The sequence below is a fragment of the Nerophis lumbriciformis genome, linkage group LG26 (genome assembly GCF_033978685.3).
Source record: "Nerophis lumbriciformis linkage group LG26, RoL_Nlum_v2.1, whole genome shotgun sequence".
Classification (NCBI taxonomy): domain Eukaryota; kingdom Metazoa; phylum Chordata; class Actinopteri; order Syngnathiformes; family Syngnathidae; genus Nerophis; species Nerophis lumbriciformis.
In genome coordinates this window covers 36,922,674-37,211,031 of record NC_084573.2, presented here as the reverse complement: position 1 = coordinate 37,211,031, position 288,358 = coordinate 36,922,674, and the positions used below count along the sequence as shown (strand labels likewise).

Sequence of the window (288,358 nt, the reverse complement as noted above, 5' to 3'; positions counted from 1 at the left end):
CATATTGCTGGGTATTGTGGCCAAACAGCTCCATTTGTCTTTCATCTGACCACAGAACTTTCCTCTAGAAGGTCTTATCCTTGTCCATGTGATGTCAGATGAAACAAAAATGGAGCTGTTTGGCTACAATACCCAGCAATATGTTTGGAGGAGAAAAGGTGAGGCCTTTAATCCCAGGAACACCATTCCTACCGTCAAGCATGGTGGTGGTAGTATTATGCTCTGGGCCTGTTTTGCTGCCAATGGAACTGCTGCTTTACAGAGAGTAAATGGGACAATGAAAAAGGAGGATTATCAAGGTTCAAGGTTCAACTTTATTGTCCCCGCGGGGAAATTTGTCTTGGGCACAGTGCATCATTGCTTTCTTAACATACCCAAAAACAACAGAACAAAAACACAAGCCCAGACACAACCACAACCATACAACTAACATTTAAACATCAGAACATGGAGCTTGATAGACATAGGTGGCACTTTGATGTAGGAACAAAATCTACAGTATGGAGACAAAGATAAAGTACCAATGTGCATTGCACTAGAGCTCATGGATAAAGTGCTGTGTGCTAAAGTGCTAAAAAAAAGTGCTAACCTATGTATTAAAATTCTATTGCACATTGTTGGTCAGCTTAATGGAGGCTGGAACAAATGATAATTTAAGGCGGTTAGATTTGCATAGTGGGACCCGGAGTCTTCTCCCTGATGGCAGGGTTCCATATTCAGGAAAGAGTGGGTGTTGTTATCTCCAAATTCTTCATGACAAGCTAAAATCCCAGGAGCACCATGCCTACCGCCAAGTATTATAGTTTTACTTTTATCTTTTTGAGCAAAAGACAGCTACCATGACCACCCCCGAACTGTGAACCATCACTGTAGACACTTTTCACCTTTGATCACTAAAGACACTTTAACTGCTGCTGTGACCAAATGTCACCTCCAATCAGAATGTGCAATAATGTTATGTTACTTACTGTGCCTTGTATATACATTTTTATTTTTATTTTTATTTCAGCTAAGTACCGTGTGACTTGTTGAAGGGTGGACTAGCAAAGTAAGATTTTCATTGTACGGCAAACTGTCTGTTTAACTGTGCATATGACAATAAACAATCTTGAATCTTGAATTATGCTCTGGGCCTGTTTTGCTGCCAATGGAACTGGTGCTTTAAATGGGACAAGGAAAAAGGAGGATGACCTCCAAATTCTTCAGGACAAGCGAAAATCATCAGTTGGGCGCAGTTGGGTGTTCCAACAGGACAATGATCCCAAACACACCTCAAAAGTGGTAAAGGAATCAGGCTAGAATGAAGGTTTTAGAATGGCCTTCCAAAAGTCCTGACTTAAAGGTGTGGACAATGCTGAAGAAACAAGTCCATGTCAGAAAAGCAACACATTTAGCTGAACTGCACCAATTTTGTGGTCAAGTGGTCAAGCAGAAGCTTGTGGATGGCTACCAAAAGCGCCTTATTGCAGGTAAACTTGCCAAGGGACATGTAAGCAAATATTAAACTTATACTTTTGACCCTCACATTTTCAGTAGACACCATAATAAATTCATAAAAGAAGCAAACTTCATGACTTTCATCACAAAAAAATAAGAGTTGTAGAAATGATTGGACGGTCAAGACATGATGTTCTTTACAAGTGTATGTACTTTTGATCGGGACTGTATATTACTGGAAAAAAACTGACTTTTTTTTTTTTACTTGTTCCCCCGCCTAGATTTTAGAGCCACGGATGTAACCAACTACCTGGCCTCTGCAGCTTCGATGCCAAGGGTGGATAAATGCGTGGCCATACTGACCCACAGGAGGAAGAGGACCAACTTCACTCAGCAGCAAATTGAAGTGCTGGAGAAAGTTTACTCTGACACTAAATATCCTGACATCTACTTGAGAGAGAGGCTGGAGGCTCTCACCGGACTACCCGAGTCTAGAATTCAGGTAAATTCTACATACGTAAAACATACTTGCCAACCTTGAGACCTCAGAATTAGGGAGATATTCAAAAGGCCCGCTGGGGGATATATATATATATATATATGGGCGTGGTTAAGAGGGGAGGAGTATATTTACAGCTAGAATTCACCAAGTCAAGTATTTCATATACAGGTAAAAGCCAGTAAATTAGAATATTTTGAAAAACTTGATTTATTTCAGTAATTGCATTCAAAAGGTGTAACTTGTACATTATATTTATTCATTGCACACAGACTGATGCATTCAAATGTTTATTTCATTTAATTTTGATGATTTGAAGTGGCAACAAATGAAAATCCAAAATTCCGTGTGTCACAAAATTAGAATATTACTTAAGGCTAATACAAAAAAGGGATTTTTAGAAATGTTGGCCAACTGAAAAGTATGAAAATGAAAAATATGAGCATGTACAATACTCAATACTTGGTTGGAGCTCCTTTTGCCTCAATTACTGCGTTAATGCGGCGTGGCATGGAGTCGACGAGTTTCTGGCACTGCTCAGGTGTTATGAGAGCCCAGGTTGCTCTGATAGTGGCCTTCAACTCTTCTGCGTTTTTGGGTCTGGCATTCTGCATCTTCCTTTTCACAATACCCCACAGATTTTCTATGGGGCTAAGGTCAGGGGAGTTGGCGGGCCAATTTAGAACAGAAATACCATGGTCCGTAAACCAGGCACGGGTAGATTTTGCGCTGTGTGCAGGCGCCAAGTCCTGTTGGAACTTGAAATCTCCATCTCCATAGAGCAGGTCAGCAGCAGGAAGCATGAAGTGCTCTAAAACTTGCTGGTAGACGGCTGCGTTGACCCTGGATCTCAGGAAACAGAGTGGACCGACACCAGCTGGACTGCTGCTGAGTGGTCCAAAGTCATGTTTTCTGACGAAAGCAAATTTTGCATTTCCTTTGGAAATCGAGGTCCCAGAGTCTGGAGAAAGACAGGAGAGGCACAGGATCCACGTTGCCTGAAGTCTAGTGTAAAGTTTCCACCATCAGTGATGGTTTGGGGTGCCATGTCATCTGCTGGTGTCGGTCCACTCTGTTTCCTGAGATCCAGGGTCAACGCAGCCGTCTACCAGCAAGTTTTAGAGCACTTCATGCTTCCTGCTGCTGACCTGCTCTATGGAGATGGAGATTTCAAGTTCCAACAGGACTTGGCGCCTGCACACAGCGCAAAATCTACCCGTGCCTGGTTCACGGACCATGGTATTTCTGTTCTAAATTGGCCCGCCAACTCCCCTGACCTTAGCCCCATAGAAAATCTGTGGGGTATTGTGAAAAGGAAGATGCAGAATGCCAGAGCCAAAAACGCAGAAGAGTTGAAGGCCACTATCAGAGCAACCTGGGCTCTCATAACACCTGAGCAGTGCCAGAAACTCATCGACTCCATGCCACGCCGCATTAACGCAGTAATTGAGGCAAAAGGAGCTCCAACCAAGTATTGAGTATTGTACATGCTCATATTTTTCATTTTCATACTTTTCAGTTGGCCAACATTTCTAAAAATCCCTTTTTTGTATTAGCCTTAAGTTATATTCTAATTTTGTGACACACGGAATTTTGGATTTTCATTTGTTGCCACTTCAAATCATCAAAATGAAATGAAATAAACATTTGAATGCATCAGTCTGTGTGCAATGAATAAATATAATGTACAAGTTACACCTTTTGAATGCAATTACTGAAATAAATCAAGTTTTTCAAAATATTCTAATTTACTGGCTTTTACCTGTGTATATATATATGGGCGTGGTTAAGAGGGGAGGAGTATATTTACAGCTAGAATTCACCAAGTCAAGTATTTCATATATATATATATATATATATATATATATATATATATATACTTGAATTTCAGTGTTCATTTATTTACACATATACACACACATAACACTCATCTACTCATTGTTGAGTTAAGGGTTGAATTGTCCATCCTTGTTCTATTCTCTGTCACTATCTTTCTAACCATGCTGAACACCCTCTCTGCTGATGCATTGATGTGTGGCACGCACAAAAGTGCTTTCATCAAATGCACTAGATGGCAGTATTGTCCTGTTTAAGAGTGTCACAACATTGCTGTTTACGGCAGACGGACTGCTTTACTGTAGACGTTCTTTATATTGTGGGAAAGCGGACTCAGGTCTGAATTTCGGGAGAAAATTTGTCCCGGGAGTTTTTCGGGAGAGGCGCTGAATTTCGGGAGTCTCCCGGAAAATCCGGGAGGGTTGGCAAGTATGACATAAAACCACAGCAATACTCTGTACCGTGAGATATTGTTTGGTGTGCTGTGGGAGATGATCAAATTTCACCTAATTGGGTTATAAATATTTTTTGCAAACCAGTAATTATAATCCGCAAATGTGTCGTTGTTGAGTGTCTGTGCTGTCTAGAGCTCGGCAGATTAACCGTGTAATACTCTTCCATATCAGTAGGTGGCAGCAGGTAAAAAGGTGTCTAATGCTTAAACCAAAAATAAACGGCATTGAAGCTTAGGGATGGCTATGCAAAACGAAGCTAAAACTGAACTGGCTGCAAAGTAAACAAAAACAGAATGCTGGACGACAGCAAAGACTTACAGCGTGTGGAGCAGACGGGCGTCCACAAAGTACATCCGTACATGCCATGACAATGAACAACAAAAATAGGAACGCAAGACAAGAAGTAAAACACTATACACAGGAAAACAGCAAAAAAGTCCAAATAAGTCAGGGTGTGATGTGACAGGTGGTGACAGTACACCTACTTTGAGACAAGAGCTATAGTGATGCATGCTTGGTTATGCTTTAAAGTCATATCCAACAATTGCGATATCGGCTGCAGAGTTTAGTTTTTTTAATGTTTTCTCCGAGTGGTGTGCCCATACTTGCCAACCCTCCCGGATTTTCCGGGAGACTCCCGTAATTCAGCGCCTCTCCCGAAAACCTCCCGGGACAAATTTTCTCCCGAAATTCAGGCGGAGCTGGAGGCCACGCCCCCTCCAGCTCCATGCGGACCCGGAGGCCACGCCCCCTCCAGCTCCATGCGGACCTGAGTGACGTGTTTTCCTCTACCGTAAAGCAGTTCGTCTGCCGTAAACAGCAATGTTGTGACACTCTTAAACAGGACAATACTGCCATCTAGTGCATTTCACACAGCAACGCATCATCAGAGAGGGTGTTCAGCATGGTTAGAAAAATAGTGACAAAGAATAGAACAAGGATGGACAATTCAACCCTTAACTCAACAATGAGTAGATGAGTGTTATGTGTGTGTATATGTGTAAAAAAATGAACACTGAAATTCAAGTATTTCTCTTATTTTTATATATATATATATATATATATATATATATATATATATATATATATATAATAAAATAAATATATATTTATAGCTAGAATTCACTGAAAGTCAAGTATTTCTTATATATATATATATATATATATAAAATAATTGACTTGGTGAATTCTAGCTGTAAATATACTCCTCCCCTCTTAACCACGCCCCCATCTCCTGAAATCGGAGGTCTCAAGGTTGGCAAGTATGGGTGTGCCTCGGGATTTTTTCAAGGAAAAAAATATGCCTTGGCTCAGAAAAGGTTGAAAAACTCTGGACTAGGGTTATTAAATAGATGTTTTGGGGGGGCTAGGATGGCGAATTTACAGAAAGCTAAGAACTAGGGGAGGCAGACGTCTCTCTTCACCGTTATTCATATTTTGTATGTCCCAGAAAACCAGCGTCCTCTACAGTAGATATTCGATTTTGGTGTATTCAATTAGTCAGAGATTGAAAAGACCTCCTCCAAAAAAAGCTAGTTAAATAGAATACAGGCCAAAAGTTTGGACACACCTTCTCATTCACTGCGTTTTCTTTATTTTCATAACTATTTACATTGTAGATCGTCCCATCAAAATTATGAATGAACACATGTGGAGTTATGTACTTCACAAAAAAAAGGTGAAATAACATGTTTTATATTCTAGTTTCTTCAAAAATAGCCACTTTTTGCTCTGATTGTTTTGCACACTCTTGGCATTCTCTCCATGAGCTTAAAGCACACCTGTGAAGCGAAAACCATTTGAACCTCATCGAGAGCATTCTAGTGTTTTTGAATTGAACTTGCAGGCCCCCGGTCCAAATGATGAAAAAAAGAGAGGACCTAAAACGGAACCTTGAGGAACACCACTAGTGTAAATAAAGAAGTTGAACAAATGACTACTGACTGCATCTGAAGTAAACACGCTACACTTTAGTTCCAAAAATCCCATAATGGAAATTAATATATATTTTCCAAACAGGAAAGGACTTAAAGGGGTGCCTTGAGGAACGCCCCAGTTGTAAATCACAAGTTTGGACCATGGTGTGTTTGCTAGTTCTGCCAAAGTGTTTACAATGGTCCATGTTCCTCTATAAAACAGGAGCACTCTATTGTTTTTAGGGATTTGCTATACAATAAGTTGTTCCTCAAGTTTTTAATTGAACGCGGGGGCCAGAATGGTGTCGATCACGGGCAGGATTTTGTCCCCACACTGCAAAAAGTCAGTGTTCAAAAACAAGAAAAAAACAAACAAAAATGAGGGGTATTTTATTTGAACTAAGCAAAATTATCTGCCAATAGAACAAGAAAATTCGGCTTGTCAAGACTTTCCAAAACAAGTAAAATTAGCTAACCTCAATGAACCCAAAAATAGCTTAAAATAAGTATATTCTCACTAATAACAAGTGCACTTTTCTTGGTAGAAAAAAAAGAGACCTTTTTGCTCAATATTTAGAAAAATATTCTTAAATTAAGTAATTTATCTTGACATAATGATATGCGCTCGGCATTACATTTCTTGAAACCAGCAAATTTATACTAAAAACTAATTTATTGTTCTTAATGGAATGTTACTCTCGGGGTCTCCTAGCCGCTCAAGCAAATCATATTGTCTAAAAATGCTTTTTTCCATGGATAACATGACATCATCACGCCAAGTGCGTGCTTTTTCAGTCAATTAGTGCACATATATACAGCCTGGCCCCCGGCCAAATTTTTATTGTAATTTTGAAGAATTTACCTGAATGTGCATGAACTATTTCTGTTCAAAATTGTTAGAAATGTCACATGTTAAATGTTTAAATATTAACTGTCGTATTTTCTATTGTTTCACTGAAAATAAAACAGCATTTGGCTGTCATCTGTTTTAATTATGACACACAATTGTGTCAAAGTCATGATTTTTTTTTTCATGCTTGAAATAAGAAATGATGACTTTAAAAAAGTAGTTTTATACTTGTGAGTGTTGATGACACAGCTTTGCAACACTTGATATTCTAGTTTCAAGCATGTTTTACTCAATATAGGTCATCAACTCTGAAAAAAGCTGTAATATCTTACTGAGATCATTTAGGACCAAAACACTTAAAACAAGTAAAACACTCTAACATAAAATCTGCTTAGTGAGAAGAATGATCTTATCAGACAGAAAATAAGCAAATATCACCCTTATTTGACATATTTCATCTTACTTAGATTGCAGTTTTTGCAGTGTGTTTCTTACTTTATCCCTTCAACTTCATTGCAAAAAGTCAGTGTTCAAAAACAAGGAGAAAAAAATACAAAAATGAGGGGTATTTTACTTGAACTAAGCAAGATTATCTGCCAATAGAACAAGAAAATTCGGCTTGTCAAGACTTTCCAAAATAAGTAAAAATTAGCTAACCTCAATGAACCCAAAAATACCTTAAAATAAGTATATTCTCACTAATAACAAGTGCACTTTTCTTGGTAGAAAAAAAAGAGACCTATTTGCTCAATATTTTGAAAAATATTCTTAAATTAAGTAATTTATCTTGACATAATGATATGCGCTCGGCATTACATTTCTTGAAACCAGCAAATTTATACTAAAAACTAATTTATTGTTCTTAATGGAATGTTACTCTCGGGGTCTCCTAGCCGCTCAGGCAAATCATATTGTCTAAAAATGCATTTTTCCATGGATAACATGACATCATCACGTCAAGTGCGTGCTCTTTCAGTCAATTAGTGCGCATATATACAGCCTGGCTCCCGGCCAAATTTTTTTTTATTGTAATTTTGAAGAATTTATCTGAATGTGCATGAACTATTTCTGTTCAAAATTGTTAGAAATGACACATATTAAATGTTTAAATATTGACTGTCGTATTTTCTATTGTTTCACTGAAAATAAAACAGCATTTGGCTGTCATCTGTTTTAATTATGAGACACAATTGTGTCAAAGTCATGATTTTTTTTCATGCTTGAAATAAGAAATGATGACTTTAAAAAAAGTAGTTTTATACTTGTGAGTGTTGATGACACAGCTTTGCAACACTTGATATTCTAGTTTCAAGCATGTTTTACTCAATATAGGTCATCAAATCTCAGCAACAAGCTGTAATATCTTACTGACATCATTTAGGAGCAAAACACTTAAAACAAGTAAAACACTCTAACATAAAATCTGCTTAGTGAGAAGAATTGTCTCATCAGACAGAAAATAAGCAAATATCACCCTTATTTGACATATTTCATCTTACTTAAATTGCAGTTTTTGCAGTGTGCTTCTTACTTTATCCCTTTAACTTCATTGCAAAAAGTCAGTGATCAAAAACAAGGGAAAAAAAATACAAAAATGAGGGGTATTTTACTTGAACTAAGCAAGATTATCTGCCAATAGAACAAGAAAATTCGGCTTGTCAAGACTTTCCAAAACAAGTAAAATTAAAGCTGCAAGCAGCGTTGTTCGGGCCCGCGTATTTGGCAGGTGCTAGTCCTAAGTGTCCCAATACTTTTGTCTACTTTTAGTCTGAAGTGTCCCAAGACTTTTGTCTAGTGTACCTACCTTGTCTGCATTGTGTGGGCACGTTGGTGCTGCCTGCTTTTGAGCAGCAATCTTAAAAAAAACAGCACCGCAGGAGCATCAGTGCAGCGGGTCTTTGAAGGGTCATAAAATCAAAACCGGAGCAGGTATCACAACTCTTTCACCAACTTTTAATCAGAAGGGTTCAATCTCTCTCCTGTGTTAGTTTGAAGCCGAAACAACAAACGCGCTCAGAGGAGATAATGTTTGAAGAAAGGTGACGGGTTTTTACAAAAATGTTGTGTTGAAGGGGGAATAGCAAACTTCCTGTATCTTTTTGCTGGGGGTTGTCAATTTATGAAATGTAGGTCTAAGTGAGACCTACGGAGAGGTTTTTGTTTCATGTCTCTCCGACCTTCCCAGTGGGAGTTACAGGCAGTTTTGTCAGATTTTTCATCCGAGGAGCAGTTTTTTGTGCGTTTTATTAAAAAATTGCTGTAGAGCACAATTTTTAGATTTGGGGTTAGGTTTTTTCATTAGATCACAGTTTTAGCCATTCCTGATGTGTGTGTTAAGTTCGGTGAGTTTTGAAGCATGTTAAGGGGGTCAAATTACAGCTCAAAGAGGCAAAAGTGACTGTTTTTAGTACTTTTTTGTCTTGAAGGGGGAATTGCCAACTTCCTGTTGATTTTAGCCCGAAGATGTACAATTATAAAATGTAGGTCTGACTTAGACCTACATAGAAGTTTTTTTTTCATGTCTCTCCGACCTTCGTAGTGGGAGTTACAGGCAGCGTAGTTTTATCTTCTTTCTAGGGGGCGCTAGAGTGCAATTTTGAGTTTTGGGGTTCGGTTTTTTTATTAAAAGGCAATTTTCGCAGGTCCTGATGTGTGGGTCAAATATGGTGAGTTTTGAAGCATGTTAAGTGGGTCAAATTAGTGCTCAAAGAGGCGGCGGAAGAAGAAAGAAAGAATAATAATAAAACATTAGAAAAACAATAGGTCCTTATGTCCCATTGCATAAGGACTCCCTTCGGGAGTCCTTTTGCAATGGGCCATTGCGGGCCCTAATTAGCTAACCTCAATGAACCCAAAATACCTTAAAATAAGTATATTCTCACTAATAACAAGTGCACTTTTCTTGGTAGAAAAAAAAGAGACCTATTTGCTCAATATTTTGAAAAATATTCTTAAATTAAGTAATTTATCTTGACATAATGATATGCGCTCGGCATTACATTTCTTGAAACCAGCAAATTTATACTAAAAACTAATTTATTGTTCTTAATGGAATGTTACTCTCGGGGTCTCCTAGCCGCTCAGGCAAATCATATTGTCTAAAAATGCATTTTTCCATGGATAACATGACATCATCACGCCAAGTGCGTGCTCTTTCAGTCAATTAGTGCGCATATATACAGCCCGGCCCCCCGGCCAAATTTTTTTTTATTGTAATTTTGAAGAATTTACCTGAATGTGCATGAACTATTTCTGTTCAAAATTGTTAGAAATGACACATATTAAATGTTTAAATATTAACTGTCGTATTTTCTATTGTTTCACTGAAAATAAAACAGCATTTGGCTGTCATCTGTTTTAATTATGAGACACAATTGTGTCAAAGTCATGATTTTTTTTCATGCTTGAAATAAGAAATGATGACTTTAAAAAAGTAGTTTTATACTTGTGAGTGTTGATGACACAGCTTTGCAACACTTGATATTCTAGTTTCAAGCATGTTTTACTCAATATAGGTCATCAAATCTCAGCAACAAGCTGGAATATCTTACTGAGATCATTTAGGACCAAAACACTTAAAACAAGTAAAACACTCTAACATAAAATCTGCTTAGTGAGAAGAATTGTCTCATCAGACAGAAAATAAGCAAATATCACCCTTATTTGACATATTTCATCTTACTTAGATTGCAGTTTTTGCAGTGTGCTTCTTACTTTATCCCTTTAACTTCATTGCAAAAAGTCAGTGATCAAAAACAAGGGGAAAAAAATACAAAAATGAGGGGTATTTTATTTGAACTAAGCAAAATTATCTGCCAATAGAACAAGAAAATTTGTCTGGTCAAGACTTTCCAAAACAAGTCAAATTAGCTAACCTCAATGAACCCAAAAATACCTTAAAATAAGTATATTCTCACTAATAACAAGTGCACTTTTCTTGGTAGAAAAAAAAGAGACCTTTTTGCTCAATATTTTGAAAAATATTCTTAAATTAAGTAATTTATCTTGACATAATGATATGCGCTCGCCATTACATTTCTTGAAACCAGCAAATTTATACTAAAAAGTAATTTATTGTTCTTAATGGAATGTTACTCTCGGGGTCTCCTAGCCGCTCAGGCAAATCATATTGTCTAAAAATGCATTTTTCCATGGATAACATGACATCATCACGCCAAGTGCGTGCTCTTTCAGTCAATTAGTGCGCATATATACAGCCTGGCCCCCGGCCAAATTTTTATTGTAATTTTGAAGAATTTATCTGAATGTGCATGAACTATTTCTGTTCAAAATTGTTAGAAATGACACATATTAAATGTTTAAATATTAACTGTCGTATTTTCTAGTGTTTCACTGAAAATAAAACAGCATTTGGCTGTCATCTGTTTTAATTATGAGAAACAATTGTGTCAAAGTCATGATTTTTTTTCAGGCTTGAAATAAGAAATGATGACTTTAAAAAAAGTAGTTTTATACTTGTGAGTGTTGATGACACAGCTTTGCAACACTTGATATTCTAGTTTCAAGCATGTTTTACTCAATATAGGTCATCAAATCTCAGCAACAAGCTGTAATATCTTACTGACATCATTTAGGACCAAAACACTTAAAACAAGTAAAACACTAACATAAAATCTTATCTTATCAGACAGAAAATAAGCAAATATCACCCTTATTTGACATATTTCATCTTACTCAAATTGCAGTTTTTGCAGTGTGCTTCTTACTTTATCCCTTTAACTTCATTGCAAAAAGTCAGTGATCAAAAACAAGGGGAAAAAAAATACAAAAATGAGGGGTATTTTACTTGAACTAAGCAAGATTATCTGCCAATAGAACAAGAAAATTCGGCTTGTCAAGACTTTCCAAAACAAGTAAAAATTAGCTAACCTCAATGAACCCAAAATACCATAAAATAAGTATATTCTCACTACTAACAAGTGCACTTTTCTTGGTAGAAAAAAAATAGACCTTTTTGCTCAATATTTTGAAAAATATTCTTAAATTAAGTAATTTATCTTGACATAATGATATGCGCTCGGCGTTACATTTCTTGAAACCAGCAAATTTATACTAAAAACTAATTTATTGTTCTTAATGGAATGTTACTCTCGGGGTCTCCTAGCCGCTCAGGCAAATCATATTGTCTAAAAATGCATTTTTCCATGGATAACATGACATCATCACGCCAAGTGCGTGCTCTTTCAGTCAATTAGTGCGCATATATACAGCCCGGCCCCCGGCCAAATTTTTTTTTATCGTAATTTTGAAGAATTTATCTGAATGTGCATGAACTATTTCTGTTCAAAATTGTTAGAAATGACACATATTAAATGTTTAAATATTGACTGTGGTATTTTCTATTGTTTCACTGACAATAAAACAGCATTTGGCTGTTATCTGTTTTAATTATGAGAAACAATTGTGTCAAAGTCATGATTTTTTTTCATGCTTGAAATAAGAAATGATGACTTTAAAAAAGTAGTTTTATACTTGTGAGTGTTGATGACACAGCTTTGCAACACTTGATATTCTAGTTTCAAGCATGTTTTACTCAATATAGGTCATCAAATCTCAGCAACAAGCTGTAATATCTTACTGACATCATTTAGGACCAAAACACTTAAAACGAGTAAAACACTCTAACATAAAATCTGCTTAGTGAGAAGAATTGTCTCATCAGACAGAAAATAAGCAAATATCACCCTTATTTGACATATTTCATCTTACTTAGATTGCAGTTTTTGCAGTGTGTTTCTTACTTTATCCCTTTAACTTCATTGCAAAAAGTCAGTGATCAAAAACAAGGGAAAAAAAATACAAAAATGAGGGGTATTTTACTTGAACTAAGCAAGATTATCTGCCAATAGAACAAGAAAATTCGGCTTGTCAAGACTTTCCAAAACAAGTAAAATTAAAGCTGCAAGCAGCGTTGTTCGGGCCCGCGTATTTGGCAGGTGCTAGTCCTAAGTGTCCCAATACTTTTGTCTACTTTTAGTCCGAAGTGTCCCAAGACTTTTGTTTAGTGTACCTACCTTGTCTGCATTGTGTGGGCACGTTGGCGCTTCCTGCTTTTGAGCAGCCATCTTAAAAAAAACCCGCACCGCAGGAGCATCAGTGCAGCGGGTCTTTGAAGGGTCATAAAATCAAAACCGGAGCAGGTATCAAAACTCTTTCACCAACTTTTAATCAGAAGGGTTCAATCTCTCTCCTGTGTTAGTTTGAAGCCGAAACAACAAACGCGCTCAGAGGAGATAATGTTTGAAGAAAGGTGACGTGTTTTTACAAAAATGTTGTGTTGAAGGGGTAATAGCAAACTTCCTGTATATTTTTGCTGGGGGTTGTCAATTTATGAAATGTAGGTCTAAGTGAGACCTACATAGAGGTTTTCGTTTCATGTCTCTCCGACCTTCCCAGTGGGAGTTACAGGCAGTTTTTTGTGTGTTTTATTCAAAAATTGCTCAAGAGCACAATTTTGAGATTTGGGGTTAGGTTTTTTTATGAGATCACAATTTTAGCCAGTCCTGATGTGTGCGTTCAGTTTGGTGAGTTTTGAAGCATGTTAAGAGGGTCAAATTACAGCTCAAAGAGGCAAAAGTGACTGTTTTTAGTACTTTTTTGTCTTGAAGGGGGAATTGCCAACTTCCTGTTGATTTTAGCCCGAGGATATACAATTATGAAATGTAGATCTAAGTCAGACCTACATAAAGGTTTTTGTTTCATGTCTCTCCGACCTTCCTAGTGGGAGTTACAGGCAGCGTAGTTATTTATTCTTCCTAGGGGGCGCTAGAGCGCAATTTTGAGTTTTGGGGTTCGGTTTTTTTATTAAAAGGCAATTTTCGCAGGTCCTGATGTGTGGGTCAAATATGGTGAGTTTTGAAGCATGTTAAGTGGGTCAAATTAGTGCTCAAAGAGGCGGCGGAAGAAGAAAGAAAGAATAATAATAAAACCTTAGAAAAACAATAGGTCCTTATGTCCCATTGCATAAGGACTCCCTTCGGGAGTCCTTTTGCAATGGGCCATTGCGGGCCCTAATTAGCTAACCTCAATGAACCCAAAATACCATAAAATAAGTATATTCTCACTAATAACAAGTGCACTTTTCTTGGTAGAAAAAAATAGACCTTTTTGCTCAATATTTTGAAAAATATTCTTAAATTAAGTAATTTATCTTGACATAATGATATGCGCTCGGCATTACGTTTCTTGAAACCAGCAAATTTATACTAAAAACTAATTTATTGTTCTTAATGGAATGTTACTCTCGGGGTCTCCTAGCCGCTCAGGCAAATCATATTGTCTAAAAATGCATTTTTCCATGGATAACATGACATCATCGCGCCAAGTGCGTGCTTTTTCAGTCAATTAGTGCGCATATATACAGCCTGGCCCCCGGCCAAATTTTTTTTTATCGTAATTTTGAAGAATTTATCTGAATGTGCATGAACTATTTCGGTTCAAAATTGTTAGAAATTACACATATTAAATGTTTAAATATTGACTGTGGTATTTTCTATTGTTTCACTGAAAATAAAACAGCATTTGGCTGTCATCTGTTTTAATTATGAGACACAATTGTGTCAAAGTCATGATTTTTTTTCATGCTTGAAATAAGAAATGATTACTTTAAAAAAGTAGTTTTATACTTGTGAGTGTTGATGACACAGCTTTGCAACACTTGATATTCTAGTTTCAAGCATGTTTTACTCAATATAGGTCATCAAATCTCAGCAACAAGCTGTAATATCTTACTGACATCATTTAGGAGCAAAACACTTAAAACAAGTAAAACACTCCAACATAAAATCTGCTTAGTGAGAAGAATTGTCTCATCAGACAGAAAATAAGCAAATATCATCCTTATTTGACATATTTCATCTTACTTAAATTGCAGTTTTTGCAGTGTGTTTCTTACTTTATCCCTTTAACTTCATTGCAAAAAGTCAGTGATCAAAAACAAGGGAAAAAAAATACAAAAATGAGGGGTATTTTACTTGAACTAAGCAAGATTATCTGCCAATAGAACAAGAAAATTCGGCTTGTCAAGACTTTCCAAAACAAGTAAAATTAAAGCTGCAAGCAGCGTTGTTCGGGCCCGCGTATTTGGCAGGTGCTAGTCCTAAGTGTCCCAATACTTTTGTCTACTTTTAGTCTGAAGTGTCCCAAGACTTTTGTCTAGTGTACCTACCTTGTCTGCATTGTGTGGGCACGTTGGTGCTTCCTGCTTTTAAGCAGCCATCTTAAAAAAAAACCGCACCGCAGGAGCATCAGTGCAGCGGGTCTTTGAAGGGTCATAAAATCAAAACCGGAGCAGGTATCAAAACTCTTTCACCAACTTTTAATCAGAAGGGTTCAATCTCTCTCCTGTGTTAGTTTGAAGCCGAAACAACAAACGCGCTCAGAGGAGATAATGTTTGAAGAAAGGTGACGTGTTTTTACAAAAATGTTGTGTTGAAGGGGGAATAGCAAACTTCCTGTATATTTTTGCTGGGGGTTGTCAATTTATGAAATGTAGGTCTAAGTGAGACCTACGGAGAGGTTTTCGTTTCATGTCTCTCCGACCTTCCCAGTGGGAGTTACAGGCAGTTTTGTCAGATTTTTCATCCGAGGAGCAGTTTTTTGTGCGTTATATTAAAAAATTGCTGTAGAGCACAATTTTTAGATTTGGGGTTAGGTTTTTTCATTAGATCACAGTTTTAGCCAGTCCTGATGTGTGTGTTAAGTTCGGTGAGTTTTGAAGCATGTTAAGGGGGTCAAATTACAGCTCAAAGAGGCAAAAGTGACTGTTTTTAGTACTTTTTTGTCTTGAAGGGGGAATTGCCAACTTCCTGTTGATTTTTGCCCGAAGATGTACAATTATAAAATGTAGGTCTGACTTAGACCTACATAGAAGTTTTTTTTTCATGTCTCTCCGACCTTCCCAGTGGGAGTTACAGGCAGTTTTGTCAGTTTTTTCATCTGAGGAGCAGTTTTTTGTGTGTTTTATTCAAAAATTGCTCAAGAGCACAATTTTGAGATTTGGGGTTAGGTTTTTTTATGAGATCACAATTTTTGCCAGTCCTGATGTGTGCGTTCAGTTTGGTTAGTTTTGAAGCATGTTAAGAGGGTCAAATTACAGCTCAAAGAGGCAAAAGTGACTGTTTTTAGTACTTTTTTGTCTTGAAGGGGGAATTGCCAACTTCCTGTTGATTTTAGCCCGAGGATATACAATTATGAAATGTAGATCTAAGTCAGACCTACATAAAGGTTTTTGTTTCATGTCTCTCCGACCTTCCTAGTGGGAGTTACAGGCAGCGTAGTTATTTATTCTTCCTAGGGGGCGCTAGAGCGCAATTTTGAGTTTTGGGGTTCGTTTTTTTTATTAAAAGGCAATTTTCGCAGGTCCTGATGTGTGGGTCAAATATGGTGAGTTTTGAAGCATGTTAAGTGGGTCAAATTAGTGCTCAAAGAGGCGGCGGAAGAAGAAAGAAAGAATAATAATAAAACCTTAGAAAAACAATAGGTCCTTATGTCCCATTGCGGGCCCTAATTAGCTAACCTCAATGAACCCAAAATACCATAAAATAAGTATATTCTCACTAATAACAAGTGCACTTTTCTTGGTAGAAAAAAAAGAGACCTTTTTGTTCAATATTTTGAAAAATATTCTTAAATTAAGTAATTTATCTTGACATAATGATATGCGCTCGGCATTACATTTCTTGAAACCAGCAAATTTATACTAAAAACTAATTTATTGTTCTTAATGGAATGTTACTCTTGGGGTCTCCTAGCCGCTCAAGCAAATCATATTGTCTAAAAATGCATTTTTCCATGGATAACATGACATCATCACGCCAAGTGCGTGCTCTTTCAGTCAATTAGTGCACATATATACAGCCCGGCCCCCGGCCAAATTTTTTTTTATTGTAATTTTGAAGAATTTATCTGAATGTGCATGAACTATTTCTGTTCAAAATTGTTAGAAATGACACATATTAAATGTTTAAATATTGACTGTCGTATTTTCTATTGTTTCATTGAAAATAAAACAGCATTTGGCTGTCATCTGTTTTAATTATGAGAAACAATTGTGTCAAAGTCATGATTTTTTTTTTTTCATGCTTGAAATAAGAAATGATGACTTTAAAAAAAGTAGTTTTATACTTGTGAGTGTTGATGACACAGCTTTGCAACACTTGATATTCTAGTTTCAAGCATGTTTTACTCAATATAGGTCATCAAATCTCAGCAACAAGCTGTAATATCTTACTGACATCATTTAGGACCAAAAGACTTAAAACAAGTAAAACACTCTAACATAAAATCTGCTTAGTGAGAAGAATTGTCTCATCAGACAGAAAATAAGCAAATATCACCCTTATTTGAGATAATCAATATTACTAAGATTGCAGTTTTTGCAGTGTAGATTTATACCATTGAGACCATGTATACAGGCTCTCACTAAAACACAACATATTGTACATATACACTAACGATAAGCAACACACTCGTTTGTGCTTTTTTTTCATCTCTGTGCACTTTTTTTCCAATTTCAGGTGTGGTTCCAGAACAGGAGAGCCAAATCCCGTCGCCAGGTCGGGTCCTCGGCGGCTGCCAAGGCCCCCAACCCGGCTGTATCTTTCAGCCAGTTCCAAAACATGATGGCCGCAGAAAAAGGTGATTGACAGCCGTGGTTTTGATTCAGTTATAACAGGCCTGGGCAATTATTTTGAAAAAAAAAAAAAAAAAAATGTCTGGGGCCCGGTATATCTATTTTTAGGAACACTAATACAAAACCTCACAATGTCTGATTGAATGCTAAAAACGTTGACAGACCGCCTTAAAAATTGAATTTTTTATTTGTTTTACTGAATTAGACACCCAGAATGTACAGTACATGAAATTAAAGAATGTGGGATTTACAATATTAACTATGAACGATAAAACACTGAATATTGACAACTAGAGATGTCCGATAATGGCTTTTTTTGCCGATATTGTCCAACTCTTAATTCCGATATCAACCGATACCGATATATACAGTCGTGGAATTAACACATTATTATGCCTAATTTTGTTGTGATGCCCCGCTGGATGCATTAAACAATGTAACAAGGTTCTCCAAAATAAATCAACTCAAGTTATGGAAAAAAAAAATGCCAACATGGCACTGCCATATTTATTATTGAAGTCACAAAGTGCATTATTTTTTTTTAACATGCTTCAAAACAGCAGCTTGGAATTTGGGACATGCTCTGGAGGTTGAGGTTGGGGGGCGGGGCGAAGAGTTAGTGCTGCAAGGGATTCTGGGTATTTGTTCTGTTGTGTTACGGTGCGGATGTTCTCCCGAAATGTGTTTTGTCATTCTTGTTTGGTGTGGGTTCACAGTGTGGCGCATATTTGTAACAGTGTTAAAGTTGTTTATACGGCCACCCTCAGTGTGACCTGTATGGCTGTTGACCAAGTAGGCGTTGCATTCACTTGTGTGTGTGAAAAGCCGTAGATATTATGTGACTGGGCCGGCACGCAAAGGCCATACTTGCCAACCTCGAGACCTCCGATTTTGGGAGGGGGGTGGGGGTGGCTAAAAGGGGAGGAGTATATTTACAGCTAGAATTCACCAAGTCAAGTATTTCATATATATATATATATATATATATATATGTATATATATATAAAATAAATACTTGAATTTCAGTGTTCATTTATTTACACATATACACACACATAACACTCATCTACTCATTGTTGAGTTAAGGATTGAATTGTCCATCCTTGTTCTATTCTCTGTCACTATTTTTCTAACCATGCTGAACACCCTCTCTGATGATGCATTGCTGTGTGGCACGCACAAAAGTGCTTTCATTAAATGCACTAGATGGCAGTATTGTCCTGTTTAAGAGTGTCACAACATTGCTGTTTACGGCAGACGAACTGCTTTACGGTATACAAAAACGTGACTGCTGTTGTTGTGTGTTGTTACCGCGCTGGGAGGACGTTAATGAAACTGCCTAACAATAAACCCACATAAGAAACCAAGAACTCGCCCTCCATCATTCTACAGTTATAACGTGATTGGGCAGGTATGCTGTTTATATTGTGGGTTAGCGGACTCAGGACCTGAGTCCGCCTGAATTTCGGGAGATTTTCGGGAGAAAATTTGTCCCGGGAGGTTTTCGGGAGAGGTGCTGAATTTCGTGAGTCTCCCGGAAAATCCGGGAGGGTTGGCAAGTATGGCAAAGGCAGTGCCTTTAAGGTTTATTGGCGCTCTGTACTTCTCCCTACGTCCGTGTACACAGCGGCCTTTTAAAAAGACATACATTTTACTTTTTGAAACAGATACCGATAATTTTGAAACAGACACCGATGATTTCCGATATTACATTTTAAAGCATTTATCGGCCGATAATATAGTCAGTCCGATATTATCGGACATCCCTATTGACAACATATGAACGTCACACCCCCTCTCCATCCACATATTTTACAATCAAATGAAAAATGCAACAAACACAGCGAAATATGAACGCGATGGGTAAAAAAAACAAAAAAAAACACCTACAATCTGATATATCACTAAGCTTTAGAACTTTGTTGTAAAAAAACTCCTTCCGCGTCTGTCCCTGACACCCATGTTTCTGTGGAAACGCTCCCCACCCACACTGCTTGGTGCCTCGTCTGCTCTGCTGTGACTTTTCAGATTACCATAGTACCGTATTTTTCGGAGTATAAGTCGCACCGGCCGAAAATGCATAATAAAGAAGGAAAAAAACATATATAAGTCGCACTGGAGTATAAGTCGCATTATTTGGGGAAGTTTATTTGATAAAAGCCAACAGCAAGAATAGACATTTGAAAGGCAATTTAAAATAAATCAAGAATAGTGAACAACAGGCTGAATAAGTGTACGTTATATGAGGCATAAATAACCAACTGGTATGTTAACGTAACATATTATGGTAAGAGTCATTCAAATAACTATAACATATAGAACATGCTGTATGTTTACCAAACAATCTGTCACTCCTAATCGCTAAATCCCATGAAATCTTATACGTCTAGTCCAGGGGTCGGCAACCCGCGGCTCCGGAGCCGCATGCGGCTCTTTGATCACTCTGATGCGGCTCAGCAGCTTACTTGCTGAACCCCCCAATTGTCCCGTGAGACTTCCGGATTTCAGTGCCTCTCGCAGAAAACTCCCGGGATTAATATTCACCCATTTTCACCCTTAAAGCTTTATTAAGGGCGTGCCATGATGGTACAACATTTGGCGCCCTCTACAATCTGTATTGACAGCGTGCCAGCCCGACACTTGTTATACAATATACATCTTCTGCTTGCACACGTACGTGACAGCAAGGCATACTTGGTCAACAGCCACACAGGTTACACTGACGGGGATCATATAAAACAACTTTAACACTCTTGCTAATAATGCGCCACACTTTGAACCAAAACCAAACAAGAATGACAAACACATTTCGGGAGAACATCTGCACCTTAACACAACATAAACACAACAGAACAAACACCCAGAATCCCATGCAGCCCTGACTCTTCCGGGCTACATTACACACCCCTGCTACCACCAAACCCCTCCCCCACCCCAAGCCTGCTCCCTCACACATCAACCCCCCCTGTGCGTCGGTTGAGGTGGGCGGGGTTTGGTTGCGGGGGTGTATAATGTATCCCGGAAGAGTTAGGGCTGCATGGGATTCTGGGTATTTGTCCTGTTGTGTTTATGTTGTGTTACGGTGCAGATGTTCTCCCGAAATGTGTTTGTCATTCTTGTTTGGTGTGGGTTCACAGTGTGGCGCATTATTAGTAAGAGTGTTAAAGTTTTTTTTATACCGCCACCGTCAGTGTAACCTGTGTGGTTGTTGACCAAGTATGCCTTGCTGTCACCTACGTGAGCAAGCGGAAACACCATACAACGTGTGGCTGATCAGGCACGCTGGTTGTAGTGGGCGCTATAAGCTGTACCATCACGGCACGCATGACGCTGACAAGCGCTATTCATTCAAAACCCGCGTGCCGCACCAGCTTAAATATTCCATATAAAGGTGTGGGCAACGTGTCTGAGACCCCTAGTTTATACATAGCACAAAGCAAAAAACATTTTTTATATACATTATTTCAATTAAAATTTCAAAATTTTTTGCGGCTCCCATTGTTTTCTATAATTTGTGAAACTGGTCAAAATGGCTCTTTGACTGGTAAAGGTTGCCGACCCCTGGTCTAGTCTCTTACGTGAATGAGCTAAATAATATTATTTGATATTTTACGGTAATGTGTTCATAATTTCACACATAAGTCGCTCCTGAGTATAAGCCGCACCCCCGGCCAAACTATGAAAAAAACTGCCACTTATAGTCAGAAAAATACGGTACACTGAATATTAACATATGAACGTCACACCCACTCTCCATCCACATATTTTACAATCAAACGGAAAATGCAACAAACACAGCGAAATATGAACGCAAAGGGTAGGAAAAAAACCCCACCTACAATCTGATATATCACTAGTTTTACCATGAATTGACTAAATGTAGACCCCGACTTAAACAAGTGTGAAAAACTTATTGGGGTGTTACCATTTAGTGGTCAATTGTACGGAATATGTACTGTACTGTGCAATCTACTAATAAACGTTTCAATCAAACTAACCTTTAGAACTTTGTTGTAAAAAGCTGCTGTGATTTTTTTAGATTACCTTAGTAACTACCGTATTTTCCGCACTATAAGGCGCACTTAAAAACCTCAAATTTTCTCAAAAGCTGACAGTGCGCCTTATAATCCGGTGCGCCTTATATATAGACCAATATTGAGCCACAACAGGTCTCGCAACTACGGGATGCATAACGTAACCCCGGCCTCTACTGTAGCGTCTATTCTATGCGCCTTATAATCCGGTGCGCCTTATAGTGCGGAAAATACGGTAATTAGATTACCATAGTAACTAATTAGATGACCATAGTAACTAGTACAGGGGTCGGCAACCCGCGGCTCTAGAGCCGCATGCGGCTCTTTAGCGCCGCCCTAGTGGCTCTCTGGAGCTTTTTCAAAAATGTATGAAAAATGGAAAAAGATGAGGGGGAAAAAAATATATTTTTTGTTTTAATATGGTTTCTGTAGGAGGACAAACATGACACAAACCTCCCTAATTACATACAGATAGTGTGTCATGAGATATACATTGAATTAAGAGGACTTAAAGGAAACTAAATGAGCTCAAATATAGCTACAAATGAGGCATAATGATGCAATATGTACATATAGCTAGCCTAAATAGCATGTTAGCATCGATTAGCTTGCAGTCATGCAGTGACCAAATATGTCTGATTAGCACTCCACACAAGTCAATAACATCAACAAAACTCACCTTTGTGCATTCATGCACAAAGTTAAAAGTTTGGTGGACAAAATGAGACAGAAAAAGGATCAAACACGTCGTAGGAAGTCGGAGAAAGTTATACATGTAAACAAACTAAGGTGAGTTCAAGGACCGCCAAAATTAGTAGGACAAAACGGCGCTCGCCAAATACTCGAATCAGTGAAGCATGTTTAATATAAACAGTGTGATTTATAACAATTTGGGAGGTTTGTGTCATGTTTGTCCTCCTACAGAAAACATACTAAAACAAAAAATATTTTTTTCCCCCTCATCTTTTTCCATTTTTCATACATTTTTGAAAAAGCTCCAGAGAACCACTAGGGCGGCGCTAAAGAGCCGCATGCGGCTCTAGAGCCGCGGGTTGCTGACCCCCGGTCTAGTCTATGAACGATAAAACACTGAATATTAACATATGAACGTCACACCCACTCTCCATCCACATATTTTACAATCAAACGGAAAATGCAACAAACACAGCGAAATATGAACGCAAAGGGTAGGAAAAAAACACACCTACAATCTGATATATCACTAGTTTTACCATGAATTGACTAACGTAGACCCCAAGTTGAAAAACTTATTGGGGTGTTACCATTTAGTGGTCAATTGTACGGAATATGTACTTCACTGTGCAATCTACTAATAAAAGTTTCAATCAAACTAACCTTTAGAACTTTGTTGTAAAAAGCTGCTGTGATTTTTTTTAGATTACCTTAGTAACTACCGTATTTTCCGCACTATAAGGCGCACTTAAAAACCTCAAATTTTCTCAAAAGCTGACAGTGCGCCTTATAATCCGGTGCGCCTTATATATAGACCAATATTGAGCCACAACAGGTCTCGCAACTACGGGATGCATAACGTAACCCCGGCCTCTACTGTAGCGTCTATTCTATGCGCCTTATAATGCGGTGCGCCTTATATATGAACAAAGTTTTAAAATAGGCCATTCATTGAAGGTGCGCCTTATAATCCGGTGCGCCTTATAGTGCGGAAAATACGGTAATTAGATTACCATAGTAACTAATTAGATGACCATAGTAACTAGTACAGGGGTCGGCAACCCGCGGCTCTAGAGCCGCATGCGGCTCTTTAGCGCCGCCCTAGTGGCTCTCTGGAGCTTTTTCAAAAATGTATGAAAAATGGAAAAAGATGAGGGGGAAAAAAATATATTTTTTGTTTTAATATAGTTTCTGTAGGAGGACAAACATGACACAAACCTCCCTAATTGTTATAAAGCACACTGTTTGTATTAAACATGCTTCACTGATTCGAGTATTTGGCGAGCGCCGTTTTGTCCTACTAATTATGGCGGTCCTTGAACTCACCGTAGTTTGTTTACATGTATAACTTTCTAGGATGTGTTTTATGCCACTTCTTTTCCTGTCTCATTTTGTCTACCAAACTTTTAAGGTTGTGTATGAAAGGTGAGTTTTGTTGATGTTATTGACTTGTGTGGAGTGCTAATCAGACATATTTGGTCACTGCATGACTGCAAGCTACTCGATGCTAACAGGCTATTTAGGCTAGCTATATGTACCTATTGCATCATTATGCCTCATTTGTAGCTATATTTGAGCTCATTTAGTTTCCTATAAGCAGAGGTGGGTAGTAACGCGCTACATTTACTCCGTTACATCTACTTGAGTAACTTTTGGGATAAATTGTACTTCTAAGAGTAGTTTTAATGCAACATACTTTTACTTTTACTTGAGTATATTTATAGAGAAGAAACGCTACTTTTACTCCGCTACTTTTATCTACATTCAGCTCGCTACTCGCTACTAATTTTTATCGATCTGTTAATGCACGCTTTGTTTGTTTTGGTCTGTCATAGTGCCTGCGTTTCAACAAATACAGTCACTGGTGACGTTCACTCCGTTCCACCAATCAGATGCAGTCACTGGTGACGTTGGACCAATCAAACAGAGCCAGGCGGTCACATGACCTGACTTAAACAAGTTGAAAAACTTATTGGGGTGTTACCATTTAGTGGTCAATTGTACGGAATATATACTGTACTGTGCAATCTACTAATAAAAGTTTCAATCAATCAATCAAAAGTGTGAAGGAAAAAAAGACCCTTTTTTTATTTCAACCGTACATCCCGTCAAAAGCCTAAAGATTGACTGCACAGTTCCTGTCTTCACAATAAAAGTGCCGCTCCATCGCGCATGCGCTTTCAAAACAAGAGTCTCCGAAAGCCAGCGCAAACAAGCTAGCAAGCTACGGAGTTTGCCGCCAATGTATTTCTTGTAAAGTGTATAAAAACGAATATGGAAGCTGGACAAATAGGATGCCAAAAACCAACCACTTTCATGTGGTATTAGACAGAAAGGAGGAACTTTTTTTCTCCTCCATTTGAAAACGTGGACGCTATCATCACTACTGTCTGATTACAATCAATGCAAGTCATCAGAATCAGGTAATACACCAACTTATATTCTTGTCTTCATGAAAGAAAGGAATCTATATGTGTTAAACATGCATGTATATTCATTAAAACACCTTTAACATGTAAACAAAAACGGCAAAATAAATAAATATAAATTATATACTGTGTGTATATATATAAATGTGTGTATATATATATATATATGATATGTGTGTGTGTGTATGTTACTCATCAGTTACTCAGTACTTGAGTAGTTTTTTCACAACATACTTTTTACTTTTACTCAAGTGAATATTTGGGTGACTACTCCTTACTTTTACTTGAGTAATAAATCTCTAAAGTAACCGTACTCTTACTTGAGTACAATTTCTGGCTACTCTACCCACCTCTGCCTATAAGTCCTCTTAATTCAATTTATATCTCATGAATGTGAATATGGCTTTTAATTTTTTGCGGCTCCAGACAGACTTGTTTTTGTATTTTTCGGTCCAGTATGGCTCTTTCAACATTTTGGGTTGCCGACCCCTGAACTAGTATATCATGCAAAAGCGCAGATTCCGAGCATTGAAATATTTTGTATAGTTGAAGAATTACGGTCATTAGCAGGCCCGGCCCTAACCAATCTGGCGCCCTAGGCAAGATTTTAGGTGGCGCCCCCCCACATCGGCAGTGAAGTGTATATACTCACAAGAAACCGAATAGCTTTGTCTTTGACCTTTGTTTTTTACTTACAACTATACCTAATATATAAAGGGGTGGAAAAGTGACTATTACCTGCAGGGCAAACATTGGCTAACCAGAAGGCAATAACAATGTAAACAAAAAACACCTGCTTAAAAGATCTAATACAAATGTCCCTGAGGAATGTAAGGTAGGAGTACTGTAATTACCTAACGTTACATTATTATTTTCCATAACAATTTAGCCCCCTCCACAATATTAACCCGACGTTAAAACAGAACTAGCTATTTATTGATTAGCAATTGCCGAATCATGTAACATTAGCTTAATGCTAAAAAGCCAGGTTACTATCACATTCTGTAACAGACAAATAATTTCATGTAGGCTAACGTTACCTACCTGCTACCTCTGTCTTTTCTCGTTTCTCCTCTTCTTTTCTCTTTTTTCTTCCCTGGGCACCTGACAGTTTTGGCCGTTTTGACATCTTGTGTTGATTTTTTGATGTGGTGACGTCCAAAAAGAGTCATGATACGGGAAGGGAGGGGGCGCACCGTGCGGGGGGAGGAGGGGGGCGTAATGTTGTAACAAATATTTCTATTAAATAGGCTTTACTTTGCATTTTAATTAACTTGAGATTATTTTTTTGTATTTAGAAATAATAGTAACAACTTTTTTTTTCTCCAACATTTGTGGCTCTGGCATGGCGCCCCCTGATGGACGGCGCCCTTAGCATTTGCCTATACGGCCTATGCCACGGGCCGGCCCTGGTCATTAGAAAACATGACTGCACATCATAATGGCAGCTACACTTTCCATCTTAAAGATCTCAAAAAAATTATTTGGGTATGTCCGGCGGGCCAGATTGAAAAGCTTAACGGGCCTTAATTTGCCCAAGTCTGAGTTATAAGAACAAACTTTGTACTGATTTCCTCCTCTTTTTCCCAGCAGTGTATGATAGCCACAGCGCAGAGGTTCACGGACAAGGTACATCGGCTTTTGGACTGGAGGACAGTTACAGACCCCCGGTGCACTCAAATGTAGAAGACTCGCACAGGGCCGGTGTGTCAGGCAGACTGAGCGGCCATTTGTCCTGCATCTATGACAAAAACGGCAGTTGGGTGAAGCTGGAACAGATGCAGTGCCACGAACTGAGCGTCGACGTCCCCTCCAGCAACGTCCTCCTGTACCCAAAGTCCGAGCAACAGCTTAAAGTCCAAACGGGCAACCCCGCTCCCAAGGCTCTGGTGGAATATGACAACTTTCCACCCAACAAGACCATCGGACCCGAGATGAAAGTAGTGATCCCGCCCATCCCCACGCAGAATACCTTCAGCAGGTCGTCGCCCAAAGACGGCGGGGGCCAAATGCAGTACCCTCAAGTGACCGCCGCAGGGGACGGTTTTAGAAACTTCTCCCCGATCCCCGGAGCGGAGACGCCGGAATTTTCCGATTCGGACTCTGATTGGGAGAGTGAGGCCATGGTTGGGTTTGGTGGTTTTATGTAGTGTTCGGAGGAGATGATATACAGTTTTATTTATTGTAAAATAGTAATACATTTTTTTGGATTTCATCTTAAATGTAATGTTTTTATTGTTTATTGGCTGTCTAAATTAAAAATAAATCTAAATATGTGGTTGGATATTTTGATATTTCTCTAATCCAATGTCTCCGCCCGAGATGGTCTCCTGCTGGCCTCACTATGGACTGGACTCTCACTATTATGTTAGATCCACTATGGACTGGACTCTCACACTATTATGTTAGATCCACTATGGACTGGACTTTCAAACTATTATGTTAGATCCACTATGGACTGGACTCTCACACTATTATGTTAGATCCACTATGGACTGGACTCTCACTATTATGTTAGATCCTCTATGGACTAGACTCTCACTATTATGTTAGATCCACTATGGACTGGACTCTCACTATTATGTTAGATCCACTATGGACTGGACACTCACTATTATGTTAGATCCACTATGGACTGGACACTCACTATTATGTTAGATCCACTATGGACTGGACTCACACTATTATGTTAGATCCACTATGGACTGGACTCTCACTATTATGTTAGATCCTCTATGGACTAGACTCTCACTATTATGTTAGATCCACTATGGACTGGACTCTCACTATTATGTTAGATCCACTATGGACTGGACACTCACTATTATGTTAGATCCACTATGGACTGGACACTCACTATTATTTTAGATCCACTATGGACTGGACTCTCCCACTATTATGTTAGATCCACTATGGACTGGACTCTCACTATTATGTTAGATCTACTATGGACTGGACTTTCACACTATTATGTTAGATCCACTATGGACTGGACTTTCTCACTATTATGTTAGATCCACTATGGACTGGACTTTCACAATATTATGTTAGATCCACTATGGACTGGACTCTCACACTATTATGTTAGATCCACTATGGACTGGACACTCACTATTATGTTAGATCCACTATGGACTGGACTCTCACACTATTATGTTAGATCCACTATGGACTGGACTCTCACTATTATGTTAGATCCTCTATGGACTAGACTCTCACTATTATGTTAGATCCACTATGGACTGGACTCTCACTATTATGTTAGATCCACTATGGACTGGACACTCACTATTATGTTAGATCCACTATGGACTGGACACTCACTATTATGTTAGATCCACTATGGACTGGACTCTTACTATTATGTTAGATCCACTATGGACTGGACTCTCACTATTATGTTAGATCCACTATGGACTGGACTCTCACACTATTATGTTAGATCCACTATGGACTGGACTCTCACACTATTATGTTAGATCCACTATGGACTGGACTCTTACTATTATGTTAGATCCCCTATGGACTGGACTCTCACTATTATGTTAGATCCACTATGGACTGGACTCTCACACTATTATGTTAGATCCACTATGGACTGGACTCTCACTATTATGTTAGATCTACTATGGACTGGACTCCCACTATTATGTTAGATCTACTATGGACTGGACTTTCACACTATTATGTTAGATCCACTATGGACTGGACACTCACTATTATGTTAGATCCACTATGGACTGGACTCTCACACTATTATGTTAGATCCACTATGGACTGGACTCTCACTATTATGTTAGATCTACTATGGACTGGACTTTCACACTATTATGTTAGATCCACTATGGACTGGACTTTCACACTATTATGTTAGATCCACTATGGACTGGACTTTCTCACTATTATGTTAGATCCACTATGGACTGGACTTTCACAATATTATGTTAGATCCACTATGGACTGGACTCTCACACTATTATGTTAGATCCACTATGGACTGGACACTCACTATTATGTTAGATCCACTATGGACTGGACTCTCACACTATTATGTTAGATCCACTATGGACTGGACTCTCACTATTATGTTAGATCCTCTATGGACTAGACTCTCACTATTATGTTAGATCCACTATGGACTGGACTCTCACTATTATGTTAGATCCACTATGGACTGGACACTCACTATTATGTTAGATCCACTATGGACTGGACTCTTACTATTATGTTAGATCCACTATGGACTGGACACTCACTATTATGTTAGATCCACTATGGACTGGACTCTTACTATTATGTTAGATCCACTATGGACTGGACTCTCACTATTATGTTAGATCCACTATGGACTGGACTTTCACACTATTATGTTAGATCCACTATGGACCGGACTCTCACACTATTATGTTAGATCCACTATGGACCGGACTCTCACTATTATGTTAGATCCACTATGGACTGGACTTTCACACTATTATGTTAGATCCACTATGGACTGGACTCTCACACTATTATGTTAGATCCACTATGGACTGGACTCTCACACTATTATGTTAGATCCACTATGGACTGGACTCTCACTATTATGTTAGATCTACTATGGACTGGACTCTCACACTATTATGTTAGATCCACTATGGACTGGACTCTCACTATTATGTTAGATCCTCTATGGACTAGACTCTCACTATTGTTAGATCCTCTATGGACTAGACTCTCACTATTGTTAGATCCACTATGGACTGGACTCTCACACTATTATGTTAGATCCACTATGGACTGGACTCTCACACTATTATGTTAGATCCACTATGGACTGGACTCTCACACTATTATGTTAGATCCACTATGTACTGGACTCTCACTATTATGTTAGATCTACTATGGACTGGACTTTCACACTATTATGTTAGATCTACTATGGACTGGACTCTCACACTATTATGTTAGATCCACTATGGACTGGACTCTCACTATTATGTTAGATCCACTATGGACTGGACTCTCACTATTATGTTAGATCCACTATGGACTGGACTCTCACTATTATGTTAGATCCACTATGGACTGGACTCTCACACTATTATGTTAGATCCACTATGGACTGGACTTTCACAATATTACGTTAGATCCACTATGGACTGGACTCTCACACTATTATGTTAGATCCACTATGGACTGGACTCTCACACTATTATGTTAGATCCACTATGGACTGGACTTTCACAATATTACGTTAGATCCACTATAGACTGGACTCTCACACTATTATGTTAGATCCACTATGGACTGGACTCTCACACTATTATGTTAGATCCACTATGGACTGGACTTTCACAATATTACGTTAGATCCACTATGGACTGGACTCTCACACTATTATGTTAGATCCACTATGGACTGGACTCTCACACTATTATGTTAGATCCACTATGGACTGGACTTTCACAATATTACGTTAGATCCACTATAGACTGGACTCACACTATTATGTTAGATCCACTATGGACTGGACTCTCACTATTATGTTAGATCCACTATGGACTGGACTCTTACACTATTATGTTAGATCCACTATGGACTGGACTCTCACTATTATGTTAGATCCTCTATGGACTAGACTCTCACTATTATGTTAGATCCACTATGGACTGGACTCTCACTATTATGTTAGATCCACTATGGACTGGACACTCACTATTATGTTAGATCCACTATGGACCCACATATGCGGTCCTCTCCAAGGTTTCTCATAGTCATTTACATTGACGGTCCCATTGGGGTTGTGAGTTTTTCCTTGCCCTTATGTGGGCTCTGTACCGAGGATGTGGTTGTGGCTTGTGCAGCCCTTTGAGACACTTGTGATTTAGGGCTATATAAATAAACATTGATTGATTGATATATGCTAATAAGTTGGATAAAAAAAAACTACTTTTGATTATAGTTGACGAAACGTATTTTCACAATACAACAAGTGCAATAGTAACGTATGCCAGCTGGTGTGGCTGAACCATGAGTTCATTGGCTCATTGGCTAGTGCTGCACAATCACTGGGGATTTGTGGTCACGGATATCACAGTAAAAGTGTAAGGAGTACAATAGTTTAACTTTTCACTGTTCTGGGTTAAATCTGGTTAAGTTTTTGTTACGAATTTCAACAGAATCTGTCCTTGAGTGCCCAGAAAGGCGCCTTTATAAGTAAAATTCAAAATTACAAAACTGCCTGTAACTCCCACTGGGAAGGTCGGAGAGACATGAAACAAAAACCTCTATGTAGGTCTCACTTAGACCTACATTTCATAAATTGACAACCCCCAGCAAAAATCAACAGGAAGTTTGTTATTCCCCCTTCAAAACTAAATTTTTGTAAAAACCGGTCACCTTCCTTCAAAAATTATCTCCTCTGAGCGCGTTTGTCGTTTCGGCTTCAAACTAACACAGGAGAGAGATTGAACCCTTGTGTATAAAAGTATAGAACAGCATTTTTATAACTGCTCCGGTTTTGATTTTATGACCCTTCAAAGAGCCGCTGCGCTGATGCTGCTGTTTTTTTCAAGAAGGCTGCTTAAAAGCAGGAAGCACCAGCGTGCCCACACAATGCAGACAAGATAGGTACACTAAACAAAAGTATTGGGACAATTCGGACTAAAACTTGACAAAAGTATTGGTAGTCTGGACAAAAGTATTGGGACACTTAGGACTACAACTTGACAAAAGTATTGGGACACTTAGGACTACAACTGCACAAAAGTATTGGGACACTTAGGACAGAACTTGACAAAAGTATTGGCCCACTTGGGACTAAAACTTGACAAAAGTATTGGTAGTCTGGACAAAAGTATTGGGACACTTAGGACTACAACTTGACGAAAGTATTGGGACACTTAGGACTACAACTGCACAAAAGTATTGGCCCACTTGGGACTAAAACTTGACAAAAGTATTGGTAGTCTGGACAAAAGTATTGGGACACTTAGGACTACAACTTGACAAAAGTATTGGGCCACTTGGGACTAAAACTTGACAAAAGTATTGGTAGTCTGGACAAAAGTATTGGGACACTTAGGACTACAACTTGACGAAAGTATTGGGACACTTAGGACTACAACTTGACAAAAGTATTGGGACACTTAGGACTAAAACTTGACAAAAGTATTGGGACACCTACACTGGACAAATGTATTGGGACACTTAGGACTACAACTTGACAAAAGTATTGGGACACTTAGGACTAGCACCTGCCAAATACGCGGGCCCGACCAACGCTGCTTGCAGCTTTAATTATTATTATATTTTAATAAGCATGTTATTTTTTTTTTTACAAATGAGGGTTAAGAGTTCAGTACTGAAAAAAAGAATGTGGCTTAAGTACAGTTTTTTAATTGAGCTGCTGCATTTTTTTGGTTGGGTTGTTTATTTATTTTGAGTAACTTCTATACATTTCTAAAAGGGGATTAATGTAATAGAGTGATCTATGTTTGTCTGTTGCCATCTCCTGGTGAATGTTGGCTATAGCGTACTGGGGTTACTTTTTGGTTGGCCAACGATTTACGTGGTGTTGCGCACCTGACGTCACTCAGGTCCGCATGGAGCTGGAGGGGGCGTGGCTTCCAGCTCCGCCTGAATTTCGGGAGATTTTCGGGAGAAAATTTGTCCCGGGAGGTTTTCGGGAGAGGCGCTGAATTTCGGGAGTCTCCCGGAAAATCCGAGAGGGTTGGCAAGTATGATATATATATATATATATATATATATATATATATATATATATAAATAAAATAAATACTTGAATTTCAGTGTTCATTTATTTACACATATATACACACACATAACACTCATCTACTCATTGTTGAGTTAAGGGTTGAATTGTCCATCCTTGTTCTATTCTCTGTCACTATTTTTCTAACTATGCTGAACACCCATTCGCAGGTACCCAGAAAGGTTTCGAGTACCACCAAAAAAACTGAATCTCTGAAGACAGTATAAAAATCTGTGTTAAAGGTGTACAAATATTGTTTGTATAATAAGCATGTTATTTTTTTTTTTTTTTACAAATGAGGGTTAAGAGTTCAGTACTAAAAAAAAGAAAAAAAGAATGTGGCTTAAGTAAAGTTTTTTAATTGAGCTTAATTGAGTATTGGGACACTTAGGACTACAACTGCACAAAAGTGTTGGGACACTTAGGACAGAACTTGACAAAAGTATTGGGCCACTTGGGACTAAAACTTGACAAAAGTATTGGTAGTCTGGACAAAAGTATTGGGACACTTAGGACTACAACTTGACGAAAGTATTGGGACACTTAGGACTACAACTTGACAAAAGTATTGGGACACTTAGGACTAAAACTTGACAAAAGTATTGGGACACCTACACTGGACAAATGTATTGGGACACTTAGGACTACAACTTGACAAAAGTATTGGGACACTTAGGACTAGCACCTGCCAAATACGCGGGCCCGACCAACGCTGCTTGCAGCTTTAATTATTATTATATTTTAATAAGCATGTTATTTTTTTTTTTTACAAATGAGGGTTAAGAGTTCAGTACTAAAAAAAAGAAAAAAAGAATGTGGCTTAAGTACAGTTTTTTAATTGAGCTGCTGCATTTTTTTGGTTGGGTTGTTTATTTATTTTGAGTAACTTCTATACATTTCTAAAAGGGGATTAATGTAATAGAGTTATCTATGTTTGTCTGTTGCCATCTCCTGGTGAATGTTGGCTATAGCGTACTGGGGTTACTTTTTGGTTGGCCAACGATTTACGTGGTGTTGCGCACCTGACGTCACTCAGGTTCGCATGGAGCTGGAGGGGGCGTGGCTTCCAGCTCCGCCTGAATTTCGGGAGATTTTCGGGAGAAAATTTGTCCCGGGAGGTTTTCGGGAGAGGCGCTGAATTTCGGGAGTCTCCCGGAAAATCCGAGAGGGTTGGCAAGTATGATATATATATATATATATATATATATATATATATATATATATATATATATATATAAATAAAATAAATACTTGAATTTCAGTGTTCATTTATTTACACATATATACACACACATAACACTCATCTACTCATTGTTGAGTTAAGGGTTGAATTGTCCATCCTTGTTCTATTCTCTGTCACTATTTTTCTAACTATGCTGAACACCCTTTCGCAGGTACCCAGAAAGGTTTCGAGTACCACCAAAAAAACTGAATCTCTGAAGACAGTATAAAAATCTGTGTTAAAGGTGTACAAATATTGTTTGTATAATAAGCATGTTATTATTTTTTTTTTTTTACAAATGAGGGTTAAGAGTTCAGTACTAAAAAAAAGAAAAAAAGAATGTGGCTTAAGTAAAGTTTTTTAATTGAGCTTAATTGAGTATTGGGACACTTAGGACTACAACTGCACAAAAGTATTGGGACACTTAGGACAGAACTTGACAAAAGTATTGGGCCACTTGGGACTAAAACTTGACAAAAGTATTGGTAGTCTGGACAAAAGTATTGGGACACTTAGGACTACAACTTGACGAAAGTATTGGGACACTTAGGACTAAAACTTGACAAAAGTATTGGGACACCTACACTGGACAAATGTATTGGGACACTTAGGACTACAACTTGACAAAAGTATTGGGACACTTAGGACTAGCACCTGCCAAATACGCGGGCCCGACCAACGCTGCTTGCAGCTTTAATTATTATTATATTTTAACTTATTTTTTCCCCATTTTTGCTGCTGCTTTTGTACTTTTCTTGTTTAACATATTTCGATTGTGCCACAGGCTAACAAAAAAAAACCCCGGTTCATAGAGCTTCGGTGACTCGCTGCTTTGCAATATTAGGTTTAATAGAAAAAGACAAACATGTATGTACAATTGCCTGCTCTTAATATATAACTTTACAAAACTGAGACAAAAAAAAGGAGATTCCCTATGAAATATTTTTCAGATGCTAAGTGTGGTGGTCGCAGAAATGCGAAATGCTAAGATCATGTTGAAGAGTAAAAGAGATTAAAAAAGCCAGGAATTGTCCTTTATAAAAATACCAACGTCTCTTCTTTTTTTTTTTTTTTTGAGTGCACACAAAAATGTACAAAATCCATTTCTGAATATACACCAAAAATGTTGACCACAACACCATTGAATGACAGATATTGTACAATTATCTACAATAAACACTCTTATAAAACATTCTTTTAGCTTGTACTGTGCTTTCCTGTCAGTGGAACACCAAAAGAAGAGCAAAGAACCTACCGTACTTGCATAACCATTACACACAAAGCATTGAAATAAATAAATAGCAACTATAAGACTCAAATGTTTGGCACGTGGGAAGCAACAAATTATTGGAGATGTGAGTTTGGTGGCAAAAAGCATTTTCAAACAATTTCAAAGGCTAAAACTGGAAGGTGAAACGTTTCAGGAAGTCCTTCCACTGAGCTATTTCATTGGATGGAAGCGTCCAAACAAGGATGGTGTACACTTGTGTTGTCAGTGTGTTTGCGTGCACCTGGGGCGTGGAGACGACACACTCACACCGCGTTGGTGTTGTTGGCCGCAAACGCATGCAGATTGCCCAGCTGACTCAAGCCGCTCTGGATGTGGGCCACGTGGATCTCCACGTTGTTCTGGAAGCAGCTAGAAGCACCGTATCAGACAGAGGGAGTGAGCACTTTTTAAAAAAAAGCATGAAATAAACACAGAGAGCATCAATCACTACGTTGACAGGCACTAAATTAGTCTGATTTCTCAAGTACCGTATTTTCCGGACCATAGGGCACACTGGATTATAAGGTGCACTGCAGATGAATGGTCTATTTTTTAAAATCTTATTTCATATAAAAGGTGCACCAGATTATAGGGCGCATTAAAGGAGTCATATTATTTATTTATTTTTCTAAATATAAAAGACTTCCTTGTGGTCTACATAACATGTACCGTATTTTCCGCACTATAAGGCGCACCTAAAAACCACACATTTTCTCAAAAGCTGACAGTGCGCCTTATAACCCGGTGCGCTTTATATATGGATAAATATTAAGATTCATTTTCATAAAGTTTCGGTCTCGCAACTTCGGTAAACAGCCGCCATCTTTTTTCCCGGTAGAACAGGAAGCGCTTCTTCTTCTACGCAAGCAACCGCCAAGGTAAGCACCCGCCCCCATAGAACAGGAAGCGCTTCTTCTTCTACTGTAAGCAACCACCCGCCCGCGTAGAAGAAGAAAAAGCGCGCGGATATCACCGTACGTTTCATTTCCTTTGTGTGTTTACATCTGTAAAGACCACAAAATGGCTCCTACTAAGCGACAGGTATCCGGTTCATGAAAAGACGCAATCTCTCCATCCGCACACGGATTACTATTTCACAGCAACTAATATTCCTGTGAACCGCACTGTGGATACAACGGGAGCACGTACGGTGAATATTCGCACCACAGGGAATGAGAAGTCATCCTTCACTGTGGTTCTAGCTTGCCATGCTAATGGCCAGAAACTTCCACCCATGGTGATATTCAAAAGGAAGACCTTGCCAAAAGAGACCTTTCCAGCCGGCGTCATCATAAAAGCTAACTCGAAGGGATGGATGAAGAAAAGATGAGCGAGTGGTTAAGGTAAGTTTACGCGAAGAGGCCGGGTGGCTTTTTTCACGCAGCTCTGTCCATGTTGATATACGTATGTTTGTGATTGCACATTTGCGTACATTTTGAGAGTGAACAGAGTTGTTAGAACGCTGGTTTTTAATATATTATTAAAGTTTGACTGACCTATCTGACTGTTTTTTTGACATTCCTTTAGCGCAGTTAGATGCGGCTTACAACACGGGGCGGCTTATAGGTGGACAAAGTTTTGAAATATACCGTTCATTGAAGGCGCGGCTTATAACCCAGGGCGCCTTATGGTGCGGAAAATACGGTAATGGTGTTTTTTTGGTCAAAATGTTGCATAGATGATGTTTTACACATCTTCAAGTCACTTTCTGACTGTCTCTTCAGGATGCGCCGTTTTGTGGGCAGTCTTATTTACGTGGCTCACCTTCGACAGCGTCTTCTTTGTTGTAGCGGTGTAGCGTGCAAGGACGGGAGTGGAAGAAGTGTCAAAAGATGGAGCTAACTGTTTTAATGACATTCGCACTTTCATCATCATCAGCCGTGATACCTGCCAACTACTCCGGTTTTCCCGTAATTAGTACGGTTTTCATCAACCTATTCCGGGTTACGGTTGCAGTGATAAAAAATAAGGTTTTTCATTCATTAAAAAAAAAATATTTTTTTTAAGTTTTATTCACGAAATCGCGTAACAACAATGACAATCGACACTGCTTCCCGTAACTTCCTATCGAGCCATTCCGAATGCCATGCGCGAGGCTATTTGTAGCACCGCTGCCAAGCACGAGGCACCAGTTGCCATTGTTTCCAAACGAGCGAACGATCATGGAATCAGCCGGAGAAAAATCGCAAACGAGTCTTAAACCGAAAAGAAAACTGCAGTCATTCCGTGAAGAATATTCAAAAGCCTATCCGGGAATAATTATCCGTTCCAAAAAGGGTGAAAACTACGCGGATTGCACCTTGTGCAGACAAGATTTTTTCGATCGGACACGGAGGAATTAGCGATGTAAAAGACCACGTTGGGACAAAAAAACACAAGTCTAATGCCGTTGCTAGCGATACAAGTGGAAAACTTTCAACGTTTTTCGTCGCCCAAACAGATTCTTTGGATGTGATAAATGCCGAAGTTTTATTTACGGAGGCAATAATTGAGCATGGACTTCCAATCACATGGGACAGTTATTTCGGAAAATGTTTCCCGACTCGAAAATCGCCAAAAAATATGGATGTGGTCGAACCGAAACATCAAACATTATTCAGTGTCTTGGAACAGAATCCTCAAAAAGTATCGCCGATGTCATGAAGACGGAACCATTTAGCAGGTCGACTGACGGCAGCACCGATTATGACGATGTAAAACTGTACCCCATTTGTGTTCGAAAGTCACTGTGACTGATAGAAAAATGATGGTTTTAGCAACATTTTAACCTGTCTGAATGCTAATAATCATTTTGCGTCGGGTTCGCCCCCCTGAACCCCCCACCAGGACTTTGTCCTGGACCTACCGGGGCCTGCGGCCCCTGGACCCTGGCTACTAGGTTTTTATGATTTCAAAAGTTGGCAGGTATGAGCTGTTGTCAGTCCACTGCTGGACGAAAGCCTCAGCATGTTTCTGCCATAGTGAACGATCTCTAGCTGCTCCCTGCCACTGCTCCCCAATATTTGTCTATTTCATCTCGCCATCTCACTCTCTGTCTTCCTCTATTTCTGCTCCCATCCATGGGTCTCCATGATGTCATTAGGGAAGTCCATCTATTAACTGTTCTCCTACTGACATGTCCAGCCCACTTCCACTTACTTCATTTGATAGTTCTCATAATGTCTTGGACTTGCGTTTGTTTTCTCACCCATTCATTTGTTTTTCTGTCTTTATATGTGATTCCGAGCATATTTCTTTCCATGTTGTGTTGTGCTGCTGCTATTTTCTTTTCCATTTTATTTGACAATGTCATACCTGCCAACTTTTGAAATCAGAAAAACCTAGTAGCCAGGGTCCAGGGGCCGCAGGCCCCAGTAGGTCCAGGACAAAGTCGTGGTTGGGGGTTCAGGCCAACGCAAAATGATTATTAGCATTCAGACAGGTTAAAATGTTGCTAAAACCATCACTTTTCTGTCAGTCACAGTGACTTTCGAACACAAATGGGGTACAGTTTTACATCGTCATAATCGGTGCTGCCGTCAGTCGACATGCTAAATGGTTCCGTCTTCATGACATCGGCCATACTTTTTGAGGATTCTGTTCCAAGACACTGAATAATGTTTGATGTTTTGGTTCGACCACATCCATATTTTTGTGGCGATTTTCGAGTCGGGGAAACATTTTCCGAAATAACTGTCCCATGTGATTGGAAGTCCATGCTCAATTATTGCCTCCGTAAATAAAACTTCGGCATTTATCACATCCAAAGAATCTGTTTGGGCGACGAAAAACGTTGAAAGTTTTCCACTTGTATCGCTAGCAACGGCATTAGACTTGTGTTTTTTTGTCCCAACGTGGTCTTTTACATCGCTAATTCCTCCGTGTCCGATCGGAAAATCTTGTCTGCACAAGGTGCAATTCGCGTAGTTTTCACCCTTTTTGGAACGGATAATTATTCCCGGATAGGCTTTTGAATATTCTTCACGGAATGACTGCAGTTTTCTTTTCGGTTTAAGACTCGTTTGCGATTTTTCTCCGGCTGATTCCATGATCGTTCGCTCGTTTGGAAACAATGGCAACAGGTGCCTCGTGCTTGGCAGCGGTGCTATAAATAGCCTCGCGCATGGCATTCGGAATGGCTTGATAGGAAGTCATACCTGCCAACTTTTGAAATCAGAAAAACCTAGTAGCCAGGGTCCAGGGGCCGCAGGCCCCGGTAGGTCCAGGACAAAGTCCTGGTGGGCGGTTCCTTCGCCCCCCGACGCAAAATGATTGATTGCATTCAGACAGGTTAAAATGTTGCTAAAAGCATCACTTTTCTATCAGTCACAGTGACTTTTCAAAACAAAAATATTACAGCAAAAATCATATGGGTTGATTGACATGTTTATTCTGTAAGCTAACTTCAATAGTTTGAAATTATTTTGACAGTTAATGCCAGTTATCCTGTCAACCTTTCACAAGACTTCAATTTGTTCATTGAAAGTATAAACAGTATAAACACTTTTTACAGTAAACAAATGGTAAAACAGTACTAAACAATTCCATAAAAAAAAAAAATTGGTGTCATTATCAACTTTCTGTCCGAGCTTGTATAATCTACTGCCTTGTTCAATTGTAAAAAATATTCTGTGCCTAAAATTCACATTTCTATCACAATTATCATACTGTAAACATGGTAAGCTAACTTCATTAAAATTAATAGTCCTGTCAATAGCATGGAATTACAATTCAAATGTAGTTTTTTTGTAAGCCTTTCAAAAGAATTCAAAATATGAAAAATTAATGAAAATTAATTTAAGCCATCAGACACTTGAAAAGTGGCACATCACATCTCTAATGTAATCATTTTAACTTTTCAACAGAAATAGCACTGCAAAAATATTAAGGACATACTTCTGTATTTTGGTAGTTATGCTGTCAACATTTAACAAGATTTCTTCAACTTGGACTTGAAAGCATAAATAGTATAAACACTTTTAACAGTATGTCGTGCTGTGAAATACAGCCGACAGGATTGCGCACCAAACACGAAGCAAGGCCAAAGCGCATGATGCAGGAGAACAAAGGACTTCTTTCATTTAAGGTTTGTGATAAACCATCAAACTCAATCGTTAAGAGGACTCTATAGTAATATAAAGCGAATTTTTCTGGACATTATCATGCAAGAAAAGTTTATTTTTGGGACCGCGATCACCGCGCAATGATTTTTAAAGGTTGCATTACAAACATTTAACTGTCCCATGTGATCAGCCAGTGCGATTGGAAATCCATGCTCAATTATTGCCTCCGTAAATAAAACTTCGGCATTTATCACATCCAAAGAATCTGTTTGGGCGACGAAAAACGTTGAAAGTTTTCCACTTGTATCGCTAGCAACGGCATTAGACTTGTGTTTTTTTGTCCCAACGTGGTCTTTTACATCGCTAATTCCTCCGTGTCCGATCGAAAAATCTTGTCTGCACAAGGTGCAATTCGCGTAGTTTTCACCCTTTTTTTTTTTTAAATTAATGAAAAACCGTATTTTTTATCACTGCAACCGTAACCCGGAATAGGTTGATGAAAACCGTACGAATTACGGGAAAACCGGAGTAGTTGGCAGGTATGCAATGCCCAGGTTTCAGCTCCATATGTCATAGTTGGTAACACGCATTGATTAAAGACCTTTCTTTTTAGGCTTAACGGTATTTCTCCTCTCATGATGTTGCTCAGTTTTCCATATTGGGACCAGCCCAATCTGATTCTTCTCCCTATCTCCTCTTCTTGACTCTTTTCTTTCAGGCTAAATCTCTGCCCCAGATAGATATATTCATTAACTTCATCAATTTAATTTCCATTAACAGTCACAGGTCCATGAGGTACCATGGAATTTGCCATAGCTTTTGTTTTCTTCATATTCATTTTCAATGCACAACATTTGCAAGGTCTTTAAGCATATCTTCCACTTCACTGATTTGCTCTCCCAAGACAACAATGTCATCTGCAAACCTCAGATGATTAAATTTGTCTCCGTTGATATCAACTCCTTTATCCTCCCACTCCAGAGAGCGAAATATGCCTTCCAAACAAGCTGTAAACAGTTTAGGCGAAATTGTCGGACACCCTTCTTTATGTGGATTTTCTCGCTTGGTTTGTGCATCGTAACTGTGGTAGTGCAGTTACGATCACGATTCACACTTTACTTCAATCAATAACAGAGCAGCATCTCCTCATCCGGAAACAACAACACCGGAAATGTGTCCCGTGAAAAAGCGTCCCTCTCTAATAACTAAAATTCCTTGGGTGAATAACGTTAACTCACTACACCGGTATGTTTTAGCACTTTCACGGCAAGTTTACTGACAGATATAAGTAAGAACTTTACACTACTTTATATTTGAAATGGCGCGGACTACAAAGGCGGACGTGTGCAATTTTCCAGCATTTATGCAGACCCCAAATACAGATCAGCACGTACCAGAAGGTAATAAAAGTTGATTTTGCATAATATTGCGAAACAAAACGTCAGATAATATGTCTTACCTTATACACACACCATAATAATACTCGTGTGTCGAAGCACATCAAGCGGTGCAGCTTCATAGCTTACCAAAGTCGCACTAAAACATTTTGATAGATTTTTGAGCGCCGTGTGTAACGTTCTATATTTTCAATGGAACATATAAAATGTTGGTGTTGTTTACTTGAGTCTAATTGCAGTCTACACTTATCTCTTATGTGTGACTGCCATCTACTGGTCATACTTATCACACCATGTGCCAATATAAAATAGCTTTGAGGTGGGTAAGCTCAACCAAACGTATTCCTTACATTAGGCGCACCGGGTTATAAGGAGCACCTTATAGTCCGGAAAATACAGTAGTCAATTTTTTTGTATTTTCAAACCTACATGTGAAGTCCAAGTGTCCATGCACACACTCTAAATGCGATTGTGTCTCCCGTACACTAGGGGGCGCTTATTTCCTTTTAGCGCGAATTAACATATTGCTTTTCCAGTTGACCTTTGACGTCACACTAGCCTCCTTACAAGTTACCAGCCTAGCTCTGTTGTATGCGATGTCAGCTGTAATATTGGCACAAATTACAAATATTACGTCTCTAATGTTTGAGTTTATTTGGAACATGCATGCATACAACATCACAATTTCCAGTTTCTCTTTTCAATATGTTCAAAAAGGAGTAGGAAGAAGCGGAGCTTATTTAATCCTACCCATTTTCTTTTACATGACAGTTGCTAAAACCTTTGTTCACTTCCTGTTCTCAATTTATTCACAATATATTCCATAAGTAATCACAATAAAAATAAATAAGTAATACTTGGTGAAGTAAGTTACATTTCATAGGGTGAGATGAGTAAGATTATTTTGAAAAAAAAGAGTGGATGGATGAAATAAATTCATAATGTTTATTATGGTTCTTCTTCTTTGTACTTTGTAAACACTTTGAAGAGTTTCTTGAAGTGGATCATATTAGTACATTGTTTGATTGCTTTGCTTAATCCATTCCATCATTTAATTCCACATACTGATATACTGAAGGTCTTAAGTGTTGTACGTGCGTATAAATGTTTTAAACTACATTTTTCTCTAAGATTATATTTCTCCTCTTTTTTTGAGAAGAATTGTATATTCTTGGCTAGCAGGTTATAGTTTGCTTTGTGTATCATTTTAGCTGTTTGCAAATTCACTATGTCGTGGAATTTCAGTATTTTTGATTCAATAAATAAAGTGTTATCTATATCCAACATTGTGTATTATTCTAACTGATCTTTTTTGTAACACAGTTAGTGAATGAAGTGTACATTTGTAGTTATTTCCCCATATTTCTACACAATAACTCAGATATGTAACACTAGTGAGCAGTAGAGAATATGAAGTGAGTTTTGGTCTAGAACATGTTTTGCTTTATTCATTATTGACGTGTTTCTTGCTACTTTATGTTGTATATTTTTTTACATGAGATTTCCACTTCAATTTATCATCAATCATTATACCTAGACATTTGGTTTCATTTACTCTTTCAATTTCTATTACCGTATTTTCCGCACTATAAGGCGCACCTAAAAACCACAAATTTTCTCAAAAGCTGACAGTGCGCCTTATAACCCGGTGCGCTTTATATATGGATACATATTAAGATTCATTTTCATAAAGTTTCGGTCTCGCAACTTCGGTAAACAGCCGCCATCTTTTTTCCCGGTAGAACAGGAAGCGCTTCTTCTTCTACGCAAGCAACCGCCAAGGTAAGCACACGCCCCCATAGAACAGGAAGCGCTTCTTCTTCTACTGTAAGCAACCACCCGCCCGCGTAGAAGAAGAAAAAGCGCGCGGATATCACCGTACGTTTCATTTCCTTTGTGTGTTTACATCTGTAAAGACCACAAAATGGCTCCTACTAAGCGACCGGGATCCGGTTCATGAAAAGACGCAATCTCTCCATCCGCACACGGATTACTATTTCACAGCAACTGATATTCCTGTGAACCGCACTGTGGATACAACGGGAGCACGTACGGTGAATATTCGCACCACAGGGAATGAGAAGTCATCCTTCACTGTGGTTCTAGCTTGCCATGCTAAAGGCCAGAAACTTCCACCCATGGTGATATTCAAAAGGAAGACCTTGCCAAAAGAGACCTTTCCAGCCGGCGTCATCATAAAAGCTAACTCGAAGGGATGGATGAAGAAAAGATGAGCGAGTGGTTAAGGTAAGTTTAAGTTTACGCGAAGAGGCCGGGTGGCTTTTTTCACGCAGCTCTGTCCATGTTGATATACGTATGTTTGTGATTGCACATTTGCGTACATTTTGGGAGTGAACAGAGTTGTTAGAACGCTGGTTTTTAATATATTATTAAAGTTTGACTGACCTATCTGACTGTTTTTTTGACATTCCTTTAGCGCAGTCAGATGCGGCTTACAACACCGGGCGGCTTATAGGTGGACAACGTTTTGAAATATGCCGTTCATTGAAGGCGCGGCTTATAACCCAGGGCGCCTTATGGTGCGGAAAATACGGTACATCTATTTGTATTTGTGTTTGACTTTCTCTTCTACTGTCACCAAATAGCATTATTTTAGAGATTCAAAGATAGTCTGTTTTTGTCAAACCATCTTTTTAATTTGTTCATTTCTTCTGTTATTATTTGTATTATCTTCTGTGGGTTCTCTCCTGAACAAAACGCAGTTGTATCATCCACAAATAATACTAACTTTAAATCTTTTGTACGTCAAATAGTAGACAGCACCAACAAAATATCTTTATAATTGCGCTACGAACATGACGCTACCAAAAAATGTATCGGAGCGGATGCAGGTCCGAAGCAAAGAAAGACCGGCGAGAGAGTTGTTTCGAAGGAATGTTCGGAGGGAGAATCCTGAAAACAAAATATTTGAATGTCTCGGGAGTACATTCATAATGCTCTGTAGATTGATGAAGGGAGCTTTAAATCCAAAGGAAAAGACTGTTGTTCAAAATGAAGGTTGCTATTGTTCTGGACTACCTTGAAAGTAGTGTGGAATACAGAGTTATTGTTAATCAGTTGGGAGTGTACAAATGCAGCGAGTAGAGGTTTGTATACACTTTAGTATTTGCCTTGTAATATACAGTACAGGTAAAAGCCAGTAAATTAGAATATTTTGAAAAACTTGATTTATTTCAGTAATTGCATTCAAAAGGTGTAACTTGTACATTATATTTATTCATTGCACACAGACTGATGCATTCAAATGTTTATTTCATTTAATTTTGATGATTTGAAGTGGCAACAAATGAAAATCCAAAATTCCGTGTGTCACAAAATTAGAATATTACTTAAGGCTAATACAAAAAAGGGATTTTTAGAAATGTTGGCCAACTGAAAAGTATGAAAATGAAAAATATGAGCATGTACAATACTCAATACTTGGTTGGAGCTCCTTTTGCCTCAATTACTGCGTTAATGCGGCGTGGCATGGAGTCGATGAGTTTCTGGCACTGCTCAGGTGTTATGAGAGCCCAGGTTGCTCTGATAGTGGCCTTCAACTCTTCTGCGATTTTGGGTCTGGCATTCTGCATCTTCCTTTTCACAATACCCCACAGATTTTCTATGGGGCTAAGGTCAGGGGAGTTGGCGGGCCAATTTAGAACAGAAATACCATGGTCCGTAAACCAGGCACGGGTAGATTTTGCGCTGTGTGCAGGCGCCAAGTCCTGTTGGAACTTGAAATCTCCATCTCCATAGAGCAGGTCAGCAGCAGGAAGCATGAAGTGCTCTAAAACTTGCTGGTAGACGGCTGCGTTGACCCTGGATCTCAGGAAACAGAGTGGACCGACACCAGCAGATGACATGGCACCCCAAACCATCACTGATGGTGGAAACTTTACACTAGACTTCAGGCAACGTGGATCCTGTGCCTCTCCTGTCTTCCTCCAGACTCTGGGACCTCGATTTCCAAAGGAAATGCAAAATTTGCATGGTTGGGTGATGGTTTGGGGTGCCATGTCATCTGCTGGTGTCGGTCCACTCTGTTTCCTGAGATCCAGGGTCAATGCAGCCGTCTACCAGCAAGTTTTAGAGCACTTCATGCTTCCTGCTGCTGACCTGCTCTATGGAGATGGAGATTTCAAGTTCCAACAGGACTTGGCGCCTGCACACAGCGCAAAATCTACCCGTGCCTGGTTTACGGACCATGGTATTTCTGTTCTAAATTGGCCCGCCAACTCCCCTGACCTTAGCCCCATAGAAAATCTGTGGGGTATTGTGAAAAGGAAGATGCAGAATGCCAGACCCAAAAACGCAGAAGAGTTGAAGGCCACTATCAGAGCAACCTGGGCTCTCATAACACCTGAGCAGTGCCAGAAACTCATCGACTCCATGCCACGCCGCATTAACGCAGTAATTGAGGCAAAAGGAGCTCCAACCAAGTATTGAGTATTGTACATGCTCATATTTTTCATTTTCATACTTTTCAGTTGGCCAACATTTCTAAAAATCCCTTTTTTGTATTAGCCTTAAGTAATATTCTAATTTTGTGACACACGGAATTTTGGATTTTCATTTGTTGCCACTTCAAATCATCAAAATTAAATGAAATAAACATTTGAATGCATCAGTCTGTGTGCAATGAATAAATATAATGTACAAGTTACACCTTTTGAATGCAATTATTGAAATAAATCAAGTTTTTCAAAATATTCTAATTTACTGGCTTTTACCTGTATATACCTGCTTTATTCTCTTCTATCTCACTCGTACTTTGTCTGGGAGTCTGAATTAAAAGCCGGCATTCTACATTTCCTTAGCTACCTTTTTCAATAGATCTCCATTTTTTTTTTCTACCATCGATGCACTTGAAAATGTTCTGTTCTTTTAATTTGTGAAGCCAATAAACAGTCTACTTCATTATAATTGTTGCCTACCTTTTTAATAAATGGTATCTGCTTCCGGGTTAATTCCCGCGCGTCGAGACTTGGGGCATGCGCGATACAAAGGGTCTCCTCTCGCAAACTCCAGGTGTGTTAGTCAGACTTCTTAAAAAACCGAACATGATCGGATTAAGGTATTTACATGGGTCGTAGGATGTTTATTTAGAGCCGGACTATTTGAGAAATCGGACTAATTTAATGAAAGGACACGTATTGATTGTAAGAGCTACCTGAGGTTGGATGGATCAATGGATTTTTTGATGTCATTGAGGGAGTCCGTGAGAGATTTGAACTCAAATGAATTCAGGTCTCCTCCGTCTGCCAGACACTGGAAATCAAGACAAGGAAAGGTATTGGATGGAGTGCTGGGAGTGTGTACAGGTACATTAGATTGAAAGTATAACTAATATGGCGAGTTCAGTTATTTTTGTAGAGTAGGATAGGGTGACAGTTCACCACTAAATGCAGCAGAGGGCATTGTTTCCCCTTCTTAAAAAAAAAAAAAAAAAAAGGTATACTATCTAATTACAAAGTTGTGATTTAATGACAAAATTGAAGTGTACGCCATTGTGAGGCAGAAACAGGCCTGGCCCAATAACACATTTTGCTGGACAATATATTGTCACATAAGTTACTGCAGATAAACAATATTATATATATACTGTATATATTATATATAACTTAAAATAATAATAATTCACCCCTATACAATATCCTACTCTAATACCCTACTGTGCAACATTACCCTTCGAGTGCAATATGTCCGACACTGATTGTTATTTATTACTCCGGTACTCTTGTCTTGTTCTGTATATTGTACAGTATTTTGTATTTCTATAGTGTTTTGTATATTGTACAGGATTGCTTATTATTTTTATTGGATAGTAGTCTGTTTTAGGGATGTTCCAGATCCAGTTTAAAAAAAACTCCGGTCCGTGTTTTCCAACGCACAGATTTAAATAATACGTTCCACTTTTCTGCTGCTCCCTATTTCCGTTCCGCATTTTCCAGCACACCTTCAACACATCCACAGATTCTCACGCAGTTGCTTGTAGCTGCTGGCATTACACGACAGGCTCTTCTCACTCTTTCCTGTGTCTCCCTCTCACAGACAGCAAGCGCAACTTCTTACACACGTCACATACTGTCACGTCATACGTCACATACGGTCACGTCATACGTCACATACGTATACGTCCTCTCCCAGCAGAGAGGTAGCAGCATGGCTAATGTTAGCTGTGATGCTAGCGCAGCCGCTAAGGTGCGCGCCTGCTCAAACGTCCTCTGCGCACGGCAAATCTATGCCACGCACAAAATCAAATAAAAAAAATAAGCGCATAACAATTTTCGACACACGGACACGACAGAGAAAACAGTTTTCGTCATCATTGCTCAAATATTGTAACGTATGTCGAGACGCTTATCTCCGTTCGGTGCCACACGTCCACACCATCAAAATGGCGAAGCAAACATTTCCACATCAACACCGTATGAAAGAATTAGTGATTTTTTTAGTTGTGATTTCCTTCTCTGCATGAAAGTTTAAAAGTAGCATATATTAATGCAGTATGAAGAAGAATGTTTTAATGTAGACATGCAAGCCTTGAAAGAACATTTTGAAAATCAAGACTACATTTCCTGCAAATGGGTGCATTTCTACCCTATGTTTTAACTTTAGATTTATTCTCATATCAAACTCTTTTGGCTGTCTTTTTGACACTTACATCAGCGCCCCCCTCCACACCCTGGAATATAAATAATGTAAATAATTCAAAGTGATGATCTTGTGTGATGACTGTATTATGATGATAGTATATATCTGATTGTATATATCTGTATCATGAATCAATTTAAGTGGACCCCGACTTAAACAAGTTGAAAAACTTATTGGGGTGTTACCATTTAGTGGTTAATTGTACGGAATATGTACTTCACTGTGCAACCTACTAATAAAAATCTCAATGTATCAAAACACATAGAATCATCATACTGCTGTGATTATATGCATCAAGTGTTCATTCAAGGCTAAGGCAAAATATCCAGATATATATCGTGTATCGCAATATGGCCTTAAAATATCGCAATATTAAAAAAAGGCCATATCGCCCAGCCCTAGTTCAATGATGCCATTTCTGTTTGTCATGTATAATTTTGTCTATTTTGTGTTTATCCTTGAATAAACAGGTCAGTTTCTTGTTACCAACCATTGTGTATTATTCAAACTCCCCTAATTCAGCTGGCTAGTTGTTATCAAGAGTACTAAAACCCTTTTCAACATGATTCTGACAACTAAGTAGGCTAAAAAACTTTAAACTTTAATACATGCTCGGATAGGCCAGTATCGGTCAGTATCGGAAGTGCAAAAACAATATCGGTATCGGATCGGAAGTGCAAAAACCTGGATCGGGACATCCCTAGTCTGTTTATTTCAATTGTTAGTTTTTTCTTTGTTACCTGTTGTGTAATTTGTTTTTACCCCATATTTGTTCCTACTACCGCACCTTAAATTGGAGTCCTTAATCTCGTTATATGCAAATATAATGACGAAGTCCATTCTATTCTATTCTTATTGTCAGCATTATTTTGAGACCAAATTAAGCATAAATGTAATTATCTGACATCATATAACAATAATAATGCAAGTAACCCTTTCAAAAGCAATATACTTATTTTAGTCATTTTTTTTAAGCATTGTAATTGAAATGTCAAGAACTTTTATTCATCCTAAACAAGTATCATTAAAATACTCTCAATCTCTGTTAGCAAATCTTGTACTTCAATAGACTATTAAACATCTTGAAGTAGTTTTGTCCCCTCAGTTTGACCAACTAGGTCAGGGTGTCTGTTTTGGCTTTTTTGTTTGTATGACTTTCCAACAAACTCGGCATTCTTGCGAGTTAGTCCAGGTTGATGGGCTTGTGTTGCTCAAATATTTTCACACAGGTACTTTTTCTTCCTAAATGTTGTTACTTAGCGGTGCTCTCACTAGCGCAGGGGTCGGCAACCCGCGGCTCCGGAGCCGCATGCGGCTCTTTGACCACTCTGATGCGGCTCAGCAGCTTACTTGCTGAACCCCCCAATTTTCCCGTGAGACTTCCGGATTTCAGTGCCTCTCGCAGAAAACTCCCGGGATTAATATTCACCGATTTTCACCCTTACAGCTATACTAAGGGCGTGCCATGATGGTACAACATTTGGCGCTCTCTACAATCTGTATTAACAGCGTGCCAGCCCAACACTTGTTATACAATATACATCGTCTGCTGGCACACGTAGGTGACAGCAAGGCATACTTTGTCAACAGCCACACAGGTTACACTGACGGTGGCCATATAAAACAACTTTAACACTCTTACTAATAATGCGCCACACTTTGAACCAAAACCAAACAAGAATGACAAACACATTTCGGGAGAACATCTGCACCTTAACACAACATAAACACAACAGAACAAACACCCAGAATCCCATGCAGCCCTGACTCTTCCGGGCTACATTATACACCCCTGCACCCACCCAAACCCCGCTCCCTCACACATCAACTCCCCCAACCCCCTTTGTGCGTCGGTTGAGGTGGGCGGGGTTTGGTAGCGGGGGTGTATAATGTATCCCGGAAGAGTTAGGGCTGCATGGGATTCTGGGTATATGTCCTGTTGTGTTTATGTTGTGTTACTGTGCAGATGTTCTCCCGAAATGTGTTTGTCATTCTTGTTTGGTGTGGGTTCACAGTGTGGCGCATTATTAGTAAGAGTGTTATAGTTTTTTTTTATACCGCCACCGTCAGTGTAACCTGTGTGGTTGTTGACCAAGTATGCCTTGCTGTCACCTACGTGAGCAAGCGGAAACACCATACAACGTGTGGCTGATCAGGCACGCCGGTTGTAGTGGGTGCTATATGCTGTACCGTCACGGCACGCATAACGCTGACAAGCGCCATTCATTTAAAACCCGCGTGCCGAACCAGCTTTCAAATGCCATATGAAGGTGAGGGCAGCGTGTCTGAGACCCCTGGTTTATACATAGCACAAAGCAAAAATAAAACATTGTATGCAGTGTTATTTCATTTAAAATTTCAAAAAAATTTTGCGGCTCCCATTGTTTTCTATAATTTGTGAAACTGGTCAAAATGGCTCTTTGACTGGTAAAGGTTGCCGACCCCTACACTAGCGAATCAGGACTAGCAAGGCTATGTTCATGCATATTTATAAATGGTTGATTTATATAGGCTAGTAAGGTAAAGTTTTGTACGTGACACCTCTGATGAAGGCTGCAGAAGCAAGGTAGCTGAAACTTGTAAGGTACAAAACTTTACCTTACTAGCCTATATAAATCAACCATTGATAAATACACATCAGTAGGATAAATGAACCTCTTCAACATATGTTCATGCATACTGTGTGTGTAAGCTAGTGTTGCCGCCACCGCCCACCAAGCCAAATATTGTGTATGACTAGGAATACGTTCATTTAATTCTACTACTGAATAAACGCACTCAGGGGCTAAGAGTTAATGATCTCGAGACGTTTGTTAGTGGATACTTTCTAATACTCTTTTGCCTCATATAATACATCCTACTATGTTTACCTTTTGTACAAAACCCAAAACCACAGTTTCCAAAAACAATTTGAAATGTGGACTCGTCCTACCACAGAACACGTTTCCACTTTGCATCAGTCCATCTTAGATGAGCTCGGGCCCAGCAAAGCCGGCGGCGTTTCTGGGTGTTGTTGATAAATGGCTTTCGCTTTGCATAGTAGAGTTTTAACTCGCACTTACAGATGTAGCGACCAACTGTAGTTACTGACAGTGGTTTTCTGAAGTGTTCCTGAGCCCATGTGGTGATATCCTTTACACACGGATGTTGCTTTTTCATGCAGTAACGCCTGAGGGCATACTTGCCAACCCTCCCGAATTTTCCGGGAGACTCCCGAAATTCAGCGCTTCTCCCGAAAACCTCCCGGGACAAATATTCTCCCGAAAATCTTCCGATTTTCAGCCGGAGCTGGAAGCCACGCCCCCTCCAGCTCCCTGCGAACCTGGGTGAGGGCAGCCTTTTTTCACAACGGGAGGACAACAGGGTGACAAGAACTAAATCATCCTGACTAGAGATAAATTGTATTATTATGTTTATCTTACCTAAAAATAAATATATTTATTAATAATTTAAAAAAAATACTAAATACATTTTTACTATATTTTGCTAAAAACATCAAAATTAATTGTATTTTATTGTATTTTTTCTGACTCCATATTACAACCAGGCATTAGAATTATACATTAAAATAAATTTGAAATAATTAATTTTAAATTATCATAATTCATTTAAAATGACCATATTTAATTATTAAAATAATTGCTTGTTTATCAACAACTTTAGCATTTTATTCATTACATTTTGAAGCTCTCAGAAGCCAAGTTATGTTATAATCCTTAATATTTATTTATGCAAATTTGAAGTATCAATTATCTAAACAGTTTTGTTTGCATATTTTCAGGATGTAGATATATATATATATATATATATATATATATATATATATATATATATATATATATATATATATATATATATATATATATATATATATGTATGAAATATTTTCAAGACCCTTCTTAAAACCCATTTTTATTCACTGGCTTTTAACCCAGCATGAGACTTTGAACTGTTTTTAGCTTTTAACTTTTTGAACTGTTTTTAACTTTTAAACTGTTTTTATCTAACAAACTGTTCTTAGGGTAATTTATATTTGCTTTTTAATTGTGTATTTTTATTTCTGTTTTAAATGTTATTTTTTAGTCTGTCCTTTGCCTCTATTTCCTTGTGGTGTACAGCCCTTTGTTTTTCAACTGTGCTTGTTTTTAAAGGGTTTTATAAATAAAGTTGGTATGGTATGGTATGGTAAATACTTGACTTGGTGAATTCTAGCTGGCAATATACTCCTCCCCTCTTAACCACACCCTCAACCACGCCCTGCCCCACCCCCGACCACGCCTCCACCCCCCACCTCCCGAAATCGGGAGGTCTCAAGGTTGGCAAGTATGCCTGAGGGATCCAAGGTCACGGGCATTCAATGTTGGTTTTCAGCCTTGCTAGTGATTTCTCCAGATTCTCTGAACCTTTTGATGATATTACAGACCGCAGATGGTGAAATCCCTAAATTCCTTGCAATAGCTGCTTGAGAAATGTTGTTCTTAAACAATTTGCATAGGCATTTGTTGACAAAGTGTTTGTGAATGACTGAGCATTTCATGGAAGCTGCTTTTATACCCAATCATGGCACCCACCTGTTCCCAATTAGCCCGTTCACCTGTGGGATGTTCAAAATAAGTGTTTGATGAGCATTCCTCAACTTTCTCAGTCTTTTTTGCCATTTGTGCCAGCTTTTTTGAAACATGTTGCAGGCATAAAATTCCAAATGAGCTAATATTTGCAAAAAATAAAGCTTTCCAGTTCGAACGTTAAGTATCTTGTCTTTGCAGTCTATTTAATTGAATATAGGTTGAAAAGGATTTGCAAATCATTGTATTCTGTTTTTATTTACCATTTACAAAACTTGCCAACTTCACTGGTTTTGGGTTTTGTATAATAATGTCCAATATCCGATCGGGACACCCCTAGTTTGCGGGCCATGGTGGCACTAACCTTGATTTGTAGCAGCAGCGCTGTGAGACGGGAAACAAGGTGTGTGAGACCGGAATTGGGCACGCTCTGCGGCGCGTCCTTGAAGGAGTCGCTAAGCTGCAGCATCTGCTGGGCTTCATCCTCACAGTGCCGCCGCAGGTCAGGCGGATGGTCAGCGGGAAGCACGCCCTGATCTGGAGAGAGCTGAAAAGACAAAATGATGGTTCATCAACAGCGCGTGCGTGTTCTAAGCAGTTACTTACCTCACAACAGAACTTCTGAACTTCATGGAGGACTTTATTAAGATCTTTATTGAGCTGCTCCAGTTCAAGAACTGTGGTAGCGTAGCGCTTCTGGAAGTCACGGTCAATAGGCATAGAGTACGATTTCTAAAACAAACACACACACACAGTCAGAGATAGGCTCGATTGTCAAGGTATAATACTTTCAAGATCTGCACTGTACCAGCTTCTCTGCTTCTGAGTTCATTTCTTTTAAGTGCTTTATATGCTCTTTCTTGACCATCAAGATTTTGGACAACCTTGTCTGGTAAAAGTGCAAAAAGATAGTATGTAAGGGTTAGGATTAGAGATGTCCGATAATATCGGACTGCCGATATTATCGGCCGATAAATGCTTTAAAATGTAATATCGGAAATTATCGGTATCGGTTTCAAAATTATCGGTATCGGTTTCAAAAAGTAAAATATAGGACTTTTTAAAACACCGCTGTGTACACGGACGTAGGGAGAAGTACAGAGCGCCAATAAACCTTAAAAGGCACTGCCTTTGCGTGCCGGCCCAGTCACATAATATCCACGGCTTTTCACATACACAAGTGAATGCCATGCATACTTGGTCAACAGCCATACAGGTCACACTGAGGGTGGCCGTATAAACAACTTTAACACTGTCACAAATATGCGCCACACTGTGAACCCACACCAAACAAGAATGACAAACACATTTCGGGAGAACATCCGCACCGTAACACAACATAAACACAACAGAACAAATACCCAGAACCCCTTGCAGCACTCTTCCGGGACGCTACAATATAAACCCCCCGCTAGCCTCTACCCCCCCACCCTCCACCTCAACCCCGCCCACCTCAACCTTCTCATGCTCTCTCAGGGAGAGCATGTCCCAAATTCCAAACTGCTGTTTTGAGGCATGTTAAAAAAAATAATGCACTTTGTGACTTCAGTAATAAATATGGCAGTGCCATGTTGGCATTTTTTTCCATAACTTGAGGTGATTTATTTTGGAAAACCTTGTTACATGCGGGGCATCACAACAAAATGAGGCATAATAATGTGTTAATTCCACCACTGTATATATCGGTATCGGTTTATATCGGAATCGGTAATTAAGAGTTGGACAATATCGGCAAAAAAGCCATTATCGGACATCTCTAGTTAGGATGCTGGTGCTGAGACAGAAGCTATGTCAGAATGCCATTTGCAAAATAGCCATTTACCACTTGGACCAAGAACTTGACAGGAAATCCACCCAGGGTGTCTCCGTCTGCACCCGGCAGCTTGCTCCTACACGTAGATTGGTTGATAAGAGGGTCGTGGTCCTGTTGAAGAAAAGGTGTGGTTATAAATCATCCTCATGTGCAACCCTAAGAATGTGACTTACAGTCGTAGCACTGTCCTAAAAGTACTGTACCATAAGGACGGGGGTGGTAGCGGACGGGTAGGCCCCTCTGGGTGGAGTCATGAGATTCTGTATGTAGCGTGTTGCCCGGTGCTTCTGGGCAAAGGCGGAAATAGGCATTGTCTCATTGGGCTCATTGCTCTGGAAAGGAAAAAAAATGTGCACAATTGGAATCATGTCTAATAATGTGAACTTATACTGTATGCACAGCACTAAACTACAGTGTTCCCTCGCCACTTCATGGTTCACTTGTTACAGTCTCAGGCCATCACAAATTTTACCATTCTAACAAGTACCTTTGATTACACTGAGATTTGAGTGCCAATTTCCGTTAATATGTTGAAATTACCGGTAAGCTCCTCTTGGCTGCCTACGTATGACATACAGTACAAGCCAAAGGTTTGGACACACCTTTTCTTTATTTCCATGACTATTTACATTGTAGCATACTTGCCAACCTTGAGACCTCCGATTTCGGGAGGTGGGGGCGTGGTTAAGATATATATATATAAGAAATACTTGACTTTCAGTGAATTCTAGCCATATATATATATATATATATATATATATATATATATATATATATAAATAAATAAAAGAAATACTTGAATTTCAGTGTTCATTTATTTACACATATACACACACATAACACTCATCTACTCATTGTTGAGTTAAGGGTTGAATTGTCCATCCTTGTTCTATTCTCTGTCACTATTTCAGAACACACAAATATACATTATGAAATCAATAAGAAAACGGGAGCTCTAATTTGGGAGTCTGAATTAGGATCAGAAGTTCCTATATAAACATTGCGTACTCACGTCGCCTTTTTGTATTGATTACTGCAGCTGTGCACTGGATTCATTCACAAATACAAACGACAACTCACAAACACTTTAGAGTTAGGCTCCACCATCAGAATGTGTACTTAAACTTATAAAGATCACATGGATATTATTCAGTGAGTTGATTCACCAAAACTAACCTGTTATACAGGAGGAAAAAGCACGCAGGACGTTTCAATTGTTCACAGACTGGTCGCGCTCATCAGAATGACAAGACACTTCCGGTCTGCAGGTGAAAGCATTCAATTGGGAAGAAACGCCCTACTGCCTCCTACTGACCAATGTGAATACTGATAAATGTGTAATGACAGCTCCAAAAACGAATTCAAACCACAAAATAAAATAAATAAATCAACACAAAAATGTGACACATTATGGGTGGGTCACATATGCATGTACAGTAGATGGCAGTAGTATTGTCCTGTTTAAAAGTGTCACAACATTGCTGTTTACGGCAGACGAACTGCTTTACGGTAGACGAAAACTTGACTGCTGTTGTGTGTTGTTACCGCGCTGGGAGGACGTTAATGAAACTCCATCCATCTTCTTCCGCTTATCCGAGGTCGGGTCGCGGGGGCAGCAGCCTAAGCAGGGAAGCCCAGACTTCCCTCTCCCCAGCCACTTCGTCCAGTTCCTCCCGGGGGATACCGAGGCGTTCCCAGGCCAGCCGGGAGACATAGTCTTCCCAACGTGTCCTGGGTCTTCCTCGTGGCCTCCTACCGGTCGGACATGCCCTAAACACCTCCTTAGGGAGGCGCTCGGGTGGCATCCTGACCAGATGCCCGAACCACCTCATCTGGCTCCTCTCGATGTGGAGGAGCAGCGGCTTTACTTTGAGCTCCCCCCGGATGACAGAGCTTCTCACCCTATCTCTAAGGGAGAGCCCCGCCACCCGGCGGAGGAAACTCATTTCGGCCGCTTGTACCCGTGATCTTGTCCTTTCGGTCATAACCCAAAGCTCATGACCATAGGTGAGGATGGGAACGTAGATCGACCGGTAAATTGAGAGCTTTGCCTTCCGGCTCAGCTCCTTCTTCACCACAACGGATCGATACAGCGTCCGCATTACTGAAGACGCTGCACCGATCCGCCTGTCGATCTCACCATCCACTCTTCCCTCACTCGTGAACAAGACTCCAAGGTACTTGAACTCCTCCACTTGGGGCAAGATCTCCTCCCCAACCCGGAGATGGCACTCCACCCTTTTCCGGGCGAGAACCATGGACTAAATGAAACTGCCTAACAATAAACCCACATAAGAAACCAAGAACTCGCCCTCGATCATTAGCTGTTTATATTGTGGGAAAGCGGACGTGTGAACAGGCTGTCAACACGTCACTCAGGTCCGCATGGAGCTGGAGGGGGCGTAGCCTCCAGCTCCGCCTGAATTTCGGGAGATTTTCGGGAGAAAATTTGTCCCGGGAGGTTTTCGGGAGAGGCGCTGAATTTCGGGAGTATCCCGGAAAATTGGGGAGGGTTGGCAAGTATGACTTGTAGATTGTCACTGAAGGCATCAAAACTATGAATGAACACATGTGGAGTTATGTACTTCACAAAAAAAGGTGAAATAACTGAAAACATGTTTTATATTCTAGTTTCTTCAAAATAGCCACCCTTTGCTCTGATTACTGCTTTGCACACTCTTGGCATTCTCCTGATGAGCTTCAAGAGGTAGTCACCTGAAATGGTTTTCACTTCACAGGTGTCATAGTTTTGATGCATTCAGTGACAACCCTTACTCACCATTGTGTGTTATACTCAATGGTTAACTGGACGCCTCAATCATTGGTATGTGTTCATCTACAAAACCATTCTGGGTATCACTCCATCTTATCTGTCGTGTCTTTTAACAAAGAAACAAGGAAGTCACAATCTTCGTTCAATGAATGTTCTGCAATTTGTCGTCCCCCAAAGTAAGAACTGAACTGGGCAAGAAAGCATTTAGGTTTTCAGCACCGAAGGCTTGGAATAACCTACAATCCAATCTTCAACTTCAAACCCTTGTTACATTAAATGAGTTTAAAGCTTCTGTGAAAGGACTGCAGTCTACCTTGTCTGTATGCACATGTGCTGTGTGAGCAAGTTTTAATGTTGTAAATTTGATGTTTTATGTGTTGTTTACTGTTTTTGATGTAACCTTGCTGCTGCCCTCTTGGCCAGGTCTCCCTTGGAAAATAGATCTTTGATCTCAATGGGATTTTACCTGGTTAAATGAAGGCTAAATAAAAAAATAAATTAAAAAAATCTACAATGTAAATAGTCATGAAAATAAAGAGAATTCATTGAAATGAGAAGGTGTGTCCAAACTTTTGGCCTATTCTGTACAGCGCAGGGAGTAAGCAGGGAGATATCTTAAAACAGTATTCCAAAAAAAACAACAACAAAAAACATTTGTTCTTGAATTTATTTGTTGACAATGATCAATCAGGTAAATAAGAATCGGGATTTGGATGTGAATCGATTTCTTTGAGCAACCCTAATAGTAAGTGTTTATAGGTGTTTGTGAAAGCTGTGTGGAGGGCTTATAAAGACCTTAAATATATACAGTACAGGCCAAAGGTTTGGACACACCTTTGCATTTCAATGCGTTTTCTTTATTTTCATGACTGAAGGCATCAAAACTGACACCTGAGAAGTGAAAACCCCTTTCAGGTGACTACCTCTTGAAGCTCATGGAGAGAATGCCAAGAGTGTGCAAAACAGTACGTAATCAGAGCAAAGGGTGGCTTTTTTGAAGAAACTAGAATATAAAACATGTTTTCAGTTATTTCACCTTTTTTTGTTAAGTACATAACTCCACATGTGTTCATTCATAGTTTTGATGCCTTCAGTGACAATCTACAATGTAAATAGTCACGGAAATAAAGAAAACGCATTGAAGGTGTCCAAACGTTTAGCCTGCACTGCAGGGGTGCTCATTACGTCGATCTCGAGCTACCGGTCGATCTCGGAGGGTGTGTCAGTCGATCGCCAGCCAGGCATTAAAAAAATAGTCCTACAAATGAGCGATCATAAATCTTCACTATGACGTCACTTGATTGACATTCACGGCACCCGAGGGTCTTCTGAGATGACTTCTGAGATAAAATTACCGACTGGAAGGCGAGAAACACTTTATTTCAACAGACTCTGGCGCCGTACCTGTCGTCAAAACTCCAAAGACCGACTGCACAGTTGCACAATAAAAGCTCTGCTTCATCCTGCCTGCGCTAACAAAATAAGAGTCTCAGAAATCTGGCGTGCACAAGCTAGCAAGCTACGGAGTTTGACGACAATGTATTTCTTGTAAAGTGTATACAAAGGAGTACGGAAGCTGGACAAATAAGATGCCAAAAACCAACCACTTTCATGTGGTATTGGATAGAAAGGAAAACTTTTTTTTTCCTCCATTCGAAAATGCGGACGTTATCAGCACCACTGTCCAATCAATGAGAGTCATCAGAATCAGGTAACACACCAACTTATATTCTTGTCTTCATGAAAGAAAGGAATCTATATGTGTTAAACATGCTTGTATTATCTTTAAACACCTTTAACTTATTAACAATATTAACTATATGTGATAAACATGCTTGTATTATCTTTAAACACCTTTAACTTGTTAACAAAATTAACTATATGTGTTAAACATGCTTGTATTATCTTTAAACACCTTTAACTTGTTAATAATATTAACTATATGTGTTAAACATGCTTGTATTATCTTTAAACACCTTTAAGTTGTTAACAATATTAACTATATGTGTTAAACATGCTTGTATTATCTTTAACCACCTTTAAGTTGTTAACAATATTAACTATATGTGTTAAACATGCTTGTATTATCTTTAAACACCTTTAACTTGTTAACAATATTAACTATATGTATTAAACATTCTTGTATTATCATTAAACACCTTTAATTTATTAACAATATTAACTATGTGTTAAACATGCTTGTATTATCATTAAACACCTTTAACTTGTTAACAATATTAACTATATGTGTTAAACATGCTTGTATTATCTTTAAACACCTTTAACTTGTTAACAATATTAACTATATGTATTAAACATTCTTGTATTATCATTAAACACCTTTAATTTATTAACAATATTAACTATGTGTTAAACATGCTTGTATTATCATTAAACACCTTTAACTTGTTAACAATATTAACTATATGTTAAACATGCTTGCATTATCTTTAAACACCTTTAACTTATTAACAATATTAACTATGTGTTAAACATGCTTGCATTATCTTTAAACACCTTTAAGTTGTTAACAATATTAACTATATGTGTTAAACATGCTTGTATTATCATTAAACACCTTTAACTTGTTAACAATATTAACTATATGTATTAAACATACTTGTATTATCATTAAACACCTTTAATTTTTTAACAATGCTTGTATTATCTTTAAACACCTTTAACTTGTTAATAATATTAACTATATGTGTTAAACATGCTTGTATTATCTTTAAACACCTTTAAGTTGTTAACAATATTAACTATATGTGTTAAACATGCTTGTATTATCTTTAACCACCTTTAAGTTGTTAACAATATTAACTATATGTGTTAAACATGCTTGTATTATCTTTAAACACCTTTAACTTGTTAACAATATTAACTATATGTATTAAACATTCTTGTATTATCATTAAACACCTTTAATTTATTAACAATATTAACTATGTGTTAAACATGCTTGTATTATCATTAAACACCTTTAACTTGTTAACAATATTAACTATATGTGTTAAACATGCTTGTATTATCTTTAAACACCTTTAACTTGTTAACAATATTAACTATATGTATTAAACATTCTTGTATTATCATTAAACACCTTTAATTTATTAACAATATTAACTATGTGTTAAACATGCTTGTATTATCATTAAACACCTTTAACTTGTTAACAATATTAACTATATGTTAAACATGCTTGCATTATCTTTAAACACCTTTAACTTATTAACAATATTAACTATGTGTTAAACATGCTTGCATTATCTTTAAACACCTTTAAGTTGTTAACAATATTAACTATATGTGTTAAACATGCTTGTATTATCATTAAACACCTTTAACTTGTTAACAATATTAACTATATGTATTAAACATACTTGTATTATCATTAAACACCTTTAATTTTTTAACAATATTAACTATATGTGTTAAACATGCTTGCATTATCATTAAACACCTTTAACTTATTAACAAAAACATATATTTCATAAATAAGTAAATATAAATTATATATATGAATGAGGTAGATCCCCATGACTTGATCAATTGAAAAGTAGCTCGCCTGCAGTAAAAGTGTGAGCACCCCTGCTGTACTGTATATCAAAGCTTAACATTTATGGAATTTCATGTATTACATTTTTTTCCTGTCAAAATGGAAACAATGAAAACATTTAGTAAGAAAAATGAAGTATCCACATTATTCCCAGGCTTTCGCGAGCCACATTAAATGACGTGTCTGCTCCCCCAGCCCTGGAGTTTGACACGTGTGCTCTAAAACTACGTGGATCTACTAGAATACCTCGTTTGTACTTAAAAACTATACACACATATAGTCCTATGATGATGAACTGAAAACATTACAGTAATAGGTCATAATCCCACCGCATGTTTACACAAACATTGCAATTTTACCAGAATAAAGTCGAATAAATACAAAAATAAAATGGGTATAGATGTATCTATTTTTATAACCCAGCTCAACCTAATTACGTATTTGCATAAGTACATGACAAAAAATGTGATCGTATTAATAGTTGACTTAAACTAAAGATCATTTCAAGAAGGCCAATATTAAATTGGCTTACTCAATTATCTAATTTATATGGATTTGTGCTTAACAAAAAAAGGTGAAATAACTGAAAACATGTTTTATATTCTAGTTTCTTCAAAATAGCCACCCTTTGCTCTGATTACTGCTTTGCACACTCTTGCTAACACAGACCCGCAGACGTGAGCACATCACCCCTATTTTAGCGTCCCTTCACTGGCTCCCTGTGCGTTATCGAATCAATTTTAAACTCCTTTTATTTGTTTTTAAATGTCTAAACAACCTCGCGCCAACCTATCTCTCCGACCTCCTTCGGCATTACTGCCCCACCCGATCCTTAAGATCAGCCGATCAGCTGCTGTTGACGGTCCCTGACACAAGGCTGAAGCTTAGAGGTGACGGAGCTTTCGCCGTTGCTGCTCCCAAGCTCTGGAACGACCTAAATCTCTCTTAAAAACATACTTTTATTCCATGGCTTTTAACACTGAGTGATATCCATCCTGCAATGGCGCCCCATAATACACCTGCTGTGAACCTGTTTTTATGTTTCTATTTATTCTATTTTATTTATTTATTTTTTATCGTGTTCTGTTGTGTTTGCTCGGTACTCGTTTTATCTTTTAACCTGTCCATTGTACAGCACTTTGGCTACCCCTGTGGTAAATTTTAAATGTGCTTTATAAATAAAGTTGATTTGATTTGGCATTCTCTCCATGAGCTTCAACCACACCTGTGAAGTGAAAACCATTTCAGGTGACTACCTCTTCAAGCTCATCAAGAGAATGCCAAGAGTGTGCGAAACAGTAATCGGAGCAAAGGGTGGCTATTTTGAAGGAACTAGAATATAAAACATGTTTTCAGTTATTTCACCTTTTTTGTTAAGTACATAACTCCACATGTGTTCATTCATAGTTTTGATGTGACAATCTACAATGTTAATAGTCATGAAAATAAATAAACCCCATTGAATGTGTCCAAACTTTTGGCCTGCATTGTATATAACATTCATAAAAATCTAAGTAAGTAATGCCTCTACTTCGCGGGAATTCACCTAACATGAGGGTGTCCGGAACATAACCCCTGTGATAATCGAGGTAATACTGTGGAGTAAAAATAGAAATTATAACAGTTGAGTTGTTTGAAAGACAGACCAGAACTTCATAGTCAGGCACAGTGTGTGTTCCTAGGCCACTGCGGTCAAAGGTCACGCGGTAGGTGGCGGCACTCGTGTCGACTGCATCGATCTGGCCAGTGAACAACCCGTCGTGGACCCCTCGAAGTCGAGCTGTAGAGACAGTGCCATTAGAAATCAAAGAAAGGCAAACAAGTAGGACAGTGGTTCCCAAACTTTTCACAGTCCCTTGCCTAATATTTATATATTTTTTTGGGAAAAATAATTTGACTTGTCCAGCTGGACAATGCGTTAAAATCACTGACTCATACGTTGGAGTAGCCTATTCAAAACATCAACTGCCGTGTCATTGATGCACAGAAAAACTGTTCGATAAAAAGCATGAGTTAGAGATGTCCGATATGCTTTAAAATGTAATATCGGAAATTATCGGTATCGGTTTCAACCTCCCGATTTTCCCGGGACACTCCCGAATTTCAGTGCCCCTCCCGAAAATCTCCCGGGGCAACCATTCTCCCGATTTCCACACAGACAACATTATTGGGGGCGTGCCTTAAAGGCACTGCCTTTAGCGTCCTCTACAACCGGTCGTCACGCCCGCTTTTCCTCCATACAAACAGCGTGCCGGCCCAGTCACATACTATATGCGGCTTTTACACACACATAAGTGAATGCAAGGCATACTTGGTCAACAGCCATACAGGTCACACTGAGGGTGGCCGTATAAACAACTTTAACACTGTTACAAATATGCGCCACACTGTGAACCCACACCAAACAAGAATGACAAACACAGAACAAATACCCAGAACCCCTTGCAGCACTAACTCTTCCGGGACGCTACAATATACACCCCCTGGTACCACCAACCCCCCCCCCCCCCCCCCCAGCATATGCGGTGCATTCATTTCCAAAACTCATCAGAATGTTTTCTCTTTTTTTTTTTAACATCACTGATTATTACTTACTGCTGACTTCATGAGAGCCAACAAACATAATAAAACATCACTTACTGTACAATATCTGCTGTCATTAGGATGCCGACTGCTAGGATGTTCATATATTCCCCATTTTTGTGTCGTTCTCGCCATTCTTTTTTTTTTAGATTAGACTTATTGGTCCCCTTGGGGAAATTCATTGTCACTGCCGTACATTTAAACACTAGACATTACACATCACACACATCACACATCTCTGGTCTAAATTGGCTATCAAAGTGTACCAACTTGTCAGAATACGGCATTATTTATAATCTCGAATAGGGATGTCCCGATCCGATATTTGGATCGGATCGGCCGCCGATATTTGCCAAAAAATGCGTATCGGCAAGGCATGGGAAAATGCCGATCCAGATCCAGTTTTTAAAAAGAACTCCGGTCCGTGTTTTCCAACGCACCTATCTAAATAATACATTCCACTTTTCTGCTGCTCCCTAATCTCCGTTCCGCATTTTCCAGCACACCTTCAACACATCCACAGGTCTGTGGATTCTCACGCAGTTGCTTTTAGCTGCTGGCATTACACGACAGGCTCTTCTCACTCTTTCCTGTGTCTCCCTCTCACAGACAGCAAGCGCACCTTCTTACACACGTCACATACTGTCACGACATACGTCACATACTGTCACGTCATACGTCACATACTGTCACGACATACGTCACGTACGTATACGCCCTCCCCGAGCAGAGAGGTAGCATGGCTAACGTTAGCTGTGATGCAAATCTATGCCACGCACAAAATCAAATAAAAAAATAAGCGCATAACAATTTTCGACACACGGACACGACAGAGAAAACAGTTTTCGTCATCATTGTTCAAATATTGTGACGTCTGTCGAGACGCTTATCTCCATTCGGTGCCACACGTCCACACCATCAAAATGCCGAGGCAAACATTTCCAGATCAACACCGTATGAAAAAATTAGTGATTTTTTTAGTTGTGATTTCCTTCTCTGCATGAAAGTTTAAAAGTAGCATATATTAATGCAGTAAGAAGAAGAATGTTTTAATGTAGACACATAGAATCATCATACTGCTGTGATTATATGCATCAAGTGTTCATTCAAGGCTAAGGCAAAATATCCACATATATATGGTGTATCGTGACATGGCCTTAAAATATCGCAATATTAAAAAAAGACCATATCGCCCAGCCCTAGTTCAATGATGCCATTTCTGTTTGTCATGTATAATTTTGTCTATTTTGTGTTTATCCTTGAATAAACAGGTCAGTTTCTTGTTACCAACCATTGTGTATTATTCAAACTCCCCTAATTCAGCTGGCTAGTTGTTATCAAGGGTACTAAAACCCTTTTCAACATGATTCTGACAACTAAGTAGGCTAAATAACTTTAAACTTTAATACATGCACGGATAGGCCAGTATCGGTATCGGATCGGAAGTGCAAAAACAATATCGGTATCGGATCGGAAGTGCAAAAACCTGGATCGGGACATCGCTAATCTAGAATGTCAGTTTGACGAGCAAGGAAACGGGGAGGCAGCAGTTCAGTCGATCATGTCAACATTGGCACACAAGCTTGTGATCACGGCGCCGCTAGAGTTGGTCTGCTTTCGAGTAAACTTAATACTTGGTTATTAGTCAAATCACAAAATGTCAACGAAGTATTATTGCTGTTTTCGGATGTTTATTTATTGGGGTTTATGGGCGGAATAGATGACCTCCCCTGGCTCAGCTGTAAGCAGGCTTTTATTTACGTTTATTTAGTTAAAATGCTGTTCGTAGCCGAGTGTGAAGCGACTGGGGTGAGAATCAGCACCTCCAAGTCCGAGTCCATGGTTCTCGCCCGGAAAAGGGTGGAGTGCCATCTCCGGGTTGGGGAGGAGACCCTGCCCCAAGTGGAGGAGTTCAAGTACCTCGGAGTCTTGTTCACGAGTGAGGGGAGAGTGGATGGTGAGATCGACAGGCGGATCGGTGCGGCGTCTTCAGTAATGCGGACGCTGTATCGATCCGTTGTGGTGAAGAAGGAGCTGAGCCGGAAGGCAAAGCTCTCAATTTACCAGTCGATCTACGTTCCCATCCTCACCTATGGTCATGAGCGTTGGGTTATGACCGAAAAGACAAGATCACGGGTACAAGTTTCCTCCGCCGGGTGGCGGGTCTCTCCCTTAGAGATAGGGTGAGAAGCTCTGCCATCAGGGAGGAGCTCAAAGTAAAGCCGCTGCTCCTCCACATGGAGAGAAGCCAGATGAGGAGGTTCGGGCATCTGGTCGGGATGCCACCAGAACGGCACAACCGACCGGTAGGAGGCCACGGGGAAGACTCAGGACACGTTGGGAAGACTATGTCTCCCGGCTGGCCTGGGAATGCCTCGGGATCTCCCGGTAAGACCTGAACGAAGTGGCTGGGGAGAGGGAAGTCTGGGCTTCCCTGCTTAGGCTGCTGCCCCCGCGACCTGACCTCGGATAAGCAGAAGATGGATGGATAGTTAAAATGCATTCAAAAAGAAAAATACATCTATCGTCATGTCTTTCATAATGATTGTGAACGATAGGCAAAATTCCCAAAAAAGTGTGGTTCCCCTTGTGCTAAACACCAATTAAATTGATGTATTCATTTGAATGGGAAACATTTATTTTAGATACAAAAGATTTGAGTTCAGAACTCCTTCACATAATCAATTAAACTCGTAAGTTGAAGTACTACTGTATTTATCCAACACGCCGGATTGTAGTCAGCTGGAGGCGTGTCTTAATGAAATTAAACAATGGATGTCCGCTAACTTCTTGCAACTCAACGCCAAGAAAACGGAAATGCTGATTTTCGGTCCTGCGAAACACCGACATTTATTTAATAATACCACCTTAACATTTGACAACCAAACAATTACACAAGGCGAATCAGTAAAGAATCTGGGTATTATCTTCGACCCAACTCTCTCCTTTGAGTCACACATTAAGAGTGTTTCTAAAACGGCCTTCTTTCATCTCCGTAATATCGCTAAAATTCGTTCTATTTTATCCACTAGCGACGCTGAGATCATTATTCATGCGTTCGTTACATCTCCTCTCGACTACTGTTAAGTATTATTTTCGGGTCTCCCTATGTCTAGCATTAAAAGATTACAATTGGTACAAAATGCGGCTGCTAGACTTTTGACAAGAACAAGAAAGTTTGATCATATTACGCCTATACTGTATATACCTTTATATACATAAATATATATACCTATACTGGCTCACCTGCACTGGCTTCCTGTGCACTTAAGATGTGACTTTAAGGTTTTACTACTTACGTATAAAATACTACACGGTCTAGCTCCGTCCTATCTTGTCGATTGTATTGTACCATATGTCCCGGCAAGACATCTGCGTTCAAAGAACTCCGGCTTATTAGTGATTCCCAGAGCCCAAAAAAAAAAGTCTGCGGGCTATAGAGCGTTTTCTATTCGGGCTCCAATACTATGGAATGCCCTCCCGGTAACAATTAAGAGATGCTACCTCAGTAGAAGCATTTAAGTCCCATCTTAAAACTCATTTGTATACTCTAGCCTTTAAATAGACCCCCCTTTTAGACCAGTTGATCTGCCGTTTCTTTTCTTTTCTCCTCTGCTCCCCTCTTCCTTGTGGAGGGGGGGCACAGGTCCGGTGGCCATGGATGAAGTGCTGGCTGTCCAGAGTCGGGACCCGGGGTGGACCGCTCGCCTGTGCATCGGCTGGGAACATCTCTGCGCTGCTGACCCGTCTCCGCTCGGGATGGTGTCCTGCTGGCCCCACTATGGACTGGACTCTTACTATTACCGTGTTTTCCGCACTATTAGCCGCACCTAAAAACCACAAATTTACTCAAAAGCTGACAGTGCGGCTTATAACCCGGTGCGCTTTATATATGGATTAATATTAAGATTCATTTTCATAAAGTTTCGGTCTCGCAACTACGGTAAACAGTCGCCATCTTTTTTCCCCGCAGAAGAGGAAGCGCTTCTTCTTCTACGCAAGCAACCGCCAAGGTAAGCACCCGCCCCCATAGAACAGGAAGCGCTTCTTCTTCTACTGTAAGCAACCACCCGCCCGCGTAGAAGAAGAAGAAGCGCGCGGATATTACGTTTCATTTCCTTTGTGTGTTTACATCTGTAAAGACCACAAAATGGCTCCTACTAAGCGACAGGTTTCCGGTTCATGAAAAGACGCAATCTCTCCATCCGCACACGGACTACTATTTCACAGCAACTGCCTAAAGACTTTCAAGAAAAGCTGGCTACTTTCCGTGCATATTGTAAAAACAAGATAGCTGAAAAAAAGATCCGGCCAGAGAACATTATCAACATGGACGAGGTTCCACTGACTTTTGATATTCCTGTGAACCGCACTGTGGATACAACGGGAGCACGTACGTTGAATATTCGCACCACAGGGATTGAGAAGTCATCCTTCACTGTGGTTCTAGCTTGCCATGCTAATGGCCAGAAACTTCCACCCATGGTGATATTCAAAAGGAAGACCTTGCCAAAAGAGACCTTTCCAGCCGGCGTCATCATAAAAGCTAACTCGAAGGGATGGATGGATGAAGAAAAGATGAGCGAGTGGTTAAGGTAAGTTTACGCGAAGAGGCCGGGTGGCTTTTTTCACGCAGCTCCGTCCATGTTGATATACGACTCCATGCGCGCCCACATCACGCTGGTTTTTAATATATTATTAAAGTTTGACTGACCTATCTGACTGTTTTTTTGACATTCCTTTAGCGCAGTTAGATGCGGCTTATAACACGGGGCGGCTTATAGGTGGACAAAGTTTTGAAATATGCCGTTCATTGAAGGCGCGGCTTATAACCCAGGGCGCCTTATGGTGCGGAAAATACGGTATTTATAATATGAAATGTTCAGGCACACTGCGTAACTCAGGCTTTCAGACACCGATGTAAACATGCTGTTTTTCATTTCTATTCTCATTCCCCAGGTGTGCAGTGAGAAAAGTTTGCATTACCAGTGACTTTGGTGCCTATGATGAGTGGGAGTGGGATCTCATCAGGAAGGTCTTTGCAGGTGGATACGTCAGACAATTTCCTTTGCTGCAGCAGGCGCATCTTCTGTCGCTTTTGTCTTAGTGCCGTCCGCTCCTCGGAAAAGAATGCAGATGAACACCTAGATGAAAAAAAAACAACGACATGGTCGACAACAATAACCTACACGTGTGAGTGCTCGGTGTTATATGTACCGTCTGGGTTTCCCCATCAGTCTCCGGATTGTGCCCCACTCGACTCGAGTCAACTTCCTTGTCTTTAAGGTGGGAAAAGTCTCCTTCAGACACAGACAGAATTCATTGTCGCCCTCAAAAAGAGGCCTGGAAAAATAAAGGGTAGAGCGAGGACTTCAATAAAGGAAAATGCCGTTTCTTACAACTTTGAAGAACCTTTCCTGGAGACAACATAACTAATCTGCTGTTGCATTCATAAAAAAGTAACATTCTGCCATGTTTTACTGTCATATAAGTGCAAAAAGGAGTTCACTGCTGCGAGAATAAAAACGTATTTGCGCATTGCGGACATTTTTTTTGGCACATTTTACGACTGCAAACCCTCGTGCCCAGGCTGGATATGTTGCATAATCAATACGATTGTACCTACGGACAGTTATTCACGACTACAGCCACCTTGCATATTAGAAACAAACCACAGCAACTACAAATAATCCACACAGTCAAAGCCTTCTCATGTACAACATGGATGCCTTATATCAGAGGTGTCAAAGTCGTTTTCACTGAGGGCCACATCGCAGTTATGTTTGGCCCCAGAGGGCCGCTTCTAACAGTGAATACTATTAATACGCAAGTTTTTTTATGCATTTTATTCGTAGATTTTTTTTAAACTAAAATGTAAAACAAATATGGTAATATTGCAATAATTTCACCTCAAAATGGAATGTATATTACTGTAAATGGAAAAACAGTACTGCTGTTTATAATGGTAAAAAAGGCAGCTCAGTTGCCAGAATTTTATTGTAAAATTTGCATTTGGTTTTTTTTTCTGTAAATAAAAACTGCAATTTTACAGTAAAACCTTAGCTGCCAGTTTTTTTTTGGTTTTTTTTTTTTTTTTTTTTTACAAATCAACAACTGTAGATTTGTTGGCGTTAAGGCTGCAGCTAACAATTATTTTTCTATCGATTAATCTATAGATTATTTTTTTCGATTAATCGGTTAATCTATAGATTAATTTTCGATTAATCTATAGATTATTTTTCCTTTTACCGATTTTTTATTTTATTTAAAATGAAGATGAAAAAATAAATGTAGGCCAGTTTTTTCAAAAGGCATGGCTTTTTACAACAACAAAAAAAGTATGGCCACTCAGTCAACATTGACAACAACATGACAAAATATTCTGTAACAATGTAAACATTTAAAACTTTTAACATTTAACAAAATTAAAAGTAGCTTATTTGCTTTTTAATGTGCAAATATAAAAGTAAACATCCAGTGCAAATCTTAATATTCTGCAATAGTATAAGCATTTCAAAAGTAAAAGTATTGCTTATTTTGCTTTAAAATGTGCAAAAATAAAGATAAACATCCAAAACAAAAAAGTGCAAAACGAAAATAATCTGTAACAGTGTAAAAATGTCAACAAAAGTAAAAGTATTGCTTATTTGCTAAAATGTGCAAAAATAAAGATAAATATCCAATACAAAAAAGTGCAAAACGAAATATTCTGTAACAGTGTAAACATTTCAACAAAAGTAAAAGTATTGCTTATTTTGCTTAATAACACAACAATGATAGTATGATTAAAGTGAAAGTTAATTGTTCGTTTGTACATAGTTAATGTTGTAAAAGGTATTTGCACAACTAATTAACGTTTGTGACACGTCTTGTGCCGTGGGGTTCTTTCAGGACCGACAGACTGAACGCCAGACGGCTTTGCCGGGTTTACAATCTTTTAATTTTACACAAAGTCTTTTCTCTTCCAACTCTTTTCTCTTTCTTTCCTCGCTTTTCAGCTCCTCTTCCTCGCTCGCTCGTCGTCCTCTGTCTCTGTCTCTCCTCCTCTCTCGCTCCACGTCAGCTTCACTCTGGCTCCTTCCAGTCTCTCTTCCCTCTCTCTCTGCTGCTCCCCTTTTCTTCAGCGAGAGGAGATTGGATGATCGTGCCCAGGTGCGCGGATCGCGCACCTGGGCACGATTGCGGCGTCGCTCCCGGCGCGCCCCGCCTCGCCGCTCGCCGGCCCCGCCTCTCCACAGCGTAAAAGAGGAGCGCGTCTTTGTAAACACTGAACAGGCACGCCAAACGCGCCTCTCAGAGCGAAACGGTGCTTTAGTTTATGAATTTACAACGCAGATACAAATGACACATTCATGTTTTTGTGTAATGATGACAACGTATACTCACGCGGACGATTGACTAGTTGATGGTGATGGCAAGAACGCTGTCGGTTTTCTTTTCAAATGTTCGTTCATAGCCGTTGTGCTGCTATGATAGGCCATTTCCGCTCGACACAGTGTGCATACAACAACATTATTAGTCCGTTTATTGAAATACTCCCACACTTTTGACAACTTTTGGCGTGCTTTTTTCCCCTCGCTCGCACCGCTTGCACCGTCTGCTTTGCGCTCCGCCATGACAGTAGTGTGACGTAAATATGCGACGCGTCGACGCACAAAAACGGCGTCGACGTATTTACGTAACCGATGACGTTGACTATGTTGACGCGTCGTTTCAGCCTTAGTTGGCGTATTACTGTAAATACCAAAACGGCATCAGTTTATTAGTGTAAAAAAAGTTACGTTTTTTTCATTTAGAGAAAAATGCTGTAAAAACCACAGTTAAGTTCACAATTTTATCATGAATTCTATTGCTGCTTTTACATTGCACAATATGATAGATAACTTGCTTTGAAATCATTATTATTAGTATTTATTTATATTTAAAAAATGGTTTGAATGTTTGATAATATATTTTTGCATAATTAGACAATATTTAAGTTAGCATAATTTGCGATTACATGGAGTACATATATTTTTTTCTCCCAAAATAGAAAAAGAATACATTTAGTGAGAAAAGTTACAGTACTTTATAGATACATATTATTTCCAGGCTTTCGAGGGCCAAATAAAATGAAGTGCGAGCCACTTCTGGCCCTCGAGCCTTGAGTTTGACACCTGTGCCTTATATAATCAACGTTATCCAATTGTATCATTAATTCTATTGCTGCTTTTACATTGCACAATTTGATGGATAACTTGCTTTGAAATCATTATTAATAGTATTTATTTATATTTAAAAAATGGTTTGAATGTTTGATAATATATTTTTGCATAATTAGACAATATTTAAGTTAGCATAATTTGCGATTACATGGAGTACATATATTTTTTTCTCCAAAAATAGAAAAAGAATACATTTAGTGAGAAAAGTTACAGTACTTTATAGATACATATTTTCAGGCTTTCGAGGGCCAAATAAAATGAAGTGCGAGCCACTTCTGGCCCTCGGGCCTTGAGTTTGACACCTGTGCCTTATATAATCAACGTTATCCTTCCTCCCACCAGCTATAAATTAAAACAGACCTTCCACGATAGAAATAAACAATGACTGAAATCACAATGCAGATAATACTGTGATGCAGCTTCTCCCCCAGGGCCATAACCATCCTGAACGGACTGCCCCATTGTCCCTCATAACTGCCTTCTCTTCGGTGCAATAACCCATTCCACCAACCACCCTGTTTTTGTTTTTGTTTTTTTCATGTATATATTCATTTCACACCATATTCATTGCACTTCTACATTTTTTATATTTTTATATATTTGCACATTGTTTTTCTAGCATGCACACATCGCACTGTATGGAATGGCCTCAATCTCGTTACCTTGCGTAATGACAATAAAGCTGATTCTGATTCTGATTCTGATGCGTTTAAGATACAACTCCTCATCACCGTGGCGGAAAAATAAACTAAGTTTCCTCCATGTACCATTATCACTGGAGGACTAGAGGAAAAATAATGGCTAAGCATGCTACACACACAGGAAAACACAAGGAGCATAGCTTCAATTTAAAGTAGAGGTGATCGATTTAGATGCCGATACTATTGGGAGCCATTACCTCCCTGCTTGGGACTCAGCATCAAGGGTTGGAATTGGGGGTTAAATCACCTAAAATGATTCCCGGGCGCGGCCACCGCTGTTGCCCACTGCTCCCCTCACCTCCCAGGGGGTGATCAAGGGTGATGGGTCAAATACAGAGAATAATTTCACCACACCTAGTGTGTGTGTGTGACAATCATTGGTACTTTTAACTTTTTAACTTTATTGATATCTAGTATGGTATCACAGCGAAACAAAAATTAGATTGATATTTTATTGTTTACAAACTCAGGGAATAAGTCTCTGGATACAGAAATGCTTTGAAGGCAAAACCCAAATAATACCAATAGTATTTTATTTAGTTATTGTGCACTAGCCACTTTATTTTGTCAAAAAAATGTAAACATTTAAAAAAAGAAGTATGTAGTAGGGTTCCCGATACCATTATTATGGTGTACTTTTCCAAATAAAGGGGACCACACAAAAAAACTAATTGTTTGCTTTATTTTAACAGAAAATCTAATGATATATTAAACATATGTTTCTTATTGCGATCAAAGAACAATTTTGGCACTCAATAACAGTGAACATACTTGACAACTACTCTCTTAATAATAAGTACGCAAAACTGGCTGCAAAGGCCCCTAATTTGGGAGTAACACATTTTGTCATTTTTGTTTGTCTTATTTTGTCAAAATTATGAGGGACAAGCGGTAGAAAATGGATGGATTATTAATCTATTTAATTTTATCCATTAATATGTCACTCAATCTCCTCATGCTCTCTCAGGGAGAGCATGTCCCAAATTCCAAGCTGCTGTTTTGAGGCATGTTAAAAAAAATAATGCACTTTGTGACTTCAATAATAAATATGGCAGTGCCATGTTGGCATTTTGTTCCCCATAACTTGAGTTGCTTTATTTTTGGAAAACCTTGTTACATTGTTTAATGCAGGGGTGCTCATTACGTCGATCTCGAGCTACCGGTCGATCTCGGAGGGTGTGTCAGTCGATCACCAGCCAGGCATTAAAAAAATAGTCCTAAAAATGAGCGATCATAAATCTTCACTATGACGTCACTTTCGTCACTTGATTGACATTCACGGCACCCGAGGGTCTTCTGAGATGACGCTGGCTGCTGCCAGCTCATTAAAATTACCGACTGGAAGGCGAGAAACACTTTATTTCAACAGACTCTGGCGCCGTACCTGTCGTCAAAACTACAAAGACCGACTGCACAGTTGCACAATAAAAGCTCTGCTTCATCCTGCCTGCGCTAACAAAATAAGAGTCTCAGAAAGCTGGCGTGCACAAGCTAGCAAGCTACGAAGTTTACCGACAATGTATTTCTTGTAAAGTGTATACAAAGGAGTACGGAAGCTGGACAAGTAAGATGCCAAAAACCAACCACTTTCATGTGGTATTGGACAGAAAGGAGGACTTTTTTTCTCCTCCATTCGAAAATGCGGACGTTATCAGCACCACTGTCCAATCAATGCAAGTCATCAGAATCAGGTAATACACTAACTTATATTCTTGTCTTCATGAAAGAAAGGAATCTAAATGTGTTAAACATGCTTGTATTATCTTTAAACACCTTTAACTTAACAATATTAACTATATGTGTTAGACATGCTTGTATTATCTTTAAACACCTTTAATTTATTACCGTATTTTCCGCACTATAAGGCGCACCTAAAAACCACAAATTTTCTCAAAAGCTGACAGTGCGCCTTATAACTCGGTGCGCTTTATATATGGATTAATATTAAGATTAATTTTCATAAAGTTTCGGTCTCGTAACTACGGTAAACAGCCGCCATCTTTTTTCCCCGTAGAAGAGGAAGTGCTTCTTCTTCTACGCAAGCAACCGCCAAGGTAAGCACCCGCCCCCATAGAACAGGAAGCGCTTCTTCTTCTACTGTAAGCAACCACCCGCCCGCGTAGAAGAAGAAGAAGAGCGCGGATATTACCGTACGTTTCATTTCCTTTGTGTGTTTACATCTGTAAAGACCACAAAATGGCTCCTACTAAGCGACAGGGATCCGGTTCATGAAAAGACGCAATCTCTCCATCCGCACACGGATTACTATTTCACAGCAACTGCCTAAAGACTTTCAAGAAAAGCTGGCTACTTTCCGTGCATATTGTAAAAACAAGATAGCTGAAAAAAAGATCCGGCCAGAGAACATTATCAACATGGACGAGGTTCCACTGACTTTTGATATTCCTGTGAACCGCACTGTGGATACAACGGGAGCACGTACGGTGAATATTCGCACCACAGGGAATGAGAAGTCATCCTTCACTGTGGTTCTAGCTTGCCATGCTAATGGCCAGAAACTTCCACCCATGGTGATATTCAAAAGGAAGACCTTGCCAAAAGAGACCTTTCCAGCCGGCGTCATCATAAAAGCTAACTCGAAGGGATGGATGAAGAAAAGATGAGCGAGTGGTTAAGGTAAGTTTACGCGAAGAGGCCAGGTGGCTTTTTTCACGCAGCTCCGTCCATGTTGATATACGACTCCGTGCGCGCCCACATCACGCTGGTTTTTAATATATTATTAAAGTTTGACTGACCTATCTGACTGTTTTTTTGACATTCCTTTAGCGCAGTTAGATGCGGCTTATAACACGGGGCGGCTTATAGGTGGACAAAGTTTTGAAATATGCCGTTCATTGAAGGCGCGGCTTATAACCCAGGGCGCCTTATGGTGCGGAAAATACGGTAATATTAACTATGTGTTAAACATGCTTGTATTATCATTAAACACCTTTAACTTGTTAACAATATTAACTATATGTGTTAAACATGCTTGCATTATCTTTAAACACCTTTAACTTGTTAACAATATTAACTATATGTATTAAACATGCTTGTATTATCATTAAACACCTTTAATGTATTAACAATATTAACTATATGTGTTAAACATGCTTGCATTATCATTAAACACCTTTAACTTGTTAACAAAAACATATATTTCATAAATAAGTAAATATAAAATTATATATATGAATGAGGTAGATCCCCACGACTTGATCAATTGAAAAGTAGCTCGCCTGCAGAAAAAGTGTGAGCACCCCTGGTTTAATGCATCTAGCGGGGCATCACAACAAAATTAGGCATAATAATGTGTTGATTCCACAACTGTATATATCGGTATCGGTTGATATCGGAATCGGTAATTAAGAGTTGGACAATATCGGAATATCGGATATCGGCAAAAAAGCCATTATCGGACATCTCTAGTTAGTACGCGAGAAAAAGAGTTACTCAGTGTTCGCCCTTACAATAACAATGTCGCTACAGTTTACAGAACGTATTGTTGACGGGTTTTGAATGCATTTTAAAGTGATTTAGTGGTAGAATTGATTGCTCCCATTAGCTGCATTGCTAGCCACCAAGAACGAGACGATTTTTATGTTAGAAAGCGAAAACAAAAACTTTTGTCTTCTTGTCTCTCATAATGATTGTGAATAATAGGCAAAATACAAAAAAAAAGTGCAGTTCCCCCTTTATTAAGATAAGCTTTATTAATTTTTTTTTATTGCTATAAAACATTTTCATACCTGCCAACTTTTGAAATCAGAAAAACCTAGTAGCCAGGGTCCAGGGGCCGCAGGCCCCGGTAGGTCCAGGACAAAGTCCTGGTGGGGGGTTCAGGCTTCGCCCCCCGACGCAAAATGATTATTAGCATTCAGACAGGTTAAAATGTTGCTAAAACCATCACTTTTCTATCAGTCACAGTGACTTTTCAAAACAAAAATATTACAGCAAAAATCATATGGGTTGATTGACATGTTTATTCTGTAAGCTAACTTCAATAGTTTGAAATTATTTTGACAGTTAATGCCAGTTATCCTGTCAACCTTTCACAAGACTTCAATTTGTTCATTGAAACACTTTTTACAGTAAACAAATGGTAAAACAGTACTAAACAATTCCATAAAAAAAAAAATTGGTGTCATTATTAACTTTCTGTCCAAGCTTGTATAATCTACTGCCTTGTTCAATTGTAAAAAATATTCTGGGCCTAAAATTCACATTTCTATCACAATTATCATACTGTAAACATGGTAAGCTAACTTCATTAAAATTAATAGTCCTGTCAATAGCATGGAATTACAATTCAAATGTAGTTTTTTTGCAAGCCTTTCAAAAGAATTCAAAATATGAAAAATTAATGAAAATTAATTTAAGCCATCAGACACTTGAAAAGTGGCACATCACATCTCTAATGTAATCATTTGAACTTTTCAACAGAAATAGCACTGCAAAAATATTAAGGACATACTTCTGTATTTTGGTAGTTATGCTGTCAACATTTAACAAGATTTCTTCAACTTGGACTTGAAAGCATAAATAGTACAAACACTTTTAACAGTATAACAGTACTAAACAATTCCAATAGATAACATTAGTGTCATTACCTTTTTGTGGCTAAAATCCGAAAAACGTTGAAAGTTTTCCACTTGTATCGCTAGCAACGGCATTAAACTTGTGTTTTTGTGTCCCAACGTGGTCTTTTACATCGCTATTTCCTCCGTGTCCGATCGAAAAATCTTGTCTGCACAAGGTGCAATTCGCGTAGTTTTCACCCTTTTTGGAACGGATAATTATTCCCGGATAGGCTTTTGAATATTCTTCACGGAATGACTGCAGTTTTCTTTTCGGTTTAAGACTCGTTTGCGATTTTTCTCCGGCTGATTCCATGATCGTTCGCTCGTTTGGAAACAATGCCTCGTGCTTGGCAGCGGTGCTATAAATAGCCTCGCGCTTTTTAAAAAAAAATTTTTTTTTAATTAATGAAAAAACGAATTTTTTATCACTGCAACCGTAACCCGGAATAGGTTGATGAAAACCGTACTAATTACGGGAAAACCGGAGTAGTTGGCAGGTATGCATTTTCAGTTCTATAATCTATCGTCAAAGTATCTGATCAGAACTCGAAATCGGATCGAATCTGACGCCAAGAAAATGGGATCGGAGGCCAAACATGTTAATTGAGACGTCCCTAGCTTTTAATGAATTGTATTTATGTTCATGAACAGCAATTTACAAACAAGATATGCAGTGTTGTTCCGGATACAGGCTCAAATAGGGCTGATCTTGCCAATAGTTTGAATACCTTTTTTGCTTCTATTGGGGAAAACCTATCCAGTAAAATAGGTCAACCTCCAGGGTATTCCTTTATTCCTTTAAAGAATTTTTAACAGGCAGCTACCCGAGCTCCTTTTTCATGCAGCCAACCGACATCAATGAGCTTTATACGATCATTATGGACCTAAAGTCATCACATACAGCTGGAGTGGACGGGATATGTAGCAAAATCTTGAAAGCCATAGCAAATGTGATCATAAATCCTCTTTGTCACTGTATAAACCTGTCACTTAGTGCTGGCATTGTACCCAAAATGTCCAAAGTGGCAAAAATAATCCCAATTTTTAAATCAGGTGATAAAAATAATATGAACAATTATAGGCCAATTTCAATTTTACCAACATTTTCAAAAATATTTGAGAAAGTGGTCTATAACCGACTGAATGGCTTTCTGGAAAAACTAAATATCCTTGTCCCCTCCCAATATGGTTTTCGTAAAAAAAAGCACCACCTGTACGGCTATACTCGACCTCTTGGAAAAGGTCAATAAACTGTATTGAAGAAGGAAAATGCGGTATTGGCATTTTTTTTTATCTATCCAAGGCCTTTGACACAATAGACTTTGAGATCTTATCGTATAAGCTATATCACTATGGTGTCAGAGGGGTACCTCTCGATTGGTTCCGCTCTTACCTATACGGAAGGCAGCAATGTGTATGCGTCAATGATCACAATTCACCCTGTATGACCATAAATTATGGGGTTCCCCAGGGATCCATCTTGGGGCCTCTCCTTTTTATCCTATACATAAATGATTTTGTAACCTTTTCATAAAATAATTTTTGCTGACGATACAAATTTGTTTACCTCACACAGGAGCCTACACGATCCACAAGTAACTGTCAACTCAGAGCTTGTGAAAGTGGATTCCTGGTTCAAATGCAATAAGCTCTCACTTAACGTAAATAAAACAAATTTTATTCTATTTCGTTCTAATAAAAACCGGACAAATACTGAGCACTGCCATATCAACATCAATGGGCAGGAAATACAGAGAGTGTACTCCACAAAATTCCTGGGGGTCATCATTGACGAATACCTCAATTTCAAATATCACATTAGCCATCTGTTAAACAAATTATCCAAATATGTTGGCCTGTTCTTTCACCTTCGTCATTATTTTCCTCTTTATGCTCTACTCACACTATATAAAACTCTCTTTGAACCACATCTAAACTACTGTAATGTCATCTGGTGTAACACCTTCCCTACCTACCTTCACAAATTAAAATCCATGCAAAAGAAAATCATACAGGCCCTGTCATGGTCCAGGTTTAATGCCCCCACTCGACATCTATTCCATAATTATCATCTCTTAAGACTGACAGAGTTCAATATTTATCAAAATGCTTGTTTAACCTATCAAGTCATTTACAGGCTGAATCTTAGGCTCTGTAGCTTGGTTCCTATCTACCGTCCCCAGCATGCCCACAACACTCGTAACTTAGATCTGATATCAGGGAAACATCGTTTACTGGATTGTACCGCTCGAAGTGTTGTATGCAGGGGACCAAAGATTTGGAACCGGCTTAATGAGAGCCTCAAGATGCTGTATCCATTCTCCAACTTCAAAAAGAAACTGAAAACTTATCTATTAACCACCTATATTTAATGCCTCATGTGGGGTAGACTACTGTTGGGTTTTGCATGGTTGAATGAATGTATGTATGTATGTGTATGCTTGCTTTAGTACTATTATCTTGTGTTAATCATATAGCGTTGTTTTTTTGTTTTTTGTTGTTGTGCTTGCTACCATGTTTCATGATTCCATGTACAGGTAAAAGCCAGTAAATTAGAATATTTTGAAAAACTTGATTTATTTCAGTAATTGCATTCAAAAGGTGTAACTTGTACATTATATTTATTCATTGCACACAGACTGATGCATTCAAATGTTTATTTCATTTAATTTTGATGATTTGAAGTGGCAACAAATGAAAATCCAAAATTCCGTGTGTCACAAAATTAGAATATTACTTAAGGCTAATACAAAAAAGGGATTTTTAGAAATGTTGGCCAACTGAAAAGTATGAAAATGAAAAATATGAGCATGTACAATACTCAATACTTGGTTGGAGCTCCTTTTGCCTCAATTACTGCGTTAATGCGGCGTGGCATGGAGTCGATGAGTTTCTGGCACTGCTCAGGTGTTATGAGAGCCCAGGTTGCTCTGATAGTGGCCTTCAACTCTTCTGCGTTTTTGGGTCTGGCATTCTGCATCTTCCTTTTCACAATACCCCACAGATTTTCTATGGGGCTAAGGTCAGGGGAGTTGGCGGGCCAATTTAGAACAGAAATACCATGGTCCGTAAACCAGGCACGGGTAGATTTTGCGCTGTGTGCAGGCGCCAAGTCCTGTTGGAACTTGAAATCTCCATCTCCATAGAGCAGGTCAGCAGCAGGAAGCATGAAGTGCTCTAAAACTTGCTGGTAGACGGCTGCGTTGACCCTGGATTTCAGGAAACAGAGTGGACCGACACCAGCAGATGACATGGCACCCCAAACCATCACCCAACCATGCAAATTTTGCATTTCCTTTGGAAATCGAGGTCCCAGAGTCTGGAGGAAGACAGGAGAGGCACAGGATCCACGTTGCCTGAAGTCTAGTGTAAAGTTTCCACCATCAGTGATGGTTTGGGGTGCCATGTCATCTGCTGGTGTCGGTCCACTCTGTTTCCTGAGTTCCAGGGTCAACACAGCCGTCTACCAGCAAGTTTTAGAGCACTTCATGCTTCCTGCTGCTGACCTGCTCTATGGAGATGGAGATTTCAAGTTCCAACAGGACTTGGCGCCTCCGCACAGCGCAAAATCTACCCGTGCCTGGTTTACAGACCATGGTATTTCTGTTCTAAATTGGCCCGCCAACTCCCCTGACCTTAGCCCCATAGAAAATCTGTGGGGTATTGTGAAAAGGAAGATGCAGAATGCCAGACCCAAAAACGCAGAAGAGTTGAAGGCCACTATCAGAGCAACCTGGGCTCTCATAACACCTGAGCAGTGCCAGAAACTCATCGACTCCATGCCACGCCGCATTAACGCAGTAATTGAGGCAAAAGGAGCTCCAACCAAGTATTGAGTATTGTACATGCTCATATTTTTCATTTTCATACTTTTCAGTTGGCCAACATTTCTAAAAATCCCTTTTTTGTATTCGCCTTAAGTAATATTCTAATTTTGTGACACACGGAATTTTGGATTTTCATTTGTTGCCACTTCAAATCATCAAAATTAAATGAAATAAACATTTGAATGCATCAGTCTGTGTGCAATGAATAAATATAATGTACAAGTTACACCTTTTGAATGCAATTACTGAAATAAATCAAGTTTTTCAAAATATTCTAATTTACTGGCTTTTACCTGTATATACTGTCCTCTGGACCCCCTGTCAAAAGCTTCTTCTAGCTTATTTGGGGGACCCTTTCACGTACCAACATCTTTAAATGATGATATTTCACTACTATTGTAATTGTTATATGGTATTGTGAATAAACTTGAAACTTGAAAGTGAAAAGGCCAGTTTACCTGTCAATGTTGGAATAGAACCATTCATAGATGCACCATTTGTGAGCTTTGGGCAGCTTTAGGAGGTTCCTTAACCTCAGCCCTATTCTCTGGGATGACTTTTTATCTGGAGTCACCAAATTAGTGAATTTCTGCAAAGAAAACACAACATTGACACATTCAATACTCACACAATGTATTTTAAGTCATGTACTACAGAATTCATAGTGCCAAGTTCTTTTCACCTGTGGTGTGGTGTTGACCCTCTGACTTCTTCTGGGGGATCTGGAAGGAAGACGCTGCTGTGGCTGATCCTCCTCATACCGACTTCTCTTCGAGCCTCGGGTGGGCTGTCAGGTCCAGTATGGAGTTGAACCAAATGTAATTGTGCAGGGGGACAGGGGGGGCTATGGATGTTTTGTGTCTCTTACCGTGTCTATTATGAAGGAGGACTGACGTCCCCTGGTGTTGTGAGCTCTTGGGAAGATGTTCTTTTCATTCAGAGAGTTGGACAAACTACCCTCTGTGGAAAGTCAAAGTTAGAACATGGACAAGCAATTTGAAATTATAATGGAGCACCATTGCACTCTATTCTACGTATCACCAAGATTTTGGAAAAAAGTTTTTTTAAAGGGTTGGTCAGCGCTCGGAAATGGATTGTTTTGGACCACATTGTTGACCATTTTTGTCAGCGTAATCATTGAAGCGAGTTTTTAACTAGCTACCTAATAACATAACATAGTCAAAGAAAAAACGTCCTTAGTACAGACCTCATTATCAGTAACATAGAAAATAGGTGTGAACCAGTGACGTGCAGTCACTAGAGGCAGGTGAGGCAGGGCCTCACCTGCCATCATGGAAAGAAAAAAAATGTAAAAAGAAAAAAAAAAAATTAAATTGTTATATGTATCCAGTGATTATACTATAAAGTTATTTTCCATTTACCTTCACCAGTTTTAGATTATTTTTATTCAAAATCGCTGAATTTTCACATTTGCCGTTCAAATACTGAGAAGAGACGGTGCGGTGATCAGCAGCCAGTTGAGGCACGTCACTCAGTGCCTCAACATGGATTCCGGACTCGGCTAACTGCTGGCCTGCTGTGCAGTGAGACCGTATTGCTATATGAATTATATTATACATTTCCATAGTTTAGTTAGCTGAGGTATATAATGTACAGTGTATTTTGTCAACAACTGTATGTGTGTAAAGTATTTCTTGTGCTGAGCGATCATAAAACGGCTGCAAAAGACGCACTGGCTGAGGCTCCAGTAATCCCGCCTCCTGCACCCCCGCCGTAGAATTGTTATATCAACTAAAGCCCACACTTAAACTTTCCACGTGCAAGATTGAATCTATTTAAAAAAGTTATTTCATAAGAAGCCAAAAAGTGCAAAAACAATAATGTTCGTGTTGGAGGAGTTGTGAATGAATGCAGGGACACAACATTAGGTACACCTGCAGACTGCAGGTGTATCTAATTCACAACTCCTCCAACACGAACATTATTGTTTTTGCACTTTTTGGCTTCTTATTAAATAACTTTTGTAACCTATTTTTATGGGCTTTCCTCTTTGTGATGTTAAGTTCCTGTTATGCGCTGTTATACAGTATATGCCTTGAGCTCTTATTTTGAAGGCGCTAAGAGCGGAAGTGATGACACGTTGGAGTGGAGCGGAAGTTTTTGAAAGAAGGTAAATAAAGTGGTCCTCGTGTAAACTGGAGCCTCCGTGTTTGTTATTTTGTAGTTTCATACAGTATAGGCGACATTTATAAACCCTCGGTTACACTTTTTTAAATAGATTCAATCTTGCATGTGGAAAGTTGAAGTGAGGGCTTTAGTTGATATAACACTCCCGTCAGCGGTTGCATTAATCCAGCACAACAGCGGCGAATGGACTTCATTTATAAGTAAAGGTAAGACCATAATAACGTTTTTTTTAATTAAATGTGCTTTTTTGTGTGCTACAGTTTGTATGTGTAAAGTTAAAGTTAAGTTAAAGTACCAATGATTGTCACACACACTAGGTGTGGTGAAATGTGTCCTCTGCATTTGACCCATCCCCTTGATCACCCCCTGGGAGGTGAGGGGAGCAGTGGGCAGCAGCGGCGCCGCGCCCGAGAATTATTTTTGGTGATTTAACCCCCAATTCCAACCCTTGATGCTGAGTGCCAAGCAGGGAAGAATGCTGGTATGAGCTTTTAAACATAACCCGTTAACTGCTGCCAATCAAATGGTGAATAAGATACTCTTTAGGGTTCATATGTTTGTAAATCTGACTGTGATGAAGTCAGTGCCTCACCAGCCATCAACCTCACCGCACGTCACTGGTGTGAACACAGACAAGTGATGTTGGAAGCCAAAATTAATGAACAGATCATTTGCCAATAGTGGCAATTCCTCCTTGTCACACCCTCTCAAGCAGGGGTGCCCAAACTTGAAATGATAATGTGAAAATGTGCCAATTGGCAACGGACCAAACAGTGATTTGAAGCGTGAAATACAAAGAGCCTAAACATACAGTACAGGCTTTGCACACTCTTGGCATTCTCTTGTTGAGCTTCAAGAGGTAGCCACCTGAAATGGTGACTACCTCATCGAGAGAATGCCAAGAGTGTGCAAGGCAGTAATCAGAGCAAAGGGTGGCTATTTTGAAGAAACTAGAATACAAAACATGCTTATAGTTATTTCACCTTTTTTTGTTAAATACATAACTCCACATGTGTTCATTCATAGTTTTGATGTGACAATCTACAATGTAAATAGTCATGAACATAAAGAAAACGCATTGAATGAGAAGGTGTGTCTGAACGTTTGGTCTGTGCTGTATATATGAAAAAGTTCCTACAATTAGTGCCAATAATAATAATAATAATAGATGACAACTTTTTATCTTCAGGTACGATCCCGATATTGATTGGATAGGATGTGAGCAGGAATCATACATACTTGTATTATTTTGCAGAGTGGAAATTTAGAAAGGGTTTGATCAAGTGAAATTATCGGTAGTCACACAGAGAACAATGGTGGGTGTGAATGGTTGCTGTCCCTTCTCATTAAACTCTGCTAAGTCCTATACTGTGCAGGACTGTCCCAGCAGGGGACATATCAGGTGCTGCGCCATGGTCTGTGGTCCGCTGCCACAGTCACACATCAACAGCATCAGTAATATGCAAATATAATGATTTGATAAATGTTTATATTGACAAATGTGTTTTAGACTGCAATATCGTTCAATTAAGGACACGTACTGTATGTCTAGCTTGTGTGCTATCGTGTGCTGAGCTGTTGTGTAGCTGCAAACTTCTAGGAGCCTGTAACCTACCGTATTTTCCGCACTATTAGCCGCACCTAAAAACCACAAATTTACTCAAAAGCTGACAGTGCGGCTTATAACCCGGTGCGCTTTATATATGGATTAATATTAAGATTCATTTTCATAAAGTTTCGGTCTCGCAACTACGGTAAACAGCCGCCATCTTTTTTCCCCGTAGAAGAGGAAGTGCTTCTTCTTCTACGCAAGCAACCGCCAAGGTAAGCACCCGCCCCCATAGAACAGGAAGCGCTTCTTCTTCTACTGTAAGCAACCACCCGCCCGCGTAGAAGAAGAAGAAGAAGCTTTTGAAGTCATCCTTCACTGTGGTTCTAGCTTGCCATGCTAATGGCCAGAAACTTCCACCCATGGTGATATTCAAAAGGAAGACCTTGCCAAAAGAGACCTTTCCAGCCGGCGTCATCATAAAAGCTAACTCGAAGGGATGAATGGATGAAGAAAAGATGAGCGAGTGGTTAAGGTAAGTTTACGCGAAGAGGCCGGGTGGCTTTTTTCACGCAGCTCCGTCCATGTTGATATACGACTCCATGCGCGCCCACATCACGCTGGTTTTTAATATATTATTAAAGTTTGACTGACCTATCTGACTGTTTTTTTGACATTCCTTTAGCGCAGTTAGATGCGGCTTATAACACGGGGCGGGGCGGCTTATAGGTGGACAAAGTTTTGAAATATGCCGTTCATTGAAGGCGCGGCTTATAACCCAGGGCGCCTTATGGTGCGGAAAATACGGTACTTTGATTTCCTTTTGTAAATGACTTCCCTAAAATACAAGAAAAGACCAACCTTGTGTGCTTACTGGGACATTTAGCTGTTCGCTGGCTGTCCCGCTTTGCACAAGTTAATGCAGTATTGGAGCTAAAATCAAAAGGTTTAGATGCAAGCCCATTTCATCTGATACTTGTTTTTCAGACTCATATCTTATCTCAATAACTGTCCAGAACACAAACATTGAGCTTAAAAGAAAGTCATCATTAATATGTATTACAAACCCCAAAAGCAGTGAAGCTGACACGTTGTGTAAATGGTAAATAAAAAGAGAATACAACAAATCCTGTTCAACTTATATTCAATTGAATAGACTGCAAAGACAATAAACTTAACGTTCGAACTGGAAAACTGTTATTTTTTGCAAATATTAGCTCATTTGGAATTTGATGCCTGCAACATGTTTCAAAAAAGCTGGCACAAGTGGCAAAAAAAAAGTGAGTATTTGGAACATCCCACAGGTGAACAGGCTAATTGGGAACAGGTGGGTGCCATGATTGGGTATAAAAGCAGCTTCCATGAAACGCTCAGTCATTCACAAACAAGGACGGGGCGAGGGTCACCACTTTGTCAACAAATGCCTGAGCAAATAGTTTAAGAACAACATTTCTCAACCAGCTTTTGCAAGGAATTTAGGGATTTCACCATCTACGCTCCGTAATATCATCAAAAGGTTCAGAGAATCTGGAGAAATCACTGCACCTTGGATCCCTCAGGCGGTACTGCGTCAGAAACCGACATCAGTGTGTAAAGGATATCACCACATGGGCTCAGGAATATTTCTCAGTAACTACAGTTCGTCGCTACATCTGTAAGTGCAAGTTAAAACTCTACTATGCAAAGCCAAAGCCATTTATCAACAACACCCAGAAACACCACCATGGAAAAGTGTTATGTGGTCTGACGAGTCCACATTTCAAATTGTTTTTGGAAACTGTGGACGTCGTGTCCTCCGGACCAAAGATGAAAAGAACCATCCGGACTGTTATAGGCGCAAAGTTGAAAAGCCAGCATCTGTAATGGTATGGGGGTGTATTAGTGCCCAAGGCATGGGTAACATACACATCTGTGAAGGCACCATTAATGCTGAAAGGTACATACAGGTTTTGGAACAACATATGTTGCCATCCAAGCAACATTCTTTTTCATGGACACCCCTGCTTATTTCAGCAAGACAACAGCATTGCTTTGTAGTAAAAGAGTGCGGGTACTAGACTGGCCTGCCTGTAGTCCAGACGTGGCCAAACGTGTGGCGCATTATGAAGCCTAAAATACCACGACGGAGACCCCCGGACTGTTGAACAACTTAAGCTGTACATCAAGCAAAAATGGGAAAGAATTCCACCTGAAAAGCTTCAAAAATGTGTCTCCTCAGTTCCCAAATGTTTACAGAGTGTTGTTAAAAGGAAAGGCCATGTAACACAGTGGTGAACATGCCCATGTGACAACTTTTTTTGCAATGTGTTGCTGCCATTAAATTCTAAAAGGTAAAGATTATTTGCAAAAAAAAATTTAAGTTTCACAGTTCGAATATTAAATATCTTGTCTTTGACATGGAGAGGAGCCAGATGAGGTGGTTCGGGCATCTGGTCAGGACGCCACCCGAATGCCTCCCTAGGGAGGTGTTTAGGGCACATCCGACACGTTGGGAGACCACGGGGAAGACCCAGGACACGTTAGGAAGACTATGTCTCCCGGCTGGCCTGGGAAAGCCTCTGGGTCCCCCCTGGGAGGAGCTGGACGAAGTGGCTGGGGAGAGGGAAGTCTGGGCTTCTCTGCTTAGGCTGCTGCCCCCGCGACCCGACCTCAGATAAGCGGAGGAAAATGGATGGCTTGTTGGAGGATTTGCAAATCATTGTATTGTGTTTTTATTTACCATTTACACAACGCACCAACTTTACTGCTTTTGGGTTTTGTACATCTAAGGAGCTACTCTTAGGCGGGCGAAACCAAATGACTCAACATGCCAAACTTAACCCCTGGGCCACACTTTTGGCATCCCTCCTCTAAGGGCAGTTTAGAAAATTACATAAAAACTATCTCATTAGTTTCTTATTCATGTCTCTCACCGAAGCAGTGGCATCACAGCCAAAGTTGTGGAATGACTTAATCTTACATACAACCAAGAAACAGAGGAATATTTTGACACGTGGTTAAAAAGACTGGAAGAATAATAACAAGAAACAACTGATGCAGCCATCTTCAGAATGACAAGAATTCTAACGTGAAAAATATTTTCTGACCAACGTACCTTTTAGACTGACGAGCGCCTCTGCCGAAGAGCCTGTGGGAAGACCATATGAAATGATTTGTTTACAGAACAACTCGAAATGTGAAAAATGTGGAAGTTGTGGAACTTTGAAGAATGTCCCATTGATTTCAATGGGAATTTCAGAATAAATTGGGAATTTCGGGAAAAGTGGGATTTTTTGGGGAAAATGGCAAAAAAAACAAACTTGAATGGTCTGAATGAGTTGAAACAGTCGGTGTTGACATTTTTCAAATCGGTGGAGAAATGTTGAAGTAATAACATGTTGAAATGAGAAATGCTATTAAGGAATTCCTGGAATTGTTCCAACTTCGTGTTTTAAGAGGAACGTTTTGACGGTGGAACGGTTGAAAAATGTGGAAGGACTAGTACAGTGTTTTTCAACCTTTTTTGAGCCATTTGTTTCATTAAAAAATACAGAGGCACACCACCAGCAGAAAAGGTTAAAAAATTAAACTCCACCAGGTTGTTGTGCCTTATTTTGAGTTGGTTGTTGTTTCCTGTGTGTAGTGCTTTAGTTCCTGTCTTGCGCTGTTATTTTGGTGACCTTTCCTGTTTCGTTGGTGTTCTCCTGATTTTTTTTGGATTTTTTTTTATGGTCTTAAAAAAATACAATCATGTGTGCTTACGGACTGTATCCCTGCAGACTGTATTGATCTATATTGAAATATAATGTAGGAACCAGAAATATTAATAACAGAAAGAAACAACCCTTTTGTGCGAATGAGTGTGAATGGGGGAGGGAGGTTTTTTGGGTTGGTGCACTAATTGTAAGTGTATCTTGTGTTTTTTATGTTGATTTAATTTTTTTTTTTTTTTAAATAAAAAAATATATACCGGTATATTTTTTTTTAATTCTTGTGAGGCCCGGTACCAATCGATCCACGGACCGGTACCGGGCCACGGCCCGGTGGTTGGGGACATCATGCACAAAAGTGCACTAATAGCTTGTTTTAAAATGTCTCTGACAATCTTGCACTTTCTGTTTTGGAAATGACATGAATGTTTGTGCCACTGCTTAATAAATAGTCTATTTCTTCCGCGAGTATTTTGTAAAGGTTTTCGCCTGTGGAAGCCGTATTGCATTCCCTCGCTAATTCCTCCGTGTCCGATCGAAAAATCTTGTCTGCACAAGGTGCAATTCGCGTAGTTTTCACCCTTTTTGGAACGGATAATTATTCCCGGATAGGCTTTTGAATATTCTTCACGGAATGACTGCAGTTTTCTTTTTGGTTCAAGACTCGTTTGCGATTTTTCTCCAGCTGATTCCATGATCGTTCGCTCGTTTGGAAACAATGGGCAACAGGTGCCTCGTGCTTGGCAGCGGTGCTATAAATAGCCTCGCGCAAGGCATTCGGAATGGCTCGATAGGAAGTTACGGGAAGCAGTGTCGATTGTCATTGTTGTTACGCGATTTCGTGAATAAAACTTTAAAAAAAAAAAATTTTTTTAATTAATGAAAAAACGTATTTTTTATCACTGCAACCGTAACCCGGAATAGGTTGATGAAAACCGTACTAATTACGGGAAAACCGGAGTAGTTGGCAGGTATGCGAATGTCTGTGCTGCATTGGATCAGTCTCCTTTCTTTAACAGGCAAAAGCTTTATAACCTCACTAATGCCTTGCATCGTCTATATTAGATATATAACAACGGGCGGGTGCGGGCGGATGGCGGGCGGATGCGGTTCTGATCAAATGTTAGATCGGGTGGATTGCGGATGGTTGACGACTTTCTGATGCGGTTGCGGATGAAATAATTGCCTATCCGCGCATCTCTACTAGCCAGTATGCTGTTTTTTTTTTCCAATAAAATACTGGAAAGGATACAAATGTTGTTTGTCTCTTTTATCCGATTATTAATCGAAGTAATAATCGACAGATTAATCGATTATCAAATCAATCGTTAGTTGGAAGCCCTAGTTTGAATAGGTTGAAACATTTTGGAAATGGCCGATTCATTTTGGAATGGGAACTATGATATATATTGTGTATCGCATTATGGCCTTAAAATATGGCAATATTAAAAAAAGGCCATATCGCCCAGCCCTAGTTTCAATGATGCCATTTCTGTTTGTCATGTATAATTTTGTCTATTTTGTCTTTATCCTTGAATAAACAGGTCAGTTTCTTGTTACCAACCATTGTGTATTATTCAAACTCCCCTAATTCAGCTGGCTAGTTGTTATCAAGAGTACTAAAACCCTTTTCAACATGATTCTGACAACTAAGTAGGCTAAATAACTTTAAACTTTAATACATGCTCGGATAGGCCATTATCGGTATGGGGCGAGGGCGGACCTACGTCACTTCCGCCCTCCAATCCCCTAGCAACGCGGTCGCCATATTGAATTCGTTGAAAACAAACCAGCTCACAGCAAACACAGCATTGACAGAAAAGGCATTTAATGAGGTTTCACTGCATTTTAAACTGTTCTAAATGGCGTATGATTATGTAAATAGTCTTTCCAGTGAGGCTAGGTTAAGATACGAGTTAAAATGTTTTGTAGTTGGATTAAACGACTGCCCTTACCGCCTTCCAGCAGATGCGTGGACTGATAATCCTACACAATGGACATGGAATTTGGAAATCTTTATGTCTACCTCACAAGCGCACCAGGTCGGTTGTTAGCTTCGGTTGTTATATAACGAATAAATCACATAAAAATTGTTAAATCACCCAAGGTATGTTGATAAATGATAATAAGGATGACACGGTGGCTACCAATATCTGTATATTTATTATATCTGTAGAGAGCTCATTCAAATTCAGTTCAGTATTATGATTTATTATTTGCTGAATTACTGGAAATAGCCTTTATACCGTATGTTATTGTTGTGCAACAACAACAACTTCAGCTGTCGAACGTTATTCAGTAAAAATTCAACGGGTTCAACATTAGCATGGACGGTATAGCCAAGTTGTGGTTAAGAAGGTGGATTTTTGTTCCTTATATTTACCAGAAACGAAGTAATCCGAACACCACGACCCGGGATTTTGGGGGACTCCAGTGAGAACCGTCCTCGTTTTCCCGGTGTAAAGCTGCGAGCCATTTGTCTCGTCTCTGTGGGCTTTTAGCACGCTTTGGCAGAACAAAATACGACCTTTGTTTTCCCTGTTTCCAGTTGTGGTTTGCACAACCAAAAACAACACCGTTTTTTTGGCATTTTGGAGGCAGAATGACGGGTTTAATCAGCGCAGGTCGACCGGTTAAAGAGTAATGGCGACGGTTTGTTTTCAACGCCAGTCAGGTTGCTATGGCTCGAAGAACCCGTATGTAGCTCAGTTGCCCGGATGTCGGCCCTGCCCCATCGGTCAGTATCGGTATCGGATGTGCAAAAACAATATCGGTATCGGATCGGAAGTGCAAAAACCTGGATCGGGACATCCCTAGCCAGTATGCTGTTTTTTTTTCAATAAAATACTGGAAAGGATAGAAATGTTGTCTCTTTTATCCGATTATTAATCGAAGTAATAATCGACAGGTTAATCGATTATCAAATCAATCGTTAGTTGCAGCCCTAGTTTGAATAGGTTGAAACATTTTGGAAATGGCCGATTCATTTTTGAATGGGAACTATGAATCGGAGCCTTCACACATTGTTTGTTTACAGATGAACTCCAAGCTAGGTGACCGAAGGCGGAGGCCTACGCCCCGGCGGCGAGAGCTGTCAAGCGCGGGGAACATTATGACGACAGCTCGGTGAATTGTGGTAAATGAAACCCCCCAAAAAGGGACAAGCGGTATAAAATGGATGTAAACATTAGCACCATAACGTTCAGTGACGTTTTGCAGCAATACCTGCTTTGTAATACACGATAAAATAATAGTCATTTCCAATGAAAACCCCACACTAGTACGACACGTCGTCGGCGCGGTGGGTTTAAGCAAGTAAAAGGAAGATATGGAGATTGTTTTGTTAGCGGGCGGCTAAGCTAACGGTGTTTGTTTAAAGAAACTTGCTGAACTCTGTTAGCCTTCGTTAGCTCCCGAAGCTAACTAGTTAGCATCCACGGCCAGACCGGTGTTTACTACGTGGGGGGGGGAAATAAAAAAAGACTTTACAAACTTAAGTGAAAAACGGCCGGGGGGGTATGACAGAGAGCGGTTTATCCACCACCGCGTGTTAACAACACCAGGGACGAGGTTATAGTGCCGATACGAGGAGGAAAAAGCGTGTTAATGTGTGCGATGTTACTCACTCTCGTCCAACAGCTGCTCCATCTCCGCCATCTTGAATCAGCCGCGCCGCTTTTTCAAAGAGATCGTCAAAATGCATTCTGGGTCGGGACGAGTCGGCGGACACAAACCGCCTAAACCGGCATTGTTCAAATAACATTATGTACGGTTATATTACTTGAATGAGTCAGTCCAATATGGACTACGGAGCTCCTGGGTGTGGACCCCGGAACCACAAATGGCATGTGTTTACATTTTGCTCTTGTCCATCCATCCATTTTTTTTTTTACCGCTTGTCCCTTCTCAGAAAACACTTGCCTTGTCCAAGTACCGCCATAATGACCAACGTTGAAACACAGTAGCGTAATAGGCCTAAGTATTCATCATTTTAAGAAGTATATGTAATATACAGAGGTGGGACCAAGTCATTGTTTTGCAAGTCACAAGTAAGTCTCAAGTCTTTGCCCTCAAGTCCGAGTCAAGTCCCGAGTCAAGACAGGCAAGCCCCGAGTCAAGTCCAAAGTCAAGACTGGAAAGTCTCAAGTCAAGTCCTAAGTCCTGCATTTTGAGTTTCGAGTCCTTTCAAGTCCTTTTAACCACAGGCTAATATATTAACACAGATTGTGTATGCTTTTCAAACGCTGTATTTATTTATTAAAACAAGTGCATTTTAAATTGCAGGAAAGAAAATTGTGCTGACATTGCACTTCATAATAGTCATTTTAAACATTAACTCATTCCTTTACAGAACAAACACATTGAAAAATAAAGTGCAAATGTACTTATTTGTACAAAAGTGTTAACATTGAAAAAAACATGACATATACGTGAACATAACAAAAAAAGTTGTACTTTTTATATGTCAGGGCCCTATGCTGCATTGCATTTGCAAAAGACCAAATTAGCCAAGAGTCTTGTCAGTCATTTGTGCACGATGGGGGCGTAGTATGATGCCACCATGGCTGAAAACTCGCTCCACTGGAGCACCGGAGGCAGGCACTGCCAAGACTCTCATGGCCACTCGGAACAGTGAAGGAAGAGTCTTCATGTTCAATGCCCAGAACAAAAGGGGGGAGAGAGTTGTTTTGGGTTGGTGCGCTACTTGTAAGTGTATCTTGTGTTTTTTATGTTGATTTAATTAAAAAAAAGAAAAGAAAAAAAAATTATTTCTTGTGCGGCCCGATACCAATCGATCCACGGACCAGTACCGGGCCGCGGCCCGGTGGTTGGGGACCGCTGAGGTAAACAACCAACAGTATGTCAGAAAGCTAGCTAAAACGGTACACATATTCACAATATAGTATACATTTTAACTGACCTTTATTTGACTATTTTTGTCTTTTTTTAGGTGGCTAAAATACGCGGTGCTGCTGACCGCCGTCTAACGTTACGTGTGATATATTGACTAACGTAACCCTGCTTAAAAAAAATCACTGAACAAAAAGTATGAATAAGGTAGTGAACTGCAACAGATTCCCGTGTTTGCAATAACGTTATAACGTTAGCAGTGAGCTAGTTTACAGCCTCACTGATTTAACTACACAGCAAATAAAAGTCACGTTACTTAGCCAATAAACGTTATCTTACATTCAAAACTTACCGTTCTTTGTGCAACTTCAAATGCCGGACGAAGTTGGAAGTTGTTGCCTCTCCATCAGTAATTTTCGAACCGCATGTGTTGCATACTGCAAACCGTTTTGTGTTGACCACCTCGTAATTTTTATACCCAAACAAAATTATTTTAGGTATCATTTTTTGTTCACTGGCGTGTGGTTTGGACATGTCTTCTTCCTTGGTTGTCCTGCAATTTGATTGGATGAATGCTGTGTGATGAAAACAAAGTAGATCTAATTTGATTGGCTGTTGTACTGAGAGCACACCAGCTGACACACGCAACGCTGATAGACAAGTACACAATGAAAAATACGGAGCGCTCCCGAATAACTTTTTCATCTTAGGGTTTTGGGGAAAGTAGCAAGTCATGTCAAGTCATGTCAATTCAAAAGGCTCAAGTCCAAGTGAAGTCACAAGTCATTGATGTTAAAGTCTAAGTCGAGTTGCAAGTCTTTTTACATTTTGTCAAGTCGAGTCTAAAGTCATCAAATTCATGACTCGAGTCTGACTCGAGTCCAAGTCATGTGACTCGAGTCCACACCTCTGGTAATATATCAGGGCCGGCCCGTGGCATAGGCCGTATAGGCAAATGCTAAGGGCGCCGTCCATCAGGGGGCGCCACGCCAGTGCCACAAATGTCGGAGAAAAAAAAAAAAAAAGTTGGTACTATTATTTCTAAATACAAAAAATAATCCCACGTTAATTAAAATGCAAAGTAAAGCCTATATAATAGAAATATTATTTGTTACACCACCAAGTACCAACATTGAAACAGTAGCGAAATAGGCCTAAGTATTCATCAAAAACCAAGCAGAGGTTTTATTTTAAGAAGTACATGTAATATATTACACAGTTTGAACAGTAACACTATGTTTAAGTTATTTGGCGTACCACAAGTTGGAGAACCACTGCTGTAATCGCAGTTTCTCAAACTTTTTTCTAACAAGTACCAACATAATGACCAACATTGAAACACAGTAGCGTAATAGGCCTAAGTATTCATCAAAAACAAGGCAGAGGTTTTATTTTAAAAAGTATATGTACTATATTACACACAGTTTGAACAGTAACACTGTGTTTAAATGTTTAATTATTTGGCGTACCACTGCTGTAATCACAGTTTCTCTAACTTTTTTCCACCAAGTACCAACATTGAAACACAGCAGCGTAATAGGCCTAAGTATTCATCAAAAATAAGGCAGAGGTTTTATGTTAAGTATATGTAATATATTACACAGTTTGAACAGTAACACTATGTTTAAGTGATTATTTGGCGTACCACAAGTTGGAGAACCACTGCTGTAATCGCAGTTTCTCAAACTTTTTTCCAACAAGTACCAACATAATGACCAACATTGAAACACAGTAGCGTAATAGGCCCAAGTATTCATCAAAAACAAGGCAGAGGTTTTATGTTAAGTATATGTAATATATTACACACAGTTTGAACAGTAACACTGTGTTTAAATGTTTAATTATTTGGTGTACCACAAGTTGGAGAACCACTGCTGTAATGCAGTTTCTCCAACTTTTTTCCAACAAGTACCAACATAATGACCAACATTGAAACACAGTAGCGTAATAGGCCTAAGTATTCATCAAAAACAAGGCAGAGGTTTTATTTTAAGAAGTATATGTACTATATTACCCACAGTTTGAACAGTAACACTGTGTTTAAATGTTTAATTATTTGGTGTACCACGAGTTGGAGAACCACTGCTGTAATGCAGTTTGTTAAACTTTTTTCCACCAAGTACCAACATTGAAACACAGTAGCGTAACAGACCTATGTATTCATCAAAAACAAGGCAGAGGTTTTATTTTAAGAAATATATTAAACACAGTTTGAACAGTAACACTGTGTTTAAATGTTTAATTATTTAGCGTACCACAAGTTGGAGAACCACTGCTGTAATCGCAGTTTCTCTAACTTTTTTCCACCAAGTACCAACATAACGACCAACATTGAAACACAGCAGCGTAATAGGCCTAAGTATTTATAAAAAACAAAGCAGATATTTTATTTCAAGAAGTATATGTCATATATTACACAGTTTGAACAGTAACACTGTGTTTAAATGTTTAATTGATTCTTTGGTGTACCACGAGTTGGAGAACCACTGCTATAATGCAGTTTTTCTAACTTTTTTCCACCAAGTACCAACATAATGACCAACGTTGAAACACAGCAGCGTAATAGGCCTAAGTATTCATCAATAATCGTCAGTGATACCTTTGTTATTGCTGACTGCAGTCTGATAAAACACAAGGTTGCATCTACAAGCACAGTTGCTTTAATGCACAGGCTTACCTGGGCGGAATCCAAAGGGACCCCGATTTTGACGGGGGAATGCAGTGATTGTTGTTCGTAAGATGTCAACCACAGGTGAATCGCGTAGATGTGCCCGTCGTCAAGAATTATTCTTTTTTTTAAATGGACGGTAGTTTTGCGTTGTTGCTGCTCCGTTGAGTAAAATCAAGATTTTTTCCCCCAACTGTTTTGAGGGTGGGGGGGGCGGGGGGTTGTTGGAGCCCTAAAGCCCTCTGTTTACAAGACCTTAACAAACAAAAAAAAATACTCTTTTTAGAAATATGTTTTAATTTGTGTGAAGGGAAGACAGCTGAGGAGACAAACACTGCAAATATGTACATGTCAAATGTTAACACTATTCCAATTGGGGGGGAAATTCGACACGTTTTTCAAACTAAAACTACAAACTTTGTAGTCTGGAAAGTATTGAGAGTAAATGTGGCTAGCTGGAAAAATAGGACACCAAGTAAGAAAAATAAAGTGACAATGAGCACCGAGCTAGTCTTGCGGCAGGGAATGGAACTCGAGTGGTGCTTTCACCACAGGGAAGTTTTGTAATTAAAGTTGATCTTCAGGAGATACTTCAGGTTGACTTGGGCTACGTCATACACAATGTATCTGTGAGGACTGTTAGGGAAAAGTAGAAATGTCGTGAACAAGCACGTTTACAAAGCAACGATTGTCAGACCTGCCAACATTGAAGACATTACATGTTTTTTAGTGTCATTTCATGTTCACTATGTACTTTGGGCCAAGGGAAAAAAAACAAAAAAAACAGGCCGCGCTTTAAGACATCTCAGCTTTCATTTTGTAGGAGATGAGCGCGTTACAACGTCAAACTCATTGATCAATCACAAATGTCCCGTGAAGTGTAAACAATACCTACCTGTACGCTCTCTGAAGGAGTCGCATACACAGGAAATAATGTCAATATAATATAATAATGTCAATACTTCTATGTTTACATACCGTATTTTCCGCACTATTAGCCGCACCTAAAAACCACAAATTTACTCAAAAGCTGACAGTGCGCCTTATAACCCGGTGCGCTTTATATATGGATTAATATTACGATTCATTTTCATAAAGTTTCGATCTCGCAACTTCGGTAAACAGCCGCCATCTTTTTTCCCGGTAGAACAGGAAGCGCTTCTTCTTCTACGCAAGCAACCGCCAAGGTAAGCACCCGCCCCCATAGAACAGGAAGCGCTTCTTCTTCTACTGTAAGCAACCACCCGCCCGCGTAGAAGAAGAAAAAGCGCGCGGATATCACCGTACGTTTCATTTCCTTTGTGTGTTTACATCTGTAAAGACCACAAAATGGCTCCTACAAAGCGACAGGTATCCGGTTCATGAAAAGACGCAATCTCTCCATCCGCACACGGATTACTATTTCACAGCAACTGATATTCCTGTGAACCGCACTGTGGATACAACGGGAGCACGTACGGTGAATATTCGCACCACAGGGAATGAGAAGTCATCCTTCACTGTGGTTCTAGCTTGCCATGCTAATGGCCAGAAACTTCCACCCATGGTGATATTCAAAAGGAAGACCTTGCCAAAAGAGACCTTTCCAGCCGGCGTCATCATAAAAGCGAACTCGAAGGGATGGATGAAGAAAAGATGAGCGAGTGGTTAAGGTAAGTGTAAGTTTACGCGAAGAGGCCGGGTGGCTTTTTTCACGCAGCTTCGTCCATGTTGATATACGACTCCATGCGCGCCCACATCACGCTGGTTTTTAATATATTATTAAAGTTTGACTGACCTATCTGACTGTTTTTTTGACATTCCTTTAGCGCAGTTAGATGCGGCTTACAACACGGGGCGGCTTATAGGTGGACAAAGTTTTGAAATATGCCGTTCATTGAAGGCGCGGCTTATAACCCAGGGCGCCTTATGGTGCGGAAAATACGGTAATACGACCCCTTTAATGCACCCTATAATCCGGTGCGCCTTTTGTATAAAAATAGACCTGACTAGACCCGCTCGTCGGCAGTGCGCCTTATAATCCGGTGCGCCCTATGGTCCGGAAAATACGGTAAATGTTTTTTTTGTTTTGTTTTTCAGGCAGGTCTGAGTTGTGTGCAAAAGTAGACAGCAAGTGAGCGTAAAAAAGGATACTCGTTGTACAGTAGGCTTGTGTCATCGATGTTGGTGTTGGTTCCTTTTCCCAGAGGCACATGTACGCCGTCCAAAGTGGTAGTAGCGCTCGATTCAGGAGCAGTTCTACCCACACCTGCAAGAAAAGAAAATCAGAGTCAACGTCCATCCATCCATCCATCTTCTTCCGCTTATCCGAGGTCGGGTCGCGGGGGCAGCAGCCTAAGCAGGGAAGCCCAGACTTCCCTCTCCCCAGCCACTTCGTCCAGCTCTTCCTGTGGGACCCCGAGGCGTTCCCAGGCCAGCCGGGAGACATAGTCTTCCCAACGTGTCCTGGGTCTTCCCCGCGGCCTCCTACCAGTCGGACGTGCCCTAAACACCTCCCTAGGGAGGCGTTCGGGTGGCATCCTGACCAGATGCCCGAACCACCTCATCTGGCTCCTCTCCATGTGGAGGAGCAGCGGCTTTACTTTGAGCTCCCCCCGGATGGCAGAGCTTCTCACCCTATCTCTAAGGGAGAGCCCCGCCACCCGGCGGAGGAAACTCATTTCGGCCGCTTGTACCCGTGATCTTGTCCTTTCGGTCATAACCCAAAGCTCATGACCATAGGTGAGGATGGGAACGTAGATCGACCGGTAAATTGAGAGCTTTGCCTTCCGGCTCAGCTCCTTCTTCACCACAACAGATCGATACAGCGTCCGCATTACTGAAGACGCCGCACCGATCCGCCTGTCAATCTCACCATCCACTCTTCCCTCACTCGTGAACAAGACTCCGAGGTACTTGAACTCCTCCACTTGGGGCAAGATCTCTTCCCCAACCCGGAGATGGCACTCCACCCTTTTCCGGGCGAGAACCATGGACTCGGACTTGGAGGTGCTGATTCTCATCCCAGTCGCTTCACACTCAGCTGCGAACCGATCCAGTGAGAGCTGAAGATCCTGGCCAGATGAAGCCATCAGGACCACATCATCTGCAAAAAGCAGAGACCTAATCCTGCAGCCACCAAACCAGATCCCCTCAACGCCTTGACTGCGCCTACAAATTCTGTCCATAAAAGTTATGAACAGAATCGGTGACAAAGGGCAGCCTTGGCGGAGTCCAACCCTCACTGGAAACGTGTCCGACTTACTACCGGCAATGCGGACCAAGCTCTGGCACTGATCATACAGGGAGCGGACCGCCACAATCAGACAGTCCGATACCCCATACTCTCTGAGCACTCCCCACAGGACTTCCCGAGGGACACGGTCGAATGCCTTCTCCAAGTCCACAAAACACATGTAGACTGGTTGGGCAAACTCCCATGCACCCTCAAGGACCCTGCCGAGAGTATAGAGCTGGTCCACAGTTCCACGACCAGGACGAAAACCACACTGTTCCTCCTGAATCCGAGGTTCGACTATCCGGCGTAGCCTCCTCTCCAGTACACCTGAATAGACCTTACCGGGAAGGCTGAGGAGTGTGATCCCACGATAGTTAGAACAGAGTCAACGTGAAGCATGAATTACTGGGAGACAACATGCTCATTTCATACCTTTAACACTATGCTTGCCCTTTGGTAATTTAGTGATATGAGAGGCCTTTTTCAGCTCATGCCTGAAATTGAAAAGGGGAAAAAAAGCACCATCAGCATCAATTAGGACGGACAGAGTTTATTCCGGAATATGTCACTTACATGTTGCCGAGAGCAACTTCAGCCAACAGTAGAAGCCCCACTGGGTTGGACTGTGATGTGTGACAGTAGTTTGCACTCTTGGACACCATGTCGGCAAAGTACAAACCTTTGCCGAACATGTAACCAGTCTATAACAACACAAATAGAGTAATGATACCTCCTGTATTGAATGACATATCTCAGATGATGGAGCAACGGGTACTCACCACAGGCGCTTCTGGAGGGGCAATGCGGAGACCCTGAGACAAGATGCCAGCGTAGTTGGTGGTACGCGAGCCGTGCCACAGCAGCTGGCGATTGTGCAGCTCCTCGAAGGGGCGGAACCGCTGACGCTCTCCCTCGCGACTGATTTTGAAAATCTTGAATGACAGGTTATGCAAAGTATTAGGGCTGCACCGAAAACAAAAAGGAAGTTGGAATTATAGCACAGAAATGTAACATATTATGGGCGGTATCTTGATTAAAAAACAGAGTTTTTAAGTTTTTTTGTACAATCACAAAGGAAAATTAGTTTATCATCATTTTTGGACTTTTTATAATTGGCAATATTGTGAGTTTATTCTCATAATATTATAATTTGCTCTTTAATGTTGTAAAATTTGGACTTTTCCTTGTATACAGTCATCCCTCGTTTATCACTGTTACATACCTGCCAACTTTTGAAATCAGAAAAACCTAGTAGCCAGGGTCCAGGGGCCGCAGGCCCCGGTAGGTCCAGGACAAAGTCCTGGTGGGGGGTTCAGGCTTCGCCCCCCGACGCAAAATGATTATTAGCATTCAGACAGGTTAAAATGTTGCTAAAACCATCACTTTTCTATCAGTCTCAGTGACTTTTCAAAACAAAAATATTATGATTGATTGACATGTTTATTCTGTAAGCTAACTTCAATAGTTTGAAATTATTTTGACAGTTAATGCCAGTTATCCTGTCAACCTTTCACAAGACTTCAATTTGTTCATTGAAAGTATAAACAGTATAAACACTTTTTACAGTAAACAAATGGTAAAACAGTACTAAACAATTCCATTAAAAAAAAAAATTGGTGTCATTATTAACTTTCTGTCCAAGCTTGTATAATCTACTGCCTTGTTCAATTGTAAAAAATATTCTGTGCCTCAAATTCACATTTCTATCACAATTATCATACTGTAAACATGGTAAGCTAACTTCATTAAAATTAATAGTCCTGTCAATAGCATGGAATTACAATTCAAATGTAGTTTTTTTTTGTAAGCCTTTCAAAAGAATTCAAAATATGAAAAATTAATGAAAATGAATTGAAGCCATCAGACACTTGAAAAGTGGCACATCACATCTCTAATGTAATCATTTTAACTTTTCAACAGAAATAGCACTGCAAAAATATTAAGGACATACTTCTGTATTTTGGTAGTTATGCTGTCAACATTTAACAAGATTTCTTCAACTTGGACTTGAAAGCATAAATAGTATAAACACTTTTAACAGTATAACAGTACTAAACAATTCCAATAAATAACATTGGTGTCATTACCTTTTTGTTTGCTCAATTATTGCCTCCGTAAATAAAACTTCGGCATTCATCACATCCAAAGAATCTGTTTGGGCGACGAAAAACGTTGAAAGTTTTCCACTTGTATCGCTAGCAACGGCATTAGACTTGTGTTTTTTTGTCCCAACGTGGTCTTTTACATCGCTAATTCCTCCGTGTCCGATCGAAAAATCTTGTCTGCACAAGGTGCAATTCGCGTAGTTTTCACCCTTTTTGGAACGGATAATTATTCCCGGATAGGCTTTTGAATATTCTTCACGGAATGACTGCAGTTTTCTTTTCGGTTTAAGACTCGTTTGCGATTTTTCTCCGGCTGATTCCATGATCGTTCGCTCGTTTGGAAACAATGGCAACTGGTGCCTCGTGCTTGGCAGCGGTGCTATAAATAGCCTCGCGCATGGCATTCGGAATGGCTCGATAGGAAATTACGGGAAGCAGTGTCGATTGTCATTGTTGTTACGCGATTTCGTGAATAAAACTTAAAAAAAAAATATATTTTTTAAATTAATGAAAAACCGTATTTCTTATCACTGCAACCGTAACCCGGAATAGGGTGATGAAAACCGTACTAATTACGGGAAAACCGGAGTAGTTGGCAGGTATGCTGTTAATTGGTTCCGGACAAAATGATTTCCACGAAATAGGAGATATTAATTATGAATCAAATATTTTCATAGTTCGAGCTTAAAAAACAGTTTACGACCTTCTAAATTCCCTTTTTTTTTTTAACATCATGAGATCTCTGACATGAAATAACATCCTTTAGTCACCTTTACACTCTTTTAATCAAATATATTAATGCTTCCTGATGCTGAGGCTGAGCCAATCAGTGGCCACGATACTGAAAAGCGTGATCGGAATTAGAGATGTCCGATAATATCGGCCGATAAATGCTTTAAAATGTAATATCGGAAATATCGGTACCGTTTTTATTTTTTTAATTAAATCAACATAAAAAACACAAGATACACTTACAATTAGTGCACCAACCCAAAAAACCTCCCTCCCCCATTCACACTCATTCACACAAAAGGGTTGTTTCATTCTGTTATTAATATTGTGGTTCCTACATTATATATCAATATATATCAATACAGTCTGCAAGGGATACAGTCCGTAAGCACACATGATTGTGCGTGCTGCTGCTCCACTAATAGTACTAACCTTTAACACTTAACTTTACTCATTTTCATTCATTACTAGTTTCTATGTGACTGTTTTTATATTGTTTTACTTTCTTTTCTATTCAAGAAAATGTTTTTAATGTATTTATCTTATTTTCCATCCATCCATTTTCTACCGCTTATTCCCTTCGGAGTCGCGGGGGGTGCTGGAGCCTATCTCAGCTACAATCGGGCGGAAGGCGGGGTACACCCTGGACAAGTCGCTACCTCATCACAGGGCCAACACAGATAGACAGACAACATTCACACTCACATTCACACACTAGGGCCAATTTAGTGTTGCCAATCATATTTTATTAATTTTAAAAAAAAGGACCTTACCATCACCATACCTGGTTGTCCAAATTAGGCATAATAATGTGTTAATTCCACGACTGTATATATCGGTATCGGTTGATATCGGTATCGGAAATTAAGAGTTAGACAATATCGGAATATCGTATATCGGCAAAAAAGCCATTATCGGACATCTCTAATCGGAATAGTTTGGTCTCATCTAGTGGCGAATATTACTGCAGTATTGATGTTTTTGAGTTCATGTATCCATTTGAATGCTTAATGCTTGCTAAATATATTTTTTTCCACATACAATAAGTTTATTTCCTTACAATTACCATTTTCTCCTATAATTTTCTGACTTTATTCTAATAAAATTTTTTTGTAAACTTGTCTTCTTTTTTGTGCAATTCATAGTTTCTTGTATTATATAATTTACAAGTTTTTCCTCATACAATTATGTTATTTTTAGTAACTTGTATCTTTTCTACTACAAACCCCGTTTCCATACGAGTTGGGAAATTGTGTTAGATGTAAATATAAACGGAAAACGCAAATCATTTTCAACCCATATTCAGTTGAATATGCTACAAAGACAACATATTTGATGTTCAAACTGATAAACATTTTTTTTTTTTGCAAATAATCATTAACTTTAGAATTTGATGCCAGCAACACGTGACAAAGAAGTTGGGAAAGGTGGCAATAAATACTGATAAAGTTGAGGAATGCTCATCAAACACTTATTTGGAACATCCCACAGGTGTGCAGGCTAATTGGGAACAGGTGGGTGCCATGATTGGGTATAAAAGTAGATTCCATGAAATGCTCAGTCATTCACAAACAAGGATGGGGCGAGGGTCACCACTTTGTCAACAAATGCGTGAGCAAATTGTTGAACAGTTTAAGAAAAACCTTTCTCAAGCAGCTATTGCAAGGAATTGAGGGATTTCACCATCTACGCTCCGTAATGTCATCAAAGGGTTCAGAGAATCTGGAGAAATCACTCCACGTAAGCAGCTAAGCCCGTGACCTTCGATCCCTCAGGCTGTACTGCATCAACAAGCGACATCAGTGTGTAAAGGATATCACCACATGGGCTCAGGAACACTTCAGAAACCCACTGTCAGTAACTACAGTTGGTCGCTACATCTGTAAGTGCAAGTTAAAACTCTCCTATGCAAGGTGAAAACCGTTTGTCAACAACACCCAGAAACGCCGTCGGCTTCGCTGGGCCTGAGCTCATCTAAGATGGACTGATACAAAGTGGAAAAGTGTTCTGTGGTCTGACGAGTCCACATTTCAAATTGTTTTTGGAAACTGTGGACGTCGTGTCCTCCGGACCAAAGAGGAAAAGAACCATCCGGATTGTTATAGGCGCAAAGTGTAAAAGGCAGCATGTGTGATGGTATGGGGGTGCATTAGTGCCCAAGACATGGGTAACTTACACATCTGTGAAGGCGCCATTAATGCTGAAAGGTACATACAGGTTTTGGAGCAACATATGTTGCCATCCAAGCAACGTTACCATGGACGCCCCTGCTTATTTCAGCAAGACAATGCCAAGCCACGTGTTACATCAACGTGGCTTCATAGGAAAAGAGTGCGGCCTGCATGTAGTCCAGACCTGTCTCCCATTGACAATGTGTGGCGCATTATGAAGCCTAAAATAGCACAACGGAGACCCCCGGACTGTTGAACAACTTAAGCTGTATATCAAGCAAGAATGGGAAAGAATTCCACCTGAGAAGCTTCAAAAATGTGTCTCCTCAGTTCCCAAACGTTTAGTTAAAGTTAAAGTTAAAGTACCAATGATTGTCACACACACACTAGGTGTGGCGAAATTATTCTCTGCATTTGACCCATCACCCTTGATCACCCCCTGGGAGGTGAGGGGAGCAGTGGGCAGCAGCGGTGGCTGCGCCCGGGAATCATTTTTTGGTGATTTAACCCCCAATTCCAACCCTTGATGCTGAGTGCCAAGCAGGGAGGTAATGGGTCCCATTTTTATAGTCTTTGGTATGACTCGGCCGGGATTTGAACTCCCAACCTACCGATCTCAGGACGGACACTCTAACCACTAGGCCACTGAGTAGGTTACTGAGTGTTGTTAAAAGGAAAGGCCACGTAACACAGTGGTGAACATGCCCTTTCCCAACTACTTTGGCACTTGTTGCAGCCATGAAATTCTAAGTTAATTATTATTTACAAAAAATAAATAAAGTTTCTGAGTTTGAACATCAAATATGTTGTCTTTGTAGTGCATTCAATTGAATATGGGTTGAAAAGGATTTGCAAATCATTGTATTCCGTTTATATTTACATCTAACACAATTTCCCAACTCATATGGAAACGGGGTTTGTATAATTTTCTGACTTTATTCTAATAAAATTTTTTGTAAACTTGTCTTCTTTTTTGTGAAATTCATAGTTTCTTGTATTATATAACTTACAGCTTTTTCCTCATACAATTATGTTCTTTTTAGTAACTTGTATCTTTTCTACTAAAATCACAACTTTTTTCCTCAGTTTGATTCAAGTTAAGACTTTATTTTAATAAAATGACTAGTTTTCTTGAAGTATTGTAACTTTTTTCTTGTAACTAAGACTACATTTCATACCAAGGCTATATTAACATAACATTACTTTGCGCTAAAGTAAGGTGACGAGGTCTGATTGAACCATTTTCACCAAAGGGAAACTTACATCTTCTATTTCCAGTGTATAGGTGTTGTGCGTGGCAGCGTGGGTATTCTTCACATATTGCATAATGATCTCCGCCTCCTCTGTGGACTTGTCCACAACCTGGTACATACAAAAGTTTATTAACACACAACATCTGAAAATGAAGCCAAAGTGATGGCGTGGTCCTGACCTCCATCTTAGTTTTGAGTTTCTCATAATTGATGTCGATTGGATCGCTCTCATCGTCCTGCGCGCCTCCTCTTAGCAGACTGTAGGCCACTTCAATGTCCAACAGGTTGTCCAGCATCTGAACTTTAGCCTGGACAGAGATGAATGTTAATATTTATCATCCACATGTACCTTTAAATCCTGCACGGGGTTCATAAATCAAAACATGAAGACACTGGACAATCCTGTGTCCATACTTGAATGAATTCCAGGTTGTTGAGCAGTGGGGGTTTCTTCATGCCAAAGTCGTGAGGTATCAGGGTGTAGAAGCGATTGGAGAGATCCAAGATCTGGGCTTCGGATGCATGATCTGATACAGCCTAACAAAGAAAGTGGATTATTATCTTAAACAGCTTGAGAGTTGGTTTTAACATAAGAAATCATACAATTTCGAGGTCAACTGACCTGCTGAACGTCAGTGAGGAGAGCATAGGCGCTCTGAATTTGCCTTTTACTCAGTTTTCCCAGAGGCATCTTCTGGAGGTCAATCTGGACGCGGGACACAGAATAGAGCTTCACAAATGCGCACAAAGAAGCAGTAAGAGCTACCGTATTTTCCGCACTATTAGCCGCACCTAAAAACCACAAATTTACTCAAAAGCTGACAGTGCGGCTTATAACCCGGTGCGCTTTATATATGGATTAATATTAAGATTCATTTTCATAAAGTTTCGGTCTCGCAACTACGGTAAACAGCCGCCATCTTTTTTCCCCGTAGAAGAGGAAGTGCTTCTTCTTCTACGCAAGCAACCGCCAAGGTAAGCACCCGCCCCCATAGAACAGGAAGCGCTTCTTCTTCTACTGTAAGCAACCACCCGCCCGCATAGAAGAAGAAGAAGCGCGCGGATATTACGTTTCATTTCCTTTGTGTGTTTACATCTGTAAAGACCACAAAATGGCTCCTACTAAGCGACAGGTTTCCGGTTCATGAAAAGACGCAATCTCTCCATCCGCACACGGACTACTATTTCACAGCAACTGCCTAAAGACTTTCAAGAAAAGCTGGCTACTTTCCGTGCATATTGTAAAAACAAGATAGCTGAAAAAAAGATCCGGCCAGAGAACATTATCAACATGGACGAGGTTCCACTGACTTTTGATATTCCTGTGAACCGCACTGTGGATACAACGGGAGCACGTACGGTGAATATTCGCACCGCAGGGAATGAGAAGTCATCCTTCACTGTGGTTCTAGCTTGCCATGCTAATGGCCAGAAACTTCCACCCATGGTGATATTCAAAAGGAAGACCTTGCCAAAAGAGACCTTTCCAGCCGGCGTCATCATAAAAGCTAACTCGAAGGGATGGATGAAGAAAAGATGAGCGAGTGGTTAAGGTAAGTTTACGCGAAGAGGCCGGGTGGCTTTTTTCACGCAGCTCCGTCCATGTTGATATACGACTCCATGCGCGCCCACATCACGCTGGTTTTTAATATATTATTAAAGTTTGACTGACCTATCTGACTGTTTTTTTGACATTCCTTTAGCGCAGTTAGATGCGGCTTATAACACGGGGCGGCTTATAGGTGGACAAAGTTTTGAAATATGCCGTTCATTGAAGGCGCGGCTTATAACCCAGGGCGGCTTATGGTGCGGAAAATACGGTAAATTGTTATGAGACTGTAGGGTTGTCATGATACCAGGATGTTAGTAGTCGATACTGATACCAGTGAATTTCAAAGATTTTCAATGCCTATCCCAGGGGTCGGCAACCCGCGGCTCCGGAGCCGCATGCGGCTCTTTGATCACTCTGATGCGGCTCAGCTGCATACTTGCCAACCCTCCCGATTTTTCCGGGAGTAACCCGGATTTCAGTGCCCCTCCCGAAAATCTCCCGGGGCAACCATTCTCCGTCTCAAGTCTCAAGTTGTATGTGACTTCTGCATACACACGTAACTGACTGCAAGGCATACTTGGCCAACAGCCATGCAGGTTACGCTGAGGGTGGTGATATAAACAACTTTAACACTGTTACAAATATGCGCCACACAGTGAACCCACACCAAACACGAACGACAAACACATTTCGGGAGAACATCCGCACCGTGACAAAACATAAACACAACAGAACAAATACCCAGAATCCCTTGTAGCCCAAACTCTTCCGGGCTACAATACACCCCCCTCCCCGCTACCACCAAACCCCGCCCCTCACAACCCCGCCCACCAACATCGCACACGCCTCACAGATGAGAGTTTACAATCCTGTGTGAAGATAAAGGTGACATCATACAGGAGACGGTGTGCGCTGCGGTTCCAGAGCAGAAATCACATTGACCAAGTACCGTATTTTCCGCACTATAAGGCGCACCTAAAAACCACAAATTTTCTCAAAAGCTGACAGTGCGCCTTATAACCCGGTGCGCTTTATATATGGATAAATATTAAGATAAATTTTCATAAAGTTTCGGTCTCGCAACTTCGGTAAACAGCCGCCATCTTTTTTCCCGGTAGAACAGGAAGCGCTTCTTCTTCTACGCAAGCAACCGCCAAGGTAAGCACCCGCCCCCATAGAACAGGAAGCGCTTCTTCTTCTACTGTAAGCAACCACCCGCCCGCGTAGAAGAAGAAAAAGCGCGCGGATATCACCGTACGTTTCATTTCCTTTGTGTGTTTACATCTGTAAAGACCACAAAATGGCTCCTACTAAGCGACAGGTATCCGGTTCATGAAAAGACGCAATCTCTCCATCCGCACACGGATTACTATTTCACAGCAACTGATATTCCTGTGAACCGCACTGTGGATACAACGGGAGCACGTACGGTGAATATTCGCACCACAGGGAATGAGAAGTCATCCTTCACTGTGGTTCTAGCTTGCCATGCAAATGGCCATAAACTTCCACCCATGGTGATATTCAAAAGGAAGACCTTGCCAAAAGAGACCTTTCCAGCCGGCGTCATCATAAAAGCTAACTCGAAGGGATGGATGAAGAAAAGATGAGCGAGTGGTTAAGGTAAGTTTAAGTTTACGCGAAGAGGCCGGGTGGCTTTTTTCACGCAGCTCTGTCCATGTTGATATACGTATGTTTGTGATTGCACATTTGCGTACATTTTGGGAGTGAACAGAGTTGTTAGAACGCTGGTTTTTAATATATTATTAAAGTTTGACTGACCTATCTGACTGTTTTTTTGACATTCCTTTAGCGCAGTTAGATGCGGCTTACAACACGGGGCGGCTTATAGGTGGACAAAGTTTTGAAATATGCCGTTCATTGAAGGCGCGGCTTATAACCCAGGGCGCCTTATGGTGCGGAAAATACGGTATGATAAATATTTAAATATCCTATAATTTTGCATATATTCAAATTTTTTAATTGTTCAGTGAAATAGACATTTTATTATTCAGTGGATAATTTAAGTTTGGCGTTTTGTTTTTTCATTACGACAAGGAGGACTTAAATAGACATTAAGTATTTTACTAAACCTTCAACCCGACGTCTTTTTCGAAGTTAAAAACGTTTTGTTGCATGCAGAAATTTTATTTCATTTTCTCTGCAGTCGTTCATTGATTTCATAAATGTAACCCATAATAGTTTGTTTATACATAGCACAAAGCCAAAAAAAACTTTACATGCAGTTAAATTTCAAAAGAGTTTTGTGGCCCCCATTGTTTTCTTTAATTTGTGAAACGGGTCAAAATGGCTCTTTGAGTGGTAAAGGTTGCCGACCCCTGGCCTATGCAATACCACAATAAATATAACTAACAGAACCCATGCACTTTTAAATTCATTAATTTGAACTGTCAAGTATTTAAAATCACTGTGCTTCAACATCTTTTTGTACAAAATTCTAATTGCAGTAGCAGCTGCCAAGGGTTATCTGTACTTAAACTTATGACTTTTCAAATCTTTTACATTTAGTAATACACCACATTTTACTTCAAATGTGCTTTCTGTATGTATTTTTAAACTGCATTTGTTTGGTTTCCTTTGCTATTTTTTTCATAATCGCTATTTTATACACTCATATTACCGTATTTTTCGGACTATAAGTCGCAGTTTTTTTCAGTTTGGCCGGGGGTGCGACTTATACTAAGGAGCGACTTATGTGTGAAATTATTAACACATTACCGTAAAATATCAAATAATATTATTTATCTCATTCATGTAAGAGACTAGACGTATAAGATTTCATGGGATTTAGCGATTAGGAGTGACAGATTGTTTGGTAAACGTATAGCATGTTCTATATGTTATAGTTATTTGAATGACCCTTACCATAATATGTTACGTTAACATACCAGTTGCTTATTTATGCCTCATATAACGTACACTTATTCAGCCTGTTGTTCACTATTCTTTATTTATTTTAAATTGCCTTTCAAATGTCTATTCTTGCTGTTGGCTTTTATCAAATACATTCCCCCAAAAATGTGACTTACCGTATTTTCCGCACTATAAGGCGCACCTAAAAACCACAAATTTTCTCAAAAGCTGACAGTGCGCCTTATAACCCGGTGCGCTTTATATATGGATTAATATTACGATTCATTTTCATAAAGTTTCGATCTCGCAACTACGGTAAACAGCCGCCATCTTTTTTCCCGGTAGAACAGGAAGCGCTTCTTCTTCTACGCAAGCAACCGCCAAGGTAAGCACCCGCCCCCATAGAACAGGAAGCGCTTCTTCTTCTACTGTAAGCAACCACCCGCCCGCGTAGAAGAAGAAAAAGCGCGCGGATATTACCGTACGTTTCATTTCCTTTGTGTGTTTACATCTGTAAAGACCACAAAATGGCTCCTACTAAGCGACAAGGATCCGGTTCATGAAAAGACGCAATCTCTCCATCCGCACACAGATTACTATTTCACAGCAACTGATATTCCTGTGAACCGCACTGTGGATACAACGGGAGCACGTACGGTGAATATTCGCACCACAGGGAATGAGAAGTCATCCTTCACTGTGGTTCTAGCTTGCCATGCTAATGGCCAGAAACTTCCACCCATGGTGATATTCAAAAGGAAGACCTTGCCAAAAGAGACCTTTCCAGCCGGCGTCATCATAAAAGCTAACTCGAAGGGATGGATGAAGAAAAGATGAGCGAGTGGTTAAGGTAAGTTTAAGTTTACGCGAAGAGGCCGGGTGGCTTTCTTCAAGCAGCTCCGTCCATGTTGATATACGATTCCATGCGCGCCCACATCACGCTGGTTTTAATATATTATTAAAGTTTGACTGACCTATTTGACTGTTTTTTTGACATTCCTTTAGCGCAGTTAGATGCGGCTTACAACACGGGGCGGCTTATAGGTGGACAAAGTTTTGAAATATGCCGTTCATTGAAGGCGCGGCTTATAACCCAGGGCGGCTTATGGTGCGGAAAATACGGTAATGAAAAACCGTATTTTTTATCACTGCAACCGTAACCCGGAATAGGTTGATGAAAACCGTACTAATTACGGGAAAACCGGAGTAGTTGGCAGGTATGCAAAAATAGTTGCCAATATGTAAGAAAAGTTAGTTTGGCTTTTTGACTTTACATGTTATTGACTTGGTATCGAAGTATCAATACTTTTGACAACCCTATAAGACTGCAGTCCATAAAGTGAAGCCCTAAATGTGCAAGTACCTCAAACTCAACCATGGCCTTCTTCATGCTCTCCACATCAAAGATCATTTTGATGAGATCCTGGAGAGGTTTGTCCAGTTTGGACTTGGTGCCAGCGGTGGCCGTCAGCCTCTTCACAGCTTCTTCGTCCTGCTCAGAAAGAGCGAGTCCAGTCACACCATGCAAAGATATCAGCTTCCAATGTGTCCATACCTGTCCATAGTCAATCTCCAGCGGGTAGAACTTATTAGGGCATTTGGTGAAGTCAGTGCAGCCCCATTCGTTGCCGGTCTTTTCTCTGTATACGGACTGGAAGTTGCTCTGGGCAGAGTGCTTGTCTGCAAATTTATCCAGCTTGTTGCCGCCGATGGTGGTGCCCACTCTGCCCCAGGAGCGGAACACCCAGTACCTGCACATCCATGATAAATGTGGAAGCCATTCGTTGCATTGACTACGCCATGGCTTGCAAGGAAACCAACGCACCTGTTCTGTACGTCGTCTTCAAGCAGCTGCAGTTTGTAGTAAGAGTTGGTTCCCCGGACGATGTCCACGAGACCCAGTGTGGCGCTGTACATTTTCCCATTCTGTTCCAGCACGTGAGCGCTGTTCTCCAGACCTAACCAATCCATGTGCTCAATAAGTCAAGTTCAGCGAGGAGATAAATCACTGTGCTATTTCAGCTAACCGCTCAATGTGAATACCTGAGTCTGGATCCACAGCAGCACCACCTTTGACTGTCAGTTTCAGCTTCTTGGCTTTGCTACCACCTGCAAGAGTGACCATGCATTTTAATACAACACTACAGACCACTACAATGTATCACACCAGGCATCCTTCAATACTTAGTGCTACTGTATATTAGAGATGCGCGGTTTGCGGACACAACCGCGGAGTCCGCGGATCATCCGCGGGTCGGGCGGTTGAAATAAAAAAAATTAGATTTTATCCGCGGGTCGGGTCGGGCGGTTGAAATTTAAAAAAATTAGATTTTAAATAGATTCAGGCGGGTGGCAGTTAAACCAATTCGGAAATATATACCGTATTTTCCGCACTATTAGCCGCACCTAAAAACCACAAATTTACTCAAAAGCTGACAGTGCGGCTTATAACCCGGTGCGCTTTATATATGGATTAATATTAAGATTCATTTTCATAAAGTTTCGGTCTCGCAACTACGGTAAACAGCCGCCATCTTTTTTCCCCGTAGGAGAGGAAGTGCTTCTTCTTCTACGCAAGCAACCGCCAAGGTAAGCACCCGCCCCCATAGAACAGGAAGCGCTTCTTCTTCTACTGTAAGCAACCACCCGCCCCCATAGAAGAAGAAAAGAAGCGCGCGGATATTACGTTTCATTTCCTTTGTGTGTTTACATCTGTAAAGACCACAAAATGGCTCCTACTAAGCGACAGGTTTCCGGTTCATGAAAAGACGCAATCTCTCCATCCGCACACGGACTACTATTTCACAGCAACTGCCTAAAGACTTTCAAGAAAAGCTGGCTACTTTCCGTGCATATTGTAAAAACAAGATAGCTGAAAAAAAGATCCGGCCAGAGAACATTATCAACATGGACGAGGTTCCACTGACTTTTGATATTCCTGTGAACCGCACTGTGGATACAACGGGAGCACGTACGGTGAATATTCGCACCACAGGGAATGAGAAGTCATCCTTCACTGTGGTTCTAGCTTGCCATGCTAATGGCCAGAAACTTCCACCCATGGTGATATTCAAAAGGAAGACCTTGCCAAAAGAGACCTTTCCAGCCGGCGTCATCATAAAAGCTAACTCGAAGGGATGGATGGATGAAGAAAAGATGAGCGAGTGGTTAAGGTAAGTTTACGCGAAGAGGCCGGGTGGCTTTTTTCACGCAGCTCCGTCCATGTTGATATACGACTCCATGCGCGCCCACATCACGCTGGTTTTTAATATATTATTAAAGTTTGACTGACCTATCTGACTGTTTTTTTGACATTCCTTTAGCGCAGTTAGATGCGGCTTATAACCCGGGGCGGCTTATGGTGCGGAAAATACGGTATATTCAATTTAATGGACTGCAAAGAAAAGATACTTAACTTTCCAACTGGGAAATTTTAAATTTTTTGCAAATATTAGCTCATTTGGAATTTAATGCCTGCAACATGTTTCAAAAAAGCTGGCACAAGTGGCAAAAAAGACTGAAAAAGTTGAGGAATGCTCATGAAACACTTATTTGGAACATCCCACAGATGAACAGGCTAATTGGGAACAGGTGGGTGCCATGATTGGGTATGAAAGCAGCTTCCATGAAATGCTCAGTCATTCACAAACAAGGATGGGGCGAGGGTCACTACTGTTTTTAAGAACAACATTTCTCAACGAGCTATTGCAAGGAATTTAGGGATTTCACCATCTACGGTCCGTAATATCATCAAAAAGTTCAGAGAATCTGTCGAAATCACTGCTCGTAAGCGATGATATTACGGACCTACGATCCCTCAGGCGGTACTGCATCAAAAAGCGACATCAGTGTGTAAAGGATATCACCACATGGGCTCAGGAACACATCAGAAAACCACTGTCAGTAACTAGTTTGTTGCTACATCTGTAAGTGCAAGGTAAAACTATTCTATACAAAGCAAAAGCCATTTATCAACAACACCCAGAAACGCTGCTGGCTTTGCTGGGCTCAAGCTCATCTAAGATGGACTGATGCAAAGTGGAAAAGTGTTCGACGAGTCCACATTTCAAATTGTTTTTGGAAACTGTGGGCGTCGTGTCCTCCAGATCAAAGAGGAAAAAAAACCTCAGGATTGTTATAGGCGCAAAGTTGAAAAAAACAGCATGTGTGTTGGTATGGGGGTGTATTAGTGCCCAAGACATGGGTAACTTACACATCTGTGAAGGCACCATTAATGCTGAAAGGTACATACAGGTTTTGGAACAACATATGTTGCCATCCAAGCAACATATGCTTATTTCAGCAAGACAATGCCAAGTCACGTGTTACAACAGTGTGGCTTCATAGTAAAAGAGTGCGGGTACCAGACTGGCCTGCCTGTAGTCCAGACCTGTCTCCCATTGAAAATGTGTGGCGCATTATGAAGCCTAAAATACCACAACGGAGACCTCGGACTGTTGAACAACTTAAGCTGTACATCAAGCAAGAATGGGAAAGAATTCCACTTCGAAAATTGGTCTCCTCAGTTCCCAGAGCGTTGTTAAAAGGAAAGGCCATGTAACACAGTGGTAAAAATGCCCATGTGCTAACTTTTTTGCAATGTGTTGCTGCCATTAAATTCTAAGTTAAGGATTATTTGCAAAAAAAAAAATAAAGTTTCTCAGTTCGAACATTAAATTAAGGCTGAAACGACGCATACTGTATTTCCTTAAATAGCCGCCAGGGCGCTAATTAATTAATTTAAAACCTCTTCTCACTCCTGCGCTTACCAAAAGGCGTGGGGTAAATTTAGGCCTGCGCTTATAAATTTGAGTGATGTAAGGATACCATCATGAAAAGCACATTTAATTAAAAAAAAAACGTTATTATGGTCTTACCTTTACTTATGAGTCCATGCGCAGCTGCTTCTGATCAAAAGCATCGATAACTTGTTTGTAGAAGTCTTCCTTATCTTTCTTCAGTTTTAAAAGTCTCTCTGTCTCGATGGAGATATTCCTTTAAGTATTACCTCCTGCTTCCATTGAAAGTCCAGTTTAGAAAAGTGTTTTATTTTAGATATGTAATCCTCCATGTTAAAAGTGCTCACTCTTGTTGCTTGCTGTCTTCTTCTGCAGCACCGGTCTTCTGCAGTACCGGTAGTCGCAAGACGGATCACTAGCGCCCTCTACCACCAGGAGGCGGGAGTCATTTAATGACTCATATTTGACACACGCAGCTACGGTATATTAATAAAAAATAGCTGCTTACTGTTCTTTTTAGCATATTCAATAGCTTGGACCTTAAATCCTACTGAATAGCTCTTAATCTTCTTCCCTTTATGCGATTTCAAATTATTGAAATCAGCCTCCTCCATTTTGAAAATGATGACAGGTGAAGTGTCACTCGTGACGTGACGAGTTTGACCCGGCGAAAATTCCAGACATGCGCTAATAAAATTAATATTTTGCGAAACGAGTTTGATCCGGCGTTAATCCTGAGCTGGCGGTAAAGCCAAGCATGCGCTAATTATTTTGCGAAACGAGTTTGACCCGGCAGTTATTCGAGGCATGCGAATACTACCGTATTTTCCGCACTATTAGCCGCACCTAAAAACCACAAATTTACTCAAAAGCTGACAGTGCGGCTTTTAACCCGGTGCGCTTTATATATGGATAAATATTAAGATTCATTTTCATAAAGTTTCGGTCTCGCAACTTCGGTAAACAGCCGCCATCTTTTTTCCCGGTAGAACAGGAAGCGCTTCTTCTTCTACGCAAGCAACCGCCAAGGTAAGCACCCGCCCCCATAGAACAGGAAGCGCTTCTTCTTCTACTGTAAGCAACCACCCGCCCGCGTAGAAGAAGAAAAAGCGCGCGGATATTATCATTTCCTTTGTGTGTTTACATCTGTAAAGACCACAAAATGGCTCCTACTAAACGACAGGGATCCGGTTCATGAAAAGACGCAATCTCTCCATCCGCACACGGATTACTATTTCACAGCAACTGATATTCCTGTGAACCGCACTGTGGATACAACAGGAGCACGTACGGTGAATATTCGCACCACAGGGAATGAGAAGTCATCCTTCACTGTGGTTCTAGCTTGCCAAGCTAATGGCCAGAAACTTCCACCCATGGTGATATTCAAAAGGAAGACCTTGCCAAAAGAGACCTTTCCAGCCGGCGTCATCATAAAAGCTAACTCGAAGGGATGGATGAAGAAAAGATGAGCGAGTGGTTAAGGTAAGTTTAAGTTTACGCGAAGAGGCCGGGTGGCTTTTTTCACGCAGCTCTGTCCATGTTGATATACGTATGTTTGTGATTGCACATTTGCGTACATTTTGGGAGTGAACAGAGTTGTTAGAACGCTGGTTTTTAATATATTATTAAAGTTTGACTGACCTATCTGACTGTTTTTTTGACATTCCTTTAGCGCAGTTAGATGCGGCTTATAACACGGGGCGGCTTATAGGTGGACAAAGTTTTGAAATATGCCGTTCATTGAAGGCGCGGCTTTTAACCCAGGGCGCCTTATGGTGCGGAAAATACGGTATATACCCGGCGCCAATTCAAGGAAATACGCACTTTTTTTTTATTGGATGCTTATCTTTATTTTTGCACATTTTAAAGCAAAATAAGCAATACTTTTACTTTTGAAATGCTTATACTATTGCAGAATATTAACATTTGCACCGTATGTTTATTTTATAATTTGCACATTAAAAAGCAAATCAGCTACTTTTAATTTTGTTAAATGTTAAAAGGTTTAAATGTTTACATTGTTACAGAATATTTTGTCATGTTGTTGTCAATGTTGACTGAGTGGCCATACTTTTTTTTTTTGTAAATAAAAGCCATGCCTTTTGATAAAACTGGCCTACATTTATTAGTTCATCTTCATTTTAAATAAAAAAAATAATCGGTAAAAGGAAAAATAATCTGTAGATTAATCGAAAAAATAATCTATAGATTAACCGATTAATCGAAAAAAGAAAAAGAAAAAAAAATCTATAGATTAATCGATAGAAAAATAATCGTTAGCTGCAGCCTTACATTAAATATCTTGTCTTTGCAGTCTATTCAACTGAATGTAAATTGAAAAGGATTTGTTTTTATTTACAAATTACACAATGTGCCAACTTTACTGGTTTTGGGTTTTGTATAACAAAGAGCTTAAAGACAGCTAGCAACTTATAATGCTCGCAAGTTGGGGCACTCGTAAATTGCAGTAAAACTTTATTTAAACTTCTTGAGTGTTTACCTCCTTCCTCCTTTACTCTACCGGTGCTCTTGGAAGCCATGGCTTTAGACTTGGAGGCCGCAGGTGGGGCCGGCGCCTCCACTTTGACCTCCGCTCCCCATGGCGAGATGACGTGCAAAGAGACCAGCTCCTGCACAGCCTTGCCCGACGACTTGATGTCCGTGAGGAATTCTTCAGACACAACGCGCACCCCGGCGTCCTTCACTTCCTCCATTTTTTTGCCCATCTTCTCTACTTCCTCTGTGGACGGGAACAAAATGTAATTTCAAAAGATGGACAATTTGCTGAAAGTCCGTTTGTTGGAAGGTTACTGACTCTTAGTGCTGATGCAGAGTGTGGCCTTTGAGACTGAAGCGCTAATTTTGCCGCCCATTTCTTCCACGGCGGTTTTTATGTCGTCCTTGTTCTTGGTCAGTTTGCCCACAGTCAACAGTTTCATACCAGTGAGAGGTTTTTCTACAGTAAACATGTACACATTTTACTTTGACGGCTTCTTCATAATTGCACAAGAGGCGCACTTGCCACTCACCTGAGGATCCACCCTCTGGGAGTGGCTTAGAGGGGGCGCTGGAGACACTCGCCAGAGGTTCGGCTTTGACTGCAGGCACCGTTTGAGAGGGGGTTTCTTTTGGGTAAAGCCTGTTCTGTCGCTTAAACTTGAACTTTTTTAGGAAGGGGACTTCATGAAATTCCTGAAAACAAATACAAAAAAACGCAGATAAGTATTTTTTTAAGCTGCCCTCCAATGGTTGGTAGCGGAAGAAAAATGAAAAAAACAACTGATAGATTAACATTGTAATTTGATCAAAGATTTAGGGAAATATATGCCAGTAAAATCATATACAGGGCTGCCGCTATCCATTCATTTTAGTAATCCAAGGATTAGTTTGTTTTAGTCACGGGTTAAAACAGACTTCATAGCCTCAATGTATATTTTAGGGGAAATAGTTTAAATCAGGGGTGCTCACACTTTTTCTGCAGGCGAGCTACTTTTCAATTGATCAAGTCGTGGGGATCTACCTCATTCATATATATCATTTATATTTACTTATTTATGAAATATATGTTTTTGTTAACAAGTTAAAGGTGTTTAATGATAATACAAGCATGTTTAACACATAGTTAATATTGTTAAAAAAATAAAGGTGTTTAATGATAATACAAGAATGTTTAATACATATAGTTAATATTGTTAACAAGTTAAAGGTGTTTAATGATAATGCAAGCATGTTTAACACATATAGTTAATATTGTTAAAAAATTAAAGGTGTTTAATGATAATACAAGTATGTTTAATACATATAGTTAATATTGTTAATAAATTAAAGGTGTTTAATGATAATACAAGTATGTTTAATACATATAGTTAATATTGTTAACAAGTAAAATGTGTTTAAAGATAATGCAAGCATGTTTAACACATATAGTTAATATTGTTAATAAATTAAAGGTGTTTAATGATAATCCAAGCATGTTTAATACATATAGTTAATATTGTTAACAAGTTAAAGGTGTTTAATGATAATACAAGCATGTTTAACACATATAGTTAATATTGTTAAAAAATTAAAGGTGTTTAATGATAATACAAGTATGTTTAACACATATAGTTAATATTGTTAAAAAATTAAAGGTGTTTAATGATAATACAAGTATGTTTAATACATATAGTTAATATTGTTAACAAGTAAAATGTGTTTAAAGATAATGCAAGCATGTTTAACACATATAGTTAATATTGTTAAAAAATTAAAGGTGTTTAATGATAATACAAGCATGTTTAATACATATAGTTAATATTGTTAACAAGTTAAAGGTGTTTAATGATAATACAAGCATGTTTAACACATAGTTAATATTGTTAAAAAATTAAAGGTGTTTAATGATAATACAAGAATGTTTAATACATATTGTTAATATTGTTAACAACTTAAAAGGTGTTTAAAGATATTGCAAGCAGGTTTAACACATATAGTTAATAAGTTAAAGGTGTTTAAAGATAATACAAGCATGTTTAACACATATAGATTCCTTTCTTTCATGAAGACAAGAATATAAGTTGGTGTATTACCTGATTCTGATGACTTGCATTGATAGGAATCAGACAGTGGTGATGATAATGTCCGCATTTTCGAATGGAGGAGAAAAAAAGTCCTCCTTTCTGTCCAATACCACATGAAAGTGGTTGCTTTTTGGCATCTTATTTGTCCAGCTTCCGTACTCCTTTGTATGCACTTTACAAGAAATACATTGTCGGCAAACTCCGTAGCTTGCTAGCTTGTGTGTGCTAGCTTTCTGAGACTCTTATTTTGGTAGCGCAACTGTGCAACTGTGCAGTCGGTCTTTGGAGTTTTGACGACAGGTACGGCGCCAGAGTCTGTTGAAATAAAGTGTTTCTCGCCTTCCGGTCGGTAATTTTAATGAGCTGGCAGCAGCCAGCGTCATCTCAGAAGACCCTCGGGTGCCGTGAATGTCAATCAAGTGACGAAAGTGACGTCATAGTGAAGATTTATGATCGCTCATTTTTAGGACTATTTTTTTAATGCCTGGCTGGTGATCGACTGACACACCCTCCGAGATCGACCGGTAGCTCGCGATCGACGTAATGAGCACCCCTGGTTTAAATAAACAGATATTTTTCTGCTTGCCATACCCTTAATTGTTTTCTTAATGAATGAAAATCCTCAACCACAGGTCTTTTCACACCAGTGAAGTTGGCACGTTGTGTAAATGGTAAATAAAAACGGAATACAATGATTTGCAAATCCTTTTCAACCTATATTCAATTGAATAGACTGCAAAGACAAGATAGTTAATGTTCAAACTGGTAAACTGCCTGCAACATGTTTCAAAAAAGCTGGCACAAGTAGCAAATAAGACTGAGAAAGTTATATTTGAAAGACTTATTTGGAACATCCCACAGGTGAGCAGGCTAATTGGGAACAGGTGGGTGCCATGATTGGGTATAAGAGCAGCTTCCTTGAAACACTCAGTCATTCACAAACAAAACTGGAGTTTATTTATCTGCAATTTATATTTGTTCTTAAAAGAACAACTTTATGAAAATGTTGCTAAGAGTAAGATACAGTGTATGCAATGTCATGTATCCATGTAAATTGTGGCATTGTTTGTCTCCTTTCAAACTACTAGTTTTGATCAAATAAAATAAAAATCCTGTTTTGAATTATCTGTCACTTGTATATATTCTTAAAGAAGTAGGGAGGAACAAAAATTGGAAAAAAACGTAAATCAAAGATTAGATTTTTATGCCATATAGCCCAGGTCTGTCAGAAAGGTTAGTTTAGGTGTGCGCTATTTAAATGTTCAATAACTATAGACATTATAAGCCTTAGAACAGTGTTTTTCAACCTTTTTTGAGCCACGGCACATTTTTTTCATTGAAAAAATGCGGAGGCACACCACCAGCAGAAATCATTAAAAAACGAAACTCAGTTGACAGTAAAAGGTCGTTGTCGCAATTGTTGGATATGACTTTAAAGCATAACCAAGCATGCGTCACTATAGCTCTTGTCTCAAAGTAGGTGTACTGTCACCACCTGTCACATCACGACCTGACTTATTTTGAGTTTTTTGCTGTTTTCCTGTGTGTAGTGTTTTAGTTCTTGTCTTGCGCTCCTACTTTGGTGGCTTTTTCTCTTTTTTTGGTATTTTCCTGTAGCAGTTTCATGTCTTCCTTTGAGCGATATTTCCCGCATCTACTTTGTTTTAGCAATCAAGAATATGTCAGTTGTTTTTATCCTTCTTTGTGGGGACATTGTTGATTGTCATGTCACGTTCGGATGTACATTGTGGACGCTGTCTTTGCTCCACAGTAAGTGTTTGCTGTAGTCCAGCATTCTGTTTTTGTTTACTTTGTAGCCAGTTCAGTTTTAGTCTCGTTCTGCATAGCCTTCCCTAAGCTTCAATGCCTTTTCTTAGGGGCACTCACCTTTTGTTTATTTTTGGTTTAAGCATTAGACACCATTTTACCTGCACCCTGCCTCCCGCTGTTTTCGACATCTACAAAGCAATTACCGTAGCTACCGGCTGCCACCTACTGATATGGAAGAGTATTACACGGTTACTCTGCCGAGCTCTAGACAGCATTGACACTCAACAACAACAACACATAATTTGCAGACTATAATTACTGGTTTGCAAAAAATATTTTAACCCCAATACCGTATTTTCCGCACTATAAGGCGCACCTAAAAACCACAAATTTTCTCAAAAGCTGACAGTGCGCCTTATAACCCGGTGCGCTTTATATATGGATTAATATTAAGATTCATTTTCATAAAGTTTTGGTCTCGCAACTACGGTAAACAGCCGCCATCTTTTTTCCCCGTAGAAGAGGAAGTGCTTCTTCTTCTACGCAAGCAACCGCCAAGGTAAGCACCCGCCCCCATAGAACAGGAAGCGCTTCTTCTTCTACTGTAAGCAACCACCCGCCCGCGTAGAAGAAGAAGGAGCGCGCGGATATTACGTTTCATTTCCTTTGTGTGTTTACATCTGTAAAGACCACAAAATGGCTCCTACTAAGCGACAGGGATCCGGTTCATGAAAAGACGCAATCTCTCCATCCGCACACGGACTACTATTTCACAGCAACTGCCTAAAGACTTTCAAGAAAAGCTGGCTACTTTCCGTGCATATTGTAAAAACAAGATAGCTGAAAAAAAGATCCGGCCAGAGAACATTATCAACATGGACGAGGTTCCACTGACTTTTGATATTCCTGTGAACCGCACTGTGGATACAACGGGAGCACGTACGGTGAATATTCGCACCACAGGGAATGAGAAGTCATCCTTCACTGTGGTTCTAGCTTGCCATGCTAATGGCCAGAAACTTCCACCCATGGTGATATTCAAAAAGAAGACCTTGCCAAAAGAGACCTTTCCAGCCGGCGTCATCATAAAAGCTAACTCGAAGGGATGGATGAAGAAAAGATGAGCGAGTGGTTAAGGTAAGTTTACGCGAAGAGGCCGGGTGGCTTTTTTCACGCAGCTCCGTCCATGTTGATATACGACTCCGTGCGCGCCCACATCACGCTGGTTTTTAATATATTATTAAAGTTTGACTGACCTATCTGACTGTTTTTTTGACATTCCTTTAGCGCAGTTAGATGCGGCTTATAACACGGGGCGTCTTATAGGTGGACAAAGTTTTGAAATATGCCGTTCATTGAAGGCGCGGCTTATAACCCAGGGCGCCTTATGGTGCGGAAAATACGGTAGGTGAAATTAGATAATCTTCCACGGCACACCAGACTCTATCTCACGGCACACTAGTGTGCCACGGCACAGTGGTTGAAAAACACTGCCTTAGAGGGTTACCAATTTATAAAATCAAACCCTGATAATATTAAAAACCAAAATGGGACCACGAACAAAATCTTGTTAGGGCAACAAAATGCCAGCGATCTACTGAAAAAGAGCCTGCGCCCCACCAGTTGAGAATAACCTCTATAAAAGGACCTACCTTGGGCATGACCCAGTCACTGCGCGCGGGCTTTGTTGTTTTGTATACGCATTTGGTCCAAGCCGAGATGTCCCCCTTGCAGTAATAAGCATCCCCCTTAAACACCAGCTGGCCGAAGCACTGCTTGCAGGCCTCCAGAGCACCAAAAGCCATGCCGTCGGCCAACATGTCCACCACCTGTCAATCATAAATGTTTAACAAAAGATTGACTTAAAATGGTACGATTACGTTAAGGTCCACTTACGTTGGCTTCTCCTGAGGGAGGCTCTTGCGTATTGGCAATTAGAAGCTCCTCCATGTCATTGGTTGAACAAAACTTCCTTAGCTTGTCTTTAATTCCCCATATCAGCTTGCTTTGGTTCTGTAGATAGAGAAAAAGTACAATCAGAAGGAGAAAACCACAAAGGTGTGTTGGACACATACGGCACTGTCTCCAATTGAAACCCAAGTAACCTTCAATTGCTCTTCCAACTTTTTTTCCTCCTCCTCATCTGCCTTCTTCTGTTTCTTTGAGACTCCATCCACTTCTTCGCATGTGCGCTTTCTGAAAGGGAAGAGAGTGAAAACGTTTAGCCAAAATCCACAAAGGCTAAAGGAGATAAGGTTTCGTCCAGATCTGGACCATTTAGTCATTTTCAAAATAAGGAGATAGAAGAGAAGACTCTCCCCAAATTTAAAGGCAACCGGTACAGTAATCCCCCGCCTCTTTATCGCTGTTAATTGCTTGTGGAAATGATTGCGATGAATTAATTTCCACAAAGTAGGAATAATTCAATATAAATGGAATATTTCAATAGCTACAGCAGTGGTTCTCAAACTTTTTTCCACCAAGAACTTAATATTCAAGTTGGCAACTGTATGGCGTCACATTAGTGCCAAAAATCAGAGCGCATAAAAACTGTTATCGCGCGCTGATTCTCCACTTCGTGCGCGCGCGCGACACCATTTTGCGCGCGCGACGCCTTTCTGCGCGCTCTCTGTGTACTCCTGGCATCTCTCCTCGCGCTGTCATGTTTCTTTTTGGCACTTTGGGGGCGGGTATGCTTAGACGGCCCCTCCTTTCTGATTGGCTGTGAGCATTTTTCATATGACCAATGATTCTCCAGCATAGCAACGTTGTAGCCATCTTACCTCGGACATCTAGCCTCAATCATTACATTGATGTCAATGGTACATGTACTACTTAAATTACCATAACTTGCTCGATTTTCGACCAATTTACAAACGGTTTGCCTTGTTACAAATCGTATTACATGTAGATATGACATAGGATGCTGTACCTGTTGAAATGACCTCTTTCGCTTTAAAAAAAAAAGAGACTTAATTGTGCAACATAGTTGTGTAGGGTCAGTGTTAGTCAGTTCTCTGATTATTTTAAACTGTTTCAGAATACATTATTAAAATCTATTTTTAACATTTTAAAAACAAAATTCAAAGATTATTTCATTAATTTTATGGCTGAATCAAAAGAAATTCCATAAATTAGAAAACAAATGTTCAAGAAGAAGTGAAAATGTAAAATAATGTTATGGTTGGATGTTATTGCTGGTGGACCAGTTCTGGCTGAAAGATGTGATTATGGTGTTTGTTGTCTTATTATTTATCTGGGTCACATTTTGTATTACCGTATTTTCCACACTATTAGCCGCACCTAAAAACCACAAATTTACTCAAAAGCTGGCAGTGCGGCTTTTAACCCGGTGCGCTTTATATATGGATTAATATTACGATTCATTTTCATAAAGTTTCGATCTCGCAACTTCGGTAAACAGCCGCCATCTTTTTTCCCGGTAGAACAGGAAGCGCTTCTTCTTCTACGCAAGCAACCGCCAAGGTAAGCAACCGCCCCCATAGAACAGGAAGCGCTTCTTCTTCTACTGTAAGCAACCACCCGCCCGCGTAGAAGAAGAAAAAGCGCGCGGATATACCGTACGTTTCATTTCCTTTGTGTGTTTACATCTGTAAAGACCACAAAATGGCTCCTACTAAGCGTCAGGGATCCGGTTCATGAAAAGACGCAATCTCTCCATCCGCACACGGATTACTTTTTCACAGCAACTGATATTCCTGTGAAACGCACTGTGGATACAACGGGAGCACGTACGGTGAATATTCGCACCACAGGGAATGAGAAGTCATCCTTCACTGTGGTTCTAGCTTGCCATGCTAATGGCCAGAAACTTCCACCCATGGTGATATTCAAAAGGAAGACCTTGCCAAAAGAGACCTTTCCAGCCGGCGTCATCATAAAAGCTAACTCGAAGGGATGGATGAAGAAAAGATGAGCGAGTGGTTAAGGTAAGTTTACGCGAAGAGGCCGGGTGGCTTTTTTCACGCAGCTCTGTCCATGTTGATATACGTATGTTTGTGATTGCACATTTGCGTACATTTTGGGAGTGAACAGAGTTGTTAGAACGCTGGTTTTTAATATATTATTAAAGTTTGACTGACCTATCTGACTGTTTTTTTGACATTCCTTTAGCGCAGTTAGATGCGGCTTACAACATGGGGCGGCTTATAGGTGGACAAAGTTTTGAAATATGCCGTTCATTGAAGGCGCGGCTTTTAACCCAGGGCGCCTTATGGTGCGGAAAATACGGTACCCTGTATTGTGTTTATGTGGTATGAAATAACCTTCATCAGCGCGCGACATTTTTTTATCCACTTCTTCCTCCGTAAATCTTGATACATATTGACGATGACCCGCCCTGCTATACTTCTGATTGGCTCTGAGCATTTTTCAGCGTTTTTCGCCTGACCAATCAGACAGGAGGGGCCGTATAAGCATACCCGCCCCCAAAGTGCCAAAAAGAAACATGACAGCGCGAGGAGAGATGCCAGGAGTACACAGAGAGCGCGCAGAAAGGCACCACGCGCGCGCAAAATGGTGTCGCGCGCGCGCGCACGAAGTGGAGAATCAGCGCGCGATAACAGTTTTTATGCGCTCGGATTTTTGGCACTAATGTGACGCCATACAACTGGTGCCTCGTGCTTGGCAGCGGTGCTATAAATAGCCTCGCGCATGGCATTCGGAATGGCTCGACAGGAAGTTACGGGAAGCAGTGTCGATTGTCATTGTTGTTACGCGATTTCGTGAATAAAACTTAAAAAAAAAAAAAATTTTTAATTAATGAAAAACCGTATTTTTTATCACTGCAACCGTAACCCGGAATAGGTTGATGAAAACCGTACTAATTACGGGAAAACCGGAGTAGTTGGCAGGTATGATACTGGCACCATACTTATTTTGATTATTGTTTCTCAGCTGTTTGTACATGTTGCAGTTTATAAATAAAGGTTTATAAAAAAAAATATATATATATATATAATATATATATATATATATATATATATATATATATATATATATATATATATATTTTTTTTTTATTTTTTTTATTGCCTCTGCGCATAGCATAGATCCAACGAATCGATGACTAAATTAATCGGCAACTATTTCTATAATAGATTTTAATCGATTAGTTGTTGCAGCCCTACTCCGGAGTATAAGTCGCACCGGCCGAAAATGCATAATAAAGAAGGAAAAAAACATATATAAGTCGCACTGGACAATAAGTCGCATTTTTGGGGGAAATGTATTTGATAAAAGCCAACAGCAAGAATAGACATTTGAAAGGCAATTTAAAATAAATAAAGAATAGTGAACAACAGGCTGAATAAGTGTACGTTATATGAGGCATAAATAACCAACTGGTATGTTAACGTAACATATTATGGTAAGAGTCATTCAAATAACTATAACATATAGAACATGATATATGTTTACCAAACAATCTGTCACTCCTAATCGCTAAATCCCATGAAATCTTATACGTCTAGTCTCTTACGTGAATGAGATCAATAATATTATTTGATATTTTACGCTAATGTGTTAATAATTTCACACATAAGTCGCTCCTGAGTATAAGTCGCACCCCCGGCCAAACTATGAAAAAAACTGCGACTTATAGTCCGAAAAATACGGTAATGCTAACTACGGTAGTTGTTTGTCCAAAAATCTAACACCACCCCTACAGTTAATACCTTTTCAAATATGTACATGTTAATTTGGCTCAGTTTTATTTTGTTGACTTCGTTTTTAAACTTTTCAACAAGACCTGGTTTTAGGCTTAACAGGTTTGTATTTTTTTTACTTTTTAATTAAACTTATATGTTTTGAAATATAACCCCATGGTTCTCGCCCGGAAAAGGGTGGAGTGCCATCTCCGGGTTGGGGAGGAGATCTTGCCCCAAGTGGAGGAGTTCAAGTACCTCGGAGTCTTGTTCACGAGTGAGGGAAGAGTGGATCGTGAGGTCGACAGGCGGATCGGTGCGGCGTCTTCAGTAATGCGGACGCTGTATCGATCCGTTGTGGTGAAGAAGGAGCTGAGCCGGAAGGCAAAACTCTCAATTTACCGGTCGATCTACGTTCCCATCCTCACCTATGGTCATGAGCTTTGGGTTATGACCGAAAGGACAAGATCACGGGTACAAGCGGCCGAAATGAGTTTCCTCCGCCGGGTGGAGGGGCTCTCCCTTAGAGATAGGGTGAGAAGCTCTGCCATCCGGGGGGAGCTCAAAGTAAAGCCGCTGCTCCTCCACATCGAGAGGAGCCAGATGAGGTGGTTCGGGCATCTGGTCAGGATGCCACCCGAACGCCTCCCTAGGGAGGTGTTTAGGGCACGTCCGACCGGTAGGAGGCCGCGGGGAAGACCCAGGACACGTTGGAAAGACTATGTCTCCCGGCTGGCCTGGGAACGCCTCGGGGTCCCACAGGAAGAGCTGGACGAAGTGGCTGGGGAGAGGGAAGTCTGGGCTTCCCTGCTTAGGCTGCTGCCCCCGCGACCCGACCTCGGATAAGCGGAAGAAGATGAATGGATGGATGGATGAAATATAAGTAATACATAGTGGTTATCTTAATTGTCCTCAATGTTATGTGCACTTATAAAAATAAAGAATGAGGTCATTAGAAAAATCATTGCTTATTTGAACAATTTTCTCTAAAAAAGTCATTGAGGCTACATTTTTTCTAATTTGATTACTTGATTAAATCAAACAAACCATTCAATAGATTACTTGATTACTAAAATAATCGATAACTGCAAACCTACAAACAAGCCACTTTAACATAACCTCGATGGCAGAAATCCCAGGTAGCAAAATGTTGACCATGTATTGTAAATAAACCAAATATAAACTACCATAATTCAAAATATTCATCTCACCCTTCTGATTTGACTGCAGGGAGCCTCTTTTTAAGCTCCTCCATGTCTTCCGTGCGCAGCACGTTGAACCCCTTTAGCTGAGCACCGCTGTACTCGGGCTTGAAGTCCAGCTCCTCCCTGCGCCCCACGAAGCACGCCGTGTGGTACCAGCGGTCGATCAGGCCCAGCTGGGGCTTCTCTGGGTCCACCGTTTTCTTCGATACGCGGATGTGATCCTGTGAGCAGGGACGGCAGCGTCACTTTTTACAGTTAGAAATGCACAGGCGCAGATCACCACAACGTATCCCACAAGACAGAATGTGTACTTTCTCACGTGGTGGAGTGGATGAAAGACCAATTAGAGCACGGGTGTCAAACTCAAGGCCCGGGGGCCAAATCTGGCCTGCCACATTATTTTATGTGACCCGCAAAAGCCTGGAAATAATATGCATTAATAAAATGCTTACCGTATTTTCCGCACTATTAGCCGCACCTAAAAACCACAAATTTACTCAAAAGCTGACAGTGCGGCTTATAACCCGGTGCGCTTTATATATGGATTAATATTAAGATTCATTTTCATAAAGTTTCGGTCTCGCAACTACGGTAAACAGCCGCCATCTTTTTTCCCCGTAGAAGAGGAAGTGCTTCTTCTTCTACGCAAGCAACCGCCAAGGTAAGCACCCGCCCCCATAGAACAGGAAGCGCTTCTTCTTCTACTGTAAGTAACCACCCGCCCCGGTAGAAGAAGAAGAAGCGCGCGGATATTACGTTTCATTTCCTTTGTGTGTTTACATCTGTAAAGACCACAAAATGGCTCCTACTAAGCGACAGGTTTCCGGTTCATGAAAAGACGCAATCTCTCCATCCGCACACGGACTACTATTTCACAGCGACTGCCTAAAGACTTTCAAGAAAAGCTGGCTACTTTCCGTGCATATTGTAAAAACAAGATAGCTGAAAAAAAGATCCGGCCAGAGAACATTATCAACATGGACGAGGTTCCACTGACTTTTGATATTCCTGTGAACCGCACTGTGGATACAACGGGAGCACGTACGGTGAATATTCGCACCACAGGGAATGAGAAGTCATCCTTCACTGTGGTTCTAGCTTGCCATGCTAATGGCCAGAAACTTCCACCCATGGTGATATTCAAAAGGAAGACCTTGCCAAAAGAGAACTTTCCAGCCGGCGTCATCATAAAAGCTAACTCGAAGGGATGGATGGATGAAGAAAAGATGAGCGAGTGGTTAAGGGAAGTTTACGCGAAGAGGCCGGGTGGCTTTTTTCACGCAGCTCCGTCCATGTTGATATACGACTCCATGCGCGCCCACATCACAGATGGTGTCAAAAAACAAGTGAAGCACACAAATACAACACTCGCCGTCATTCCGGGTGGATTAACCAAAGAACTCCAACCGCTCGATATTGGTGTCAACAAGGCATTTAAAGCATGACTGCGAACGGCGTGGGAACAATGGATGACCGAAGGCGAACACACATTAACTAAGACAGGGAGACAGCGCCGGACGACATACGCCAACATCTGCCAGTGGATCGTAAATGCCTGGGCGGATATTTCGGTCTCAACTGTGGTCCGAGCTTTCCGGAAGGCAGGATTCACAGAACTGCTGGAAAAACAACAGCGACATTGACTCTGATGACTTCGAAGAGACGGAGCCGGCCATTTTGGATCCCCTATTCGCCCAACTTTTTAATTCGGACACCGTAGGAGAAGAATTCGAGGGATTTATGAATGAAGAATAACTTCAGAAAGTGAGTGTTATGTTTATTTTGTGTGTTGTGACATTAACGTTCGAGCAACATTAAGTTATTGCTATTGCTCTGCACTATTTTGAATTTTACTATGTTTGTGATTGCACATTTGCACATTACCGTACATTTTGGGAGTGAACAGAGTTGTTAGAACGCTGGTTTTTAATATATTATTAAAGTTTAACTGAGCTATCTGACTGTTTTTTTGACATTCCTTTAGCGCAGTTAGATGCGGCTTATAACACGGGGCGGCTTATAGGTGGACAAAGTTTTGAAATATGCCGTTCATTGAAGGCGCGGCTTATAACACGGGGCGGCTTATGGTGCGGAAAATACGGTACTTAAAAAAAAAATTAATAAAATAAAATAAGATAAATAAATTAAAAACATTTTCTTGAGTAAAAAAGAAAGTAAAACAATATAAAAACAGTTACATTGAAACTAGTAATTAATGAAAATGAGTAAAGTTAAGTGTTAAAGGTTAGTACTATTAGTGGACCAGCAGCACGCACAATCATGTGTGCTTACGGACTGTATCCCTTGCAGACTGTATTGATATATATTGATATATAATGTAGGAACCACAATATTAATAACAGAAAGAAACAACACTTTTGTGTGAATGAGTGTAAAACGGGGAGGGAGGTTTTTTGGGTTGGTACACTAATTGTAAGTGTATCTTGTGTTTTTTATGTTGATTTAATAATTTAAAAAAACCCCCCAAAAAAAAAAACATACCAATAATAAAAAAAACGATACCGATAATTTCCGATATTACATTTTAACGCATTTATTGGACATCTCTAATTATATATACACATGTATATTCATATATTACTCATTGGGGCGGCATGGCGTAGTGGGTAGAGCAACCGTGCCAGAAACCTGAGGGTTGCAGGTTCGCTCCCCGCCTCTTACCATCCAAAAATCGCTGCCGTTGTGTCCTTGGGCGGGACACTTCACCCTTTGCCCCCGGTGCCACTCACACCGGTGAATTGAATGATGAATGATAGGTGGTGGTCGGAGGGGCCGTTGGCGCAAATTGCAGCCACGCTTCCGTCAGTCTACCCCAGGGCAGCTGTGGCTATGAAAGTAGCTTACCACCACCAGGTGTGAATGATTGATGGGTTCTACATGTAAAGCGACTTTGGGTACTTAGAAAAGCGCTATATAAATCCCAGTTATTGTTATTATTGTTATTGTTAAAAGCAGCCCTCTGAGGGCAACCATAACTGCAATGTGGCCCTCAATGAAAACAAGTTTGACACTCCTGAATTAGAGTGTAGTTGCTCTACCTAGTGGGAAGGTTTAAAAACCTGTTTGAGAAGCTGTAATGTCTAACACTCCATGAGGATGTACCATTTTTTATGTTGTACTAGTCTGTGACTTCAAATATACAGTGATTAACTGCTTTTGACACATGTATGACAGTTAGGAATGATAAATTCAGGGTTTCCCCGCAGCATTTTGTTGTTAAGGCGGCCGCCTTAACAACAAAGAGCCACAGCCTAAACCAAGGGTAGGGAACCTATGGCTCTAGAGCCAGATGTGGCTCTTTCGATGACTGCATCTGGCTCTCAGATCAATCTTAGCTGACATTGCTTAACGCGATAAGTAATGAATAATTCCGCTGGTAATCACAGGGTTAAAAAAATAACTTTCAAAATATAAAACATTCTCATGCATTTTAATCCATCTACCCCTTTTTCTACACCACCTGTTCAAGAAGTCGCATTAATGGTAAGAAGTATTTTATTTATTATTGGTTAGCTTCAGAACAACAATGTTATTGAAAAGAATAAGAGACTTTTTATACTCTAAAAATGTTGGTCTTACTTAAAAATGCATGCATTTAGTTGTATTCAGTGTTGAAAAAATATTATATGGCTCTCACGGAAATACATTTGAAAATATTTGGCTTTTATGGCTCTCTCAGCCAAAAAGGTTCCTGACCCCTGGCCTAAACTAAAGTCTTAACAAGCTGCTCCGCTTAGTTCCGCCTCTGTCTCTGTCAGTACATCTCTGTAGCACCCAGCATTGTCCCACCCACACAACCATCTGATTGGTTACACGCAGAGCGGTAACAGCCAATCAGCAGTGCGTATTCAGACCGCATGGAGTCAGTGCTCCTGCGGTGAGCAGATAGGTGTTTAGCAGGTAAGCATAAGGCAGCGGACTCTCCCCAAATTATAATAAACACCTCCCAGTCAACTACTAGTAACATCACTATGAGCCCGCTGACGTTCTAGAAAAATAAACGCCAGCTCAGCTCGCTTGCAGTCCTTGAGGTGAAGGCTAATTAGCTTTTAGCGTAATGTTAGCTCACTGTGCGGTGTGTGCGTAACGGACAGCAAAGCCCTGTCTGTCTGAGAGAAAGACAGGCATTATTGACTTACAGTTAACAACTAAGTTATTTCACTTTACCTTTTTCTGTGTTGATTGAGCTGTGTAGAAGCGGCAAAAAAACGACATTATGTTAAATGAAGAGTTTCCTGAAGCTGTCTCTGATAGTTGATATAATAATGTAACAGCCTACATGAACTCCATGGCGTTCAGGGATGAATAGTCTCTTCTATTGCTATTGTACTATTTTTTCAGCTAGTTACAGTAATCATTAGTACCGTATTTTCCGCACCATAAGGCGCCCTGGGTTATAAGCCGCGCCTTCAATGAACGGCATATTTCAAAACTTTGTCCACCTATAAGCCGCCCCGTGTTATAAGCCGCATCTAACTGCGCTAAAGGAATGTCAAAAAAACAGTCAGATAGGTCAGTCAAACTTTAATAATATATTAAAAACCAGCGTGATGTGGGCGCGCATGGAGTCGTATATCAACATGGACGGAGCTGCGTGAAAAAAGCCACCCGGCCTCTTCGCGTAAACTTACCTTAACCACTCGCTCATCTTTTCTTCATCCATCCATCCCTTCGAGTTAGCTTTTATGATGACGCCGGCTGGAAAGGTCTCTTTTGGCAAGGTCTTCCTTTTGAATATCACCATGGGTGGAAGTTTCTGGCCATTAGCATGGCAAGTTAGAACCACAGTGAAGGATGACTTCTCATTCCCTGTGGTGCGAATATTCACCGTACGTGCTCCCGTTGTATCCACAGTGCGGTTCACAGGAATATCAAAAGTCAGTGGAACCTCGTCCATGTTGATAATGTTCTCTGGCCGGATCTTTTTTTCAGCTATCTTGTTTTTACAATATGCACGGAAAGTAGCCATTTTGTGGTCTTTACAGATGTAAACACACAAAGGAAATGAAACGTAATATCCACGCGCTTCTTCTTCTTCTACGCGGGCGGGTGGTTGCTTACAGTAGAAAAAGAAGCGCTTCCTGTTCTATGGGGGCCGGTGCTTACCTTGGCGGTTGCTTGCGTAGAAGAAGAAGCACTTCCTCTTCTACGGGGAAAAAAGATGGCGGCTGTTTACCGTAGTTGCGAGACCGAAACTTTATGAAAATGAATCTTAATATTAATCCATATATAAAGCGCACCGGGTTATAAGCCGCACTGTCAGCTTTTGAGTAAATTTGTGGTTTTTAGGTGCGGCTAATAGTGCGGAAAATACGGTAATGTAGCAGCCTAGTTTTGAATTGCAGGGTCTCGGCTATCACATGTTGATAAAAATAAAACATTTACATAATAAAATCAACTACCGGCTTCCCAAATGCTGTAATAAACTAAGCATGATGAGTTGAGCATACGTCAGCATGTGGCCCCACTTTTAACTCTTTTTTTCCAAAAGCTTATTGCAAACGCTCACTTACAGTAAGTCAATTTGACTTAGTAAGTCATTATTTTGACTTAGTAAGTCATTATTTTGACTTAGTAAATTACTAAGTCAAAATATTGACTTACTAAGTCATAATAATGACATACTTAGTATCTCAGGTAACTAGGACTGTTTTGTTTTTACTTTCCGGAAAAAATATCGAGATGTACATATATCGTATATCGCCATTCAGCAAATGGAGCAGAAAACGACGAGGTAGAGACGTGATGGCGACTGGCCAAGTTACACCCACCCACCCCCTTCCCCGGTCCGTCTGCCTGGAGAGACACCACCTTAACTAACACATTTTCTGGGGGAAACACTGAAATTATTTTTGTTTCTATGTCCATTACTTCTTCTGGACAATGCGCTGTGAAATAAGAACAAATGTGTCCTTCTGTGTGCACTAACCTTTTCTATCTTCATGTCGCAACCTTTGCAAGTGCTACGATTTGATTTGGCGTATTCCACCGCAAAGCCGTTCAGCGTCTTCTCTTCTTTACTGCCACCTTTCTGTTCTCCTTTTCCTAAAAAAAATAAAAATAAATCCCTACTAAAAAAAAAAAACCCCAAACAAAACACAATTGATGAAATCATGAAGAATTTGGAGAAAGAGACACCAACCTCCAGTAGCTGCTCCGCCGCCATCAATGGCGCTCTTGACCTTTTCCTGGTCTTCCCAGCGGAGGTCAGAAAAGCCGGCAATGTCGGCGGGGCTCTGAGCTGCTGCTCTCAGCCAGAAGCAGGAGAAGTGATGCCAATGTGGGACCTTGCCATCGAACATTGGCGACTGCCAAGGAATAAGCAAACAGAGTTTAAACCGCTGCGATACAGAATATCAGATAATGGTGGGAATCGCAAAGTAACGCCATACAACAGCAATTACATCACAGTAGGTTTGCACAGTATTGACCAGGGGTGTCCAAACTACAGCCCGCCAGCGTCTTCAGTTTGGCCCGCAAGACGGCATGAGTTTAATAAAGCACCACACCACCAGGTGGTCTCTGAGTGCCATATATTTGCTGCAATTTTGTGGAAAATGTGATTGAATCAGATCCATGACCCTTGAATGTACTTTTACATTGTAGCACAATCCAAACAACCTTCCCTAGTCATTTATTACACAGTGTTGGCGTTAACGCACTTTTTGTGTCTTTTTACGCATTGCAATCAGAAAGGACACGGAATTCCAGAAGCCTGCACATCCCCCGGACGCAATTTTTTTTTAAATTTCTAAAAAAAAAATTTTACTGCCCGGTTTTTTAATTTTTATTTTGACCGATTTTCTGCTGACCTCGACTGCGGATGTTGTGGATCGGTGGAGGGAATACTTCGAAGACCTTCTCATTCCTACCAGCACGTCTTCCTATGAGGAAGCAGGGCCTGGGGAATCTGTAGTGGGCTCTCCTATTTCTGGGGATGAGGTTGCCGAGGTCGTTAAAAAGCTTCTCTTCTGGTGGATGAGATCCGCCCGGAGTTCCTTAAGGCTCTGGATGTCGTGGGGCTGTCTTGGTTGACAAAGACTCTGCAACATCGCGTGGACATCGGGGGCGGTACCTCTGGATTGGCAGACCGGGGTGGTGGTTCCTCTCTTTAAGAAGGGGAACCGGAGGGTGTGTTCCAACTATCGTGGGATCACACTCCTCAGCCTTCCCGGTAAGGTCTATTCAGGTGTACTGGAGAGGAGGCTACGCCGGATAGTCGATCCTCTGATTAAGGAGGAACAGTGTGGTTTTCGTCCTGGTCGTAGAACTGTGGACCAGCTCTATACTCTCGGCAGGGTCCTTGAGGGTGCATGGGCGTTTGCCCAACCAGTCTACATGTGCTTTGTGGACTTGGAGAAGGCATTCGACCGTGTACCCCCGGGAAGTCCTGTGGGGAGTGCTCGGAGAGTATGGGGTATCGGACTGTCTTATTGTGGCGGTTCGCTCCCTGTATAATCAGTGCCAGAGCTTAGTCCGCATTGCCGGCAGTAAGTCGGACCCGTTTCCAGTGAGGGTTGGTCTCCGCCAGGGCTGCCCTTTGTTCATAACCTTTATGGACAGAATTTCTAGGCACAGTCAGGGCGTTGAGGGTATCTGGTTTGGTGGCTGCAGGATTAGGTCTCTGCTTTTTGCAGATGATGTGGTCCTGATGGCTTCATCTGGCCAAGATCTTCAGCTCTCACTGGATCGGTTCGCAGCCGAGTGTGAAGCGACTGGGATGGGAATCAGCACCTCCAAGTCCGAGTCCACGGTTCTCGCCCGGAAAAGGGTGGAGTGCCATCTCCGGGTTGGGGAGGAGATCTTGCCCCAAGTGGAGGAGTTCAAGTACCTCGGAGTCTTGTTCACGAGTGAGGGAAGAGTGGATCGTGAGATCGACAGGCGGATCGGTGCGGCGTCTTCAGTAATGCGGACGCTGTATTGATCCGTTGTGGTGAAGAAGGAGCTGAGCCGGAAGGCAAAGCTCTCGATTTACCGGTCAATCTACGTTCCCATCCTCAGCTATGGTCATGAGCTTTGGGTCATGACCGAAAGGACAAAATCACGGGTACAAGCGGCCCAAATGAGTTTCCTCCGCCGGGTGGCGGGGCTCTCCCTTAGAGATAGGGTGAGAAGCTCTGTCATCCGGGGGGAGCTCAAAGTAAAGCCGCTGCTCCTCCACATCGAGAGGAGCCAGATGAGGTGGTTCGGGCATCTAATCAGGATGCCACCCGAACGCCTCCCTAGGGAGGTGTTTAGGGCACGTCCGACCGGTAGGAGGCCACGGGGAAGACCCAGGACACGTTGGGAAGACTATATATCCCGGCTGGCCTGGGAACGCCTCGGGATCCCCCGGGAGGAGCTGGACGAAGTGGCTGGGGAGAGGGAAGTCTGGGCTTCCCTGCTTAGGCTGCTGCCCCCGCGACCCGACCTCGGATAAGCGGAAGAAGATGGATGGATGGATATATATATATATATATATATATATATATATATATATATACACACCCCCAGCAGGCATTTTGAATATCTCCCTAATTCTGAGGTCTCAAGGTTAGCAAGTATGCGGGCGACCCCGAACGGGACAAGCGGTAGGAAATGGATGGATTACTTTAAATAAACGCTGGAATCGTCAACTTTTGATGTCAAAAGTGCTATAAAACGTAGATAGTGTTCAACACCCACATGGAGACATCTCATTCATGGCAGCCATATAAATACCAACGAGGGCTTTGTCTGCATAAATATTCCCTTTACACGAATGAATCCAAGTAAATATTATGACATTGATAAGGTTGTATAAACTATATCGTCAAAAAAACAGGTCATAATGTCCAAAAAATAGTATGGCGTCACGCTAGCTTGCTGGCTAGCTGTCCTAATACCTTACCTGCACCATGATGGCCATTCTCAGCGAGTTTTTCTCGATGTTTTGTTTGCACTTCTTGCACGACGCGCGGCCGCTCTTGGCATATTCTGCTTTGTACAGTTTCTCTTCTTGGGAATCCGCCATTTCAAAGCTCTCAACGACGAGATAAACTTCGCCAGGACAACCGAAGCGACAACAATCAGAGCCTCAGACTCCCGCGTGTCTTCGCGCACAGAGGAGCCGAATGTAGACAGGAGGGCTCACTCCGTTCCACTTTCTGTTTACCGACACGGGGAAACCAAAATTGTTACTCTATGTGCGCTTTATTGTTGACGTTTTGCGATCTGCGATATAAAGAGTGTCATATTCAGTAAACATAAACATTATTTCCTCAAAATTCTCTATTTAAACGCTTTTTAGACACTTACATTATTCTGAATTTTAAAAAAAATCAATACTGTTGTTTTATGATCAGTGATCAATATTTTTGCTTGGCTTTTTGTTCTTGTATTGTAAATGTTATTTTAAATTTCAAACCCTTCAAATGTGAATGAATACAACTCGGTAATGTTAGTTTCGCAATTTCGCCTCGGTGACTCATCTGTAGTGAATAGACGATTAAAAGACTACCGGCTCCAGCTGCAGACAGCACTAATCGAGTTCAGAGAACAGAATCTATGGCGGGCCAAATGGGACAAAATGAAATGAGTAAATACGTCTTTAAATACTTATAAATGGAATGGAAACAAAGAAATGTGTCATTATTAATTAAATTAATTATAACTATTGAAAAAATTTGCTAATTTTATTAATCTCATGTGAATCATAACTTACCTATTTTCTTATGAGAAGTTTATTGTTTATTTATCGTCAGTCTACCCCAGGGCAGCTGTGGCTATGAAAGTAGCTTACCACCACCAGGTGTGAATGAATGATGGGTTCTACATGTAAAGCGACTTTGGGTACTTAGAAAAGCGCTATATAAATCCCAGTTATTATTATTATTATTATTATTATTATTATTGTTTTATGTATTTTGTATTGTATTTACAAAACCCAAAACCAGTGAAGTTGGCACGTTGTGTAAATGGTAAATAAAAAGAGAATACAATGATTTGCAAATCATTTTCAACTTATATTCAATTGAATAGACTGCAAAGACAAGATATTTAATGTTCCAATTTGCAAGTAATCATAAACAAAAGTTGACGATTCCAGCGTTTATTTAAAGTAATCCATCCATTTCCTACCGCTTGTCCCTTTCGGGGTCGCCCGCATACTTGCTAACCTTGAGACCTCAGAATTAGGGAGATATTCAAAATGCCTGCTGGGGGTGTATATATATATATATATATGTATATATATATATATATATATATATATATATATATATATATATATATATATATATATATATATATATATATATATATATATGTATATATATATATATATATATATATATATATATATATATATATTCAAGTATTTCTTATATATATATATATATATATATATATATATATATATATATATATATATATATATATATATATATATATATATATATATATATATATATATAAAGGCTATCGATGCTGTCATCTAGCAAAGCTGAATTTGACCAAGCAACCCCCCCGTACCAAAAAGCCCTTGATGAAAGCGGATACAATTTCACCCTCACCTATGAACCCACGCCAGGAAACCAGCCAAAAAAGAACAAAAAACGAAACGACATCATCTGGTACAACCCCCCATACAGCAAAAACGTCTCAACGAACATTGGACACAAATTCCTCAATCTGATTGACAAACACTTTCCCAAAGACAACACCCTAAGAAAAGTATTCAACAAGAACAACATTAAATTGAGCTACAGCTGCATGAACAATATACGACAAATCATCTCAAACCACAACAAAACAATTGCAAATGAGCCGTCGGCCCCCAGACAGAGCGACTCCAAAACCAACAAAGGATGTAACTGTCGAAATAAACCTGATTGCCCTCTCAACGGGGGGTGCTTACAAACATCAGTTGTCTACCAATCTAAGGTAATACGCAAGGACATTAACACATCCGACACATATGTAGGATTAACCGAGGGAGAGTTTAAAACCAGATGGAACAATCACAAGGCTTCTTTCAGGAACCAAAACCTGCGGAATACCACAGAACTCAGCAAACACATTTGGGACCTCAAAGACAATAATGTTGAATATTCAATAACATGGCAAATTCTTGCATCCAGCACACCTTACAATAGTGGTAATAAAAGATGCAACCTATGCTTGAAAGAGAAACTGTTTATTATTTACCGTCCAGACCTGTCATCCCTCAACAAGCGCAGCGAAATTGTAACAACATGCCGCCACAGACGGAAACACCTCCTAGGTAACACATGAGCCAATCACCACGCCCCTACGCCAGCCTGTACCCACCCACTCTGTGCCCTATATAAACCATGGTATGTGAATGCTCCCATTAAAATCTCCTGATGATTGAGGGAACCCCCTCATGAAACAGGCTTGTAGAGATGAAGGAGTCTTGTGATTTTTTTCCCCACACATACATATATATATATATATATATATATATATATATATATATGAGAAATACTTGAATTTCAGTGAATTACAGCTGTATATACATACAAACCCCGTTTCCATATGAGTTGGGAAATTGTGTTAGATGTAAATATAAACGGAATACAATGATTTGCAAATCATTTTCAACTTATATTCAATTGAATAGACTGCAAAGACAAGATATTTAATGTTCCAACTTGCAAGTAATCATAAACTTAGAATTTAATGGCAGCAACACATTGCAAAAAAGTTGTCACAGGGGCATTTTTACCACTGTGTTACATGGCCTTTCCTTTTAACAACACTCAGTAAACGTTTGGGAACTGAGGAGACACATTTTTTAAGCTTTTCAGGTGGAATTATTTCCCATTCTTGCTTGATGTACAGCTTAAGTTGTGGTATTTTAGGCTTATATTACGCCACACATTTTCAATAAGAGACAGGTCTGGACTGCAGGCAGGCCAGTCTAGTACCCGCACTCTTTTACTATGAAGCCACGCTGTTGTAACACGTGGCTTGGCATTGTCTTGCTCAAATAAGCAGGGGCGTCCATGATAACGTTGCTTGCTCCAAAACCTGTATGTACCTTTCAGCATTAATGGTGCCTTCACAAATGTGTAAGTTACCCATGTCTTGGGCACTAATACACCCCCATACCATCACAGATGCTGGCTTTTCATCTTTGCGCCTATAATAGTCCGGATAGTTCTTTTCCTCTTTGGTCTGAGGTCCTGGCACACCCCGCTTCGCTGCAGGTCCGCAGGCCACGCCCCCCTCCACACACCTTTTTTTTTGTTAAGTACATAACTCCACATGTGTTCATTCATAGTTTTGATGCCTTCAGTGACAATCTGCAATGTAAATAGTCTTGAAAATAAAGAAACCCATTGAATGAGAAGGTGTGTCTAAACTTTTGGCCTGTACTGTATGTCTCGTTCTACTTTTGATTATTTCGCATTTGACGTCATATTACATTATGGTAAATTACAAAAAAAACTAAATAATTACTGACTTTATTAGCAGAAATAATTCCTAATGAAGTGATACCGCATTATCACAGTCCTAGAATGATGACAACAATATGTCTCATTCTACCTTTATTTCCCATTTAGTGTCATATTTCATTACAAAAAAACAAAAACAATTTTTTTTTTTACTTTATGAGCATATAGAATCCCTAATAAAGTGATACCACATTATTACAGTCCCTTCAAAAAATCAACATTAATGATTTAATTTCTACTCAACAAAGGTTACAAACAAAAGGCGCACACAGCGGAGGAACAAAACTTGGCGCAGGTAACAAAACTAACACATGGGCAGAAACTATGGACATGAAACAAAACTTACTTGGCAGATCATGAATCAATGGCATGAACAGCAAAATCAGAGTAGCACATAGCAAGAACAGAGTAATGTCGCCAGGACGACTGACCGGCAATGGCAGGCTTAAATAATGCCTCTGATTAGTGCTCGGGAAGCAGGTGAGCGGGCAAGCACTAATCAGAGACAGGTGAACACAAGCGACAGGTGTGATCCTAACACATGAGGCAGGTGAACTAATGAGTCGCCATGGTGAAAACAAAATCACAGGTACACAACCAAGAACTAAAGCAGTCCAAAACTAACAGAAAATAATTAAACAAACATGATCCGGACCACAGATCATGACAGATCCCCCCCTAAGGACAGATTCCAGATGTCCAAAAAAAAAAAGACAAAAACAAAGCATGGTCAAAAGTCACGGGAGGGCGGAGGGAGGACTTGGCGGGGGGGTCGCCAGACCAAGTGTCCCCGAATCCACCGAGGACAAGTCAAGTGGCGGCGGCGAGTGGAACGCCGCCGCAGCAGGCGAGGCAGGCGACCAGGGAACGACCACATCTGTGGCCGACGGGGAGGTGGGTGCACTTGGCGAGGCGGACGACCAGGGAGCGGCCACATCCGTGGTCGACGGGGAGGTGAGTGCGTCGGCGGTGTCGTGGCAGGTGTGGAAGCTGCGCGCGTCATCGTCGTGGCAGGCGTGGAAGCAGCGGACGAGGCAGGCATGGATGCAGCAGAGGAAGCAGGCGTGGGTGCAGCAGACGAAGCAGGCGTGGGTGCAGCCACTGGTGCTAGCCGTGGTGCAGCCACTGGTGCTAGCCGTGGTGCAGCGACAGGTGCTTGCAGTGGTGCAGCGACAGGTGCTTGCCGTGGTGCAGCGACAGGTGCTTGCTGTGGTCCTACTACTGGTGCTAACCGTGGTCCTGCTACTGGTGCTAGCCGTGGTGCAGTTACTGGTGCTAGCTGTGGTGCAGCGACAGGTGCTAGCCGTGGTGCAGCGACAGGTGCTAGCCGTGGTGCAGCAACAGGTGCTAGCCATGGTGCAGCGACAGGTGCTGGTGCTACCCGAGGAGCAGGAACAGGAACTGGTGCTACCCGAGGAGCAGGAAGTTCAGGTGCTGAAGAGGATGGGGTCTGCAGGCCCACCGGAGATGATGGTGGCGTCTGCAGGCCCACCGGAGATGATGGTGGCGTCTGCAGGCCCACCGGAGATGATGGTGGCGTCTGCAAGCCCACCCGAGCTGAGGTTAGCCATGATCTTGGTGGAGGTGGCCTAGCTGGGGGTTGCGGCTTGGCATGCCGACGGACTGGTGGTGGTGGCCGGGCCGGAGGTTGCTGCCTGGCTGGATGCAGCTGAGTCACACCACTAGCACAGCCCCCGGCCCTAGCCCCCACCTCAAGGAGCGGATACCAGACGCACTCCTTGCGGTCTGGAACCGTCTTTAGGGGTTGGTGGAGGGAGGTCAGGAGGGGGGTAGACTCCTCCCCTTTAAATTGTCCTAAAAGTCTATTTCTATCCCCCACCTGAGGTTGTGTGGGCGGACAAAAAGAAAAGGTCTGTGACGTGGGCGGGGCTTGAGTCTTGGGGGGTGGCTGACAAAAAGAAACAGAATTCAGAAAAAAAAAATCTTGGTCCCTGACGTCATCAGCAGGCTGCGGCGTGATGTCATCAGGGCAAGACTGGGCAGCTTGTGGCGTGCTGTGTACCGGAGGAGGAGTCTGAGGGAGTGGCGCGTCCTGGCAGCGAAGTGAAGCCCTTTTGGACGGCTTCCGTCTTCGCTGACGCGTCCGGTACTGCGGAGGTGTGACAATGTCCTCGGGCCATACGGAGTTGATTGGGACCAACTTTCCGTTAGGGCCCCACATCAGGTCCTGACGCTCCAAGGGGGAATAGCGAAGAGTCTCCGCCTCTATTGCGCGCAACACCTCCCACGTACCTTCATCAATCTCCTCCACGTCCGTTGCGGGAAAACCTTTTGCTGGCGACATTCTGTCATGACGTGGACTTTTACGCAGCTTACTGCGAGGATTGTTTTCCCGGAATGCAAACGGACTGGACCAGACATCGGTAGAAGGTAGGATCATGATTTAATTTCTACTCAAAAAAGGTTACAAACAAAAGGCGCCCACAGCGGAGGAACAAAACTTGCCGCAGGTCACAAAACTAACACATGGGCAGAAACTATGGACATGAAACAAAACTTACTTGGCAGAGCATGAATCAATGGCATGAACAGCAAAATCAGAGTAGCACATAGCAAGAACAGAGTAATGTCGCCAGGACGACTGACCGGCAATGGCAGGCTTAAATAATGCCTCTGATTAGTGCTCGGGAAGCAGGTGAGCGGGCGAGCACTAATCAGAGACGGGTGAACACAATGATTAGCGACAGGTGTGATCCTAACACATGAGGCAGGTGAACTAATGAGTCGCCATGGTGACAAAACAAACTCACAGGTGCACAACCAAGAACTAAAGCAGTCCAAAACTAACAGAAAACAACTAAACAAACATGATTCCGGACCACGGATCATGACAGGATCTACCTCATTCATATATATAACTTATATTTATTTATTTATTTATGAAAGAGACGTTTTGTGAACAAGTTAAAGGTGTTTAATGGTAATACAAATATGTTTATAGATTCCTTTCTTTCATGAAGACAAGAATATAAGTTGGTGTATTACCTGATTGTGATGACTTGCATTGATTGGAATCAGACAGTAATGATGTTAACGTCCCGCATTTTTGAATGGAGGAGAAAAAAAGTCCTCCTTTCTGTCTAATACCACATGAAAGTGGTTGCTTTTTGGCATCTTATTTGTCCAGCTTCCACACTCGTTTCTATACACTTTACAAGAAATACTTTCTGAGACTCTTATTTTGTTAGCGCAGGCAGGGAGAAGCAGCACTTTTATTGTGAAGACAGGAACTGTGCAGTCGGTCTTCAGAGTTTTCGACAGTCTGTTTGAATAAAAAGTGTTTCTCGCCTTCCTGTCGGTCGTTTTTTCTTAATAATGAGCTCACATGACCCTCGAAAGTGACGTCTTGTTGAAGATTGAAGATGGCAAATTTTTAGGTCTATTTTTTTTCATGTCCGGCAGGTGTCGGAGGCAGATATTTACATATATCCGAATTTAAGTGTTACTTCTTTAATTTCATAATCATATTACAAAACAGCTGGTGTTTTTCTTCCAATTGTGGTCTTTTGGTTGTCTGCAAATACTGTGTGCTAACCTTGAATATGGAATGTAAGGAGGAGAGATACTCCTTCTTTTATCTCTTCTTATGTCCAGGTGCGGAGGACAATGGGCATGTGTTTGGGCTGGAAAGACAAGACAGCGAGGGTGGGAGGGAGAGAGACTTTATAGAAGCATACTTGCCAACCTTGAGACCTCCGATTTCGGGAGGTGGGGTGGGGTGGGGGCGTGGTCAGGTGTGGAACAGGGGCGTGGTTGAGGGCGGGGTCGTGGTTAAGAGGGGAGGAGTATATTGACAGCTAGAATTCACCAAGTCAAGTATTTCATACATATATATATATATATATATATATATATATATATATATATATATATATATATATATGTATGTGTGGGGAAAAAAAATCACAAGACTATTTCATCTCTACAGGCCTGTTTCATGAGGGGGGGTACCCTCAATCATCAGGAGATTTTAATGGGAGCATTCGCATACCATGGTTTATATAGGGCACAGAGTGGGTGGGTACAGGCTGGCCTAGGGGCGTGGTGATTGGCTCATGTGTTACCTAGGAGGTGTTTCCGTCTATGGCGGCATGCTGTTACAATTTCGCTGCGCTTGTTGAGGGATGACAGGTCTGGACGGTAAATAATAAACAGTTTCTCTTTCAAGCATAGGTTGCATCTTTTATTACCACTATTGTAAGGTGTGCTGGATGCAAGAATTTGCCATGTTATTGAATATTCAACATTATTGTCTTTGAGGTCCCAAATGTGTTTGCTGAGTTCTGTGGTATTTCGCAGGTTTTTGTTCCTGAAAGAAGCCTTGTGATTGTTCCATCTGGTTTTGAATTCTCCCTCGGTTAATCCTACATATGTGTCGGATGTGTTAATGTCCTTGCGTATTACCTTAGATTGGTAGACAACTGATGTTTGTAAGCACCCCCCGTTGAGAGGGCAATCAGGTTTCTTTCGACAGTTACAGCCTTTGTTGGTTTTGGAGTCGCTCTGTCTGGGGGCCGACGGCTCATTTGCAATTGTTTTGTTGTGGTTTGAGATGATTTGTCGTATATTGTTCATGCAGCTGTAGCTCAATTTAATGTTGTTCTTGTTGAATACTTTTCTTAGGGTGTTGTCTTTGGGAAAGTGTTTGTCAATCAGATTGAGGAATTTGTGTCCATTTGTGTGATTTTTTTTCCCACACATACATATATTGCGCTCTACTACGGTATCGAGCACTATTTTTTGGATAACCTTATTAAGACATATATATATATATATATATATATATATATATATATATATATATATATATATATATATATATATATATATATATATATATATATATATATACATCCTGAAAATGTGCAAACAAAACTGTGTTTAGATAATTGATACTTCAAACTTGCATAAATAAATATTAAGGAATATAACATAACTTGGCTTCTGAGAGCTTCAAAATGTAATGAATAAAATGCTAAAGTTGTTGATAAACAAGCAATTATTTTAATAATTAAATATGGTCATTTTAAATGAATTATTATGATAATTTAAAATTAATTATTTCAAATATGTTTATTTTAATGTATAATTCTAAGGCTGGATGTAATAAGGAGTCAGAAAAAAAAAGAAAAAAATACAATTAATTTTGATGTTTTTAGCAAAATATAGTAAACTTTTTAATTAATAAATATATTTATTTTTAGGTAAGATAAACATAATAATACCATTTATCTCTAGTCTGGATGATTTAGTTCTTGTCACCCTGTTGTCCGCCCGTCATAAAGAAAAGGCTGTCCTCACTCAGGTCCGCATGTTGCTGGAGGGGGCGTGGCCTCCAGCTCCGGCTGAAAATCGGGAGATTTTCGGGAAAATATTTGTCCCGGGAGGTTTTCGGGAGAGGCGCTGAATTTCGGGAGTCTCCCGGAAAATTCGGGAGGGTTGGCAAGTATGTATAGAAGAGAAGGTTTCCATTTTTTTAGGAGAGACCATCTTAGCTGCGTGATTGAATGTTCTATGCTGGACTGGTCTCATTTATATTTACAAAGCTTTGCAAATATATTACAAAATACCTATTCTGTCTCTGGTGGTTCTTTTACTCAGCTTTAAGTGTCGTAAAGAGCTTAGGAGCGACAACCATAAACTTGAATTCCCTGGGAGGAACAACTGGTCCAAACGCAACACAGGCGATCGACTGACACACCGGTAGCTCGCGATCGACGTAAAGTGCACCCCTGCCTTAGAGTCAGTAAACTATGTAAAGGCTCCTTTTCATACAAATAACTGTCCGTCATTTATTGAGAAGCAACTTTCTGTGCTCTTGAATTGATATTTTAAATTATCCATCCATCCATCCATCCATCTTCTTCCGCTTATCCGAGGTCGGGTCGCGGGGGCAGCAGCCTAAGCAGGGAAGCCCAGACTTTCCTCTCCCCAGCCACTTCGTCCAGCTCCTCCCGGGGGATCCCGAGGCGTTCCCAGGCCAGCCGGGAGACATAGTCTTCCCAACATGTCCTGGGTCTTCCCCGTGGCCTCCTACCGGTCGGACGTGCCCGAAACACCTCCCGAGGGAGGCGTTCGGGTGGCATCCTGACCAGATGCCCGAACCACCTCATCTGGCTCCTCTCGATATGGAGGAGCAGCGGCTTTACTTTGAGCTCCCCCCCGGATGACAGAGCTTCTCACCCTATCTCTAAGGGAGAGCCCCGCCACCCGGCGGAGGAAACTCATTTCGGCCGCTTGTACCCGTGATCTTGTCCTTTCGGTCATGACCCAAAGCTCATGACCATAGGTGAGGATGGGAACGTAGATCGACCGGTAAATCGAGAGCTTTGCCTTCTGGCTCAGCTCCTTCTTCACCACAACGGATCGATACAGCGTCCGCATTACTGAAGACGCCGCACCGATCCGCCTGTCGATCTCACGATCCACTCTTCCCTCACTCGTGAACAAGACTCCGAGGTACTTGAACTCCTCCACTTGGGGCAAGATCTCCTCCCCAACCCGGAGATGGCACTCCACCCTTTTCCGGGCGAGAACCATGGACTCGGATTTGGAGGTGCTGATTCCCATCCCAGTCGCTTCACACTCGGCTGCGAACCGATCCAGTGAGAGCTGAAGATCTTGGCCAGATGAAGCCATCAGGACCACATCATCTGCAAAAAGCAGAGACCTAATCCTGCAGCCACCAAACCAGATCCCCTCAACGCCTTGACTGCGCCTAGAAATTCTGTCCATAAAGGTTATGAACAGAATCGGTGACAAAGGGCAGCCCTGGCGGAGTCCAACCCTCACTGGAAACGTGTCCGACTTACTGCCGGCAATGCGGACCAAGCTCTGACACTGATCATACAGGGAGCGAACCGCCACAATAAGACAGTCCGTTACCCCATACTCTCTGAGCACTCCCCACAGGACTTCCCGGGGTACACGGTCGAATGCCTTCTCCAAGTCCACAAAACACATGTAGACTGGTTGGGCAAACTCCCATGCACCCTCAAGGACCCTGCCCAGAGTATAGAGCTGGTCCACAGTTCCACGACCAGGACGAAAACCACACTGTTCCTCCTGAATCCGAGGTTCGACTATCCGGCGTAGCCTCCTCTCCAGTACACCTGAATAGACCTTACCGGGAAGGCTGAGGAGTGTGATCCCACGATAGTTGGAACACACCCTCCGGTTCCCCTTCTTAAAGAGAGGAACCACCACCCCGGTCTGCCAATCCAGAGGTACCGCCCCCGATGTCCACGCGATGTTGCAGAGTCTTGTCAACCAATTACACAGAGGGAAATTAGATTTTTCTGACATTTGGGTTTTTTTCTACCCTGAATATCACGGCCAAAAAGGGTTGTAGAAAACGTGAGATAATCCGACAAAACAGCAAAGACAAAAAACAGAGATACAAAAAAGCTGATGTAGAAATAGAGAATAAAACATTTAAAAAAAAATAAAACACTGAGGTCATTGGAAATCTATGAGAGGTGATAGCTTGCTTTGAGGTAAAGTGTGTTTTTGGCTTATCGCAGATCCTGCTGCAGGATTATTGGCCTTTCAATTGATTTGTGGTATTTAAAACGATCAAATTATTTCAATATTACGTAACATCTCTTCAAAGTGTACAAAAACCCAAAAGCAGTGAAGCTGTCACGTTGTGTAAATGGTAAATAAAAAGAGAATACAACAAATCCTTTTTCAACTTATATTCAATTGAATAGACTGCAAAGACAAGATATTTAACGTTCCAACTGGAAAACTTTTGTTATTTTTTGCAAATATTAGCTCATTTGGAATTTGATGCCTGCAGCATGTTTCAAAAAAGCTGGCACAAGTGGCAAAAAAGACTGATAAAGTTGAGGACTGCTCATCAAACACTTACCGTATTTTCCGCACTATTAGCCGCACCTAAAAACCACAAATTTACTCAAAAGCTGACAGTGCGGCTTTTAACCCGGTGCGCTTTATATATGGATTAATATTAAGATTCATTTTCATAAAGTTTCGGTCTCGCAACTACGGTAAACAGCCGCCATCTTTTTTCCCCGTAGAAGAGGAAGTGCTTCTTCTTCTACGCAAGCAACCGCCAAGGTAAGCACCCGCCCCCATAGAACAGGAAGCGCTTTTTCTTCTACTGTAAGCAACCACCCGCCCGCGTAGAAGAAGAAAAAGCGCGCGGATATTACCGTACGTTTCATTTCCTTTGTGTGTTTACATCTGTAAAGACCACAAAATGGCTCCTACTAAGCGACAGGGATCCGGTTCATGAAAAGACGCAATCTCTCCATCCGCACACGGACTACTATTTCACAGCAACTGCCTAAAGACTTTCAAGAAAAGCTGGCTACTTTCCGTGCATATTGTAAAAACAAGATAGCTGAAAAAAAAGATCCGGCCAGAGAACATTATCAACATGGACGAGGTTCCACTGACTTTTGATATTCCTGTGAACCGCACTGTGGATACAACGGGAGCACGTACGGTGAATATTCGCACCACAGGGAATGAGAAGTCGTCCTTCACTGTGGTTCTAGCTTGCCATGCTAATGGCCAGAAACTTCCACCCATGGTGATATTCAAAAGGAAGACCTTGCCAAAAGAGACCTTTCCAGCCGGCGTCATCATAAAAGCTAACTCGAAGGGATGGATGGATGAAGAAAAGATGAGCGAGTGGTTAAGGTAAGTTTACGCGAAGAGGCCGGGTGGCTTTTTTCACGCAGCTCCGTCCATGTTGATATACGACTCCATGCGCGCCCACATCACGCTGGTTTTTAATATATTATTAAAGTTTGACTGACCTATCTGACTGTTTTTTTGACATTCCTTTAGCGCAGTTAGATGCGGCTTATAACACGGGGCGGCTTATAGGTGGACAAAGTTTTGAAATATGCCGTTCATTGAAGGCGCGGCTTGTAACCCAGGGCGCCTTATGGTGCGGAAAATACGGTATTTGGAACATTGCACAGGTGAACAGGCTAATTGGGAACAGGTGGGTGCCATGATTGGGTATAAAAGCAAGCTTCCATAACCGTAATTCAGTAACCGGTAGTAAAACTCCTGCTTTTCTCATGGCCCAAATAGTTCACAGTAGCACTATACATAATCACAATACCAGGGCGTCCAGTGAGGGGCATTTTGTACTCCCTCGTCCCAGGAAGAAGGCTTTGCGAAAATCTTTTATTTATAGATCAGGAATAACCTGCCTCAAATTCTCACCGGCATTAAAAGTAAACAGGTTTTTAAAAAGAAAGTAATATTTTATCTGAGTCTTTAAATTTGTTTGCTTGTTGATGATTTGTTTGGTTTTATATTGTGTAGTTATATTTATATGGTAATTATTATTCTGTGACTCTAAATTGTTTGCTTGTTTTCTTATTGATGCTTTTATTTTGTATTTTTTTCCTGTATTGTGTAGTTATAATTATATGCTTTTCAATCAATCAATCAATGTTTATTTATATAGCCCTAAATCACAAGTGTCTCAAAGGGCTGCACAAGCCACAACGACATCCTCGGTACAGAGCCCACATAAGGGCAAGGAAAAACTCACCCCAGTGGGACGTCGATGTGAATGACTATGAGAAACCTTGGAGAGGACCGCATATGTGGGTAACCCCCCCCCCTCTAGGGGAGACCGAATGCAATGGATGTCGAGTGGGTCTGACATAATATTGTGAGAGTCCAGTCCATAGTGGATCTAACATAATAGTGAGAGTCCAGTCCATAGTGGATCTAACATAATAGTGTGAGAGTCCAGTCCATAGTGGATCTAACATAATAGTGAGAGTCCAGTCCATAGTGGATCTAACATAATAGTGAGAGTCCAGTCTATAGTGGATCTAACATAATAGTAAGAGTCCAGTCCATAGTGGATCTAGCATAATAGTGAGAGTTCAGTCCATAGTGGATCTAACATAATATTGTGAAAGTCCAGTCCATAGTGGATCTAACATAATAGTGAGAGTCCAGTCCATAGTGGATCTAACATAATAGTGTGAGAGTCCAGTCCATAGTGGATCTAACATAATAGTAAGAGTCCAGTCCATAGTGGATCTAGCATAATAGTGAGAGTCCAGTCCATAGTGGATCTAACATAATAGTAAGAGTCCAGTCCATAGTGGATCTAACATAATAGTAAGAGTCCAGTCCATAGTGGATCTAGCATAATAATGAGAGTTCAGTCCATAGTGGATCTAACATAATAGTGAGAGTTCAGTCCATAGTGGATCTAACATAATAGTAAGAGTCCAGTCCATAGTGGATCTAGCATAATAGTGAGAGTTCAGTCCATAGTGGATCTAACATAATAGTGAGAGTCCAGTCCATAGTGGATCTCACATAATATTGTGAGAGTCCAGTCCATAGTGGATCTCACATAATATTGTGAGAGTCCAGTCCATAGTGGATCCAACATAATAGTAAGAGTCCAGTCCATAGTGGATCCAACATAATAGTAAGAGTCCAGTCCATAGTGGATCTAACATAATAGTAAGAGTCCAGTCCATAGTGGATCTAGCATAATAGTGAGAGTCCAGTCCATAGTGGATCTAACATAATAGTGAGAGTCCAGTCCATAGTGGGTCTAACATAATAATGAGAGTTCAGTCCATAGTGGATCTAACATAATAATGAGAGTTCAGTCCATAGTGGATCTAACATAATAGTGAGAGTTCAGTCCATAGTGGATCTAACATAATAGTAAGAGTCCAGTCCATAGTGGATCTAGCATAATAGTGAGAGTTCAGTCCATAGTGGATCTAACATAATAGTAAGAGTCCAGTCCATAGTGGATCTAACATAATAGTGAGAGTCCAGTCCATAGTGGATCTAACATAATAGTGAGAGTTCAGTCCATAGTGGATCTAACATAATAGTAAGAGTCCAGTCCATAGTGGATCTAACATAATAGTAAGAGTCCAGTCCATAGTGGATCTAGCATAATAGTGAGAGTCCAGTCCATAGTGGATCTAACATAATAGTAAGAGTCCAGTCCATAGTGGATCTAACATAATAGTAAGAGTCCAGTCCATAGTGGATCTAGCATAATAGTGAGAGTCCAGTCCATAGTGGATCTAACATAATAGTGAGAGTCCAGTCCATAGTGGATCTCACATAATATTGTGAGAGTCCAGTCCATAGTGGATCTAACATAATAGTAAGAGTCCAGTCCATAGTGGATCTAACATAATAGTGAGAGTCCAGTCCATAGTGGATCCAACATAATAGTGAGAGTCTTACTTGTACTTGTATTGAATTGTGGACCCCAGGAAGACTAGTGGGTTGTTGAGGCAACCAGCTAATGGTTCACAAACAAGGACGGGGCGAGGGTCACCACTTTGTCAACAAATGCCTGAGCAAATTGTTTAAGAACAACATTTCTCAACCAGCTATTGCAAGGAATTGAGGGATTTCACCATCTAGGTTCCTTAATATCATCAAAGGGTTCAGAGAATCTGGAGAAATCACTGCACGTAAGCGATGATATTACGGACCTTCGAGCCCTCAGGCGGTGCTGCATCAAAAAGCGGCATCGGTGTGTAAAGGATATCACCACATGGGCTCAGGAACACTTCAGAGAACCACTGTCAGTAACTGCAGTTGGTCGCTACATCTGTAAGTGCAAGTTAAAACTCTACTATGCAAAGCCAAAGCCGTTTATCAACAACACCCAGAAACACCGCCATGGAAAAGTGTCCTGTGGTCTGACGAGTCCACATTTCAAATTGTTTTTGGAAACTGCGGACGTCGTGTCCTCCGGACCAAAGAGGAAAAGAACCATCCGGATTGTTCTAAGCGCAAAAGTCTTTGCAGTCTATTCAATTGAATATAAGTTGAAAAGGATTTGCAAATCGTTGTATTTATTTACCATTTACACAACGTGACAACTTCACTGCTTTTGGGTTTTTGTGCATTTATGGTAATCCACCCGCTCAGTTTCAGTGTGGTGAATTTAGTGATGTTTAAGCACAGGTAGAATTGAAGGCAGCTACAAATTCCGCCTCCCGACCCGGCCGCCCATCAGCACTTGAGGGTGCAGGGCGCCAGCGTGAACCCCCCGTTGGTCTCCCTCAGCTGCTCCTTGTGTCTGGCTTGGACTAGATTGAACACTATTCCCGCCAGGGTCATGCGTCCCCCGGTCCTGCTGCCTTGACGGCCATCTGGGGATGTGTTGGCCAGCTCGCTGCGCACGGTGCTGATGAAGTAGGTGCGCACCTTGCCCCGACACTCGCTCACCTGCAATGACAACGTCAGCGTGAGTTCCGATATTGTGCCACGACCCACCGATAGATGTCACTATTGGTTTTGGCTCTCGGATGGCCTTATGACCAACTTGTTTTGAACCCATGTTTTGTGCAAAGTGAAATAATCTGTTCCAGTGTCAACATTATTATAATCTTAACTAGGCTGACCATATTGTGAAATCCCATGACTGTATTATGATGATAGTATATATCTGTATCATGAATAGATTTACTTGGACCCCGACTTAATCAAGTTGAGAAACTTATTGGGGTGTTACCATTTATTGGTCAATTGTACGGAATATGTATTTCACTGTGCAATCTACTAATAAAAGTCTCAATCAATCAATCAAAGAGAACAATGATTAGGTCGGAAAACCCTTATTTTATGACGGATTTAAAAGTGGAGTGTTTTTGGTGACACCTAGTGGTCACAACAATTCCCTAAATCAAGTGCATTACGCAGAAAGTTGAATGATGCGGACACGTTTGTTACTGTGTACTTTATAATACGTACCTGCCTTGGAGACTTTGTATCTGTAAGTAATATGCAACTACGGTTATTTGATACTTGCTTATATTGACTGATGTTGTGTTTTAGGCCGCGATATTATCCAATTCAGGACACCTCGGAAGTACCTCTAACTTGTGTGCTTAGCTGTTGCGTAGCGTAGCCCCTGTAGTAGCCTATAGCTACCATGTTTACTAAATGATTTTAAAAAATTAAAAAAAGTTAAAAAATTTAAAAGAAAATTAAATTTTTTTTTAAAATTTTTAAATATTTTTAATTTTTTTTAAATATTTTTAATTGTTTTTAAATATTTTTAACTTTTTAAAACTTTTTTTAAACTTTTTTTAAACTTTTTTAAAACTTTTTAAAAACTTTTTTAAAACTTTTTTTAAACTTTTTTAAACTTTTTAAAACTTTTTTTTTTAAATTTTTTACCCTAACCCTAATCCTAACCCTAACCCTAACCCTAACCCTAAAAAAAAAAGTAAATTGTTAAAATTGTTTAAAAAAATCAAAACATTTTAAAATTGTTTAAAATTGTTTTAAAATTTTTTAAAAAAGTTAAAAAAAAAAATTTAAAATGTAATTTTTTTTAAAAAATTAAAAGAAAATTTTTTAATTTAAAAAAATTGTAAATTTTTTAAAATTTAAAAAAAAAAAATAATTAAAAAAAAAAAAATTTAATTTAAAAAAAAAAAGTTATAAAAGTTATAAAAGTTAAAAAAATTAAAAAAAATAAAAAAAATTTAAAATTTTTTTTTTTTAAATTAAAAAAATTTGAAAATCATTTTTTACCTTGAAAATCATTTTTACCCTTGAAAATTTTTTTTTACTTTGAAAATTTTTTTTTACCTTGAAAATGATTTTTTGCCTTGAAAAAATTTTTTTACCTTGAAAAAAAAAATTTCAAGGTAAATTTTTTTTTTCAAGGTTAAAAATTATTTTCAAGGTAAAAAATTAAAAATCATTTTTTACCTTGAAAAAATTTTTTTACCTTGAAAAAAAAATTTTCAAGGTAAATTTTTTTTTTCAAGGTAAAAAATTTTTTTCAAGGTAAAAAATCATTTTCAAGGTAAAAAAAAATTTACCTTGAAATTTTTTTTTACCTTGAAAATCATTTGTTTACCTTGAAAATCATTTTTAACCTTGAAAAAAAAAATTTACCTTGAAAATTTTTTTTTACCTTGAAAATCATTTTTTACCTGGAAAATCATGTTTTAACTTAAAACACTTTTTTTGAATTGTTTAATTTTTTATTTTATTTTAAATTTTTAAATTTTTTTTAAAATATTTTTAATTTTTAAGAAATATTTTAAACTTTTTTGTAACTTTTTTTAACTTTTTTTTAAACTTTTTTTAAAACTTTTTTTTAACTTTAAAATTTTTTTTAAAAACTTTTTTAAACTTTTTTTTTTAAACTTTTTAAAATAGTTTTTACCCTAACCCTAACCCTAATCCTAACCCTAACCCTAACCCTAAAAAAAAAAGTTAATTGTTAAAATTGTTTAAAAAAATCAAAAATTTTTAAAATTGTTTGAAATTGTTTTAAAAAAATTAAAAAAATTAAAAATATTAAAAAAAGTTAAAAAAAGTTAAAAAAAGTTAAAAAAAGTTAAAAAAAAGTTAAAAAAAAGTTAAAAAAAAGTTAAAAATTAATAAAAGTTAAAAAACATTACAAAAAAATTAAAAAATGTAAAAACATTTTTAAAAAATTAAAAAAATGTAAAAATAATTTTTTACCTTGAAAATCATTTTTTCAAGGTAAAAAAAAAATTTCAAGGTAAAATTTTTTTTTCAAGGTTAAAAATGATTTTCAAGGTAAAAAATTAAAAATAATTTTTTACCTTGAAAACATTTTTTTACCTTGAAAAAAAAAATTTCAAGGTAAATTTTTTTTTTCAAGGTAAAAATTTTTTCAAGGTAAAAAATCATTTTCAAGGTAAAAAAAAATTTACCTTGAAATTTTTTTTTACCTTGAAAATCATTTGTTTACCTTGAAAATCATTTTTAACCTTGAAAAAAAAAATTTACCTTGAAAATTTTTTTTTACCTTGAAAATAATTTTTTACCTGGAAAATCATGTTTTAACTTAAAACACTTTTTTTGAATTGTTTAATTTTTTATTTTATTTTAAATTTTTAAAAAATTTTTAAAATATTTTTAATTTTTAAGAAATATTTTAAACTTTTTTTTAACTTTTTTAAACTTTTTTTTAAACTTTTTTTTAAACTTTTTTTAAACTTTTTTTTAAACTTTTTTTTAACTTTAAAATTTTTTTTAAAAACTTTTTTAAACTTTTTTTTTTAAACTTTTTAAAATAGTTTTTACCCTAACCCTAACCCTAACCCTAACCCTAAAAAAAAAAGTTAATTGTTAAAATTGTTTAAAAAAAATCAAAATTTTTAAAAATTGTTTAAAATTGTTTTAAAAAAATTAAAAAAATTAAAAAAATTAAAAAAAGTTAAAAAAAAGTTAAAAAAAGTTAAAAAAAAGTTAAAAAAAGTTAAAAAAAAAGTTAAAAAAAGTTAAAAATTAATAAAAGTTAAAAAACATTACAAAAAAATTAAAAAATGTAAAAACATTTTAAAAAAATTTAAAAAATGTAAAAATAATTTTTTACCTTGAAAATCATTTTTTCAAGGTAAAAAAAAAATTTCAAGGTAAAATTTTTTTTTCAAGGTTAAAAATGATTTTCAAGGTAAAAAATTAAAAATAATTTTTTACCTTGAAAATCATTTTTTTTTCAAGGTAAAAAATCATTTCAAGGTAAAAAAAAAAAATTTCAATGTAAAATTTTTTTTTCAAGGTTAAAAATGATTTTCAAGGTAAAAAATTAAAAATAATTTTTTACCTTGAAAATCATTTTTAACCTTGAAAAAAAAATTTTACCTTGAAATTTTTTTTTTACCTTGAAATGATTTTTTACCTTGAAAATTTCTTTTACCTTGAAAAAAAAAATTTACCTTGAAATTTTTTTTTTACCTTGAAAATCATTTGTTTACCTTGAAAATCATTTTTAACCTTGAAAAAAATTTTTACCTTGAAAATTTTTTTTTACCTTGAAAATCATTTTTTACCGTGAAAATCATGTTTTAACTTAAAACACTTTTTTTTTTTAACTTTTAGAAATTTTGTTTTAATTTTTGTAAAATTTTTGTAATTTTTTTTAAAAAATTCTAATTTTTTTTAAATTTTTTCAAAAAATTAAATTGTTTAATTTTTTTATTTATTTTTTAAATTTTTTATTTTTTTAAAAATATTTTTAATTTTTTAAAAATATTTTTAACTTTTTTTAAACTTTTTTTTTAAACTTTTTTTTAACTTTTTTTTAAACTTTTTTTTTATTTTTTTAAAACTTTTTTTAAACTTTTTTTTAAAACTTTTAAAAAAAATTTTTACCCTAACCCTAACCTTAACCCTAACCCTAACCCTAACCCTAACCCTAAGTGCTTACTGGAGGACGTTTAGATGCTAACTGGCTGTCCAGCATTGCACCAGTAAACACCCTGAATCGTACCTTGAAAATTTTTTTTTACCTTGAAAATCATTTTTTACTGTGAAAATCATGTTTTAACTTAAAACACTTTTTTTTTACTTTTTTATTTTTTTTTAACTTTTAGAATTTTTTTTTTAATTTTTGTAAAATTTTTGTAATTTTTTTAAAAAATTCTAATTTTTTTTTAATTTTTTCAAAACATTTTTTTTTTAAATTGTTTAATTTTTTTATTTTTTTTTTAAATTTTTAATTTTTTTTAAAAATTTTTAATTTTTTTTTAAATATTTTTAATTTTTTAAAAATATTTTTAACTTTTTTTAAACTTTTTTTTAAACTTTTTTTAAACTTTTTTTTAAACTTTTTTTTTTTTTTTTTTAAACTTTTTTTAACTTTTTTTTAAAACTTTTAAAAATTTTTTTACCCTAACCCTAACCTTAACCCTAACCCTAACCCTAACCCTAACCCTAAGTGCTTACTGGAGGACGTTTAGATGCTAACTGGCTGTCCAGCATTGCACCAGTAAACACCCTGAATCGTACCTTGAAAAAATTTTTTTACCTTGAAAATCATTTTTTACCGTGAAAATCATGTTTTAACTTAAAACCCTTTTTTTTTATTTTTTATTTTTTTTTAACTTTTAGAATTTTTTTTTTAATTTTTGTAAAATTTTTGTAATTTTTTTAAAAAATTCTATTTTTTTTTTTATTTTTTCAAAAAAAATTTTTTTTAAATTGTTAAATTTTTTTATTTTTTTTTTAAATTTTTAATTTTTTTTTAAATATTTTTAATTTTTTAAAAATATTTTTAACTTTTTTTAAACTTTTTTTTTAACTTTTTTTAAACTTTTTTTTTAAACTTTTTTTTTATTTTTTTAAAACTTTTTTTAACTTTTTTTTAAAACTTAAAAAATTTTTTTTTACCCTAACCCTAACCTTAACCCTAACCCTAACCCTAACCCTAACCCTAAGTGCTTACTGGAGGACGTTTAGATGCTAACTGGCTGTCCAGCATTGCACCAGTAAACACCCTGAATCGTACCTTGAAAATTTTTTTTTACCTTGAAAATCATTTTTTACCGTGAAAATCATGTTTTAACTTAAAACCCTTTTTTTTTATTTTTTATTTTTTTTTAACTTTTAGAATTTTTTTTTTAATTTTTGTAAAATTTTTGTAATTTTTTTAAAAAATTCTAATTTTTTTTAAATTTTTTAAAACTTTTTTTAAACTTTTTTTTAAAACTTTTAAAAATTTTTTTTACCCTAACCCTAACCTTAACCCTAACCCTAACCCTAACCCTAACCCTAAGTGCTTACTGGAGGACGTTTAGATGCTAACTGGCTGTCCAGCATTGCACCAGTAAACACCCTGAATCGTACCTTGAAAATTTTTTTTTACCTTGAAAATCATTTTTTACTGTGAAAATCATGTTTTAACTTAAAACACTTTTTTTTTACTTTTTTATTTTTTTTTAACTTTTAGAATTTTTTTTTTAATTTTTGTAAAATTTTTGTAATTTTTTTTTAATTTTTTCAAAACATTTTTTTTTTAAATTGTTTAATTTTTTTATTTTTTTTTTAAATTTTTAATTTTTTTTAAAATTTTTTAATTTTTTTTTAAATATTTTTAATTTTTTAAAAATATTTTTAACTTTTTTTAAACTTTTTTTTAAACTTTTTTTAAACTTTTTTTTAAACTTTTTTTTAAACTTTTTTTTTTTTTTTTTTAAACTTTTTTTAACTTTTTTTTAAAACTTTTAAAAATTTTTTTTACCCTAACCCTAACCTTAACCCTAACCCTAACCCTAACCCTAACCCTAACCCTAAGTGCTTACTGGAGGACGTTTAGATGCTAACTGGCTGTCCAGCATTGCACCAGTAAACACCCTGAATCGTACCTTGAAAATTTTTTTTTACCTTGAAAATCATTTTTTACCGTGAAAATCATGTTTTAACTTAAAACACTTTTTTTTTATTTTTTATTTTTTTTTAACTTTTAGAATTTTTTTTTTAATTTTTGTAAAATTTTTGTAATTTTTTTAAAAAATTCTATTTTTTTTTTTATTTTTTCAAAAAAAAATTTTTTTAAATTGTTAAATTTTTTTATTTTTTTTTAAATTTTTAATTTTTTTTTAAATATTTTTAATTTTTTAAAAATATTTTTAACTTTTTTTAAACTTTTTTTTTAACTTTTTTTAAACTTTTTTTTTAAACTTTTTTTATTTTTTTAAAACTTTTTTTAACTTTTTTTTAAAACTTAAAAAATTTTTTTTTACCCTAACCCTAACCTTAACCCTAACCCTAACCCTAACCCTAACCCTAAGTGCTTACTGGAGGACGTTTAGATGCTAACTGGCTGTCCAGCATTGCACCAGTAAACACCCTGAATCGTACCTTGAAAATTTTTTTTTACCTTGAAAATCATTTTTTACCGTGAAAATCATGTTTTAACTTAAAACCCTTTTTTTTTATTTTTTATTTTTTTTTAACTTTTAGAATTTTTTTTTTAATTTTTGTAAAATTTTTGTAATTTTTTTTAAAAATTCTAATTTTTTTTTAATTTTTTCAAAAAAAATTTTTTTTAAATTGTTAAAATTTTTTTTTTTTTTTTTAAATTTTTAATTTTTTTTTAAATATTTTTAATTTTTTAAAAATATTTTTAACTTTTTTTAAACTTTTTTTTTTACTTTTTTTAAACTTTTTTTTTTAACTTTTTTTTAATTTTTTTAAAACTTTTTTTAACTTTTTTTTAAAACTTTAAAAAACATTTTTTACCCTAACCCTAACCTTAACCCTAACCCTAACCCTAACCCTAACCCTAAGTGCTTACTGGAGGACGTTTAGATGCTAACTGGCTGTCCAGCATTGCACCCTGAATCGTACCTTGAAAATTTTTTTTTACCTTGAAAATCATTTTTTACCGTGAAAATCATGTTTTAACTTAAAACACTTATTTTTTTTTATTTTTTTTTTTTTAACTTTTAGAATTTCTTTTTTAATTTTTGTAAAATTTTTGTAATTTTTTAAAAAAATTCTAATTTTTTTTTAATTTAAAAAAAATTTTTTTTTTTTAAATTGTTTAATTTTTTTATTTTTTTTTAAAATTTTTAATTTTTAAAAAAATATTTTTAATTTTTTAAAAATATTTTTAACTTTTTTTAAACTTTTTTTTTAACTTTATTTAAACTTTTTTTTTAACTTTTTTTTTATTTTTTTAAAACTTTTTTTTAAAACTTTAAAACATTTTTTTTACCCTAACCCTAACCTTAACCCTAACCCTAACCCTAACCCTAACCCTAACCCTAAGTGCTTACTGGAGGACATTTAGATGCTAACTGGCTGTCCAGCATTGCACCAGTAAACACCCTGAATCGTAGATTTTAGATGCAAGCCAATATCATCCGATACTTTTTTTTTTTTTGCTGATATCAGACCATCAACAGGTATCGATATCGGATCAGGGCATCCCTCGTTAAAAGTAACAATTTAAAAACAACAAAACCTCCCAGGACAAAGCTACGAACAATGGGAGACCGGGCTTTCTGCTCCGCCGCTCCCAGTCTGTGGAATGCTCTCCCTGACCACCTGAGGGCACCACAGACTGTGGATGCTTTTAAAAAAAGGCTTAAAAACCCTTCTTAATATCACTAATATAGACACTTACATCGTGTGTTGCCTTCATTATAACACTTATATAAGACTTTTAAAGTCATTTTGATAGTAGGCGAATATAGACCCTTACATCATGTGTTGCCTTCATTATAACACTTATATAAGACTTTTAAAGTCATTTTGATAGTAGGCTAATACAGACCCTTACATCATGTGTTGCCTTCATTATAACACTTATATAAGACTTTTAAAGTCATTTTGATAGTAAGCTAATATAACTAATATAGACACTTACATCATGTGTTGCCTTCATTATAACACTTATATAAGACTTTTAAAGTCATTTTGATAGTAGGCTAATATAGATACTTGCATCATGTGTTGTCTTCATTGTAACACTTATATAAGACTTTTACAGTCATTTTGATAGTAGGCTAATATAGCTAATATAGACACTTACATCATGTGTTGTCTTCATTGTAACACTTATATAAGACTTTTACAGTCATTTTGATAGTAGGCTAATATAGACACATCATGTGTTGTCTTCATTATAACACTTAAATATGGCTTTTAAAGTCATTTTGATAGTAGGCTAATATAGACACTTACATCATGTGTTGTCTTCATTGTAACACTTATATAAGACTTTTAAAGTCATTTTGATAGTAGGCTAATATAGACACATCATGTGTTGCTTTTAAGGTCATTTTGATAGTAGGCTAATATAGACACTTACATCATGTGTTGTCTTCATTATAACACTTATATAAGACTTTTAAAGTAATTTTGATAGTAAGCTAATATATCGAATATAGACACTTACATCATGTGTTGTCTTCATTATAACACTTATATAAGACTTTTAAAGTCATTTTGATAGTAGGCTAATATAGATACTTGCATCATGTGTTGTCTTCATTGTAACACTTATATAAGACTTTTACAGTCATTTTGATAGTAGGCTAATATAGACACTTACATCATGTGTTGTCTTCATTGTAACACTTATATAAGACTTTTAAAGTCATTTTGATAGTAGGCTAATATCGCTAATATAGACACTTACATCATGTGTTGCCTTCATTATAACACTTATATAAGACTTTTAAAGTCATTTTGATAGTAGGCTAACATAGACACTTACATCATGTGTTGCCTTCATTATAACACTTATATAAGACTTTTAAAGTCATTTTGATAGTAGGCTAATACAGACACATCATGTGTTGTCTTCATTATAACACTTAAATAAGGCTTTTAAAGTCATTTTGATAGTAGGCTAATATAGACCCTTACATCATGTGTTGCCTTCATTATAACACTTATATAAGACTTTTAAAGTCATTTTGATAGTAGGCTCATATAGCTAATATAGACACTTCCATCATGTGTTGCCTTCATTATAACACTTATATAAGACTTTTAATGTCATTTTGATAGTAGGCTAATATAGCTAATATAGACATGTGTTGTCTTCATTATAACACTTATATAATACTTTTAAAGTCATTTTGATAGTAGGTTAATATAGCTAACATAGACACTTACATCATGTGTTGCCTTCATTATAACACTTATATAAGACTTTTAAAGTCATTTTGATAGTAGGCTAATATAGCTAATATAGACACTTACATCATGTGTTGCCTTCATTATAACACTTATATAAGACTTTTAATGTCATTTTGATAGTAGGCTAATATGGCTAATATAGACATGTGTTGTCTTCATTATAACACTTATATAAGACTTTTAAAGTCATTTTGATAGTAGGCTAATATAGCCACTTACATCATGTGTTGCCTTCATTATAACACTTATATAAGACTTTTAAAGTCATTTTGATAGTAGGCTAATATTGCTAACATAGACATGTGTTGTCTTCATTATAACACTTATATAAGACTTATGAAGTCATTTTGATAGTAGGCTAATATAGACACTTACATCATGTGTTGTCTTCATTATAACACTTATATAAGACTTTTACAGTCATTTTGATAGTAGGCTAATATAGACACTGACATCATGTGTTGCCTTCATTATAACACTTATATAAGACTTTTGAAGTCATTTTGATAGTAGGCTAATACAGCTAATATAGACACTTACATCATGTGTTGCCTTCATTATAACACTTATATAAGACTTTTAAAGTCATTTTGATAGTAGGCTAATATAGACACTTACATCATGTGTTGTCTTCATTATAACACTTATATAAGACTTTTACAGTCATTTTGATAGTAGGCTAATATAGACACTGACATCATGTGTTGCCTTCATTATAACACTTATATAAGACTTTTGAAGTCATTTTGATAGTAGGCTAATACAGCTAATATAGACACTTACATCATGTGTTGCCTTCATTATAACACTTATATAAGACTTTTAAAGTCATTTTGATAGTAGGCTAATATAGACACTTACATCATGTGTTGTCTTCATTATAACACTTATAGAAGACTTTTACAGTCATTTTGATAGTAGGCTAATATAGCTAATATAGACACTTACATCATGTGTTGCCTTCATTGTATCACTTATATAAGACTTTTAAAGTCATTTTGATGGTAGGCTAATATAGACACTTACATCATGTGTTGTCTTCATTGTAACACTTATATATGACTTTTAAAGTCATTTTGATAGTAGGCTAATATAAACACATCATGTGTTGTCTTCATTATAACACTTATATAAGACGTTTACAGTCATTTTGATAGTAGGCTAATATAGCTAATATAGACACTTACATCATGTGTTGCCTTCATTGTAACACTTACAGTATATAAGACTTTTAAAGTCATTTTGATAGTAGGCTAATATAGCTAATATAGACATGTGTTGTCTTCATTATAACACTTATATAAGACTTTTAAAGTCATTTTGATAGTAGGCTAATATTGCTAATATAGACACTTACATCATGTGTTGCCTTCATTATAACACTTATATAAGACTTTTAAAGTCATTTTGATAGTAGGCTAATATAGCTAATATAGACACTTACATCATGTGTTGCCTTCATTATAACACTTATATAAGACTTTTAAAGACATTTTGATAGTAGGCTAATATCGCTAATATAGACACTTACATCATGTGTTGCCTTCATTATAACACTTATATAAGACTTTTAAAGTCACTTTGATAGTAGGCTAATATAGCTAATATAGACACTTACATCATGTGTTGCCTTCATTATAACACTTATATAAGACTTTTAAAGTCATTTTGATAGTAGGCTAATATTGCTAACATAGACATGTGTTGTCTTCATTATAACACTTATATAAGACTTTTAAAGTCATTATGATAGTAGGCTAATATAGCTTATATAGACACTTACATCATGTGTTGCCTTCATTATAACACTTATATAACACTTTTAAAGTCATTTTGATAGTAAGCTAATATTGCTAACATAGACATGTGTTGTCTTCATTATAACACTTATACAAGACTTTTAAAGTCATTTTGATAGTAAGCTAATATAGACACTTACATCATGTGTTGTCTTCATTATAACACTTATATAAGACTTTTAAAGTCATTTTGATAGTAGGCTAATATAGACACTTACATCATGTGTTGCCTTCATTATAACACTTATATAAGACTTTTAAAGTAATTTTGATAGTAGGCTAATATCACTAATATAGACACTTACATCATGTGTTGCCTTCATTATAACACTTATATAAGACTTTTAAAGTCATTTTGATAGTAGGCTAATATAGATAATATAGACACGTGTTGTCTTCATTATAACACTTATACAAGGCTTTTAAAGTCATTTTGATAGTAGGCTAATATAGACACTTACATCATGTGTTGTCTTCATTATAACACTTATATAAGACTTTTACAGTCATTTTGATAGTAGGCTAATATAGCTAATATAGACACTTACATCATGTGTTGCCTTCATTGTAACACTTATATAAGACTTTAAAGTAATTTTGATAGTAGGCTAATATCACTAATATAGACACTTACATCATGTGTTGCCTTCATTGGCTTGCCGGGCCCCTGGTCTAAGGGGCAATCTAAACCAGAGTACCTATGACATGACAGCAGGACCACTTTGAGACGCTCACCCCCTTGACAAAGATTTCGCCACGTAACTCCAAGACAAAGCCCCACTCCGCCAGGATCCTTCTGGTGACCTCGGGCACCTGGATGCGTCCGCTCACCCCCGTGCTGTCCATGCGACTGGCCAAGTTCACCGTGGAGCCCCAGATATCATATTGGGGCTTGCTGGCGCCGATAACACCTGCTACCACTGGGCCGTGTGCGATGCCTGATACACAAAAATGAGGGACTTTATCACAGACACTAGGTTTTCTTGTGTGAACTCGTTGGGAGTTTCCTCCTCTCCCAGCTCGCCAGCCTCAATCTGAACCTTGGTATTTACCGTGATGACGGACTGGCAGTGTGTCGCGCCTCGCCAAGGAGCAGCGAGAATACCAAGAAGCGCATATGCCAAAATTTTCAAAGAGAACGGCCTACGGATCACGATTGAAGCCAACAAGCAAACCGTCAACTTCCTTGACGTCACTTTCAACCTGAGAAATAACAGCTACCAACCATTCACGAAAGCCAACACAACACTCCAATACGTGCACCATGACAGCAACCACCCACCCACCACCACGAAAAGAATACCTACCGGAATTAATAAAAGGCTATCGATGCTGTCATCTAGCAAAGCTGAATTTGACCAAGCAACCCCCCCGTACCAAAAAGCCCTTGATGAAAGCGGATACAATTTCACCCTCACCTATGAACCCACGCCAGGAAACCAACCGAAAAAGAACAGAAAACGAAACGACATCATCTGGTACAACCCCCCATACAGCAAAAACGTCTCAACTAACATTGGACACAAATTCCTCAATCTGATTGACAAACACTTTCCCAAAGACAACACCCTAAGAAAAGTATTCAACAAGAACAACATTAAATTGAGCTACAGCTGCATGAACAATATACGACAAATCATCTCAAACCACAACAAAACAATTGCAAATGAGCCGTCGACCCCCGGACAGAGCGACTCCAAAACCAACAAAGGTTGCAACTGTCGAAAGAAACCTGATTGCCCTCTCAACGGGGGGTGCTTACAAACATCAGTTGTCTACCAATCTAAGGTAACACGCAAGGACATTAACACATCCGACACATATGTAGGATTAACCGAGAGAGAGTTCAAAACCAGATGGAACAATCACAAGGCTTCTTTCAGGAACCAAAACCTGCGGAATACCACAGAACTCAGCAAACACATTTGGGACCTCAAAGACAATAATGTTGAATATTCAATAACATGGCAAATTCTTGCATCCAGCACACCTTACAATAGTGGTAATAAAAGATGCAACCTATGCTTGAAAGAGAAACTGTTTATTATTTACCGTCCAGACCTGTCATCCCTCAACAAGCGCAGCGAAATTGTAACAGCATGCCGCCACAGACGGAAACACCTCCTAGGTAACACATGAGCCAATCACCACGCCCCTACACCAGCCTGTACCCACCCACTCTGTGCCCTATATAATCCATGGTATGTGAATGCTCCCATTAAAATCTCCTGATGATTGAGGGAACCTCCCCTCATGAAACAGGCCTGTAGAGATGAAATAGTCTTGTGATTTTTTCCCCACACATACATATATATATATATATAAAAGAAATACTTGAATTTCAGTGTTAATTTATTTACACATATACACACACATAACACTCATCTACTCATTGTTGAGTTAAGGGTTGAATTGTCCATCCTTGTTCTATTCTCTGTCACTATTTTTCGAACCATGCTGAACACCCTCTCTGATGATGCATTCTGCTTCGTCTCCTTGTTGTGTGCGCAGTTGTGCACTGCACTCTCGAAAAGTCGTAGATGTTATTGTCACATATGCATGTACACTAGATGGCAGTATTGTCCTGTTTAAGAGTGTCACAACATTGACGAACTGCTTTACGGTAGACAAAAACGTGACTGCTGTTGTTACCGCGCTGGGAGGACGTTAATGAAACTGCCTAACAATAAAACCCACTTAAGAAACCAAAAACTCGCCCTTCGATCATTCTACAGTTATAACGTCATTGGGAAGGCACGCTGTTTATATTGTGGGAAAGCGGACGTGAAAACAGGCTGTCGACACGTCACTCAGGTCCGCCTGAATTTCGGGAGATTTTCGGGAGATAATTTGTCCGGGAGGTTTTCGGGAGAGGCGCTGAATTTCGGGAGTCTCCCGGAAAATCCGGGAGGGTTGGCAAGTATGGGTCTACATAACATGTAATGGTGGTTCTTTGGTCAAAATGTTGCATAGATCAGTGTTTTTCAACATTTTTTGAGCCAAGGCACATTTTTTTGCGTTGAAAAAATGCGGAGGCACACCACCAGCAGAAATTATTAAAAAACGACAGTAAAAAGTTGTCGTCGCAATTGTTGTATATGACTTTAAAGCATAACCAAGCATGCATCACTATAGCTCTTGTCTCAAAGTAGGTGTACTGTCACCACCTGTCACATCACACCCTGACTTATGTGGACTTTTTTGCTGTTTTCCTGTGTGTAGTGTTTTACTTCTTGTCTTGCGCTCCTATTTTGGTGGCTTTTTCTTTTTTGTTGGTATTTTCCTGTAGCAGTTTCATGTCTTCCTTTGAGCGATATTCCCCGCATCTACTTTGTTTTAGCAATCAAGACTATTTCAGTTGTTTTTATCCTTCTTTGTGGGGACATTGTTGATTGTCATGTCATGTTCCGATGTACATTGAGGACGCCGTCTTTGCTCCACAGTAAGTCTTTGCTGTCGTCCAGCATTCTGTTTTTGTTTACTTTGTAGCCAGTTCAGTTTTAGTTTTATTTCTGCATAGCCTTCCCTAAGCTTCAATGCCTTTTCTTAGGGGCACTCACCTTTTGTTTATTTTTGGTTTCAGCATTAGACACCTTTTTACCTGCACACTGCCTCCCGCTGTTTCCGACGGTTGCATGTCCCATAACAAGAAGATTGAGAAAAGGAAGACGCTTATCGACTACGTTGTCCCACGGACTACAAAGGTGAACACGCGCTAATTTTCAGACCAGCAGGTACCAGAAGGTAGGAAAAGTTGTTTTTGCATATTATTGCAAAACAAAACGCCAAATATGTCTAAAATGGTAAATGGTAGATACTTGTGTGGAGGGGGGCGTGGCCTGCGGGCCTGCAGCGAAGCGAGGTGTGCCAGGACCGGCCTCGAAGTCAGCGACAGGTGCCTAGATGGCCCACCTGGGCCTTGTTATCTAATCACCTGTCGCTCTGTATAAGCAGTAGAGATGCGGATTATCCGCGGATCGGGCGGATGAAATTAAAAAAAATTAGATTTTATCCGCGGGTCGGGTCGGATCGGGTCGGGCGATTGAAATAAAAAAAAATTAGATTTTAAATAGATTCAGGCGGGTGGCAGTTAAACCAATTGGGAAATATATATACATAGTTAAATGTTGTTACCCACATACGAAAAACGAGCAGGCACCTGCTGCATATGCCACAACAGAAGAAAAAAAAAGAAAAGAGATGGACACTTTTACGGAGCGGAGAAGGGACGCCTCGCCGGGGTCCGGGACCGAGGCCCCTTCCCCCGAGAGGGCCCCACCGGGAGCCGTAGCTGAGGCGATCCGCGAGAAGGGCCCGACGCACGTCCTGGGTCACCACCGCGCCCACCGCACCGACACCCCGCCTCGTCCGCCTTCGCCGCGGCCGGCGTCACGCGCAGCAGGTAAGCAGCTTACCTGCCCGCCACCCCCGTGGCCGGGGGCTCGTAACAGGGGTCACTCCGCGCGCTCCGCCCGCGCAGCTTACCTGCCCGTCACCCCTGTTGCCGGGGGCGCGTAACAAGGGTCACTCCGCGCGCAGTGCGCTCACGAAAGGGGTGGGGCTCACCCTGGTTGATATAGAGAGCAGGATGGTGGCCATGGAAGTCGGAACCCGCTAGGGAATGTGTAACAACCCACCTGCCGAATCAACTAGCCCTGAAAATGGATGGCGCTGGAGCGTCGGGCCCATACCCGGCCGTCGCCGGCAGTGAGACGCGCTTGGAGGTGCGCTCAGCGCGGCTCCCATATGATTGCGCACTGGTGTGCGTCTGGGTCGTGACAGCGTGGCACGCGAAAGTCTGTGCTGCATTGGATCAGTCTCCTTTCTTTAACAGGCAAAAGCTTTATAACCTCACCATACCTGCCAACTTTTGAAATCAGAAAAACCTAGTAGCCAGGGTCCAGGGGCCGCAGGCCCCGGTAGGTCCAGGACAAAGTCCTGGTGGAGGGTTCAGGGCTTCGCCCCCCGACGCAAAATGATTATTAGCATTCAGACAGGTTAAAATGTTGCTAAAACCATCACTTTTCTATCAGTCACAGTGACTTTTCAAAACAAAAATATTACAGCAAAAATCATATGGGTTGATTGACATGTTTATTCTGTAAGCTAACTTCAATAGTTTGAAATTATTTTGACAGTTAATGCCAGTTATCCTGTCAACCTTTCACAAGACTTCAATTTGTTAATTGAAAGTATAAACAGTATAAACACTTTTTACAGTAAACAAATGGTAAAACAGTACTAAACAATTCCATTAAAAAAAAAATTGGTGTCATTATTAACTTTCTGTCCAAGCTTGTATAATCTACTGCCTTGTTCAATTGTAAAAAATATTCTGTGCCTAAAATTCACATTTCTATCACAATTATCATACTGTAAACATGGTAAGCTAACTTCATTAAAATTAATAGTCCTGTCAATAGCATGGAATTACAATTCAAATGTAGTTTTTTTGTAAGCCTTTCAAAAGAATTCAAAATATGAAAAATTAATGAAAATTAATTTAAGCCATCAGACACTTGAAAAGTGGCACATCACATCTCTAATGTAATCATTTGAACTTTTCAACAGAAATAGCACTGCAAAAATATTAAGGACATACTTCTGTATTTTGGTAGTTATGCTGTCAACATTTAACAAGATTTCTTCAACTTGGACTTGAAAGCATAAATAGTATAAACACTTTTAACAGTATGTCGTGCTGTGAAATACAGCCGACAGGATTGCGCACCAAACACGAAACAAGGCCAAAGCGCATGCATAGTGCAGGAGAACAAAGGACTTCTTTCATTTAAGGTTTGTGATAAACCATCAAACTCATTCGTTAAAAGGACTCTATAGTAATATAAAGCAAATTTTTCTGGACATTATCATGCAAGAAAAGTTTATTTTTGGGACCGCGATCACCGCGTAATGATTTTTAAAGGTTGCATTACAAACATTTAACTGTCCCATGTGATCAGCCAGTGCGATTGGAAGTCCATGCTCAATTATTGCCTCCGTAAATAAAACTTCGGCATTTATCACATCCAAAGAATCTGTTTGGGCGACGAAAAACGTTGAAAGTTTTCCACTTGTATCGCTAGCAACGGCATTAGACTTGTGTTTTTTTGTCCCAACGTGGTCTTTTACATCGCTAATTCCTCCGTGTCCGATCGAAAAATCTTGTCTGCACAAGGTGCAATTCGCCTAGTTTTCACCCTTTTTTTTTTTTAAATTAATGAAAAACCGTATTTTTTATCACTGCAACCGTAACCCGGAATAGGTTGATGAAAACCGTACGAATTACGGGAAAACCGGAGTAGTTGGCAGGTATGCCTCACTAATGCCTTGCATCGTCTATATTAGATATATAACAACGGGCGGGTGCGGGCGGATGGCGGGCGGGTGCAGTTCTGATCAAACGTTACATCGGGTGGATGGCGGATGGTTGACGACTTTCTGATGCGGTTGCGGATGAAATAATTGCCTATCCGCGCATCTCTGTATAAGCAGCAACCGGGAGGAGAGACATTATGGGGAGCTGGGGCGAGAGCACGAGCCAGAACGAGAGCCACAAAAAGACAATTGCTGGAAAGCAATGGAGAGACTTTATTCACAAAATAAAACTATCTTGTAACCCTGAACCGGGCTCGCATGGCAATGCTTGGTGGTCTGGAGGACCCACGGGAGGGCAACCTCCACAACTTGTATAGCGCTTTTCTACCTTCGAGGTACTCAAAGCGCTTTGACACTATTTCCACATTCACACACACATTCACACACTGATGGAGGGAGCTGCCATGCAAGGCGCTAACCACCACCCATCAGGAGCAAGGGTGAAGTGTCTCGCTCAAGGACACAACGGACGTGACGAGGTTGGTAGAAGGTGGGGATTGAACCAGAAACCCTCAGGTCGCTAGCACGGCCATTCTCCCAACGGCGCCACGCCGCCCCACTTTATACACACACACCGTAATAATACTGGTATGTTGAAGCACAGTATAATCCACCAAGCGGTGTGGCTTCATAGCTTACCAAAGTCCTACTAAAACATTTTAAAGATTTTTGAGCGCCGCGTGTAATGTTCTATATTTTCAACGGAACATGTGTTCCTCTGCGGGAGCACGCCCACGCAGCGACGAGCCTGCAGACAATCGTCAATCCGCACACCTGGGACTGATGAGGGCGAGCCGCTTAAAGGACCAGTGGACCCAGGGATCCTGGCGGAAACTTAGTTCTCAAATGGTGTATCGTAAGCGACAAGCTTTATGCTCTATCCTTGCTTCCTCTCCGTGGCTTAAAGTTAAAGTTAAAGTACCAATGATTGTCACACACACACTAGGTGTGGCGAGATTATTCTTTGCATTTGACCCATCACCCTTGATCACCCCCTGGGAGGTGAGGGGAGCAGTGGGCAGCAGCGGTGGAATCATTTTTGGTGATTTAACCCCCAATTCCAACCCTTGATGCTGAGTGCCAAGCAGGGAGGTAATGGGTCCCATTTTTATAGTCTTTGGTATGACTCGGCCGGGATTTGAACTCCCAACCTACCGATCTCAGGACGGACACTCTAACCACTAGGCCACTGAGTAGGTGTAGGCTTGATTTGTCTTCTCCCGTGTTCCCGCAGCGTTTTCCTTCCGTTGCCCTGGATCTCGACTGCCTCGCCCGTTCCTCGACTCCTCGCTCGCCCCCGGACTCTGACGCCTCTCTCTCGCCCCGGATCACCTGCCTGCCCCATGGACTGCCTCGTTCCTTCGCTCTCATCAACACTTGGTAACACACACTTCAGCTAACTACGCACATAGCCTCACACACACACACACTCTTCCATTTCCTTTATGTTAGCTTATTTGTTAGTATTGTTTTGTATTTAAGTCCCATCTTAAAACTCATTTGTATACTCTAGCCTTTAAATAGCCCCCCTGTTAGACCAGTTGATCTGCCGTTTCTTTTCTTTTCTCCTCTGCTCCCCTTTTCCTTGAGGGGGGGGGGGCACAGGTCCGGTGGCCATGGATGAAGTGCTGGCTGTCCAGAGTCGGGACCCGGGGTGGACCGCTCGCCTGTGCATCGGCTGGGAACATCTCTGCGCTGCTGACCCGTCTCCGCTCGGGATGGTGTCCTGCTGGCCCCACTATGGACTGGACTCTTACTATTATGTTGGATCCACTATGGACTGGACTCTCACAATATTATGTCAGACCCACTCGACATCCATTGCTTTCGGTCTCCCCTGGGGGGGGGGGGGGGGGGGGGGGGGGTTACCCACATATGCGGTCCTCTCCAAGGTTTCTCATAGTCATTCACATCGACGTCCCACTGGGGTGAGTTTTTCCTTGCCCGTATGTGGGCTTTGTACCGAGGATGTCGTTGTGGCTTGTGCAGCCCTTTGAGACACTTGTGATTTAGGGCTATATAAATAAAGATTGATTGATTGATTGATTGATATTATTATATATATATTGACTATATATATAATAAATTATTGAACATTACTGCCACCTGGTGTCTGTTGCCGTCATCTCCCCTTAGTGATACATAACAACATGTAAAATGTTGGTGTTGTTTACTTGAGTCATCTTGCAGTCTACACGTATCTCTTATGTGTGACTGCCATCTACTGGTCACACTTATCATTTCACCATGTACCAAATAAAATAGCTTCGAGGTCGGTAAGCGCAACCAAAATTAGTCCGTACATTAGGCCCACCGGGTTATAAGGTGCACCGTCGAGTTTTGAGAAAATGAAAGGATTTTAAGTGCGCCTTATAGTCCGAAATATACGGTATTCAGATCAAGCTTTGTATAAGCTGATGTTGTTTACTTAAGTGTGTGCACAGTCAGCTACTTACCGACACGGAGCTGAAAGTCTTTGGCCGAGTGCCTGTTAATCTCCTTCAAGGTCTCCTGCATGGCCAGGGCAAACAGAACCAGCTCGCTCAAGTGATTCCATTCGTCCATGCACACCTAAAGCAGAGTCAGACGGATGCGGACTTGAAATAGGCACATTTAAAAGAAGTTACGTCACACCTGTCTGTCTGGAGCGAGACCAGAGGCGGCCATGTAGCAGCTCCCGATGGTCTTGATCTTCTCCACATAGTGGAAGTACGACTCCTCCAGTAGCTGAAGAGAAACGCAGCGATTAAAATGTTAGAATAATTGTTTGTAAGTTATCACGAAACACTTTGTGTTGAAATTAGTTCTTAGCAAGAAGACAAAAGCTGTCTTTGAAACGTACCAAGAAGAAGGCTCGTAAAACTCCACTGGGTAAGGGGGAAAGCCACATGAAGGGTTTTCTGTTTTCTCTCATGTATGGTAATCAGCAGAAGGATGTTGTTCTGGCCCAAGGACTTCAAAGCGGAAAGATGACAGAATCTGCCCAATTTCCAGACGAACTCTTTTTGAACTATTTTATGGACCTCTTTTTGAACTATTTTTGAATTGACCTTTCCTGTGAATTGTTTACGACCTTTTCTGTGAACTTTTTGCGACCTTTGTCCTTTGGAAACAGCCGTGGCCATGTGGTCGGGGAGGGTCCAAAATAAAAGAAGGAGGCATACAAATCTTTTGGCGGAGCGTGCTGGAGATTGTAGAAGGATACAATGTCCGGGCGACTCCCCTCAATATCCATCCATCTATCCATCTTCTTCCGCTTATCCGAGGTCGGGTCGCGGGGGCAGCAGCCTAAGCAGGGAAGCCCAGACTTCCCTCTCCCCAGCCACTTCGTCCAGCTCTTCCCGGGGGATCCCGAGGCGTTCCCAGGCGAGCCGGGAGACATAGTCTTTCCAACGTGTCCTGGGTCTTCCCCGTGGCCTCCTACCGGTCGGACGTGCCCTAAACACCTCCCGAGGAAGGCGATCGGGTGGCATCCTGACCAGATGCCCGAACCACCTCATCTGGCTCCTCTCCATGTGGAGGAGCAGTGGCTTTACTTTGAGCTCCCCCCGGATGACAGAGCTTCTCACCCTATCTCTAAGGGAGAGACCCGCCACCCGGCGGAGGAAACTCATTTCGGCCGCTTGTACCCGTGATCTTGTCCTTTCGGTCATAACCCAAAGCTCATGACCATAGGTGAGGATGGGAACGTAGATCGACCAGTAAATTGATCAGTGTCAGAGCTTGGTCCGCATTGCCGGCAGTAAGTCGGACACGTTTCCAGTGAGGGTTGGACTCCGCCAAGGCTGCCCTTTGTCACCGATTCTGTTCATAACTTTTATGGACAGAATTTCTAGGCGCAGTCAAGGCGTTGAGGGGATCCGGTTTGGTGGCTGCAGGATTAGGTCTCTGCTTTTTGCAGATGATGTGGTCCTGATGGCTTCATCTGGCCAGGATCTTCAGCTCTCGCTGGATCGGTTCGCAGCCGAGTGTGAAGCGACTGGGATGAGAATCAGCACCTCCAAGTCCGAGTCCATGGTTCTCGCACGGAAAAGGGTGGAGTGCCATCTCCGGGTTGGGGAGGAGACCCTGCCCCAAGTGGAGGAGTTCAAGTACCTCGGAGTCTTGTTCACGAGTGAGGGAAGAGTGGATCGTGAGATCGACAGGCGGATCGGTGCGGCGTCTTCAGTAATGCGGACGCTGTATCGATCCGTTGTGGTGAAGAAGGAGCTGAGCCGGAAGGCAAAGCTCTCAATTTACCGGTCGATCTACGTTCCCATCCTCACCTATGGTCATGAGCTTTGGGTTATGACCGAAAGAACAAGATCACGGAAACAAGCGGCCGAAATGAGTTTCCTCCGCCGGGTGGCGGGGCTCTCCCTTAGAGATAGGGTGAGAAGCTCTGCCATTCGGGAGGAACTCAAGGTAAAGCCGCTGCTCCTCCACATCGAGAGGGGCCGGTCAGGATGCCACCCGAACGCCTCCCTAAGGAGGTGTTTCGGGCACGTCCGACCGGTAGGAGACCACGGGGAAGACCCAGGACACGTTGGGAAGACTATCTCTCCCGGCTGGCCTGGGAACGCCTCGGGATCCCCCGGGAGGAGCTGGACGAAGTGGCTGGAGAGAGGGAAGTCTGGGCTTCCCTGCTTACTTAGGCTGCTGCCCCCGCGACCCGACCTCGAATAAGCGGAAGAAGATGGATGGATGGATGGATTATATAACAATACAACATATATGTAGTATATACATACTTTATATCAGGGGTGGGCCGTCAGGGCCAGCAATGCCTTCTCTGCTGGCCTAACATAAATCATGATCATAAATTGATAAGTCAATGTTTTTTTTAATTTACTTTCCCTAAATATATACAAGTACTCATCATATTCTCTTTGCGTCATATTAGGCTTTACAGATACCTTTTAATTGCTGATGCGGATTTTAGGATTTTTAAATACGTAGGAATATAGCCCGTTTCTTACACTATTGCGGTGATTCAATGCCCAGTGCGCGCAAGTGTGTTTCTGTTTACTATTTCTCCAGCCGTGGTCATGTGGTGACATAAATGATGGTATTATGAGAGTTAGTTACTAAAGTCGGACTAAGTAGGACATCACTGAAGGCCTAGATGTGAAATGCACGGCCCGCCACTGCTACATATATACAATATATACAAGACATAACAAATAACAATTACAATTCAAATCTTGTATAATCTTGTCCTTTCGGTCACAACCCAAAGCTCATGACCTTGGTGAGGATTGACTGTTGGGCTTTGAAAATAGCGCCACCATATGGTGCAGTTTTTTTAGAAGAATAATAGCAAATGCAAAATGGTAGATGTGTATATTTTGACAAATATTTATCCTTTTGTGTGCAGCAGTTCAAAAGTACAAGACTTCTACTATTGATTGTTCTCGTATTTTGTGGCGCCCTCTATGGGTCGTGGTTACAATTATTTGGAAGAAAGGCTAGAAAACATGTAATACAAATATCCTTAAACTTTTATAATCATTAAAAAAATGCTCAATGACTTATGGACAATTAAATTTTTTATTTTTTTTTTTACATATTTTCGACATGTTCGACAACCAATCTTGCTAAAATTTGGCACACATGTTCTTGTCAGTCCCTTAAAAGTGTGTATCGAATTTTGTGGTTATTCTGCCAAACACCCCAAAGTTACAGTGGGTTATTCTGTAGAGTGTGTTGAACGGTGTGAGAAATTTCAAGTCAACTTGACTGTTGGGCTTTGAAAATAGCGGCACCATATGGTGCAGTTTTTTTTAGAAGAATAATATTAAATGCAACATAGTAGATGTATATATTTTGACAAATATTTATCCTTTTGTGTGCAGCAGTTCAAAAGTAGAAGACTTCCACCATTGATTGTCCTCGTTTTTTCCCATTAATTTGTGGCGCCCTCTATGGGTCGTGGTTACAATTATTTGGAAGAAAGGCTAGCAAACATGTAATACAAATATCCTCAAACTTTTATAATCATTAGAAAAATGCTCAATGACTTATGGACACTTAAACTTTTTTTTTTTTTTTTTTTTTTTTTTTTACATATTTTCGACATGTTCGACAACCAATCTTGCTAAAATTTGGCACACATGTTCTTGTCAGTCCCTTAAAAGTGTGTATTGAATTTTGTGGTTATTCTGCCAAACACCCCAAAGTTACAGTGGGTTATTCTGTAGAGTCTGTTGAGCTCTGTGAGAAATTTCAAGTCAACTTGACTGTTGGGCTTTGAAAATAGCGCCACCATATGGTGCAGTTTTTTCAGAAGAATAATAGCAAATGCAACACAGTAGGGGCGTATATTTTGACAAATGTTTATCCATTTGTGTGCAGCAGTTCAAATGTAGAAGACTTCCACCATTGATTGTCCTTGTTTTTTTGTGGCGCCCTCTATGGGTCGTGGTTACAATTATTTGGAAGAAAGGCTAGCAAACATGTAATACAAATATCCTCAAAGTTTTATAATCATTAGAAAAATGCTCAATGACTTATGGACAATTAAACATTTTATTATTTTTTTAACATATTTTCGACATGTTCGACAACCAATCTTGCTAAAATTTGGCACACATGTTCTTGTCAGTCCCTTAAAAGTGTGTATCGAATTTTGTGGTAATTCGGCCAAACACCCCAAAGTTACAGTGGGTTATTCTGTAGAGTGTGTTGAGCTGTGTGAGAAATTTCAAGTCAACTTGACTGTTGGGCTTTGAAAATAGCGCCACCATATGGTGCAGTTTTTTTTATAAGAATAATATTAAATGCAACATAGTAGATGTATATATTTTGACAAATATTTATCCTTTTGTGTGCAGCAGTTCAAAAGCAGAAGACTTCCACCATTGATTGTCCTCGTTTTTTTGTGGCGCCCTCTATGGGTCGTGGTTACAATTATTTGGAAGAAAGGCTAGCAAACATGTAATACAAATATCCTCAAAGTTTTATAATCATTAGAAAAATGCTCAATGACTTTTGGACAATTAAACATTTTTTATTTATTTATTTTTTTACATATTTTTGACATGTTCGACAACCAATCTTGCTAAAATTTGGCACACATGTTCTTGTCAGTCCCTTAAAGGTGTGTATCGAATTTTGTGGTTATTCTGCCAAAGACCCCAAAGTTACAGTGGGTTATTCTGTAGACTCTGTTGAGCTGTGTGAAAAATTTCAAGTCAACTTGACTGTTGGGCTTTGATAATAGCGCCACCATATGGTGCAGTTTTTTTTAGAAGAATAATAGCAAATGCAACACATTAGAGGTGTATATTTTGACAAATGTTTATCCTTTTGTGTGCAGAAGTTCAAAGAAGATTACACCATTGATTGTCCTCATTTTTTACCATTAATTTGTGGCGCCCTCTATGGGTCGTGGTTACAATTATTTGGAAGAAAGGCTAGCAAACATGTAATACAAATATCCTCAAACTTTTATAATCATTAGAAAAATGCTCAAAGACTTATGGACAATTAAACTTTTTTATTTTTTTTTACATATTTTGCCATATTTGGCCATGTTTTACAACCAATCTTGCTAAAATTTGACACACATGTTTTTGTCAGTCCTTTAAAAGTGTGCATCAAATTTTGTGGTAATTCGGCAAAACCCTCCAAAGTTACAGAGTTCAATACATATTATTTTCAAGGCTTTCACGAGCCAGGTTTCGCCCCCAGGCCTTGAGTATAAAACCTGTGCTCTAATCCTAACCCCCAACTCTAAAACTAACTATAACCCTCTAGCTATCCTAATGCTAACAACTGACTATTTTTAACTCAACACTAACCCTCGCTCTAAACCTAATCCTACCCTATTACACTTATATTAACCTTCCTTTAACCCTAACACTATTTCTATCGCCGTGACATCAACATCCTAAACGTGGCCCTAGCGCAGACCTGGGCATTCTGCGACCCGCGGGCCAAATCCGGCCCTTTGTGCGTCCCTGTCCGGCCCGCGTGAGGGCCAATCATAAATTACAAAATAAATTTAAAAAAGTATCTATGTCGAGTGCGCAATACAACGGTGCTGCTTTTGTTTTGAAAAGCGTTATTTGTATTGCTTCCGTGTGGACGTATGCGTGTGAGTGAATGTGAACAGCGGCAATCACAAATTACAAAATAAAGTTTAAAAAACAAGACATGGACTGCCAAGTATTTCTTTACAGAAATTAAAGGTAAAGCCGTGTGCTTAATTTGTGGTACACAGGTTGCTGTGTTTAAAGAATATCATTTGAATCGGCACTACATGACGAAGCACGAGGAAAAATACCGGAATCTGTCTGATGAAGCGCGTGCAAGGGAGGCTGATGCGTTGATGGTAAAACTGCAAACCCAACAAGGACTTTTTGCCAAATTTCACACCCCTTGAGATGCAGCCGTCAGGACAAGTTTCCTAATTTCTCACAAAATTGCCAGAAAAAGTGAGGCGTTTTCTGACGGAGAGTTTATTAAGGAGTGCTTATTGGTCTCTGTTACACTGATATAACAGGTGTTGTGCCGGATAATGCACCCCCGGCGTAGAATGCACCCCCTGACGGGAGTGTTGTATCAACTAAAGCCCAACTTAAAGTTTCCACGTGCATGATTGAATGTATTGGAAAAAGTTATTTAAGAAGAAGCCAAAAGTGCAAAAACAATAATGTTCGTGTTGGAGGAGTTGTGAATGAATAATAAATGATAAATGGGTTGTACTTGTATAGCGCTTTTCTACCTTCAAGGTACTCAAAGCGCTTTGACACTACTTCCACATTTACCCATTCACACACACATTCACACACTGATGGAGGGAGCTGCCATGAAAGGCGCTAACCAGCACCCATCAGGAGCAAGGGTGAAGTGTCTTGCTCAGGACACAACGGACATGACGAGGTTGGTACTAGGTGGGGATTGAACCAGGGACCCTCGGGTCGCGCACGGCCATTTTTCCACTGCGCCACGCCGTCCCTGGAATATGAAATCCGTGCTGCAGTCGCTGCTGGGCCACAACATGATGTACACCTGCAGACTGCAGCATGGATTTCATATTTCATTCATTCACAACTCCTCCAACACGAACATTATTGTTTTTGCACTTTTGGCTTCTTATTAAATAACTTTTTTAAATAGATTCAATCTTGCACGTGGACACTTTAAGTGTGGGCTTTAGTTGATATACCACTCCCGTCAGGGGGTGCATTCTACGGCGGGGGTGCATTATCCGGCACAACACCTGGAACTTGGAGCTTCAGCTGAAGAACAGAACGGCCGACTTTGACTGTTTTCGCTGGCTTTGGATGAGAGCTGTGATGTACTTAACACCGCCCAGCTGCTCATCTTCTTACGTGGGATAACTGCAGACTTTCAAAGCACGGAGGAGCTGGCAGCCATGCAGTCAATTACAAGGGACAACCACAGGTAAATGCATAGGTAAATGCGTGTTTGGACTGAAATGGGACAAGCTGGCAGGTGTGACAACAGATGGTTGTCCAAATCTGACGGGGGAAAATGTTGGACTTTTAAAGAGGATGCAGGATAAACTTTAAATTAACCCTGTGCAGAAATTGACATTTTTGCATTGTATTGTACATCAGGAAGTGTAGTGTAAGACAGTGTTAAAAATAAAACCATCAAAAGCAATCTGCTTTTGTATAAAGTTAAGTTAGGTTAAATAAAAGTATTATTTTTATTATTAATTATTATTATTATTATTATTTATAAAGTGTAGCTGCCATTATGATGTGCAGTGATGTTTTCTAATGACCGTAAGTCTTCAACTATACAAAGTCTTTCAATGGTTGGAATCTGCGCTTTTGCACGATATACTAGTTACTATGGTCATCTAATTAGTTACTATGGTAATCTAATTAGTCACTATGGTAATCTAATTAGTTACTATGGTAATCTAATTAGTTACTATGGTAATGTAAGTCACAGCATTGCAGACGAGGCACCAAGCAGTGTGGGTGGGGAGCGTTTCCACAGAGTGTCAGCCTGAAATGTGGGTGTCAGGGACAGACGTGGAAGGAGATTTTCACAACAAAGTTCTAAAGCTTGGTGATGTATCAGATCGTAGGTAGATTTATTTTTTACCCTTCGCGTTCATATTTCACTGTTTGTTGCATTTTTGTTGCGTTTTTGTAAAATATGTGGATGGAGAGGGGGTGTGACGTTCATATGTTGTCAATATTCAGTGTTTTATCAATCATAGTTAATAATGTAAATCCCACATTCTTTATTTTCATGTACATTCTGGGTGTCTCATTCAGTAAAAAAAATGTTTAATTCCATTCCGTTTTTAAGGCGGTCTGTCATAACGTGTTTTAGCATTCAATCAGACATTATTGCGAGGTTTTGTATTAGTGTTCCTAAAAATAGATATACCGGCCCCCAGACACAATTCTGTAAATTTGGCCCCCGCCCCCTGAGTCAAAAATAATTGCCCAGGCCTGCTCTACCTCAACACTAACCTAACCCTAACTCAGTCTCTGTGTGTTTTGTGGAGAATGCACATATGTTTAAGAGTTATTTCTTTATTCATAGTCATGTTTAAAGTAGCGAGCCCAGTCTAGATTGTATTTTTTTACTCATCTTCTTCCCCAACTTTTTACCTTTTTCTTATCTTTTACGGGCGCCTTTGGCGACCCATCAGCGTTCCTGTTCTATAACCCTGTACACTGTTTGTTTGTCTAATCTTGAACGGGTTTGTGCTGAAAACAAAGTTTCGTTGTACTTATGCATGCATTCGTCCATCCATCTTTGGGTCGCGGGGGCAGCAGCCTAAGCAGGGAAGCCCAGACTTCTCTCTCCCCAGCCACTTTGTCCAGCTCTTCCCGGGGGATCCCGAGGCGTTCCCAGGCCAGCCGGGAGACATAGTCTTCCCAGCGTGTCCTGGGTCTTCCCCGTGGCCTCTTACCGGTCGGACGTGCCCGAAACACATGCCTAGGGAGGCGTTCGGGGGGCATCCTGACCAGATGCCCGAACCACCTCATCTGGCTCCTCTCGATGTGGAAGAGTAGCGGCCTTACTTTGAGTTCCTCCCAGATGACAGAGCTTCTCACCCTATCTCTAAGGGAGAGCCCTGCCACCCGGCGGAAGAAACTCATTTGGGCCGCTTGTACCCGTGATCCTGTCCTTTCGGTCATAACCCAAAGCTCATGACCATAGGTGAGGATGGGAACGTAGATCGACCGGTAAATTGAGAGCTTTGCCTTCCGGCTCAGCTCCTTCTTCACCACAACGGATCGATACAGCGTACGCATTACTGAAGACGCCGCACCGATCCGCCTGTTGATCTCACGATCCACTCTTCCGCAAGTCGTGAACAAGACTCCGAAGTACTTGAACTCCTCCACTTGGGGCAGGGTCTCCTCCCCAACCCGGAGATGGCACTCCACCCTTTTCCGGCCGAGAACCATGGACTCGCACTTGGAGGTGCTGATTCTCATCCCAGTCGCTTCACACTCGGCTGCGAACCGATCCAGTGAGAACTGAAGATCCTGGCCAGATGAAGCCATCAGGACCACATCATCTGCAAAAAGCAGAGACCTAATCCTGGAGCCACCAAACCGGATCCCCTCAACGCCTTGACTGCGCCTAGAAATTCTGTCCATAAAAGTTATGAACAGAATGGGTGACAAAGGGCAGCACTGGCAGAGTCCAACCCTCACTGGAAACGGGTCCGACTTACTGCCGGCAATGCAGACCAAGCTTTGACACTGATCGTACAGGGAGCGGACCGCCATAATCAGACAGTCCGATACCCCATACTCTCTGAGCACTCTGCACAGGACTTCCCGAGGGACACGGTCGAATACCTTCTCCAAGTCCACAAAGCACATGTAGACTGGTTGGGCAATGACAATAAAGTCCTATACTATCCTATCGTGTAGGGGGCTGTCTGTGCAGCAGTCTCCAGTTATTTTTCTTACATATTTTGTCCAGATGATTGTCAACAAGTCACATCACTATCAAGCGTTACCTCATCAAAGCCAGCGATGATCTCATTGAGCAGTCGTAGGCAGTCCACACCTTCATGTCGGACCTCTTTTTGCTCAAAGTACTCGTTAAAGCCAGCAACAGAAGCGAACATGACTCCCACTTCATCATATGACTGGGAGTAGAGTTCCTACAAAGAAAACATGGATTGATCTGTAAGCTGTGACAGGGTTGATTGGTTTCAGTACAACAGCATTATCCTCAGCATTGATCTCGCACGGAAATATGGCAAACAAGTCTATAGTGATCAGTATTTGTCTGCACCTCATCGTTCTTGCTGCGCTCCAAGAAGTGTCGGGCCACGTGCACGGGCAGAATATTGTGCAGAAGACATTCGTTGTGTTCCCGAAGCTCCCTCATGTCCTCCACTTCCTGCTGGGCCTGCAGACGCCACAGGAAGTCCAGCCTGGCGGTGGCCTCCCACTGACAGGAGAAGGGCAAACGCATTACGTCCATTGCCGGCGACCCAGAAGATGTAGAGATGGCGAAAGTACCTGGCGTCCATTGTAGAAGACAGCAACAATAAACATGACCAGGAGAAGAATGGCGATCCACTTCCTCCTGACGTAGTGAGACCTGTGGCCCGTGGAATGATCTGATCAGTTAGTCAGTCCCTCCAGGATTTCATGAGCTTTGTTATGACGGCCGCGGCCTAAAAAAATGCCTGAATTGGCGGCAGGTTTTTCGAAAAGTTGCAATATTTTGAGGCTTTAACATTGAACCGATCCGTTGTAGTGAAGAAGGAGCTTGAGCCGGAAGGTAAAGCTCTCAATTTACCGGTCGATCGACGTTCCCATGCTCACCTATGGTCATGAGCTTTGGGTTATGACCGAAAGGACAAGATCACGGGTACAAGCGGCCCAAATGAGCTTCCTCCGCCGGGTGGCGGGGCTCTCCCTTAGAGATAGGGTGAGAAGCTCTGTCAGCTCAGAGTAAACACATCAACACATGGAGAGGAGCCAGTATGTACTACATTACTCAGAAGGCTTTGCGCATTAGACGGGAACCAGAAGTAGGTTTGAGCTATGCGGGACAATGACAATTGTATTGTTTGAGTAATTAAGAGCCGATATATTGTTACATGTTGTTGTTCCTGCTTCGTCTACACAAGAAACAAAACACAAGTTTTGATCAGACAATTGACGTGCGCATTTGAACGCCGCTCAAAGACAAGTTCGATTTGGGAAAATAACGCTGATTGGGGAGTTGAGGGCATTGGATAAAGTTGCGAGGCTGCGCATTATTGCTCTAGTGTATCGTCAAATTCGTAAGACGATGGCAGCCACTCAAGGAGCCCAAAGGCTGTTCGTCGCAATGGATGGTTTGGGCAGGGCTGTGGGAACACAGACTGCGGCGATTTCTGAACTGAATCGCAAGATGGATCACATCATGGAGAAGCTTGCTGAAAAGGAAAATTGAATTGAATTTGAAAGCACCCAGCATGGGCGAATAGAACAGACAAGTCATTGTTTTGTCTGCTCGCGGAAAACAAACATCCTAATCTACGATTTGACTCCCTCGAATGGCCTTGACGCTGTGGAAACAGGACCAGGCTGCTCTGAAAAAACACCCCCCGAGGACACCTCAATGATGGACGCTTTTGACCTCCCTCCCTCCTCAACGACACCTGGAGTCGAACTTTTGCAGATCGGCCTCAGTCTATAAAAAACATTACATCATCACACCCAAGACAATTGGGCACACACGCACACACCCCCCATCCCCCACCCCACGCATTCACCATCGTTTGTTTTGGTTGGGGGCGGCATGGCGTAGTGGGTAGAGCAACCGTGCCAGAAACCTGAGGGTTGCAGGTTCGCTCCCCGCCTCTTACCATCCAAAAATCGCTGCCGTTGTGTCCTTGGGCGGGACACTTCACCCTTTGCCCCCGGTGCCACTCACCCCGGTGAATTGAATGATGAATGACAGGTGGTGGTCGGAGGGGCCGTTGGCGCAAATTGCAGCCACGCTTCCGTCAGTCTACCCCAGGGCAGCTGTGGCTATGAAAGTACCTTACCACCACCAGATGTGAATAAATGATGGGTTCTACATGTAAAGCGACTTTGGGTACTTAGAAAAGCGCTATATAAATCTCAGGTATTATTCCCCTCGGGTTGATGGACGGCTGGCAGCGCTTCATAGCAGCAGTCGACCTCCAGGGCCCCAACTCCTCCACCCTCTGTTGCGAGTTGTCGTGATTAAATGTAACATGTTTATGTGTGCATTGCATGGACGTTTTTTCCCACTTCAGACTAGACCCCCTTAGGAGTCCAGTCTAGATTGTATTTGTTTACTCATTTTTTTCCGCAGCGTTTTACCTTTTTCCCGTCTTTTACGAGGCGCCTTGTGGCGACCCATCAGCGTTCCTGTTCTGTAACCCTGTACACTGTTTGTTTGTCTTATCTTGAACGGGTTTGTGCTGAAAACATAGTTCCGTTGTACTTGTGCAATAACAATAAAGACCTATCTGATCTGATCTGATTATTCGCGGGGATTTTGCGTGAATTGGAACGAACCCCACAGTGCTAATTCCTTGAAGGCCTGGTAAGGAATGGAAATAACCATTCCTTTTTATGGTCTGACCTGTGCAGCATGTCATGGCGTGCAAAGGAGAGGAAGGCCAGGTGGATGAGGTAGGAGTAGACGGCCACCGCCAGCAGCAACACAGCCAGCTTCAGCAGCGAATTGAGACGTAGAAACACAGCGCACGTCACCATGGCGATCACGCCGCTCAACACAAACACCTGCATAGGTAAAGAAACAGTGGATTTGGGAGTTGCAACACTCATAATGGTCAAAAGTGTTGATTACCTCTGGGAATGTACACAAAGTGAGTGAGCGTGAAGATATGTTGTCTCTGCCCGACACATTAGACTCTTCTCTGTCCGTCACGATGCAACACACCTGCAGTACAAAAAAACACTTTTACTTTCTTTCCTATTAATTGTATTGGTTATTATAATTGAGTATTTCTTGTTTTAATGTACACAACCCAAAACCAGTGAAGTTGGCACTTTTTTAAAAAAAAAGGTAAATAAGCACAGACGTGTTCCACAGTCCCAAATCAAAATGAGACAAATTAATGAGCTAAAAATAGCCACTTAGGTAAAGATTATACATCAATTGAGGGTTTAATTTTACTGTTGCATCTCCATGGTGCAGGTGTGTCCAACTCATCTTAGCTCAGCTTAGTTGGTCCTGTTATTCCGGTTCATTGGCAGCTACCAACATTGTTGGTCCTATTATTCCGGTTCATTGGCAGCTACCAAAATTGTTGGTCCTATTGTTGGTCCTATTATTCCGGTTCATTGGCAACTACCAACATTGTTGGTCCTATTGTTGGTCCTGTTATTCCGGTTCATTGGCAGCTACCAACATTGTTGGTCCTATTATTCCGGTTCCTTGGCAGCTACCAAAATTGTTGGTCCTATTGTTGGTCCTATCATTCCGGTTCATTGGCAGCTACCAACATTGTTGGTCCTATTATTCCGGGTCATTGGCAGCTACCAAAATTGTTGGTCCTATTGTTGGTCCTATTATTCCGGTTCATTGGCAACTACCAACATTGTTGGTCCTATTGTTGGTCCTGTTATTCCGGTTCATTGGCAGCTACCAACATTGTTGGTCCTATTATTCCGGTTCATTGGCAGCTACCAAAATTGTTGGTCCTATTGTTGGTCCTATCATTCCGGTTAATTGGTAGCTACCAACATTGTTGGTCCTATTATTCCGGTTCATTGGCAGCTACCAAAATTGTTGGTCCTATTGTTGGTCCTATTATTCCGGTTCATTGGCAACTACCAATATTGTTGGTCCTATTGTTGGTCCTGTTATTCCGGTTCATTGGCAACTACCAACATTGTTGGTCCTATTGTTGGTCCTGTTATTCCGGTTCATTGGCAGCTACCAACATTGTTGGTCCTATTATTCCGGTTCATTGGCAGCTACCAAAATTCTTGGTCCTATTGTTGGTCCTATTATTCCGGTTAATTGGCAGCTACCAACATTGTTGGTCCTATTGTTGGTCCTGTTATTCTGGTTCATTGGCAGCTACCAACATTGTTGGTCCTATTATTCCGGTTCATTGGCAGCTACCAAAATTGTTGGTCCTATTATTCCGGTTAATAGGCAGCTACCAACATTGTTGGTCCTATTATTCCGGTTCATTGGCAGCTACCAAAATTGTTGGTCCTATTGTTGGTCCTATTATTCCGGTTCATTGGCAACTACCAATATTGTTGGTCCTATTGTTGGTCCTGTTATTCCGGTTCATTGGCAACTACCAACATTGTTGGTCCTATTGTTGGTCCTGTTATTCCGGTTCATTGGCAGCTACCAACATTGTTGGTCCTATTATTCCGGTTCATTGGCAGCTACCAAAATTCTTGGTCCTATTGTTGGTCCTATTATTCCGGTTAATTGGCAGCTACCAACATTGTTGGTCCTATTGTTGGTCCTGTTATTCTGGTTCATTGGCAGCTACCAACATTGTTGGTCCTATTATTCCGGTTCATTGGCAGCTACCAAAATTGTTGGTCCTATTATTCCGGTTAATAGGCAGCTACCAACATTGTTGGTCCTATTATACCGGTTCATTGGCAGCTACCAACATTGTTGGTCCTACTGTTGGTCCTATTATTCCGGTTCATTGGCAACTACCAACATTGTTGGTCCTATTGTTGGTCCTATTATTCCGGTTCATTGGCAACTACCAACATTGTTGATCCTATTGTTGGTCCTGTTATTCCGGTTCATTGGCAGCTACCAACATTGTTGGTCCTATTATTCCGGTTCATTGGCAGCTACCAAAATTGTTGGTCCTATTGTTGGTCCTATTATTCCGGTTAATTGGTAGCTACCAACATTGTTGGTCCTATTATACCGGTTCATTGGCAGCTACCAACATTGTTGGTCCTATTATTCCGGTTCATTGGCAACTACCAACATTGTTGATCCTATTGTTGGTCCTGTTATTCCGGTTCATTGGCAGCTACCAACATTGTTGGTCCTATTATTCCGGTTCATTGGCAGCTACCAAAATTGTTGGTCCTATTGTTGGTCCCATTATTCCGGTTAATTGGTAGCTACCAACATTGTTGGTCCTATTATACCGGTTCATTGGCAGCTACCAACATTGTTGGTCCTACTGTTGGTCCTATTATTCCGGTTCATTGGCAACTACCAACATTGTTGGTCCTATTGTTGGTCCTGTTATTCCGGTTCATTGGCAGCTACCAACATTGTTGGTCCTATTATTCCGGTTCATTGGCAGCTACCAAAATTCTTGGTCCTATTGTTGGTCCTATTATTCCGGTTAATTGGCAGCTACCAACATTGTTGGTCCTATTATCCTGGTTCATTGGCAGCTACCAACATTGTTGGTCCTATTATTCCGGTTCATTGGCAGCCACCAACATTGTTGGTCCTGTTATTCCGGTTCATTGGCAGCTACCAACATTGTTGGTCCTGTTATTCCGGTTCATTGGCAGCTACCGACATTGTTCGTTCTATTGTTGGTCTTATTATTCCCTTTCATTGGCAGCTACCAACATTGTTTGTCTTATTATTCCGGTTCATTGGCAGCTACCAACATTGTTGGTCCTAATATTCCAGTTCATTGGCAGCTACCGACATTGTTCGTTCTATTGTTGGTCTTATTATTCCCTTTCATTGGCAGCTACCAACATTGTTGGTCCTATTATTCCGGTTCATTGGCAGCTACCAAAATTCTTGGTCCTATTGTTGGTCCTATTATTCCGGTTAATTGGCAGCTACCAACATTGTTGGTCCTATTATTCTGGTTCATTGGCAGCTACCAACTTTTTTGGTCCTATTATTCCGGTTCATTGGCAGCTACCAACATTGTTGGTCCTAATATTCCAGTTCATTGGCAGCTACCAACATTGTTGGTCCTATTATTCCCTTTCATTGGCAGCTACCAACATTGTTGGTCCTATTATTACGGTTCATTGGCAGCTACCAACATTGGTTGTCCTATTATTCTGGTTCATTGGCAGCTACCAACTTTTTTGGTCCTATTATTCCGGTTCATTGGCAGCTACCAACATTGTTGGTCCTAATATTCCAGTTCATTGGCAGCTACCAACATTGTTGGTCCTATTATTCCCTTTCATTGGCAGCTACCAACATTGTTTGTCCTATTATTCCAGTTCATTGGCAGCTACCAACATTGTTTGTCCTATTATTCCAGTTCATTGGCAGCTACCAACATTGTTGGTCCTATTATCCTGGTTCATTGGCAGCTACCAACATTGTTGGTCCTATTATTCCGGTTCATTGGCAGCCACCAACATTGTTGGTCCTATTATTCCGGTTCATTGGAAGCTACCAACATTGTTGGTCCTAATATTCCAGTTCATTGGCAGCTACCAACATTGTTGGTCCTATTATTCCCTTTCATTGGCAGCTACCAACATTGTTGGTCCTATTATTACGGTTCATTGGCAGCTACCAACATTGGTTGTCCTATTATTCTGGTTCATTGGCAGCTACCAACTTTTTTGGTCCTATTATTCCGGTTCATTGGCAGCTACCAACATTGTTGGTCCTAATATTCCAGTTCATTGGCAGCTACCAACATTGTTGGTCCTATTATTCCCTTTCATTGGCAGCTACCAACATTGTTTGTCCTATAATTCCAGTTCATTGGCAGCTACCAACATTGTTGGTCCTATTATCCTGGTTCATTGGCAGCTACCAACATTGTTGGTCCTATTATTCCGGTTCATTGGCAGCCACCAACATTGTTGGTCCTGTTATTCCGGTTCATTGGCAGCTACCAACATTGTTGGTCCTGTTATTCCGGTTCATTGGCAGCTACCAACATTGTTGGTCCTAATATTCCAGTTCATTGGCAGCTACCAACATTGTTTCTTCTATTGTTGGTCCTATTATTCCCTTTCATTGGCAGCTACCAACATTGTTGGTCCTAATATTCCAGTTTATTGGCAGCTACCAACATTGTTTCTTCTATTGTTGGTCCTATTATTCCCTTTCATTGGCAGCTACCAACATTGTTGGTCCTAATATTCCAGTTCATTGGCAGCTACCAACATTGTTTCTTCTATTGTTGGTCCTATTATTCCCTTTCATTGGCAGTTACCAACATTGGTTGTCCTATTATTCTGGTTCATTGGCAGCTACCAACTTTGTTGGTCCTATTATTCCGGTTCATTGGCAGCTACCAACATTGTTGGTCCTATTATTCCGGTTCATTGGCAGCTACCAACAATGTTGGTCCTAATATTCCAGTTCATTGGCAGCTACCAACATTGTTCGTTCTATTGTTGGTCCTATTATTCCCTTTCATTGGCAGCTACCAACATTGTTGGTCCTAATATTCCAGTTCATTGGCAGCTACCAACATTGTTTCTTCTATTGTTGGTCCTATTATTCCCTTTCATTGGCAGTTACCAACATTGGTTGTCCTATTATTCTGGTTCATTGGCAGCTACCAACTTTGTTGGTCCTATTATTCCGGTTCATTGGCAGCTACCAACATTGTTGGTCCTATTATTCCGGTTCATTGGCAGCTACCAACAATGTTGGTCCTAATATTCCAGTTCATTGGCAGCTACCAACATTGTTCGTTCTATTGTTGGTCCTATTATTCCCTTTCATTGGCAGCTACCAACATTGTTGGTCCTAATATTCCAGTTCATTGGCAGCTACCAACATTGTTTCTTCTATTGTTGGTCCTATTATTCCCTTTCATTGGCAGTTACCAACATTGGTTGTCCTATTATTCTGGTTCATTGGCAGCTACCAACTTTGTTGGTCCTATTATTCCGGTTCATTGGCAGCTACCAACATTGTTGGTCCTATTATTCCGGTTCATTGGCAGCTACCAACAATGTTGGTCCTAATATTCCAGTTCATTGGCAGCTACCAACATTGTTCGTTCTATTGTTGGTCCTATTATTCCCTTTCATTGGCAGCTACCAACATTGTTGGTCCTAATATTCCAGTTCATTGGCAGCTACCAACATTGTTTCTTCTATTGTTGGTCCTATTATTCCCTTTCATTGGCAGTTACCAACATTGGTTGTCCTATTATTCTGGTTCATTGGCAGCTACCAACTTTGTTGGTCCTATTATTCCGGTTCATTGGCAGCTACCAACATTGTTGGTCCTATTATTCCGGTTCATTGGCAGCTACCAACAATGTTGGTCCTAATATTCCAGTTCATTGGCAGCTACCAACATTGTTCGTTCTATTGTTGGTCCTATTATTCCCTTTCATTGGCAGCTACCAACATTGTTGGTACTATTATTCCAGTTCATTGGCAGCTACCAACATTGTTGGTCCTATTATTGGTCCTATTATTCCGGTTCATGAGCAGCTAATGACACTGAGCGCTCGACATGGGGTCTCACCATGTTCATGGAGGCTAAGCCAAAGTTGATGACAATAGCGAGGAGGGTGAGAATGCTGCGAGCGCTGTTGTTCTCATGGATCCAGCAGCAGAATTGTTGCAGTTGAGCTGGACACCAGCGGAACTCCTCAGCTAACACCAGCAGCAGCAGCAGCGTGTAGGTGAGCAGGAACAGGGAGAACTGGAGGATGGCTGGGAACAACCTGCCGGGAGAAGACAAAAGAGGTTTGTTATCAACCGTCAGCTTGTGTTGGTCTCTTCTCACCTGGGAGCGGAGATGAGCGCCTGGGCAGCCATGACGAAGAGGAGCATGATGAAGGAACAGACCAGGTTGGAGTTGAACATTTCATCTCTCATCTGGGAAAACTACGGCGGCCACAAAGGAGAATTGGAAGTCAGCATTGAGAAATGTTTGCAAGGTCGTCTAAATACGTCCACACCTTCTCCTCGATGTGTGCGTCTTTGAAGACCAGAGAGAGCGGAGTGATGTGCTCCTGATGCATGCGCTCACTGCTGCGAAGCTCGATGGCATGATTGATGCGTTCATTGATCTGCTTGGAGGTAGACGACCAGATGTTGGGTAATGATCCGTTGGTGAACGAGGCCAAGATCTGTAAGGAAATATGATGTTGATGGGATCAGTGGAGGAGGACGATGACACCAATAGAGTCAAACTCATTGGAAATCTGCCTGCTCTCACAAGGTAGTGGTACTGTTTTTCTGTTGACAGTAATATGATTTAAAAAAAACTAACTTTTTTTAACCTAAGAATCTATTGTCATTTTTTTAGTTTTGAGATTATCGGTAATGGAAAAACGGCACCACTGTTTTTTACAGTAAAATTCTGGTGACTGAGCTGTCGGTTTTTTACTGTAAAATCTACAGTTTTTTGACAGTGGATTACTGTAAATGGGAAAACGGTACCACTTTTTTTTTTTTACAGTAAATTCTGGTGACTGAGCTGCCAGGTTTTGTTTTACTTAAAAAACTATGATTGTAATTTTTTTTTACAGTGGATTACTGCAAATAGAAAAACGGCACCACTGTTTTTTTACAGTAAAATTCTGGTGACTGAGCTGTCAGTTTTTTACTGTAAAATCTACAGGGTTTTTTTTGTTAGTTTTTTACAGTGGATTACTGTAAATGGAAAAACAGAACCACTGTTTTTTACAGTAAAATTCTGGTGACTGAGCTGTCGCTTTTTTTTTTTTACTGTAAAATCGACAGTTTTTTGTTTAATTTTTTGACAGTGGATTACTGTAAATGGAAAAACGGCACCACTGTTTTTTACAGTAACATTCTGGTGACTGAGCTGCCCGGTTTTGTTTTACTTAAAAAACTATGATTGTAATTTTTTTTACAGTGGATTACTGTAAATGGAAAAATGGCACCACTGTTTTTTACAGTAAAATTCTGGTGACTGAGCTGTCAGTTTTTTACTGTAAAATTTACAGGTTTTTTTTTGTTAGTTTTTTTCAGTGGATTACTGTTTTTTATAATAAAATTCTGGTGATTGAGCTGCCATTTTTTTTTACTGTAAAATCTAAAACATTTTGTTTAGTTTTTTGACAGTGGCTTACTGTAAATGGAAAAACGGTACCACTTTTTTTTTTTACAGTAAAATTCTGGTGACTGAGCTGCCAGGTTTTTTTTACTTAAAAAACTATGATTGTAATTTTTTTTACAGTGGATTACTGTAAATGGGAAAATGGTACCACTTTTTTTTTTTTTTTACAGCATATTACTGTCAACAGAAAAACAGTACCACTGGTTTTTACAGTAATATTCTGGCAACTTAGCTGCCAGTTATTTTTACTGTAACATCTACAGTAGTTGTTTTTTTTACAGTGGAAAAACAGTACCACAGTTTTCTTCACGGTAAAATTCTGGCAACTTTGTAAACTTTTTTTAACCGTAGAATCTATTGTCATTTTTTTAGTTTTGAGATTACTGTAAATGGAAAAACGGCACCACTGTTTTTTACAGTACAATTATGGTGACTGAGCTGCCAGGTTTTGTTTTACTTAAAAAACTATGATTGTAATTTTTTTTTACAGTGGATTACTGTAAATGGAAAAACGGCACCACTGTTTTTTACAGTAAAATTCTGGTGACTGAGCTGTCAGTTTTTTACTGTAAAATCTACAGGGTTTTTTTTTGTTAGTTTTTTCAGTGGATTACTGTAAATGGAAAAACAGAACCACTGTTTTTTATAATAAAATTCTGGTGATTGAGCTGCCGTTTTTTTTACTGTAAAATCTAAAAATTTTTGTTTAGTTTTTTTGACAGTGGATTACTGTAAATGGGAAAACGGTACCACTTTCTTTTTTTTTTTTACAGTAAATTCTGGTGACTGAGCTGCCAGGTTTTGTTTTACTTAAAAAACTATGATTGTAATTTTTTTTTACAGTGGATTACTGTAAATGGAAAAACGGCACCACTGTTTTTTACAGTAAAATTCTGGTGACTGAGCTGTCAGTTTTTTACTGTAAAATCTACAGGGTTTTTTTTGTTGGTTTTTTCAGTGGATTACTGTAAATGGAAAAAGAGAACCACTGTTTTTTATAATAAAATTCTGGTGATTGAGCTGCTGTTTGTTTTACTGTAAAATCTAACATTTTTTGTTTAGTTTTTTGACGGTGGATTACTGTAAATGGGAAAACGGTACCACTTTTTTTTTTACAGTAAAATTCTGGTGACTGAGCTGCCATGTATTTTTTTTTACTTAAAAAACTATGATTGTAATTTTTTTTATAGTGGATTACTGTAAATGGAAAAAAGGCACCACTGTTTTTTACAGTAAAATTCTGGTGACTGAGCTGTTTTTCAGTGTTTTTTTTTACTTAAAAAACTATGATTGTAATTTTTTTACAGTGGATTACTGTAAATGGAAAGACAGAACCACTGTTTTTTACTGTACAATTTTTGCAGTTTTTTGTTTTGTTTTTTGACAGTGGATTACTGTAAATGGGAAAACGGTACCACTTTTTTTTTTTTACAGTAAATTCTGGTGACTGAGCTGCCAGGTTTTGTTTTACTTAAAAAACTATGATTGTAATTTTTTTTACAGTGGATTACTGTAAATGGAAAAAAGGCACCACTGTTTTTTACAGTAAAATTCTGGTGACTGAGCTGTTTTTCAGTGTTTTTTTTTACTTAAAAAACTATGATTGTAATTTTTTTACAGTGGATTACTGTAAATGGAAAGACAGAACCACTGTTTTTTATAATACAATTCTGGTTATTGAGCTGCCGTTTTGTTACTGTAAAATCTAAAAAATTTTGTTTAGTTTTTTGACAGTGGATTACTGTAAATGGGAAAACGGTACCACTTTTTTTTTACAGTAAAATTCTGGTGACTGAGTTGCCAGGTTTTTTTTTCCTTAAAAAACTATGATTGTAATTTTTTTTACAGTAGATTACTGTAAATGGAAAAACGGCACCACTGTTTTTTACAGTAAAATTCTGGTGACTGAGCTGTCAGTTTTTTACTGTAAAATCTACAGGGGTTTTTGTGTTAGTTTTTTCAGTGGATTACTGTAAATGGAAAAACAGAACCACTTTTTTTTATAATAAAATTCTGGTGATTAAGCTGCCGTTTTTTTTACTGTAAAATCTAAAAAATTTTGTTTAGTTTTATGACAGTGGATTACTGTAAATGGGAAAACGGTACCACTTTTTTTTTTTTTTTTACAGTAAAATTCTGGTGACTGAGCTGCCAGGTTTTTTTTTACTTAAAAAACTATGATTGTAATTTTTTTACAGTGGATTACTTTAAATGGAAAAACGGCACCACTGTTTTTTACAGTAAAATTCTGGTGACTGAGCTGTCAGTTTTTTTACTGTAAAATCTACAGGTTTTTTTTTTGTTAGTTTTTTCAGTGGTTTACTGTAAATGGAAAAACAGAACCACTGTTTTTTTATAATAAAATTCTGGTGATTGACCTGCCGTTTTTTTACTGTAAAATCTAAAATTTTTTGTTTAGTTTTTTTTGACAGTGGATTACTGTAAATGGGAAAACGGTACCACTTTTTTTTTTTTTACAGTAAATTCTGGTGACTGAGCTGCCAGGTTTTGTTTTACTTAAAAAACTATGATTGTATATTTTTTTTTACAGTGGATTACTGTAAATGGAAAAACGCCACCACTGTTTTTTACAGTAAAATTCTGGTGACTGAGCTGTCAGATTTTTACTGTAAAATCTACAGGGGTTTTTGTGTTAGTTTTTTCAGTGGATTACTGTAAATGGCAAAAATAGAACCACTGTTTTTTATAATAAAATTCTGGTGATTGAGCTGCCGTTTTTTTACTGTAAAATCTAAAAAAATTTGTTTAGTTTTTTGACAGTGGATTACTCTAAATGGGAAAACGGTACCACTTTTTTTTTTTTTTTACAGTAAATGCTGGTGACTGAGCTGCCAGGTTTTGTTTTACTTAAAAAACTATGATTGTAATTTTTTTTTACAGTGGATTACTGTAAATGGAAAAACGGCACCACTGTTTTTTTACAGTAAAATTCTGGTGACTGAGCCGTCAGTTTTTTACTGTAAAATCTACAGGTTTTTTTGTGTTAGTTTTTTCAGTGGATTACTGTAAATGGAAAAACAGAACCACTGTTTTTTTAGAATAAAATTCTGGTGATTGAGCTGCCGTTTTTTTAATGTAAAATCTAAAAATGTTTGTTTAGTTTTTTTGACAGTCGATTACTGTAAGTGGGTAAACGGTACCACTTTTTTTTTTTTACAGTAAAATTCTGGTGACTGAGCTGCCAGGTTTTGTTTTACTTAAAAAAATATGATTGTAATTTTTTTTACAATGGATTACTGTAAATGGAAAAAAGGCACCACTGTTTTTTACAGTAAACTTCTAGTGACTGAGCTGTCGGTTTTTTTTACTGTAAAATCTACAGGGGTTTTTGTGTTAGTTTTTTCAGTGGATTACTGTAAATGGAAAAAGAGAACCACTGTTTTTTATAATAAAATTCTGGTGATTGAGCTGCTGTTTGTTTTACTGTAAAATCTAACATTTTTTGTTTAGTTTTTTGACGGTGGATTACTGTAAATGGGAAAACGGTACCACTTTTTTTTTTACAGTAAAATTCTGGTGACTGAGCTGCCATGTATTTTTTTTTACTTAAAAAACTATGATTGTAATTTTTTTTTACAGTGGATTACTGTAAATAGAAAAACGGCACCACTGTTTTTTACAGTAAAATTCTGGTGACTGAGCTGTCAGTTTTTTTACTGTAAAATGTACAGGTTTTTTTGTGTTAGTTTTTTCAGTGGATTACTGTAAATGGAAAAACAGAACCACTGTTTTTTATAATAAAATTCTGGTGATTGAGCTGCCGTTTTTTTTACTGTAAAATCTAAAAAATTTTGTTTAGTTTTTTGACGGTGGATTACTGTAAATGGGAAAACGGTACCACTTTTTTTTTTACAGTAAAATTCTGGTGACTGAGCTGCCATGTATTTTTTTTTACTTAAAAAACTATGATTGTAATTTTTTTTTACAGTGGATTACTGTAAATGGAAAAACGGCACCACTGTTTTTTACAGTAAAATTCTGGTGACTGAGCTGTCAGTTTTTTTACTGTAAAATGTACAGGTTTTTTTGTGTTAGTTTTTTCAGTGGATTACTGTAAATGGAAAAACAGAACCACTGTTTTTTATAATAAAATTCTGGTGATTGAGCTGCCGTTTTTTTTACTGTAAAATCTAAAAAATTTTGTTTAGTTTTTTGACGGTGGATTACTGTAAATGGGAAAACGGTACCACTTTTTTTTTTACAGTAAAATTCTGGTGACTGAGTTGCCAGGTTTTTTTTACTTAAAAAACTATGATTGTAATTTTTTTTACAGTGGATTACTGTAAATGGAAAAACGGCACCACTGTTTTTTACAGTAAAATTCTGGTGACTGAGCTGTCAGTTTTTTTACTGTAAAATCTACAGGTTTTTTTTGTTAGTTTTTTCAGTGGATTACTGTAAATGGAAAAACAGAACCACTGTTTTTTTTTTTTTATAATAAAATTCTGGTGATTGAGCTGCCGTTTTTTTTACTGTAAAATCTAACATTTTTTGTTTAGTTTTTTGACAGTGGATTACTGTAAATGGGAAAACGGTACCACTTTTTCTTTTTACAGTAAAACTCTGGTGACTGAGCTGCCAGGTTTTTTTTACTTAAAAAACTATGATTGTAATTTTTTTGACAGTGGATTACTGTAAATGGGAAAATGGTACCACTTTTTCTTTTTACAGTAAATTCTGGTGACTGAGCTGCCAGGTTTTGTTTTACTTAAAAAACTATGATTGTAATTTTTTTTTTACAGTGGATTACTGTAAATGGAAAAACGGCACCACTGTTTTTTACAGTAAAATTCTGGTGACTGAGCTGTCAGTTTTTTACTGTAAAATCTACAGGGTTTTTTTTTGTTAGTTTTTTCAGTGGATTACTGTAAATGGAAAAACAGAACCACTGTTTTTTATAATAAAATTCTGGTGATTGAGCTGCCGTTTTTTTACTGTAAAATCTAAAAACTTTTGTTTAGTTTTTTGACAGTGGATTACTGTAAATGGGAAAACGATACCACTTTTTTTTTTTTTACAGTAAAATTCTGGTGACTGAGTTGCCAGGTTTTTTTTACTTAAAAAACTATGATTGTAATTTTTTTTACAGTGGATTACTGTAAATGGAAAAACGGCACCACTGTTTTTTACAGTAAAATTCTGGTGACTGAGCTGTCAGTTTTTTTACTGTAAAATCTACAGGTTTTTTTTGTTAGTTTTTTCAGTGGATTACTGTAAATGGAAAAACAGAACCACTGTTTTTTTTTTTTATAATAAAATTCTGGTGATTGAGCAGCCGTTTTTTTTACTGTAAAATCTAACATTTTTTGTTTAGTTTTTTGACAGTGGATTACTGTAAATGGGAAAACGGTACCACTTTTTTTTTTTACAGTAAAATTCTGGTGACTGAGCTGCCAGGTTTTTTTTTACTTAAAAAACTATGATTGTAATTTTTTGACAGTGGATTACTGTAAATGGGAAAATGGTACCACTTTTTCTTTTTACAGTAAATTCTGGTGACTGAGCTGCCAGGTTTTGTTTTACTTAAAAAACTATGATTGTAATTTTTTTTTACAGTGGATTACTGTAAATGGAAAAACGGCACCACTGTTTTTTACAGTAAAATTCTGGTGACTGAGCTGTCAGTTTTTTACTGTAAAATCTACAGGGTTTTTTTTGTTAGTTTTTTCAGTGGATTACTGTAAATGGAAAAACAGAACCACTGTTTTTTATAATAAAATTCTGGTGATTGAGCTGCCGTTTTTTTTTTACTGTAAAATCTAAAAACTTTTGTTTAGTTTTTTGACAGTGGATTACTGTAAATGAGAAAACGGTACCACTTTTTTTTTTTTTACAGTAAAATTCTGGTGACTGAGTTGCCAGGTTTTTTTTACTTAAAAAACTATGATTGTAATTTTTTTTACAGTGGATTACTGTAAATGGAAAAACGGCACCACTGTTTTTTACAGTAAAATTCTGGTGACTGAGCTGTCAGTTTTTTTACTGTAAAATCTACAGGTTTTTTTTGTTAGTTTTTTCAGTGGATTACTGTAAATGGAAAAACAGAACCACTGTTTTTTTTTTTTAATAATAAAATTCTGGTGATTGAGCTGCCGTTTTTTTTACTGTAAAATCTAACATTTTTTGTTTAGTTTTTTGACAGTGGATTACTGTAAATGGGAAAACGGTACCACTTTTTTTTTTTACAGTAAAATTCTGGTGACTGAGCTGCCAGGTTTTTTTTTACTTAAAAAACTATGATTGTAATTTTTTGACAGTGGATTACTGTAAATGGGAAAACGGTACCACTTTTTCTTTTTACAGTAAATTCTGGTGACTGAGCTGCCAGGTTTTGTTTTACTTAAAAAACTATGATTGTAATTTTTTTTTACAGTGGATTACTGTAAATGGAAAAAACGGCACCACTGTTTTTTACAGTAAAATTCTGGTGACTGAGCCGTCAGTTTTTTACTGTAAAATCTACAGGGTTTTTTTTGTTAGTTTTTTCAGTGGATTACTGTTTTTTATAATAAAATTCTGGTGATTGAGCTGCCATTTTTTTACTGTTAAATCTAAAAAAAATTTGTTTAGTTTTTTGACAGTGGATTACTGTAAATGGGAAAACGGTACCACTTTTTTTTTTTTTACAGTAAAATTCTGGTGACTGAGCTGCCAGGTTTTTTTTACTTAAAAAACTAAGATTGTCATTTTTTTTTTTAGAGTGGATTACTGTAAATGGGAAAACGGTACCACTTTTTTTTTTTTTTTTTTACAACATATTACTGTCAACAGAAAAACAGTACCACTTGTTTTTACAGTAATATTCTGGCAACTTAGCTGCCAGTTATTTTTACTGTAACATCTACGGTAGTTGTTTTTTTACAGTGGAAAAACAGTACCACAGTTTTCTTCACGGTAAAATTCTGGCAACTTATTTTAACCGAAGAATCTATTGTCATTTTTTTAGTTTTGAGATTATTGTTAATGGAAAAACGGCACCACTGTTTTTTACAGTAAAATTCTGGTGACTGAGCTGTTGTTTTTTTTACTGTAAAATCTACAGTTTTTTGTTTAGTTTTTTGACAGTGGATTACTCTAAATGGGAAAACGGTACCACTTTTTTTTTTTACAGTACATTTTGGTGACTGAGCTGCCAGGTTTTGTTTTACTTAAAAAACTATGATTGTAATTTTTTTTACAGTGGATTACTGTAAATGGAATAACGGCACCACTGTTTTTTACAGTAAAATTCTGGTGACTGAGCTGTCAGTTTTTTACTGTAAAATCTACAGGTTTTTTTTTGTTAGTTTTTGACAGTGGATTACTGTAAATGGAAAAACAGAATCACTGTTTTTTACAGTAAAATTCTGGTGACTGAGCTGTCGCTTTTTTTTTTACTGTAAAATCTACAGTTTTTTGTTTAATTTTTTGACAGTGGATTACTGTAAATGGAAAAACGGCACCACTGTTTTTTACAGTAAAATTCTGGTGACTGAGCTGTCAGTTTTTTACTGTAAAATCTACAGGTTTTTTTTTGTTAGTTTTTGACAGTGGATTACTGTAAATGGAAAAACAGAATCACTGTTTTTTACAGTAAAATTCTGGTGACTGAGCTGTCGCTTTTTTTTTTACTGTAAAATCTACAGTTTTTTGTTTAATTTTTTGACAGTGGATTACTGTAAATGGAAAAACGGCACCACTGTTTTTTACAGTAAAATTCTGGTGACTGAGCTGTCAGTTTTTTACTGTAAAATCTACAGGGTTTTTTTTGTTAGTTTTTTCAGTGGATTACTGTAAATGGAAAAACAGAACCACTTTTTTTTTACAGTAAAATTCTGGTGACTGAGCTGCCAAGTTTTTTTTTTAACTTAAAACTATGATTGTAATTTTTTTTTTAGAGTGGATTACTGTAAATGGAAAAACGGCACCACTGTTTTTTTTACAGTAAAACTCTGGTGACTTAGCTGTCTGTTTTTTACTGTAAAATCTACAGTTTTTTGTTTTGTTTTTTGACAATGGATTACTGTAAATGGGAAAACGGTACCACTTTTTTTTTACAGTAAAATTCTGGTGACTGAGCTGCCAGGTTTTTTTAAATTTAAAAACTATGATTCAATTTTTTTTTATAGTTGATTACTGTAAATGGAAAAACGGTACCACTTTTTTTTTACAGTAAAATTCTGGTGACTGAGCTGCCATGTATTTTTTTTTACTTAAAAAACTATGATTGTAATTTTTTTTTATAGTGGATTACTGTAAATGGAAAAACAGCACCACTGTTTTTTACAGTAAAATTTACAAGTTTTTTTGTTTGTTTTCACAGTGGATTATTGTTAATGGAAAAACGGCACCACTGTTTTTTACAGTAAAATTCTGTTGACTGAGCTGTCGTTTTTTTACTGTAAAATCTACAGTTTTTTTGTGTTTTTTTGACAGTGGATTACTGTAAATGGAAAAACAGCACCACTGTTTTTTACTGTAAAATTTTACAGTTTTTTGTTTAGTTTTTTGACAGTAGATTACTGTAAATGGGAAAACGGTACCCACTGATTTTTTTTAAATAAAATTTTGGCAACTAAGCTGCCAGTTTTTTTCAAACCGTGAAATCCACAGTTGCTTTTACAGTGTGTTACTGTAAATGAAAAAAAAAAAAAAAACAGTACAAAATTTTTTTTTACATTAAAAATTCTGACAACTGAGCTGCCTGTCTTTTCTTTTTTTTTTTTTCTTTTTTTTTTTTACTGTAAAATCAACAGTTGTTTTCCTTCACAGTGTATAACTGTAAATCGAAAAACGGTATCAAAGTATTACATAAAATTCTAGGGACTGAGATGCCAGTGTTTTACTATAAAATCTATTGTCATTTTTACAGTGTACATTTTCATGGATTACTTGCTTTGAAATCATAAATCAATCAAATATTCAAGTATTCCTTTTTATTTGAACCAATAAATGTGTGGAATATATGATAATATAATATTTGTTGCATTATTAGAAAATGTTAAAGTTGAAAAGATATGCAGCTGCACACAGTGCATGTATGTTTTTTCTGTGAAAATGGAGCTAGATACGGTACTTTTTTGATGCATATTATAATAATAATAATAATAATAGATTTTATTTGTAAAAAGCACTACAAAAGTGCTAGAGTGTATTAAAAAAATAAAATAAAAAGATAGCTTCATAGCTAGAACTAGTATGCATATATCTAAAAAAGGTTTTTTTAAAAAAAAGAAGGGGTTTTAAGCCTTTTTTAAAAGCATCCACAGTCTGTGGTGCCCTCAGGTGGTCAGGGAGAGCGTTCCATAGACTGGTAGCTTTGTCCTCGGAGGTCGGAGGAGGCTAGCCTGTCCGTATTATATATACACCTGTGACTTACTTACACTTTTCATGTCTATGGCGCTCCCGAATGGAATTTCTTGGCTACAAGCTCGACTTGTTTTCTGGACTTTGGGGGCCTCGTCGTGGTTGTCTTCATGTCTGTCCGCCGCCAGAGGACAAATGAAGAAGGTGTCGATGTTGTGTCGCCGCAGAAAGTCATTGCGGTCTCCTCCTCGTCCATCCTCCGTCTTGTAGGTCCCTTCCAGGCAGTCCAGGGTTGCCTTGGAGATGTGGATTCGCCTGTTGAAGGGAAACATTTGCACTGAACGGGAGCTAAATTGGCAGAATACCGCATTGACTCAAATATTCAATACGGTAAGAAGATAAGTCTTCTTATATTTATTCTAGCGATGTTTACATGCACAATAACAGGTACCCTAGCAAGTCAATATATATTTAAAAAACATATTTTTCGGAACATAAGGCGCACTTAAAATCCTTTCATTTTCTCAAACTCGACAGTGCGCCTTGTAACCCGCTGCGTCTAATGTACGGAATCATTTTGTTTGTGCTTACTGTCGGAGGCAGATATTTACATATATCCGAATTTAAGTTGTACTTCTTTTTTTTCATAGTCATATTTGAAAACAACTCGTGTTTTCCATTTCTTCTCTTGCTGCTCTGTCTCCAAGTAAACTGTGTGTGTTAACCTTGAGGCTTTGGAATGTAAGAAGGAGCGATAATAAGCATTTGTTTTGGCTAGAGACAGAGAACTGCCAGGGACTTAAGGGGGGAGAGGGTGTTTCGGGGGGCAGACCATTTTGGCGGCGCGATAGAATGTTCTATGCTGGACTGGTCTCAAAAATATATCTGCAAAGCTTTGCCAATATATTACAAAATACCTATTCTGTCTCTGGTGGTTTTTCAACTCAGCTTTAAGTGTCGTAAAGAGCTTGGGAGCGACTTGTGACTTGAATTCCCTGGGAGGAACAACTGGTCCAAAACGCAACATTACCGACCTTGAAGCTATTTCATTTGGTACATGGTGAAATGACAAGTGTGACCAGTAGATGGCAGTCACACATAAGAGATACGTGTAGACTGCTATATGACTCAAGTAAACAACACCAAAATTGTATATGTTCCATTGAAAATATAGAACATTACACACGGCGCTCAAAAATCTATCAAAATGTTTTAGTAGGACTTTGGTAAGCTATGAAGTCGCACCGCTTGATGGATTGTACTGTGCTTCAACATACCAGTATTATTATGGTGTGTGTATAAGGTAAGACATATTATCGTTTTGTTTCGCAATATTATGCAAAAGCAACTTTTCTTACCTTCTGGTACCTACTGATCTGTATTTGGGATCTGCATAAGTCCTGAAAATGTGCGCGCGTCCCCCTTTGTAGTCGATAAGCTTCTTCTTTTTCTCCATCTTCTTGTTATGGGACATTCATCCTCCGCTGTTGCCATTTTTAATATAAAATTGTGTAAGGTTCTTACTTATATCTGTCAGTAAACTCGCCATGAAAGCACTAAAACATACCGGTGTGGTGAGTTTACATTATTCACCCAAGGAACTTTAGTTATCAGAGAGTTCCGGTCGGACGGTTTTTCACGGGACACATTTCCTTGTTGTTGTTTCCAGATGAGGAGATGCTGCTCCGTTATTGATTAAAGTAAAGACTGAATGTCATTAAAACAGTTAGCTCCATCTTTTGACACTTCTTCCACTCCCGTCCTTGCACGCTACACCGCTACAACAAAGATGGCGGGGAGAAGACGCTGTCGAAGGTGAGCCACGTAAATAAGACCGCCCACAAAACGGCGCATCCGGAAGCGACTGTCAGAAAGCGACTTGAAGATGATGTGTAAAACATCATCTATGCAACATTTTGACCAAAGAACCACCATTACCGGTACATGTTATGTAGACCACAAGGAAGTATGAGGGGCCGTTAGGGACATTATTCAGAATTACCTCTTACATACATTTCAGTAGTGTGCATAAGAGTGATTCAGTAGTGTGTGTGAGAGAAAAACATTTCAGTTGTTTATGTGAGAGCATTTCAGTCGTGTGTATAAGAGTGTTTCAGTAGTGTGTGTGTGTGAGAGTGTTTCATTAGTGTGTGTGAGAGAAAAACATTTCAGTTGTTTATGTGAGAGCATTTCAGTAGTGTGTATAAGAGTGTGTCAGTAGTGTGTGTGTGAGAGAAAAACATTTCAGTTGTTTATGTGAGAGCATTTCAGTAGTGTGTATAAGAGTGTTTCAGTAGTGTGTATAAAGAGTGTTTCAGTAGTGTGTGAGAAAGAAAAACATTTCAGTTGTTTATGTGAGAGCATTTCAGTAGTGTGTATAAGAGTGTTTCGGTAGTGTGTATAAGAGTGTTTCAATAGTGCGTGTGAGAGAAAAACATTTCAGTTGTTTATGTGAGAGCATTTCAGTCGTGTGTATAAGAGTGTTTCAGTAGTGTGCGTGAGAGTGTTTCAGTAGTGTGTGTGAGAGAAAAAAATGTCAGTTGTTTATGTGAGAGCATTTCAGTAGTGTGTATAAGAGTGTTTCAGTAGTGTGTATAAAGAGTGTTTCAGTAATGTGTGAGAAAGAAAAACATTTCAGTTGTTTATGTGAGAGCATTTCAGTAGTGTGTATAAGAGTGTTTCAGTAGTGTGTGAGAAAAAAACATTTCTGTTGTTTGTGAGAGCATTTCAGTAGTGTGTATAAGAGTGTTTCAGTAGTGTGTGAGAGAAAAACATTTCAGTTGTTTGTGAGAGCATTTCAGTAGTGTGTATAAGAGTGTTTCAGTAGTGTGTGTGAGAGAAAAACATTTCAGTTGTTTGTGAGAGCATTTCAGTAGTGTGTATAAGAGTGTTTCAGTAGTGTGTGTGAGAGAAAAACATTTCAGTTGTGAGAGCATTTCAGTAGTGTGTATAAGAGTGTTTCAGTAGTATGTGTGAGAGAAAAACATTTCAGTTGTTTATGTGAGAGCATTTCAGTAGTGTGTATAAGAGTGTTTCAGTGTAGTGTGTGAGAGAAAAACATTTCAGTTGTTTATGTGAGAGCATTTCAGTAGTGTGTATAAGAGTGTTTCAGTAGTGTGTGTGTGTGAGAGAAAAACATTTCAGTTGTTTATGTGAGAGCATTTCAGTAGTGTGTATAAGAGTGTTTCAGTATAGTGTGTGAGAGAAAAACATTTCAGTTGTTTGTGAGAGCATTTTAGTAGTGTGTGAGAGAAAAACATTTCAGTTGTTTATGTGAGAGCATTTCAGTAGTGTGTATAAGAGTGTTTCAGTAGTGTGTGTGAGAGAAAAAGATTTCAGTTGTTTATGTGAGAGCATTTCAGTAGTGTGTATAAGAGTGTTTCAGCGTAGTGTGTGAGAGAAAAACATTTCAGTTGTTTGTGAGAGCATTTCAGTAGTGTGTATAAGAGTGTTTCAGTAGTGTGTGTGAGAGAAAACATTTCAGTTGTTTATGTGAGAACATTTCAGTAGTGTGTATAAGAATGTTTCAGTAGTGTGTGTGAGAGTGTTTTAGTAGTGTGTGTGAGAGAAAAAGATTTCAGTTGTTTATGTGAGAGCATTTCAGTAGTGTGTATAAGAGTGTTTCAGTAGTGTGCGTGAGAGTGTTTCAGTAGTGTGTGTGAGAGAAAAACATTTCAGTTGTTTATGTGAGAGCATTTCAGTAGTGTGTATAAAAGTGTTTCAGTAGTGTGTGTGAGAGAAAAACATTTCAGTTGTTTATGTGAGAGCATTTCAGTAGTGTGTATAAGAGTGTTTCAGTAGTGTGTATAAAGAGTGTTTCAGTAGTGTGTGAGAAAGAAAAACATTTCAGTTGTTTATGTGAGAGCATTTCAGTAGTGTGTATAAGAGTGTTTCAGTAGTGTGTGTGAGAGAAAAACATTTCAGTTGTTTATGTGAGAGCATTTCAGTCGTGTGTGTATAAGAGTGTTTCAGTAGTGTGTGTGAGAGTGTTGCAGTAGTGTGTGTGAGAGAAAAACATTTCAGTTGTTTATGTGAGAGCATTTCAGTCGTGTGTATAAGAGTGTTTCAGTAGTGTGTGTGAGAGTGTTGCAGTAGTGTATGTGAGAGAAAAACATTTCAGTTGTTTATATGAGAGCATTTCAGTAGTGTGTATAAGAGTGTTTCAGTATAGTGTGTGAGAGAAAAACATTTCAGTTGTTTGTGAGAGCATTTCAGTAGTGTATAAGAGTGTTTCAGTAGTGTGTGTGAGAGAAAATCATTTCAGTTGTTTATGTGAGAGCATTTCAGTAGTGTGTATAAGAGTGTTTCAGTAGTGTGCGAGAGAAAAAGATTTCAGTTGTTTATGTGAGAGCATTTCAGTAGTGTGTATAAGAGTGTTTCAATATAGTGTGTGAGAGAAAAACATTTCAGTTGTTTGTGAGAGCATTTCAGTAGTGTGTGTGAGAGAAAAACATTTCAGTTGTTTATGTGAGAGCATTTCAGTAGTGTGTATAAGAGTGTTTCAGTAGTGTGTGTGAAAGAAAAAGATTTCAGTTGTTTATGTGAGAGCATTTCAGTAGTGTGTATAAGAGTGTTTCAGTATAGTGTGTGAGAGAAAAACATTTCAGTTGTTTATGTGAGAGCATTTCAGTAGTGTGTATAAGAGTGTTTCAGTAGTGTGTATGTGAGAGAAAAACATTTCAGTTGTTTATGTGAGAGCATTTCAGTCGTGTGTATAAAAGTGTTTCAGTAGTGTGTGTGAGAGAAAAACATTTCAGTTGTTTATGTGAGAGCCTTTCAGTAGTGTGTATACGAGTGTTTCAGTAGTGTGTGTGAGAGAAAAACATTTCAGTTGTTTATGTGAGAGCATTTCAGTCGTGTGTATAAGAGTGTTTCAGTAGTGTGTGTGTGTGTGAGTGTTTCAGTAGTGTGTGTGAGAGAAAAACATTTCAGTTGTTTATGTGAGAGCATTTCAGTAGTGTGTATAAGAGTGTTTCAGTAGTGTGTATAAGAGTGTTTCAGTAGTGTGTATAAGAGTGTTTCAGGAGTGTGTATGTGAGAGAAAAACATTTCAGTTGTTTATATGAGAGCATTTCAGTAGTGTGTATAAGAGTGTTTCAGTATAGTGTGTGAGAGAAAAACATTTCAGTTGTTTGTGAGAGCATTTCAGTAGTGTGTATAAGAGTGTTTCAGTAGTGTGTGTGTGTGTGTGTGTGTGTGAGAGAAAAACATTTCAGTTTTTTATGTGAGAGCATTTCAGTAGTGTGTATAAGAGTGTTTCAGTATAGTGTGTGAGAGAAAAACATTTCAGTTGTTTGTGAGAGCATTTCAGTAGTGTGTGAGAGAAAAACATTTCAGTTGTTTATGTGAGAGCATTTCAGTAGTGTGTATAAGAGTGTTTCAGTAGTGTGTGTGAGAGAAAAAGATTTCAGTTGTTTATGTGAGAGCATTTCAGTAGTGTGTATAAGAGTGTTTCAGTGTAGTGTGTGAGAGAAAAACATTTCAGTTGTTTATGTGAGAGCATTTCAGTAGTGTGTATAAGAGTGTTTCAGTAGTGTGTGTGAGAGAAAAAGATTTCAGTTGTTTATGTGAGAGCATTTCGGTAGTGTGTATAAGAGTGTTTCAGTAGTGTGTGTGAGAGAAAAAGATTTCAGTTGCTTATGTGAGAGCATTTCAGTAGTGTGTATAAGAGTGTTTCAGTGTAGTGTGTGAGAGAAAAACATTTCAGTTGTTTATGTGAGAGCATTTCAGTAGTGTATAAGAGTGTTTCAGTAGTGTGTATGTGAGAGAAAAACATTTCAGTTGTTTATGTGAGAGCATTTCAGTCGTGTGTATAAAAGTGTTTCAGTAGTGTGTGAGAGAAAAACATTTCAGTTGTTTATGTGAGAGCCTTTCAGTAGTGTGTATACGAGTGTTTCAGTAGTGTGTGAGAGAAAAACATTTCAGTTGTTTATGTGAGAGCATTTCAGTCGTGTGTATAAGAGTGTTTCAGTAGTGTGTGTGTGAGTGTTTCAGTAGTGTGTGTGAGAGAAAAACATTTCAGTTGTTTATGTGAGAGCATTTCAGTAGTGTGTATAAGAGTGTTTCAGTAGTGTGTATAAGAGTGTTTCAGGAGTGTGTATGTGAGAGAAAAACATTTCAGTTGTTTATATGAGAGCATTTCAGTAGTGTGTATAAGAGTGTTTCAGTATAGTGTGTGAGAGAAAAACATTTCAGTTGTTTGTGAGAGCATTTCAGTAGTGTGTATAAGAGTGTTTCAGTAGTGTGTGTGAGAGAAAATCATTTCAGTTGTTTATGTGAGAGCATTTCAGTAGTGTGTATAAGAGTGTTTCAGTAGTGTGTGTGTGTGTGTGTGTGTGAGAGAAAAACATTTAAGTTTTTATGTGAGAGCATTTCAGTAGTGTGTATAAGAGTGTTTCAGTATAGTGTGTGAGAGAAAAACATTTCAGTTGTTTGTGAGAGCATTTCAGTAGTGTGTGAGAGAAAAACATTTCAGTTGTTTATGTGAGAGCATTTCAGTAGTGTGTATAAGAGTGTTTCAGTAGTGTGTGTGAGAGAAAAAGATTTCAGTTGTTTATGTGAGAGCATTTCAGTAGTGTGTATAAGAGTGTTTCAGTGTAGTGTGTGAGAGAAAAACATTTCAGTTGTTTATGTGAGAGCATTTCAGTAGTGTGTATAAGAGTGTTTCAGTGTAGTGTGTGAGAGAAAAACATTTCAGTTGTTTATGTGAGAGCATTTCAGTAGTGTGTATAAGAGTGTTTCAGTGTAGTGTGTGAGAGAAAAACATTTCAGTTGTTTATGTGAGAGCATTTCAATAGTGTGTATAAGAGTGTTTCAGTAGTGTGCGTGAGAGAAAAACATTTCAGTTGTTTGTGAGAGCATTTCAGTAGTGTGTATAAGAGTGTTTCAGTAGTGTGCGCGAGAGAAAAAGATTTCAGTTGTTTATGTGAGAGCATTTCAGTAGTGTGTATAAGAGTGTTTCAATATAGTGTGTGAGAGAAAAACATTTCAGTTGTTTGTGAGAGCATTTCAGTAGTGTGTGTATAAGAGTGTTTCAATATAGTGTGTGAGAGAAAAACATTTCAGTTGTTTGTGAGAGCATTTCAGTAGTTTGTATAAGAGTGTTTCAGTAGTGTGTGAGAGAAAAACATTTCAGTTGTTTATGTGAGAGCATTTCAGTAGTGTGTATAAGAGTGTTTCAGTGTAGTGTGTGAGAGAAAAAGATTTCAGTTGTTTATGTGAGAGCATTTCAGTAGTGTGTATAAGAGTGTTTCAATATAGTGTGTGAGAGAAAAACATTTCAGTTGTTTGTGAGAGCATTTCAGTAGTGTGTATAAGAGTGTTTCAGTGTAGTGTGTGAGAGAAAAACATTTCAGTTGTTTATGTGAGAGCATTTCAGTAGTGTGTATAAGAGTGTTTCAGTGTAGTGTGTGAGAGAAAAACATTTCAGTTGTTTATGTGAGAGCATTTCAGTAGTGTATGTATAAGAGTGTTTCAATATAGTGTGTGAGAGAAAAACATTTCAGTTGTTTGTGAGAGCATTTCAGTAGTGTGTATAAGAGTGTTTCAGTAGTGTGCGAGAGAAAAAGATTTCAGTTGTTTATGTGAGAGCATTTCAGTAGTGTATGTACGTTTCGTTGTACTTGTGCAATGACAATAAAGACCTATCTATCTAAGAGGTAATTCTGAATAAGAAAGTCTTATACATTTAGAAAAAGAAAAAAAAATATGACCCCTTTAATACGCCCTATAAACCGGTGCGCCTTTTGTATGAAAATAAACCTGACTAGACCCGCTCATCGGCGCCCTATGGTCCGGAAAATACGGCATCCTTATTTTGCACTCTTTATCTTCACTGATGTTGATTTTGTCCTAAAAATGTATTATTTTCCTAAAAAGGGTCTTGAAAAAGAGTAGTCATCTTATATTTGGGTCAATAGGGTACTTCTCTCCAGTGATTGTAGCACGTCACAACAAGGCGAAGCGCCACTCACCCTGGTATCCCGCCTGCCTCCAGCATGTTGGCGATGCCCACATCCCAGGACCAGACGTCAAACTGCCATTTCTGCAGTCCCAGCACCCCACACAGGACAGAGCCCGAATGGATGCCAATCCTCATGTCCATGTCGAAGTGGAGCAGCTTCCGTACAGACCTGACATTGGCGAGTGACCAGAGATGTTAGTATACAGGTAAAAGCCAGTAAATTAGAATATTTTGAAAAACTTGATTTATTTCAGTAATTGCATTCAAAAGGTGTAACTTGTACATTATATTTATTCATTGCACACAGACTGATGCATTCAAATGTTTATTTCATTTAATTTTGATGATTTGAAGTGGCAACAAATGGAAATCCAAAATTCCGTGTGTCACAAAATTAGAATATTACTTAAGGCTAATACAAAAAAGGGATTTTTAGAAATGTTGGCCAACTGAAAAGTATGAAAATGAAAAATATGAGCATGTACAATACTCAATACTTGGTTGGAGCTCCTTTTGCCTCAATTACTGCGTTAATGCGGCGTGGCATGGAGTCGATGAGTTTCTGGCACTGCTCAGGTGTTATGAGAGCCCAGGTTGCTCTGATAGTGGCCTTCAACTCTTCTGCGTTTTTGGGTCTGGCATTCTGCATCTTCCTTTTCACAATACCCCACAGATTTTCTATGGGGCTAAGGTCAGGGGAGTTGGCGGGCCAATTTAGAACAGAAATACCATGGTCCGTAAACCAGGCACGGGTAGATTTTGCACTGTGTGCAGGCGCCAAGTCCTGTTGGAACTTGAAATCTCCATCTCCATAGAGCAGGTCAGCAGCAGGAAGCATGAAGTGCTCTAAAACTTGCTGGTAGACGGCTGCGTTGACCCTGGATCTCAGGAAACAGAGTGGACCGACACCAGCAGATGACATGGCACCCCAAACCATCACTGATGGTGGAAACTTTACACTAGACTTCAGGCAACGTGGATCCTGTGCCTCTCCTGTCTTCCTCCAGACTCTGGGACCTCGATTTCCAAAGGAAATGCAAAATTTGCATGGTTGGGTGATGGTTTGGGGTGCCATGTCATCTGCTGGTGTCGGTCCACTCTGTTTCCTGAGATCCAGGGTCAACGCAGCCGAGGCCTGCGTTAGTAGCTGCAAACTTATCAAAAACCACCGTGTCTAGTGTCGGAGGCAGATATTTACATATATCCGAATTTAAGTGTTACTTCTTTTCATTTCATTGTCATATTACAAAACAGCTAGTGTTTTTCTTCCAAATGTGGTCTTTTGGTTGTCTGCAAAACTGTGTGCTTAACCTTGAAGTGAGGAATGTTAGAGAGAGCGATAATAAGCATTTGTTTTGGCTAGAGAGACATGACTGCCAGGGGGGGAAGGAAGAGAGACTTAAGAGGAGAGGGGTTTTGGTCGAGGGGGGCAGACCATCTTGGCGACGCAATTGTATGTTCTATGCTGGACTGGTCTGAATGTATATGCAAAGCTTTGCAAATGTATTACAAAATACCTATTCTGTCTCTGGTGGTTTTTCAACTCAGCTTTAAGTGTCGTAAAGAGCTTGGGAGCGACTTGTGACTTGAATTCCCTGGGAGGAACAACTGGTACAAAACGCAACAATTGCCAGGTAGCCTGTAGTCGGACTCACCGTATGGTGTTGATCATAGCCAGGCCCATCTCGACGCAGTGACGGGCATGGGCACGTTGGGGTTCTGGAACTCCTGACACGCAGTAGTAACAGTCTCCGAGTATCTTAATGCGCAGACACTGGTGCTCCTGAACATTGATTACGGTAACACATTAATGGCAATAAAATGTTAGGGACTGAACATGGTCTGATTCGTACCTCAGCCAAACGGTCAAAGCGTCCGAAGAGCTCGTTGAGGGTTCGAACCAAATCCTGAGCTGATAAGTTCATGGATAACAGAGTGAAGCCCTTGATATCTGCAAAAAGTATGCTGCAGGGTAGAGAAAGAGAAACATGTATAGAAGGTGTCAGGTTCAAACATCGATGACATCTATTAAACAAGACAAGAAGCAAGGAAATAAACAGAGACAGAATTCAATTTGGCTCAATTGAGAAACGTGTCAATCTGTAACCTCTTAGTGTCACCCACGCTCTGGCGTAAGATTGTACGCCACCTCTTTTTATTTGGACTTTCCCTGTTTACATAACAACATGTGCTTCTAAAGCAGCGTTTCTCAAAGTGTGGGGCGCGCCCCACTGGTGGGGAATAGAGACATGACAGGTGGGGCGCGAGGAACGGGAGGAAATTTCACTTTAAAATTTTTTTTTAAATTATTATATTCTTAGATTATTTTTTTTTACTATGCTTTCATTTTCTATACACACTGTAAATCACTTTGTGATTCTGTCTGTGAAATCCGCTATATAAATAAATGGAAATTACCGGTACTTATTTTTACTGTAGGCTTTATATTTCTCGGTACGAGCGAAAGTTTGACAGACATAGCAACAGTAACTAATGGGGGCGGGGCTAAGCGGAACAAACTTTCGCGCGGATGGGTAGCAGGCTAATGTGTGGATCACAATTACACAAATATATACATTTGTGACTCGCACCTCAAAGGTCATCGAGCCAGAGCCAGTGCTTGCAGAGAAACAAAAATGTGACGGGCACACACTGTGTCATTCACCGGGAAGCACTCGCATCAAGGCAGCTCAGCCCCGAACTCAATGAGGTTTTAACAGATGTTGTGAGCGCGGTAAATTTGATCAAAACACGACCACTGAAAGCGCGACTGTTCTCTGCACTGTGTGAGGAAATGGGAGCTGATCATACAGCCGTGCTGTTTCACAGTGAAGCAAGGTGGCTCTCCTGGGGGAAAGTGCTGTCACTTGCCCTGTCTTGCCAAATGCGTAGCTCCTCCTTTTTTTTTTTTCAAAGATTGCAAAGTGGCACTTTTATTGTATTTATTATTGAACTTGATGCAAGTTATTTGATTTATTATTGAACTTGATGCAAGTTATAACACTTGTTTTGATTTATTATTGAACTTGATGCAAGTTATTTGATTTATTATTGAACTTGATGCAAGTTATAACACTTTTTTTGATTTATTATTGAACTTGATGCAAGTTATAACACTTTTGTTTTATTTATTATTGAACTTGATGCAAGTTAACACTTTTTTTGATTTATTATTGAACTTGATGCAAGTTATAACACTTTTTTTGATTTATTATTGAACTTGATTCAAGTTATAACACTTTTGTTTTATTTATTATTGAACTTGATGCAAGTTATAACACTTTTTTTTATTTATTATTGAACTTGATGCAAGTTATTTGATTTATTATTGAACTTGATGCAAGTTATAACACTTTTATTTGATTTATTATTGAACTTGATGCAAGTTATAACACTTTTTTTTTATTATTGAACTTGATGCAAGTTATAACACTTTTGTTTTATTTATTATTGAACTTGATGCAAGTTATAACACTTTTTTTGATTTATTATTGAACTTGATGCAAGTTATAACACTTTTTTGATTTATTATTGAACGTGATGCAAGTTATAACACTTTTTGATTTATTATTGAACTTGATGCAAGTTATAACACTTTTTTGATTTATTATTGAACTTGATGCAAGTTATAACACTTTTTTTGATTTATTATTGAACTTGATGTAAGTTATAACACTTTTATTTGATTTATTATTGAACTTGATGCAAGTTATAACACTTTTTATTTATTTATTATTGAACGTGATGCAAGTTATAACACTTTTTTTTATTTATTATTGAACTTGATGCAAGTTATAACACTTTTTTTGATTTATTATTGAACTTGATGCAAGTTATAACACTTTTTTTGATTTATTATTGAACGTGATGCAAGTTATAACACTTTTTTTGATTTATTATTGAACTTGATGCAAGTTATAACAGTTTTTTTGATTAATTATTGAACTTGATGCAAGTTATAACACTTTTGTTTTATTTATTATTGAACTTGATGGACGTTATTTTATTTATTATTGAACTTGATGCAAGTTATACCACAGCTGCACAGTTATTTTATTTATTATTGAACTTAATGTTATTTTATGTTATTGAGTTCGAATGTATACAACTTGATGTTCAATAAATTTGAAAATGTTAAAGCTTGGCATTAGCGCTCTGTTGGGGCGATGGGGGCAGGTGGGGCTTGAAAACTCCCCCTTGTCCAAAGTGGGGGATGACAAAAAAAGTTTGAGAACCACTGTTCTAAAGGAATGGGGAGTATGTAAACAGTCATTGTTTTCGGTCACATTAACACAAAAGAAAAAGATGCCTCAGGCTTGGGCTGGTCCTGGATTCAGCTTGGGCAGGTCTTATCAATAGATAACCCCCCATCGTACACAATGGAATTTTCCAAGCCTTTGCTTGGTGCAGCAAAAACAGCCTCTTGTCTGTTCATTGGCAACTCAGTGAACGGAAAGTTTTGGGATAATTTACATACAATTTTTCTGACACAAGGTCTTTATAAAAGTGTACGCTCATGTAAACACAGTTTTGCTACGATAGGGATGAGAACTACACAAAGGAGAATATTATACTCTCACCTGACATCCTTATACTGATGAATGTAAATCTTGTGAAACTCTTGAGGATTGAGCTCGTCTTCCAGGGAACTCATGTCGGTGATCATTTCCAGGGCCACAAATCTTGGCAAGATTGACAATACGAGACGCTCCTGAAATGTTTAAGAGGGGAGCGACAATCTTAGAAGAAAGTCAAGGACTAAATCGACAAAGTGTATGAAATACAGATATCCTCAAAGTTGTATAACAATGGGACGAAGGGTCAATGACATGGACAATTAGCTGCAAAATCGCACCTGTGTGCCTTCAAATAGAACCGGTGAAGTTGGTACGTTGTATAATTCGTAAATAAACACAGAATACAATTAATTGCAAATCCTTTTCAACTTATATTCAATTGAATAGACGACAAAAACAAGATATTTAATGTTCCAACTGAGAAACGTATTTTTTTTTGCAAATAATCATGAACTTAGAATTTAATGTTAACATTGCAAAAAATTGTCAGAGGGGCATTTTTACCACTGTGTTACATGGCCTGGCAGAGTCTCCTGTCAGAGAGAGTTTCAATTCCCACCTCCGGAAGAACTTTGAACATGTCACGAGGGAGGTGCTGGACATTGAGTCCGAGTGGACGATGTTCCGTACCTCTGTTGTCGAGGCGGCCGATTGGAGCTGTGGCCGCAAGGTAGTTGGTGCCTGTCGTGGCGGTAATCCTAGAACCCGTTGGTGGACGCCGGCGGTGAGGGATGCCGTCAGGCTGAAGAAGGAGTCCTATCGGGTTCTTTTGGCTCATGGGACTCCTGAGGCAGCAGACAGGTACCGACAGGCCAAGCGGTGTGCGGCTTCAGCGGTCGTGGAGGCAAAAACTCGGACATGGGAGGAGTTCGGGGAGGCCATAGAAAAAGACTTCCGGCAGGCTTCGAAGCAATTCTGGACCACCATCCGCCGCCTCAGGAAGGGGAAGCAGTGCAGTGTCAACACCGTGTATGGTGGGGATGGTGCTCTGCTGACCTCGACTGCGGATGTTGTGGATCGGTGGAGGGAATACTTCGAAGACCTCCTCAATCCTACCAGCACGTCTTCCTATGAGGAAGCAGGGCCTGGGGAATCTGTGGTGGGCTCTCCTATTTCTGGGGCTGAGGTTGCCGAGGTAGTTAAAAAGCTCCTCGGTGGCAAGGCCCTGGGGGTGGATGAGATCCGCCCGAGTTGCCCAACCAGTCTACATGTGCTTTGTGGACTTGGAGAAGGCATTCGACCGTGTACCCCGGGAAGTCCTGTGGGGAGTGCTCAGAGAGTATGGGGTAACGGACTGTCTTATTGTGGCAGTTCGCTCCCTGTATAATCAGTGCCAGAGCTTGGTCCGCATTGCCGGCAGTAAGTCGGACACGTTTCCAGTGAGGGTTGGACTCCGCCAAGGCTGCCCTTTGTCACCGATTCTGTTCATAACCTTTATGGACAGAATTTCTAGGCGCAGTCAGGGCGTTGAGGGGATTCGGTTTGGTGGCTGCAGGATTAGGTCTCTGCTTTTTGCAGATGATGTGGTCCTGATGGCTTCCTCTGGCCAAGATCTTCAGCTCTCGCTGGATCGGTTCGCAGCCGAGTGTGAAGCGACTGGGATGGGAATCAGCACCTCCAAGTGCGAGTCCATGGTTCTCTCCCGGAAAAGGGTGGAGTGCCATCTTCGGGTTGGGGAGGAGATCTTGCCCCAAGTGGAGGAGTTCAAGTACCTCGGAGTCTTGTTCACGAGTGGGGGACGAGTGGATCGTGAGATCGACAGGCGGATCGGTGCGGCGTCTTCAGTAATGCGGACGCTGTATCGATCCGTTGTGGTGAAGAAGGAGCTGAGCCGGAAGGCAAAGCTCTCGATTTACCGGTCGATCTACGTTCCCAACCTCACCTATGGTCATGAGCTTTGGGTCATGACCGAAAGGACAAGATCACGGGTACAAGCGGCCGAAATGAGTTTCCTCCGCCGAGTGGCGGGGCTCTCCCTTAGAGATAGGGTGAGAAGCTCTGTCATTCGGGGGGAGCTCAAAGTAAAGCCGCTGCTCCTCCACATCGAGAGGAGCCAGATGAGGTGGTTCGGGCATCTGGTCAGGATGCCACCCGAACGCCTCCCTAGGAAGGTGTTTCGGGCACGTCCGACCGGTAGGAGGCCACGGGGAAGACCCAGGACACGCTGGGAAGACTATCTCTCCCGGCTGGCCTGGGAACGCCTCGGGATCCCCCGGGAGGAGCTGGACGAAGTGGCTGGGGAGAGGGAAGTCTGGGCTTCCCTGCTTAAGCTGCTGCCCCCGCGACCCGACCTCGGATAAGCGGAAGAAGATGGATGGATGGATGGATGGTTACATGGCCTTTCCCTTTAACAACACTCAGTAAACGTTTGAAACAAGCTGAAATAAGCAGGGGCGTCCATGATAACGTTGCTTGGATGGCAACATATGTTGCTCCAAAACCTGTATGTACCTTTCAGCATTAATGGTGCCTTCACAGATGTGTAAGTTACCCATGTCTTGGGCACTAATACACCCCCATACCATCACACATGCTGGCTTTTACACTTTAAACTTTTGAGCCTATAACAGACCGGATGGTTCTTTTCCTCTTTGTTCCGGAGGACACGACGTCCACAGTTTCCAAAAACAATTTGAAATGTGGACTCGTCAGACCACAGAACACTTTTCCACTTTGCATCAGTCCATCTTAGATGAGCTCGGGCCTAGCGAAGCCAGCGGCGTTTCTGGGTGTTGTTGATGTTGGAATAATTGTTTGTAAGTTATCACAAAAGAAACGTTGTATTATGAATGCTGTCTTTCGAGGCCTAACAAGAGGAAGAAGGCTCGTGAAACGCCACTGTGATTTCAACACGGACAGATGGCAGGATCTGCTCAACTTCCAGAGGAATTCTCTTTGAAGTGTTAAACGAACTATCTTTGAAATATTTCACAAACTCTCTTCCAACTATTTGGTAACCGAGGTCAACGCTATTTACGACCCGCTGCCCTCTTGAAGTCCCTGTGGTCAGGAGACGGGAGGGGTTATCCATTGTCCTCCAACACCTGCCCCAGCTGGATCCAGGAAGAGCCCAAGCCCGAGAAATCCTCTTCTTGGACTTCAAAGCGACCGAAAACAATGACTGTTTTACATACTTCCCATTCCTGCTGTGACATGTGTTGGTGCGTGAACATTGAACATCTGAGTAAATGAGAAGACGAAAACCTTCTTCGTCAGAGCGTGGTGCAGGACTGTACAGAGAGTGCAGTGGCCATGTCTCTCCTCAATATTGAGTCCAAATTGAATTCTGTCTCTGTTTGATTCCTTGCCTTTTGTCTTGTTTAATAGATGTCCTCAGTGTTTGAACGTGACAGTTGATAAATGTATTTCGCTTTGCATAGTAGAGTTTTAACTTGCACTTACCGAACTGTAGTTACTGACAGTGGTTTTCTGAAGTGTTCCTGAGCCCATGTGGTGATATCCTTTACACACTGATGTCGCTTTTTGATGCAGTACTGCCTGAGGGATCGAAGGTCCGTAATATCATCGCTTACGTGCAGTGATTTCTCCAGATTCTCTGAACCTTTTGATGGTATTACGGAGCGTAGATGGTGAAATCCCTAAATTCCTTGCAATAACTGGTTGAGAAATGTTGTTCTTAAACTGTTCAACAATTTGCTCACGCATTTGTTGACAAAGTGGTGACCCTCGCCCCATCCTTGTTTGTGAATGACTGAGCATTTCATGGAAGCTGCTTTTATACCCAATCATGGCACCCACCTGTTCCCAATTAGCCTGTTCACCTGTGGGTGTCAAGACTAGGACCATGGCTTGGTTTGTTCTCCCGAGGTGCAAGTGATTTGGACCAGATGTGGCGTGAAGGTGAATACATGATTTATTTAAACACCATAACTACAAAAAAAAGTACAAACGAAAAGCGCGCACAGTGGCGGGGAAACGACTTGGCTATGAAAACAAATAATTGCACAAAGGCAGAAACTATGAACAACAAAAAACACTAACTGTGGCTTAATAAACAAAAACTTACTTGGCATGGAACCGGCATGAAAAAAGAGCAGCAAGGGTCTTAAGGGTGTGTGGAGAGTGTGCAGAAGCATAAATGCGGGATGTCGTCAGCACGACAAACTGAAAACAATGAACTTAAATACTATAGACATGATTAGTGAAAGCAGGTGCGTGACTCAAAACGTGAAACAGGTGCGTGACGTGACAGGTGAAAACTAATGGTTGCTATGGTGACAAAAAAAAACAAAAGTGCACAAAAAGTCCAAAAACAAAACCGAACATGACTAAAACAAAACATGATCACACAGACATGACAGTGGAATGTGTTGTTGATAAATGGCTTTCGCTTTGCATAGTAGAGTTTTATCTTGCACTTACAGATGTAGTGACCAACTGTAGTTACTGACAGTGGTTTTCGGAAGTGTTCCTGAGCCCATGTGGTGATATCCTTTACACACTGACGTCGCTTTTGGACGCAGTACCGCCTGAGCGATCAAAGGTCCGTAATATCATTGCTTACGTGCAGTGATTTCTCCAGATTCTCTGAACCTTTTGATGATATTACGGAGCGTAGATGGTGAAATCCCTAAATTCCTTGCAATAGCTGGTTGAGAAATGTTGTTCTTAAACAATTTGCTCCTGCATTTGTTGATAAAGTGGTGACCCTCGCCCCATCCTTGTTTGTGAAGGACTGACCCCATGGCACCAACCTGTTCCCAATTAGCCTGTTCACCTGTGGGATGTTCCAAATAAGTCTTTGATGAGCATTCCTCAACTTTCTCAGTCTTTTTTTGCCACTTGTGTTAGATTTTTTAGAAACATGTTGCAGGCATCAAATTCCAAATGAGCTAATATTTGCAAAAAATAACGTTTTCAAGCTTGAACGTTAAGTATCTTGTCTTTGCTGTCTATTCAATTGAATATAAGTTGAACAGGATTTGCAAATCATTGTATTCCGCCGCCTCAGGAAGGGGAAGCAGTGCACTATCAACGCCGTGTATGGCGAGGATGGTGTTCTGCTGACCTCGACTGCGGATGTTGTGGATCGGTGGAGGGAATACTTCGAAGACCTCCTCAATCCCACCAACACGTCTTCCTATGAGGAAGCAGTGCCTGGGGAGTCTGTGGTGGGCTCTCCTATTTCTGGGGCTGAGGTTGCTGAGGTAGTTAAAAAGCTCCTCGGTGGCAAGGCCCCGGGGGTGGATGAGATCCGCCCGGAGTTCCTTAAGGCTCTGGATGCTGTGGGGCTGTCTTGGTTGACAAGATTCTGCAGCATCGCGTGGACATCGGGGGCAGTACCTCTGGATTGGCAGACCGGGGTGGTGGTTCCTCTCTTTAAGAAGGGGAACCGGAGGGTGTGTTCTAACTATCGTGGGATCACACTCCTCAGCCTTCCCGGTAAGGTCTATTCAGGTGTACTGGAGAGGAGGCTACGCCGGATAGTCGAACCTCGGATTCAGGAGGAACAGTGTGGTTTTCGTCCTGGTCGTGGAACTGTGGACCAGCTCTATACTCTCGGCAGGGTCCTTGAGGGTGCATGGGAGTTTGCCCAACCAGTCTACATGTGCTTTGTGGACTTGGAGAAGGCATTCGACCGTGTACCCCGGGAAGTCCTGTGGGGAGTGCTCGGAGAGTATGGGGTATCGGACTGTCTGATTGTGGCAGTCCGCTCCCTGTATGCTCAGTGCCAGAGCTTGGTCCGCATTGCCGGCAGTAAGTCGGACACGTTTCCAGTGAGGGTTGGACTCCGCCAAGGCTGCCCTTTGTCACCGATTCTGTTCATAACTTTTATGGACAGAATTTCTAGGCGCAGTCAAGGCGTTGAGGGGATCTGGTTTGGTGGCTGCAGGATTAGGTCTCTGCTTTTTAAACATGATGTGGTCCTGATGGCTTCATCTGGCCAGGATCTTCAGCTCTCACTGGATCGGTTCGCAGCCGAGTGTGAAGCGACTGGGATGAGAATCAGCATCTCCAAGTCTGAGTCCATGGTTCTCGCCCGGAAAAGGGTGGAGTGCCATCTCCGGGTTGGGGAGGAGATCTTGCCCCAAGTGGAGGAGTTCAAGTACCTCGGAGTCTTGTTCACGAGTGAGGGAAGAGTGGATCGTGAGATCGACAGGCGGATCGGTGCGGTGTCTTCAGTAATGCGGACGCTGTATCGATCCGTTGTGGTGAAGAAGGAGCTGAGCCGGAAGGCAAAGCTCTCAATTTACCGGTCGATCTACGTTCCCATCCTCACCTATGGTCATGAGCTTTGGGTTATGACCGAAAGGACAAGATCACGGGTACAAGCGGCCCAAATGAGTTTCCTCCGCCGGGTGACGGGGCTCTCCCTTAGAGATAGGGTGAGAAGCTCTGCCATCCGGGGGGAGCTCAAAGTAAAGCCGCTGCTCCTCCACATCGAGAAGAGCCAGATGAGGTGGTTCGGGCATCTGGTCAGGATGCCACCCGAACGCCTCCCTAGGGAGGTGTTTAGGGCACGTACGACCGGTAGGAGGCCGCGGGGAAGACCCAGGACACGTTGGGAAGACTATGTCTCCCGGCTGGCCTGGGAACGCCTCGGGGTCCCACAGGAAGAGCTGGACGAAGTGGCTGGAGAGAGGGAAGTCTGGGCTTCCCTGCTTAGGCTGCTGCCCCCGCGACCCGACCTCGGATAAGCGGAAGAAGATGGATGGATGGATGGATGTATTCTGTTTTTATTTACCATTTACACAACGTGCCAACTTCACCGGTTTTGGGTTTTGTTGACCAAAATCCAATGTCTACTGTTGAGGACGCTGGTTATCCGGAATACACAAAATAATAGAATGAAGGGAAAAGTCTGGCTTCTACACTCCAGATATGCTCATTATCCTACCTGTCTCTGGTTCTCCTGTTCCAGTTTCAGGCGTCCTTCAATGCAACGCCGCGTTTCTAGGAATACTTGTCGCTGGGAATGGTCCGTCAGGTAGTGAATGAAGAATCCAGCTGTGTTCATACCAAGGTACAGAAGGCCTTTGGCAAACACCTGCAACCAAAACAAGCATTTATCAACTCAATTCAACCAGAATGTACGGAGAATTAGAGTCAGTTTCTGCATATAATAGTTAGACCTGCACTACCTTCCTTAAAAGTACTGCATTGTTGCGGTAGCATATGATCTCCACGAGAAGATGCAACGCAGACGTTAGCGACCCAGCACACATGGCCCACAGAAGAGGTAGCGGCAGCAGCGTGTACGTGGCGAACAACGAGAACAAAAGGTACCAGGACGGGTCTTTTTCTAGTCCGTACGCCAATCCCCCCAATACCTGCGTGGACTGCGACAGCCAGCTGGCAAGCCCGGCGTAATGAAGCCACCGCGGCGACATAGAGTCCTTGTAGGTCAAAACCACGATACACAACGCCACTGCAAACACCATGAACATGAACGTCAAACAGCCTCGTAGAGGGTCCCTGACATCCTCCGGGGCCAGAGCCAGGTACAAAACCAGGATCTGCAGCTTGGCCATGGCGTCGATGACGTTAGTGATGGCTAAGGAGTTGCGTCTTTGGTGAGAGGAGTGTTGCTGGTAGAGTTTCTCCAGGTCTCGCGACTTAAAGGTGTGCCTCAGGGTGGGTATGTAAATCCCGTGTATAATGCGGCCCCAGTGGACAAAGAAGTCGGCATCGCTGGCGTATTCGCCGCCGGATCCTCTCGCGCTGTGGTGCGTGCTCATGGAGCTGCTGATTTGGGAAGGGTGGACTCGGAATGCAGAGGAGCGCCGCTTGAATCCACGCGAGGCCTTGCTGCGGATTTGTCTGTTGATGTCTTCCATGTAGGCATCCGTCACGAAGATCTTGCGTGCTGGCTCTACGCCCACCTGGTATACCAAATAACAACATACCATCAGTTCTGGCAGATAGAACCGGAGAAGGGATCAAACCTCACCTGGGCGCTGAGCTCCTGCTGGATGATAATGTGCTTCACGGCTTTCTGCCAAAGCATGTTTTTACGCCGCAGTCCCGGGGAGAAGGTGGTGGTCAGGCAGGATGGCTCGCGCAGCTCCATAGGAGAGATCTTTGTGGTCTCAGCAAAGGTCACCATAGCAACCGTGGCTTTAGTAGTTGATGTCAAATACGGCAAAGATGTCGGCCTGGAAATGATGAAATAAAGTCGGACATTCAAGCCTATACCAATCTGGTGAAAGACGCGGGGTAGACTGGGCAAGAAAAACCAAAAAAAACGCAAGCCTGTAACACCCCTTGTTGTAAAATTACAACGTTACCTTTAAAGGGGAACATTATCACCAGACCTATGTAAGCGTCAATATATACCTTGATGTTGCAGAAAAAAGACCATATATTTTTGTAACCGATTTCCGAACTCTAAATGGGTGAATTTTGGTGAATTAAACGCCTTTCTATTATTCGCTCTCGGAGCGATGACGTCACAACTAGGGCTGCAGCTAACGATTATTTTTCTATCGATTAATCTATAGATTATTTTTTTTTTCGATTAATCGGTTAATCTATAGATTATTTTTTTCGATTAATCTATAGATTATTTTTCCTTTTACCGATTTTTTTTTAATTTAAAATGAAGAGGAAAAAATAAATGTAGGCCAGTTTTTTCAAAAGGCATGGCTTTTATTTACAAAAAAAAAAAGTATGGCCACTAGTCAGTCAACATTGACAACAACATGACAAAATATTCTGTAACAATGTAAACATTTAAAACTTTTAACATTTAACAAAATTAAAAGTAGCTTATTTGCTTTTTAATGTGCAAATATAAAAGTAAACATCCAGTGCAAATCTTAATATTCTGGAATAGTATAAGCATTTCAAAAGTAAAAGTATTGCTTATTTTGCTTTAAAATGTGCAAAAATAAAGATAAACATCCAATACAAAAAAGTGCAAAACGGAAATATTCTGTAACAAGTGTAAACATTTCAACAAAAGTAAAAGTATTGCTTATTTGCTAAAATGTGCAAAAATAAAGCTAAACATCCAATACAAAAAAGTGTACAGTGTAAACATTTCAACAAAAGTAAAAGTATTGCTTATTTTTCTTAATAACACAACAATGATAGTATGATTAAAGTGAAAGTTAATTGTTGGTTTGTACATAGTATATGTAACTGTTAATGTTGTAAAAGGTATTTGCACAACTAATTAACGTTAGCGTTTGTGACACGTCTTGTGCCGTGGGGTTCTTTCAGGACCGACAGACTGAACGCCAGACGGCTTTGCCAGGTTTACAATCTTTTAATTTTACACAAAGTCTTTTCTCTTCCAACTGCGCGGATCGCGCACCTGGGCACGTTTGCGGCGTCGCTCCCGGCGCGCCCCGCCTCGCCGCTCGCTCGCCGCCGCCGCCTCTCCACAGCGTTAAAGAGGAGCGCGTCTTTGTAAACACTGAACAGGCACGCCAAACGCGCCTCTCAGAGCGAAACGGTGCTTTAGTTTATGAATTTACAACGCAGATACAAATGACACATTCATGTTTTTGTGTAATGATGACAACGTATACGCACGCGGACGATTGACTTGTTGATGGTGATGGCAAGAACGCTGTCGGGGGTTTTCTTTTCAAATGTTCGTTCATAGCCGTTGTGCTGCTATGATAGGCCATTTCCGCTCGACACAGTGTGCATACAACAACATTATTAGGCCGTTTATTGAAATACTCCCACACTTTTGACGACTTTTGGCGTGCTTTTTTCCCCTCGCTCACATCGTCTGCTTTGCGCTCCGCCATGACAGTAAAGTAGTGTGACGTAAATATGCGACGCGCCGACGCACAAAAACGGCGTCGACGTATTTACGTAACCGATGACGTCGACTACGTCGACGCGTCGTTTCAGCCTTAGTCACAACGTCAACATTTTCTCAAACACTGAGTCAAATCAGCTCTGTTATTTTCCGTTTTTTCGACTGTTTTCCGTACCTTGGAGACATCATGCCTCGTCGGTGTGTTGTCGGAGGGTGTAACAACACGAACAGGGACGGATTCAAGTTACACCAGTGGCCCAAAGATGCGAAAGCGGCAAGAAATTGGACGTTTGTTCCGCACACTTTACCGACGAAAGCTATGCTACGACAGAGATGGCAAGAATGTGTGGATATCCTGCGACACTCAAAGCAGATGCATTTCCAACCATAAAGTCAAAGAAATCTGCCGCCAGACCCCCATTGAATCTGCCCGAGTGTGTGAGCAATTCAGGGACAAAGGACCTCGGTAGCATGGCAAGCAATGGCGGCAGTTTGTTCCCGCAGACGAGCGGGCTAAACCCCCTATCGACCCTAGCTTCCCTGGCCTGCTGACATCAACTCCAAAACTAGACAGATCAGCTTTCAGGAAAAGAGCGCGGATGAGGGTATGTCTACAGAATATGATGAAAATTGGGCTGTCTGCACTCTCAAAGTGCATGTTGTTGCCAAATGTATTTCATATGCTGTAAACCTAGTTCATAGTTGTTAGTTTCCTTTAATGCCAAACAAACACATACCAATCGTTGGTTAGAAGGCGATCGCCGAATTCGTCCTCGCTTTCTCCCGTGTCGCTGGCTGTCGTGTCGTTTTCGTCGGTTTCGCTTGCATACGGTTCAAACCGATATGGCTCAATAGCTTCAGTTTCTTCTTCAATTTGGTTTTCGCTACCTGCCTCCACACTACAACCATCCGTTTCAATACATGCGTAATCTGTTGAATCGCTTAAGCCGCTGAAATCCGAGTCTGAATCCGAGCTAATGTCGCTATAGCTTGCTGTTCTATGCGCCATGTTTGTTTGTGTTGGCATCACTATGTGACGTCACAGGAAAATGGACGGGTGTATATAACGATGGTTAAAATCAGGCACTTTGAAGCTTTTTTTAGGGATATTGCGTGATGGGTAAAATTTTGAAAAAAACTTCGAAAAATATAATAAGCCACTGGGAACTGATTTTTAATGGTTTTAACCCTTCTGAAATTGTGATAATGTTTCCCTTTAACCATCCTAAAAAACAATCTATTATATATATTTTTTACCACATTTACATAGTCATTGGGTCCTATTGTTCAGTCTCACAAGGCTATTGGATGGTACATCTGTTTATAAGTCATGCCTTCTGGCCATGAACTCACACAACCTCTCAAGGGTTCCTTCGAACAACATCTATTAGTTTCATTGGACTGGATTCATCAGATTCAAGTCATTAAAATGTCTTTTATATATTTTTTTGGTTGTTATTACAATGTCTAGAGCAGGGGTCACCAACCTTTTTGAAACCAAGAGCTACTTCTTGGGTACTGATTAATGCGAGGGGCTACCAGTTTCCATCCATCCATTTTCTACCGCTTATTCCCTTTGGGGTCGCGGGGGGCGCTGGAGCCTATCTCAGCTACAATAGGGCGGAAGGCAGGGTACACCCTGGACAAGTCGCCACCTTATCGCAGGGGCTACCAGTTTGATACACACTTGCCAGAAATAGCCAATTTGCTCAATTTACCTTTAACTCTATGTTATTATTAATAATTAATGATATTTATCTTTGTGGAAACACTGATCATCTTAATGATTTCTCACAATAAATATATATATACAAACAGATAAATATCAATATGCAACACTTTATTTTTATATTTTCTCTAAGTGCACATTTTTCAAATTGAACGTTTTCAAATGATCACTTCTAAGACAGTCTTGTGAAATCACAACATCCCATTTTAACTAGCTAGACACTAACATTTTTTAACAAATCATGAATGACTTTGCACCATGTTTTAGTCATGTTTTGTTTTGTTTAGTTATTGGACTCTTTAGTTTCTGGCTTTTCACTCCCTTGTCTTGTTTCCACGGTTACCCATTAGTTTCACCTGTTCCACGTTTGGACTCATTGTGCACTCTTGTTTGTCACCACAGCAACCCATTAGTTTTCACCTGTCACGTCACGCACCTGTTTCACGTTTTGAGTCACGCACCTGTTTTAGTTAATCATGTCTGTAGTATTTAAGTTCATTGTTTTCAGTTTGTCTTTCTGGCGACATCCCGCATTTATGCTTCTGCACACTCTCCACACACCCTTAAGACCATACTTGCCAACCTTGAGACCTCCGATTTCGGGAGGTGGGGGGCGTGGTCGGGGTGGGACGGGGCGTAGTTGGGGTGTGGTTAAGAGAGGAGGAGTATATTGACAGCTAGAATTCACCAAGTCAAGTATTTCATATATACATATATATATATATATATATATATATATATATATATATATATATATACATCCTGAAAATATGCAAACAAAACTGTGTATTGATACTTCAAACTTGCATAAATAAATCTTAAGGAATATAACATAACTTGGCTTCTGAGAGCTTCAAAATGTAATGAATAAAATGCTAAAGTGGTTGATAAACAAGCAATTATTTTAATAATTAAATATGGTCATTTTAAATGAATTATCATGATAATTTAAAATTAATTATTTCAAATATGTTTATTTTAATGTATAATTCTATGGCTGGATGTAATAAGGAGTCAGGAAAAATAAAAATAAAAATACAATAAATGTTGATGTTTTTAGCAAAATATAGTAAAAATGTATTTAGGTTTTTTGTTTTTTTTTAATTAATAAATATATTTATTTTTAGGTAAGATAAACGTAATAATACAATTTATCTCTAGTCTGGATGATTTAGTTCTTGTCACCCTGTTGTCCTCCTGTCTGAAAAAAGTCTGTCCTCACTCAGGTCCGCATGGAGCTGGAGGGGGCGTGGCCTCCAGCTCCGGCTGAAAATCGGGAGGTTTTCGGGAGAGGCGCTGAATTTCGGGAGTCTCCCGGAAAATTCGGGAGGGTTGGCAAGTATTCTTAAGACCCTTGCTGCTCTTTTTTCATGCCGGTTTCTCGTCCAAGTAAGTTTTCTTTATTCATGCCATAGTTTGCAAGTTTTGTTTAATTGTTCATAGTTTCTGCCTTTGTGCAAGTTTTGTGTTTATAGTCAAGTTTTGTACTTCCGCCCCTGTGCGCGCCTTTTGTTTAATCCTTTTTTTTTTTGTAGTTATAGTGTTTAAATAAATCATGTACGTATGGTCCAAATCTTTTGCACCTCGGGAGAACAAACCACGCCACAGTCCCAGTCGTGACAGTTTGTACAAATAATAACTCATGTAAAATACAAAAGTCAACTCTCAAATGTTTAAATAAATCATGTCACACTTTGAACTGGACACCAAATCTGTTTTCTGTTTCTTTGTCAGTTAGTGAAGACCAAGTCTTTAAAATATTTTCTTGGATTTTCAAATTCTATTTGAGTTTTGTCTCTCTTAGAATTAAAAATGTCGAGCAAAGCGAGACCAGCTTGCTATTAAATAAATACAATTTAAAAAATACATGCAGTTCACTGGTAAGTGCTGCTATTTGAGCTATTTTTAGAACAGGCCAGCAGACTACTCATCTGGTCCTTACGGGCTACCTGGTGCCCGCGGGCACCGCGTTGGTGACCCCTGTGATGTAGTGATTGGAGCACATACTTGTTGATCACAAAAAACATTCATGAAGTTTGCTTCTTGTATGAATTTATTATGGGTCTACTGAAAATGTGAGGGTCAAAAGTATACATACAGCAATGTTAATATTTGCTTACATGTCCCTTGGCAAGTTTACCTGCAATAAGGCACTTTTGGTAGCCATCCACAAGCTTCTGCTTGACCACTTGACCACAAAATTGGTGCAGTTCAGCTAAATGTGTTGATTTTCTGACATGGACTTGTTTCTTCAGCATTGTCCACATGTTTAAGTCAGGACTTTGGGAAGGCCATTCTAAAACCTTCATTCTAGCCTGATTCCTTTACCACTTTTGACGTGTGTTTGGGGTCATTGTCCTGTTGGAACACCCAACTGCGCCCAAGACCCAACCTACGACTGATGATTTTAGCTTGTCCTGAAGAATTTGGAGGTAATCCTCCTTTTTCATTGTCCCATTTACTCTCTGTAAAGCACCAGTTCCATTGGTAGCAAAACAGGCCCAGAGCATACTACCACCACCATGCTTGACGGTAGGAATTGGTATTCCTGGGATTAAAGGCCTCACCTTTTCTCCTCCAAACATATTGCTGGGTATTGTGGCCAAACAGCTCCATTTTTGTTTCATATGACATCACATGGACAAAGATAAGACCTTCTGGAGGAAGGTTCTGTGGCTAAATCAGGCTAGAATGAAGGTTTTAGAATGGCCTTCCCAAAGTCCTGACTTAAACGTGTGGACAATGCTGAAGAAACAAGTCCATGTCAGAAAAGCAACACATTTAGCTGAACTGCACTAATTTTGTGGTCAAGTGGTCAAGCAGAAGCTTGTGGATGGCTACCAAAAGCGCCTTATTGCAGGTAAACTTGCCAAGGGACATGTAAGCAAATATTAACATTGCTGTATGTATACTTTTGACCCTCACATTTTCAGTAGACCCATAATAAATTCATAAAATCTCCAAAAGCCTCTCAATTATAAACAAAGCAAAACTATACTTCAATGAAAATGCACTCCGTACTCTATACTGCACCTTGGTACTGCCATACCTTACATACTGTGTTGAAGTATGGGGGGAATACTTACCACAACACAATTCATCCTCTGATCATATTACAGAAAAGAGCCGTGCGGATCATTCACAACGTTGGTTATTTAGAACATACTCATAATCTGTTTATGCAATCAAAGTTGCTCAAATTTGATGACCTTGTTAAATATAATACATTAATAATCTTATATAAAGCATTTAACAAATTATTGCCGCCTAATCTACAACGTTTTTTTATACTTCGAAGACCTCCTCAATCCCACCAACACGTCTTCCTATGAGGAAGCAGTGCCTGTGGTGGGCTCTCCTATTTCTGGGGCTGAGGTTGCTGAGGTAGTTAAAAAGCTCCTCGGTGGCAAGGCCCCAGGGGTGGATGAGATCCGCCCGGAGTTCCTTAAGGCTCTGGATGCTGTGGGGCTGTCTTGGTTGACAAGACTCTGCAGCATCGCGTGGACATCGGGGGCGGTACCACTGGACTGGCAGACCGGGGTGGTGGTTCCTCTCTTTAAGAAGGGGAACCGGTGGGTGTGTTCTAACTATCGTGGGATCACACTCCTCAGCCTTTCCGGTAAGGTCTATTCAGGTGTACTGGAGAGGAGGCTACGCCGGATAGTCGAACCTCGGATTCAGGAGGAACAGTGTGGTTTTCGTCCTGGTCGTGGAACTGTGGACCAGCTCTATACTCTCGGCAGGGTCCTTGAGGGTGCATGGGAGTTTGCCCAACCAGTCTACATGTGTTTTGTGGACTTGGAGAAGGCATTCGACCGTGTCCCTCGGGAAGTCCTGTGGGGAGTGCTCAGAGAGTATGGGGTATCGGACTGTCTGATTGTGGCAGTCCGCTCCCTGTATGATCAGTGTCAGAGCTTGGTCCGCATTGCCGACACGTTTCCAGTGAGGGTTGGACTCCGCCAAGGCTGCCCTTTGTCACCGATTCTGTTCATAACTTTTATGGACAGAATTTCTAGGCGCAGTCAAGGCGTTGAGGGGATCTGGTTTGGTGGCTGCAGGATTAGGTCTCTGCTTTTTGCAGATGATGTGGTCCTGATGGCTTCCTCTGGCCAAGATCTTCAGCTCTCACTGGATCGGTTCGCAGCCGAGTGTGAAGCGACTGGGATGAGAATCAGCACCTCCAAGTCCGAGTCCATGGTTCTCGCCCGGAAAAGGGTGGAGTGCCATCTCCGGGTTGGGGAGGAGATCTTGCCCCAAGTGGAGGAGTTCAAGTACCTCGGAGTCTTGTTCACGAGTGAGGGAAGAGTGGATCGTGAGATCGACAGGCGGATTGGTGCGGCGTCTTCAGTAATGCGGACGTTGTATCGATCCGTTGTGGTGAAGAAGGAGCTGAGCCGGAAGGCAAAGCTCTCAATTTACCGGTCGATCTACGTTCCCATCCTCACCTATGGTCATGAGCTTTGGGTTATGACCGAAAGGACAAGATCACGGGTACAAGCGGCCCAAATGAGTTTCCTCCGCCGGGTGGCGGGGCTCTCCCTTAGAGATAGCGTGAGAAGCTCTGTCATCCGGGAGGAGCTCAAAGTAAAGCCGCTGCTCCTCCACATCGAGAGGAGCCAGATGAGGTGGTTCGGGCATCTGGTCAGGATGCCACCCGAACGCCTCCCTAGGGAGGTGTTTAGGGCACGTCCGACCGGTAGGAGGCCATGGGGAAGACCCAGGACACGTTGGGAAGACTATGTCTCCCGGCTGGCCTGGGAACGCCTCGGGGTCCCCCGGGAGGAGCTGGATGAAGTGGCTGGGGAAAGGGAAGTCTGGGCTTCCCTGCTTAGGCTGCTGCCCCCGCGACCCGACCTCGGATAAGCGGTAGAAGATGGATGGATGGATGGATGGCTATGTTGTCTATTACATTATTGCTATGTTGTCTATTGTCTATTACCATTATTGCTATATTCATTATTCCTCCATTGTTGATACAAATGATTGTTACAGTGTAATAATTATTGTTACCTGTGGTAATGCCACAATGATACAACATGCCCCCCTAAAATATTCTTAAGCCCCCCTAAATAATTTGGTGTTATATATATATATATATATATATATATATATATATATATATATATATATATATATATATATATATATATATATATATATATATATATATATATATATCATTTTTTTTAATTTTTTTAACAAATACATGCCGACATATTCATTATAAAGTGGCCCGAATATGAGTTTAAATAAATTAATCATATAACCTGTCATTATTCACTCAGTTTCCCCTCACTTCATAGCGTAAATCACCAAAAATTATTCCCGGGCGCGGCACCGCTGCTGCCCACTGCTCCCCTCACCTCCCAGGGGGTGAACAAGGGGATGGGTCAAATGCAGAGGACACATTTCACCACACCTAGTGTGTGTGTGTGTGTGTGTGTGACAATCATTGGTACTTTAAGGTAGAGATCCCCTTTAGTGTGTCGGTGTCCAATCCATTCCACTTGTTCATATAGAAAATGCCCACATCACTCAAATTCCAGTCCGCATTTTCTCTGCGACCTTGCCTGCGGTCCTTGCACTTGTTCATATAGAAAATGCCCACATCACTCTTGTAGAATCTATATAAAGTAATATACATTAGTCTAATGTTAAAACAATGAAAAAAACATTAAATATATTTATTTTATTGTATTGTTACATTAATAGCTGTTGTATTGTTATAGAATGGCTTGGTAAACATTTCATAGGATTTTCAGAGGGAGGAAAAACCAAGACATTTAATATAAAATGTCAAATTAATAAATACGTTAAAAGAAAAAGAAAAAAAATGGTTAAAAGCCATCGTCCCGGGGAGCATTTCATTTCGTCCCGTGCATTTTTTAAATAATAATAATAACAATGAATAATTTCTAAGTCTTTGTTAGCCGTTTGTGAAGTTTTGTGCTCGTGCGCTACGTTCGCTCTCGTCCTGTCCATCCCCTAGGGGCTAAGCCCCCCCTGTCCTTAAAAGCTAGTGACGCCCCTGCACGACTGTATATTCATATACAGGTAAAAGCCAGTAAATTAGAATATTTTGAAAAACTTGATTTATTTCAGTAATTGCATTCAAAAGGTGTAACTTGTACATTATATTTATTCATTGCACACAGACTGATGCATTCAAATGTTTATTTCATTTAATTTTGATGATTTGAAGTGGCAACAAATGAAAATCCAAAATTCCGTGTGTCACAAAATTAGAATATTACTTAAGGCTAATACAAAAAGGGATTTTTAGAAATGTTGGCCAACTGAAAAGTATGAAAATGAAAAATATGAGCATGTACAATACTCAATACTTGGTTGGAGCTCCTTTTGCCTCAATTACTGCGTTAATGCGGCGTGGCATGGAGTCGATGAGTTTCTGGCACTGCTCAGGTGTTATGAGAGCCCAGGTTGCTCTGATAGTGGCCTTCAACTCTTCTGCGTTTTTGGGTCTGGCATTCTGCATCTTCCTTTTCACAATACCCCACAGATTTTCTATGGGGCTAAGGTCAGGGGAGTTGGCGGGCCAATTTAGAACAGAAATACCATGGTCCATAAACCAGGCACGGGTAGATTTTGCGCTGTGTGTAGGCGCCAAGTCCTGTTGGAACTTGAAATCTCCATCTCCATAGAGCAGGTCAGCAGCAGGAAGCATGAAGTGCTCTAAAACTTGCTGGTAGACGGCTGCGTTGACCCTGGATCTCAGGAAACAGAGTGGACCGACACCAGCAGATGACATGGCACCCCAAACCATCACCCAACCATGCAAATTTTGCATTTCCTTTGGAAATCGAGGTCCCAGAGTCTGGAGGAAGACAGGAGAGGCACAGGATCCACGTTGCCTGAAGTGTAAAGTTTCCACCATCAGTGATGGTTTGGGGTGCCATGTCATCTGCTGGTGTCGGTCCACTCTGTTTCCTGAGATCCAGGGTCAACGCAGCCGTCTACCAGCAAGTTTTAGAGCACTTCATGCTTCCTGCTGCTGACCTGCTCTATGGAGATGGAGATTTCAAGTTCCAACAGGACTTGGCGCCTGCACACAGCGCAAAATCTACCCGTGCCTGGTTTACGGACCATGGTATTTCTGTTCTAAATTGGCCCGCCAACTCCCCTGACCTTAGCCCCATAGAAAATCTGTGGGGTATTGTGAAAAGGAAGATGCAGAATGCCAGACCCAAAAACGCAGAAGAGTTGAAGGCCACTATCAGAGCAACCTGGGCTCTCATAACACCTGAGCAGTGCCAGAAACTCATCGACTCCATGCCACGCCGCATTAACGCAGTAATTGAGGCAAAAGGAGCTCCAACCAAGTATTGAGTATTGTACATGCTCATATTTTTCATTTTCATACTTTTCAGTTGGCCAACATTTCTAAAAATCTTTTTTTTTTGTATTAGCCTTAAGTAATATTCTAATTTTGTGACACACGGAATTTTGGATTTTCATTTGTTGCCACTTCAAATCATCAAAATTAAATGAAATAAACATTTGAATGCATCAGTCTGTGTGCAATGAATAAATATAATGTACAAGTTACACCTTTTGAATGCAATTACTGAAATAAATCAAGTTTTTCAAAATATTCTAATTTACTGGCTTTTACCTGTATTACTCCTTGTTAAAAGCGGCCCTCTGAGGGCAACCATGAAAACGACTTTGAGACCCCTGCTCTAAGAGGTCCCTATCCATTTGTATCTTTAAGATCCTGAGCTGCGGGGGCCAGAACTGAGTGTTTGCCTGTTCAGACCACATGGTTGAGTCCACGTGCTGCCAGAAGCTTTTCACCCAATGATCTGGTAGCCAAATTTAGACATGAGCGAGTTAATGCTCCTGAGTTAAACTCCTCCAGGTGGTTCTAGTGCGCTGGATACTGCCACCACCCTTTCCAACAACGGGTCCACTGTCATAAGTCAGATGCCCACAGCCTCAAAATCTGGATATGTCAAATTATTCCCAAAAAATGTCATCATGGTGAGAGCAGAAGTGCCCTTGTAATGAATCTGAATTCAACAGCTAAAGGGTTATCACAGGTGTAATGATTAGAGTACATAGTCTACAAGTTGTGTATATACAGTAGCAAGATTGAAGATCCCCACACTGACCTTTAATGTTCTGCATGTTATCCGCTCCTTGTGTTTGATGTTGTCCATGCTATAGGCAACAAGCCCTGCACAATCCATTCTTTAGGATCCCGTTCCATAAGATCCACACCAGGGGGAGAAATTCCAGGCATAATCCAGACAACAATAAAGGGGAAAAAAAAGTACGCAGACGAGCCCAAAAGGACAAATACTCAACCAAGATTCATTCCGACAGGGTTGTAGGTCGCCACCTGGTCTGTTTGAAAAAGAAGTCCATAACTGGCAGGAAGCAGGGCTGCAGAGATGAGGAGTGTAAAGAGGATTAGTTAGTCAGCAGCCATTCTCTGCGGCCTGCAGAGGTGAAGTCATTGGGACCGAGACAACGGCCAAGTCGGCTAAATCCGTTCGAGACTTGGCTGACACTTGAAATTCTGCCAAGTGTGTGTTTAGTTTATGCCTCAAATGTCGGGATTTGTAATTGAAAAAATAGTTCAGTCAAAACAATTTAATCAACAATTTGATGAAATTGTTTATTTGTACAAATGCTTGTGCAATCCGTTGATGGTCAATGATATAAAGTTAATGAACTGTTTTCTAGGTGGCCTTTATTATAGGTTTCTGTCTACATCAAATGTCTCCATGATGCCACATTTGATGTACATTCAGAGGAACATCGAATTACGAACCCCTCATTGTACAAACTTTTGGATTTACGAACCAAAGCCTAGTGTTGTCCCGATACCAATATTTTGGTACCGGTACTAAAATGTATTTTGTTACTTTTCGATACTTTTCTAAATAAAGGGGACCACAAAAAATTGCATTATTTTAAGAAAAAATTGCATTATTTTAAGAAAAAATTGCATTATTTTAAGAAAAAATTGCATTATTTTAAGAAAAAATTGCATTATTTTAACAAAAAATTGCATTATTTGAACAAAAAATTGCATTATTTTAAGAAAAAATTGCATTATTTTAAGAAAAAAGTGCATTATTTTAACAAAAAATTGCATCATTTTAAGAAAAAATTGCATTATTTTAACAAAAAATTGCATTATTTTAACAAAAAATTGCATTATTTTAACAAAAGATTTATTATTTTAACAAAAAATCGCATTATTTGAACAAAAAATCGCATTATTTGAACAAAAAATTGCATTATTTGAACAAAAAATTGCATTATTTTAAGAAAAAATTGCAGTATTTTAACAAAAAATTGCATCATTTTAACAAAAAATTGCATCATTTTGACAAAAAATTGCATTATTTTAACAAAAAATTGCATTATTTTAACAAAAAATTGCATCATTTTAACAAAAAATTGCATTATTTTAACAAAAAATTGCATTATTTTAACAAAAAATTGCATTATTTTAACAAAAAATTGCATTATTTTAACAAAAGATTTATTATTTTAACAAAAAATCGCATTAATTTAACAAAAGATGTATTATTTTAACAAAAAATCGCATTATTTTAACAAAAAATCGCATTATTTTAACAGAAAATTGCATTATTTTAAGAAAAAATTGCATTATTTTAAGAAAAAATGGCATTATTTTAACAAAAAATTGCATCATTTTAACAAAAAATTGCATTATTTTAACAAAAAATTGCATTATTTTAACAAAAAATTGCATTATTTTAACAAAAAATTGCATCATTTTAACAAAAAATTGCATCATTTTAACAAAAAATTGCATTATTTTAACAAAAAATTGCATTATTTTAACAAAAAATTGCATTATTTTAACAAAAGATTTATTATTTTAACAAAAAATCACATTATTTTAACAAAAAATCGCATTATTTTAACGAAAAATCGCATTATTTTAACAAAAAATGGCATTATTTTAACAAAAAATTCCATCATTTTAACAAAAAATTGCATTATTTTAACAAAAAATTCCATCATTTTAACAAAAAATTGCATTATTTTTAACAAAATATTTATTATTTTAACAAAAAATGGCATTATTTTAACAAAAAATGGCATTATTTTAACAAAAAATTGCATTATTTTAACAAAAAATTGCATCATTTTAACAAAAAATGGCATTATTTTGACAAAAAATTGCATTATTTTAACAAAATATTTATTATTTTAACAAAAAATCGCATTATTTTAACAAAAAATGGCATTATTTTAACAAAAAATGGCATTATTTTAACAAAAAATGGCATTATTTTAACAAAAAATTGCATTATTTTAACAAAAAATCTTACGGTACATTAAACCACTGTTTTTCAACCTTTTTTGAGCCAAGGCACAAAAAATGCGGAGGCACACCACCAGCAGAAATCATTAAAAAACTAAACTCAGTTGACAGTAAAAAGTTGTCGTCGCAATTGTTGGATATGACTTTAAAGCATAACCAAGCATGCATCACTATAGCTCTTGTCTCAAAGTAGGTGTACTGTCACCACCTGTCACATCACACCCTCACTTAATTTGAGTTTTTTGCTGTTTTCCTGTGTCTAGTGTTTTAGTTCTTGTCTTGCGATGGCTTTTTGTCTTTTTTTTTGCTATTTTCCTGTAGCAGTTTCATGTCTTCCTTTGAGCGATATTTCCCGTATCTACTTTGTTTTAGCAGTCAAGAATATTTCAGTTGTTTTTATCCTTCTTTGTGGGGACATTGTTGATTGTCATGTCGTTGTGGACGCCGTCTTTGCTCCACAGTAAGTTTTTGCTGTCCTTCAGCATTCTGTTTTTGTTTACTTTGTAGCAAGTTCAGTTTTAGTCTCGTTCTGCATAGCCTTCCCTAAGCTTCAATGCCTTTTCTTAGGGGCACTCACCTTTTGTTTATTTTTGGTTTCAGCATTAGATACCTTTTTACCTGCACACTGCCTCCCGCTGTTTCCCACATCTACAAAGCAATTAGCTACCGGCTGCCACCTACTGATATGGAAGAGTATTACACGGCTACTCTGCCGAGCTCTAGACAGCACAGACACTCAACAACAACAACACATATTTGGCAGACTATAATTACTGGTTTGCAAAAAATATTTTCAACCCAAATAGGTGAAATTAGATAATTTCCCACGGCACACCAGATGTATCTCACACTGGCACAGTGGTTGAAAAACACTGACTTAGACTTAGACTTATAGACTTCGTTTTTATTGTCATTCAAATTTGAACTTTACAGTACAGATAAGAACGAAATTTCGTTACATAAACTCATGGTAGTGCAGGATAAAAAAGCAATAAGGTGCATATATAAATAATTACTGTACAGATAAATATATTGCACTTTTTCACAAGCATCCACGTTTATGGATGCATGTTATATTGTCTTTTTATTCCAGTGAGTTAATCCATTTTGGGGGGAGTTGAGGGGATGATTTAATTTAATTATGATGCGTTCAAGAGTCTTACGGCCTGAGGGAAGAAGCTGTTACAGAACCTGGAAGGTTCTGCTTCGGAGGCTGCGGAACCTCTTTCTAGAGTCTTAAGGCAACCCTTCCTTTTTTCGTAATGTGATTTATGTAACTAAAGTGTTGCTTTAGCTTCTTTAGCTCAGATGCAGGCAGTAGTCATTTGTTCAACTTAGTGGTGTTCCTCAAGGTTCCATTTTAGGTCCTCTCTTTTTCATCATTTTGTCTGCGAGTTCAGTTCAAAAAACTTGTGAGACTCACATTTTTGCTGCGGATTCTTGAAAAACACTCGAGTGCTGTCATAAAGATGATATTTGACAGCAGAAATCATTAAGGAATATCCCAAATATGGCTGATAGTGAAGGGAGAAGTAGCTCTCTGAAAATGTGGACCCCAAAACAAATGAGTTGGTTACCCGTGCAATACATTAACTATATGATTCCTAACACCTACTGAAAAAAGAGATAAGTGTTGGATTGTTAAGAAAAATGACAATCATGTCTGGCTGAAAGCGCGAGCAAAGTTGTGATCGCCACGGCTGTAAACTGGTCACAGTTTTGAGACATGCTTTGCTAATTGTAACCAGGCAACGCACAAAGCCCCTAAGGCTGATCAAACGAGTTCCCATCTGTCCCAACGGGACTGTGTACACTAGCTCAGACCAGTGCGGCTCATGAGTGCACATCTAAAAATAGTCTTCCCCGGGTTTAAGGCAATTAGCGTACTTAGAACTGCAGCCACATTTGGCATTACACCTGGCAAGCATGTACAGGAGCTCTACGTTTAATGAGGTGTTACTTTTGTAAATGAGGCAGGGTGAATACCTCAGTGTAAACCAGCTGTCAAATTACCTTTACAGATTCATATCCAAGGTCCTAGGAAGGTGGAGCCTATCCCACCTGTCAATTGCATTAAGGCCATGTCCACTCCAACACGGATACTTTAATAAGTTGATAACCTAATTATTCATTTTTTAAATCAGATTAATCACACTTTTGAATTTGGAACAATTGCGATTAAGCACAGAAAATTACTTATTACTTATTTTATTAACATTAGAATAGAATAGAATAGAAAGTACTTTATTGATCCCTTGGGGGAAATTCAGCACCACAGTTCGCTCACAATAGACAATAAACACTTAGGTATTTCTTACATGTGAATAATACAAATACAGTCTATTATACAGCATTATTCACATGTGAATAATATAAATACAGTCTATTATACAGCATTATTCACATGTGAATAACATAAATACAGTCTATTATACAGCATTATTCACATGTGAATAATATAAATACAGTCTATTATACAGCATTATTCACATGTGAATAACATAAATACAGTCTATTATACAGTATTATTCACATGTGAATAACATAAATACAGTCTATTATACAGCATTATTCACATGTGAATAATATAAATACAGTCTATTATACAGCATTATTCACATGTGAATAATATAAATACAGTCTATTATACAGCATTAGTCACATGTGAATAATATAAATACAGTCTATTATACAGCATTATTCACATGTGAATAATATAAATACAGTCTATTATACAGCATTATTCACATGTGAATAATATAAATACAGTCTATTATTCAGCATTAGTCACATGTGAATAATATAAATACAGTCTATTATACAGCATTATTCATATGTGAATAATATAAATACAGTCAATTATACAGCATTATTCACATGTGAATAACATAAATACAGTCTATTATACAGCATTAGTCACATGTGAATAATATAAATACAGTCTATTATACAGCATTATTCACATGTGAATAATATAAATACAGTCTATTAAACAACATTAGTCACATGAGAATAACAAATACAGTCTATTATACAGCATTATTCACATGTGAATAACATAAATACAGTCTATTATACAGCATTAGTCACATGTGAATAATATAAATACAGTCTATTATACAGCATTATTCACATGTGAATAATATAAATACAGTCTATTATACAGCATTATTCACATGTGAATAAGATAAATACAGTCTATTATACAGCATTATTCACATGTGAATAATATAAATACAGTCTATTATACATCATTATTCACATGTGAATAACATAAATACAGTCTATTATACATCATTATTCACATGTGAATAACATAAATACAGTCTATTGTTCAGCATTATTCACATGTGAATAATATAAATACAGTCTATTATACAGAAGCATTCACATGTGAATAACATAAATACAGTCTATTATACAGCATTATTCACATGTGAATAATATAAATACAGTCTATTATACAGCATTATTCACTTGTGAATAATATAAATACAGCCTATTATACATCACTATTCACATGTGAATAACATAAATACAGTCTATTATACAGCATTATTCACATGTGAATAATATAAATACAGTCTATTATACAGCATTATTCACATGTGAATAACATAAATACAGTCTATTATACAGCATTATTCACATGTGAATAATATAAATACAGTCTATTATACAGCATTATTCACATGTGAATAATATAAATACAGTCTATTATACAGCATTATTCACATGTGAATAATATAAATACAGTCTATTATACAGCATTATTCACATGTGAATAATATAAATACAGTCTATTATACATCATTATTCACATGTGAATAACATAAATACAGTCTATTATACAGCATTAATCACATGTGAATAATATAAATACAGTCTATTATACAGCATTATTCACATGTGAATAATATAAATACAGTCTATTATACAGCATTATTCACATGTGAATAATATACAGTAAATACAGTCTATTATACAGCATTATTCACATGTGAATAATATAAATAAAGTCTATTATACAGCATTATTCACATGTGAATAATATAAATACAGTCTATTATACAGCATTATTCACATGTGAATAATATAAATAGTCTATTATACAGCATTATTCACATGTGAATAGGATAAATACAGTCTATTATACAGCATTATTCACATGTGAATAACATAAATACAGTCTATTATACAGCATTATTCACATGTGAATAATATAAATACAGTCTATTATACAGCATTATTCACATGTGAATAATATAAATACAGTCTATTATACATCACTATTCACATGTGAATAACATAAATACAGTCTATTATACAGCATTATTCACATGTGAATAAGATAAATACAGTCTATTATACAGCATTATTCACATGTGAATAATATAAATACAGTCTATTATACAGCATTATTCACATGTGAATAACATAAATACAGTCTATTATACAGCATTATTCACATGTGAATAATATAAATACAGTCTATTATACAGCATTATTCACATGTGAATAATATAAATACAGTCTATTATACAGCATTATTCACATGTGAATAACATAAATACAGTCTATTATACAGCATTATTCACATGTGAATAACATAAATACAGTCTATTATACAGCATTCTTCACATGTGAATAACATAAATACAGTCTATTATACAGCATTATTCACATGTGAATAATATAAATACAGTCTATTATACAGCATTATTCACAAGTGAATAATATAAATACAGTCTATTATACAGCATTATTCACAAGTGAATAATATAAATGCAGTCTATTATACAGCATTATTCACATGTGAATAATATAAATACAGTCTATTAGACAGCATTATTCACATGTGAATAATATAAATACAGTCTATTATACAGCATTAGTCACATGTGAATAATATAAATACAGTCTATTATACAGCATTATTCACATGTGAATAATATAAATACAGTCTATTATACAGCATTAGTCACATGTGAATAATATAAATACAGTCTATTATACAGCATTAGTCACATGTGAATAACATAAATACAGTCTATTATACAGCATTATTCATATGTGAATAATATAAATACAGTCAATTATACAGCATTATTCACATGTGAATAATATAAATACAGTCTATTATACAGCATTATTCACATGTGAATAACATAAATACAGTCTATTATACAGCATTATTCACATGTGAATAATATAAATACAGTCTATTATACAGCATTATTCACATGTGAATAACATAAATACAGTCTATTTTACAGCATTATTCACATGTGAATAATATAAATACAGTCTATTATACAGCATTATTCACATGTGAATAATATAAATGCAGTCTATTATACAGCATTATTCACATGTGAATAATATAAATGCAGTCTATTATACAGCATTATTCACATGTGAATAATATAAATACAGTCTATTATACAGCATTAGTCACATGTGAATAATATAAATACAGTCTATTATACAGCATTATTCACATGTGAATAACATAAATACAGTCTATTATACAGCATTAGTCACATGTGAATAATATAAATACAGTCTATTATACAGCATTATTCACATGTCCATCCATCCATCCATTTTCTACCGCTTATTCCCTTCGGGGTCGCGGGGGCGCTGGAGCCTATCTCAGCTACAATCGGGCGGAAGGCGGGGTACACCCTGGACAAGTCGCCACCTCATCGCAGATACAGTCTATTATACAGCATTATTCACATGTGAATAACATAAATACAGTCCATCATACAGCATTATTCACATGTGAATAATATAAATAGTCTATTATACAGCATTATTCACATGTGAATAACACATATATATATATATATATATATATATATATATATATATATATATATATATATATATATATATATATATATATATATATATATATATATATAAATAAGAGTAATACTTGAATTTCAGTGTTCATTTATTTACACATATACGCACACATAACACTCATCTACTCATTGTTGAGTTAAGGGTTGAGTTGTCCATCCTTGTTCTATTCTCTGTCACTATTTTTCTAACCATGCTGAACACCTTCTCTGATGATGCATTCTGCTTCGTCTCCTTGTTGTGTACGCAGTTGTGCACTGCACTCTATAAAAGCCATATGCATGTACAGTGGATGGCAGTATTGTCCTGTTTAAGAGTGTCACAACATTGCTGTTTACGGCAGACAAACTGCTTTACGGTAGACGAAAACGTGACTGCTGTTGTTGTGTGTTGTTACCGCGCTGGGAGGACGTTAATGAAACTGCCTAACAATAAACCCACATAAGAAACCAAGAACTCGCCCTCAATCATTCTACAATTATAACGTGATTGGGCAGGCACGCTGTTTATATTGTGGGAAAGCGGACGTGAAAACAGGTTGTTGACACATCACTCAGGTACGCATGGAGCTGGAGGGGGTGTGGCCTCCAGCTCCGCCTGAATTTCGGGAGATTTTCGGGAGAAAATTTGCCCCGGGAGGTTTTCGGGAGAGGCGCTGAATTTCGGGAGTCTCCCGGAAAATCCGGGAGGGTTGGCAAGTATGTGTTGATGCCTCTTTTTGTTTTCTGGGCTATCCGCACGCACGCACAGAAAGAGTTTTGAAAACCTTCACCCTGTTTTTAAAAACATTAGTATGCAATTGTACAAACCCCGTTTCCATATGAGTTGGGAAATTGTGTTAGATGTAAATATAAACGGAATACAATGATTTGCAAATCATTTTCAACCCATATTCAGTTGAATATGCGACAAAGACAACATATTTGATGTTCAAAAGTTTATTTTGCAAATGATCATTAACTTTAGAATTTGATGCCAGCAACACGTGACAAAGAAGTTGGGAAAGGTGGCAATAAATACTGATAAAGTTGAGGAATGCTCATCAAACACTTATTTGGAACATCCCACAGGTGTGCAGGCTAATTGGGAACAGGTGGGTGCCATGATTGGGTATAAAAACAGCTTCCCAAAAAATGCTCAGTCTTTCACAAGAAAGGATGGGGCAAGGTACACCCCTTTGTCCACAACTGCGTTAGCAAATAGTCAAACAGTTTAAGAACAACGTTTCTCAAAGTGCAATTGCAAGGAATTTAGGAATTTCAACATCTACGGTCCATAATATCATCAAAAGGTTCAGAGAATCTGGAGAAATCACTCCACGTAAGCGGCATGGCCGGAAACCCACATTAAATGACCGTGACCTTCGATCCCTCAGACGTCACTGTATCAAAAACCGACATCAATCTCTAAAGGATATCACCACATGGGCTCAGGAACACTTCAGAAAACCACTGTCACTAAATACAGTTGGTCGCTACATCTGTAAGTGCAAGTTAAAGCTCTACTATGCAAAGTTATCAACAACACCCAGAAACGCCGCCGGCTTCTCTGGGCCCGAGATCATTTAAGATGGACTCATGCAAAGTGGAAAAGTGTTCTGTGGTCTAACGAGTCCACATTTCAAATTGTTTTTGGAAATATTCCACATTGTGTCATCCGGACCAAAGGGGAAGAAAACCATCCAGACTGTTATCAACGCAAAGTTGAAAAGCCAGCATCTGTGATGGTATGGGGGTGCATTAGTGCCCAAGGCATGGGTAACTTACACACCTGTGAAAGCACCATTAATGCTGAAAGGTACATACAGGTTTTGGAACAACATATGCTGCCATCTAAGCGCCGTCTTTTTCATGGACGCCCCTGCTTATTTCAGCAAGACAATGCCAAGCCACATTCAGCACGTGTTACAACAGCGTGGCTTCGTTAAAAAAAAGACTGCGGGTACTTTCCTGGTCCCGCCTGCAGTCCAGACCTGTCTCCCATCGAAAATGTGTGGCGCATTTATGAAGCGTAAAATACGACAGCGGAGACCCCGGACTGTTGAACGACTGAAGCTCTACATAAAACAAGAATGGGAAAGAATTCCACTTTCAGAGCTTCAACAATTAGTTTCCTCAGTTCCCAATCGTTTATTGAGTGTTGTTAAAAGGAAAGGCCATGTAACAGTGGTGAACATGCCCTTTCCCAACTAATTTGGCACGTGTTGCAGCCATAAAATTCTAAGTTAATTATTATTTGCAAAAAAAAAATCAAGTTTATGAGTTTGAATATCAAATATGTTGTTTTTGTAGCATATTCAACTGAATATGGGTTGAAAAGGATTTGCAAATCATTGTATTCCGTTTATATTTACATCTAACACAATTTCCCAACTCATATGGAAACGGGGTTTGTATGTGGCCAAAAGGCCAAAAGTATGCGTTTTTTAAAGTATCCGTGTCTGTGTAGACATGGCCAAACTGTAAATGAAGCATTGTTGCTGTCGTTAGAAGTGATAATTAAAGAGTCTGCACTTCATGGGAAGTTATTGTGAAAAGCCTCGATCGGGGCGCCTGTGAACTTGCCAAGCACCTCCGAGCTAATTAGCATCAGAGCAAACTCCTTTGGCTCCGAGTTGCTCATGTAAAGCAGGCTGACACTTTTGCCTCTCGGAGTGCCGAATTTGTCACTTTCTGCCAGCACAGAAGTTACCTTGTGTCAGAGAAGAGTAGTAGAAAATGGAAGGCGGTGCAAGTGTTTGTCACACAGACGGTTCGAATCATCATGTCTCTGTGGACTTTGCATGTTCTCCAAAAACATGCATATTAGGCTAATTGGAGACTCTAAATCAGGAATATTCAACTAAGTGTTTTTGGGGGCCACATTTGCAGAAAGCTAAGGACCGGGGGGGCCGGATTTCTACCTCATACTTGCCAACCTTGAGACCTCCAATTTCGGGAGGTGGGGGTGGGGGTGGGTGCGGGGGCATGGTTGGGGGCGTGGTTAAGAGGGGAGGAGTATATTTACAGCTAGAATTCACCAAGTCAAGTATTTCATATATATATATATATATATATATATGTATGTGTGGGAAAAAAAAATCACAAGACTATTTCATCTGATGAAATAGTCTTGTGATTTTATTTTTATTTTTTTTTATTTTATTTTTTTTTCCCACACATACATATATTGCGCTCTACTACGGTATCGAGCACTATTTTTTGGATAACCTTATTAAGACATATATATATATATATATATATATATATATATATATATATATATATATATATATATATATATATATATATATATATATATATATATGGGTGTGGTTAAGAGGGGAGGAGTATATTTACAGCTAGAATTCACCAAGTCAAGTATTTCATATATATATATATGTATATATATATATATATATATATATATATATATATATATATATATATATATATATATATATATATATATATATATATATATATATATATATATATGTATGTGTGGGGAAAAAAATCACAAGACTATTTCATCTGATGAAATAGTCTTGTGATTTTCTTTTCATTTTCTTTATTTTTTTTTATTTTATTTTTTTTCCCCACACATACATATATTGTGCTCTACTACGGTATCGAGCACTATTTTTTGGATAACCTTATTAAGACATATATATATATATATATATGGGTGTGGTTAAGAGGGGAGGAGTATATTTACAGCTAGAATTCACCAAGTCAAGTATTTCATATATATATATATATATATATATATATATATATATATATATATATATATATATATATATATATATATATGTATGTGTGGGAAAAAAAATCACAAGACTATTTCATCTGATGAAATAGTCTTGTGATTTTATTTTTATTTTTTTTATTTTTTTTTTATTTTTATTTTTTTTCCCACACATACATATATTGCGCTCTACTACGGTATCGAGCACTATTGTTTGGATAACCTTATTAAGACATATATATATATATATATATATATATATATATATATATATATATCCCTGCGACCCCGAAGGGAATAAGCGGTAGAAAATGGATGGATGGATATATATATATATATATATATATATATAAGAAATAATTGACTTTCAGTGAATTCTAGCTATATATATATATACATATATATATATATATATATATATATATATATATATATATATATATATATATATATATATATATATATATATATATATATATATACATATATAAATAAAAGAAATACTTGAATTTCAGTGTTCATTTATTTACACATATACACACACATAACACTCATCTACTCATTGTTGAGTTAAGGGTTGATTTGTCCATCCTTGTTCTATTCTCTGTCACTATCTTTCTAACCATGCTGAACACCCTCTCTGATGATGCATTGCTGTGTGGCACGCACAAAAGTGCTTTCATCAAATGCACTAGATGGCAGTATTGTCCTGTTTAAGAGTGTCACAACATTGCTGTTTACGGCAGACGGACTGCTTTACTGTAGACTTTCTTTATATTGTGGGAAAGCGGACTCAGGTCCGCATAAAGCTGGAGGGGGCGTGGCCTCCAGCTCCGCCTGAATTTCGGGAGATTTTCGGGAGAAAATTTGTCCCGGGAGGTTTTCGGGAGAGGCGCTGAATTTCGGGAGTCTCCCGGAAAATCCGGGAGGGTTGGCAAGTATGTTCTACCTTCACTATTCGTCTTATTTTGTATATCCTGGAGAACTACTATAGCAGACATTTGATTTTGACCTATTCATTTTGTCGGAGCTCGACTATTTTTAAGGACCTTCTGCAAAAAAAAAGCTAGTCAAAAATCATCTCTATGACAGCAGTCTAGTGTTTTTAAGAAAATGCTACAAAAATGCGGTGTCATGTCTGTGTAATCATGTTTTGTCTTAGTCATGTTTTGTTTAGTTATTGGACTTTTTTGTTTCTGGCTTTTCACTCCCTTGTCTTGTTTCCATGATTACCCCATTAGTTTCACCTGTTCCACGTTTGGACTCATTGTGCACTCTTGTTTGTCACCATAGCAACCCATTAATTTACACCTGTCACGTCACGCACCCGTTTCACGTTTTGAGTCACGCACCTGTTTTCGTTAATCATGTCTGTAGTATTTAAGTTCATTGTTTTTCAGTTTGTCTTTCTGGTGACATTCCCCACATTTATGCTCTGCACATTTCTGACTCTTTTTTCATGTCCATTGTTCAAGCTGCTCCTTTTTGTCCATGCCAAGTAAGTTTTGTTTATTATTGCCACAGTTAGTGTTTTTTTGTTGTTCATAGTTTCTGCCTTTGTGCAAGTATTTGTTTTCATAGCCAAGTTGTGTCTCCGCCACTGTGTGCGCTTTTCGTTTGTACTTTTTTTGATAAAATTAAATAAATATGTTCTCACATTCCCGTCTCGCCCGAGCCAACTTTCCGTTGCCTTCTAGAAAAACTAAACCCCAGGACTTGGTCCTGGGGTTGTCCATGCCAAGTAAGTTTTGTTTATTATTGCCACAGTTAGTGTTTTTTTGTCGTTCATAGTTTTTGCCTTTGTGCAAGTGTTTGGTTTCATAGTTTGTTCTCCGCCATTGTGCGCGCCTTTTGTTTACTTCCTTGTTTTGTATTTATAGTGTTTAAATAAAAATGTACCTTCATTCCCGTCTCGCCCGAGCCAACTTTCCGTTGCCTTTGAGAAAAACTAAACCCCAGGACCAAGTCATGACATTCGGTTTTTTAACTGAACTCGCGTTCCACCGGTTGAATATCACAAATGATTCAAAAAAAGAAGAAGAGAGGACTTAAAATGGAACCTCTAGGAACTCCACTTGTATAACTGAAAAAGTTGAACAAATGACTGACTGCATCTGATGTAAACACTTTAGTTTAATTAAATTTCAGTTTGAACACATAATAAGATAAGGCCCCTTAGTTTGATATTCGCAGGTGAGTTTGGATCACTTCTCTTAGGAAAGAGGCCCTAATTGGGACTTTGGAATGCAAAAGTGATAGCCCTATCCTTGAGAAGAGACTACATGTTCAGTCCAGAGCAGTTGTTTTTCAGACACTTACACACAAACTTCTCCTTTTATGGTCAGGGTGCGCTCTCCTGACTTAGCACACACACAGACAGGAAGGAGGAACATAAAAGTGATGGTTTGGTTTCTCCAAGTTAGGAGTGCCTCATTTTCTTGACTTGTCCTCCTCCAAGAACTGCAGACTTGTATAATGACGCTCGCTTGTAATAAAGCATATTTTGGTTCAGTAAAGCATTTTTGACCCCCCCACCTCCGGGCGACCGGGGCAATAAACGTCGAGTGGATCTAGCATAATATTGAGAGAGTCCAGTCCATAGTGGATCTAACACAATAGTGTGACAGTCCAGTCCATAGTGGATCTAACACAATAGTGTGACAGTTTCAGTCCATAATGGATCTAACATAATAGTGAGAGTCCAGTCCATAGTGGATCTAACATAATAGTGAGAGTCCAGTCCATAGTGGAGCTAACATAATAGTGTGAGAGTCCAGTCCATAGTGGATCTAACATAATAGTGAGAGTCCAGTCCATAGTGGATCTAACATAATAGTGTGAGTCCAGTCCATAGTGGATCTAACATAATAGTGAAAGTCCAGTCCATAGTGGATCTAACATAATAGTGTGAGAGTCCAGTCCATAGTGGATCCAACATAATAGTGTGAGAGTCCAGTCCATAGTGGATCTAACATAATAGTGAGAGTCCAGTCCATAGTGGATCTAACATAATAGTGTGAGAGTCCAGTCCATAGTGGATCTAACATAATAGTGTGAGAGTCCAGTCCATAGTGGATATAATATTATAGTGTGAGAGGCCAGTCCATAGTAGATCAAACATAATAGTGTGAGAGTCCAGTCCATAGTGGATCTAACACAATAGTAAGAGTCCAGTCCATAGTGGATCTAACATAATAGTGAGAGTCCACTCCATAGTGGATCTAGCATAATAGTGAGAGTCCAGTCCATAGTGGGTCCAACATAATAGTGTGAGAGTCCAGTCCATAGTGGATCTAACATAATAGTGTGAGAGTCCAGTCCATAGTGGATCTAACATAATAGTGAGAGTCCAGTCCATAGTGGATCTAACATAATAGTGAGAGTCCAGTCCATAGTGGATCTAACATAATAGTGTGAGAGTCCAGTCCATAGTGGATCTAACATAATTGTGAGAGTCCAGTCCATAGTGGATCTAACATAATAGTGTGAGAGTCCAGTCTATAGTGGATCTAACATAATAGTGAGAGTCCAGTCCGTAGTGGATCTAACATAATAGTGAGTGTCCAGTCCATAGTGGATCTTACATAATAGTGAGAGTCCAGTCCATAGTGGATCTAACATAATAGTGAGTGTCCAGTCCATAGTGGATCTTACATAATAGTGAGAGTCCAGTCCATAGTGGATCTAACATAATATAGTGAGAGTCCAGTCCATAGTGGGTCCAACATAATAGTGTGAGAGTCCAGTCCATAGTGGATCTAACATAATATTGTGAGAGTCCAGTCCATAGTGGATCTAACATAATAATATGAGAGTCCAGTCCATAGTGGATCTAACATAATAGTGAGAGACCAGTCCATAGTGGATCTAACACAATAGTGTGACAGTTTCAGTCCATAGTGGATCTAACATAATAGTGAGAGTCCAGTCCATAGTGGATCTAACATAATAGTGAGAGTCCAGTCCATAGTGGATCTAACATAATAGTGAGAGTCCAGTCCATACATAGTGGATCTAACATAATAGTGTGAGCGTCCAGTCTATAGTGGATCTAACATAATAGTGTGAGAGTCCAGTCCATAGTGGATCTAACATAATAGTGAGAGTCCAGTCCATAGTGGATCTAACATAATAGTGTGAGAGTCCAGTCCATAGTGGATCTAACATAATAGTGTGAGAGTCCAGTCCATAGTGGATCTAACATAATAATATGAGAGTCCAGTCCATAGTGGATCTAACATAATAGTGAGAGACCAGCCCATAGTGGATCTAACATAATAGTGAGAGAGTCCAGTCCATAGTGGATTTAACACAATAGTGAGAGTCCAGTCCATAGTAGATCTAACATAATAGTGAGAGTCCAGTCCATAGTGGATCTAACATAATAGTGAGAGTCCAGTCCATAGTGGATCTAGCATAGTGTGAGAGTCCAGTCCGTAGTGGATCTAACATAATAGTGTGAGAGTCCAGGCCATAGTGGATCTAACATAATAGTGTGAGAGTCCAGTCCATAGTGGATCTAACATAATAGTGTGAGAGTCCAGTCCATAGTGGATCTAACATAATATAGTGAGAGTCCAGTCCATAGTGGATCTAACATTATAGTGAGAGAGTCCAGTCCATAGTGGATCTAACATAATAGTGAGAGTCCAGTCCATAGTGGATCTAACATAATAGCGTGAGAGTCCAGTCCATAGTGGATCTAACATAATAGTGAGAGTCCAGTCCATAGTGGATCTAGCATAATAGTGAGAGTCCAGTCCATAGTGGATCTAACATAATAGTGAGAGTGCAGTCCATAGTGGATCTAACATAATAGTGAGAGTCCAGTCCATAGTGGATCTAACATAATATAGTGAGAGTCCAGTCCATAGTGGATCTAACATAATAGTGAGAGTCCAGTCCATAGTGGATCTAACATAATATAGTGAGAGTCCAGTCCATAGTGGATCTAACATAATAGTGAGAGTCCAGTCCATAGTGGATCTAACATAATAGTGAGAGTCCAGTCCATAGTGGATCTAACATAATATAGTGAGAGTCCAGTCCATAGTGGATCTAACATAATAGTGAGAGTCCAGCCCATAGTGGATCTAACATAATATAGTGAGAGTCCAGTCCATAGTGGATCTAACATAATATAGTGAGAGTCCAGTCCATAGTGGATCTAACACAATATAGTGAGAGTCCAGTCCATAGTGGGGCCAGCAGGAGATCATCTTGAGTGGAGACAGGTCAGCAGCGCAGAGACGTCCCCAACTCATGCACAGATGCAGATCAACTGGTCCAAAATTATAATTATTATAATATTTATAAAAACGAAATATTATAGTATATGTTATATGACATCAAAAATATTAATATTAGTAGTAATCAGAGGTGTGGACTCGAGTCACATGACTTGGACTCGAGTCAGACTCGAGTCATGAATTTGATGACTTTAGACTCGACTTGACAAAATGTAAAAAGACTTGCAACTGGACTTAGACTTTAACATCAATGACTTGTGACTTCACTTGGACTTGAGCCTTTTGAATTGACATGACTTGACATGACTTGCTACTTTCCCCAAAACCCAAAGATGAAAAAGTTATTCGGGAGCGCTCCGTATTTTTCATTGTGTACTTGTCTATCAGCGTTGCGTGTGTCAGCTGGTGTGCTCTCAGTACAACAGCCAATCAAATTACATCTACTTTGTTTTCATCACACAGCATTCATCCAATCAAATTGCAGGACAACCAACGAAGAAGACATGTCCAAACCACACGCCAGTGAACAAAAAATGATACCTAAAATAATTTTGTTTGGGTATAAAAATTACGAGGTGGTCAACACAAAACGGTTTGCAGTATGCAACACATGCGGTTCGAAAATGACTGATGGAGAGGCAACAACTTCCAACTTCGTCCGGCATTTGAAGTTGCACAAAGAACGGTAAGTTTTGAATGTAAGATAACGTTTATTGGCTAAGTAACGTGACTTTTATTTGCTGTGTAGTTAAATCAGTGAGGCTGTAAACTAGCTCACTGCTAACGTTATAACGTTATTGCAAACACGGGAATCTGTTGCAGTTCACTACCTTATTCATACTTTTTGTTCAGTGATTTTTTTTTAAGCAGGGTTACGTTAGTCAATATATCACACGTAACGTTAGACGGCGGTCAGCAGCACCGCGTATTTTAGCCACCTAAAAAAAGACAAAAATAGTAAAATAAAGGTTAGTTAAAATGTATACTATATTATGAATATGTGTACCGTTTTAGCTAGCTTTCTGATATACTGTTGGTTGTTTACCTCAGTGGTCCCCAACCACCGGGCCGCGGCCCGGTACTGGTCCGTGGATCGATTGGTATCGGGCCGCACAATTTTAATTTTAATTAAATCAACATAAAAAACACAAGATACACTTACAAGTAGTGCACCAACCCAAAACAACTCTCTCCCCCCTTTTGTTCTGGGCATTGAACATGAAGACTCTTCCTTCACTGTTCCGAGTGGCCATGAGAGTCTTGGCAGTGCCTGCCTCCGGTGCTCCAGTGGAGCGAGTTTTCAGCCATGGTGGCATCATACTACGCCCCCATCGTGCACAAATGACTGACAGACTCTTGGCTAATTTGGTCTTTTGCAAATGCAATGCAGCATAGGGCCCTGACATATAAAAAGTACAACTTTTTTGTTATGTTCACGTGTATGTCATGTTTTTTCAATGTTAACACTTTTGTACAAATAAGTACATTTGCACTTTATTTTTCAATGTGTTTGTTCTGTAAAGGAATGAGTTAATGTTTAAAATGACTGGTTAATAGTGCTATTATAAAGTGCAATGTCAGCACAATTTTCTTTCCTGCAATTTAAAATGCACTTGTTTTAATAAATAAATACAGCGTTTGAAAAGCATACACAATCTGTGTTAATATATTAGTCTGTGGTTAAAAGGACTTGAAAGGACTCGAAACTCAAAATGCAGGACTTAGGACTTGACTTGAGACTTTCCAGTCTTGACTTTGGACTTGACTCGGGGCTTGCCTGTCTTGACTCGGGACTTGACTCGGACTTGAGGGCAAAGACTTGAGACTTACTTGTGACTTGCAAAACAATGACTTGGTCCCACCTCTGGTAGTAATATCTTATTATATTATTGTTACCTCCATTGACAGATTCCTGACTCACTTCTGACACCAAGTGGTAGAAAAATAGACTGCATGCTCCAGCTGACTATTTTGATTGGAAAAAAAAACAAAAAACCCACACACATTTAGGCTGTACTGTATGACAAGCTGTAGGAAATGGATGGAAGTACAAGTTTATCATTTGGGAATTAATTATTGGGCTTTTTTTTCTCCAAAAAAATGGCTAATATTTTATTTGAGTAATGCCACGCAGGTGAGGCGTTTTTGTGTTTTAAAAGCATTGTTTCTGTCACGACGTGTGTTGACTCATGTTTAGTAGTGCAGCTAGTAAAAGTGCAATTATATCGCTGCCTTAACTTTATTCATTATGTCCTGGTAAAGGCAACATTCAACGACTTTATGGTGGGAGACATGCTAAGGCTGTTCATTTAATGGTGAGTAAGTTGTGATTGTGGCTGCTAGTTGTCATAGTTTAGTAGTCAGCTAACGTTAGCTCGGTTAGTTCCATAGGTTAATGTCAGGTTTTCCTATAGATATTATTTAATAACACGATTAGCTGTTGTTACAAGCTCATGAACGCTACCCAAATTATAGAAAAGTAAACAAAACTGTTAAAATGTCAACTTATGGCTAAGCATGGATACGTTAAGCTAAAAATGAATGGTCACCGAAAACGGTCTAAATCGTAATACTTACCCGGTGGCCTTAAAGTGGAATTAACGTCATAATGTGTCGCGTTGTTGGTCCACGCAATAATATTATTATGTTATGTTAAACATGTGTTTTATACAGACCGTACGAGGAAGACGTCGGCTAATGTTAGCGTGCTGACATCCACGGGGCCCGAGGAGATCCTGCGGTTTTCCTGCCCGGAGAAGTCCCGGGGAAGCGTCAGTTCGGCGGCTTAGCGTCACTCCCATCCCCGCCCTCTGTGACACCGGAAGAGCCCCGCCACCTAGTGGCAAACATCCAACATGGCAGGTAAGCAATGTCAAAACTAAACCATAGCACCTGCTCTCTCCATCACGGTCCGTAACAATACAGGTAAAAGCCAGTAAATTAGAATATTTTGAAAAACTTGATTTATTTCAGTAATTGCATTCAAAAGGTGTAACTTGTACATTATATTTATTCATTGCACACAGACTGATGCATTCAAATGTTTATTTCATTTAATTTTGATGATTTGAAGTGGCAACAAATGAAAATCCAAAATTCCGTGTGTCACAAAATTAGGATATTACTTAAGGCTAATACAAAAAAGGGATTTTTAGAAATGTTGGCCAACTGAAAAGTATGAAAATGAAAAATATGAGCATGTACAATACTCAATACTTGGTTGGAGCTCCTTTTGCCTCAATTACTGCGTCAATGCGGCGTGGCATGGAGTCGATGAGTTTCTGGCACTGCTCAGGTGTTATGAGAGCCCAGGTTGCTCTGATAGTGGCCTTCAACTCTTCTGCGTTTTTGGGTCTGGCATTCTGCATCTTCCTTTTCACAATACCCCACAGATTTTCTATGGGGCTAAGGTCAGGGGAGTTGGCGGGCCAATTTAGAACAGAAATACCATGGTCCGTAAACCAGGCACGGGTAGATTTTGCGCTGTGTGCAGGCGCCAAGTCCTGTTGGAACTTGAAATCTCCATCTCCATAGAGCAAGTCAGCAGCAGGAAGCATGAAGTGCTCTAAAACTTGCTGGTAGACGGCTGCGTTGACCCTGGATCTCAGGAAACAGAGTGGACCGACACCAGCAGATGACATGGCACCCCAAACCATCACCCAACCATGCAAATTTTGCATTTCCTTTGGAAATCGAGGTCCCAGAGTCTGGAGGAAGACAGGAGAGGCACAGGATCCACGTTGCCTGAAGTCTAGTGTAAAGTTTCCACCATCAGTGATGGTTTGGGGTGCCATGTCATCTGCTGGTGTCGGTCCACTCTGTTTCCTGAGATCCAGGGTCAACGCAGCCGTCTACCAGCAAGTTTTAGAGCACTTCATGCTTCCTGCTGCTGACCTGCTCTATGGAGATGGAGATTTCAAGTTCCAACAGGACTTGGCGCCTGCACACAGCGCAAAATCTACCCGTGCCTGGTTTACGGACCATGGTATTTCTGTTCTAAATTGGCCCGCCAACTCCCCTGACCTTAGCCCCATAGAAAATCTGTGGGGTATTGTGAAAAGGAAGATGCAGAATGCCAGACCCAAAAACGCAGAAGAGTTGAAGGCCACTATCAGAGCAACCTGGGCTCTCATAACACCTGAGCAGTGCCAGAAACTCATCGACTCCATGCCACGCCGCATTAACGCAGTAATTGAGGCAAAAGGAGCTCCAACCAAGTATTGAGTATTGTACATGCTCATATTTTTCATTTTCATACTTTTCAGTTGGCCAACATTTCTAAAAATCCCTTTTTTGTATTAGCCTTAAGTAATATTCTAATTTTGTGACACACGGAATTTTGGATTTTCATTTGTTGCCACTTCAAATCATCAAAATTAAATGAAATAAACATTTGAATGCATCAGTCTGTGTGCAATGAATAAATATAATGTACAAGTTACACCTTTTGAATGCAATTACTGAAATAAATCAAGTTTTTCAAAATATTCTAATTTACTGGCTTTTACCTGTAAGTTGAAATTTTAACCTATATTTGTTTGCAGAAGAAAGTTGTTACCTTTTTTTATTTATTTGCAGCAGTAATAATTTGACATTTTGCCTGGACATACCTGCCAACTACTCTGGTTTTCCCGTAATTAGTACGGTTTTCATCAACCTATTCCGGGTTACGGTTGCAGTGATAAAAAATACGGTTTTTCATTAATATAAAAATTTTTTTTTTTTAAAGTTTTATTCACGAAATCGCGTAACAACAATGACAATCGACACTGCTTCCCGTAACTTCCTATCGAGCCATTCCGAATGCCATGCGCGAGGCTATTTATAGCACCGCTGCCAAGCACGAGGCACCAGTTTCCATTGTTTCCAAACGAGCGAACGATCATGGAATCAGCCGGAGAAAAATCGCAAACGAGTCTTAAACCGAAAAGAAAACTGCAGTCATTCCGTGAAGAATATTCAAAAGCCTATCCGGGAATAATTATCCGTTCCAAAAAGGGTGAAAACTACGCGAATTGCACCTTGTGCAGACAAGATTTTTCGATCGGACACGGAGGAATTAGCGATGTAAAAGACCACGTTGGGACAAAAAAACACAAGTCTAATGCCGTTGCTAGCGATACAAGTGGAAAACTTTCAACGTAAATTTGGATTTTAGCCACAAAAAGGTAATGACACCAATGTTATCTATTGGAATTAGGGCTGCAGCTAACGATTATTTTTCTATCGATTAATCTATAGATTATTTTTTCGATTAATCGGTTAATCTATAGATTATTTTTTCGATTAATCTATAGATTATTTTTTCGATTAATCTATAGATTATTTTTCCTTTTACCGATTTTTTTTTTATTTAAAATGAAGAGGAAAAAATAAATGTAGGCCACTTTTTTCAAAAGGCATGGCTTTTATTTACAAAAAAAAAAAATATGGCCACTCAGTCAACATTGACAACAACATGACAAAATATTCTGTAACAATGTAAACATTTAAAACTTGTAACATTTAACAAAATTAAAAGTAGCTTATTTGCTTTTTAATGTGCAAATATAAAAGTAAACATCCAGTGCAAATCTTAATATTCTGGAATAGTATAAGCATTTCAAAAGTAAAAGTATTGCTTATTTTGCTTTAAAATGTGCAAAAATAAAGATAAACATCCAATACAAAAAAGTGCAAAATGGAAATATTCTGTAACAAGTGTAAACATTTCAACAAAAGTAAAAGTATTGCTTATTTGCTAAAATGTGCAAAAATAAAGCTAAACATCCAATACAAAAAAGTGTACAGTGTAAACATTTCAACAAAAGTAAAAGTATTGCTTATTTTGCTTAATAACACAACAATGATAGTATGATTAAAGTGAAAGTTAATTGTTGGTTTGTACATAGTATATGTAACTGTTAATGTTGTAAAAGGTATTTGCACAACTAATTAACGTTAGCGTTTGTGACACGTCTTGTGCCGTGGGGTTCTTTCAGGACCGACGGACTGAACGCCAGACGGCTTTGCCAGGTTTACAATCTTTTAATTTTACACAAAGTCTTTTCTCTTCCAACTCTTTTCTCTTTCTTTCCTCGCTTTTCAGCTCCTCTTGCTCGCTCGCTCGTCGTCCCCTGTCTCTTGCGGCGTCGCTCCCGGCGCGCCCCGCCTCGCCGCTCGCTCGCCGCCGCCGCCTCTCCACAGCGTTAAAGAGGAGCGCGTCTTTGTAAACACTGAACAGGCACGCCAAACGCGCCTCTCAGAGCAAACGGTGCTTTAGTTTATGAATTTACAACGCAGATGCAAATGACACATTCATGTTTTTGTGTAATAATGACAACGTATACGCACGCGGACGATTGACTTGTTGATGGTGATGGCAAGAACGCTGTCGGGGGTTTTCTTTTCAAATGTTCCTTCATAGCCGTTGTGCTGCTATGATAGGCCATTTCCGCTCGACACAGTGTGCATACAACAACATTATTAGGCCGTTTATTGAAATACTCCCACACTTTTGACGACTTTTGGCGTGCTTTTTCCCCCTCGCTCGCATCGTCTGCTTTGCGCTCCGCCATGACAGTAGTGTGACGTAAATATGCGACGCGCCGACGCACAAAAACGGCGTCGACGTATTTACGTAACCGATGACGTCGACTACGTCGACGCGTCGTTTCAGCCTTACAATCAACCCATATGATTTTTGCTGTAATATTTTTGTTTTGAAAAGTCACTGTGACTGATAGAAAAGTGATGGTTTTAGCAACATTTTAACCTGTCTGAATGCAATCAATCATTTTGCGTCGGGGGGGAACCCCCCACCAGGACTTTGTCCTGGACCTACCGGGGCCTGTGGCCCCTGGACCCTGGCTACTAGGTTTTTCTGATTTCAAAAGTTGGCAGGTATGCCTGGATTGTCACATCTTCATGGCCAACGTTGTTTGAATGCCAAACCCACTGATTTAATGGGTGCCTCCTTAGCGTTGCTTGTCTGTGGGTTTGAGCACCCCTCTGTCTTTTGTCTCTCGCTGGTCCAGAGAGTGAGACTCCGGTTGGATAGAGGCCCATTGTGTCAGTGAGATGTTTTGTCACACGGCGAAGAGCTGTTGGACTCATCGCTAATCTCTCCGATTCATAGGATGATCCTGTCTGTGCAGAAATATTAATGACTTAGGTGCTTTAAGACGGGGACACTAACTAAGGTTGTCGTTGGCAGCGTCTGATTTTTTTCCGTCCTGGTTGGATTGCATCAGTGGATACTTGTTTAATAAATTGTTGCATTTTGCTGGACTTTTGCGGATAAGGCAAGAAGGCTCGGTGTTGTCTGCGTTTGATACTTTCTGCCTTGTGCATTTGTTTCGCTGTCATGCACATGCCTGTGTCCGAAGTCCCGGCCTCCCAGAGGCTGGCACTGGATTGTCGCACCCTTCTGGATCATCGTGTTGGCAAGGGTAAGTGACAACGGTGCCTCTGTTTTGAAGCCGTACCATAACTCTGGATTCACATATCCCACATGCATGAGTCAGCAAGATATGTAGTAAGGGCTGGGCGATACGGACGAAAAAGTATATCTCGATATATTTTTTACTTAAACTCGATATATTTTCTGGTGAAAGTAGACATATAAAGATATTAATTTTTCAGCACGATTCAATGAAATGGAAGTGAATGACAACTGTACTGTAAACAGTCAGTGGCACGTTTATTAACCCAGTTAGTCAAGATGGGTATTAACTAGAGATTAGGGATGTCCCGATCCGATATTTGGATCGGATCGGCTACCGATATTTGCCAAAAATTGCGTATCTGCAAGGCATGTCAAAATGCCGATCCAGATCCAGTTTAAAAAAAAAACTCCGGTCTGTGTTTTCCAACGCACCGATTTAAATAATACATTCCACTTTTCTGCTGCTCCGTCATTTCCGTTCCGCATTTTCCAGCACACCTTCAACACATCCACAAGTCTGTGAATTCTCACGCAGTTGCTTTTAGCTGCTGGCATTACACGACAGGCTCTTCTCACTCTTTCCTGTGTCTCCCTCTCACAGACAGCAAGTGCACCTTCTTACACACGTCACATACTGTCACGTCATACGTCACATACGTATACGTCCTCCCCGAGCAGAGAGGTAGCAGCATGGCTAACGTTAGCTGTGTTGCTAGCGCAGCCGTGCGAGCAACGCTCCCTCTAAGGTGCTCGCCTGTGCAATTGCGCACTGTTTAAGCGTCCTCTGCGCATAGCAAATCTATGCCACGCACAAAATCAAATAAAAAAATAAGCGCATTACAATTTTCGACAGAGAAAACAGTTTTCGTCATCATTGTTCAAATATTGTGACGTCTGTTGAGACGCTTATCTCCATTCGGGGCCACACGCCCACAACATCAAAATGCCGAGGCAAAAATTTCCACATCAACACCGTATGAAAAAATTAGTGATTTTTTTAGTTGTGATTTCCTTCTCTGCATGAACGTTTAAAAGTAGCATATATTAATGCAGTATGAAGAAGAATGTTTTAATGTAGACATGCAAGCCTTGAAAGAACATTTTGAAAATCAAGACTACATTTCCTGCAAATGGGTGCATTTCTACCCTATATTTTAACTTTAGATTTATTCTCATATCAAACTCTTTTGGCTGTCTTTTTGACACTTACATCCGGCGCCCCCCTCCACACCCTGGATTATAAATAATGTAAATAATTCAATGTGATTATCTTGTGTGATGACTGTATTACGATGATAGTATATATCTGATAGTATATATCTGTATCATGAATCAATTTAAGTGGACCCCGACTTAAACAAGTTGAAAAACTTATTGGGGTGTTACCATTTAGTGGTCAATTGTACGGAATATGTACTTCACTGTGCAACCTACTAATAAAAGTCTCAATCAATCAATCAAAACACATAGAATCATCATACTGCTGTGATTATATGCATCAAGTGTTCATTCAAGGCTAAGGCAAAATATCAAGATATATATCGTGTATCGCAATATGGCCTTAAAATATCGCAATATTAAAAAAAGCCCATATCGCCCAGCCCTAGTTCAATGATGCCATTTCTGTTTGTCATGTATAATTTTGTCTATTTTGTGTTTATCCTTGAATAAACAGGTCAGTTTCTTGTTACCAACCATTGTGTATTATTCAAACTCCCCTAATTCAGCTGGCTAGTTGTTATCAAGAGTACTAAAACCCTTTTCAACATGATTCTGACAACTAAGTAGGCTAAATAACTTTAAACTTTAATACATGCTCGGATAGGCCAGTATCGGTCAGTATCGGTATCGGTCAGTATCGGTATCGGATCGGAAGTGCAAAAACAATATCGGTATCGGATCGGAAGTGCAAAAACCTGGATCGGGACATCCCTAGCTTCAACATTATTATTATGTATTATTATGGTGTGTGTATAATGTAAGACATATTATCTGCTGTTTTGTTTCACAACATTATGCAAAATCAACTTTTCTTACATTTTGGTACCTGCTAATCTGTATTTGGGATCTGCATAAATCCTGAATAATTGCGCTCTTCCGTCTTTGTTAGTCCGTGGCGACACCGTAGTCGTTAAGCTTCTTTTTCTCTATCTTCTTGTTATAGGACATTCATCCTCCGCTGTTGCCATTTCTAATATAAAGTAGTGTAACGTTCTTACTTATATCTGTCAGTAAACTCGCCATGAAAGCACTAAAACATACCGGTGTAGTGAGTTTACATTATTCACCCAAGGAACTTTAGTTATTAGAGAGTTCCGGTCGGACGGTTTTTCTATGTTGTTGTTTCCGGATGAGGAGATGCTGCTCCGTTATTGATTGAAGTAAAGTGTGAATGTCATTAAAACAGTTAGCGCCATCTTTTGACACTTCTTCCACTCCCGTCCTTGCACGCTACACCGCTACAACAAAGATGACGGGGAGAATACGCCGCCGAAGGTGAGCCACGTAAATAAAACCGCCCACAAAACGGCGTGTCCGGAAGTGACTGTCAGAAAGCGACTTGAAGATGCTGTGTAAAACATCATCTATGCAACATTTTGACCAAAGAACCACCATCACAAGTTATGTAGACCACAAGGAAGTCTTTTACATTTAGAAAACAAAAAATAATATAATGACTCCTTCAGTGACGTGCAGTCACTAGAGGCAGGTGAGGCCAAATATTTTTTTAAATTAAATTGTTATATGTATCCAGTGATTATACTATAAAGTTATTTTCCATTTAACTCCACCCGTTTTAGATTATTTTTATTTAAAATCGCTGAATTTTCACATTTGCCGTTCAAATACTGAGAAGAGACGGTGCGGTGATCAGCAGCCAGTTGAGGCACGTCACTGCGTTGTGCCTCACCATGGATTGCTGACTCGGCTAACTGCTGGCCTGCTGTGCAGTGAGACCGTATTGCTATATGAACTATATTATACATTTCCATAGTTTAGTTAGCTGAGGTATATAATGTACAGTGTATTTTGTCAACAACTGTATGTGTGTAAAGTATTTCTTGTGCTGAGCGATCATAAAACGGCTGCAAAAGACGCACTGGCTGAGGCTCGCCTCCTGCACCCCCGCCGTAGAATGCACGGGAACCCCTGACGGGAGTGTTATATCAACTAAAGCCCACACTTAAACTTTCCACGTGCAAGATTGAATCTATTTAAAAAAGTTATTTCATAAGAAGCCAAAAAGTGCAAAAACAATGATGTTCGTGTTGGAGGAGTTGTGAATGACTGCAGGGCCACAACATTAGGTACAGCTGCAGACTGCAGGTGTACCTAATTCACAACTCCTCCAACACGAACATTATTGTTTTTGCACTTTTTGGCTTCTTATTTAATAACTTTTGTAACCTATTTTTATGGGCTTTCCTCTTTGTGATGTTAAGTTCCTGTTATGCGCTGTTATACAGTATATGCCTTGAGCTCTTATTTTGAAGGCGCTAAGAGCGGAATTTTGACACGGAGTGGAGCGGAGGTTTTTGAAAGAAGGTAAATAAAGTGGTCCTCGTGTAAACTGGAGCCTCCGTGTTTGTTATTTTGTAGTTTCATACAGTATAGGCGACATTTATAAACCCTCGGTTACACTTTTTTAAATAGATTCAATCTTGCACGTGGAAAGTTTAAGTGAGGGCTTTAGTTGATATAACACTCTCGTCAGGGGGTGCATTAATCCAGCACAACAGCGGCTCATGGACTTATTTTATAAGTAAAGGTAAGACCATAATAACGTTTTTTTTTAATTAAATGTGCTTTTTTTGTGTGCTACAGTTTGTATGTGTAAAGTTAAAGTTAAGTTAAAGTACCAATGATTGTCACACACACACTAGGTGTAATGAAATTGGTACTCTGCATTTGACCCATCCCTTGATCACCCCCTGGGAGGTGAGGGGAGCAGTGGGCAGCAGCGGCGCCGCGCCCGGGAATAATTTTTAGTGATTTAACCCCCAATTCCAACCCTTGATGCTGAGTGCCAAGCAGGGAAGAATGCTGGTATGAGCTTTTAAACATAACCCGTTAACTGCTGCCAATCAAATGGTGAATAAGATACTCTTTAGGGTTCATATGTTTGTAAATCTGACTGTGATGAAGTCAGTGCCTCACCAGCCATCAACCTCACCGCACGTCACTGGACTCCTTTAATGCGCCCTATATTCCGGTGCGCTTACATATGAAAAAAGATCGAAAATAGACTATTCATCGGCAGTGCACCTTATAATACGGTGCGCCCTATGGTCCGGAAAATACGGTAATAAAAAAACAAGTCATATTTCTAGTGAACCTTTTCAACTAAGGCTGGGGCGTATGAAAACCTAGGTGCCATTGTATCTTTTAAAAATAGAAAAAACTGGTGATGATGCAGTGTTTCCCACAGGACAGGCATCTATTTGTGGTGGTGTGGTCGGGGGGCGGCGGCGGCAGCGGCGATGACCAAGAAGAACGCGGAGTTGGAATATAATTACAACATTTTATGTACATATTTATATACAGATTTGAACAATTAGTGATTCACTGAAATATATTTATTAATTGTGGTTCTTACAAAAAATATATCTTATAAAATATAAAAGCTAAAATGTCTCTTAAAACTCTGCCCCTTTATTTAGTGAATACTAAATAATTTAACTTTAGCCTACTACTACAACCATATTATTTACCAGCAACATGAAGTGAAACAGAGGCAGAGGTGTCCTGCCACAGTCAGTCAACTTCCTCCTCCTCCTCCTGCTGCTGCTGAACAGGTCGCACCTGTGGTCCGGACTGTAGGCCTACCTCCTCTCCAAGTCGAGCCCTTTTCGGCCGTTGAAAATATTTTTCTATACTCATCTGTGTGAAGGAGTGAACATCCAACATTAGAATGTAATACTAACGAGCAGAACCGCTCTATGTACAGTGCCGTCTAACCTTAAGCAGCAGCAGCTCAACACATGCAGGGTTCAACGTTAAGGTTTTTTTCTACTTGCCTGACTTCTCAAATCTACTTGCCCCAATATTTTTACTTGTCCTGCCTAGGTTTTTTTCTGGCTGTGTAGTGCTCATTGCTTATCCATCCATCCATTTTCTACCGCTTATTCCCTTTGGGGTCGCGGGGGCGCTGGAGCCTATCTCAGCTACAATCGGGCGGAAGGCGGTGTACACCCTGGACAAGTCGCCACCTCATCGCAGGGCCAACACAGATAGACAGACAACATTCACACTCACATCCACACACTAGGGCCAATTTAGTGTTGCCAATCAACTTATCCCCAGGTGCATGTCTTTGGAAGTGGGAGGAAGCCGGAGTACCCAGAGGGAACCCACGCAGTCACGGGGAGAACATGCAAACTCCACACAGAAAGATCCCGAGCCCGGGATTGAACCCAAGACTACTCAGGACCTTCGTATTGTGAGGCAGATGCACTAACCCCTCTGCCACCGTGTATATCTTACTAAAATCCTTCCCGTTGACTATTTCCAACACTACACAGTATTTATTATTATTATTATTATTATTATCTATAATTACATTTAAATAGCATTGCATACATGTAAAATTAAATGCTATTTCACATTATTTGTCCAGTAGCAGTTACACCCATCTGAACAGGTCAGCCACCTGTTTAAAGCCCGATCACAGTTGAAATCTTGAAATGAAGGGCCTTTAATGGCCAAAACATTAACCTGGACAACATTTTAACAGCTGGTTGGCTCAGATTTTATTCTTTTCATTGCATTCACATGCTGCAGTGGACAGTGGACAATTTAGCTTCAGTCCATGTGTGTTTATTGACAACAGGGTTATAACCTGGACACGTTAGCTCGTCGGTATTGTAACACGTGACTGTTACTACGTGCGTCTGCCCCGGGCCACGAGTCAAACAGCGGCGGTGTTAATGAAGCAGCGTCAGGCTGCTCACAGTCAGTGAAACGCTCGGTGAAATAACGGATTAACGTTAAATATATGACGAGCCGCGAGCGATGCAGCTATAACCTATCTACTAGTGATGGGTTGATGAGGCGTCATGAAGCGTTTTGACACATTGCAAAACTGTATTGATACTGTGTCGATACTGTGTCACTAAATACTGACATCTGCTGGACATTAAAAATCCCTACAGGCAACCTATGGACCGACTCAACTGACACTGATTTTATGACCTAGTACAGTGGTTCTCAAATGGGGGTACGCGAACCCCTGGGGGTACTTGAAGGTATACCAAGGGGTACGTGAGATTTTTTTTAAATATTCTAAAAAATAGCAACAATTCAAAAATCCTTTATAAATATATTTATTGAATAATACTTCAACAAAATATGAATGTAAGTTCATAAACTCAGTGAAGCACAAGCTCAGGTTTGTCACTAAAATGTCTGTCAAAAAGAACTGTGAAAAGAAATGCAACAATGCAATATTCAGTGTTGACAGCTAGATTTTTTTGTGGACATGTTCCATAAATATTGATGTTAAAGATTTTTTTTTTTTTGTGAAGAAATATTTAGAATTAAGTTGATGAATCCAGATGGATCTCTAATACAATCCCCAAAGAGGGCACTTTAAGTTGATGATTACTTCTATGTGTAGAAATCCTTATTTATAATTGAATCACTTGTTTATCTTTCAACAAGTTTTTAGTTATTTTTATATCTTTTTTTCCAAATAGTTCAAGAAAGACCACTACAAATGAGCAATATTTTGCACTGTTATACAATTTAATAAATCAGAAACTGATGACATAGTGCTGTATTTTACTTCTTTATCTTTTTTTTTTTCAACCAAAAATGCTTTGCTCTGATTAGGGGGTACTTGAATTTAAAAAAAAATGACAGGGGGTACATTGCTGAAAAAAGGTTGAGAACCACTGACCTAGTATATACAATAATATAAACCAAGTCATTGTATTTCATTTAGGATTATTTCATAACTTCATTTAAATAAAAATATATTTTTTGTCTTTTTTAGACACAGTCAATAAATAATGTGAACATGTATCATAACATGGACATCTAAGAGAACGTGTTGTGAATGAGGATGCTTGTGGACCTGGAAATTATTATTTAATTTTTTTTACACATTTTTATTTAAAGAAAAACAGTTTTTCCAACGTATTCAATTTTAGACGATTTCTCTTCTTAGTTATTATTTCTCCGGCTGTAGAAAAGAGCCGCTCACAGGGCACAGAGGAGGCGTCAGTGCGACACAGTTCGCGTATCGGTCACGTGACCAAAACAGCTCATGATCGGTCACGTGACTTTCTAAAAGCGGTACGCGCACCGACACAGGGTTTCGCTCTTTGAGCTCGACGCATGCATCGGTGTTGCCGGACCCATCACTACTATCTACCTATAACACCTGTAAAAATGAAGCAATGCTACCACGCTAGTAAGCGTTAGCTAGCCGGCTATGAGCCACCAAGCTGCTAACTATCGCCAAAAGGCACAATTTAGGTTTTTTCCCCATGGCATCCTGGATCAAGGCTTTCAGCAGCTTTTGGACGTTTGAGGTAGAAACGTAAGAAGCGCCATCATTATGAAAAGTAGCCGGCGAGTATTTTGATCCCGTCCGTCCGTCCTTCTTCCTCTTCTTCTTCTTCTTCTTCTTCTTCTTCTTTTAAATTAAATGTGCTTTTTTGTGTGCTACAGTTTGTATGTGTAAAGTTAAAGTACCAATGATTGTCACACACACACTAGGTGTAATGAAATTGGTCCTCTGCATTTGACCCATCCCTTGATCACCCCCTGGGAGGTGAGGGGAGCAGTGGGCAGCAGCGGCGCCGCGCCCGGGAATAATTTTTAGTGATTTAACCCCCAATTCCAACCCTTGATGCTGAGTGCCAAGCAGGGAAGAATGCTGGTATGAGCTTTTAAACATAACCCGTTAACTGCTGCCAATCAAATGGTGAATAAGATACTCTTTAGGGTTCATATGTTTGTAAATCTGACTGTGATGAAGTCAGTGCCTCACCAGCCATCAACCTCACCGCACGTCACTGGACTCCTTTAATGCGCCCTATATTCCGGTGCGCCTTACATATGAAAAAAGATCGAAAATAGACCATTCATCGGCAGTGCACCTTATAATACGGTGCGCCCTATGGTCCGGAAAATACGGTAATAAAAAAACAAGTCATATTATTTGACCAGTAGCAGTTACACCCATCTGAACAGGTCAGCCACCTGTTTAAAGCCCGATCACAGTTGAAATCTTGAAATGAAGGGCCTTTAATGGCCAAAACATTAACCTGGACAACATTTTAACAGCTGGTTGGCTCAGATTTTATTCTTTTCATTGCATTCACATGCTTCGTCGTCTTCTTCTTCTGGCCCACCAGGTGAATTAAGTGCTATTGGTCGGAGTTACAATGCATATGAATGTGTGGGAAACACTGTGATGTAATGTAGGTTAGTGTTGGCAACTTATCAGCATTAAAAGCACATAACCAAAGTGACAAACATTTCGGAAACAAGGGGAAAGAGCGAAAGTTAAGGAAGAAGCACGACACAGGCAAGGCGCGATGCTAGCAGGGGGTGGAGAGAAGGAGACAAGGTTGCGTGGGTGGGAGGTCCTCTGTTGTTCTATTCCAATATATCTCCCTTCTATCACTCTCTCTTTGTGCAAGTTAGATAAAAGGGTGGCATGTGTGAGAATGTGCGCCGAGTGTTGCTGCATGGTAAATCTGCACTGGCATTTTTGGAAAGGGGAGAATCCAAGGTCATCTCGGCACGCTTCTCTGTGACGTTGCCTCTCAGCCCCCTTTTGCGTGCAAATGCCTTTGTGCGCGTGCGCGTGTGTGTGTGTGTGTGTGTGTGAGTGAGAGAAAGACCACAACAGAGGGGAAAGTGTGTATGAATTTTATTGCATCATTGCAGCCGCTGCACCAATCACCGTGCGCATTCATATGCCTTCTAGCTCCAAGCACATGCAGGCATTAATCCCTCAGTGTGTATGTGTGTGTGTGAGCGCGCATATTTAGTGCTCTTGGCACCAAAGCTGTGTATGAGTGACTGAACCTGCTGAAAGGAAGCATCTGCAAGCGTGCGGCTCCAGCGTCACGTTCCATGTATGGTAAGATGAATAACCATTGTTGTGCTTGTGTGTTCTCGCCCGTGTCAGCGTGTGAGCGACTGAAAGCGTGCGGCGTGCAGCCAGTTTGTCCGCATTTGTCTTTACACATTTCATTGAGCGTCATGTCATTGGACCGTCATTCCCCGGACCGTCGTTCCTTCTCACAAGGACCACACTATTCCAATGATTAGCTTTGAAGAGGACGCCACTTTGAAGAGATTTATCCTCAATTATGTTTAATTTCATGCCTTTTTTGATCATGTGTGCTGTTGGATGTCATGTGGTCAACACTGTCATAGTATGTTGTGGAGTAGATACAGCCTGTAACCAAGCATGTTTGGTTTGTACGTGTCTAAGATTCCTATTTTGACAAGACGTGCTCCTTCTTTGAAAGTTTGATTCAGTGGTGTAAATATTGTCCCATCTTGAGCGGATTTACTGGTGGGGGAGAAAACAAACATTTTGCTGTGCGCTCCGAGCCTATATTCATCAACACCGGACTGATTGGGATCCAGAGTGTGTCGGATTGGCCTTGTGTCAATGTGATTGGCGTGTGTGTGTGTGTGTGTTGATGGCATTATGCCAACCATGTTCTCTGCCACCCACTCTGGATTAAAATCTGTGCCTTGAGCGTTTACAATAAGAACGCATACCTGCCAACTACTCCGGTTTTCCCGTAATTAGTACGGTTTTCATCAACCTATTCCGGGTTACGGTTGCAGTGATAAAAAATACGGTTTTTCATTACCGTAATTTCCGGACTACCGTATTTTCCGCACTATAAGGCGCACCTAAAAACCACAAATTTTCTCAAAAGCTGACAGTGCGTCTTATAACCCGGTGCGCTTTATTACGATTCATTTTCATAAAGTTTCGATCTCGCAACTTCGGTAAACAGCCGCCATCTTTTTTCCCGGTAGAACAGGAAGCGCTTCTTCTTCTACGCAAGCAACCGCCAAGGTAAGCACCCGCCCCCATAGAACAGGAAGCGCTTCTTCTTCTACTGTAAGCTACCGCCCGCCCCCGGAAGAAAAAGAAGCGCGCGGATATTTCGTTTCATTTCCTTTGTGTGTTTACATCTGTAAAGACCAGACTACAAAATGGCTCCTACTAAGCGACACGCTTATAACGCAGAATTTAAACTTAAGGCAATAAGTCATGCCGAAGAACACGGAAATAGAGCAGCAGCAAGAGAATATAACATAAATGAATCAATGGTGCGTAGGTGGAGGAAGCAAGAAGATGACCTGCGCCAGGTAAAGAAGACAAAACAGAGTTTCCGAGGGAACAAAGCAAGATGGCAACTGTTGGAGGACAAACTCGAACAGTGGGTTGTTGAGCAGAGAGCAGCAAGCAGAAGTGTCAGCACCATCACTATTCGAATGAAGGCAACAACGCTAGCAAGCGAACTTCACCTGGATGATTTTAAAGGTGGTGCTTCTTGGTGTTTCCGGTTTATGAAAAGACGCAATCTCTCCATCCGCACACGGACCACTATTTCACAGCAACTGCCTAACGACTTTAAAGAAAAGCTGGCTACTTTCCGTGCATATTGTAAAAACAAGATAGCGGAAAAAAAGATCCGGCCAGAGAACATTATCAACATGGACGAGGTTCCACTGACTTTTGATATTCCTGTGAACCGCACTGTTGATACAACGGGAGCACGTACGGTGAATATTCGCACCACAGGGAATGAGAAGTCGTCCTTCACTGTGGTTCTAGCTTGCCATGCTAATGGCCAGAAACTTCCTCCCATGGTGATATTCAAAAGGAAGACCTTGCCAAAAGAGACCTTTCCAGCCGGCGTCATCATAAAAGCTAACTCGAAGGGATGGATGGATGAAGAAAAGATGAGCGAGTGGTTAAGGGAAGTTTACGCGAAGAGGCCGGGTGGCTTTTTTCACACAGCTCCGTCCATGTTGATATACGACTCTATGCGCGCCCACATCACAGATGGTGTCAAAAAACAAGTGAAGCACACAAATACAACACTCGCCGTCATTCCGGGTGGATTAACCAAAGAACTCCAACCGCTGGATATTGGTGTCAACAGGGCATTCAAATCACGACTGCGAACGGCGTGGGAACAATGGATGACCGAAGGCGAACACACCTTCACTAAGACGGGCAGACAGCGCCGGACGACATACGCCAACATTTGCCAGTGGATCGTAAATGCCTGGGCAGATATTTCGGTCACAACTGTGGTCCGAGCTTTCCGGAAGGCAGGATTCACAGAACTACTGGACAACAACAGCGACACTGACTCCGATGACTTCGACGAGACGGAACCGGCCATTTTGGATCCCACGCTTGCGCAACTTTTCAATTCGGACACCGAAGACGAAGAATTCGAAGGATTTACGAATGAAGAATAACTTCAGAAAGTGAGCGCTATGTTTATTTTGTGTGTTGTGACATTAACGTTCGAGCAACATTATGTTGCTATTGCTCTACACCATTTTGAATTTTACTATGTTTGTGATTGCACATTTGTACATTTTGGGACAGAGTTGTTAGAACGCTGGTTTTCAATATATTATTAAAGTTTGACTGAACTATCTGACTGTTTTTTTGACATTCACTTTAGCGCAGCGTAGGCGCGGCTTATAGTCCGGGGCGGCTTATTGGTGGACAAAGTTATGAAATATGTAATTCATTGAAGGTGCGGCTAATAATCCGGTGCGCCTTATAGTGCGGAAAATACGGTATAAGCCGCTACTTTTTCCCCCTCGTTCTGGTCCCTGCGGCTTATACAACGGTGCGGCTTTTCTACGGCTTACGGTAACCAGGGGCGCGCACTACCGAGGTTGCGCGAGACCGAGGCAGACATCTGGCGCCAGGTAACGAGAGCAAAATAAAGAGTAGGAGAGCGTCAGCGACAGTTTGCGCGAAGGAAGTGTTCATGCAAACACCCTCAATATGGAAAACAAACGGAGAAGTGCATATGATGCTGCTTTTAAGTTAAAGGCTATCGATCTGGCTGTCAAATAAGGAAATAGAGCTGCTGCACGTACCCTTGACATCAATGAATCATGTTCGCCATGTCAAAGATGTGAAAGTTTGATTGAATGATTGAAAGATTTATTGTTAATAAATTGGACGCTTTGCGTTCCCAAACAGTCATCTCTGTCCCGACAATCCCCTCCGTGGTAGCAGGAACCCCTATATACTACGGTATTTACACATCAAAACGCCTGCGGCTTATAGTCGGGTGCGGCTTATATATGGAGCAATCTGTATTTTCCCCTAAATTTAGCTGGTGCGGCTTATAGTCAAGTGCGCCTTATAGTCCGGAAATTACGGTAATTAAAAATGTTTTTTTTTTTTTAAAAGTTTTATTCACGAAATCGCGTAACAACAATGACAATCGACACTGCTTCCCGTAACTTCCTATCGAGCCATTCCGAATGCCATGCGCGAGGCTATTTATAGCACCGCTGCCAAGCACGAGGCACCTGTTGCCCATTGTTTCCAAACGAGCGAACGATCATGGAATCAGCCGGAGAAAAATCGCAAACGAGTCTTAAACCGAAAAGAAAACTGCAGTCATTCCGTGAAGAATATTCAAAAGCCTATCCGGGAATAATTATCCCTTCCAAAAGGGGTGAAAACTACGCGAATTGCACCTTGTGCAGACAAGATTTTTCGATCGGACACGGAGGAATTAGCGATGTAAAAGACCACGTTGGGACAAAAAAACACAAGTCTAATGCCGTTGCTAGCGATACAAGTGGAAAACTTTCAACGTTTTTCGTCGCCCAAACAGATTCTTTGGATGTGATAAATGCCGAAGTTTTATTTACGGAGGCAATAATTGAGCATGGACTTCCAATCGCACTGGCTGATCACATGGGACAGTTATTTCGGAAAATGTTTCCCGACTCGAAAATCGCCAAAAAATATGGATGTGGTCGAACCAAAACATCAAACATTGATTGATTGAAGTCTTGTGAAAGGTTGACAGGATAACTGGCATTAACTGTCAAAATAATTTCAAACTATTGAAATTAGCTTACAGAATAAACATGTCAATCAACCCATATGATTTTTGCTGTAATATTTTTGTTTTGAAAAGTCACTGTGACTGATAGAAAAGTGATGGTTTTAGCAACATTTTAACCTGTCTGAATGCTAATAATCATTTTGCGTCAGGGGGCGAGCCTGAACCCCCCACCAGGACTTTGTCCTGGACCTATCGGGGCCTGCGGCCCCAGGACCCTGGCTACTAGGTTTTTCTGATTTCAAAAGTTGGCAGGTATGAGAACGCCTCTGCAGTGGGGCAATAGATTTAAAAGATGCTTTCACCGTGATGATGATTCATTTATGTATCATATGGACACAGACAGGAAGTTTCATTTCATCCCTGTTGTCGGTTTTGCAGCACTCTCCACTTCCCGATATCCTAATCAACATCCTCTCCACAGTGCTCATCTCCTCTTTCAATGGCTTTATAGCTTCCCACAACTCTTCCTGTGCCATCTTACGTATTTCCTCGCATGTAACCATGTGACTCATTGTAAGTAGCTTGCTTGTTGGCCTCTAGAACAGTGGTTCTTAACCTTGTTGGTGTCATGTCTGTGTAATCATGTTTTGTTTTAAGTCATGTTTTGTTTAGTTATAGGACTCTTTAGTTTCTGGCTTTTCACTCCCTTGTCTTGTTTCCATGATTACCCATTAGTTTTCACCTGTCACGTCACGCACCTGTTTCACGTTTTGAGTCACGCACCTGTTTTCGTTAATCATGTCTGTAGTATTTAAGTTCAGTGTTTTCAGTTTGTCTTTCTGGTGACATCCCCACATTTATGCCCTACACATTTCTGACTCTTTTTTTCATGTCCATCGTTCACGCTGCTCCTTTTTGTCCATGCCAAGTAAGTTTTGTTTATTATTGCCACAGTTATAGTGTTTTTTGTTGTTCATAGTTTTTGCCTTTGTGCAAGTGTTTGGTTTCATAGTTTGTTCTCCGCCATTGTGCGCGCCTTTTGTTTACTTCTTTTTTTGTATTTATTTTGATATATTAAATAAATCATGTACCTTCATTCCCGTCTCGCCCGAGCCAACTTTCCGTTGCCTTCGAGAAAAACTAAACCCCAGGACCAAGTCATGACAGTTGGAGGTACCGAACCCCACCAGTTTCATATGCACATTCACCGAACCCTTCTTTAGTGAAAAATAAAATGTTTTTTTTTTTCAAATTCAAGACAAAGTTATATGTTTTTGGTAACACTTTAGTATGGGGAACATATTCTAAGTAACAAAGACTTAATTTAGAGTTATTTGGTTAGGGTTAGGGTCAGGGTTAGAGGGTTAGGGTTATAATAAGGCCATGCCAAATAAGGCATTAATACATACTTGCCAACCTTGAGACCTTCAATTTCGGGAGGTGGGGGGGCGGGGAGGGGGCGTGGTTGGGGGAGGGGCGTGGTTAAGAGGGGAGGAGTATATTTACAGCTAGGATTCACCAAGTCAAGTATTTCATATATATATATATATATATATATATATATATATATATATATATATATATATATATATATATATATATATATATATATATATATATATATAAACAGGTAAAAGCCAGTAAATTAGAATATTTTGAAAAACTTGATTTATTTCAGTAATTGCATTCAAAAGGTGTAACTTGTACATTATATTTATTCATTGCACACAGACTGATGCATTCAAATGTTTATTTCATTTAATTTTGATGATTTGAAGTGGCAACAAATGAAAATCCAAAATTCCGTGTGTCACAAAATTAGAATATTACTTAAGGCTAATACAAAAAAGGCATTTTTAGAAATGTTGGCCAACTGAAAAGTATGAAAATGAAAAATATGAGCATGTACAATACTCAATACTTGGTTGGAGCTCCTTTTGCCTCAATTACTGCGTTAATGCGGCGTGGCATGGAGTCGATGAGTTTCTGGCACTGCTCAGGTGTTATGAGAGCCCAGGTTGCTCTGATAGTGGCCTTCAACTCTTCTGCGTTTTTGGGTCTGGCATTCTGCATCTTCCTTTTCACAATACCCCACAGATTTTCTATGGGGCTAAGGTCAGGGGAGTTGGCGGGCCAATTTAGAACAGAAATACCATGGTCCGTAAACCAGGCACGGGTAGATTTTGCGCTGTGTGCAGGCGCCAAGTCCTGTTGGAACTTGAAATCTCCATCTCCATAGAGCAGGTCAGCAGCAGGAAGCATGAAGTGCTCTAAAACTTGCTGGTAGACGGCTGCGTTGACCCTGGATCTCAGGAAACAGAGTGGACCGACACCAGCAGATGACATGGCACCCCAAACCATCACCCAACCATGCAAATTTTGCATTTCCTTTGGAAATCGAGGTCCCAGAGTCTGGAGGAAGACAGGAGAGGCACAGGATCCACGTGCCTGAAGTCTAGTGTAAAGTTTCCACACTCAAGCAAGCTTAGCGCCACTGCTAGCATAGCTTGTCCTCGCTTCTCTCCTCCGTGTGTCTGTTCTAACCAAGCTTATCATCACGTTTAAAGAATGTTAACTAATGGTTCTCCCATTGTCAGATAGAACCGAACCGAGAACTAACGTTAAGAGAAAATTAGCATTAATGCCGCATTTTAGAACCGTCTGTATTGCTTTATTTAACATACGTAAATAATCAATATTATTATTATTCCCACCTCTACTATACACTCTTATTCTTAGGATCCAAAAGGGACCCTCTCATAAAAGTGTCATAAGTCAAAAATATATATTTTTTTAACTTTCAACGCTTGAAATCTTTTAACCTCAGACATATCTATTGATATAAATCATACTTGCCAACCCTCCCGAATTTTCCGGGAGACTCCCGAAATTCAGCGCCTCTCCCGAAAACCTCCCGGGACAAATATTCTCCCGAAAATCTCCCGATTTTCAGCCGGAGCTGGAAGCCACGCCCCCTCCAGCTCCATGCGGACCTGGGTGAGGACAGCCTTTTTTCACAACGGGAGGACGACAGGATGACAACAACTAAATCATCCAGACTAGAGATAAATTGTATTATTATGTTTATCTTACCTAAAAATAAATATATTTATTAATTTAAAAAAAATAAAAATAAAAACATTTTTACTATATTTTGCTAAAAACATCAAAATTAATTGTATTTTTCTTTGTATTTTTTCCTGACTCCTTATTACATCCAGCCATAGAATTATACATTAAAATAAACATGTTTTAAATAATTGATTTTAAATTATCATAATAATTAATTTAAAATGACCATATTTAATTATTAAAACAATTGCTTGTTTATCAACAACTTTAGCATTTTATTCATTACATTTTGAAGCTCTCAGAAGCCAAGTTATGTTATATTCCTTAAGATTTATTTATGCAAGTTTGAAGTATCAATTATCCAAACACAGTTTTGTTTGCATATTTTCAAGATGTAGATATCTATATCTATATCTATATATATATATATATATATATATATATATATATACAGTTTTGTTTGCATATTTTCAGGATGTAGATATATATAAATATATATATCTACATCCTGAAAATATGCAAACAAAACTGTGTTTGGATAATTGATACTTCAAACTTGCATAAATAAATCTTAAGGAATATAACATAACTTGGCTTCTGAGAGTTTCAAAATGTAATGAATAAAATGCTAAAGTTGTTGATAAACAAGCAATTATTTTAATAATTAAATATGGTCATTTTAAATGAATTATTATGATAATTTATATATATATATATATATATATGTATGTATATATATATATATGTGTATATATATATATATATATATATATATATATATATATATATATATATATATATATATATATATATATATATATATATATGTATGTATGTATGTATGTATGTATGTATGTATGTATGTATGTATGTATGTATGTATGTATGTATGTATGTATGTATGTATGAAATACTTGACTTGGTGAATTCTAGCTGTCAATATACTCCTCCCCTCTTAACCACGGCCCCAACCACGCCCCGCCCCGCCCCACCACCGACCACGCCCCCACCCCCCACCTCCCGAAATCGGAGGTCTCAAGGTTGGCAAGTATGATATAAATATTTTACAATTTTTTAGTACATTTTTTAATGTATATTTTGGCCTTTTTGTTAAAAATCATAGTTTTTTATAATGGAAAAATGAAAACTAATTTGCCAAGTTGGGTAATTACAGCCTTTAATTAGGTCAGTAAATGGAATTTGATACAGTAGACAAAAATATTTATTTTTACAGTGCCTACTGAGAGAGAGAGAAAGCAGGCATTATTTGGTTGAGTTTATTGAGTTCATGCAAGTATTTTGTATATATATCTGCCATGTTATATATAACTGCCCAAGATCATTTTTATTGCGTTTCAGCGGTTTGAATGGAAGTTTAACCCATTACGCTCATTAAAGCTCTGAGAATTATGCTCAAGGTTAAATGGCACCATCTGGACAATATTTTCTTGTTTTTTCAATCGGCAAGAAGGAGATTATTTCGGTTTTCATGGAAAAAGCTTAGCAAAAAGACAAGATTACAGCGTGTTTAAAAATAGCAGTTATAATAGCAGTCAATGGGACTGAAATAGTTTCTTAGAGGATGTGTGTATACGTAATGTTTGTATCCAATTCTAACAACGTTGCAATCAAAAACACGATGCTATTTTATTTATTTTTTAAATGACAAAATGAACAGTCATATCACATAAGGGACACATGTAATGCCTGTTCTGGGCTCTAGTGGTGCACACGGGTTGGAGGAAAATGTGATGACACCCAAAGAACAGAAAATAGAAGTAATTGCAGTACACACGTCTCTGTCCTGGCACAAAGTCAACAATAACAGTAGCATGCAATGGACAGGAAACAGTGATTGCCTTTTGGTTTTAGCAGGAAGAGACTTGCCTCCCAAGTGAATAGCAGCAATTCACTTAATTCAGTGTGTTTTTTACTCTCCCTTGTTGTCAAGAGTTTTCTCTTTTACGCTTGTATGGGAGTTAAGAATGTTAATGGAGCCTATCATTCCCAATTCTTATGCAAGACAAGCACACATGTTTTTTTATGCATTCTAACTCGTAAATAAACATGAGCAAAAGTCTTGCTCTATTCCGCCTGTACAGCGCTCTAAAAAACAGCCAAAAGCCTCCATTAACGTTTTACATACATGCTGTAAATATATATGTAATGTAGTAACTTTCACATTCATATTAACATGTACTATTTACGTATTTTGGGCATTTTAAGCATACGGCGGCGTATTAATTTCACAGACGCATCAACGTTCGTTTTTTCTTCAACAACTACTGCTAATCTTGACAGACTTCCCAGACAACACAAACTACTTTGGGACAAATGATGATCCAGAACCTTATATTTTTAAGGCTGAATTTAAGAAGGAAGTGCTGCAAGTTTCAGAAGCTTTGTGCTTAACATATCCAGCTTTAGTGAAACACTAAGCATCATGCAGCAGTTTTGCAAAGGGCTAAACAAGAAATACAGTACAAACTACAAACATCACTTACTGTACAATGTCTGCTCTCACTGGGATGCCAGCTGATGGGATGTTCATATCTTCTCGTTTAGATAGTCTATTTCGCAGGTTTCCCTGCTCTTCAGGGGATTTTATTATTATGTTTACCATAAAATTACCTGCGAAACAGGCTTGTAGGGATGAAATAGCCTATGTGTTTCTTCCTGACCTAACGTATATTCCGCTCTACCACGGTATTGAGCACTGTATAACGGATAAAACCACAGTAACCTCGACTATACATACATACATATGTGTATGTGTGTATATATATATATATATATATATGTATATATATATATATATATATGTATATATATATATATATATATATGTATATATGTGTATATATACAGTATATATATGTGTATGTATGTATATATATATATATATATATATATGTATATATATATATATATATTAGAGATGCGCGGATAGGCAATTATTTCATCCGCAACCGCATCAGAAAGTCGTCAACCATCCGCAATCCACCCGATCTAACATTTGATCAGAACCGCATCCGCCCGCCATCCGCCCGCACCCGCCCGTTGTTATATATCTAATATAGACGATGCAAGGCATCAGTGAGGTTATAAAGCTTTTGCCTGTTAAAGAAAGGAGACTGATCCAATGCAGCACAGACATTCGCGTGCCACGCTGTCACGACCCAGACGCACACCAGTGCGCAATCATATGGGAGCCGCGCTGAGCGCACCTCCAAGCGCGTCTCGCTGCCGGCGACGGCCGGGTATGGGCCCGACGCTCCAGCGCCATCCATTATCAGGGCTAGTTGATTCGGCAGGTGGGTTGTTACACACTCCTTAGCGGGTTCCGACGTCCATGGCCACCGTCCTAGCTGCTGTCTATATCAACCAGGGTGAGCCCCACCCCTTTCGTGAGCGCACTGCGCGCGGAGTGACCCCTGTTACGCGCCCCCGGCCACGGGGGTGGCGGGCAGGTAAGCTGCTTACCTGCTGCGCGTGACGCCGGCCGCGGCGAAGGCGGACGAGGCGGGGTGTTGGTGCGGTGGGCGCGGTGGTGACCCTGGACGTGCGTCGGGCCCTTCTCGCGGATCGCCTCAGCTACGGCTCCCGGTGGGGCCCTCTCGGGGGAAGGGGCCTCGGTCCCGGACCCCGGCGAGGCGTCGGGGGCCTTCTCCGCTCCGTAAAAGTGTCCATCTCTTTTTTTTTTTTTTCTTCTGTTGTGGCATATGCAGCAGGTGCCTGCTCGTTTTTCGTATGTGGGTAACAACATTTAACTATGTATATATATTTCCGAATTGGTTTAACTGCCACCCGCCTGAATCTATTTAAAATCTAATTTTTTTTATTTCAACCGCCCGATCCGACCCGCGGATAAAATCTAATTTTTTTTAATTTCATCCGCCCGATCCGCGGATAATCCGCGGACTCCGCGGTTGTGCCCGCAAACCGCGCATCTCTAATATATATATATATATATATATGTATATATATATATATATATATATATATATATATATGTGTATGTATATATATATATATATATATATATATATATATATATATATATATATATATATATATATATATATATATATATATATGTGTATATATATGTAGATATAGATATATATTAGGGGTGCAACGGATCAAAAAACTCACGGTTCGGATAGTTTCTCGGATCAGAGTCACGGATCGGATCATTTTTCGGATCAGCAAAAAAAAAAAAAAAAAAGACAAGACAAACAGAAGTTTTGTCTTTGTTTATTAACACTTTTAAATTAATAAATTAAAATATATAAAATCAACTTAAAGTGCACAAGGCATAATATCTTATTTTTAACATAATTAATGAAAAACAGTGCAACATAAAAAGGCATTTCTCCTTTCTTTAAACTTGGACCAATGACCATTAATCAAAAAAACAACTTAAAGTGCAACATAAGAAGGCACATCATCTTCCTTGAAATATAGGTAGTAAAATAAAGCCTGACATCTCGAGTGATGTTGCTGTCTTCCACACTTGGAGCCATGGATTGTAGAATCCTTGTTTTCATTGGCAGGATCACTGACACAGATGGTGAAGTTTCAGTGCTCAGTAGAGATGTAACAGTTTGGAGGGGTTTAAGCACCTGGAGGACCTCCTCTGCCGCTCTCACATCATCATCAGACAGGGTGATGATGTCTTTGACCTTTGTCTTCAGGGTCTTGTGGGTCAATGCAGAGTATATAGCTGCCTGCTGCTCCAACATATCATAAGTCGAGTTCTACCTTGTTGGGACATCATGTATGAGCTTATGAGTAGGCAGCTTTAGCATTTCTTACTTTGTCTTAAGCACATGAGCAGCCGTTGTGCTTGGGTGGAAGTAGGAAACCTCCTTCCTGATTCTCCCAAGGAGGCACTCCATACTATTGACTGAGATGCCAAATTCACTACATGTGCAAAGCACCTATCTGTGGTCCCAGTACTGCCTCATTCACTGCATTTATTTGATTTTTGGCATTATCAGTTGTGACTGAGATATTAGTATCTTTATGTATCAGTCCTGGGCATGATGTTAAAAAAAGTGCATCCGGCAGTGGAGGCTCCTCTATGGGGTCTTAGGGCACTAGGAGGTTAACCCCTTTACTACTGTTACCCCAGGCGGCCCTTAGCAAAGGCCTAGTACCTGACTGCCCCTTAGCCAGGGATACGGTGAAGACCTCAACGGCGGAGCAGGCGGAAGACGGTAGATTTAAGAACTACCACAACGGCTGCAGCAGAAAAGGGTCCCCAGTCGTCTTGGACTCCATGCCACTGGACCCTGACCCGATTCTGTCAAGGATCGTGTGGTGACTGTCTGTGCACCAGTCTCCCCACCTAAAACAAAGTCAAGCACAGGCATCCTCCATAAAGGGATACACCCCTACCAGGAGTATCGTCATACTCATTTGAGTGACCGCCGATGACGATGAGTATCTTTATCTTCCATTCCTCCACTGCTTGTGTCAGTACCTGCGCAAGGTGACTCTCGTGGAGGGGGCGTGTCTTCTCATCCCCCAGTTTGCTGTGATGAAGTGAGCGCTTATCGTCACATAGTTCCCCTGGACGTCCACCTGTGTGTCGTGAGCGCAACAGATGATGCTCGGGATAGTTAATTCACAACTTTTTTCTTCTCCTGCTCATAAATATCTGGCACAATCTTATCGCTGAAGTGGGTGCGCAATGGGGTGTCGTAACATGGCTCAAGCACTTTCAGCATGTGTTTAAAACCCTCGTTTTGCACAAGGGAATATGGCCTCATGTCTGCACCTATAAACACACTGATTAAATGGCGCGGGGCTCCTCCGTTACTCTGCTCGCCATGACTGAACATGCGAACAACTTTTTTTTTTTTAATAAATCAAACCGCGGATCACGTGTGTGCCGAACCGAAGATATTGATCTGAACGGATCACAGATCAATGTTGATCTGTTGCACCACTAATTTATTTATATATATATATATATATATATATATATATATATATATATATATATATATATATATATATGTCTTAATAAGGTTATCCAAAAAATAGTGCTCGATACCGTAGTAGAGCGCAATATATGTATGTGTGGGAAAAAATCACAAGACTATTTCATCTCTACAGGCCTGTTTCATGAGGGGGGGTGCCCTCAATCATCAGGAGGTTTTAATGGGAGCATTCGCATACCATGGTTTATATAGGGCACAGAGTGGGTGGTGGGTACAGGCTGGCCTAGGGGCGTGGTGATTGGCTCATGTGTTACCTAGGAGGTGTTTCCGTCTATGGCGGCATGTTGTTACAATTTCGCTGCGCTTGTTGAGGGATGACAGGTCTGGACGGTAAATAATAAACAGTTTCTCTTTCAAGCATAGGTTGCATCTTTTATTACCACTATTGTAAGGTGTGCTGGATGCAAGAATTTGCCATGTTATTGAATATTCAACATTATTGTCTTTGAGGTCCCAAATGTGTTTGCTGAGTTCTGTGGTATTTCGCAGGTTTTTGTTCCTGAAAGAAGCCTTGTGATTGTTCCATCTGGTTTTGAATTCTCCCTCGGTTAATCCTACATATGTGTCGGATGTGTTAATGTCCTTGCGTATTACCTTAGATTGGTAGACAACTGATGTTTGTAAGCACCCCCCGTTGAGAGGGCAATCAGGTTTCTTTCGACAGTTACATCCTTTGTTGGTTTTGGAGTCGCTCTGTCTGGGGGTCGACAGCTCATTTGCAATTGTTTTGTTGTGGTTTGAGATGATTTGTCGTATATTGTTCATGCAGCTGTAGCTCAATTTAATGTTGTTCTTGTTGAATACTTTTCTTAGGGTGTTGTCTTTGGGAAAGTGTTTGTCAATCAGATTGAGGAATTTGTGTCCAATGTTCGTTGAGACGTTTTTGCTGTATGGGGGGTTGTACAGATATATATATATATATGTATATATATATATATATATATATATATATATATATATATATATACAGTGTTTCCCACAGGACAGGCATCTATTTGTGGTGGTGTGGTTGGGGGGTGGCGGCGGCAGCGGCGATGGCCAAGAAGAACGCGGAGTTGGAATATAATTACAACATTTTATGTCCATATTTATATACAGATTTGAACAATTAGTGATTCACTGAAATATATTTATTAATTGTGGTTTCTACAAAAAATATATCTTATGAAATATAAAAGCTAAAATGTCTCTTAAAGCTCTGCCCCTTTAATTAGTGAATACTAAATAATTTCACTTTAGCCTACTACTACAACCATATTATTTACCAGCAACATGAAGTGAAACAGAGGCAGAGGTGTCCTGCCACAGTCAGTCAACCTCCTCCTGCTGCTGCTGAACAGGTCGCACCTGTGGTCCGGACTGTAGGCCTACCTCCTCTCCAAGTCGAGCACTTTTCGGCCGTTGAAAATATTTTTCAATACTCATCTGTGTGAAGGAGTGAACATCCAACATTAGAATGTATTACTAACGAGCAGAACCGCTCTATGTACAGTGCCGTCTAACCTTAAGCGGCAGCAGCTCAACACATGCAGGGTTCAACGTTAAGGTTTTTTTCTACTTGCCCGACTTCTCAAATCTACTTGCCCCAATATTTTTACTTGTCCTGCCTAGGTTTTTTTCTGGCTGTGTAGTGCTCATGGCTTATATCTTACTAAAATTCTTCCCGTTGACTATTTCCAACACTACACAGTATTTATTATTATTATTATTATTATCTATAATTACATTTAAATGGCATTGCATACATGTAAAATTAAATGCTATTTCACATTATTTGACCAGTAGCAGTTACACTCATCTGAACAGGTCAGCCACCTGTTTAAAGCCCGATCACAGTTGAAATCTTGGAATGAAGGGCCTTTAATGGCCAAAACATTAACCTGGACAACATTTTTACAGCTGGTTGGCTCAGATTTTATTCTTTTCATTGCATTCACATGCTGCAGTGGACAGTGGACAATTTAGCTTCAGTCCATGTGTGTTTATTGACAACAGGGTTATAACCTGGACACGTTAGCTCGTCGGTATGAAAACACGTGACTGTTACTACGTGCGTCTGCCCCGGCCCCTGAATCAAACAGCGGCGGTGTTAATGAAGCAGCGTCAGGCTGCTCACCGTCAGTGAAACGCTCGGTGAAATCACGGATTAACGTTAAATATATGACGAGCCGCGAGCGATGCAGCTATAACCTATCTACCTATATTACCCTCGTATTTTGATCCCGTCCGTCCGTCCCTCTTCTTTCTTTCTTTCTTTCTTTCTTTCTTTCTTTCTTTCTTTCTTTCTTTCTTTCTTCCTTTCTTTCTTTCTTTCTTCCCTTCTTCTTCTTCTTCTTCTTCTTCTTCTTCTTCTTCTTCTTCTTCTTCTTCTTCTTCTTCTTCTTCTTCTTCTTCTTCTTCTTCTTCTTCTAAATTCTTCTTCTAAATTCTTCTTCTTCTTCTTCTTCTTCTAAATTCTTCTTCTTCTTCTTCCTGCTGCTGCTGCTGCTGCTGCTGCTGCCCACCAGGTGAATTAACTGCTATTGGCGGAGTTACAATGCATAATAGGCTACCGCCATCTACTGCACCGGAGTTGTAACTACAAGCAACAGTCCCATTGCTTTTATGAGCGGTCGAGCGAGTCAAAAGCCGAAAAATCCATTAGTGGCGGACGTAATTCTTTCGTGGCGGCCCGCCACAAATAAATGAATGTGTGGGAAACACTGTATGTATATATATATATATATATATATATTAGGGCTGGGCGATATTGACTTTTTTTAATATCGCGATATTTTAAGGCCATATCGCGATACACGATATATATGTGGATATTTTGCCTTAGCCTTGAATGAACACTTGATGCATATAATCACAGCAGTAGCTGAGGTGATCCGCGAGAAGGGCCCGACGCACGTCCAGGGTCACCACCGCGCCCACCGCACCGACACCCCGCCTCGTCCGCCTCCGCCGCGGCCGGCGTCACGCGCAGCAGGTAAGCAGCTTACCTGCCCGCCACCCCCGTGGCCGGGGGCTCGTAGCAGGGGTCACTCCGCGCGCAGTGCGCTCACGAAAGGGGTGGGGCTCACCCTGGTGAGCCGAGTGGGCCACTTTTGGTAAGCAGAACTGGCGCTGCGGGATGAACCGAACGCCGGGTTAAGGCGCCCGATGCCGACGCTCATCAGACCCCAGAAAAGGTGTTGGTTGATATAGACAGCAGGACGGTGGCCATGGAAGTCGGAACCCGCTAAGGAGTGTGTAACAACCCACCTGTCGAATCAACTAGCCCTGAAAATGGATGGCGCTGGAGCGTCGGGCCCATACCCGGCCGTCGCCGGCAGCGAGAGCCGCGAGGGCTAAGCCGCGACGAGTAGGATGGCCTCCGCGGTGCGCGCTGAAGCCTCGGGCGCGAGCCCGGGTGGAGCCGCCGCGGGTGCGAGGGACATCGCACCTCCACGCGGCTCCCAGATGATTGCGCACTGGTGTGCGTCTGGGCCGTGACAGCGTGGCACGCAAATGTCTCTGCTGCATTGGATCAGTCTCCTTTCTTTAACAGGCAAAAGCTTTATAACCTCACTAATGCCTTGCATCGTCTATATTAGATATATAACAACGGGCGGGTGCGGTTTTGATTAAATGTTAGTTCGGGTGGATGGCGGATGGTTGACGACTTTTGTGATGCGGTTGCGGATGAAATAATTGCCTATCCGCGCATCTCTAGTACTCCCATTAGCTGCATTGTTAGTTACCTCGTATATGCCTTATTGTACAAAATTAGAATGCATAAAAAAACATATGTCTTGGTTGAGTTACATAGGGATGGTGAATGAATGATGCTAAATTCCAAATAAAAGTGCAGTTTCCCTTTTTTTGACCGCGCTTGTGTCATTGAAATAGGTGTTATGATGGGGACAGACTGTCACTGGAGTAGATTAATTAAATGTCTGTCCTATGGGGAAACATTTGTCATTGGTTAACATGTAATCATTTTTGCCCTATTTCATTCTCGCTTCACAGTATTTCTCCCAGCCTGCCGTTCTCTCACCCTAATGGGGCAATGTGAATGTTAACATCCGGCGGGAAATGGAGAGTGTAATCTGTTAATGCAGCCGGCCATTATTAGGGAGATATAAATAGTCTTGTGATTGGCGGGTTCCCTACTGTGCCGACCCCCCGGCCCCCCACGCACATGTTTTAGTCCACCTTGCATGGACATGCAGCTTTCTCGTCAAACTCGGAAAACATGTTAGAGATGTCACATAGGTCGTAACCTCTCTTTTCTCTTCTCGTTATTTAGTCGCTCCTCAGTGCTTGTGCAATGTGCATGTTTTTTGTGTGGGTTTCTGTGCGCCTTGTGCAACGCCTGTGAATCTCGCAGGGTGGGCGGATGTCGTGAGACCCCCCCCCCTTACCTGTTTGTGTTTTTCCACAGCTTCCATTAAAACACTTACCCACCCACCACTTAGTGTAGCTTTCCTTGCTCGTTCCATGCCAATAATACACCTTGACGAAACCCCGAACCAAACTCGACAAATTAATGTGCATACCAGATGTGTTTTCTGATGTCTTTCAGATCCTGCTTACATTGTAATTTTTGTAATAGTTTCCATAAGATCATAACGTGACTCCAGATGTTTTTCAGCCCTAAATACAGGATGGATTTACATCTTTCACATTTGGGAAATCTTACATAGCATTGACGTGCATGATACCTCATACCTCAGAAGTAACTTCTTCTAGGGCTGGACGATTATAGCAAAAATAATAATCAAGGTTATTTTGATTTATATTGAAATCACGATTAATAACACGATTATTCATTAATTTGAAAACATGAGTATCTATTGTACTACAAAAACTCAACTTTAGATATAATTGAAAAGAACAACAGATATAAATTAGTAACAAATAAACCACAAGTGTAATAGTATAAACCAGGGGTGCTCATTACGTCGATCGCGAGCTACCGGTCGATCTCGGAGGGTGTGTCAGTCGATCACCAGCCAGGCATTAAAAAAATAGTCCTAAAAATGAGCGATCGTGAATCTTCACTATGACGTCACTTTCGTCACTTGATTGACATTCACGGCACCCGAGGGTCTTCTGAGATGACGCTGGCTGCTGCCAGCTTTTTAAAATTACCGACAGGAAGGCGAGAAACACTTTATTTCAACAGACTCTGGCGCCGTACCTGTCGTCAAAACTCCAAAGACCGACTGCACAGTTGCGCTAACAAAACGAGTCTCAGAAAGCTGGCGTGCACAAGCTAGCAAGCTACGGAGTTTGCCGACAATGTATTTCTTGTAAAGTGTATACAAAGGAGTACGGAAGCTGGACAAATAAGATGCCAAAAACCAACCACTTTCATGTGGTATTGGACAGAAAGGAGGACTTTTTTTCTCCTCCATTCGAAAATGCGGACGTTTTTAGCACCACTGTCTAATTCCAATCAATGCAAGTCATCAGAATCAGGTAATACACCAACTTATATTCTTGTCTTCATGAAAGAAAGGAATCTATATGTGTTAAACATGCTTGTATTATCTTTAAACACCTTTAACTTGTTAACAATATTAACTATATGTGTTAAACATGCTTGCATTATCTTTAAACACCTTTAACTTATTAACAATATTAACTATATGTGTTAAACATGCTTGTATTATCATTAAACACCTTTAACTTGTTAACAATATTAACTATATGTGTTAAACATGCTTGTATTATCATTAAACACCTTTAACTTGTTAACAATATTAACTATATGTGTTAAACATGCTTGTATTATCTTTAAACACCTTTAACTTATTAATAATATTAACTATATGTATTAAACATGCTTGTATTATCATTAAACACCTTTAACTTGTTAACAATATTAACTATATGTCTTAAACATGCTTGTATTATCATTAAACACCTTTAACTTGTTAACAATATTAACTATATGTGTTAAACATGCTTGCATTATCTTTAACCACCTTTAACTTGTTAACAATATTAACTATATGTATTAAACATGCTTGCATTATCTTTAAACACCTTTAATTTATTAACAATATTAACTATATGTGTTAAACATGCTTGCATTATCATTAAACACCTTTAAGTTGTTAACAAAAACATATATTTCATAAATAAGTAAATATAAATTATATATATGAATGAGGTAGATCCCCACGACTTGATCAATTGAAAAGTAGCTCGCCTGCAGAAAAAGTGTGAGCACCCCTGATATAAACAGTACCGGTAATAACAATACATTAAAATTACAATCGCAATATAACAAAACAATGAAATACATTTTTTCTTTTCGATTTTTTAAAATTCCGTTTTTTACCTTTTACACTTATTTTACCACCATAGATAAAGTGTGTGCTTTTTGTGTCATACATAAAATGTAATAACATATAAACAATCCTCGCATTTATTGGTGGAAACATCTTTGGACAATTTTGACCAATATTTTAAGTCAAGCGTAGTATTTTTTTTAAATGTACTAATAAGTGCTTCAAGGACATTATGCTTGTGTGAGGTATTGTTTTAACCTTGATTTTGTTAGCGCAGTCAGAATGCATGTTGCGCTTACCACTGTTAATATGAAGGAGGAAGTGTGCTGTTGCTCCGAGTTTAACGCGTGGAGATCGATTACTTGAGGCTGTTTGTACACTGATCTTACATCGATGATGTCGTTTACAACAACAATGTGTCGTAGGTGTATTAAAACGCTATCTAACTCTAGCAACCAAAAAGCTGTGAAAACTATAATGCTACGCTCCAAATTTTTAATATTTACAGAACTTGTGTGAGCCTATAACTATATACATTACTACATATACATATATATATTTGTCATGTCTGTATGACCGTGTTTTGTTTTGGTTATGTTCGGTTTGGTTTTTGGACTCTTTGTGCACTCTTGTTTGTTTTGTTTCCATGACAACCCACTAGTTTTCACCTGTCCTCATGTCACGCACCTGCATACTTGCCAACCCTCCCGGATTTTCCGGGAGACTCCCGAAATTCAGCGCCTCTCCCGAAAACCTCCCGGGACAAATTTTCTCCCGAAATTCAGGCGGAGCTGGAGGCCACGCCCCCTCCAGCTCCATGCGGACCTGAGTGACGTGTTGACAGCCTGTTCACACGTCCGCTTTCCCACAATATAAACAGCTAATGATCGAGGGTGAGTTCTTGGTTTCTTATGTGGGTTTATTGTTAGGCAGTTTCATTAACGTCCTCCCAGCGCGGTAACAACACACAACAGCAGTCAAGTTTTCGTCTACCGTAAAGCAGTTCGTCTGCCGTAAACAGCAATGTTGTGACACTTTTAAACAGGACAATACTGCCATCTACTGTACATGCATATGTGACCCACCCATAATGTGTCACATTTTTGTGTTGATTTATTTATGAGTGCGCAATGTTTATATAGGAACTTCTGATCCTAATTCAGACTCCCAAATTAGAGCTCCCGTTTTCTTATTGATTTTATAATGTATTTTTGTATAATGTGTGTGTTCTGAAATAGTGACAGAGAATAGAACAAGGATGGACAATTCAACCCTTAACTCAACAATGAGTAGATGAGTGTTATGTGTGTGTATATTTTCCGCACCATAAGGCGCTCTGGGTTAAAAGCCGCGCCTTCAATGAACGGCATATTTCAAAACTTTGTCCACCTATAAGCCGCCCGGTGTTGTAAGCCGCATCTAACTGCGCTAAAGGAATGTCAAAAAAAACAGTCAGATAGGTCAGTCAAACTTTAATAATATATTAAAAACCAGCGTTCTAACAACTCTGTTCACTCCCAAAATGTACGCAAATGTGCAATCACAAACATACGTATATCAACATGGACAGAGCTGCGTGAAAAAAGCCACCCGGCCTCTTCGCGTATACTTAAACTTACCTTAACCACTCGCTCATCTTTTCTTCATCCATCCCTTCGAGTTAGCTTTTTATGATGACGCCGGCTGGAAAGGTCTCTTTTGGCAAGGTCTTCCTTTTGAATATCACCATGGGTGGAAGTTTCTGGCCATTAGCATGGCAAGCTAGAACCACAGTGAAGGATGACTTCTCATTCCCTGTGGTGCGAATATTCACCGTACGTGCTCCTGTTGTATCCACAGTGCGTTTCACAGGAATATCAGTTGCTGTGAAATAGTAATCCGTGTGTGGATGGAGAGATTGCGTCTTTTCATGAACCGGATCCCTGACGCTTAGTAGGAGCCATTTTGTGGTCTTTACAGATGTAAACACACAAAGGAAATGAAACGTACGGTGATATCCGCGCGCTTTTTCTTCTTCTACGCGGGCGGGTGGTTGCTTACAGTAGAAGAAGAAGCGCTTCCTGTTCTATGGGGGCGGGTGCTTACCTTGGCGGTTGCTTGCGTAGAAGAAGAAGCGCTTCCTGTTCTACCGGGAAAAAAGATGGCGGCTGTTTACCGAAGTTGCGAGATCGAAACTTTATGAAAATGAATCGTAGTATTAATCCATATATAAAGCGCACCGGGTTAAAAGCCGCACTGTCAGCTTTTGAGTAAATTTGTGGTTTTTAGGTGCGGCTAATAGTGCGGAAAATACGGTAAATAAATGAACACTGAAATTCAAGTATTTCTTTTATTTATATATATATATATATATATATATATATATATATATATATATATATATATATATATATATATATATATATATATGTAATAATATATATATATATATATATATATGTGTAATAATATATATATATATATATATATATATATATATATATATATATATATATATATATATGTAATAAAATATATATA

General features: G+C 39.6%; 5 protein-coding genes across 7 annotated transcripts in view; 2 read left to right on the top strand and 3 right to left on the bottom strand.

The window, feature by feature from the left end:
- The window catches only part of mixl1 (Mix paired-like homeobox), a 30,367-nt gene extending 3,286 nt beyond the window's left edge, over window positions 1-27,081 (top strand). For 2 of the 3 annotated variants that reach the window (XM_061986950.1, XM_061986949.2), the window contains 3 exons: window positions 1,719-1,939; window positions 17,532-17,652; window positions 26,394-27,081. In XM_061986950.1, coding sequence (XP_061842934.1) covers window positions 1,719-1,939; window positions 17,532-17,652; window positions 26,394-26,953 — 902 coding nt within the window. In that variant the 3' untranslated portion in view covers window positions 26,954-27,081. The remainder of the gene's footprint in view (window positions 1-1,718; window positions 1,940-17,531; window positions 17,653-26,393) is intronic. The other variant, XM_072916294.1, reaches the window with a different exon arrangement.
- Window positions 27,082-34,601: 7,520 nt separating this feature from the next.
- On the bottom strand, window positions 34,602-91,881 carry lin9 (lin-9 DREAM MuvB core complex component). The gene is made up of 15 exons (XM_061986720.2): window positions 91,765-91,881; window positions 87,544-87,576; window positions 81,621-81,712; window positions 81,435-81,539; window positions 81,211-81,341; window positions 68,658-68,783; window positions 68,427-68,584; window positions 62,504-62,637; window positions 54,729-54,857; window positions 54,535-54,636; window positions 53,521-53,601; window positions 53,319-53,444; window positions 53,077-53,259; window positions 46,664-46,761; window positions 34,602-35,420 (listed from the first exon to the last, which is right to left on the bottom strand). The coding sequence occupies exons 1-15, from the start codon at window positions 91,793-91,795 to the stop codon at window positions 35,315-35,317; spliced, it is 1,635 nt and encodes a 544-aa protein (XP_061842704.1). The 5' UTR covers window positions 91,796-91,881; the 3' UTR covers window positions 34,602-35,314.
- Window positions 91,882-95,936: 4,055 nt separating this feature from the next.
- On the bottom strand, window positions 95,937-136,608 carry parp1 (poly (ADP-ribose) polymerase 1). The gene is made up of 23 exons (XM_061986940.2): window positions 136,397-136,608; window positions 133,670-133,835; window positions 133,457-133,572; window positions 127,513-127,727; window positions 122,741-122,831; window positions 122,532-122,648; window positions 122,288-122,464; window positions 117,333-117,495; window positions 117,119-117,259; window positions 116,804-117,043; window positions 111,605-111,670; window positions 111,387-111,519; window positions 111,117-111,312; window positions 110,925-111,053; window positions 105,758-105,841; window positions 105,550-105,672; window positions 105,315-105,443; window positions 105,146-105,244; window positions 99,654-99,806; window positions 99,448-99,575; window positions 99,307-99,368; window positions 97,791-97,905; window positions 95,937-96,284 (listed from the first exon to the last, which is right to left on the bottom strand). Exons 1-23 carry the CDS (start codon window positions 136,517-136,519, stop codon window positions 96,203-96,205), a joined length of 3,048 nt encoding a protein of 1,015 aa, XP_061842924.1. The 5' UTR covers window positions 136,520-136,608; the 3' UTR covers window positions 95,937-96,202.
- A 15,282-nt stretch (window positions 136,609-151,890) lies between these two features.
- On the bottom strand, window positions 151,891-233,213 carry LOC133623675 (adenylate cyclase type 8). Its single transcript, XM_061986956.1, has 21 exons — window positions 232,968-233,213; window positions 221,280-221,484; window positions 220,471-221,211; window positions 220,227-220,376; window positions 213,371-213,501; window positions 210,644-210,755; window positions 210,446-210,573; window positions 208,801-208,959; window positions 200,905-201,142; window positions 190,395-190,565; window positions 190,220-190,320; window positions 189,956-190,157; window positions 184,370-184,462; window positions 184,142-184,302; window positions 182,053-182,134; window positions 181,823-181,981; window positions 181,542-181,688; window positions 172,223-172,315; window positions 172,045-172,159; window positions 163,946-164,148; window positions 151,891-152,213 (listed from the first exon to the last, which is right to left on the bottom strand). Exons 2-21 carry the CDS (start codon window positions 221,433-221,435, stop codon window positions 151,998-152,000), a joined length of 3,558 nt encoding a protein of 1,185 aa, XP_061842940.1. The 5' UTR covers window positions 221,436-221,484; window positions 232,968-233,213; the 3' UTR covers window positions 151,891-151,997.
- Window positions 233,214-252,183: 18,970 nt separating this feature from the next.
- LOC133623676 (protein EFR3 homolog B) overlaps window positions 252,184-288,358 on the top strand; it is a 119,964-nt gene continuing 83,789 nt past the window's right edge. The window contains exons 1-2 of the mRNA XM_061986961.2: window positions 252,184-252,329; window positions 252,688-252,876. Of these exons, the coding sequence (XP_061842945.2) occupies window positions 252,870-252,876 (7 nt within the window). The 5' untranslated portion in view covers window positions 252,184-252,329; window positions 252,688-252,869. The remainder of the gene's footprint in view (window positions 252,330-252,687; window positions 252,877-288,358) is intronic.

Bases quoted from the DNA above. Each gene is read 5' to 3' on its own strand.
- lin9 (XM_061986720.2), bottom strand. From the start codon at position 91,795: ATGGCGGAGATGGAGCAGCTGTTGGACGAGA. The intron at 53,260-53,318 runs GTAAGTAACTGC...TTGTCTTTTCAG, and splicing joins TTCAGAAGTTCTGTTGTGAG to CTCTCTCCAGATCAGGGCGT. The intron at 46,762-53,076 runs GTTAGTGCCACC...CTTGATTTCCAG, and splicing joins CGCTGCTGCTACAAATCAAG to TGTCTGGCAGACGGAGGAGA.
- parp1 (XM_061986940.2), bottom strand. From the start codon at position 136,519: ATGGCGGATTCCCAAGAAGAGAAACTGTACAAAGCAGAATATGCCAAG. The intron at 133,836-136,396 runs GTAAGGTATTAG...ATTCCTTGGCAG, and splicing joins GAATGGCCATCATGGTGCAG to TCGCCAATGTTCGATGGCAA. The intron at 105,842-110,924 runs GTACTTGCACAT...TCCCGCGTCCAG, and splicing joins AGGCCATGGTTGAGTTTGAG to ATTGACCTCCAGAAGATGCC.
- LOC133623675 (XM_061986956.1), bottom strand. From the start codon at position 221,435: ATGGTGACCTTTGCTGAGACCACAAAGATCTCTCCTATGGAGCTGCGC. The intron at 184,463-189,955 runs GTGAGACCCCAT...TTTGTACTGCAG, and splicing joins GCTTAGCCTCCATGAACATG to GTGTGTTGCATCGTGACGGA. The intron at 184,303-184,369 runs GTAATCAACACT...TTACCTATGCAG, and splicing joins CTTTGTGTACATTCCCAGAG to GTGTTTGTGTTGAGCGGCGT.